Here is a 245,945-nt window from a genome sequence, read left to right on the forward strand (position 1 = left end):
CCTGCCCTAGCTAATAACCACAGGGTGACTCCAATCATCAAGCACCACTTGAATTTGGAAACACCATTAACTGTAAAACTATATGATAATCAGCCCTCACTCCATCAACATGCAACAGCTGCCTTTAAAATATTTCCAATCTTCCCTAGTACAGGGAATATCTAGGGGATACTGCGTATACTTTGGCCTGATCTACCAGAACACCATTTTGGGTTAAGGCTGTGATTTTTTTTTTTTTTAATCATATAGTTAGAATCATAGAACCATGGGGTTAGAAGGGACTGCCAGGGTCGTCTAGTCTAACCCCCTGCTAGGGTGCAGGATATGTTGTGTCTAAACCATCCAAGACAGATGGCTATCCAGCCTCTTTTTGAAAACCTCCAACGAAGGAGCTTCCATGACTTCTTTAGGCAGTCTGGTCTATTGTCCTACTATGCTTACAGTTAGGAAGCTTTTCCTGAGATTTAATCTAAATACCACTACAGCTGCTAGTGTGGACACAGTTATATAAGACACCTTTACATATAGAGCACCTTTTCAATATGGGAAGGGGATTAGGCTGTACTAATACAGGGCATTTTTATATTGATATAACTATGTCCACATTAGGGGTGTTGTACCGTTTTAATTACACCAGTTAAAGCGGTACAACTATCGTGGCCAGAAAAGACTTTAGATCATTTAGATATTTATATAGTTTCTATGGGTGATCTCTGTAACTGAATTTATTCCTCAGAATGATGCATAGTATTTTCATATATCTTTGTAAAAGACATCAGGACTATTTATTTGTCGTATAGATTATTGCTGGAAGTATTAATACATTTCTCCCATAGGTTTCCAGTTGTTTTTGATGGCAGTAGTTAATGACATGGTAACAGCATCCGTTTACATATACTTTTCCAGTTAAAAAAAAAATTCCATTATTTTTAAGGGACAGACGTAAGAGGGAACATATGACTTATGTTCTAGACACAGACTGTTTTTCTGCCATTTGTAGTTGATTCTAAACATAAATTGCTTTTAAATCCCATATTCTGATCACTTTCAGCACTGTCATTAAGACCTCCCAGCTCTACTTGTGTGTGTTTGGATATAAATTTCTTTTTTATGTACTGTAGAAGAGTTCTAAATAACTTGTTCTAAAATCTGTCAATATGAAAACCAACATAGAATCCTAGAGTATTTTTCCTTGCTCTCTTCCAATGGGAGCTCTGTGGAAATCCAGGAACTATTTTATCCTCTGCTATCCTTTAGGTAGCAGTAAGATTTCCTATCTGATTAGGACACAAAATCAACTGTTATCACATGACTGAGTGCTGTTTGGATTCGCTCACTCATCTGTTCTGTTTGCTGACAAGGCAGAAGTACTGGGATGTGAAATGAAAGATACACCAGGTAGTTTCCTTGTGCTAGACAACTGAAGAGTTCAGGTTACACAAACTGCATTTTCTGACACAATAGGTTGGAACTTGTTTCAATGATTGGCTTCTGACTACTAGTTATGAAAATGCACCCATTCTTACTGGTACCGTGACTCATCCAATCCCCATTTGTATGCATATTACCATAATCTAGTTTTTGAGTTTTAGGGGGAAAGGATTGTCTCTGGTTTACTTGTTTCTACAGTGCCTTGCACAGTGGGGCAGTGATCCCTACTTGGGGCCTCTAAGCACTACTAAAATATAAATAGTAATAAAACCATAATTTATCTAAGGTGGCCCCTGTTAGGGTAATTGAGCACCTCACAATCTTTAATGTATTAGGCTCATAACAGCCCTGTGAAATATTATTATCCTCATTTTACAGATGGGAACTGAGTCAGAGGGACTTGACAGAGGGTACCCAGGAAGCAGGGAACTGAACCCAGCTCTCCAAAATCCTAAGCCAGCACCCCAGTGACTGACCCATCCTTCCTCTCTTATAATAGAGAATGTATGTATGCTCAAATAAAGGCATACATTATGCAGGTACTCCTTTGTGACACAGTGGTTACAAACCATTCTTTTATTCCATTAATTTGCATGTGCAGTTTGTAAGTCAGACTCCATGTCCAGTTTAACAAATACACGATGCAATAACAGTTGGTGGTTGAATGATTCCTAACCTTACCATTACTTACAAAATAGCCATTTACTCTGAAATTAGCATTACAATAAAGAAGCTATTTGTTTCTCTATTTGTTTTTATGTCTGCTTCTCAGTCCTTCCATAAGGATAGAATGTGTCAGATCTGCTCTACTTTGTGTGATCATGTTGCCTTTTACAGGCAGCTCCAGCTTATACGGGATGTAGGCACAAATTCTGCTCACTTTACTGATACAAGTAGTTCTACTGACTTCAGTGGAACTATTTGGGCGGGTAAGGTAATTTGACCTATAAGCCCTAACGGAGTACAACTATACAAGCTACACGAGCAATATTGCTAATACAAGAAAGCCATTGACGGCTGCAGCCTATGTTGTATCCACTTGCTCCATGGACACACAAGAAGGCTAAGGGAAGTTGAAATCTTTGTGCTCCCCAGAGCAGAGAATTCATTTCGTCATAGCAGTCCTTGAGCACTAGACACTCAAAGGGGGCAGAAAGGTGGTACAGCCATGGCCCCATGCCATGTATGCACCAGAACTGGTCAGCAATGCTATGGCGCATAGTGCACCCCCAAACAGACCTAGCAGTGGACATGTTCATCCCATACAATGGGAGTCCCAGGAAGTACACTTGTACACTAAGACTGGGTATTATTCAAAGATGAAGGAGGAAATAACAACTAAAGAAAAAATACAGTCATCCAACCTCCATAAAATTTGTCTTTCAAACCTAATTACTGAAGTAATGAACCATCATTACTTCATAAAAGTTTCACTGATTATCTAATTATTAATAATTAGGGATGTGCCTGAGTATAACATTAATCAAAACCTAATACAAAGTATAAAGTTTAAAAAATATCAAATACTTTCACATATCTTTTTACAATTAAAGTTATATGTCCCATTCACTCTGCTTTCATTTCCATTGTTTATTTCACTAGCGCTGTACCAGTATTATTTGGCACTGAAATATCAGAGTAAGAATACATTGAAAGACAAATAGACTGTGGTCCAAATTCATCCAGTGAATTCATAGGAAGGATGAATTTGGACCATTACATTTATAGGACCACATTCATAGATTCCAGGTCAGCAGGGACCACTGTGATCTAGTCTGACTTCCAATATAGCACGGACCAAATAATTCCTAGAGCATATTTTTTAGAAAAGCATCCAATTGTCAGTTAAAAATTGTCAGTGATAAAGAATCCACCACGATCCTTGGTAAATTGTTCCAGTGATTAATTACTCTCATCATTAAAAATTTACATCCTATTTCCGGTCTGAATTTGTCTACCTTTATCTTCCAGCCATTAGACTGTGTTATACCTTCCTCTGCTAGACTGAAGAGCCCATTGTTAAATATTTATTCCCCATGTGGGGACTTACGGACTGTGATCAAGTCACCCCTTAACCTTCTTTTCGTTAAGCAAAATAGATGGAGTTTGAGTCTAATCATTGTGTATTCTTTCTGCCAGATGGAGTCAGCAACAAGGGCCAGGTTCAATATCTAGGGGTTCCTCTTAATAATACAAAACAAAACTGGCTCAAGCCCCTTCCCAGTAATTTGGGAAAACTAAACACCACCCTGAGCACCTCTAAGAGGCAATACTTCCCCACTTGCAAGTGCTGAGTCTGTGTATAGCAAAAGAAAGGTTAATAAAAAGGGAAAGAGAACTCAGCATTAATTGGGGGGAAACACCACAGCCACAATTTGAAAACATTACACTCACCCCACATTATGTCAGGCAGTGTCCTTTGCCTCAGTTTCCTGCTTTGAGGTGTGAATGTCTAATGAACCACTGTCCCTTCAACATGCCACTCCCTGTCCCCCTCTGCTGCACCCCACTCACTGTTGGTTGTCCTTGGTCAGTGAGGACTCTGAGTTCCGAGAGGTGCATTCATGGGGGTTCACCTCTCTCTCCCCGGTGCTGCTGAAACTGACTCATGGGGGTTCACCTCTCTCCCTGGTGCTGCTGAAACTGACTCATGGGGGTTCACCTCTCTCCCGGGTGCTGCTGAAACTGACTCATTGCTGCTGCTATCTCTGCCACCTCTGTCGCTGTATCATGTCTGCTGCTTGCCACTCACTGGCACTTCAGTGATGTTACATGCAGAGCATCCACCACTTTGGCCAAGCTCTAAGTGACTTCAGCTCTGAATGATTTCACTGGTTAGTAGGGACCTCTCAGCTGTTGCCTCTTTGTTGTCTTCTAATGCAACGCTATCCCCACACCTACTCTTCCGTGATGTCAGCTCTAGTAATCACTGAGCAGAAACAAGGACTCTCAGTTGAGTCCAGTCAGCTCTGTCTATAAACACTGGAGAAGGGAGGATCAAATGGTGCCGAGAACTCTTTAGACAGCATCCATCCCATCAGGTAGCAACACCTGTCCCAACCCTCTCGCCTCTCAGTTTCACTAGGAATTGGTATCCCCATGGACCCCTGCATGGCTGGTGCGATCAAGTCATGATTACTTGTGTTTAAGTTACCATTACATTTTACTTCAGCAATCAGTTGCTCTTTATCTGTCAAGACAAGATGTAATATAGAATTCCCCTGTGTTGGCTGCAACACTTTCTGAGGTAGAAAATTGTCATCTATAATATTTAGAAATTCCAGGGATCTTTTAATACTGGTAGCTTGACGCCTGCAGCGTATGCCATTCACATTGAAGTCCCCCATGATCACAAACTTATTCTTTCCCCCTACACTCTCTATATAGGTGTGTTCGGAGTCAGTCATCCTGTTCCCTAGTGCGATTTGGTGGTCTGTAGCAGACCGCAAGCAATAACCCATATTGTGTTCTGTCTGTTAGGACACTGATCCATAAGCATTGAAGATCATTTTCTTCCAAATTGTCAGTGACTCAGAAATAGGTAGTGCCATTTTTGACAGAGTGACACTTCCCCTCTGCCTACTCGATCCTTCCTAAATAAATTTAACTATTGATTTTAACATTCCAGGCCTGGGAATCATCCCACCAGGTTTCAGTAATACCAACTAGATCAAATTTATTCTCATAAATGAGCAATTCCAATTCCTCCTATTTGTTACCCTGGCTGCTAGCATTAGCCTATGAACTAAAGAATTTCTTCTGTTCATGTCCTTTGGTTCCTTGATTAATTTTATTCTCAACATCTCAGTTTTGTGCTGAGTGCTCATATCTGTCCTCTTTCCCCTCCCCCCCTTTCACTTTTAGTTTAATGCCCTCCTGATTACTCTAGCAAGCCTGGCCCCAAATCTAAGTAGATGTAATTTACATCTTCTTCCAGCCCTCTTAATATGCAAGTTACACCTAGTTAGGTTCCTTTAGACTCAGATCCACTTACAAATGTATAACTTGCATCTCTTTATGCATCACCACTGCATTTGTTCTACAGAATATCATTCAGCCCAAAGTACATTATATATGGCTATACTAGGGTCACATCAGCTGCCATTTAAATGCCACCCATTCTGCTTTACTAACAAACAACAGCACGGCCAGTTACTGTGCCATTAAGCAGCTAACCAGTCTCAGGCAGGAAATGAAGCAGAATAAAAAAGATTTAACTGCAAGGAAAATTTAGGTAGGCAGAATGTAATTACACAAACTAGGACACAGCCAGGCACTCACACTGCTTTTAAACACACCCTTTGAAAGGAAGCCATGGAATCCTTAAGAGGTTAACGTCTCTGGAACACTGGACTTTCACACAACAAAATCCCTTCTTTCACTATACTGCTCTGGCTCTGTACTGGCGTAGAGGACAGAGCACCAATTACTGAATCAGTGACACCATTTCCTGTAGCCCTGGATTTTCTTTGGAAGTTTCCCATTCAAACACTGACTGGACCCAACCTCACTTGTATGGTCTGTGATAGTTGTATGGTCTGCGATGTGTTGTTAGTAAGTATATGCAGAGTAGTTTGGATGAATAATTCTCAGAGTATGGGTTAAACAGTTTGCTTCAGCCACACTCTTTACTATTTATTAGCATTGTGACATGGTAGGCTAAATTGCATGATGCTGTTTCTAATCCCTGATTGGATGACAAACATTTTAATAGAACAACAATTCACTTTCTGATACAATTTTTTGGAAGAATAATAATTTGTGCTAAAATTAAAATGTGTGGATTGGCAAATATTTTCACAACTGCCCAACAGTCTTCCATATATTCATGAATAATAATGGAGTGGTACCCCATTATCCACTCAGAACTCTTATTTTAAGATGATAGTATCAAATAATTTAATTATTCAGTCAGATCTACTTTTGAATATGTTTCAAAAAAACAATGTAATTACTTTGGGCCAGATTCTGCTGCCTTTACTAATACCAAGTAGTCTCTCTCAGGCTGAGTAGTGCTTAGTAGTGCCAATGGGGATTAGGCACATTTGAGGATCTGGTCCTTACTTCCCAAGTAATCCCATTGATTTCAGTAAGATATTACTCAGTGCAATTAAGGGTGGCAGAGGCTGGCCCTTTATTTTTAACTAATGGCTAACAATTAAGGGCCAGACTGTGCATTGAGGCACAAACCTGAGCACAGTATAAATGGCACCACCCCCACAATAGCCCCGGGACACCCCTTTGAGGCCCACTTCCTTCCCTGTTTTTGTCTAGCTCCATGGCATATTAATTTGCTGCTGGCCTACGTCAGCCACAAATTACAATATTCCCTGCAGCAACCCAGCTGCACAGAGCAGTCTGAGGATCAGAGGCAAGATTCCACTCACTGCTAGCCCATCCCTCAACACCTGCGCCCAGGAAGGCAAGAATGAGTGGAGAGGAATCAGAGGACATACAATGCGCACTTATTTCTGTATGCCTAGACCAGCATCTGGTAGCCTGTGCAGGATTATAAAGGGAATCCTCACCTCTCCATACACATTGGCCAGGCATATAGTCCAAGTCAGGATCTATCTCTAAAAGCCAAAATCAGTCAGGCAAAAGGAATTTAGTCTCTTTCTTGAAATAAAATGATATCTATGATATTCTATACAGTTTTGCAAATTATTTCCTGTTCATTTTCAGCATGATCACTCTACAGATTTGCTTTATCACTTAAATGAGTGTAAATAGCCATCTAGCACACTAATAGTAAAAGTTAAGATACAGAAATACCATAGAACTAATGAACAGAAGCATCATGTCTCAGACACCTCTTTTCAGACTTTTTAGATAACTACAATACTGCACAATTTATGCTGAAGGGTTAGAAGAATCTATTTAAAAAATTAACCACAGTTAAAAGGTTCACCAGACGTTTATCAGAGGAACAGAATATGGCATTTTTGAAGAAATTTATTCTGGGCGACATAAGACATTTTATCAAATTAAAATTTAATGAACACAAAAGCTGTACTCATCTGTTATGTTCCCAGTGATTCCAGGCCAGGAAGAGTACGTAACCCAAGATGAAATGGGAATTACTTGGTTTCTACACTACAGCCACAACATCCTTTTATCTATGCTACATGCATCACCGGGGCATCCATAAGTTGTTTGCTTCTCTCCCCTTTTTCCTGCACACAGAAAGATGTTTTTCATCCCATAATTATTTATTTTGTTGTTGGAGAAACTGGTAAAGAGGAAGGCCTTGCTTTGACCAAAGGCAGTCTACTCGTCATAGAAGGAAGTTCCACAAACACATGCTGTCATCAAGAAGGCTCTTTCTCCCATTTCCACTAGATTCACTCGTTGGAGATAGTTTTGATTTTTCCTGAGCAGTACAAATGTCATGGTCACACCGGGCCAGCTGATTCTTGATATTGCCCAAGCTTAACCCATTAAAACCAATGGGATCAATGGGCAATGAAGATCAAGACCTTGGAACTTGATAGGGAGTCATTGAAATTATCAGAACACCTACAACATATACTTACAACAACCTGTATTGTTCCAGTGGACTGCTCTGTATTACACCATCTGGCGATATTTCTTGACTGTAGTTTCATTCTCAAGTTGGAATGCCTTATCGCCAAGTCTGTGTTAGTCAGGTTGGGACAGAGCCTTCCAGAGAGAATACATGGAAGAAGGCATTTTTTGTAGACATTGCTATTTAGTATCCAGTACCTGTGAGGAGTCTAAAAGGACAAGGCTATGTACTATTTTAGAGAGAGGGTGATTATATAGTGTTTGTTAGCTCTTCACATTTTCCTCTCTTCCCACCAGAATCACCACTATTATGGCTGGATTTAGTTTCAGACAGTTGTTCTTCTGATGTGCTGATTCCATTCAGACACTAGCACAGCTGGGAAATGGTTCTATTTGTATTGGACGTGAAGAAGATGTGAAGTGTAGTACTGTCTCTGCACTGCTGGCACCCAAGACCATGATGTCTTACAAACTGCCCCCCAGTGGATTATCCTATATATTTACAATGATGGAGAAGGAAATGGAGCCTTGTGGAATTCCACAGTTGAGAGCTCTGAAAGTGGAGCTGCAATCTGAACATAAGAATGGTCATACCAGGTCAGATCAATAGTGCATCTAGCCCAGTATCCTGTCCCCAATCAGTGATCAATGCCAGATGCTTCAGAAGGAATTAACAGAACAGGCAATCAAGTGATCCATCCCCTGCCATCCACTCCCAGCTTCTGGTAGTCAGAGGCTAGGAACACTCAGAGAATAGGGTTGCATCACTGACCATCTTGGCTCATAGCCATTGATGGACCTATCTTCCATCAATTTACCTAATTCTTTTTTGAACCCAGTTATAGTTTTGGCCTTCACAACATCCCCTGGCAACGAGTTCCACAGGTTGCCTGTGTGTTGTGTGAAAAAGTACTTCCTTTTTTTAAACCTGCTGCCTATTAATTTCATTGTGTGATCCCTGGGTCTTGTGCTACGTGAAAGAGTAAATTACACTTCCTTATTCATTTTTGTCCACACCATTCATGATTTTATAGACATCTAACATATCCCCCCTTAGCCATCTCTCTTCCAAGCTGAAAAGTCCCAGTTTTTTTAATCTCTCTTCATATGGAAGCTGTTCCATGCTCCTAATCATTTTTGTTGCCTTTCTCTGTATCTTTTCCAATTCTGATATATCTTTATTGAGATGAGGGGACTGGAACTGCATGCAATATTCAAGGTGTAGGAATACCATCAATTTATATAGTGGTATTATCATATTTTCTGTTTTATTATCCATCCCTTTCCTAACAGTTCATAACTTTGTTAGCTTTTTTGATTGCTGCTGCACACTGAGTAGATGTTTTCAGAGAACTATCCACAATGACTCCAACATCTCTTTCTTGAGTGGTAATAGATAATTTTAGACCCCCATCATTTTATATGTATAGTTGGGATTATGTTTTCCAGTGTGCATTACTTTGCATTTATCAGCACTGAATTTCATCTGCCATTTTGTTGCCCAGTCACCCAGTTTTGTGAGATCCCTTTGTAACTCTTCACAGTCTGCTTTTTACAGTAGAATCTCAGAGTTACAAACACCTCAGGAATGAAGGTTGTTCGTAACTATGAAATGTTAGTAACTCTGAACAAAAAGTTATGGATGTTCTTTCAAAGAACAAGTTTACAACTTAACATTGACTTATACAGTTTTGAAACTATACTACGCAGAAGAAAAATGCTGCTTTTAACCATCTTATTTTAATGAAACAAGCACAGAAACAGTTTCCTTACCTTGTCAAATCATTTTTATTAAACTTTCCTTTTATTTTTTAGTAGGTTATGTTTAACTGTATTTGCTTTTTGTCGTTGTCATCTCTGCGGCTGCCTGATTGCATTCTTCCAGTTGCAAATGAGGTGTATGGTTGACTGGTTAGTTTGTAACTCTGTTTTTCATAACTCTGAGGTTCTACTCTATGTTGTAACAGCATTGGTTCCACTACAGATCCCTGGGAGACCTCACTATTTACCTCTCTCCATTCTGAAAACTGACCACTTATTTCTACCCTTTGTTTCCTGTCATTTAACCAGTTACTGATCCAGGAGAGGGCCTTCCCTCTTATCTCATGACTGACATCATTACCTCTAGGTCTGCCTTGTTAGGGAAGTTTAGGCCCACCACAGCATAGTGACTTTCACCTCTACTAGATCTCTGAGACAATCCAGCTGGATTTCATGATTGTTAGTACCTTATACTGTGGAGGGGTCCAGTAACATCAAGCATAGCTGTACAAAACTTAGCCATTTCACTTCACAAGGTTTCATTTCATTCAATATTTGTACTATTGCACGTCTCAACTTTTGCTTTGAGTTCTAGGTTCAAATTAACCCCAAACTTGTTTGAAGTAGATTAATTTCTCCTGGCTTCACGCTGAAACCATAACACAATCATGGGCCCTGCTCGAGAGCCCTAAAGGTTGGAGTTTCAAGTTTGTAGCAAATAGAACTAGGTGAATTCCTAATGTTTCTGTTTACACTGTACAGATTTACATGGCTGAAGTGTGCAAAGGTTTTGTGGGGGAAAAGGCCAATCCAACATCCCTAATCAAGTTACAGGGCTGCAACACAGATCTCCTCTTGTAATTGCTATTCCAGCCAGTGTGCTCAACAGCCAAATCCCCTCTCCATGCTAGTTGCACAGGTTAATCCCAGATAGCATTGACCCCTCCTGTCCCCTGCACCAGCATTGCCCTCTATATTGGCCTATGTGGGGCTGACATGGAAAACTCCAGTGTGGCGTGCAGAAGGTGACAAAGCCATGTGGCTGCTCCATCTGCTGCCTCCCTCATAGCCCCTTTTCCTCCCCAGCATAGGTAGAGAGCTTTGCATGAGCCCTCTGTGCTTGGGTGAAATCTGTTTGTGAACATTTCACACAACCTTCCTCCATAGTCTTCCTACATAACAAACAATATTATTGATGCTAATCATTGGCGTTTATTTACATTCCTGATCATTTCTTTTACCTTTCTATACTGGGTTTCACTTCTGGAAACACCACTTTATCTGTCAGTGCTAGTTAGCTGATGGTATGTTTTGTACAGTAATACTTTTTAGGGAGCAGGCTGTTTAAGGAATTAATGTAAAATGCCAGATGTCGAAAGTTCAGAGGAAGGTCAATAGTTCAAATATCTGACCTCTAACCACCCCTGTAATACCCAAATGTTTCCAGATATTTTTAGGAAGTGTTTTACTTTTACCTTACCAGGATATATATTTATATGAGTGTTTTAACATCGTTAGGAAACATTAGGATGATTCAGTGTATGGTGCTGGTGCTAGAACTAGAGCCTGCAGTCTGGTGGCCAAATGTCTTGCCCTCCTTACACCACATATTTACCAGAATCAGGCTGTTCCTCTTGCCAGCTAGCTAGTGGCATGCTCGATGTATAGCTTCTTCATTATTCTGGCCATAGCTAACACATTGGGTTACCTGTGCTTACAGTTGAGTAGTCTGCATGGAAATTCTGAGCTGCTAAATTTGAACCAGGAGGTTGTTTCCAGTTCCTGGGCATTGGGTGGGAAGTTTGGGGATAGACGGGTCAGGAAACACAGACCTAGGGGATCGTGCGATAGTGTTGGCAGGCTCTCCACACACAAGCCTGACGATCCAGGCTTCAGCTGCGTTCATGCTGCAAAATGAATGGGATTGGACCTGCACCACACTGGGACTTGGGCTCAAATCTATATCCCTTGGCGAAGACACAGGCCCAAGTCTTGAGTTTTCTGGCATGAGTCAGACGGCTTTGTGCGTGGATGGTCAGGGGATGGGGCTTACTCTTGAGTCTGAGCCTGGGTTTGCTATGCAGTATAGACATACCCGTTGAGGCCAAGAATTTAGTAAGAAAACAAAAAGGGACTGGACATCTTTATAGATTAAAAATATCCAGAGTTATCACAATTTACTATAACATACATTTTTGAAGGGCTATTAAACCTTATGGTTCAGGACTTAAGCCAATCACTAACTATTACAGATCAGGATGAGACCTATCGATACAGAATAATGGACTAAATGGACATTAGGAGCATAGGAATTGCCATGCTGGATCAGACCTATGACAGATTTGCCGCAAGTCTAAAAGATCAACTAACAAGCAACAAAATGAAAAAATAACCAGTTTAAAGCCAATATAGCATCTTTTTCTTGAACCATATATGTAGCCCTTCTTCTGGGTGTTGTCAGCAGTAACAGGACCAGTTCAAATAAAGAACAAAGAAACCCCACTGGCTCAAACTACAACCCAGAATTTTTGGGATCACTAAATACCTTACCAAGTATACTTATAAGGCAACACTTTCCAACTCATAAGCACTGAGTCCGTGTATGAAACAAGGGGAACTAAATTAGTAGGGAAAGGAAACACAACATCAACTTGGGAAAACAGCAACAACATATTGTGACATTCCCCTCTGGTGTTATCTGGACTGGTGATCTGCTAGGTCACTCCAATCCTTGACTCTGGGAGCCAGCTTTACCCTGCTGTGCTGTGAGAACCCCCACTCCCAGGCTGTTCATGCACAGCCTCTATCATGTAAGCTGCTCCCGGCTATGTGAGTGAGCACTTTTGGCCAACTGCTGCTTGGACTGTGCAACCAAATGACACTAGCCAATATCTCCAGTCCCAGACACAACCCTAGGAACCTCTGTCTTGCAGCGTCCAGTTATGCCCGCTGGACGCTGCAAACTTATATGAGTTCGTCAATTTAACAAAGAAATTGATATGTACCAGCCTTGTTATCCCAAGGGGAGTCTCTTCAAACCAAACACTCTGCTTCAGGTAGAACAAACAAAAAGATTTATTAGCTACAAAAATAGATTTTAAGTGGTCGTAAGTCAAAGCATAACAAGTCAGATTTGGTCAAATGAAATAAAAGCAAAACGCATTCTAAGCTGATCTTAACACTTTCAGTGCCCTTACAAACTTAGATGCTTCTCATCACAGGGTGGCTGATTGTGCTTCAGCCAGGCTCTCCCCTTTGATCAGTGCTTCAGTCGCTTGGTGCTGTGTCTGTAGATGTAGGTGGAAAAGAGAGGAAGAGCATGGCAAACATCTCTCCTTTTTATCATGTCCTTTCTTCCCTCTTGGCTTTGCCTGCCCCCCCTTCAGAGTCTGGTGAGCATTACCTCATCGCAGTCCCAAACTGACCAAAGGAAGGGGGTGACTCACTCAAGAGTCCACAGATCCTTTGTTGTTGCATAGGCCAGTGTTCTTTGTTCCTGTGAGTCTGGGCTGGGTTTGTCCCATACATGTCCTGATAAGGTGTGAACTGCCCCTCTGCGTCTGGAGAGTTTTTGCCTGGGCTTGCTTTAAGCCATGAGGACACATTCTCAGCCTCATAACCATTGTTCCCTCTAAGCTGTGCGCATGTGCGTTCGCACACAGATCCTAAACCCCGTGCACATGGCGAAACACTGCATGCACAAAAATTTGTACAGAAGCACAAAAATTTGCACACACAACCTGTCAAAAATTTGCACAGAAGAAATGTTTTGCGCACATGGCCTGTCAAAAATTAGAGGGAACATTGCTCATAACTATATACATGACATTACAACCTATAACATTACTATAACAATGATTACTATAACGTTACTATAACAACAATGCTCAGTGCATCATGAGCCTTCCGAAGACACCCAACATGACAAACTTTGCATTAGATACCACACAATCATATTAAAAGGATGAACATGGGGGTGCTGGGTGTTCCCCCAAGGTACAGATCGTTACACATATTTCAATGAATGTAAGTAAATCACTCCCCCAAGGTAACTCTAGAAGGAGTCTGTTAGCTCTGTTCCCCACCCGCCAGTGCGTACATCCAATAGGCAAATGTCCCTTTATGATGTCACTTTATCCTTCCCCATCCACTAAACTCCATTCACAGTTTGGTGTCAGTGAGTAGCATAGTCAGGGTCCTGATGTGCATCCAGGAACGCCTGTCTCCAGACCTCTGGGAAGTGCTGTTTGGTCTGGTCCTGAGACTCCACCATCTAGCCCAGCTCTAGTGATTTCAGCTTTATTTAGTGGCTGCATAGGAGAGGCCTCACCAGAGTTCACTCAAAGCTCTATTACGGCCTTCTGTGGCTTCAGTGAAGAGCCCTCTCTGCATTGTACCCTATCAAGGAGCCACCCCACCACTGTATCACCAACCATCACAAAGTCCTCTCTTTGCATCGTCTCTCACTGTGAGACTCTCTCAACAGCACAGGAGCCCCAGCAAATGGGACAATAGTGTATAGGACCCTTGAACAGACTTCTTGCAACCAGGGATGCACACTTCATTTCCCCTCAGTTCAGTTCCACCATGCAACCAATTCTGAGTTTGTGTACAGTTATGGTGGCTCCCAAAGTGTCACTAGAGGAATTCAGGGTAGAAATCTTATGCAAACAAAGCCCTCTCTGTATCTGTATTTCACCTGGTTCACCAACAGGAGGGAAGAGAGTTCCTTACCCTTAGGAACTTCCGTTCATCTAGAATTCTGGGGAACTAGTTTATGCAGGTGAAGCAGCTCTGTGGCTGTTCTTCTACCTATTTACCAACAGATGGGAGCAGAGAGCTCCTTACCCTCGAGGGCATCAAGCCATTATTTCCATTTTTTTCCCTTTTTGACCCATCAAAGCTCTCTAGGTGCAGAGTAACAGCTAAAATTACATACATTTATCAATCCCCCTCCTTTTTTTTTTTAAATGGAAAGAGACAACAGACCTCCTGAAAAGAAACCTCAGCCTCAAGCAATTTCCAGAGTCCCAGACTAATCTCCACTGTTATGTTAAAATGTGTCAATATTTGTATAGGGGCAGAACTTGCTCATGTCAGCTTAAGATAGGAAATGTCTTTAATACATGAGCAGGTGAAATAAACAGCAGGACAAATCTTTCTACCTTGTATCACCATGTACTAATAGAAAGGATTTGAAGAGCTAGCCAGAAATTCATCACTGTACAGAACCGCCCCTCCTGAAAGAAGAGACAGAAGCTTGGTAAAAAGTTCCTCTTTCCTCAGCTTATTACTATTATTTCATGACACTTCCACATGATGAAATAAGACATGATAGGCACAATATAGCTCGTACATCCATTTCTAGAGGCATCACACCTCATTATTCTTACTGCAGAGATGGTTTCTGAAACAAATGATATTATGTTAAATATTATTTCCAGCCAGCCAGGCATGCACTTTGTGATCTCTAATCAATGCTGTTGAGTAAAAGCAGCTGGAAAATGCTTCCCAAAAATTGCCAGTATTTTGCAGCACAGCTCATACTGGATGATCATTTCTTAGTATTTCATTTATGTCCGCTAAGGAATATTCATGGAATGAATCAATGACTACTTTGCAGTTAAATTATTATAGAAACAAATTCCCTGATAAGGGAAGATACATTTAAGAAGTGTCCTATTTCCTGGTAAAGATAAATATCACTTTGTAATAAATGACACTTTGACACTACATAAAAATTCAGCAGCTGAAATAAATTACCATTGGAAATAACATGCTAGGTACAAAGCACTGATGTGAAGTTTGAATATCAGGACTTAGGCACTTATCCTGCAAGGAATTCTGTACAGAATCCTGTGCCTTCATGGAGCACACTGGAGGCCCAGGGATCCACCCATACTTCTTCCACGGTCATGGAGCTGAAAAATCTAACAGTAGGAAAAAATAAGCACATGTAAGTTACAGAGAGAAAGGAGAGCTATGTCACAGCAATCAAATATTTTGGAGAAACATGTCTCCGAATTTGTTCCACAAACAATTTGGTTTTGGAAGATTTTTGTGTCACCTGAAATGTAGCAATTCTGCCAAGCTTCAAGACAGGTGCACTTGTGGAAGATGTTGAAAATAAGGAAAAAAGAAGACCCTTTTGCTAGATAATTCACACTTCCAAATCTTTCCTGCTCCACATAACAAACTACTACAACTGCTAGTTACTCCATTAGCTAGTGTGGTAGAGATCTGTACTATGAATCTAAAGGTTCAAACCATGCTGATGACCCAAGTTGAGGGTCAACAATATGGTTCCACAGAACAGAATTTCTGTTTTGTTTTGTTGTCTTTATTAGGAATTACATACAAAAAACCTCCAATAACTTAACATTAAGGTTACATTGTCAAACACTCAAAAGTTAAGAAATGCCAGAATTAAATCCCTACTTTTGTCACAGAGTTCCTGTAAGAAGCTGGGCAATCCACTTAAACCAAACTATTCACAGGTGACCATTAATTACGTGTTCCTCATTTTCTGGGTGCCCAACATGAGACGTGTGGGGACAGATTTACAGAAGGGCTGAGTGCTTACAACTGCAACTGAATCAACTGGAGCTGTGTTTCAAATGTATAAAAATGCTAAGTACTCAGGAAAATCAGGTCCCCTAGGTCTCTTAAGTTAGGCATCCAAAGTTAGTGGACACTTTTGATGATTTCAGGCTTCAATTCACCAGGGTATGGTGAAGATAAATGTCTGTGAAGCAGTCAAATACTATGGAGAAACACCATAGAAATGCCCAGGAGGAAATTATTAATTTTGTGTTTGGTACAGGTTTTGAATGGTGTGCAGTATCATAGAATCATAGAATCATAGAATATCAGGGTTGGAAGGGACCTCAGGAGGTCATCTAGTCCAAGCCCCTGCTCAAAGCAGGACCAATCCCCAATCAAATCATCCCAGCCAGGGCTTTGTCAAGCCTGACCTTAAAAACTTCCAAGGAAGGAGATTCTACCACCTCCCTAGGTAACGCATTCCAGTGTTTCACCACCCTCCTAGTGAAAAAGTTTTTCCTAATATCCAACCTAAACCTCCCCCACTGCAACTTGAGACCATTACTCCTTGTCCTGTCCTCTTCTACCACTGAGAATAGTCTAGAACCATCCTTTGTAGCTGTGCATTGGGTTCTTCCGTCCTAAGTGCAGGACCCTGCACTTATCCTTATTGAACCTCATCAGGTTTCTTTTGGCCCAATCCTCCAATTTGTCTAGGTCCCTCTGTATCCTATCCCTGCCCTCCAGCGTATCTACCACTCCTCCCAGTTTAGTATCATCCGCAAATTTGCTGAGAGTGCAATCCACACCATCCTCCAGATCATTTATGAAGATATTGAACAAAACCGGCCCCAGGACCGACCCCTGGGGCACTCCACTTGACACCGGCTGCCAACTAGACATGGAGCCATTGATCACTACCCGTTGAGCCTGACAATCTAGCCAACTTTCTACCCACCTTATAGTGCATTCATCCAGCCCATACTTCTTTAACTTGCTGACAAGAATACTGTGGGAGACCGTGTCAAAAGCTTTGCTAAAGTCAAGAAACAGTACATCGACTGCTTTCCCTTCATCCACAGAACCAGTAATCTCATCATAGAAGGCGATTAGATTAGTCAGGCATGACCTACCCTTGGTGAATCCATGCTGACTGTTCCTGATCACTTTCCTCTTGTGTAAGTGCTTCAGGATTGATTCCTTGAGGACCTGCTCCATTATTTTTCTGGGGACTGAGGTGAGGCTGACTGGCCTGTAGTTCCCAGGATCCTCCTCCTTCCCTTTTTTAAAGATTGGCACTACATTAGCCTTTTTCCAGTCATCTGGGACTTCCCCCGTTCACCACGAGTTTTCAAAAATAATGACCAATGGCTCTGCAATCACATCCACCAATTCCTTTAGCACTCTCGGATGCAACTCGTCCGGCCCCATGGACTTGTGCACGTCCAGCTTTTCTAAATAGTCCCTAACCACCTCTTTCTCCACAGAGGGCTGGCCATCTACTCCCCATGTTGCGATGCCCAGCGCAGCAGTCTGGGAGCTGTCCTTGTTAGTGAAGACAGAGGCAAAAAAAAGCATTGAGCACATTAGCTTTTTCCACATCCTCTGTCACTAGGTTGCCTCCCTCATTCAGTAAGGGGCCCACACTTTCCTTGGCTTTCTTCTTGTTGCCAACATACCTGAAGAAACCCTTCTTGTTACTCTTGACATCTCTTGCTAGCTGCAGCTCCAGGTGCGATTTGGCCCTCCTGATTTCATTCCTACAGTAAATAGCACTCAAGGCCCACACCTTGGATAAAAGAGGATAAAAAGAAATATTGAGGCAGGAGTCCTAGAAAAAAATTAGTATGTGAACATGCAACTAAAGACTGTCATAATTCTGGCATTTCCTAATTTGAGTGCTTTACTTTGGGACCTAAACATTACTTTTAATGTAGTTTTTTGGATGGAGCAGATATATATTTATTGCACGTAGTGGCGTGCTCACATGCACGCACACACATCAGACTGTGATTCAACCATTCAATGAACAAGTAGGTCAGACCCCAGAAATTCTCACTGGGCGCTGAGATACACAGATACCGGGAGGTCTGCAGGATTGGGAAAGAGATTTCTAACAGCTTCTTGGTGCCTCTGCAACTTGCTAGCAACACCCTCGGGCCCATATGTAACACTGCTCATACCACCTCCATAAGGGGACATTCTGTTAGATATTACCCCAGTTATCTCACCCAGTTAGTGCTTACTGTGGTTTCTATGGTTTTCTAACATGAGAGGCGCACTTGGCCCTATATTTTCTGGTCCCACTACTGGTTCTGCAGCAGCATTTATCTGGAAATCACGATTTCAGAGCTGTGCTGACATCGCTGATGAAGCAGGTGCACTGCACAAGCAAATGTGCTTTGGCAAGATAAAGTATTATTTCAGCTGAAGTTGTGGTCCTGAAACAAAATCCATGATGTTCATTCCAATTTCACTGCAGGGAAAAAAAATCAACAAAGTTTGTCAAATGGAAAATTATTTTCAATCTCCTTGCAGAGTAGTACAGACAGGAAAAAATTACTGAGGTCTTCACTCCATTTTTGCCTGAGGAAGGAATTTAGTGAGAGACCTAAGGACTAAGTAAGGCCTCAGCTTTTCAACCCACAAACATTGCTTTATAATACTGCATAAATGACATGACAGCAACAGGTGATTAATTAAAGAGAGTGTATTGTGCATTCGAAAAAGCAATATATATTGGCCTGGATCCTCAACGTCAAAGGATTTGAACCTCAGGTTGAATTCCTAATGGCTCTGCGTCTTGTTTAATTCACAGGTGACATGGCTTCTGAACTAGCTGGTCCCTACTTCCCATCTTTTAAAGGGAGAGAAAAAATATCTACATTTGTTAACCTATTTCAGTGATGTGATTATACGACCAGAATTTCAAAAAACAGAGACCCATATGCCTACATGCATACCATTACTGAATACACCATTACTGGACTTGTTCTTACCACTGTGGTATTTGCCTTTACCAAATGGACGCACTGTGAGCATATCATTCTGTGCCTAAAATGTTTATCCAGCCAATATGCTTCAACTGCTGTTTGTCATGTTGATCATACTCATGTCATTGTTACCTCATGCTCCCAACATCAGTTTATTGAATACACATCCTGTCTCTCAACTTACTCTTAGATTGTAATCAATTTGGGGGCAGGGACCATCTTTTGTGATATATACATACAGTGCCTAACACACTATGGCTGGTGCCTTATAGCACTACTGCAGTACAAATAATAAAACATAACAATACGTTGCTTGGAAAGCCTGCCCATAATATTCTTTTCTCCAGTTGTCTTACACAGCATTTGCCAAATATTTACAGTTAGCCACATAAAAATTGGATTTATAAATTCAGAGGTGATACTTGATGGTGCCCATTGCATATCAGTACTTCAAATCAGTGTACTGTATGTTGGTGCAAATTGATGTAAGGGATTGTCTTAGGGTTGCCAATTTTGTAATATATAAAAACTGGACACTCCAGCAGGAGTGCCGGAACCTCCCCTGCCCCGCCTCTTCTCCATGAGGCCCTGCTCCACCTTGTGCCCCACAGGCCCCACCCCTGTCCCTAGGCCTCATTCCTGCCCTAACTCTTTTCCAAGGCCCCACTCCTGCCCCTTCCTCTGGAGGCCCCACCCCCCATTAGCTCCTCTTTACCCCTCCCCGCATCGCTCAATGCTCTTCCCCTGTCCTCCCCATCCCTGCATGGGTCAGGAGGGACTTGCCTGCGGAGCCGGGGCTGGAAGCTGCAGCCACCTGATGAAGGTAGAAGGCAGCCCCAGCTGAATAGGGGCTGGAGCGGGTGATGACTCGGTGCCTCCCCCACCTGCAGTAACTGGACTTTGGGTGTCCGGTTGAAAAGGGCTTTTGACTGGATTTTGTGGTCGAAAACCAGGCACCTGGCCACTCTAGAGTGTCTACACATAAAAGTTATTCTGGAACAAAGGTACGTATGAACTGAAAGTGGAATAGCTATTCCTGAATAATTCCAAGTGTGAACACCTTATTCTGAAATAAGACCGCCTTTGCTGATTTCACTTAATCCACTTCCACAAATTAAATAAATTCAGAAAGAGGCACTCCAATTCTGGAATAAGAGTGCCCACATATGGAATTTTTCTGGAACAGCTATTCCCAATTCCATGTGTTGACAAGCCCTTACTCAGAAGCTGACATTCTCTTACAAACCTGCCACAATCACATCATTCTGCCCATGTGGGGGGGTAAAACAAACAAACAATCTTATGCTCTTACCCCATCTATGTCACTACTTAATTTGGGCCAAAGAGTCGTGTGGCTCAGAAGGTAGAGCTCAACAAAATCCTAACGTGGTCAATAGTGGAGAGGCACAAAGCAGCTGGAATGTACCCCATGAATCTGTCTCTCTATACTTACAAGGTATAATACTGTGCATAAAATATCTTCAGGACAGCAGAGAAACATTATCAGTTTTGAAAAAAATCACGTGCTTAATATAAACATGTAAAAGTGCAATTCGTCCATCGAGTATCATATATGATAACGGCTGCTTTAACAATCCCTCAGTGGCAGTGTGTGGTAGGTCAATAAGTCAGTGTAAAAGAGGTCATTAACTCATTGCACTGACAAATATATTTGTAATTTCAGTATGCTTAGCAGACGTTCTGTATTGCTTTCCTGCACTGCTAGTCACATAACTTACTATGTTAATAAAATGAACATTTTTTTGAATGGTGAGACTAGTGATATAAAATCATTTTAAAGAAGAGCACATGAGTAATAGGTTTGGATCTCTGGTTGTGGCACCCACCTGCAAAATCTGCATTCTGAGCTAGAGAGAGAAAATGCAGTATTTTAGAATTTGGGTAGATCATACAAGCAACTCTGATCTTGGGTGCACATTGCATTCTTTTACTTTAGAAAGACCTGATAGAATTACAGTTTGCATGAAGCAGAAATCAAGAGGAAATCTTTGCATATGTATTGGCGCCATTTTCAGAACATCAAAACTACGTAAAGCAAGGCTACACTTTTTTTAATGATTGCTCTTCATCTGAAAATCTGTAAATTCCAATGACTAAGTACACAGTACAATACACACTACTAAAGGCCAATCCTGCACCCCTAGAAATAAACTGAACTGTGTCATTTACTTCAAAAGGAACAGCATCAAGTCCTAAATATCCAGATGGAAAGACTTTGTTGGCTTTGGATTGCTAGACTGCTGTCCAACCAAGGTAAACTGTGAAAACCAAGGAAACAAACAAATGAGTCATTCAGTACCCCATCTACACTCACCTGTACCTCTCCTCAAATCACCTCACTTCTCATGGCCCACATAATTCCACCTTTCTCTTACACAACCAAATTGCAGCCATATCTACAACAATTTTTATTAGTAATATGTTCGTGTGTTTTGCTTATTAGTACATGCTTAATTTGCGCATGTGAATATCATTCCAGATAAAAACTGCAGTAGATGAATAATGATTCCTATGAGCCATCCATCTGATGGAATGGGCTTGGGCATGGTATTTAGTGCAGAGGTAGCTACTGTCTAAATATATGGAATTATTTCTTTATCAAAAAGAATAAAAGCTCAGGAATTTGGACCCAACTGCATTGTCTCTTCTCACCTGCAAATCTCAGCATTCAGTATTGCAGGCCAATTTCTTAAAAGAAAACAGCACTGCTCACAGGCAGTGCTTTTATTTTGCTTCATATCATGTTCTCAGTATCTCCCCTAACCTGAAAGCACACTTTCAGCATACTTAGGACTACAAACAGTTATCCTCTTCATGGCTGAGGCGATATTCCTGGTAACTTGATTTTTTATGGTTGGTCACTTGCAGTCACTTGTGTTGTGCACTCCTTCGGTCTCACAAGCTGAGGTGCTGCACTTTCCTTGGGAAGGAGGCAGTCAAGGAAAACTCACGGTGCTGCATAAAATGCTCTTGTTGATTCAGTCAGACTCTTCCCTCTGCAATAGTAATAAGGCAACATGGCACTAAGGGTCACTGTACTGTTGGATGTGCTGCTGAATTTTGGAAAATACATCATCATAAGCTACTTTTGTGGTCATTAAACATCCTGTTATGTATGCATTAGGGGTGCTATAGTTTTATCTCGGGGAACATGAGCACCAGGAGTGCTATTGTTAGTACCCATGAGCTGTCGTCTACAGAGGAAGGGATTTGCTCAGGGTTCACTTCAGCTTCCTCCTTGCTAGCAGGCAGTTCATCTGTACTTTTTCTGTTTTGGACAAAACAAAATAAAAGAGTTCATTGTTGCTGCTGACTGTGGGTGATTGCGAGTACACACAAATACAACAGATCCCAAGGATTTTGTTGTTGTTGCAAAAGTAAGGATGGTGACCTGACCAAATTATGCTTATTTTACATTTCCCCGATGAACGTTTTGGATGCAGTATTCTTCGTTTCACAATTTTACAGCAGCTGAGCATCTGGCTTATTCATGTACTTCAATTTCTCAGCTGTCAAAAAAAAATCATGTATGGGGTTTGGTTTTTTTTTTTTAATATTTCTTGTATAAATAAATGTTTAAACTGAGTGTAGGGCTCAAGAAAGATGCAGCACTAGAAATCTTGAAGGCTGAAGCCTTCCATTTGTTGACATAATAGGTTTGTCATAAGCAGCAGCAATCCAAACTGTGCACTTGCTTCCTGTCAACCCTGACCATCAAATAAGAGAGTTTTAATTGTCCTTGGTATCTCCAGAAATGGCAACAATTTCAGTTAGTACCAGTTGTATTCACGACAGATTTGTGGCATACTAGGAATTTTTTTTCCCTTTTTAAATTTTGGAAAATATTGTAGCATCAGGCACACCCAAGGGAAAGACGAAAAATCACACGGTCTTAAAAATTCAGTAATCATTTAATGCACAGTCTGAAATAGCAGTTGACTCTGAGTCAGTCTTCTGAATATCATCAAATCCCCTACCAATGAAAATCAAGAATAGGAATATCCGGGTATGGATAAAAGGCAGTATTAAGTATTACAAAAATCGGGGGAATGAATGAATGAATATTCAGGTGGGAAAAAATTTAAATACCCAAATGCTCCAGATTTATATTAAAAACCTGGCTCGTCATAGTTCATTACTTCAGTGTGATACAACTAAAATGACCTATAAAAAACGCTTAAACATTTTTAATTAATTTTTAAAAGCTTTGCCAATGCTATTTCTTATTCCCTACACAAATATTAATCCACTCTGTTTGTTCTTAAATCTCTGAATAAATACAGATATCTTTAATCCTGTATATATAGCTGAAGTTCACATTTTTTGAAGAATGACTCAACACAATGAAATCCTGCTCCTAATTAAAATTAACACAATTAAAAATAGAACAAAATGAATACATGTTTTAGAAAGTGATGATATATTCTGGATAAACATACTCGTCACAAGTCTTACACAGCCAGCTGTTCCAGTAGCCTCGTGTCACACCTTCACTGGAGAGTTAACTCAAGCTCTTACTCGGGTGTTGCTCCTAATGTCCCTTCTGGTCACATACAAAAACCTCTCATCTGAGTTCAGTGGTGCTTTCAACCCAGACTAATCCAACCTGTATGGGGCTGCAGGCTAAAGCTCGGGTGCTGTTTTCACTCAGGTGGCTAATACATCCCACTTTGCAGCATGCGCACAGACTAAACCACTTTAATGCTCGGAGTCCTCCAATGCCTTCCCACAACTCCGCCTATGTGCCCAGGACAGATAAGTTCTCCCACAATTCACTGGGAAAGAATCAGAGCAGCTCAGCTTACCACAGCACAAACAATGGACTATGCCCCGAGAAGTTTTAGCATCACACATGGGTAAGAGCAGCACCAGCTGAGGACAGTAACTTGGGTATGGCTTTGCAGTGTGGCTTCTCCACCTGGGCTAGGCAAACAAAACCAGTCAGGCTGTGGTGCCAAGCACCCGAGTTAACGCAGTAGCAAAAACATCCCAGTGCCAAGAAATTCAGGATGGGTGATGACTGGAGAACTACTTTTGTAAACCATTCATGTGATGACACAATTATTACAGTGTAATGGTGAAAGGTGCCAATGGTTTGCATATGAGCAGTCACTGATGCATACGCACCACTGAAATAGCGCACAGAGGGAGTTAAAGAAGCCATGAAGTATTCACACCCAGAGAGTCATTTAGAGGTAGTGTGTGGTTTAAAGCCTCCTCATTTGTGTGGGCTAGTAAATGTTCCTTTGGCCTGACCTACAGTGAAAATATAGGTTGACACAGTGTGTGAAAAATCCTCAACCCTGAGCGCCATAGCTATGCCAACCTAAGCCCTGGCATAGATGCAGCTAAATCAATGGAAGAATGATTCAGTTGATCTAGTGCCATCGCTCGGGGAGGTGGAGTTCCTACTGTTGCGGGAGTCTGAGTCTGCATTACCAACGTGTAGTGGTATAGCTACAACGCTGAAGCTATACCACTGTAGTGCCCTAGTGTCGACATGGCCTTTGTATTGCAGAGCAGCTGCACCAAAGGAAGCTAGATGCCCTGGCTCAACTTTTCAGGCTATGCATTCTCCATAAGCAGCCTTGGATTACGGGTTTCTCAGAGGAAAAGTGCAGGGGCTGACAAAGGAAAAAGGGGTACAGAATTTGTTAAACATTGAGATTTTTGTGGGGCACTGCTGAAAAACCTGAGACACAACTGGGGAACCATTGAAAGACTTGCCAGAAACAGACAGGAGTGGAGGATCTTCATTGGTTTCCTAAACGCCAGAGGTTTAATGGGAACATGATGATGATGATGATGAGAAACAGTAGCACCCTTCTAGGCAGCAGATCCCTGCAGAGCCCCCCACCGGGCTACAGAGCCCCCAGAATTCCCACTTACACCAGTAGAACCCCCTTTTCCTGCTTCTGTTCTTCAAAGTCAAAGGATGATGTTACTAAGCCCTTCTCCTTTACTCTCTCCCATCCCAAATCTTGAGCAGCTTCAGAGGTGGACCTCTGTATTGATGCTGCTCAGATTCCTTGGGGTATCTCTTTTCAGTCAAATTGGCCCTGTAGCACTTGACTACTGCATCTAAATGTGAACCATACTCATATACAGATGCAGCATTTGAGTTAGTTCTGATAGACTCGATAGAATATCTGGTCAGCATGCGGTCAAGGATGCAAGCCCATGGCTGGATCACGCTCATGTGGAAACACCTGTCCAAGGGAGTTTTGGGGGAGGAAATCTACACAAGGATCTTCTGAAGAGTTCCTCCCTGATCCAGCCAGCCAACCGGACTGAAAGCTGTTTTCACTGCGCTGCAAGAAATAAGCAGAGCAGAAATAGAGGGTTCTAAAACAAGGCAATAAACTGATTTTTCAGTGAATTCCATCACACATTGGTGTATACAGGAGTGAGGTAGCAGATGATCTTGCCAAAACTGGAAGATCGGAAGCTCAGGTTGGAATGACAATGGTTGGGGTATTAACATCCTATCAAGGGAAATATTAGCTGAAAGAAATGGTCAAAAGATTAAAGATCTTCTTATATCAAAGCTTCTCAGAAAACAACGTCCACTATCAAAAGACCGTGGGTGGGACACATTGCAGAAATGAAAATCAATAGAGATGGACTCAGATATATCCACTGAGCAAGATGTGTCTGGAGCAGTCACCTCCCCATGCTTTTGAATGTTGCATTGTAAGGAAAGTCACATTTTTCAGATTGGACCCCTTATACCTCATCGGATGAAGTGAGCTGTAGCTCACGAAAGCTTATGCTCAAATAAATTGGTTAGTCTCTAAGGTGCCACAAGTACTCCTTTTCTTTTTGCAAATACAGACTAACACGGCTGTTACTCTGAAATCTTAAAACAAGTTATTTGTTATTGTCAGATTTCTTTAAAGATTTTGAAATTTTTAAAATCCTTTTTACCCCAATATCTTTCCTCTCTTAGTTAAACTTGCATATATCAAGATTACCCTATGTCACACCAAAACAAAAGGCAGTTGTTGAAGACGAGTTAAAGCAACGCTATAAACCTCAGAGAGAAAAAACCAGGCTAGGAGTTGCAGTCAACCATGCCTCCTAGGAAATGGTTAATACACCGGTTTCACTTTCCCACAGCTTGTCTGTGGATCATAATTTTAGGGAACAGTATAATTAAATAGAGAACAAAGGAATCTTCTGTCACCAGCTTTGGAACACTGTAGTGTATCACACCAGAAAGACAGAGGAGTAAAATCTGCACCCTGAGCTTAATATTTCAACAAAATAAAGGTAAATTGGTTCTGTTATTGCGCATTTCAGTTATCATTAGTAATTATTGTTAACATATGATATTTTCATTTATTTTAATCATTCCATAGGTCATATCCCATATCACACAGAAATATTTGGTCTATAGGCATTGGGTAAAATTTCAGAAGTATCTAAGTGACTTAGGGGTAGAGCTATGCAAATAATATATTTTTCAGTTTGCTGGCAATTCCAAAAAATCGGCGTTTAACCAACAACAAGTTTTTTAAAAATTTGGCAAATCAAAAAGTCAAAAGCAATTAGTTTGGGGTTGAATGAAACATTCTGATCAACCCAAAATAAAATGCTTCATTTAGATTTTGAGCATGTTTTAATTTTTTATTTTTAAATTAAATTAAAGGAAATTTCAAAATGAGAAGTAATTTCAAATAAAAAAATTGAAACATTTCATTCAAAAAATGTTGAAATTAAACATTTCAAATTTTTGGAATTTAAGTTTTTTTCCAACTGAAACAATTCACCAAAATCAACATATATTCATGAAATGTTTTAGTGTCACCAAATCTGCATTTTTCATCAAAAAAAGTTTGAGTCAAAAAATTTTGCCCAGCTCTACTTATGCTCCTAATGATAATTGAAAGTCAATGGAACTTAGGCTTCTGTGTGCCCAAGTTACTTTTTGAAAAATGGGAGGTAGGCCTTTTGAAAAATGTATCCATTTTCTCTAAGTACGTTCTCTTAATCATAACATTAATAAAGAGATTAATATAGAAAGAACCTTACTGACCAGGGGAGATTCTGTTCTAACTTTCAGCAGTGAGCATCCAGCGTCAGCCCTGATGTCAATGGTGTTACCCTGGATATATGCAGATTTAATTGAGATAAGATTGAGGACGCTTGTCTCTAGAACATACTTCCCTCGTCCTGCAAACTGCCTACTTTGTTACTACAGCGTAAACAAATAGAAAGAAAAAATTAAGTCATGGTAGAGGTGGTTAGCAACCAGAATTTCCATTCTGTGTGACATCAAAATCAAAACATTCTTGCAAAACTGCATATTCCGATGGAAAACTGTTCTGTCGGAAATTTTATGACTGGCTCTAAGTAACAGTGTGATTTCATTAAAAAAAAAATTTAAAAAAATGAAACCCTCTTTGCATTTCAGATCTCTCCTAAGGACCCACTACTGCTCTTCCCTGTTTTCATCTAGTTCCCCTCCTATAGTCATCCCTAGGTCCATAGAAAAGGAGCCCTGTTTCAACAGGCCTTAAGGAAGCTGTAGCGTTGGAGAGAGGCTGCAGCGGTTAGGACTGGGGAACAGGGATCAGGAAGTAACTTCCTGAGGGCCTTCTGAGAGCTGTGGGATACAAGAATGCCACAACTGACCTTAGCTGGCTCATTGGGGATCCCTCTCCCACCTATGAACTTTTAGACGGTTTGGGGTCTGAGCCACCAGAGTTTTTTTTAATTGTAAATAAAACTAATTTAGTATGTCAGGGAGAAGCCCAAAGAGTCTAGCAATGCTGTGGGTATGCTTCCAAATGAGCTTAACTGGGCTTTTGAGCCATGTGCCTCCAAGGCTCACAGAGGGGACTATGAGCTTTGCAGTGGAAGTCAACGAACCACGTTTGGTGGTGCACAGGGGCCTTAATGAGCATCCTAAGGCTTTTGGGGAAGTCCTGATAAACTGGCTAAAACTTCGAGGAGGTAAGCCTTGGTGTTCTTTTAGGTTTAACATTAATTTGGAATTTCCTGTTCTAATATTTTATTTTAACTATCCGTTTCCTAGAGATAACACTTTAGAGAGGAAGCAGCATGGTCCATGGATAGGATACTGGACTGGGAATCAGGAGACCTGTGTTCTATTTCCAGCTCAACTCCTGGGTAACTTGGGCAAGTCATTTCACCTCTGTTTCTGCTCCCACTATTTCTTTGTCTTTTCTCTTTAGATTTTAAGACCTTTGGAGCAAAAAGTGACTCCTCATATGCATTTGTACAATGGGATCCCAATCTTGCTACTGTAATAAATATAATACAAAATAATTAGTTCTTGAAATATTCAAAACATTGATATGCTACTGCAATCTTAACCTCACCTTAAAGGTTTTTCGGTTTAGTAATAGCTTAAATTATACAATGCTAAACATGCTTCAACCAGAGTTGGCAAAATATGGGACTTTAAAGAAGTTTTGGAAATTTTAGAAGCAGCAAATACTTTAGTAGCAGTTAGCTTTTCAACATCTTGGATCAGAGAATCTGGCCTTAAAGTTGGTAAAAATATTGACAGAAAGGCTGTCACTGAGTTCATCTTGTAACACTAGTTCCAAATTATCCTCGACACTAAATCTATACTGAATATGCCCTGTTGATAGTCTGAAGTCACATCCCCTTTGGTTGTGATCTTATCAGCTCTCAGAATAATAAGCAGGTGCAAACCTTGAAAGGGTTTCACTTTAAAGATCACTCCTACAGAGTTCACAGCAAGTCTATTATTACTTATTATTAATTACTATTATTATATATTTGTATTGCTGTAGCACCTAGGGGGCATAATAATAGATCAGGACCACATTGTGCTAAATGCTGTACAAACACAGAACAACCAGATGGTCCCTGCCCCAAGAGGCTTAAAGTACTGGCTTCTGATAGTGCCATGTGTGCACAAGAGGTCACACCATTGCTGCCATATGTAGAATTGCAATGGGGTTATCCATCGAGTGAAATTTGAAAGAAAATGGCTGGTGAAGAGAAAGTGCATGGGAAATTAGAATAGCCAATAAAAGTTGTCTCAATGAACAGAAGCCTTGTAGAAAGACTGGTCCTACCCCATGGTCCTCTGCTGCTGAATTTAGCATCTGCTCTGCAGGGGATAATGTAGGAAACTTGGTATTTGACAATGAATCACAAAAGAAAATTGATTTTTACCAGAAAAAAAATAGACAACACTGACAATAGAAAAATCAATGCTCAACTACTAGAAAACATTTGGAGCCCATCATGAGGTTGAAAATGGCGGGGGGGCGGGGAGGGGGCACTGAAATTTTCTGGATGTTGACAAAAATAAAAGGGAGGGGGATTTTTTTGCTAATTTATTTTCCTGTTTTTCAATAAGCCTTAAAAATAATATTTCCTCTGTTCAAAATTTGATGAGGAAAACAAGTGGCACTTGTTTCCCCAGACAACCCACAACTGTATGTGCGCACAAAAACCCTGCTGGCAAACCAAGTCATGAGGGAAATCGTTGGCTATTATTGTATAATTTTGTTTAAATTTCAGAGGAAAGGAAACAGACTTGAGGCTGCTCAAAGGCCACACAGACATCAAGCACAGTACAAACACTACTAGATTTACTTCTTCCAAGATTTTAGGAACAAACTAGCAAAGAGGAGACAGAAGTTTGGCAAAGTTAAGTCCCTGGCAAGCTGCGGCATAAAATATGCTTTATTGTATATAGCCAAACAGGACGTTTTCTGGAACAATGAAATAATTATCTCAGTTTCCCAGAAGAAAATGAAGATTTGAGTAGCTTTGCAGACCATACATTTAAAAATTGTTGTAACGGAACCTTCTAAAAATGCTTCCAAATAATTGAGGCACATGCTCATCTCTCACCAAAAGACTCTACCTTTCTAGGGCCTCGATTCAGCTCTGTGTCCCTAACCAGCAAAGCATTTCAGTACCTGCTTGACCTTAAGAACATATGTAGAGCTTATTCACTTAAGTTTATCCTTACTGCCTAGCTGAATTGGGGCCTATCGGATTAGACAATAAATTATTAACTGGCTTGTACAATGCCAATTGTTTCATTTCCCAAACAGTGGACACTTAAGCCACTGCATGGAGACCCATCGACGTCAGAAGGGTCTGCTCAAGCAGATCTGATTTCAGGATTGGGATCTTAGATCACAAACCCTTCAGGACACGGACTGTGAATGCATTTTGGGCCCTACACAAATGCAGATAAGAATGATGTGGTATAAAAGTTTAATATTTTTATTGTTTCCTGATCTCTCTCACCCCCTTAAATTTCTCTGTCTCTCATTTTTTCAGGGAACAGATAATTTCCATCACTGTTATTCACTTCATATGCACTTACATTTTAGGACCAATGAATTCTCTGTACCACAGTATTTAAAACTTCTGCTATTTCACTTTTACAATTCCATGCACTTCCTTTCTTTATTTTTCTCTTCTATTAGATATTCTCCTCAATTCAGCTTCCCACTGAGAAATGATTCCAGGCAGAATTACAAACAGAACTTTTAGCCCCAGGAACACTGAGCTCACTTCCATGGTTGGCTCAACAATGCCTCATTATTTTTCTAAAATTCTTTAGCTACGGTTGTTTAGAAAACACAGTGAAGTAGGTTGCATTTAAAAATACAGAGGCAGCTGTAAATGCAAATTATCCAATTCTCCAGCTCCTACCACCAAACTCCAAACATTCCAGGAGTAGCAGGTTTATTTATCTACATTTTGAAATCATTTTAAAAACAGGTTTGGGTTTGTTTGTTTTTTTATGACTGTGACCTGGCTGCACACACAGGTAACGGGCAAAACAAAAAACTAGGAGGAGAAAAAAAAATATATATATACTATGTCTTGCCACCTGAAGGCACATTCCTCTCTGCACAGAGTGTTTTTCCTCTCTAGCCCAGTGCACAGAGCAATTGAGACGAGCGTCTTCCTTGGCCTATTCCCAGACAGGGAACATTTTAGAAGCTGTGGGGGATTATTTTAAAAGAAAAACATTAACTTGTGAAATATTAATAAATAAAGGAATGTGGATTCAAACACACGCTTCTTGTCATATTCACAAGCTGTTACATGATCACAGTTTTAAACAATACTGTTTTATCATTTGTAATACAAGCCTAAGGAACTTCTGAGACACTGGGAGATAGATATACTCTACCTACATATAGGTCTGTCAGCTTATTACTTTATTTTAGCGCCTAACAACATGGTACCTCGATTACACAAAATTAAGAAGAATAAAATCCCATAATGCAAAGTAGTTTCTCTCCATTCTTCCAAGGAAGAGTGATGGAAAGTGTTTAACTGCAGTTATTCTGTGATATAGTATATAGCAGCCACCCATGTGGAGTCTGAGCAAAACCCATATAAGTCAATGAGTCTTTCCAGTGACTTCAATGGGCTTTGGGTCAGGTCCTAAATCAGGATTTCAGAAAAATGTCTTGTGATATTTGAAACCATTTGTGCATGTTCTTTTAGAAGTTCTAACCACCCAAGAAAGGAACAAAGTTACAATACCTAAGTGTGCCAAGAAGCTCTAATAATTGTTTGAAATATAAATTAAAGAAATGGGTATTATCCACATTAGGTCTGTGCACATATGTAACTGTGGTGAAATGAATTATTTACTTGAATTTGGGCTATGATCACCCTCTCTCCAGTAACATTGTTCATTGTATCAAATCCTGGGGCCGGTTTTGTTCAATATCTTCATAAATGATCTGGAGGATGGTGTGGATTGCACTCTCAGCAAATTTGCAGATGATACTAAACTGGGAGGAGTGGTAGATATGCTGGAGGGGAGGGATAGGATACAGAAGGACCTAGACAAATTGGAGGATTGGGCCAAAAGAAATCTGATGAGGTTCAATAAGGATAAGTGCAGGGTCCTGCATTTAGGATGGAAGAATCCAATGCACCGCTACAGACTAGGGACCGAATGGCTAGGCAGCAGTTCTGCGGAAAAGGACCTAGGGGTGACAGTGGACGAGAAGCTGGATATGAGTCAACAGTGTGCCCTTGTTGCCAAGAAGGCCAATGGCATTTTGGGATGTATAAGTAGGGGCATAGCGAGCAGATCGAGGGACGTGATCGTTCCCCTCTATTCGACACTGGTGAGGCCTCATCTGGAGTACTGTGTCCAGTTTTGGGCCCCACACTACAAGAAGGATGTGGATAAATTGGAGAGAGTCCAGCGAAGGGCAACAAAAATGATTAGGGGTCTAGAGCACATGACTTATGAGGAGAGGCTGAGGGAGCTGGGATTGTTTAGTCTGCAGAAGAGAAGAATGAGGGGGGATTTGATAGCTGCTTTCAACTACCTGAAAGGGGGTTCCAAAGAGGATGGCTCTAGACTGTTCTCAATGGTAGCAGATGACAGAACGAGGAGTAATGGTCTCAAGTTGCAATGGGGGAGGTTTAGATTGGATATTAGGAAAAACTTTTTCACTAAGAGGGTGGTGAAACACTGGAATGCGTTACCTAGGGAGGTGGTAGAATCTCCTTCCTTAGAGGTTTTTAAGGTCAGGCTTGACAAAGCCCTGGCTGGGATGATTTAACTGGGAATTGGTCCTGCTTCGAGCAGGGGGTTGGACTAGATGACCTTCTGGGGTCCCTTCCAACCCTGATATTCTATGATTCTATGATTCTATGAAATCAGAGGTTCTCCTTCAGCAGGCTACTTCTTGAAAGAGACATCCTCTCACAGAGTCATCTTCCTTTCAAACACCCCAATCCTTCCATTGTTTAGCTCTCAAACAACTTCATTCTATGGGCCACCAGGAGTGGTTCCATGGACTCTACTCTGAAAACCACTGTTTGACATAATGGGTTGCATTACATATACTTCTTATGCTGTTGCAACCCAATGGATAGTATGTGTTACAGGTCCCCCGCTTGGTGCCTGATCTACAGAGGATATTTTGCACCTGCAAGGGAGCTTTAGTTCACGCTTGAGCAGCTCGTGCTTTTAGCTGTGGAATCCCCTAGTTCAATCTCTGGTATGTCAGCCAAGGTGGCAGCCATCACACCCTAATTAGCACCATGTGTTATATCCTACTCTCCATGGTAAAACCCGTTGGAGAAAAACAAATGTTTCCATGAAAGGGGAGGTCTTTGGGGACAAAGGAGGGGTCACCAGATACAGCTTCCATGCTCTGCAGACCAATCCACGGAGGAAGAAAGTTCCCTCCTCATAGTGTGCTGCCTCTACACGGTGTTGTCTCACCTTCCTCTCTCCTCTGGCAGCATCTCTCTTAGGAAGGGGTGTTCTCACATCATTACCTCTCATGTAAATCCCCATGCAGGTTCCCCATGAGAAAGTACAGCAGAGGGAGAGTTGCAAGAATTGAAAGTGGACACAACTCCCACTTTAGAGACACCTTGTAATGGCGCTGCTGAATTCAAATGTCTCACCAGAGCTTTGTGTGCATTGAGAATCAAAGGCTATGATAATAAGACAGCAGGTGCATCAAGGTAGAATTTGGTCTAGCTAGTGAAAAGTCCCTTGATTTCATAACCTCTATGTTTGCTCACAACATTTTAAAGAGAAAAATCATCCTACCTTTAAAAAAAAAAAACACACACACACAAAAACTAAACAACCAAATATAAAGTTCAAACCACTACTGTGTCCCACACACAAGACTCTGACCTAAATTACCATGTTGGGTTTTACTGCGGAAGAGCTTGGCTTCAGCTGTTTTGTTGAGTGCTTTTGTTAAGGCAGCCATTTACAGCTCTTCATACTAGTAAATCTTCAGAAATTTGACCTCACCTTTAGCACAGCCTAGCAATGTATACTCAGACCATTATCACCCGTTAGTCTGAATTTTGATCTTGTAGTTGTCTGTGTAAAACTGAAATCACCATGTGCACAGCTAATACAGGGTTACAATATGCTGAATAAGCAGGAGGAGAAGTGACAATAACTACATTTAGAGGAGGTATTATTTAAAAATATTGCAGACTTTACTCAGGACCCAGAAAGTCTATAGGAGTTAAGGATGCTTAGCACCTCACAGGATGATGTCCATCAGGCAAAATTCCCACCTATCTCAATGGGACACTTGTCTGAGTGAAGACGGAAGGAATTTGCCCAGTGGCTAATATGATTTTTTTTAACCGAAGTAAATTAGTAAATATGCTAAGGAATCTAAATAAAATTATCTGAGCCTTTTGAAATTTTTTATTTCTAATGGTACAAAATGTAACCAGGTTTTTGCACATGCCATTGCTGGGCTTTTGTGCTTTCTTTATTATTATTTATTTCTATTGTATTCTAAAAGCTTAAAATCTAAATATAAAACAAGAAACAACCTGTGGATACAGACAGACAGATGGAGGAGCACAAGAAAATAATATTATTAGTTTCCTTTATTCCATCCTCAGCAGGGTGAAGGCTAGGGTGTCACAGTGAGCAGAAACTGGCACCATGCGATTACTCTGCAGTATGGGATTTAATTAGCTGAAAAAATAAAACTAAAGGCTAGCTGCTGAGATGTCTCCTTACGGTTTTAATGGGAGGCAATGTTAACTTTGTTCAGTTCTTTACAGGTTTCCAAAACATCTTTTATCTGAATTATTTGCTGTGGGCCAACTTCTAGGCTCACTGAAATCTATGGGAGTTTTGGATCCTGTAAGAGATGCTATTTCTGAATGCAACATTTTGATAAGCTTGTTTCCTGGCGCCTACATCAATAATTACCTGAAAATAATAAACAGCTCTGTACAAGTCAAGATTTAATGTATTTTGGATGTGACTTTGAATTAGGAGTTGAGATTTGCTTGTATCCACATACAGGCGCTTATATACTGAAATAGGGGACCTGCATCTCACAAAACAGGAGAGCTCCAGGATCCAGGCAGATATCACTGGAAGCCAGGGCCATCTTTAGCATCTCGTAATCCCACTCACCCCTCCACCAGTCACAGCATCCAGAGACCCCTTTAAGGAGATAGATTCAACAGCATGGAAGATTCAACAGCCTGGAGGAGAGAGTGAGTATGCTAATGCTGAACAAGTTAGCATTATCTTTCTCCCCTGAAGTTCCATGCAGCAAGTGGAAAGAGATGCCAACACACCCCCAGCCTGATTCCTTCTCACATATGAATCCTAAACCCCACAGAAGGGTATCAGTGAGATTGGTAGAAAAGGAGAATGATGCTATAGAAGCAGATCACCTTCTAAGATCAAGATCTGATGGATCCCTACCCCCTCTGTTTGTGGAAACCGAAGTTACAATGTGAGGCCCCATAGCATTCACCACAACCAGGTTACAGGTGGGGAAGAGAGACAGGTCAGGGACAGGACCAGGGACAGATTGGGCAAACAGGACAGAAGGGGTCAATCTGAGGGGAGGGGCATAATAAGCAGAAATGACTGTACCTATTAGAGTACACCCCACTCCAGAGTCTGGAATGGAAGCAGGAGTGCGTCTACGCTGCATGCTTCTTTCAGTGGCAAGTAGTGTATGAGCCCCCCCAGCATAGATATAAATAGCAATGGAGATAGTGAGATACTGTTTAGGCGAGTTGAGTAAAGACATGCCTGAAGGGTGTGGGTACGTACTCAAGCACATGCAGTTTGGGTGAATGGAAAGCCATGTAGGGGGTCTCCCTGACTATGCTGCTATTTTTAGCTGGAAAAGTCTCCGACATCGGGGAAAGGCTTTGTCATTTCCCTGCTTCAGCGAAAGTTCCCAGCAGCAGGGAAAGGTTGGCAGAACCGCCCCCTTGCTCATAGAGCCATTCCCCTGCTGTAGGGAGAGACTCTGGCAGCGGGAAAGGCTCAACCTTGCTACAGGGAAAGGCTCCAGCAGCTGGTAAGTTAGAGGTATCAGTATTACATCTATGGCAGCAGTTCTTAAACTGGGGGTCACGACCCCAACGTGGGTTGTGAGTTTCTTTTCATGGGGTCACCAGGGCTTTTGTTAGAATCCCTGCTGCCAGGGGCGGAAGCTGAAGCCCGCGCCCCACAGCCCGGAGCAGATGCCAACACATGAGCAACTTGGCCCCTCTGTGGAATGGGGCCAAGAGCAATTGCCTTGCTTACCACCCCCTAATGTCGGCCCTGATTCTAGACTCTAGAATTCAGAGTAATACAGGACACTGGGATCGTGCAGTAATTTTTGTTGTCAGTAGTGGGTCACAGTGCAATGAAGTTTGAGAACTCTGATCTACGGAACTAATCGAAACTCCCTTCATGTGAATGGGAGTTTCCACTGAGTTCAATGGGCTTGCCTAAGTCCGAAACTGTCAGCACACAAACACATATTCCACCTGTGGACAGTGTCTATGCCATTTAATAGCATGAATTAGGTAGGGATGATCATATAACATATAAGGGGTTAACCCATAAATGACTTGTGCTGTAGTATATCAAACCTAACAATCAGAAAGGCATGTTTCGCTCATGCAAGGTATATTCTGTTTCTATTATTCTCGGTTCACAAACATATGGGTCATATTTTCAAACATCTTCCAGACCTAGCTGAATTAAAATATCATTATTATTATTCTTGCTGTTCGCCCAGCTCTAAGGTTTCCTTTCTTAATCAGTATTAGAAACTTTCATCTGATTCAAGTCAGATTTCCTGGCAGCAAACTGTGCTGATCGCAAGTGCAGCCTCTGTGAGAATCCCATTGTTGAGTTAATTGGCTTGAAATCAGTTGTATCTTGGGAAGCTGCCAGTTAAAATTACGTCTTTTGTGTTTGAGTAGATTTTTGTATCTCACATAATTTTGAACACTTTTGAGGAGACTGCCAGCTCTAATGCCATTAGGTAATTTTAAAATATGCATGTACTATGTGTGCAATACTTTGTGTGTTCATAATAACCATGAAATACATCCCTTAATTTCTGTAATCATTAAAGATAGTGCATAGTATTCTCACATACCAGAAATACAAAATAAAGAGTCTTGGCAATGGTTACTTGTTTGGCATTCTGTGCGTATTCTCATATCAACAAAGGAAACTGTTCCTTTGAATGGAAAGTTCTCTTTGGCTTTAGACAGGAGATAAACATCCATGCTCATACTGTTAGATTTGTCAGCTGTTTCTGACACAGCTGAACATGGGGGGTTACTGATTCAGCTGAGCCCTAACAGGAATGGACAGACTGACACTTAGGTGATTCTAATACTTACATTCAGAAAGATTCACAGAGGAATGAATGCTTTTCTGCCTCATGACCACTCTTTTGTGGAGCCCTCCAAGGATTCCCCTCCTTGTCAACATTTATATGAGACTTCTGGTTCTACTAGTCTTGTATGCTATAAATACTCAAGGGATGCCCTGTGTTACATCTTCTTCACACTGAACATAGAGAGCACTATTTCACAGCTTACTCAGTGCCCCAGTGGAATCAGCAGCTGGCTGAAACTACACTGAGGCAAGTTGGAACGAATGTTGGAAAGCAGGAGATATGCTTTGAAGAACTGACCTATATCACTTTCATTCAAAGGCATCTACTCTCTGATCACAGTCTTGGGACCCCTCTGGGCTCTTCATTGCTTTTGGATAGTCAAATAGTTCTAGTAGCCAAAAATACAACCATCTTTGGTAGGGCAGGAGGCTTCACCCCTTTCACTCCAATGCAGATATGGCCATATGTGCATCACCTCAAGAATCAATGATTGGAATGCTCTATACCTGTCTGAGAATGCTATTATGGAATCCGATGGTACAAGATGCAGGACCCTGTCATTTAGCTAACACAGGGCAATGAGAAGTCATCACCCGGTGTTCCTCACTTCAGTGCCCCCCTAGTCTAATGCAAGATCCAATTTAAGGCCCTAATCTTGATCTTCAAACCATTTGGGCCTGGCTGTGCAAACTTTACACAAGCCATTGAGGAAAAGCCAAACAACATGAATAATAGTGACACAGCTCAGTTCTGAATTTACTGGGCTTGACTATCTCAGAAACCATCCCTTTATCCAGGAACTTGAGCTAGCACAACAGTTCCCTTCCACAGGAGCACCAGAGCTCATCATGCTGAGGGTGTGCCAGAAGTACAAGGGACTTCTCAGCAGCTACCTAACAGTTATGGAACCCTCTTCTGCAAAATGTTTGAACACCCTCACATCTGTCCACTTTTGAAACAAATTGTGAGACCCGTCTCTTCATGTTAACATTCCCACAACTTCCCAGGAGTGGGGTAACAAGGAGGGGCAGGAGGAGGATAGAGAAAAGGAAGAAGAAAATCAGTATCTATTTACTTGGGAAAGGAAGAAAATACAGTCTTCATACTTAGGGCCCCTAGCTAAAGCCCATTGAAGTCAATGGCAAAATTCCCACTGACTTCAATGAACTTTGGTTCGGGCCTCAATTTATTTATTTATTTATTTTGTAATTACAATTCTGTCCAGACACCACAGTGATGGGCATGATTTTCTATGTCACACACATTGCACTATGTGTAATATGACTTCCAACTAACTACAATAAAGCACCTGTTTGAGAGCCATAAATAGGGCTGGCTGACAATTATGGTTTTACTTAAATTAATTTTTTGCAAAGTATTTGCTAGCCATGGACAATATTGATTTTTCATTAAAAAAAATGAATACCCCAAAACCAAAAACTTCAGGGTTTTTTTGCCCAAAACCATTAATATTTCAATTTAGAAATGCACTCATGGTGCCATATGCCCCCACTCTCCTCCATTCTAATCTATATAGATTTTACAGCGTTCATCGGCGTAATATTTGAGTGCTTTCCCATAGTGCATTAACCAGCATGACTACACAATCTGTCACATGTGGTTTGTTCTCTCGTCCTCATCCACAAGAAGCATGTGCAGTGGAGAGTCTTGTTTTGGTAGGGTTTTGTTTGGTTTTGTTTTTTTATATCAATACCTGTTTCTGTTGTTTATATTAGAGAAGGCAATGTGGTAGTATAACCCAGCTGGACTACATATCTTCTATGACAGGGGTGGGCAAACTACGGCCCGGGGGCCACATCCGGCCCTTCAGACTTTGCTCTTCACGGCTCCTGGAAGCAGAGGCACATCCCCGTTCTGGCTCCTATGTGTAGGGGCAGCCAGGGGGCGCCACACCTTTCCCCCGCCCCAAGCGCCGCCCCCACAGCTCCCATCGGCCGGGAACCAGCGCCTGTGGACAGGGCAGCATGCAGAGCTGCCTGGCCATGCCTCTGCGTAGGAGCCAGAGGGGGGACATGCCACTGCATCTAGGAGCTGCTTGAGGTAAGTGCCGCCTGGAGCCTACACCCCGACCCCTTCCTGCATCCCAACCCCAAGCCCTGATCCCCCTCCCACCCTCTGAACCCCTCAGTCCCATTCCAGAGCACCCTCCTGCACCCCCAACCCCTCATCCCCAGCCTCACCCCAGAGCCCGCACCCCCAGGTGTAGCGCCCACCCTCCCCACAGCCCCCAACCCACTGCCCCAGCCCGGAGCCCCCTCCTGCACCCTGAACTCCTCATTTCTGGCCCCACCCCAGATCCTGCACCCCAGTTGGAGCCCTCCTGCCAAATTTTTGCCAAATTCATGAATGCCCACTATACAATTTCCATACCCACATGTGGCCTTTGGGCCAAAAAGTTTGCCCACCCCTGTTCTGTGCGGTACTGTGGCCATGGACTCTCATGATGAACTGCCTTTCCTCCCCATAGAGCCCAAATTTTCTGTGGAAATTTTTTTTTGTCCAACCTGCTCTGGATGCAAACAATATCTGTTTTTTCCCCTGTATTGGTTTTAAAACAGCTGTGACGATAAGGCAAAATATTTCCTAGTTAAGTACATGCAGCCAAATTCTCCTCTCACACATTGCTAGAGAAATCTATAGAGATCCCATGTCACTTGAGAGCAGAATTAATTTATTTTCCCTCCAGTGTATTCATTTCTTTTGAGAACAAAGTGATTAAAATATTTAGACATATCTTAAAACAATTCTATAAACCGTTTGATCAGACAGAGAAGGTAGGAGAAAGTTTAAATTCAGCGGATAACCATTTTTTTTCTTAAACTGAAAAAGATATCTGGCAAAAGAAGTTCATCTCTTTCATGCTAAGACTTGCTGCTCTTTGAAAAGCAGACATTGGGGTAGAATTGTTAAGTGCAGCACAAAGGAGGTAAGAGCTGTGTGCTTACTTTTCTCTCTGTTCAAGGAAGACTCAGAGAAGAGAAATAATAGGTATTCACCGGTCAAAGCTCATACTGCTGATTGGTGGCTGGGCCTGTGGCAGCCCTTTACAGGAAATCAGACAACATTCTCCAAAGGAGATTTCTCAGTATTGCTGATACTGAAGAAATAACACTGAAACCCATTCAGCTCTGTAAAGCATCTAGCAATGGTGCACAGAATTTGCTTCATAGGAAACAGCATCTCAGAGCTTTGCTGCCTCAGATCACACATATCTTCAGGTAAACCTACATGAATAACTCTTATTTCTGCCTAAACTCTTTTGCTTTTGAACAAGCTTCTCCTCCAAACAGGCGTTTTAAACATGGGAATGATTTATGGTACCCGGCCTGTTCCTTCCCTGACAAACTTCTCATGCTACTTGAGGCAAAAAAAGATTGTACGGTATGTAAATGCTAACTGTGCGTAGTCTGCCATATGCAAGACAGCTGCAGTGATAAACCTCCAGGCGTCAGCATTTTTAAATCATTTTCAGTCCCTTCTTCAACTGGACAATCAATGTAACCACTTCCAATCAACTGAAATATTAGACCTTTTCCGTTAAGTTCTCTGCATGTGTCGATTTCGTTGCTAATTTATATTTCTTTGCAAAGCGATGTGTTAAAAGAGGACTGTATTGTAAAGTTAAATTGAGTTACCCCACATCAGGATTTTATTAAATCAACAAACAGCTTTACTTAAAAATGTTGGTGGGAGCTCCTATCAATTATATACTAATATATTCATCTTGGTAATATGTTGCTTCTGGCTGCATTGCTAGCAAGTGGAAGAATCAAATGAACATGTTACTAAAATGAATTGAGCAGTGTGCTAATTATGCCAGAACCAAATTAGAGACAAACAGACCGGGTTCATTTCAGCCAGAGAAACAAGTTCTACAGCTTGTCTCTTCTGCATGTGACTTTTTTCCGTTGTTATGGGAAGAAATTTCTACCCCATGTGGCAATTGATAGAACATCTATGTTTTTTCCACTATCTAAAAGTGATCCTTCTCCTACTACATTCTACCATCTGTGACTTGATACGGTAGAACTTTTCTATATGAGATATGAAAGGGCGACAGTGGCAGGGTCAAATACTATGCTGACTTACATTCCATGCACCTTGATTGGAGTCAAGGCCTGTGATAGATTTTCTGTGTCAGGCATATAGTACTGCTTAATACAACTTCCAATTCTTTCCATTAAAACTCTACAATAAAAAAATATATAAGCCAGGCAATGGAGCTGAATGGGTCCATATAAAATTTTACCCACTGCCTCTACGCTGTTGTCATCTCTAATTAATAGTCAGGCTACATTTAGGCATGTTATTTTAGTTGTTACTGTGGGCTCTGATGTTAAAAACAGGGTTGAAGATAGTTATTTGAAGGCAACCGAGGGACAGATTATTTAGTCTGTCCTTGGCCAGACTTCTCATTGAGTTCACTGGGAGTGTGTCTGAATAAGGACTCCTTGAGGATTTGTGTGTGTACTGGAGTTGCAAGAGAGTGGTTTATTTGGCAAAGAGTAAGGATATTTGAGATTATCCATCCAATCAAATTTCAAGAGCATTAAAACAAAGATTAAAAACTAACATGCACATGGGCAGAAAATGTGCTCACCAAGTTGTACAATGAAACACCTGTGTCTGTGCTTTAACAGAGCGGTTCAATCCATGGAGACTGCAGGTCCAAGTGCAGTGCTCCATCTTGATCCAGGCAGCCAGACAACTGAAGGAAAATTCGAGGTGAAGCACATTATGCTTCTGGTTTGAAAATTTCTTGAGCTGCCACTCCATATTAACAAGGAAGGATAACTTGGTGGTTTGAGCATTGGCCTGCTAAACCCAGCGTTGTGAGTTCAATCCTTGAGGGGGCCATTTGGAGATTGGTCCTGCTTTGAGGAGGGGTTTGGACTAGATGACCTCCTGAGGTCCCTTCCAACCATGATAGTCTATGATACTAGCTGCTCCATTTAACGTAATTGGGTGGGCTGGTCAAAGGAAAGGGAAAATAATTGTGAACATTTTTGCAACTCCCCCCCCCCCAATTGTTTTTTAATTTGACATTTCAAAGTGTCTAGCTTTGAAAAAAAAAATTGATTAATTCTGCTTTGAGTTCCTGGAAAATTGCTAATTGCAACTTGGCTGGTATGTTTGGACAATGCTTTAGAGATTGGCTATAGGTGTTTCTCCACCAATACACAGAATCAAAGAATCGTAGAATATTACGGTTGGAAGAGACCTCAGGAGGTCATCTAGTCCAACCCCCTGCTCAAAGGAGGACCAACACCAACTAAATCATCCCAGCCAGGGCTTTGTCAAGCCGGGCCTTAAAAACCTCTAAGGATGGAGATGCCACCACATCCCGAGGTAACCCGTTTCAGGGCTTCACCACCCTCTTAGTGAAATAGTTTTTCCTAAAATCCAACCTAGACCTCCCCCACTGCAATTTGAGACCGTTGCTTCTTGTTCTGTCATCTGCCACCACTGAGAACAGCCTAGCCTCACATAAAAGTTAGCTGTGGCCCAATTCCTGACCATTCCCTAGTGACACTTCAGTACACTTTTTCAAAACTGTTTACACAGTTTAATTTAAAGAGCCATAAGTCACTCAAGGAGCAATAAGATTTTGCTGATTATTAAGACTGTGCAGGGTCTCTCTTTCTTACTATGTGTTTATACAGCACCTAGCACAATGGGACACTTCTCTTGGTTGAGGGTCCTAATGCTACTACAATAGTAATAATAAGAACAATTATTATTGCAGGGTTTTTTATTAAAGAAGGTTTTTCTCTATCTTATTGAAGACTTATCCTACTTTTCAGCTCCAGTTGAATGTGGTGCTCTAGTGATGTGACATCCATTCATTCCCATAGGATCAACATCTTAGGGAATGAAATTTCAGCTGGGTGACTCATTCCTAAAACAATAAGAGAGAAGAAACCAACTAGAAATTAGATTCCAGGCTTGAGTCACAACAGTACAATAAAACCGTCTTTGGATTTATCTAGTACTCAGAAAACAAGAAGGTGTGCAAGGACAAGGGCAAAAGTTGTAATAATTCTTTTTTCCTCTTGAAAAAGTTTTTTTTCCTGACAAAGCATTTTTCAGACTCCGGGTCTTTCCATTTTTATTAACATAAGCAAGCTAAATAGCTATCTAGAGATTTGTCTTACTTGTAACCTGTCCTCTTCCTTCTCTTTCCCTCTAGCAAGCAAAGGTGGGCAGGGCTAGTTGGTGCAGTGGTTTATTCCACTAGACTGAGAACCAAAATTGTAAATTTAGATCAAGTCACTCGTAAAAATAATCCAATGGTCTCTAATTCGTTCCTAATAGATGTGTCTCCAAATTACAAGTCAAATTATTTCTTCTATGTAGTTTCAAAAGACATCAACATAGTTTCTAAGTGCCTGATATGATGCTGCAAAAGGTAGGAGTCTGAGCTCAGTGGGCCTGGAATGCCATAAGTGTGGTTTATTAGAGTACTGGGGAAGTTTGCATCATGCCAGTTCTCCACTATAGGCCAATTCCTGCTTGGTTTATTCTCCTGACTAAATCTTTTGACTGCAGTGGCACCATTTCTACAAATAAGTTGAGTATGCAGCCAAATCCTATCTCAGCTCTCACTCTCACTGGAGTTCTACTGGTGTTTCCATATCTTTGTCCCTATCTCATCTATCATATCCCATACTGCCAAACACCAAGCATTCAAATTCAGGATGCTCCCTCCCCAAAAATCATGAGATTTGGGGGTCCTCTGATTTCTCCTCTGCCTTTTGAGCTTTTACAGTTCACATTTTCAAGTTTTCACATTTCCATGAGGTCTAGAAACAGAAAAGAAAGGAAATAGATTCTCATGTAATACATGGCTCCAGAAGCTGCAGCTTTAAGAACACCTAATACCATGAGACGTGCTAAGTCAGAGCTTGCAAAACTGCACGTCTGTATGTTGTCTATACAGTATGAGTTGCTCCATCCTTGCTGTTATCCCTTTAATAGTCTCAGCATCAGATTAACAGTGAAAACAAATCTTTCACAGAAGAACTATAGGCCTAAATTTTTATAAGTGACTAATGATTTTGGGCCCCTAGTATGTGACTTGATGGGGCCTGATTTTCAGAAAATGCTGAGTATCTGCCCTCTCAAAATCAGGCCCCTTTAAGGTGTTCAAACTGAGACACCCAAAAAACATTTTTTTATTAAATGTCGGTCTTGCTGAATTATTATTAGAGAGAAACTGACACCTCATGAGGAAATTTTGAAAAACATTTCATTCATACACAAATATGTTGGTATATTATATATTTCCTGGGTTATTTTCTTCTTCATTATAAAAGATGTATAGGAAACCATGATCTTTCGTAATTAAAGGCTCATTTGCTCCTGGTGCACCTCCAATGAATCACAAGCCACAGCCAACTAGTTGTGCTGTCACAAACAGATGACTGTGACTTCAGGTGAGGAATAATAATAATGCTTTAAATCTATCAAGAACTGTACAAACATTAACTAAATTAATCTGCACACAGCAAACAGCAGGAGTGGGTGGATTTTACAGATCAAAACTTTTGTTTCCATACAAATATCAGTGGGCTACAATTAAAATTAGGAAAAGAAAAGTATATGAACAATTTCTCTTTGAATGGAAAGCTTAGAAATTTTTTATGGGGAGGTACCAGAATGTCTTCAATGCAAATTTAAAAAGAAAAGGTCAAGAAATTGTACAATAAAGGCAGACAACTCAGAGATAGCCCATAAATATGTACATGACTGACAGATTCCTCCTCCTACTCATTCCTGACTTTGCCCATTGACCCCATAGCAAAAACAATGCAGTACCATGCATGTGCAATGGGTCTCTAACTGTATGGAAAAGTGAGGCATGTTTCTTGTAGAAACTTAAAGGGGTTATATAGACAAAGAATAGCAGTAGCCAATACCGCTATTCATTCAGGTACTTCTGTGGCCTTATCGTTGTCACAACCTGGGATGCAGGTTATCAGGCCTAGTGATTGGTGCAGGAGCCAGGAAGCCAGTAGGAAAGCAGGGCTGGAGTAGACAGGGCAGGACAGGAGCAAGGCTGAGAACAAGGCAGGCACTGGAAAAAATGCACCTGTGGGCATGTATATTGAGCAGCCAGACATCAGTTGGGTTAAGAGCAGACTTGCTAATTTCCTAGGCCAGTCACCCCTGCTACACCTCAGGTGTGCTCCTCAGCTGGCTGGAGGTTGTGCAAGCACAGCTGTAAATCCTCATTCCTGATAATCCTAATCCAAAAATTAAATTTTGGCTCATTTTATATAGTGTGTGGAAGTCCATGATTGAAAACAAGAGTGCTTTGAGGAGGGAAATGGAGGAGAATGGGGATGCTTTGTAACAGGAAGAGGAATGTCATTCCAGGCATTAGGAGAAAGTTATGTTCATAGCATAAACACAGAGAAGTAAGATAAAAACAAATACTCTTGATGGAAGGTTGCAGCATAACACTATTTCTTAGAATTCAGAAGGATAACACCCAAGAACCTCCAAAACAGAGAGACACACACAGCAGGCTGCTCCCTAACACGGAAAGGCACAACTCACCTCACCTTCCCATAGGCTGACTTTTTCCCCAGAATGACTCTGATTGTATACTTCCTTCCAAAGGCACCCAGCATGCCAGCAATATTAGGAAACCACCCACTCTTACAGTGATCGCTTGCAATTTCAACAGAGTCTTCAATACACCACAGAGAAAAGAGTGAAAAAAAACACGAAGGAGACAATGGGAGGAGGAAAGACTGAGTGCAGTGCAGACATGAAGTGATTAGAGATGAGAACTGGTGGGGGAGGACTGCTCAGAGCTTTAAAGATATTCTGTGGAAAGAGACAGTGAGCTAGAGGAGCCTGTTGACATGCTCAGAGTTCACTTGATTGAAGAGGAGCTTAATTTAATTCAGGTGTGTGAGAGATAACTGTGGTGTGACCCAGATTTTTGGCAGTGGGAACAGAGCAGTAGAATGAGTTTTAGAATGTTATGGAGGAGAAGCAACAATTTGACAAGAGCCCTGAAGAGAGAAGAAAATGGAGAGGTTGTGGATAAGGCCAGGTTGTGAAACTGAGAGAGGGTGAGATGGAAAGTTTAGAAGTTCATTGTTTGGCTGTGTTTAGATTAAGGGATGGTGAGGCATCCATGAGAAATACCAGTGAGCCAGGAAGAGATTAGTGGGATGCAAAGCTACACTGATAGTCATCAGCATAAAGGAGATTGCAATTTAATAGCTGACTGACAACTTCCAACTGGTTTTTAGCATCAGCAAGTTTAAGAGCCAAATCAGCAAGTATTTGGAGCCAAATGTAAACGAAAAAACCCAAAAAGAGCCTCTCCTGTATGAATGAGCAACTTCACAGACACATACACCTGCACATGTTGTTTGGCAGCACTTACCACTGTACAGTTTTGAAAGATACTCATGAAGTTCAAACACAGTTGATAAGATTTACACTTCTTCCCCCGCTTACCAAAAATCCACGTGGAATTGTACACATGATCCCCATCACCTGTGCACACAGATGGTAATGCTAGCACAGTATGTGCATGGGTGCTAAACTGCAAAAGCACAAATGGAGAACTTATTAAGGCCACCTTTGAAAACATGGCCCTTAATGTCCACCTGCTGCTCCCTGCAGTAATGATCAAAACATCCCAGAAACAGATGCTCCCTGAAAAACAAAACAATCCCTTCTGCTTTAAAAATAATGACATTTTGAATTAAGAACCTGTCTAGTTAAATGAAAAGCTTTATTCTAACATTATGTAGGGCCCATTGCTGCAGCCCTTGCTTACACTAAACTCCCACTGATTTCAAGGGGAGTTCTGCTTACAAGAGAGCTGTAGGATTGGTCCCTTGATCAAGTTAAAACAACATTCAATGGTAATATGTCAGCTAGCTTGTCATTTTTAAAGACCTAGATAAATAATTTCCTCATGTTCACACCGGACTTTCTCTTCACAGACTGACCAGAAGATTTTGTATTAAACGGGTGCCTAGAATCATGAATAGAGAGTAAGTACTGTAATGTGACATTTATCATCCTGTCATTGTCATTGCATTCATTCGTAATTTCATGGTACTGACTGCGTCACAGTAGAGGTAAGGAGACATGGGATCTCCCTACAAGAGCTTACAATCAAATGTCCCCTTCCTGCAAACCCTTAAGCATGCGAGTAAGGGTACGTCTACACTGGCAAGTTTCTGCGCCACAAGTTATACCACTTTTATAAAAGCACTGGAATTAAACTGCTGTTGCGTGTCCACACTGTGCTCCTTGTGACGCTGGAGCACATCTACATTAGCAGCTCTTGCAATGGCAAAGACAGCCATGCATTGTGGTAGCTATCCCACTGTACAACTGGCCGCAGGGTGCTTTGGGAAGGGTTTGCAATGCCTCATGGGGCAGGCAAAGCATCACATGATGCAGGTTTTCTAATCCCATTGTTCCATGGGCATCCTACTACATTGCCAGCTGCTTTTCAACTGAAGTGATGGGGCGGGGCAGAGTGTGTGACAGGGAGAGTGTGTGTGTATGGAAGGGGAGGAGAGAGGCAGTGTGCTTTGGGGGATGGAGAGTGTGTCAGCATGCTGTCTTGTAAGTTCAGACAGCAGCAGGAAGCAACCAGTCCTGAGGCAGGGGGAGGGGGAAACCCGGCCACCAGTCCCCGCCTCGGCTCTCTCTCTCAGATACCTCTCTCTCTCATGGACACCTGCCTCTTGTTACGAATTATACCTAATTGGTCACGCACATAAACTGCTGCAAATTATACCTGACAGGTCATGCACACAAACTGCTGCGAATTATACCCAATAGGTCACGCACAGTTCGAGTCTAGGCTGAGGCACACGAACAAAGTCCACAACTGCAGAGTTCCCAAAGATACTAAGTTTATTACGCTCGAGCGTGGTGCCCCCGGGCTAATCAGGAGGGGAACCCGAATGCAGGTTATACAGAGATTATATACCTTTTAGCAAAGCATGTTGCCCTCGTGCATCGGAAACCTTAGCCAATAGACAAACCCTTCGCTTAACCACCACCTATCCCTGCTAAGTGCATCCCCCGTGCTAAACCATTACTTCAGCTACACAACATGGTCCTAAAGCAATGCACCAGTAGCCTTTCTTATCAGGATGGGAGGCTCACATCAAGGCCAGGAGGCAGGAAGTTAGGAACAGACAAAGAACAGAAACTGGGAGTCGAGACAGGCTGGAAATAAGGTGGGGGGGGGTTTCACAGGAATGCAGTAGCTAAGGAACACTCCTCCTGGTGCATGATTGTTTGCTTTTAGACTCCAAACCAAAATGGAGTCACATATGCACATATGCTAACTTTTCCTTAACACTCTGTGTTCAACAGCACGAGCTTCCACATTAATGGTTCGCGTTGTGTCCCGGAGCAGATCAGCACAGCACACAACAGCTGTCAGAAACGGTGCTTTGAAAGGGGTGCATGTCTCCAGGGAAGTCGAGTTCAAAACAATGAGCAGAGTGGTCACCTGAGGCATTATGGCACAGCTTCAGAGGCCAATTACAGGGCGATCAAGTGTCTACACTGGCAATAGAGCACTGGAGCCTCTGTGCAAATAGCCTTACGACTCTCGTCGAGGTGGTTTTTTCTGCAGCGTTGTAAATGAAGAGTTTCTGTGCACAAAGTGGGTTGGCAGTTTGTATATGTCTGCAGTTTGAGCGCAAAAAGCTGCTTTAGTGCACAGAAACTTGCCAGTGTAGACAAGCCCTCAGTGTCCTCAGTAGAACATGGTTTATGGGCCTAGACCCTAATGACACAACAAAACAGAAGGGTACAGTTGAGGGAAGAGAGAGGCCGGGCCTACACCAGTAAGATTATATAGTTATTCAGCAAAGACACATGTGCATCGTGGTGAAGCAAGGATATTTTTTACATAAATAAATGTCTTTGACTCACTTTTTGTGGGAATCGTAATAGAAGGCAATGGCTCCGTGGACTAGCTGAGGAAGAGTGTTCCACGCATAGAGGATGAAGTGGAAAAAAGCTTAAGTATTTGCAGGACCAGCCCTTAAGAGAGGAGCTTGCTTTTCTGCCCACTGCTGTTCTCACCCTACCGCTTGGACATGTGGAGGGAGAAGCGCCACCCTCACATGATTCTGGAGATGGAGGCCACTGTGGACCTAGAGCCAGTCAAGTGGGAAATGGGTGGGGAGGACCCAGCCTGGACTGCTCTTGCAGTCACTGCTACTTTCTCTCTGCCTCCTGGGGGATCTGGAGAAAGACAGAAGTATATATTCTCCAATCCATTCTTCCTGCCCCCGCAATCTCTCATCCCAATGTTTGTGTTGTCTTTATTCCATCTGTGTAGTGATAATAAGGTGATTGTACATCAGCATCACTACCCTGTAGCCAAAGCTTGTGAGATAATTAATAGTTTTATTTTTGCTGTGAGGTTTATTCCCCCCACCAACAAAGAACTTTTTAAATAGTGAAATCGCCTGTAATTGAGTAGCATCCGGTGTAGTCCTACATTCCCAGTTTTCCCCAAACTCTCATTCACTTCAGCGGGAGGCACTTTGTAAACAAGAAATGCTGGATTTATCCCTATAGGAATACTTCTCTTTACAGTCACCCCAGCTTTTATTTATTGTGTGGGCTGCTATTGGGCTCTAAAGTCCAAAATAAATTTTGCCATTTGCTTTCTAAAACATTACACAAAATTAATGAAATGATAATTGTACTAAAGTATACAGAACACAATATTTTTCTCATTGTAAATTTATGACGTGATCTAGTTTCAATTGATACTGATGACAAAACTTCCACTGCCTCAGAAAAAGGGGTTGTTGTATAGTTCCTTCTTTTTATCCAGCAGACTTCCTGGTCTCGTTGTGCCATTCTGTGATGTTGCATTGTTGACTTTATGTAATTCTTGTCAGGCACTCAGGTACCATGGTGATGAGCATGATACAAAGAGGAAGACAGCTATAATCTGAACACTTGAAACAAATAATATGTTATATAAAAGCAATTGAAATTTGAAGTTTATAATTAGGGGATGTTTTTGTTTAGGAAAAAACAGGTTTTGGTCTGAATCTTTGTTAGTAGACGTATTTATTTGTATTATGATAGCATGTAAAGGCCCTAACCGAGGTCAGGGTGCCATTGTGCTAGGCACTGTGCACATACATAGCAGGATACAGTCTCTCCTGAAAAGCTTACAATCTAAATAGACAAGATAGACAAAGAGTAGGAGGGAAAACAGAGACATAAGTGATTTGCCCAAGGCCATAGAGCAAATCAGTGGCAGAGCCAGAAGTAGAAACCAAGTCTCCTGAGTGCTAATCCACTGATCTGCACTGCCTCTTGTGTTCATTTTTCATTTGGGAAAGGTGAAGGTTAAACATGCTTAGAGAATTGTTTTCACTCTGCATTAGGGGCATCAATAACACACACTGGTGCACAGCTCTAAAAATATAACAAACTGAAGCTAGCTGTAACCTCAATTTAGCACCAACTAACTTAAAAAAATCTTGATCACATGTCTCTCCTTCTCAGCTGAGACCCTGGGCCCTGGTTTTCAGCAGTCCTAAGTACACTTTTCTCATTAATGGAGGTGGCCCAATTAGCACACCCAAATTAGCAGAGAATCTGGAAATATAAGTTATGATGTGTGAGTACAAATAGCTTTTCATTATCAATATCTGGCGGAAGGGTATATTAGGAGCTACTCCTAATTTAACAGTGTCCCTTGAAGAGAATGTCTAAGCCTAAAAGATTCAAAGGCAAGGACTAACTTTTCGCCTTCTAAAAGGTATTTAGCTTCTTTTCTGCCATACCCAATCATGGACTGAACAGACACTGGATTTATGGCTTATTATGACAATCTGTAACCAACTAACCCCCTTTTTTTGTCTTATGTCTGCAGAGGTGTTAACTGACCACTCTACCTTGAATGATCCCTTACAATATGTGCTAACAACTTATGCTAAACAATCTGTTCCATCTTGCATTTTGCTGTGACACTTCTAGTTCCTTACCCAGATGTGAAGAAGAGCTAAGTGTGACTCAAAAGCTTGTCTCTCTGGCCAACAGAAGTTGGTCCAATAAAAGATATTACCACACCCACATTGTCTCTCTAATACCCAAGTGTAGATCTCTTCACTTGCAACCACAGACAGTAATGCAGCTGCGAGCCAACTCTCTTGCCTCTGCTATTTTTGTTTATTCATTTCATAGAATCATAGAAGATTAGGGTTGGAAGAGACCTCAGGAGGTCATCTAGTCCAACCCCCTGCTCAAAGCAGAACCAACACCAACTAAATCATCCCAGCCAAGGCTTTGTCAAGCCAGGCTTTAAAAACCTCTAAGGATGGAGATTCCACCACTTCCCTAGGTAACCCGTTCCAGTGCTTCACCACCTAATATCCAACCTAGACTCCCACGCTGCAACTTGAGACCATTGCTTCTTGTTCTGCCACCACTGAGAACAGCCTAGCTCCATCCTCTTTGGAACTCCCCTTCAGGTAGTTGAAGGCTGCTATCAAAGCCCCTCTCACTCTTCTCTTCTGTAGACTAAATAAGCCCAGTTCCCTCAGCCTCTCCTCATAAGTCATGTGTCTCAGCCCCCTAATCATTTTCATTGCCCTCCGCTGGACTCTTTCCAATTTTTCCAGATCCTTTCTGAAGTGGGGGGGCCCAAAACTGGACACAATAGTCCAGATGTGGCCTCACCAGTGTCGAATAGAGAGGAATAATCACTTCCCTTGATCTGCTGGCAATACTCCTACTAATACAGTCCAATATGCCGTTAGCCTTCTTGGCAACAAGGGCACACTGCTGACTCATATCCAGCTTCTCGACCACTGTAATCCCTGGGTCCTTTTCTGCAGAACTGCTGCTTAGCCAGTCGGTCTCCAGCCTGTAGCAGTGCATAAAAGTCTTCTGGCCTAAATGCAGAACTCTGCACTTGTCCTTGTTCTCCATTTATTCAAGTAGAGAGGACAAAGATGCAAGAAATCCATTATAGTATTCTCTAGCCCTGTCAAAAGATGTCGGGAGAAATCCTGGCCCCACTGAAATCGATGGGAGTTTTGCCAATGACTGCAATAGGGCCATGATTTCATTGCCATCCTTTTGGTTTTCATGCTACTTTTTAGAAGTTCATTATTTTCAGTGGCACAAGGGTGGTTTGTTTGGGTTTGTTCGGGTTTGTTCTTCTTGCATCTTCCCAAAGACCAGCCAGTTCCCTAACAAGCTGACCCATCATTATTTCTACTGTAGAGAGAGCCATCTATCCTCTGATTCAGTCGCAATGATTAGTGGCTATGGACTGCAGCATCCAAGCTTCCCCTCACGCTGCCTCACTCATATCGACATTGCATCTTTAAGCCTCCAGTTTATGATGGTTTCACTTGATACCAAGTGCCACGAAGTCACTGACCATTCAGTGCCCTTAATGATCCCTTGCCTGTTTTCTGTGCTCACTGTTAGCTCAATTTACTTGTATTTGCAGGTTAAAGATACCTCATGCTGCATCAGGATTCAGCAGCACGCAAGGAGAAAGTACCCAGCACTGTAGTTTTAAATATTCACTTCTCAGTTTGGTAAAATATAACAGAATGCCCCAAATGCCAAAAGGAATGCATTTGTTTTTACCTCAGTATGATGGGGGTTATGGATATACCTGCCATTAGGGAATGGGGCTCATTAATTCCTGAATACTGAACTGAAGAAGTCCCCCAAGACTGAAAATAACTGGCTTCCCACTTTTCATAAAATCAAACACTCTCCCAATGTATCTTTTCCCCTATCTTTGCTTCCTTCTCTCACTTTTCCCGTCATCCCTCTGTTCATACTGCCCCTAAGGCCAGGGACTTCCCTTCTCCCCTCATGCATGCATCCACGTGTTGGGAGCATTACAGACACCTAGACATGCCTACACACTGCTGCTGTTCTAGAAAGGAAAGTTGCTGCTACTACAAGCCCATAAATGTTATTTTAAAGCTTTTGAATGTTTTCCTGTATATTCTATGGGTATATTGTTTGTGTGTAGGGCCTAACTCTTTGACACGGAGGCTGCTTCAGACCACTCTGGCAGTGTAAAGGGGTCTTGAAGGGGTGCAAATGTAACATACATTCACTATGAGGCACTTTTACACTACCAGAGTGGGCTGTGTGGGGAGTGGGAGGAGGGAGGGGAGGTTGGACAGAGATTCACACACTGAACTTGGTTCATAGACTTTGGTAGCAGCAATCAAGCATCGGCTAGTTTGCTTGAAGATTTGAGTTAAACTTCAAGGGAAGCACCCCATAGCCAGCTCCTCCTGCCAGGAAACACCAAACTCGCACTTACTGAATTAATGGCTTCCTGGTTGTCCTGGTATTAATTGGGGACATGAAGGAAGCCAAATAATTCAGGGCTGGGTTGTCTCTGTTAATTGTTTGTGCAGCCCATTGGTGGGTGTGTTACTGTGATTCACACAGAGGCAGTGAGTCTGTTACAGCCCCAGTTAGGGAGCCCTGGTTTTAGTTCAAGCTATAGCACCTGATGCTTGTCGCTCTAGAGCAGAACTGAGAAAATAGTGGTGCTTTCTGTTCAGGGGCCACACAGAAATATAAAATTAAAAATAGTCCTGTTCGATTGGAACCGAAACACATTTATTTTTTGCATATTTTTGTCAAATTCAAAAATGGAAAAAAAATTGTTATAAATTAACCAAAATGTTTCAGGTTAGCCTGAAGTGAATTTTTTCCTCACAGGTTTTTCATTTTAATTCAGCTGTTTTGCATGGTTTTGGCCATTGTGTGTTTAAACAGAATAAAGGCCAAATTTAATATCAAAATACCATTTAGAATTGAAAAGTTGAAACAAAGTGTTTCTAAATGAAACAGTCAAAATGAAGCCTTTTGAAATTTCTTTTACCCAACTGAAACAATTTGTCAGATATGACCCGAATTTGGCAAATACGTTGGACCCTGAAAAAAAAAGCATTTTTCAGGAAAAAATTTGTAAAAATAATACAAAAGTCACCCAACTCTGCTCTGGGATTCTCTGATCCAAATCACAGTATGCCACTCATCCCATTGGTTCCTCGCACAATGGAACTGGTGCCTCTGAATGCCACCACAGTACAAATAATAACCGCCAGAAGAAAGAAGGTTTTCTGTGGAAAAGCTCAGCTTGTATTTCACCAAACTTTTGTAAGCCGGGGCTAAAGTTCACAAAATCACTGAATTTCTTGACCAAAGATTCCATGGAAATAGATTTGATGTTCAGTGCAAATATTTTGTAGATCTCTCAAGTTAGCTTCAATTTAACTTGGATGAATTACCATTGCTACAACATTTGCATTGTGTAATTTTTATTTAATAGTGTAAACTTGCAAGCTTTTATTTTATTTTTTGTTTTGGCACTTTAAAACTAAAATGCACCAAGGAGATACAGCAAAATTCACATCAGATGCCCCACATAGATTTTGTGTGTGTGTGTGTGTGTGTGCACACACACAAACACTAAGGTAATAAACTAACAGAAACATGTATGCCAGGAGGTACCTCTGAATTTTCATTGAATTCTGTAGTATATGAGAAAAAATTATTAATAACAGGCATTTACTGGTCGACTCTGTCTGAAGAGTGATCCTCTTTACTGTTGATATTTTTTGTGGGGAAAAGAGATGTTGCCAGTTCTCATGGTATAATCCTAGCTTAATCAAAAGGATACACAATATTTATTTTCTGAGCTGTCTCAAAAATAAAATACTTACTCTAGACAGTAAGATCTGCTCAGATTACTGTACCTAAGGGCACAGGGAGGGGAAAATGTGATGTCAGGAAGTTGTGAAAAGCTGTCAAGACCTGTGCTAAGGTATAGGTAGACTTGGCAGAATTCTTTTTTTCTTTCTTTAAATAGTCTCTGTGAATAATATTGAAGTTTAATTTTAAGATTTTTGTTTGTTTCTATCAATTTAAATTTTCACAGTTGTGCAAAATTGTGGGGTTTAAGCATTTTGCTACCTTTATTGATTTTAAATTTTCATAGTTGGAGGAAATTATAGGGATGTCAGACAATTATTTAGTGACAGCAGACATTGAGATTCAAAAAGTTAAAGCTTTGGAACCATTAAAGACAAACTGTCATGATCACATATCAAAATGTACAAAGTAAATATCTTTAAATCAAACTCTAATGAGTTCTCAAGAAGCATTTTTGTTACTTTGCCTATCGATTATTTCGATTATCATTGATGGAAAGATTTTTTGACTGTTTCTGCTTGTACTGTGAAATCAACATTCACCAACATTTATTGATTAAAATCCAATCCTTCCAAGACTAGTTATGGGGTGTATAAGCAGCTATTGGTCTGTGTGTATCTGATAAAATCTCAGTTCTGATTAACTAGCAATGTCTGAGGTTGACAGTTCTCTGTCTGATCCTACACTTTGTATTTTTCTAATTTTGCATTTCAGTAAAAATTCCCATTTCTGAATATTTCTGCACCTCAAATATTAATTGGGGCCATTATGCATACACATGCCAGTTTTTATAACTATAGAAATTCAGTGATTATTACATATGCTACTGTAGATTTCAGCCCTGCAAGCACTTAACTATGCATGTAACTTTACTCAACTGAGTAGTCCCTTGAAAATTGCTCATGTGAATAAAGTTATTCAGTATATGCAGGAGCAGGGCCATAGTCAGTGAAATAATGTAAAACTGATATAAGTGTCTCTCTCGTCGCCCCCATTTGCAATTAGAGTAACAAAACCCTTTGAGCTATTCTGTCTAAAGTGTATCTGATCACAATCCATTGAGAATTAGCTTGTTTGGTCTAGCAATAGTTTTCCTATTTGGTTTTGCTTACATGACAGAGTATGGAAATCAAAAATCTTCCTCTTCATTGTTGTGTTGCTATTGAAGGGAAAGATCTTGAAAAACACAAATGGGAGTTAGGCACCAAATTTAAATTGGCTTTCTATGGGTGCTGAGTGCGTGACTGACCCTTTTGCCTTTGAAAATCTTTCCGCTTCCACTTTCTGGCCTTCAAACAACCCCCACAAACTCAATCAGCAGCAAGCTCCCCACAGAGCAGGACATACCAACCCAAAATGGTACCAGACCCTTCCAGAACAACACATGCGAAACCTGCAGACATCCCCCACAACACACCTTTCAAGATCTATGGGTCTTACATATGCCTATCACAACATGTGGCATACCTCATCCAGTGCCCTAAATGCTCCAATAAAAACTATGTGGGTGAAACCAGACAACTACTATGCTCTCAAATGAATTCACACAGAAAAATGATAAATGACAAAACACAACATCACCTAGGGGTGAACACCTTTCACAAAGTGTTCACTCTATATCTGACGTATCAGTCCTCATCCTGCACAACAACCCTTTCAAAAGACAAACCTGGGACTGGGAGGTTAAATTCTTTATTTTGCTAGACACTAAAAATCATGGTCTTAATAAAGACACTAGATTTATGGCTTATTACAACAATCTATAAACCACTAACCCCCCCTTTTTGTCCTATGACTGTCGGGGTATTAACAGGGCACTTCACCTTGAATGGTCCATTAGAATATGTGCTAGCTACTTATGATAAGCTATCTGTTTGATCTTGTATTTGCCTGTGACACTTTTGAGTACCTTTCCCAGACCTTAGGAACAGCTCTGTGTAGCTCAAAAGCTTGTTGCTCGCACCAACAGAAGTTGGTCCAATAAAAGATATTACCTCACCCACCTTGTCTACCTTAAAGGGGTAAATCAATGCAAAAATAGTAATAACAAATAATAAAATCCTGATCTATTTTACTGATCTATTATTAGGTATAAATATGGACTCCACTTTTTAAAAAACAAGTGTACAGATTTTTTCTTTTCCTATTTGTGTTTGATTTTAGAACTGTCAGGTTCTGGCTGCTCTCTGTAGGTTGGAGGACTTGGCCCATTCCAGTCTTTCAGATATTGCTCATCACACAAGACTGAAACCCAAGTTGCATCTTTCCTAATTCTCATTTGTGGGGGTGGGAGTGTTGATTCTATGACTCTGATCCTGCAATTAATAGGGTGTAGGCAGAGTGGTGCAGAACTCCAGTCAAGTCAGTGGGACTCCATGCGGGCCAAGCAGTCAGTTGTAGAACTGGGAAATAAGGTATGTAGGCACCTAGTGGGATTTTCAAAAGCACCAGGTGCCTAATACTCACTGATTTTTTAAAATCCCACTAGGCACCTAAACCTTTACAAATCAGCCCCTACGTGACTCAGGAGGTCTAAGGCCATGTCTGCACTATGGTGGCTACAATGGCACAGCTGTGGCACTGCAGCTACACCACCGTAATGCAGATGCTTCCTACAGAGACAGGAGGAGATTTTTCAATCATTGTCGGTAAGCCATCTCTCTAAGCGGCAGTAGCTGGATCAATGGAAGAATTCTTCCATTGACCTAATTGTGTCTACACGGAGATTTAGATTCATAGATTCCAAAGCCAGAAGGGACTGTTGTGATAATCTAGTCTGACTTCCTCTATAATGCAGGCAATAGACCTTCCTAAACATAAATTCCTAGGGTGTATCTTTTAGAAAAACATCCAATCTTGGTATAAAAATTGTTAATGATGGAGAATTCGCCACAACCCTTGGTAAATTGTTCCAGAGGTCAATTATGTTCACCATGTTGGCATAGCTCCATTGCCCTGAGTACCATAGCTGTGTCAATCTTACTTGTAAGTTCATTCCCCCTGAAGCATCTGGCAGTGGCCACTGTCAGAGATAAGATACTGAGTGAGATGCACTATTGGTCTGACCGTTCTTAGGTTCTTAAGTGTAGACCAGGCCTAAGTCTGATTGATTTTCAATCAGACTTAAGTGCATAAGTCAGCTTTGAAAATGAGAATTAAACTCTTAAATCACTTAGGCCTTGCAATGCTGAATGGAGCCATGCCTAAATTACTTTTTAAAATTGGGGCCTAAATAGCATAAAATTCAATGTTCCCTCCCACTCTCTACCAAAAATATTGTCAGTGTCCCTGTAAACATTGCCAGAATAGTCCTCCAGCACAAAGATTGGAGGCAGAACCTGCTATTCTTGACATTTCTAACATAAAATTGAAAAACAAAACATCAAAAATATTATAGGCTTCTTTTTTACATCATGAAAGAGATCAAAGAGACCATCTAGCCTTTGCAATTTATCTTTCAGTACTATGACACTCGCTGGGTGTAGCGTAGAAATGGGGACAATACACAGTTCCCACAATAGTACATTTTGCTTTTTTTTTCTGTTCCATTTTGTAATAAAGTTCACCATGGGAAAACAGGGACATTGATCAGAACTGTAGCCAATAGCTTGCCAGTGTCCCTATAACACCCAACAAATATAATATTTCTTGTAAAAATGCATTTCAAATGAACAAAAAGCCCTTGAAATAGCAGACACCTAAAACTGCCAGTGTCAGACAAAACCAGCACTTTCCGCTTCAGCTACAACCCCAGCTGTAGCTTCTCGTTTTGAAGTACTCATAGGTGGGGCCTCGAGAGCCCTGATGTTTTAAAATGCAGGCCCTGATTCTGGAGTGCACATTTACTCCTTGCTCAGGCAAAGCTCACAATGAATGGGAGTCAGCACTTGCACACTAGGGTGATGGATAAAATACTTAAAACAGATTAGATTAAAGGTAGCTTTGATTGAGAAAGGAGCTGAGAACGAGGCCATAGTCTTCCATTCTAATTGTCACCCCGCTACAAACAGTTTTAAAACCTGCGTTTTAAAGCCCCTGGTTTCCCATTGTTGTGAGAGCTGATCCTCGGGTATGTCAAAGGCAGAAGATGCTGCAGCATTACCTGTCTTTGAAGTACATACAGGGGTAATTCTCAGGAATGAGAAAATGGGCGTTAAGTCGACTTTCAACTAAACTACCAGTAGATTTAGAGCCTGTGTTTTAAAACGGCAGGCTTCTCTGTCTGCAGAGAGGAATTTCAACCCCAGCTGTGAGTACTTCAAAGGCAGAGATGCCACCACTGGGACTAGAGATGGAATTGGAAATACAGGCTTCCATACACACTGGAGGTTTCAGGCAGAGACTTCCATTTTACCTCAGTTACAGAATTTTAACCAATTAGAAACCATTTCCAACTTTCATACGCAGTTTTACAAACAAGTTTTGGGTGGGGAATACAGCTACATTTTAATTATTTGAAAGGAATTAATCCAGTACATTTTTAAAAACATTTACATTTATACAGGTTGTCAGCAAAATGTATGTTGCTCAAATTCAAATTATGAATATTCCACCCTCCTGAGCAACATAAGTGGTAGAGTGCACAGCACTACCTTGGTGGGAAGCTTCTCCCACCAACATAGCTACTGCCCCTCATTGGGGTGGTTTAATTAAGCCAACGGGAGAGCTCTCTCGTGTCAGCATAGAGTAGCTACATGAAAGAACGTACATTGGCACAGCATAGACATAGCCTTAATGTGTGTTTGTAGACTGCCTAGCACAGTTAGAACCACTGTAATATTTAGGGATTTCATCTACCACTATGTATCCAGTACAGTGGTTACTGAAAACCTCAGCTCTTACCAACACTTAGCATACAGTGCTATCTGAGATATAGCAGTATTTCCCTAACTTTGAACAGGAAATAACCCATGATACCGCATATATTACCGTATGGTAACTGGAGGGGAATGTTGGGCCAAGATTGTGTCTTTAAGCCACTGCTTGCAACCTGGGGAAGCGTGTGAAGGAGTTCTTCACCAGCAGCTGCTCCCAGAGACACTGCACTTAAGGCAGACTCAGGATGACCTAGTGATCAGCAACGTTGTGAAAACAGAGAAGCGATGGGCAAGCATGACTTGAGAGGCCTTTGCTATAGATTTTTCCAGGATGCAGTATGCAAGGCACAAGGAGTAGGGGAAAGACTTGCTCTGGATCTGTTATTTTCAGCGGTCCCTGAGCCCACAGAGTGAGACACAAGACTTACCTTTAAAACAAAGAAGTATTTTTTTATTTTTCTTGCATCTTGGACTTTTTAGTGATGGCTTTTTCTTCTCCAATTATCTAGCACCACACTTAAGAGTCCCTTCTTATTTATGAATGTACTTGGTCAACATTTTTTTTATTTTAAAAAAGCTTGTATCAAAAGTGGCCTTAGTCTCTTACAAATGAAATTTGTGAATATTTTATAAATTCTCTTATTTTGATTAAATATTGTCAGGTTCCCCCTCCTCCCATTCTCCCCTTTCAACAGCATCTCCTCCCATCCCCCCGTTCTCTGTAAAAAATGCAGACTTTTTTATTTTATTACTCACACTGTCAAGGGAGCATTGAGGACAGTTTCAAACTCACTATGAATCTGTTCTTTCATACTTAGCCTTCACTTCCTATTTCCTCCCCTTCTCCAGTGGAGAAGCAATAGCCCTTCTTAGTAGTTGTCTGTGGTTTCCAGCATTATGTTTTGTTGCCTGGCCAGCTGGAATTGCTGTCAGTTCAGCTGCTCCATTCAACAGACATTCAAGAGTATCTCTGATTTCATGATGGAGTAAAACATTTCATCTACAGCTGTGAAGCTCTGTCAGTCCTTTTAACAAGGACAAAATAATCTCTTTGGGGGCATTATCTGCTTGCCCTCTTTCTTACTGTGTCTTATGCCATAATAGAGAACTATGGGGTAAATATACTACTGTAATTAACTTGAGTGGCTCCAATGATATTATTAACAATGCGAGGGTAGCTCAAGTGGCTTATGAACAGCAGCAGTGCCCCAAGAGTGAAATACAGCCACTCCACTGCTATCTGTTATTATTTAAAGCATGTCAAATTTCTGGTTAATTTTGAAAGTTTTAATATAAAACATCACCATGAGTCATTTGCCAGTGCACTTCTGGAAGTGGATGAATGGGAGAGTAGGGGGAAAATGATGATGTTCTGACACTAAAGTGTTAGGTTTTATTTAACTTTGACATGGCAAAGATGTGCTTACAATGCTGACTGACAGGCTGTTTTCCCCATCTGACATCCATTTTGAGCTAACTGGTGTAACTGATATACAACTAGTGTGACACTAGCAGCCACTCGGGAGGAATGGTGAAAATATAGTTCCATGATAACATTCTTCTCTACAGTCTGGGTGGCAGAACTTCTGCTGCTGTAAGCTGTCAGAGCTCCATTAAGGTCAATGGATCTACACCAATTTAGAGGGGCAGATTCTCAGCTGGTATGTCTGATATGAACGCACACACACCCACACACCTTTCATGACTGCACCCCTGGCCCCTAAACATTCTTACTAAAATTTAAAAAAAAAAAGAGTGCAAGAAGTTAGGCTCCTGAACCCAGATCCACAAAGGGACTTAGGTGCTGCAACATCTAACATGTAGGCACCCTACCATCTCATGGAATTCACAAACCCTAGTTAGGTGCCTAGGCTCCCTAAACAATGCTCGAGGAGAGATAGGTGGCTAAAAAGGGGATCCATAAAAGCCAGCCTGATCGCTTAGGAGCTGCCTAAGCTAGTAGATGCCGAGGAAGACACCTCCCTTATAACCTTTAGCCCAGTTGTTAAGGAATTCATCCAGGATGTGGGAGACCCTGGTTCAATTTGCCTGCTAAGGAGAAGGGATTTGAACTGGGGTTTCCTACCTCTTAACACCCTGATCACTAGACTATCTAGTTATTCACTCTCTTCGGTCCAATGCATATTTAAAGTATTTATACAAAATGGAATAGCTTGAACAGGAGAGATTGAGGGAAACCCACATCAGAATATTCAATCTCTCTTGTTGAAGGCATGCCATTTTTATAAATAATTAAACATGCATTGGGAAAAAGAGCTCACCAGAAAGAATCTACAGCTCAGTGGTTAGGGCACTCACTTGAGCACAGCTGTTCAGATCCCTTCTCCTCAACAGGCAGAGTTGGGCATTGAACCAGCATCTCCTACATCCTAGATGAGTGCTCTGGGCTAAAGGAGATCACCTTCTCCTGACCCACCCCCCCTCCAGTTTAGTGTGCTGTCAGATATGCTCAGAGCACAACTACTGGATCAGGACCCCTGATAGGTGAGAGAACATCTATCTCTACCTGGTTTGAGGACTGCACCCAGACACCTGCCCTGAGGCAGTAGTGCACTTGCCCAGCGGCAGAAATTTCAGCACCTAGGGGACTTTTACAGCAAAAATGTAGGCACTGAGTGAGTTGAGGCAGCTACAGGTGTAGCCAGTAGCTGAGCAAGGATTTTGTTGATCTCAGTGGCACCTGAAGCTGGGATTTTAGGCCCCTAATTCCCTTTGGACTCTGGGCCCTCCATATTTAAACACATAAATAAATGGCCTGATTTTTAAGGATGCTGAGCACTCAGCAACCACCATTGACTTCAGTGAGAGCAGGGCTGGATCTCTATTCCTGGATAAGAGAGCCACAGCAGGCATCAACTCTTGACCTTTTAATTTTAAATCTGCATTTCCTGATTTTTGTGATGCTTTATCTAACCGTCTTAGCATTACCTTATTGTCCATGCAATGAAACTAGCAATCTATAAGTGCAAAATGTGATAAAATATAAATAAGTCACACTAAGGAGTTAATAAAGGTTATAAATGAAGGCTTTGTAGACCCAAACAGGCTTTGGATCAAATCAGTAGGAGCCGTTTCATTGTCTTCAATAGGCTTTGGCTCAAGCCCCCTCAGGAGGAGAGATGTTTTGGGGAGCCAGGCTCCTGCTGAGCTTGGACAGATATGGAGAGGAGACCCACCAAGGATCACGGAGCGAGCTTCTTAGTATGAATCATGTTGTTTGTGGAACTGTTGGGTTTTCCAAGTGTTGTGTTCGATGCAGAAAAGACTAAAAGAATCTTTAAAACCCAGCCTTTGTTATGCCCAGTATTTTATGGACCTAGCTGGAGAGCTGGCCACCCTGGCTAACATGAAAAGAGATGCTGGTCTCAGATTGTGCAGAAGTTCACATACTTGGTACCACTGTTTCCAACCTCAGCAAAGAAGGTTTGGAGACAGTATTGTCCATTTCACCTGTAGAGGTAGCTCCGCTGGAATCATTTGCTGCGTATAACTAGAGACCTTCTGTATCCCATAGAGACAGTAAAGCTCCTTTTAAAGCACCCTTTTTCAACCCACAAGTAATCTTGAATTGACTGCAAAGAAGCGATCATGCAAAAACTCCTAATAAAAGCAAATGTTGCTTCTTTCACTCCCATGCATCTTTGTTCTTACTCAGATTCTCTCATTTAGGGGAAAGGTTGATCCAATGATTAGGGCACTAGCCTGGGACTCAGGAGACCCAGATTTAATTCCCTGCTCTGTGCAGATTTCCCATGTGACCTCCAGTAAGTCGTTAAGGGTACGTCTACACTGCCCTGGCTCGTGGGGTTCTGAAAACAGCTGTGTAGACATTTTGGCTTGGGCTCTCAAGCCCTCCGTTGTCCCTGGGCTTCAGAGTAGAGCTCCAGCCTGAGCCCGAATGTCTATACTGCTGTTTTTAGCACTGTAACACAGGCTGCATGAGCCAGAGTCAGTAGACCTGGACTCTGAAACTCGTTGCTTTTAAAACAAAGTGTAGACGTGCCCTGAGTCTTTGTGCCTCAGGTCCCCATTTGTAAAATGGGGATAATAGTACCTCCTAGTGGTGTTGTGAGGACAAATACATGAACAATTGTGAGGTGCTCAAATACTACAGTAAGGGGGGGGGGCATAGAAGTACCTAAGATAGCTATAGTGCATGTTTTTAAGAAAATTATTATTCTAAGTCAGTTTTTAATTCCTATTAATTAAATGCAAAAATGGGCCAGACTATCAGCTGGTGCAAATTGGTACAGCTCCATTAAAAAGTCAGTGAATCTTTTTTAGTTCACACCAGCTGAGGATCTGCCATTTTCTCTTGGTGCCTTATTTGGATTTAATTTAAATAATTTTTTTTAAAATTATACAACCTCCTCTTCTCCCCTCCCTCATCCCAGCATGTTTCAATTGCCAAACTTTGCCTTTCTCCTGTGCTGTGCTACCACACACTAGGAGCAGGATCTGCCTTCCAAAAATAATCCCGTCCTTGCACTTTATTACAAGCCAGAAATCAGCAAGGAAGTGCAGGCTCCATGCTGAAGCACTGAATCAAAAATATGACTGTCTAAATCTACATTCAGTGACATCATCATCAGAAAAATGTATGCGACTCTCTGCAGCCCTGTGCCTCTAATATGATATTTCTAGGCTTCCATCGCCGTCAGAAGGAAAAAATCTCTTGGGTTATCATTGGCATCCTGACAGCAAAAATTGTTTTACTGATGCACACGAATACAAATGTGAAGCCAGCAGCATGAGCCTGAGTGGTTTTGTTAACAGAAAACATCTCATTTGAAAAAAAGATAATGCACAAGTTGCAAGAGAAGCATAAATCAGGATGTAGAGGATACGGCGCTCATTGGATAGCTTCTCTGAATAGATAGATGATCAAGAAGGAAAAATATGTCTGCCCATTATATCCCCATTCTCTCTCTCTCTCTCTCTTCCCCTGTTCTATTGAAGAAGATAAGGAGGTCAAAAGGACTTCTTTTAGATCTCTGCACCTTATTGGGTGAGATCCTCAGCTGGTGTAAAATCAATGAAGTTCCACTTGTAAATCTGACAGAATTAAATTTATTTGCACGGGCTGAAGATCTAACCATTGTGTTTATTTTTCTGCATTTGATTCTACTTCTATTCATTGGTCTGTCTGCCCAGGTATGTGTTTCCCTTTTTGCATATTTCAAACCTACTTAGATATCGATTTTCCCCATCGCTTACTCCTGTCTGAGAGGTCGGGTTTAGTCAAGTGTATGTAGTGCTGTGCCTTCTGCTACACTTGGATAAAAAAAAATATGTTGCTATTTGGAGCGTTTTGTCTTTGTTCTTAATGCTTTGTTTTTGTCCTTACTGTGGCTTATAGTGCATAACTGCATAACTGCAGATATCATATCCTTATACAAATATACTACATTATTGTACGTATTGTACTTATACATTATTGTATAAGTAATAGTTCTTAACACCAGAACCATTATTGTAAGCGACAATGTTTGAAACCATTATTGTAGAATACTGCAGTATTACTTCACTAGGAGCCTGATCCAAAGCCCACTGAAGCCAATGGGAGTCTTTCCACGGACCTCAGTGGGCTTCAGATCATCCCCTAGATTAGGAATGACCATGGCAGAGAGATGATGCAATTATAGTATTAGAGTGACTCTGCTAAATCTTGTTAAGATTCTGAGCATATCAGATGTGAACGAGATGTTTCCAGGAGGCTGAAGGGACGCAGACTGAGCTTGTGCAGTTAAAGTACTAGGCCATCTCTCCAACCAGTCTGTCCCCTATGTGCTTACTAAACATTGCAGTATATGCTTCCTATCCCACCTAAGAATTGTTTGGCTAGCAGTCTGGATGTTGCCATATGCTAGATGTAAATGCAGAAACAAAGAAATACACAGAGATCAATGAAGCAACACAGGCCACAAGAAAGTAATTTGCTGGTGTGGAGCCAGCCAGCCTCCCTATCAGTTTTGTTTCCTAGCCCAGTGTACTAATACTAGATCACAACATTGCAGAGACAAAAGTGTGATTTGGAAAACCATCTAACACCACGAACATCCCACATACACCAATCACTGATGCACCTGAGCTAAATAAGTTGTGCTGATTCACTGTGAACGTTTGCAGAGTGTTCAATTACCCTCAGAATTGTTCATTTTTTGCCTGTGGTTCTGGGATCGAGCGGGTCATCAAGGGTAGATCTAGCCTGTGGAATTCATTCCCTCAAGAGATAGGAGCAACTTCACCACTTGCATGCCAAAATGCAAAACTCTGATTTAACTTTCCCTCAATAAGCTCTTCACATAAAGTCTAACTACATTGCAGTCATGGGGTCTGATTGCAGCTCATGTAGGCATCCCGAAGCTAGCTTTAATATACCTGGAGCAGTGAAGCCATGACAACACGGGCTTGAGGGCAGGACATACCAGCCCTCCCAGGACCCTTGGTAATTTCTCGGAGACTAGCTTGTACTGCCAAAGCTTCACTGATCTGGTACTCGAGTTAGCTAAATTTAAGTAGCCATAGACACACAACAGACATATATGAAGTCTGCTAACTTTTCAAATTTGCTTCTACAAGCAATGGAATGGAGAGTGAAAGAGCTTGGTATTGTTAGTACTATTTTAACACTTGGGGGGGGGCACTCAGCTGCTACTATGATGGCGGTCATATTCATACCTAGGCAAATGTCAGCATTTTCAAACTTGGAAGCCTCTAGGCCCCTAAAGTTGATTCAAGCACCAAACTAAAGGTACCTATGTTTCAAGATTCTAGCCTAAGTGACAAGATCTTTACACATGAATGTATGTATAAATAAAATGCATAGATATTTCAACTTATAATGAAGTCTCTCCCGCTCTCAAAAATAGGAATTTTCTTATATTCTTACATTTCAAGATGAGATTTATGGATATTATATTGCAATGCCAAAGCCACATGTGAAACTTGCAAGTCATTAGCAGGTTGTTACATTCTAGCCCTGCATCTGTAGTAACTGCTGTTTTATTACTCACCTATCTGTGTATGACATTCTCTCTGTAGGAATTTGTGCTTATGTATTCTAGTTTTACCAAAATACGTCCACCTGAATCAATAAATAGTCTTTTCATCTCAGGGTAATGGTGAGTGTTGGTTTTTGGGGAAATTTTTCAGAGACTCCAGTCATTATATAAAAATGGAAGTACTCAAAATAGAAAAGAAATTGAAATATATTTTTGAACATTGTAACACAAGGGGAAAATACATGACAGAGGCATAATTATTTTTTAGAAAGAATGTTTTTCAAGGTTTTTTTAAAAATGACTACTATTCTTATCTCCAATTCGGTGTGAAAAGACTTCTTCACAAATATTGTGATATAATGAAGTGAAGTCATCATACTTGGCTCAGGCATTTGCATCTATGAACACAGATACAGGATGAAAAAATTAAGTCACTGTATACCTTTCCCCACAGTACAGTATTATTTTTCTGAGTTGCAGATATTAAGCATAAAGGCATAAGAAGCCCTATGACACTATATATAGAGTGAATAGAAGTTGAGTGGTCTAGGGTCTGTTTTTCCCCCTCTAGATTTTCATTTGATCTGTTCTGTTTTGGGCAGAACCATTTACAGAGTGAAGCATATCACCTGCCTTGCCTCTTGCCCACCTTCATAGAATCATAGAATATTCAGGGTTGGAAGGGACCACAAGAGGTCATCTAGTCCAACCCCCTGCTCAAAGCCAAACCAATCCCCAATTTTTGCCCCAGATCCCTAAATGGCCCCCTCAAGGATTGAACTTACAACCCTGCATTTAGCAGGCCAATGCTCAAACACCTGAGCTATCCCTCCCCCCTGAACTAGTCACTAGACACTACACATGTCTGGGGGAATAGTGAAAAAGTAGCCCTTGTGCTCCTTTGAGAACAGAGACTGGAGTACTACCTAACCTTTTTGCAGGGCATAGAAATAGACAGAGGCTGAGGCTTTCCCATCCTTCCCACAAACTGAGCAACTCCATCAGGGCCTAGTAAAATCTGACTCTGGAATTCCAGGGCTAAGAAACCCACAAACTCTTCCACATGTGAGTAGCCCTCCAGCTCCTTCATATGAATAAGGACTTGGGGGGTTGGGTCCAAGATGGCAAACTAGAGTAGGCACAATGCTAAGCAAGTCAGCTTAAAATGCTAACAAAAAGTCACTAAAAGCAGCTTGTTCAGGAGCTACTCAACACAAGTCTGGAAGCCGTAACATTTGTGAGATAAAAGCAAAATAGAAAATAAATTAAAATATGATTTTGAACATTACAACACAAGGAGAAAATATATGATGAGGCAGAATTGCTTTTAGAAGGAATGTTTTTCCAAGTTTTCCCAGGGGCTAATAGTGAATGTGATATGAAAGCTGCTGCAATGTCATAAAGAACAAAATCCTATCCAGCTCCTAGTCTCACCTGAATTCTTCATTCCAGATCAAGCTCTCTACCAGTCAGTTCTGGAGGAGTCTGAGAAGCTCAACAGAGGCTAGGAAGTGGGAACAATAGCACTGACTCAAGCTCTCAATGATTCTTAGAGAAGGGCTATTAATATTTGCTATGAGCTGGCTAGCCCTTTGAGGTGACCTGGGCTCAGCCTTGCCTATGACTTAGCTGCTATCCCTCAGCCTCAGTGAGGGACTTCCGGGGGAGGGATAGCTCAGTGGTTTGAGCTTTGGCCTGCTAAACCCGGGGTTGTGAGTTCAATCCTTGAGGGGGCCATTTAGGGATATGGGGCATAAATTGGGGATTGGTCCTGCTTTGAGCAGGGGGTTGGACTAGATGACCTCCTGAGGTCCCTTCCAACCCTGAGATTCTATGACAACAGAAGAGCTAAATGGTGACCTCACTTGGCTGTAATGGGGCTTAATTAGAAACTGACCCCAGCTATGGTGGTGAAGGAGGGTGAATACTATTTAAACAGAGATGGGAACTCAGTGGAGTGGGACAGAGAGTCATAGATCATTCATGCTAACCTGCTATAAAGTATAGACCACCAACAGCACCCAACATCTGCATGCTAACTCAACAGAACTGAAATAAAATCAAAGTGTTACATCCCATAGGAAACTAGACTATCATGTGACACAGGCAGAGACTAGGAGGGACTAAGGTGCACCAGGGCCAGAGTCTCTTCCCCGTTCCCTGTGTAATTCAGGCAAATGAGCTGCGTCCACACACACTGGAGGAAGGTGGGAAAAAAAACAGGTCACTGACAATCTGATGAGGGGGGAAATCCCTTCCTGGTGCCACATATGGTGATCAGTTAGACCATGAGCACATGAGCAAGAACCAGCCAACCTGAGAGAATGTTCAGTACTACCTCAGAGCCCTGACCTACCCCACAATGTCCCATCTCCACCTGTGGCCAACCCTATGCTTCAGTGGAAGGAGATAAAAAAAAAAAACCTCCCAGAATACATGGTGAGGGAAATCCCTTCCTGACCCATGCTAGTGGCTGGCTGAAACCCTGAAGCATAAGGTTTAGGAACATATGACATAAACCAGAAGTGAGTCCCAGGGATGTTGAGCCCTGCTCTCTTCCATCACAAACAACCCTGTTATACAACTGCACTCAAAAATTTGTCCAGCTCTCTCTTTAAACTAATTAAGTTGTTTGCCCCCACAACTCCTATTGGGAGGCTGTTACAGAACCTCACTCCTTTGATGGTTAGAAACCTTCTTCCAATTTCCAGCTTGAATTTGTTCATAGCCAGTTTATACCTATTTGTTCTTGTGCCAACATTCTCCTTTAGCTTAAATAGCTCTTCACCCTCTCTGGTATTTACCCCCCTAGTGTATTTCTAGTAAGCAATCATATCCCATCTCAGTCTTCTTTTTGTTAGACTAAACAAACCAAACTCTTCCAGTCTCCTCTCATAAGTCCTCCATTCACCTGATCATCCATCTTCTCTGCACCTGTTCCAGTTTACATTCATCTCTCTTCAACTTGGGTGACCAGAATGGTACCCAGTATTCCAAGTGAGATCTTACCAGTGCCTTGTAAAATCTTATTAATATTTCTCTATCTCTGCTGGAAATACCTTGCCTGATACATCTAGGATCACATTTGCCTTTTTCACAGCCACATCACATTGATGGTTTATAGTTATCCTAGGTCTCTCTCCTGCTATGTCACTTCCAACTGTTGAGCCCCCAGGTTATAGCAGAAATTCTTAGTATTAGATCTTAAGTGTACTATGGAATTTCATCCCATTTTGTGACTCCAGTCTTCAAGGTCATCCAGATCTTCCTGTTTAATGTTCTGATTCTCCTCTGTATTGTCAATGCTTCCCAACTTTTTGTGCCCAGGTCTATTGAATAAGATTGGCCCAAGACTGATCTTTGAGGAACTCCACTAGTAAATCTCCCTCCAGTCCAATAGTTTCCCTTCAGCACAACCTGTTACCTTCTCTCCTTGACCTTACCGCCTTACAAGGCTTGTACTGATCCCCATCTTCTCTAATTTAACTAATAAATTCCCAGGTGGCATTATGTCAAATGCTTTACTAAAGTCCAACTATGTTAGATCTGTTGCATTTCCTTTATCTAAAAAATCAGGTATTTTCTCAAAGAAGGAATCAGGTTAGTCCGGCACTATGTATCTTTGATATATTCATGTTGCATTGTATCCCCTTTACCATTTACCTCTATGAATTTAGTTATTCTTTCCTTCACAATTTGTTCTAAAACCTTGCATACTACTGAGGTCAGACTAACAGGTCTGTAATTGCCTGGATCACTTTTTTTCCTTTTTTAAATATAGGTATAATATTAGCTACTCTTCTGTTATATGCTCCTACCCCTGAAGAGCTAGGGAGAGTTCTCTCTCTCTCTCTCTCTCTCTCTCTCTCTCTCTCTGGGAAGGGTCTACAGGAAGGTCCAGTAGTGAGTTACTGTGACCAGAAAGCAGAGTTACAAGATCAGGGTTAACTCCTGTGGGGGGACCCTAGAGTGGAGAGGAACCTCGAGTTAGAGTCTGTGAGGACCAGTGAATTAGAAGCCCATGAGGGGTGGAAGACTAGTTTAAGTAGCACTTAGACTCCCAGCATGGAAAAGCCTGGGGGGTCAATACCCTAACAAGGGGGAAGAATTGAAGTCAAGCTCTGGAAGGGTGAAAAAGCCTTTTGTTTAGAGTCAAGCCCAGGAGAGGTGAAGGACCTTTGGTAAAGCTAAAGCCCATAAGGGGACTGAACTGTTGTGTGACTTGGCCAGAGGACTGAGACACAGAAGATTAATGAGGGAGTTTGGGGAAGAGACCGGCTAGAAGTGGCCACTGCGGCCGAGGAAGTCCTCTGGCCAGAGGCTGAGCAAGAGGCACAGTCCCCTGCAATGCTGTGTTCAGGCAGGTGGGAGCAACCTAGTGGTGAGAACATGCGTTAACAATATTATAATCAGGCCAACAGGACAACAACAACATTGGACTAAATTCAGCATAGAAAGTGGGCAATTCCCATTGAATTCGGTGGTGCGGGGCAGGGCTGAATTTGGACAACTCTTTCTTTTAATTGCGGTTGTATCTACTATTCACATTCCCTTCCCAATCCTCCTTCTCATACTCACAAAGAAATATTTTGCTTCTAGCTAGTTGGGCAGAAAACCTACAAAGTATGTATGTGTGATAGCTGTACTTCCACTTGTACCCTGCTGATCCTTCTGCAGAATCCATGACTGAGGGTGAGTTTAGCAGAGATCCACTGCAGAGACAGTTCGTATCACAGTTAATAAGTATTTATATTTCTCCCCACTGTTCTCCTAAGCTCCTTTCTCTATGCTGTGCCTGTAACAGAACGGCTATTGTAGATAAGAAAACACTTGGCACAAACACAGTTATAGGAGTAATAACTACACATTCAACAAACCCCCTAACCTGCATTTTTTTTCAAGCATATCTAGTTACCTTTCAGGTTCCTAAGGTTCATGCTACTCCTAACAAAAAGAGTTCAGTCAGGAAGTCACTGCTTCAAACTTTGCTGGTAATAACAATGCCAAGTATTTGAGTACATCTGTGAAAGTTATTGGGTGTCACAGGATGGTTTGGATTGAGGGTGTGATAGGTTGCTAAGCATAAAGCAGTACACAGCATAAAATTAATGGAGAAATTTGGCACTGCCCTTCACTGTGTGTAATGAATCCCTGTACAAACAGTGTTGCATAAGGAGGAAGCAAACCCAACGTGGTGGTCCAGGAGAGAGCACAGACTGTATCACTGAAAGGCATGACAGAGCATGCAATGCACATTCTCCCCTCTTGAGGTACAATGCTCTCCCTGAGGAAGTTTTGCAATGCTGTGCATGCATCTAGATTATAGTACACAGTCTGACCTCACCTGTCCAGAAACACTTCCTTGCTGGCAGAACGAGTTTGGTCTGTGCGGACAGAAGAGTTCTGGGAGGGAAAATGACCCTTCTTTATACTGCCAAATTCCTTCCAAGAGTTTCAAAGTGCAGCACTCTATCGCTTTTAAAAATGAAATATAATATAATCTGTGTTTAGCAGCAGCAGGTTTTTTTAAAGGGCTAGTTTCAGTAAGTATTTGGAAATAAGAAGAAAGGCTAAGTAAAATATTTCCATCTTTTACAGGATGACAAAATACGTGCTGTTTGAAACATACCTTATCATAGTTCTGTGCTTTTCTTCAGCCACAGTGATATTTTTTTCAATCTCTTTCATCCAGTGCCAAATAGCCAGACTTGGATTCACTGCAGCAATTCCAAATCAGAAGATTAGGCTATAATATAGATATAAGTACATAGTGTGTATCTTAATTGTCAGTTTTGAATACCTGTGTTGTCAGAGGACTAGAGGAGCAGGATTCATACTACATATACTTGGGGATTTGTTTCCCTGATAGAAGCAGCTTTAATTTTTTCTAACCTTTTGTGTTCTGAGTGTAAAAATAGTGCTTGTATTTTTGCAGCTGGTTACTGCTATTCAGCACCAGGGTACTCTCTGGAAAAATGCTAAGGAAATGTCCCTAGTTGGCACTTCTGACATTTTCATTTAACCAACATGGTGGTTAAAATTTGTTATATTTATGTTACTGTGGGATTATTTCAGGGGTGGGCAAGCTGCGGCCTGGGGGCCGCATCTGGCCCTTCAGACATTTTAATCTGGCCCTCGAGCTCCCTCCAGGGAGCAGGATCCAGGGCTTGTCCCGCTCCAACACTCCAGTTGGGGAGTGGGCTCAGAGGCTTGCCCCACTCTGCATGTGCTGTGGCTCTGTGCGGCTCCTGGAAGCAGCGGCATGTCCCCACTCTGGCTCCTACATGTAGGGGCAGCGAAGGGGCTCCGCACAATGCCCCCACCCGAAGTGCCGCCCCCACAGCTCCCATTGGCCAGGAACCACAGCCAGCGGGAGCTGCAGGGGCGGCATCTATGGATGGGGCAGTGTTCAGATCTGCGTTGCTGCGCCTCTGCATAGGAGACAGAAGGGGGGCATGCCGCTGCTTCCGGGAGCTGCTTGAGGTAAGCGCTGCCCAGAGCCTGCACCCCTGACCCCCACCTATGCCCCAACCCCCTGCCCCAGCCTTGATCTTCCTCCTGCCCCCTGAACCCCTTGGTACCAGTCCACAGCACTCTCCTGCACTGCAAACCCTGATCCCCAGTCCTACCCCAGAGCCCGCACCCCCAGCCAGAGCCCTCTCCTGCCCCACATCCCAAATCCTTGCCCCAGCCCGAGGCCCCTTCCCGCACACCAAACTCATTTCTGGACCCACCACAGAGCCCACACCCCCAGCCGGAGCCCTCACCCCCTTCCGCACCCCAACCCCCAATTTTGAGAGCATTCATGGCCTGCCATACAATTTCCATAGCCAGATGTGGCCCTTGGGCCAAAAAGTTTGCTCACCCCTGGGTTATTTGATTTGATCTTGAGATAACTGGTGAGTCTGTTTATTTGTGTGTGTCCTTTTAAAATGTTATCAAGGACATCCATAGTACAGCTACACTGTAAAAAAAGATGCACAAACCTGCATCAACTGAGTCAAGTTTGTGCTATAGGGTTAAAAAGAGCAGTGTAGACATTTGGGCTTGATCTGCAGTCTGGTCTCTGAAACAACAGTGGGGGGGACAGTCTTGGAATCCAGGCTACAGCTGAAGCCCAAATGTCTACATTGCTATTTTTAGTCCTGTAGTGTGAGTCGGGGTCAGCTGAGTTGTGTGTGTGCATATATATATATATATAAAAAATTTTGCAGTGTAGACATACCCCCAACACACTTTCATTGTAGTGTCCTAACAACGTAAATAAAAACATACATATCAATCACCATTTTAAATTTTTTGCCAATGATCAGTTACATAAATCTGCTAAGTAGGTGTTAATAAGAGAAGCTGTTACAAATGTTTATTTGCGTTTTTTTAAAAAAAGACATTTTTAAAAAGGAGATAAATATTAACAAATTATCAGTCTTGATACCAACATTCACCTTAGTGAAAAACAAAACACGACTCTGTATGGATGCTGGAGTCTGTCAAGGTGGAACCATTTGCAGTTTGATGGCCTCAGTATTCTAATTGTATTTTATTTGTTTACCTGAGCATCAGTTTTATTCAATGTTATCTACTACTCACAACATTGAATAAAATGTTGTCTTCTGTATATTTTTTCCACTGAGCATCCTATTACTGATGTATTGGGGGAAAGGGGCTTTTTGGATTAAAAATAATATAGGCTCCAATTCAGCAAAACATGTAAGCACGTAGGATAAAACGTTTCAAAAGCACCTAAGTGACTTAGGAACCTAAGTCTCATTTTCAAAAAAAGTGATAGTCAGTTAGCAGTTAGGTTCTCCATGCCCACATCCTCAAAAGTATTAAGATCCTGAATTCCCATGTAAGTAGACACCTGAATACATTTGAGGATGTGGGCCTAAGGGCCTGTGTGGCCCATCAGTGAGTATGTATTAGAGAAAATATGAGTTATGAGCCCCGAGCTACAGAATCCTGGCTCTTTAGCTCAAGCTATAGCATCCAGTGCTTTTAGCTCTGAAGGTCCCTGATTCAGTCTTTAGTGGGTTAGCCAAGATGGTAGCCATCATACCTACCTCATTTTTGAAAGAGAGACTTCAGTGCATTTGAGAATTTTACCTATGATTAACTTTAAGCATGTCCCATTGACTTTAACTCCACTGATTTCAGTTTTGCTTCATCAGGGTCATAATGCCTGTGACCGATGCTTCTGCTGACCAGAACGCTTGTACTAAGCTACAGTGTTTGAAAAAAGATTTTATCAGAAAAGGAAATGAGCAACACAATGCTAGCTAAACCACAATATAACAAAATGACCTTGCGATTTCTAAGCCACTAAAGTTTTAATCACACTTCTACACGCACCATGTGTAACATTTTTAACCACAGTTCAGGACCTAAGCTAGTTATTTTACTAGTGCCTTAATAATGAAATTAGTTAACAACTGCCCTGGTAAACACTTATACTGAACATAATTTTGAGTTATGGAGTAGGATAAGCGGCACTGAGATATGAAACAGGATCCTTTGGTCACATCTTGCACTATTGTTCAGCTGTAAAGTTTAAAACAGACATTTTCCCTGCAGAAATAATGGCCTAGTGTTTCTTTTGAGACAGTGTTTCTATCAAGGAACCTGATCCTGCAGGCATTACTCACATGAGTAATTCTCATCCCATGATTAGTCTCATTGATTTTTTGGGAGTGTAACTACATAATGCACTGGTTCCACATCCTAAATGTGTTCCATGGTCCACTTCTTTCCTGCTGACCTACTTTTGTGTCATTGTTACCTTGTGCTCATGCTACCTGTTAGGTGTATCTGTCTGTTTTCTCTTGTCCTTTATTTAGATTGTAAGCTCCTTGGGACAGGAATTGCTTTTTTTATGTACTTATGCCTAGCACATTGGGGCCCTGGTCTATGAATGGGGCCCCTAGTTGCTGCTGCACTATAAATAATAAATACAATAATAATAATTAATAATGTTCAACCAACCCAAACGTGCCAGTGAACATTTTGGGCCAGACTGTGAAATGTACAATCTCTTGTGAATAAAGATTACTCACAGGAATAATTGTTGCATTATCCATGGAAATTAGCAATCTAATGAAAAAGCAAATGCCCAGTATTGGACTCATTTAAAGTGCTGAAGTTGCATGTGACAATATTGAATGGGATACTACCAGTTGTTCTGTGTGTCACTGTTCACTCGTGGGACAAATTTATGGAGAGTGAGGAGCTAGGAGAAAGGTCAAGAAATGAATATGAATCTCTTTAACTCTTTTTAGGCTGTGAATTGATCCTGTTATTGCTTAGAACCAGATTCCGATATTCTCACTCAGGGTAAATTGCACCTTACCCCTGATGTAGTGCCATTGAAGTCAATGGAACTGTGTGAAGCAAGATACCCCTGAATTTGAGTAAGTGTACCAAAATATGGCCCTTAGTATCACGATTCTTGGCAAATTTCAGATTTTGGAATAGAAACTTTTATGTATCCATTTCATCATGAATTAATCATAATCTATTATAATAGAATCCATCCTGCTGAATTCAGCTGGCATTAGTGTAAATGTCCGACGTATTTCTGTAGCTGTTTCATTGCATTTTGTCAGCAATTAAACATTAGTCAATGGACACTTAAAATTAATGCTACCCTACATTTCCTCTTCCTTAATATCTTTGAACCATAAATAATGTGACTTGAATCATGAATTGAAATGGGCATGATGGTACTTTGTGTCAATGAAGGGCACTGTCACAAATATGGAATTAAGATTTCTGAACATGCTCTAGCTAGAGAATGAGTATCATTGATGGCAAATGCTGGAAAATGCTACCATTAACTTAAAGGCCACATACTCCCTTCTGCAACAAAGGTGAATGGGTGCTAAATGCCATGGAAAACTCCCTATCATGCAGAAGGAGGGAGCAGTGCCTCTGTTGCACGACTCAGAGACCACAGCAAAACCCTACATAAGAAAGCTGCACTGTTTGGCTCTGTGGATCTGGAGTGAGCAAGCCAGAAATTGAGCTAGGGAAAACTGCTCACAGGGGAATTGTCACCCTTGAAATCTATGGAGATTATGCAGTGAGCTAGTTGTAAGACCCTCTTCCTGCAAATACGTAAGTGCATGATTAACTTTAAGCATGGGAGTAGTCTTAAGAAATTAGGCTTGCAGGAGTTTGCAGGATTGAGTCATAGATCAGTATTATTTTACCTGGGTTTCCCTGCCTTCTAGAAGAAACCCCACTCCAAAGGGTCTCAGGAGCAACTGCAAGTGGACAGGGCATAGCAGGGAAGCAGAGCTATGTTGCCATGAAGGGAGTAATCAGGACAAGGGCTTCATGTGTATGCCCTACTGTTCAGCAAGTGTCCCACTGTCCATAAGAACAGCCATACCAGGTCAAACCAATGGTCCATCTAGCCCTGTGTCCTGATAGTGGCCAGTGCCAGCTGCTTCAGAGGGAATGAACAAAACAGGTCAATTCTGAGTGATCCATCCCATTTCCCAATCACAGTTTCTGGCATGGAGTTCATGCCTGGACAGCCATAGGTTTTAGTAGCTTAATTCGCTTTCCCTTCCACAAGAAGTTAATGCATCCCCACTCTAACGGAATGTCACTGGAAGTTGGAATTCAAAGTCTCCTGTCACCAATGGGTTTTTCTCCCCCTTTCTTTTTGCATAGGGAACAATTTGGTTCTAAATTGTTAAAAACAAGAACAGGCAAAAGCCAAATCCTCCCATTAGAGGGAAGGGGGAAAAGACATGGGGGGAAGAAATGTCACTCAGCTATACTTATAGTTTTCCAGATTTGAAAAACTTCTAAGATACATGGGCCTAATTTTGCTCCCATTGAAGCTTGTTTCCAACATATTACTATTTTCTAATTAAGTTATTTTCTACTGAATCAGAGTCAACAGGAAAACTATAGTAGAACGACCAACAGATCTGAAAAACAGGAAGCTAACTTTGCCAATGAATAGGTAAGTAAATTTATTATTTTTAAAGCCCTGATAAATAATTATAAGAATTTTATTATTGATGTATAGCTGCTTCAAACATTGGCCAGCTAAAGGTCAGATGAATCCAGTGTGGTTTGAAGAGAGCTCACTAAACAGGAAACCACTCAGTTTCATTTTTTGTTCAGTAGCTGCTACAAGAGATAAGACAAAAAAGAGCAGAAGCTACAGGACAGCTCTAAGTACGGGGGGAATTTGGAGCCAAAGGTTTAGAGCTGATATTTTGCTAACCCTCCGCATTTCCTAGAGAAGCTGCTCAGATATTAGGGTGATGGGGTGTGTGTAAATTTATTCCTAATCCTGGTTACATCTAAATTCAAAAACATAGTTATTTTCCTGTTTTTTAATAGTTGGTAGGTGCTCACATACCACAATGATGGATCCATATAAGTACTGGGACAGTAAGATCTGAAGTACAAGGGGTGAGGCGGATGAGGGTGACAGACAGAGCCATCATTCCAACAGTGAAGGGAGAGATCTGTGCATATGAATCCTCTGGGCTCACATCTTGGTGGTTCATCGGGGCGCATGTTTAGACACTGGATCAGTACAGATTCAGAAGGCAGAGTGCCATCTACTGAATCACCAATACAGGAGTTATACTATTTATCTACAATGCTTAATTAATTCATATTTGTAAAATGCTTTGAGATTCTTGCATAGGAAAGATGGGTCCTATGTAACTGCAACATATTACTGGCAATACAACCAAGACAGATAAAGAGGCCCCCAAAATCATCAATTTTCCCACAGTTACCAAAAATGTTTTCTCACTTAAATGATTAGCAGTCCACTCATTCTGTTATGCTAATCCTTCAATGAGGTAGTGATAAACTTGCTAATGTTTTGGTGACTGCATTTGCTCTCTTTTACTTCTTTAGATCTTGGCCAAACATGAATGCAGCAAGTAAGCTAGAGTTAAACCACAGAGGTAAAAAACTATGTTACCATTTATAACATGTTTTCTCAATAACATTTTTCATTCTGTTTTCTTTTTACTATTCTTATTACCCTTGGTGTCAGCAATAGTTTGGGATAGTTTGGGATATGCAAAGAATATAGAATCAGAACCCAGATGTGTTGATCTATTGTAAGAAATATACACAACTCAGGTATCAATGAATGAATGAGGCCAAAAACTACCAGCACACAAGAAGAATACTGATTTTGTGGCCTCATGCATTAAAAAGTTCTACATCACATGGAATAAGTTATCCTGCTGCATATAAAATGGAGATTTAAAACAACAAACATTGAATTGTTAATGAAATGGTTCATTGCTTCTAAAAACCATGGGAGGGAAGAATGTACAAAGCTTTTTTTTTAAAGTGCCTTTTTATCTATATCTATCTTGCCCCATTTAGGCCAAGTTTCATGGGCACAGGTGTCTGTACCATCAGATCTGATTTAAATTATCAAAACAGTTGATCTCTTCTAAAACAATCGGGGGATTGACCTTTTGCAAAAAAAAATTAAATGTCTCCTATTTATAAGGCCCTGATCCTAATTATAAGGTGCTCTCTAGCCTTCATTCAGTAAAGCATTTAAGTACATGTTTAACATTAAGCATGTACTTAAGTCACATTGACTTCATGGGTAAAATTTTGGCCCCACTGTAATCAGTGGGGAAAATTCCCACCGACATCCATGGGCCCAGGATTTCACCCCAAGACTTCAATGGAACATGCTTAATGAAAAGAATGTACATAAGTGCTTTGTGAAATCAAGAGCTCTATTAACCAAACACGTGTGCTGGATGTAAAGCCGGTACCCTACATTTATTGTACAACACGTGCATCTTGCCACGTGTTACACATTCACACATAAAGGACGTTTGCTAAAATGTGTACATCCACCACCCCCTTACTTTTTACTTTAAAATAGCATCAAAGGGCTTTTTTAATAGAGGATGTTACAGGGTGTATAAACCCTGCACTAGGTCTGAAGGGGTTAAAGAGCAACTCTGGGCCCAGCTGACCATGCCCAGCCGCAGCTGCAGAGCATGCTCCAGATGGAGGTGGAGCTTAAAAGGAATCCAGACAGCTCTGAAGGGGGCTGACAAGGCAGGGAGAAGGTCTACCCTGGGAGTTCCTAGGAAGGGATGCTGTAGAAGCTCCTCTGGGAAAAGAGGAGCTTTCCTGCTGGGCTCAGACAGGCTAAAGGTGTAGGTAGTGTATTTTTTTCATTATCTTTTGCTACAGACTGCAAAGCTTGGACCATAGAGAAGAGGGTAGGAAGTGGCCCAGGGCGGGCAGCCTTAAGGTGCTTTTGGGTAGACCTTGGTAACTGTCACAGGGCCTGGGTTCCCCTATTAAGAAGGAACTAACCCCTTGGTTCCCCGTATTAAGAAGGAAGTGACCCCCTAACCACTAGGTGATGTTTCCAGCCAGCACCAATAGGAAGTAGGTTTTGTGGTGAAAAGAACCAACTCAGATAAAATAAAACCAACCTGTCTGGTGGTTTCAGTGACATGTGTTCTCTTTCGATTCACTTCTAAGTGAACAAGTGGCCACATCACAGCAAAACCTCCCTACAGCTGGCACTTACTGGCAGCTTCCCGCCTCCTCCCCCTAGTCTCGGAAGAGAGGCCAGCCTATTCTCCTGCTCATCCCTTGAATTGAACCCACATAATTTTTGAGAATCCTGCATGTCCTCACTAAGGCCTAAAACAGAGATGCCTAAATACATGAGATGGGCATTTTTCATGATATTTCCAGACAAACTAGAAACTGCCTAAGAGAATCTTACCCTTGAAAAATTTTCAACCCAATTTTGTATATCAAAGGGGTTTGGAGAGATTGGCTAAGCATCTGCAGGTTGGGCTGTTTATTAAAACACAACTTCCTGTCTGATGTCACTATTAGAAACATAATGAAATCACTGACCTTTCTAAGATCTTCTTGCATTGAAGTCCATGGGTGCAGATTCAGACCCTGTGAACTCCTATTTTAATTAGTGTGACCACAGAATCAAAGTTGTCCCTGTTGTCTCATTTAAAGTAAAAAGGCAATTTTGATACTTGGTACTAATGTGCAATATGGTAACCCGTGGCACTTTGGTAAATGTAAGGGAGCTGTGAAGATGTTTTGACTTTGAATAAGGGGTCACCAACCTGAAAATGCTGAGAAATGCCAAGTCTACACCAGGTCTTCAGTTTCCAATGAAAATAACAGTGGTAAGAAGAGGTCAATTAGATTGTAGACTCTTTGGCACAAAGACTGTCTCCTACGTGCACTTGTACAACACCAGCACAATGGGGCCCTGATCTGACTGAGACCTGAGGGTATGAGCACATTACAAATAATAAATAAATGAACACCGTCCTGAAAAGTGTTCGTGCCCTCAATTGCCATGCACCTTCCAGATGGTGCTCGGTGTTTTGGAAGATCAGGCCCCAATACACATTGTGCTGATTATGTTACATTAGTGTATATAAGATTCGTCACCACTATAGAAAAGGTATTGAATTGAAAGTCCATGATGATATAAGAGGAAGATTTTCCCCCCTGTACTGGCTGGTTTGCACTACTCAGTCAGCAGAAAGGAGCTGGACAGATAACTTAACCAGAAAACTGAGGGTTCTCCTTGCGTAAAGGGAATCCCTAGATAGAACAGCGCCAGCGCTGTGGCTCTATGTGATCATTCTCACCACCCATGGTCAGAAGAGGTGTTCCGAGAAGAAAGGAGGCATGGCTGGGATGCCTCTGAGCTCCAGTGATCCCAGGCTCATAGACTCATGGACATTAAAGGCCAGAAGGGACCATCACGATCATCTAGTTGGACCTCCTCCACATTAGAGGCCACAGAACCTCACCCACTTTACTATCAGAATGGCTTGGGGCTCTGGGCATACAGGTGTAAATTTAAGTTATTGATGTCTTTATGATGCTCTAATTTATGCTGGGAACGAGGCTACCTCTGCCTGGTCCTGTTCCAAATTCGATTTGGTTATACTAGAGAATGTGGCCAATAATATTGATCTGTGTGACTCATTTTCCTGTCATGTTGAGGGTGTTTAACTTGGAACTCAAGGAATATAGAGTCATTTTTATAACTTGAAATAAAAAACGAAAGAATGAAACTTTAAAGCACTGGTTTGTTTTCATCATTATGTTTGTAGGGCCTGATTCTCCTCTCACTTACACTGGTGTAAATCAGGAGTAACTTCAGTGAAGTCAATAGAGCTATAGTAGTAAACTGGTGTAAGTGAGTGGAGAGTAGGCCCATAGTTTGCAGGAGTCTGTTTCTCCTCCCCCACGGATGACTGTATAAACATAGATAACAGTAGTACAGGTACAGTACAAATGAACATTTAATGCCATCTGCTGGGCCATGCAACATTGTGCAATATTTTGTTGCTGGAATCATGTATTGAATCTAACTTACAGAAGAACAATGATGCATAAAAGGGTGTGTTTCTTTTGTTTTTTGGTCAGGGTCAGTTAGAATGTCCAAAGGATCTACATAACACAATACATATTGTGACAGAGCCAGACCAGTGGGGTACAGGAGTCTGGTAGAAGGCAAATATACTGGCCAATGGATGAATAGTTTTCTGTTCCCTGAGTGACCAGAACAGGGGCTGGGCTAGGGCAATCAGGAACCTGCTAGAACCAATTAAGACAGGCAAGCTAATTAAGACACCTGGAGCCAATTAAGAACATACTAGAATCAATTATGGCAGGCCGACTAATCAGGACACCTGGTTTAAAAAGGACCACCCATCAGTTAGTGGGGGGTGTGCAAGGAGTGAGAAGGTGTGCTGCTGGAGGACTGAGATGTACAAGAATAACTAGGCTTCAGGAAGAAGATCCTGCAGTGAGGATAAAGAAGGTGCTGGGGGGGAGGCCATGGGAAAGTAGCCCAGGGAGTTGTAGCTGTCATGCAGCTGATACAGGAGATATAGACAGCTGCTATCCACAGGTCCCTGGGCTGGAACCCGGTGTAGAGGGTGGGCCCAGGTTCCCCCCAGTCCCCCAACTCCTGATCGGACACAGGATGAGTTGACCTGGTCTGTGAGCAACACTAGGTGGGACAATAGAGACTGTGGAGATTGTTCTCCATTTCCCCCACGCTGGCCAGTGATGAGGTTAGCTGAGTGAATGGCAGGTTTGAGCCTCTAGCAGAAGCGGCCAAAATAAGGGCTGCTGTGAACCAAAATGATCAAAATGAAACATTTTGATTGGCCAGAACCAAACAAATTGGTTTTTTTTTCAGTTCGTGAATAGTTGAGATTTCAACTTTTTGTCCAGATTTGAGACAGGAAGAAATTGAGCTCCCAAAAATATCCATGGGACAGGAAACCATTTTCTTCTAAGCTCTAACTCTGAGGTGCTCAGATGCTGTGGTCATGGACCATAAAACTACTTACAATATTTTTATTTATTTATTATTTAGGCACCTAGCTTTAGGCACCCATTTGAGAAAAACTTGGCCTTCATAGCCTCTGTGCAGATGAAACAAGGGTGGGTCTGAGGTTCCATAAGACTCTTTCCTTACTAATGTATCTACTCAGGGGCAGCTGGCATTTTTCACTATGTGAGCTATGTGAATATTTTCAGTATATTATACAGTTAACTAAGTTCTGTTCCCTTTAATAAAATGCTAAATAATATCACTCTTCTATATAGAATATATAATATTTGCTGTAATCTTTCTGACCACTTTATTTAGAAGGCAAGAGCAGAAATATTCCTGGAAAAACATCTAATTTTGTAAGTATTTTTTCCCTTCCTTTCTAAAATTTTGCTTTACTTTCACTTAGATTTGAAATTTAAGATTGTCACCTGCTGTAATGCTGTTGTGGGAAGACCATCCTTTCTGCCTGAGCATCTGGAATGTAGAGTGGGATTTTGAGAAGTGCTTAGTTTTGGCCTAACTCTGCTCCTATTGGAATCAATGAAAGCTTTAAATTGACTTCAGTGGGAGAAGGATTAGGCCAATGTTTGTTTTTGAAAATACCAAGAATATGGTTCATTTTCTGTATATAGCTATGTTCTATTTTGAACTACAGTAACATTGTATTTAGAATAATCATTCAGTATCAAATCTACAAAAGTATAAGATGCATCTGTTCTCCAGTGTGCAATTTTGTATTCAAATAAACATGGAAAATGGTTATTTCCAGATAGGCTTGGAACTTCTGAAGCTGGGTTACAGGAGCAGACTACTCAGCCAATTATCTATGGCCTGATTCTGTTTTACCTGTGTATCTCAAAAATCACTCTGAAGTCAATAGAAGTCGGTGTAAACAAGAATGGCAAGACCATGTGCTATAAATTGGACAATTAGTATCCAAGTAGTGCCAACAGAAGAGCTGGGCAAATAAAAACATTGCAGTGAACTTTCATTCAAATTTGAAAGCTGATTGCAATTCTACCATACAGTAATATTCACCGCCCTGCCTTGTTTGCTTGGAAACAGAAGATTTGCTAGTGCAAGCACTCAGGACTCAAATATTTGAATAGTTATTAACCAAAAGTGACTTTTGAATATTAGATTTTTATTTTAAAATTTACAGTTTGTGATGACTGAGTAATTACATAAATCACTGATGTTCAGATTCACAGAGTCCAAGGACAGAAATACCCTCTGTGACAATATTAGTTCTATTCCCTAGCTGCTTGATTTATGTAACTGAACAGCATAGCACAAATGACACATTGAAAATATTACAGTGAAATGTACAATTTTTGAAATGTGCTTTGCTGGTTAAGTTACACTCCATGTAACATTTTCAAAAGTAAGTGACTTAGGAACCAGATTACTATTTCCAAAGTGACTTAGGCACTTAGGGGAGATTTTTCAAAGGCACAAATGATACTCAGCAAAAGTTGATGGAAATTAGACTCATAACTGCTATTTGAAAATCTCCCTCTTAGGAGCCTGAGTCCCACTAACTTTTAAATTAAAGTCACTTTTAAGTTTGTATGCAGCCTTAGTTAAATTCTAAACTGCAAACAGAAACTCTGCTGCACCAATGTACTCTGTGCAACCTTTCACCTTCATCCCTTCAACAGTTGAACAAAACTCCCAGTTCACAGTCTGCAGGCATGAAATGGCAGGAGTCAGCCCAACTCCATCAATGGTCGCTGAAGCCATTCAACTGAGCCATTCGAGTGAATGCAACTCCATTGACTTTGGCCAAGCCTGAAGTGAGCCCTGTGTTACCTGAATTTCTTTCTTTTGCTTAGGATAAACATTTTGCAAAAGTGGGTGAGGATGAATCAGAACATTCACGCGATGTACCTGATGAAGAACAGTATCCCTATGATACTGTAAAAACTTCCAGCTTGGAGGCAATGCATGCTTTGAAAATTTTGCCTGCCAAACCAATACAAGAATCTGAGTATGCAGGTAATTGACTTCTGTGCTAAAACAGAACGGGGTCCTTGGGTTAAATGGGGAAAGCAAGGACCAGATTGTGCTCAGTTTGGTCATTTTTAAAAATATTTAGACCAAGTGCTCCACTGGGTGAAAGATATAGAAAGAAAAATGTGATTGCCAGGATAATCAATTGCATATGAATGAATGTAACATTATTTTAAGGGTACCTACCACATCCTTCAGGAATGGGCATTTTGTTTTTAAATAAATTTTCCCAAGGATTGTCTGTAGGAAAATTCTGTATTTTAATCAAGACAGTGATTTGTTTTACAGAAGGCCCTATTCAAGTCTCATTTTATCTTAGCGCTTACCTATAATATAATGACACAAGCCGCTGTCAAATTTGGGGTAAAGAAAGGTGGCCCCTACAGGCTATGCTAGTCAGCCCTAATAACTACTTTCTAGAAATTTTAAACCCCTGCAAAAAAAAAAAAAGCCATAGGCAGAAATCTCAAATATGTACATAAAATGCACCCAACAAATAGTAAATAAATTAAATTTAAAAAAACTAAAATCAATTCTACAGCAGCAAATGGGAGAGGTTTGTATAAAGTAAGGGCCTGATTCAGTTCCCTCTGAAGCCAAAGTTTTATTCCATTGTTTTCAATGGGATTTACATTGGACCCTAATCAAATTACTGAGCTCATTTTTTCCTTAGATTCCTCAGCGTGTATGAACACAGTATGGGTTCAACTCAGGGTAGGCTATGCTGAGTTCTAAAAACTTATTTCCAGGCTTTATTTGGAAGCCTGAAGTAGCAGCACTCAAATGCTTGATTAAATCTCCCCCCCCCCCCCCCCCCCCGCTTGCCAATGGGAACATTTCTGTTAGGAACCCTCTGGAAGCATCCTCTGGTGCTTATCTAAGAGCCCCCTAGAGTACAGTTACTGCCTGGGAAAACAATGCAAATTTTGACTGTTGGATCCAAAGAAAAGCATATTAAACAAATAGACAGCCATTTTTAGTTCAGTTATGACCTGTAGCTGCCACATTCCAGAAAAGAATCTGAAAATGCATTTCAGAAAGACAGACTTTTGTGTTCATGTCCCATTCTGCAATCTTTTATAGGAAATAAAAATACACACTTGAAGTTAATGACTCAGAAAATGTACTGACTTGGAAAAACATGCTCATGTACATGGATGTGTATCAACATGTAGGCACATTTTAGACAAGCATAAATGTGTATTAGAAACAAATGTAGGTATTGGGAAGACTTCCTGTTATACCTTCTGAATAAATGATAGCGAACAAGAATATAGGGTGCAGGAGACAGTATTGGACAGCAGTTTAGGCAGGGAATTTCTAAAAAAATGACTGGTCGGGAGAAGGTTTCTAACCATCTTTTATTATTGTTGTTGCTCTATTGCAGAGGTTTTTGAGAAAATAGGCCAAGTTGCCTCCTCCTGAGGGGTAACGGAGTGGGAGTTGACAAAGACATCCTGGTAGAATTCCTCCCAAATGGCAGAAGATGGAGCTTGCCCTCTTTTCCCAAAAGAATTGGCTTATAAACTCCACAGCTCTCTCAGCCCAGGCCCCCTGCAAATCCTATCCTCGAGGCTTTTTTCAATCAATATCAGCTCTGGGCCAGAGAGGCAACACAATAACTCCATGACAGTGGAGTTGGGCTTGCAGGGACTCCTCTGGCCACTGTTATGTAGCCCAGGGAGCCCCCACTTTCAGGAGGAATTCCCCAATGTGGAATTTGCGCAATAGAAGAGATATAGTCTGGGGATTTATCACCTTTCCCAGATAATTTCTGGGGAGCCACAGGGGAATTATGTGCATCCTCCACAACCCTGATCACACCCAACTTGGATTGCCCATTCCCTGCTTAATACTGCCCCTCTCACCCTGCATATATCCCCAATAGAAATTCCTCTGTAGAGCCCTAGAAAGTGGGGTGTGTTAGAGAGCTTATTCCTTCACTCTCCCACTTCCCTGGTCCTTCTCGCATGAACAGAGAGCAACAATACCCGAAGTCCGAAGGTGCAAACAATTCGATGTTTATTGGGGTGAACTTCCAGCAAGCTTAAATACAAGTTCCTTTTTCCTTATTTTCGAATCCCAACTTACTTCCTGTTTGCCCCTAATTTATATAGTAATATTCTTAGCTATACCTTAACCAATCATTCTACTGAAATTTAACTAACCAATCCTAACATATTGTAACATGATTAGCTAACCAATTATATCCCACCACCTTAATTAGATTACACCCAGCAAAATTAATTATACAGCAGACAGAAACAATCACAGAACCAGACAGAGATTATACAGACAAACAATAGCAAAGTTGGAACTCTAATGACAAAACAATACAGAAGTGAGGATTTCACATCCCAGCTATTGATAAGTGAGTTCTTGCCAGACAGGATGCTATCAAACTAAGTTTCCTTTTACATTTTCTAGGCACTTCCCTTTCTCTGGAGGTGATAGGAATTATCAGGACAGGATTGTATTCCTAACAGCCCAATAGCACCTTCTTTCAATGTGACTAGTTTGGAATGAGAGGATGTGACTGTTCGCTTCCTGGCTTATGGCTGCCTCTGCTGCTTAGCCAAAGGCCTTAGCCCAAGAACAGGGCCTCAAACAGTCACAGTAAGAGAGGGCCCTTACACCAGCAGACAGTGATTTTGATTCTTTCTTTTATACCTCTAGAACTAGCCAAGTGATAAGAATACCCCTAAATTCTTAAAGTACAGGCTTTTGCAGACAGGCCTGAATATCTATATCCTAACAGGGTGTAGAGCCACAGAAGGTAGCTGACACCCTTCTTCAATATAAGGGGTCAGATCCATGCCTGGAGGAGCCACTTCCATGTGCCGAAATCATGTGAGTATGGCTGGGACTAATTGCATGAGTAAGATGAGCAGGGAAAGCTGAAGGGTTTGCACATCCTTTATTGTTTCTGAACCAGCCACTAATATCTACGTTGTTGGATCCTCTCATGTCCTTTGCTGATGTTTCAAATGACTGTTCCACTGAATTCAGTGAAATGCCTTAGACATAGCTTACGCATTTGGCAGCTTTAAAGGTGCTGCCAAATATATTTGGGGGCACTCAGCCACCATGAAGTGGCAAACAAACACTATTCCACAGCTGTAAGTGGTACACTACAAGTGATGTTCTGGAATGATTAGGTGGTAGTGCTTTATAAATGAATGACTTGACAAAGATTGAATTGAACTTGTCAAAGTACACTAACATTAAATTACTTATGTACTGTTCATAGAATCATAGATTAGAGTTGGACGAGACCTCAGAAGGTCATCTAGTCCAACCCCCTGCTCAAAGCAGGACCAACACCAACTAAATCATCCCAGCCAGGGCTCTGTCAAGCCAGGCCTTAAAAACCTTTAAGGATGGAGATTCCATCACCTCCCTAGATAACCCATTCCAGTGCTTCACCACCCTCCTAGTGAAATAGTTTTTCCTAATATCCAACCTAGACGTCCCCCACTGCAACTTGAGACCATTGCTTCTTGTTCTGTCATCTGCCACCACTGAGAACAACTTAACTCCATCCTCTTTGGAACCCCCCTTCAGGTAGTTGAAGGCTGCAATCAAATCCCACCTAATGCTGATTTTTAAAAAGGGCTCCAGAGGCAATCCTAGCACTTACAAGCCAGTGAACCTAACTTCAGTACCAGCAAAATTGGTAGAAACTATAATAAAGAATTGAATTCACACACCTAGATAAATGTGATTTGTTAGGTAAGAACCAACATGGCTTTTGTAAAGGGAAATCATGCTTCACCATTCTATTAACAATAACACAAAATGTGGAAATAGCAAAATGCTAATTGACTTTTTTGTTTCAATTTTCACCAAAAAGTTTAGTAGCAATTGAACATCTAACTTAATGAATGCCAATGAAAATGAGGTAGGATTAGAGGCTAAAATAGGGAAAGAACAAGTTAAAAATTACATAGACAACTTAGATGTTTGCAAGTCAGCAGTGCTTAATGAAATACATCCAAGAATACTCAAAGAGCTGACTAAGGAGATATCTGAACCAATAGCGATTATCTTATAAAAGTCATGGAAGACAGGTGAGATTCCAGAAAACTGGAAAAGAGCAAATATAGTGCCAATCTAAAAAAGGGGGAATAAGGACAACCCAGGGAATTACAGACCAGTCAGCTTAACTTCTGTACCTGGAAAGATAATGCAGCAAATAATTAAGCAATCAATTTGCAAACATCTAGAAGATAATAAGGTGATAAGTAACAGTCAGCATGTTTTTGTCAAGAACAAATTATGTTAAACTAACCTGAGAGCTTTCTTTGACAGGGTAACAAGCCTTGTGGATGGGGGAAGCGGTAGATGTGGTATATCTTGACTTTAGTAAAGCTTTTGATAGTGTCTCGCATGACCTTCTCATAAATAAACTAGGGAAATACAACCTAGATGGAGCTACTACAAGGCGGGTGCATAACTGGTTGGAAAACTGTTCCCAGAGAGTAGTTATCAGTGGTTCACAGTCATGCTGGAATGGCATAGTGAGCAGGGTCCCACAAGGATCAGTTCTGGGTCCAGTCCTATTCAATGTCTTCATCAATGCTATAAATAATGGCATAGAGAGTACACTTATAAAGTTTGCGGATGATATGAATTTGGGCGGGGCTGTAAGTGCTTTGGAGGATAGGATTAAAATTCAAAATAATCTGGACAAACTGGAGAAATGGTCTGATGTAAATGGGATGAAATTCAATAAGGACAAATGCAAAGTAGGAAGGAACAATCGGTTGCACACATAGAAAATGGGAAATGACTGCCTAGGAAGGAGTACTGTGAAAAGGGATCTGGGGGCCATAATGGATAACAAGTTAAATGAGAGTCAACAGTGTAACACTGTTACCAAAAAGGTGAACATCATTCTGGAATGTATTAGCAGGAGTGTTGTAAGCAAGACATAAGTAGTAATTCTTCCGCTCTACTCCACATTGATTAGGCCTCAATTGGAGTACTTGTGTCCAGTTCTGGGAGCCACATTTCAGGAATATGTAGACAAATTGGAGAGAGTCCAGAGAAGAGCAAAAAAAATGATTAAAGCTCTAGAAAATATGACCTATGAGGGAAGATTGAAAAAAAAATTTATTTTTTTAGTCTGAAGAAGAGAAGACCAAGAGGGGACATGATAAGAGTTTTCACATACATAAAAGGTTGTTACAAGGAGGAGGGAGAAAAATTGTTCTCCTTAACCTCGGAGGATAGGACAAGAAGCAGTGATCTTAAATTGCTGCAAGGGCAGTTTAGGTTGGACATTAGGATAAACCTGCTAACACTCAGGGTGGTTAAGCACTGGAATAAATTGCCTAGGGAGGTTGTGGAATCTCCATCACTGAAGATTTTTTAAGAGCAGGTTAGACAAACACCTTTCAGGGATGGTCTAGATCAGTGGTTCTCAAACTGTGGGTTGGGACCGCTCAGGGTGTCATGAGGTTATTACATGGCGGGGGGGGGTCGCGAGCTGTCAGGCTCCACCCCAAACCCCACTTTGCCTCCAGCATTTATAATGGTATTAAATGTATTAAGTGTTTTTAATCTGGGGGGGGGGTCACACTCAGAGGCTTACTGTGTGAAAGGGGTCACCAGTACAAAAGTTTGAGAACCACTGGTCTAGATAATGCTTAGTCCTGCCTTGAGTGCAGGGGACCTGACTAGAAGATCTCTCAAGGTCCCTTCCAGTCCTACGATTCTATAATTCCATTATTAGGATTATTTGAGGGAGTCACCTAGCGTGTGGATAAGGGTGATCCAATCAATAGCGGCCTGGTCTACACTAGAAAATTAGGTTGGCATAACTGCATCACTCAGGGTTGTGAAAAATCTATCCCCCCAACACCCAACTGGCATAGTTAAGTTGACCTAAGTCTCTGTGTAGACAGCATTAGGTCAACAGAAGAATTCTTCCGTTTACCTAACTATCATCTCTCAGGAAGGTAGATGACCTATGTCAGTGGGAGAACCCCGCCCATGGTGCAGGTAGTGACTACACTGAGCCTACAGCTGCAGTGGCACACCTGTGCCGTAGTAGTGTTTTAAGTCTAGACAAGCTCATTGTGTACGTGGATTTTCACAAAGTCCTTCATACGGTCCCCCACCAAAGGCTCTTAAGCAAATTAAGTGGTCATGGGATAAGAGGGAAGGTCCTCTCATGAATCAGTAACTAGGAAACAAAGGGTAGAAATAAATGGTCAGTTTTCACAATGGAAAAAGGGCAACAACAGGGTCCCCCAAGGATCTGTACTGGGACCGATGCTATTCTACATATTCATTAATGATCTGGAACAAAGGGGGGAAAGTGAAGTGGCAAAGTTTGCAGATGATATAAAATTTATTCAAGATAGTTAACTCCAAAGCAGATTGTGAGGAGTTACAGAGGGATCTCACAAAACTGGGTGACTAGGCAAAAAAAATATGATGGGTTTTAAACTGTTACCACCCAAGAAAGAAATTTTGGATAATCATGGTGAGTTCTATGAAAACTTCCACTTAATGTGCAGCAATGGTCCAAAAGGTTAATTAGCTTGGGAACTATTAGGAAAGGGATAGAAAATAAAACAATATCATAATGCCACACCTTGAACACTATGTCCATTTCTGGCAACCCCATCTCAAAAAGGATATAGTAGTACCGGAAAACATTCAGAGAAGGGCAACAAAGATGATCAAGGGTATGGACTGGCTTCCATGCAAGGAAAGACTAAAAAGATTACGGCTTTTCAGTTCAGAAAAGAGATGCCTCAGAGGGCATATGATAGAGGTCTGTAAAATCATGAATAATGTGGAAAAGATTAATAGAGAAATGTTATTACCCTTTCACACAATACAAAAACCAGGGGTCACCTGATGTAATTAATATGCAGTTCATTTAATACAAACAAGAAAGTACTTTTTCACACATTGCACAACTAACATATGGAACTCATTGCCATGGGATGCTGTGATGGCCAAAAGTTCAAAAAGGAACTTGATAAATTCATGGAGGATAGGACTAGTAATGGCTATTAGCCAAGATGGTCAGGGACACAACCCCCACCCTCGGGGCAACCCTAAACCTCTGACTACCAGAAGTCAGAAGTGGAAGACAGGTGGATCACTCTATAAATGTCCTGTTTTGTACACTCTACTGAAGCTCTGGTTTGGGCCGCTGTCAGACACAGGATACTGGAGAAGATGGACCATGGTTTGTTCCAGTATGGCAGCTCTTATGTACTCTATTTTTTGCCTTTGTCACAGATCAACGGTATTTAGGAAATTCAGCTACTCCTCACATTTCTAGAAACACTAAATCCTCTATCATCATCCAGCCAAAGTCCTCTGACTCCCCTCGAGACTTAGGCGTAAGTAAAGATCATGCACAAATATAATTCCTTCTTTTTCTGTATCACTTAATGCTGTGCAAAGCCATGGGAGTTGCATGGCTAAATCCTTGGACAGCTTTTTGAATCAGTACGATTCAGTGTTAAGACCCATATTTTAGCCTGGGCTTTTCACTCACTTTGCCACATGCAATATTGCTCTCCTTGTTTCTGTAACTTCTTGTGCTGAATGCAGATGTGTCAGCCATATTAATGTCATGTCAAGAGGAGATTTCTAGGAGATAACAACAATTATGGAATAGATTAAAGCCTTAATTAGTGGCTTTCAATTGTTAACTATTTTATGGTATGAAGACGCCAAGTGTGTGTAATGGTGGAGGAAATATATGTGAAGAAATCCATTAACTGGCAAGTCATCTTGCTCTGTCAGGAACAGCAGAATTTTATTAGCTATACTTCCATTACTACTGACCAATATCACAGCTAAACATTTTATATTATTTACAGCAATGCAGATATCTTTCAGAGGAGAGCAGAGTCCCAAATGTTAAAGGTACAATTAAAAAAACTTGTTTTGCAATTAAATTATGAAATGCGATTTTCTTATGCGCTGTATATAGGGGGAAGAACCATATACGTCAGGGAAGAAAGAATAAAAGGCCTATATTTTTCAAAATATCAGTCACTTTAAAAATTCATCATATTACAATTGAGAATCCAGCTTCAACTCAGTAACAACACTGAAGTAATCACTTTCAAGAGGGTACATGTTGTGCCATTTAGCTCTCCATTCCTCAGAGACAGGCCACCCCTGTGTAAAACTCAGATATAGATATAGATAGAAGAAATAGGAGAGGGGAAATATAATATATAGAGAGAAGTGGCAAGTCTGCTACATTCACCTTCTGAGCAATTAGAGAGTGCACTGGAGTCATTCCCGATTTCAGATGGAGCAAATCGAAACAGAATCTGGTTCTTTGCCTCGCCATTCCACTACATACTCTGATAATTTTCTTTTCATGGTAATGCCACCAGGAGTGGCTGTTGTTAAAAACTCAGCCTTTTTCAGTATTTACCACACACTGGTGTCTTCCGGTTTAACGCTAATTCTATCTGCATCTTATTTCAAAATCCCATAATTTAGAGATACTTGTAAATGCATCCTCCAATGATTTATTACCTATGGGGTAATTGTATATGATAATTAAGGCTACATTTTAATCACTGGTATTTTTAGTAAAAGTAATGGACAGGTCACAGACTGACATGACTATATACCACTGGCTAAAACTTGGGTAGGGGGGCTGAGGGTGCTTGGGAGGCAGTCCAGGGGTGCTGTAGGTGCTGGGAGGGCAGCCAGAGGCACGTGGCCTGGGACCCCCGCTGGTGCTGGGGGGGGAGGTGGTGGCATGCCACCTGGGTTCCCCGCTGGCACTGGTGCTGGGGAGGCGGTTCACAGCCTGGACTCTCACTGGTGCTGCAGGAGGTGGGTGGAGGGGCTTGCAGGCTCCCTACCCAGCTCTGCACAGCTCCCCAGAAGCAATCAGCATGTCCCTGCAGCTCCTAGCAGGAGGGAAGGCCAGGGCGGCTCCGCGCACTGCCCTGGCCACAAGCTGCGGGGGCGGTGCTTGCAAGCAGGGGGGCAGCATGCAGAGCTCCCTGGCCCCTCCGTCTATGAGATGCAGGGACATGCCGGCTGCTTCCAGGGAGCCCCCGCCCCAAGGTAAGCACCGCACCACAACCCCCAGCCCTGACCCCCTCCCACACCCAAACTGCTGCTGGCCCAGAGGCTGCCCAAGTGTTCGGGCAGTCCCTGAGCCAGCTGCACCGGCTGCTGCAAAAGTCACAGAGGTCACAGAAAGTCACAGAATCCCAGACTTCCGTGACAGACACGCAGCCTTAATTAGGATCAGACACGTGTGTCATTTTGCATAAATTAAAGGAAATGGCCAGCTTTTAGATCCTTTAATTTACAGTTTTACTCTGTCACTATATTAAAATTATATTTAATTTGTTTAAAATAAAAAATATTTCCAAATTTATTTTGACTTTGAGACTAAGTCAGCTCTGGAAGGATTAAATCTTTTTCAAGCTAAATCTTTTTTTATTTCTTTAAAAAGTACAAATCTATTGACAGTGTTAGTGCTGATAATTACACAAAGACTCTCTACAATTTGCCATTCCAGGAATAAAAATGAAGTCTAACTTGATCATTTTTGATATTTAGTGCAAAGGCCAAGTTTTAGACAGTAATATGTATGAGCAGCTGTGAAGACACAATGCAAAGAATTCATCAATCCTGAAACAAAATGTATTCCCCTCCCCCTTTTAGGTCCTGCTGTAAAACGAAGCATAAAGCCAAACATACTTTTTGCTGAAATCACAAGTAAGCAGCAGTATACTAAATAAAGTTTGCAAAAGAGAAAAGGAAAAAAAGGTTAACTACCCTTTAAAAGCAAACACTGATATAGCTCAAGCGAAAACCAAATGAATGGAATGACACAGAACTTGTTTATGGCCCTGATCCAAAACTAATTGAAGTTGATTGAAGTCAGTGGGAGTCCTTCTGTCAGCTTTGGAACAGCCCTCACTTCCCCGCATTGCCACAATGATTTAAGACCTAATTCTTCAAAGTACTTAAGTACATGTCTACCTTTAAGTATGTGCAGGTTTTTGTAGCTGTGTTGTTCCTAGGATATGCAAAGTAGATGAAGTAATATCTTTCATTGGACCAACTTCTGTTGGTGAAAGGTACAAATTTTAAACCATGCCATGAAGTCAAATGAGAAACATGCAATGGGACTGTCACAGACTGATTTCAATACATTAAAGAGCCCTTATCCTTCAACCCTGATTTGGGGATCAAAGGAAGATTAAAAAATTCTCTGGCTTAATTAGACATTTTTGGCCCTAGGGAGAGCATGCTTGATAGCTCTGTGGCAAGGCTTTGGTTGTACATTGGGCCGTGCAATCTAATGACAAACATGCAATAGCAATACCACAGAGTGATTTCATACAGTCAAGTGCCTTCCTCCTTCATCTCTGACTTGGGGCTCAAATCTATAAACTCTATAGGAAATGCTGAAAGCAAACAAATAGGTGAGTTTTGATTTAGTGGTTTATATATTTGCAAGTTTTGTACTGGTGTGAAACTTCCTTATTTTGTAGCCAAAAATTTCCTCCTCTTCTCATTTATTATTGCTGTGGAACTGTGGCAGCATGACCTCCACTGTACCCTCTTTTGGCCCCATGTAGCACAATGCAGCTCAGGTGCTACCTCTGATTCCCCAAATTCACATTCTTCCCTTATTTTAAGGGTCAGTCAAGATGCCTGCGTTCTCCACCAGTTTAGATAAGCTTACTGTCTTGGAGCATCCCTTATGGGGTTGCAGCCACTCTGCCTTTCTCGCACCCTTGGAGTTTCTGTGGTCTGGTGTGGTGACTTGGCCCACACACACACACACACACCTTCTGGACTATGCAGAGTCCAAACCAAATTCAAAGGAACAAACCCTTCCACGCTGCCAGGGCTCAGTCCTCAGCAGACTGCACCCCTTTCTCCAGGGGCAACAAAAGTGGGAGGTGTGGGGGGCAGACAGTGCTAGTGCCCCCACAGTGGAAATATTGTGGGGGCTCAGGTCTCATGTAAACTAATGCATGTGTGGGAGTGGCGGAAGTGTGACCACAGGGGTGCCCAGGATCAGGATGAAGAGCAGGTAGGAACTGCTGGGACCCCTCTTTCCAGCCTGAAGCCAGCTGCCCCTGCCATCAAGTCTCAATAGTTCCACTCACTCTCCCTCTGTCCCCCACATTCACAGAGAGCTTCCACTCCCAGACTCTGCAGAGCTCCATCCTGGGACTTTCTTCCTGTATCCCAGCTTCTATCAGGCTGCTGACAACTCAAGGCTTTCACTCTGGGGTCTTTTCCCTTGTCTGGTTCTCTCCAGGATAGGTTCTTTCCCTGGTCTACCCTAGGCCATTTGTCTGGAGGAGGTTGTCTTTCTCCCAGGCCTACTTCAGGAGTCTCCCTTACCTCTGCTGCCCTCTCACTTCCAGGCCAGTCCCACGTGGTAAGATACTGTCTGCATCTCCTCTGTGGTTCTTCTCCCAGCAAGACGAAACACCAAACCATTTCTCTCTGCAGCCTCCCTTCTAACTCTCCTGTCTTCTCTTTTAAGTTCTTCTCCTTCCGACCTGACTCTTTCTCCAATTGTATCAGCTGTTCATTAAAAAAACCCTTTCAGAAAAACTTCCCAGATCAGCCCCAGCCAATTGTCTGGGGTGTGGACCAGCCCCACCCCCTTAAAGGGGCCAAGTTACCCCATGACTGAAACCCAAAAGTGTACTAGAAGCTTTTAAACTACAAATAGCCCTTTCTAGCTGGGAGAGCAATACACTTGGATTGGTCTCTAAGAAGTGAAAGAAACTTTTCTCTTAGAATGGTGAGGAAAAATTCCCAACCGGAGGATGGTCCACTATTTCCTCCAGTTTCTACTGCTGTGTAGGTACTTGACCCTCTCAAAACTGTAGTCAATGGACTTTGGATCAGGTGGGCAAACATGTTATCTTGTAACTACAGACTTGATTCAGCAAAAACACTTAAGCATATGCTTAACGCTAAGCACATGTGGAAGTGCTATGCTAAACTGAGCCCTGAATGCAGAAATATTATTGAATCATAAATAACATTCAGTTGATTATACAAAGCCTACCAAAAGTCTGTTGCTACTGGACAAACTTGCACAGCACAGAAGAAAGCAGCAAGCTGAGAGCAAGAAGATATGGAGTCTGGTCAGGGAGAAGTTTGCAAAGTTGGAAATCGGAGAAAGACTTGCTGAAAATCTCTGGGTAAGGAAAAAAAAGGTAAAAAACGAGGGTGATGTCATGGTAGGCCTCTACTACAGACCACCTAACCAGGAAGAAGAGGTGGGTGAGGCTTTAATTGAAACAACAAAATAATCCAAAGCACAGGTCTTGGTGGTGATGGGGGACTTCAACTACCCAGACATCTACTGGGAAAATAACACAGCAGGGCATAAATTATCCAACAAGTTCTTGGAATGTATTGGAGACAATTTTTTATTTCAGAAGGTGGAGAAAGCTACTAGGGGAGTGCCTGTTCTAAACTTGATTTTGACAAATATCAAATAGGGAGGAACTGATTGAGAATTTGAAAGTGGAAGGCATTCGGTGAAAGTGATCATGAAATGGTAGAGTTCATGATCCTGAGGAATGGTAGGAGAGAAAACAGCATAATAAAGATCATGGATTTCAAGAAGGCAGACTTTAGCAAACCCGGAGTTGGTAGGTAAGATAGACTTGCTTCCCATGGTAAGGGGAAAAATGATTCAGTGATTTTATAAGTTGTTTGCTAAGATGCAGATCTATTTGTTCTTGCCCCCTTTCCTTACCAAAGATAGCAACTTGATGGGTGATGGCCCATAGGCTTTGACACCTCACTGGGCATCAACTTGTCCTTTGTCTTTGAGAAACAGGTTTACCTACTCCCCAGACCTGTCTGGTAAACACACTTCAGTGATGATTTCATCTTATCTTCACAACTCCACATATAATGTTACGTACATTTTACCATGATATTATTGACCAGTGAGTTATTAGTTTTCAAATGATGTCATGCAATGTATTTTGTACAAAAATTATTACAGTAGCATGTACGGTGTGAGTACAGGGGTGCATTCAGTCCCACCAGTTTCCTTAAAGAGGCCAAGTGTGGCGGGGAGTTCTCCAAAGGCTGGTGACTAAAAGGAATCCTCTCTCCAACTGACAGTAGAGGGACTGCAGAGCCACTCTGTAGCCACAGTCTGGCTGGAGGAGGAGTTGATGGTGTCCACCTTATAACTTTTCCCCGGTGGTTAGTGCACTCTCCCCTTGGATGTGGGAGAGACAGATTTCATTTCCCCCCTTTGTCTGATGAGTAGAAGGAATTTGAACGGGGCCTCCCATCTCTTAGAAGAGTGTTCTAACCACTGAGCCGTGGAACATTCTGGACAGTCTGATGTGGATCACCTGCAGACTCTCATGTTGAAGTTGGTCCACTGTGGATTGAACTATGAAAGAGTCCTGGGGGGAGAGGGCAGGTAAACAGCAAGCAAGAGAGACTGACTCTGTAGCCTGGTGGATAACGAACTCACCTGGGAGGTAGATGACCCAAGATCCAGTCTCCCTACTCAAATGACTGTAAGTATTTATCCAAAATGGAACCGCTTCACCAGGAGAGACTGAGGGTAACCCACATCAGATTATCCTATATCTCAATAGTTAGCGCACACTCCTGGGAGGTAGGACTTGGCTAAAAGCTATCCGATGGACTCCTCCTTTGGCTGTTTTATGTGAGATAAGCAGCTAACCCACCTGACTCCGGGATGGGGGTTCCCAGTTGTAGATCTGTAGCATAGATACAGGTTTCAGAGCGGTAGCTGCATTAGTCTGTATCAGCAAAAATAACAAGGAGTCCTTGTGGCACCTTAGAGACTAACAAATTTATTTGGGAACAAGCTTTCATGGGTTAGAACCCACTTCATCAGATGCATGGAGTGAAAATACAGAAGCAGGTATAAATACATGAAAGGATGAGGGTTGCTTTACCAAGTCAGTCTAATCAGAAATCAATTAAATCAATTAACAGCAGGATACCCAGGGAGGAAAAATAACTTTTGAAGTGGTAAAAGAGTGGTCCACTACAGACAGTTGACAAGAAGGTGTGAGTAACAGTAGGGAGAAATTAGTATTGTAACGACCCAACCACTCCCAGCCTCTATTCAGGCTTAATCTGATGGTATCCAGTTTGCAAATTAATTCCAGTTTTGCAGCTTCACACTGGAGTCTGTTTTTGAAGGTTTTTTGTTGAAGAATTGCCACTTCTAGGTCTGTTCGCCTACTGGTTTTTGAATGTTATGATGCTTGATGTCAGATTTGTGTCCATTTATTCTTTTGTGTAGAGACTGTCCGGTTTGGCCAATGTACTTGGCAGAGGGGCATTGCTGGCACATGATGGCATATATCCCCCAGGTTCCCATCTTTAGGAACTTACTGTTAAAAATATGTCCCTTAGCCTAAATTCCATCCTATTTAGGCTCTGAAGTCTCCTAAGCACTTTGAAAATTTTAGCCCAGATTTGCAAAAAAAAAAAAAAAAAAAAAAGTTATGTATTTAGCTGATGCTTCCATGACATATGTGATGATGACACAAAATAAGGGTAGGGTGGACTGACTGGGGTTGGAGCAGGTGTCTTAAAATATATTTGTAAAGCGCTTATGGCGCCTATATCAGACTCTTCATTATTATCTTTAATTAACAATAGTAACTGCACAGTTATAAAAACTATCTTCTCAACATTCATATTCCTGCTTGGTGCTATTAAACCAGTGGACCACAAGATGGCATAAGGGATTTATCTGCACAAACAAACTTGCAAAATTCCTTTGTCAGTTTCATTATAGAACTGTTAAATATTTAAGCTATAATTACTTCAGTTCAGAATAATTTGTTATGGTTCACTGCTTGCAGGATAAGTTAACGTCTATTATGTTTCATTTTTGTTTAGTTATGTTGTTGGTTCATGGAACTTTATGGAGACAAAGGTGGTGTTTATTTTTAAAAAGCAGATAAACTACAACAGCAAGAGTAAAATACCGTGATTTAAATGCTTGCAGAACACTTGATTAAAGAATGAAGAAAATGTAATCAGGCATATTACAGGAAACACTATAATCATGAAAACAGGATTTGACTTCATAGTCTTATTTACAGAAGTCAGCAAGTACGTTCACTAGGGTAACAGAGTCTTATGGAAAAGTCAGAATTAACATGTAAATTAACAAAACAAAATGAATGCCAGACAACTTGATAACTATAACAAAAATATAATCTATGAACTGTTTTAGAAACATTAATATCAATGCCAAATATTTTATATAACAGATGTGTAGTTAAATCAAATTTCAGTCCCAATGTCACACCAACTTTCGTAAAAAAAAAAATTAACCAATTTTATATGTGCTCTTACTTCTGCAACTGAAAATGTGAGATCACAAAAATAAAGCTTTTTCCTCTTCTTAACCATAATTGTTCTTTAGTTAGCACACATAATAAACTGCTGTTTGTGAGTGATGTTAGAGAGAACCGGTCTGGACCCAAACATAAAGAGGAATAATGTCCCAGCTTTTGTTGTTGTCATGGCAATTACCTGACTATGTTTGCTCCTGTACGGCTGGTCAGACTAATTCTCATCTTATATGGAGATAAGCATAAATGATTGAGAATGGAAGTTCAGAGTGCACCTGAAATCCATACAGAAGTGTGCACCTATGATCCTTTGCTGCCCAAAAAGTGCAATGCAAAGGAGAAAGAACGAAATCCACCCCACCCTCGGGATTTGGGGTGTGTGAATGTCAAGTGCAGAGCAGCTGGCGTGTGGAATCCATCCTCATCCCAGGGCCAGACTGCAAGACTACTGGGCAGTCCCCAGCAATTGCTGTTCCAGCCTTCTGTGTAGATTGTGAATTTGACTTTATGCCCACACAGGGAGTAAGAGACACCCCTTACGCTACCTAGAGCTTGGTCTGGGGTGCTGTGCCCCCTACTTACTCCCTCAAACTTGGAATATAGGGACAGGAGTAGGAATATTGTAGTTTGCTGCTGATGCAGGTCAGCAACAAATTATTAAGCTCTTGGAGCAAGGATGGGAACTGTACTTTAGAGGGATGGTTCTAAGTGCCTTCAAGGGCTATTCCTCTAGTAGCGCATTTTACAGCTTCAGGATTGTGTCTAAAGTCACAATCTAGCCCCTATCTCTTGCTCATAGTGTTGAACAAACGAACTACAGGCTTGTTTCTTAAATACATGGGCAGCAGTCTATTAACATTTATTTTAATCATCCCTATATTTAGGAGAAAAAGAAAAAGTAATTGGATCACAGGTAAGGATAATTTCTCTCATTAATGACAATTTCATTGGCTGTCTTTTTTTCCATTGAAAAAATATTAACAATATTAGGGGCTTGATATTGAAAAGTAGGGTCCACTTTTGCAGGCACCACTTTGTGCACCCCAAATAATGATACCCACAAATGTTGATTTTTAGATTTCTGCACCTGTAAACCATGCCCTTGTAGATCCAACTGCACCTGCAGATCCTGCCCACAGACATCTAGTCATGTGCTTGAACTATGTCTGACACCATAGCATTAGCCCTTGCAATTAACAGCAGGTTCACTTATTTGCGCTCACAAAAAATGGAAGCTGAGTTGGAAGTCTTTTTAAAAGGCAGGCCCTTTGCCACAGCTAGACATGTCTGTGTGTTATGCAGAAATAAAGGCTTAAAGAATTGAATGTGGAGTTTTGTGCTTGTGAAGCCTAAACATTCTTCAGTTTCCAACCTCCTCTTGTAAAGTAAAGAAAAGAAAAAAAAAGTTACACGTGTTTGTTTCCTCTTTCTTTCAGCACCCTTTGCCCCCTCCAAGGTAAGCGTTCTAACATAGAACACGTATGCGTTTCCTTAATAGCTTTTTGGGGGATGGTTAAGTAAAGTCAGAATAAAACTAGTACACAAGCCCACCCCAATTAGTCATATCAATAAAATGTTTAGAAGTGAATTTCCACATTATCATCTAATTAGTCTTATTGGGACATTCCTACATTCTAAAACTAAGTTGGGTGCTAGGCAGAACAAAGGATTAAGCTCAGAAGCTTTGTACCTAGGGCCCAGTCCTGCATCATTGAAGATAATGGGACATTTGCCATTGACTTGAATGAGAGAAGGATAAGGCCCCTAGTCAGGAAACCTGGAGTCTGATCCAGCTCCCACTGAAGTCAATGGAAAGATTCCTGTTGACTTCCGTGATTGCTGGATGAAGCCCCAGGGTTCTGTTCAATAGAACAATATTACATTTTAATGCCTGGTAACATTTTCCTTTTATTAATTTGCTTCATATACTCCAGACCTAAATCCTGCTCTTGTGGAACTTCGATGGGAATTTTTGTCATTTACTTTCAGGACAAATGGATTGGGCTCTACTCTGCTAATATAAAGCAATTTTTTTATCTTGTTATTCAAAATCAGTTTTCCCTTGTTGGTCCTTTTGTTTTCATCTAAGATTAACAATCATCATAAATAAAATATACTTTTGAAAGGACTGCCAAGCTGATTTTACTACACATACAGTGAATGCCATTAAAAGTGTAAATAGCTTCGCAAACCATTAGTATTGCTGCAGTATTCATAATATTCCCTAAATTAAATATAGGGAATACAACTAATACTACAGTAAATGTATATCCTAGTAAACTCAAAGTCGTACAAATGTAGTGATTTCAGTATTCCACACTGTTTAAATATTAGTATATTTGTTATTGTTTGTGCTGTGGTAGTGTTGAGGAGCCTTCATCGTGGACTGGGACCTCATTGTGGTAGGCCCGGTACTGTGTCCTGTGCATGTAATGGTAGTATTGCATCTAGAGGTCCTGACTAAGATCAGGGCCCTACTCAGCTAAGCATTGTCCAAATATATAATAAGAGATAGTCCTAATAAAATCCCAGTGCTCTACATGTGCAACCTGCAATTACTAGACTGTTTTATGTCCTCTTTACATCCTAATAGCTCTTCAAATTCAATTTTTGACTTTAGGCCTCTTAAGACACTTCCAAAGAAATATCAGCCACTTCCCCCAGAACCGGAGAGAAGCAACCAGCTGTCTCAAACAAGGAAAATATGTAGTCAGGCTCACACCTTTCCAATGTCAGCAAAGAACACCAGGTAATGGTTACTAAGCATGTTTGTTTCATTTTCTGTTCACCTTGCCAAGAACAAATTTTTGAGTCTCAGATTGTGTAAGAAAGCCCTGAAAGTTTGAAATAGACCAAAATATGAAACCTGGACCCCTGACTGTATTAAAGAAAATGGCACTTCTTTAGCAGCCATGAATTATTTTTATAAAGAGTAGCTTATGTTAGCTTAATCTGATATTAACACTAAAAGCAAAGTGGGATGGTTTAGTCTGCGGAAGAGAAGAATGAGGGGGGATTTGATAGCTGCTTTCAACTACCTGAAAGGGGGTTCCAAAGAGGATGGATCTAGACTGTTCTCAGTGGTAGCAGATGACAGAACAAGGAGGAATGGTCTCAAGTTGTAGTGGGGGAGGTTTAGGTTGGATATTAGGAAAAACTTTTTCACTAGGAGGGTGATGAAACACTGGAATGCGTTACCTAGGGAAGTGGTGGAATCTCCTTCCTTAGAAGTTTTTAAGGTCAGGCTTGACAAAGCCCTGGCTGGGATGATTTAGGTGGGGATTGGTCCTGCTTTGAGCAGGGGGTTGGACTAGATGACCTCCTGAGGTCCCTTCCAACCCTTATATTCTATGATTCTGGGAAAAACAGAGCCAATTAGAAAAATGGGTGGAATTTTCATGAAAATTCTTGTGAAAATTTTGTCCCACTTCTTTCACTGAAATTTTGAAAATGACCAGCCATCTCTAAGTATAATAATTGTTTTTGTTTAACACAGATGGTGGACACAGTGGTATGCAAGCACAGAGAACGAGAGTAAAACACAATCCCTGCCCCAAGGATCCTACTGTGTAGAGAGTAGTTCAGTCACATTTCCAGTCAGTTCTTGGCAGCCCTCCTGAATAGGGTGACCATACACCCCGTTTTGGCTGGGACAGTCCCTTGTTTAAGCCCTGTCCTGTCCATCCCGTTTTTTTTTTCAAAAGGAGGCATTTGTCCTGTTTGCTCTTGCTGACTTGATCAGCTGGCAAGAGCAAATGGGACAAATGTCCACTTTTGTCAAAAAAGTGGTGTGCAGTATGGAGGAACATGTTGCGGGAGAGGGGAAGGCAAGCGGAGATGCCACCCCCATGCAGGGAAGAGGCACAGCTCGGGGGAGGCAGCATTCCAGCATGCCCGGGGCAGCAGGGTTCCAGCCACTGGGGCAAAAGTCTCCTGAGGGGGCCCCTGCAGGGGGCAACAGCCTTGCAGTGGGGGAGGGGGGCGCACAGAGTTCCAGCGACAGGCAACAGCCTCATGGGGGTCGGGGCTTAGGCAAGCAGCTGGGGATGTCTTGGTTTCTCTGAGAAATATGGTCACCCTACTGCTGAACCTTCCAATAATAGTGCCAACTATGTTTAGTTTGAAGGGGACACAGAGTGCCAACTCATTTTACAAAGGACTACTCAGCAGTCCATCCCTATTCAACAAAGTACTTAAGCTTAAAATCAATGGAACTTAATCATATGCCTAAAGTTAAGGCCATACTTAAGTGCTTTGCTTCACAAAAATGGACTTAAGAACATGCTTATGTCTTTTTCTAAATGGTACCTAGGTGATTTTAAATAGGAGTTAGGCATCTAGATGCTCTGGAAAATTCTACAAGGCACTTATCTGCATCTTTAGGTGCATAAATACCTTAAAAACTCTGGTCATAAATCTGTTTTTAAAATGGGACTTAGGCTTTGTCCATCAAATACAATTCATATGTAATCAAAAACAGATTTAAACTCTCCAGTGACAAAAAGTAGGAAATCAATTCCGTTTTTGCACCTAGTCCAACTATTATATGAAATAAATAAAAATTAATGTAAGAAATCTTGTAGAGCCACTCCCCTCCCAACTATCCATGACAGGTCACCTCTTCAGCAGGTGCATCGTCCACTGAAATCAAAAAGAGCTATTCCAGTGTGCATCAGCTGTAGCTCTGGAACAAAGAGCCAAAAGGCTGAACTTTAAGCTCATGCATAAATCCATTTCTATTCAGCAAAGCACTTCACTAGGACATTGACTTCAATAGGAGTTAATTGTTTTGCTGAATCAGGGCCTTGATGACTGTTGTCCACTTCTCTGTACTTGTTTGTATCTTGGGTTCCCCTTCTGCAGCCTTGTCTACACTACCGCAGTAAATGGACCTAAGTTAGTCAACGTAGCTTACGTCGACTTACCATGGTTACCTAGGGAAGTGGTGGAATCTCCTTCCTTAGAAGTTTTTGGTGTCTACAGTGTGCTGCGTCAACTGGAGACGCTCTCCCATCGACTTACCTTACTCTTCTCATTCTGCTTGAGTACCGGAATCGACCAGAGAGCGCTCTGCCATTGATTTAGCGGGTCTTCATTAGACCCGCTAAATCAACACCCACTGCATCGATTGCAGCAGCTCCAGTCTACTGATAGTGTAGACATGGCCCTTCATTCTTCAGGGAACATATATTTATAGTTGAAATAAAAGTTAGTGATGTTTTTTGACAGGGTGGGAAAACTTTTTAGAAGAAATCTTGTAAGCATACAGATCTCCACCACCACACGCACATATGTACTCCCAAAATATAAACATCTCAAATGGACATGTCTCATTTAGCATAATTAATTCCATTTATGTTACAGTTTTTATGGAAAACCATAACTTTTTTCTCCAATGAATTTGTAGAAAATAAACAACTTCTGAATTTATATAGCAGTAAAACTCCTTACCATGGGCGATTAATTTTACTTTGATAATATCATCAACGTATTTAAGTACTCAGAATTTTTATTTTACAATAATGAAATGTTTTGCATCTATTTCTTTCTTTTCTAGACACCTGGAGTTAAATGAAGTAAGTAGTAATCTTTGTATACATTATCAACATAGAAAGTAAATAAAGACAAAATGTAGTAGTCTTAAAGCCACTGCTCCATCAATGACAGATCAGTGTAAAGTTACTTGCTTAAATGAGATTTGTACACATGGTTTAAAGTTATCTTCCCGAGCATTTAGATAAGAATGTGTCTCATTCACGCAAACTGCTGTAGAGGTCTATGAAGGTTCAGAGGTACATACACATAAAAATTAGTAATTTTATTGCAGAAAAATATAAATTGTGCCCTTGTTCAACACATATTCTGAAAGACAGAAAACTGAAAACACAAGGATAGAGCTTGAAATAATAGGAATTTGCATTAATAAATGTTATAAAAATCAATAATAAGTAATAACTTCTCTATGGTTTGTGGGGGGTTTTAACTATCCTATAGGATTTTAAAAGAACATAATATCTACAATTCTATGCATGGTTCAAATCCGTATAGAAAAGTTATTATTCTCTACTAAATCATATAGGTTTTACAGTAATTTTTATATTATACTACTACATTTCTATAACATTACATTTTATAGGATTTTTCTTTAATGTATTTTACAGTGTTGATTCTTCAAAATGTTCAATTTTCCTATGACTGGCAATCCTGACACCTGTCTAATAATAGTCTTTTTTTAAAAAAATGGGGAAATGAGGGACAATTGCAGACCATACTGCCATGGGAATGTTTGCAGACTTTGGACGTTTGCTGCTACTCTGATGTACTAACTGCCACAGAATCACATCTGTCTTGGATTTCCCCACTATCCCATTTGTCAAATAAACTTCCTTATTAACCTTCTCAGATAAGAATGATGTAATCTGAAGGCTTGATTGTGCAACCATAAACTTTTTATAATAATTTGAAGTAGAAATAATCAAGAATACAAATTGCGGTTTGAGAGCTGAAATTTTCTAGTTCCAACCCAGGCAAAAATACCTTGAGAATATTCTCTGTCTAGGGTTTTGCTATTTCATCCTCTATTACCTGTACACAACAGGAAGGTGAGCAGATGAAATAAATAAATAAATAATAAACTTCCAGAAAGATCAACTTGGGGGAAAAATGGTCATTTTTTATTTTATCCATATGGAGTTCACCCAACCCCAATTATCTATAGGATTAATTTTTAAAAGCAGCTAATATATTTTTATGGACTCCACGTTTATTTGCTGAATTATTACAAACCAGGTTATGATACAGTTACTTATTACAGCAGTTTACTGATATCTAACATTCAGAACTGATGTGTTGGCAAGAAAGAAAAAGATGTTAGTATTTTTTGCTCTGGCTTTTCTTTGACATTTTGACTCATTACAGAAATAAGTAATGAATATATTCTTAACAACAAATGGGAACACATTCCAGTAATTAACCTACTCTACTTGTACCCTTGACAGCCACACTAATATCGGTGCAAAAATACTCATATGTAAGTTTAAAAAACAGAGGCCAGGTCTACACTGCAGATCTGTATCAATATAACTGTCGCTCCATGGTGTGAAAAATCCATACCCCTAAGCAGCTTAGTTATACCGACCTAATTCCCAGTGTAGACAGCGCTATGTCAACAGGAGAGCTTCTCCCATCAACATAGCTACCGCATCTTGCAGGAGTGGATTAACTACACCAACGGTGAAGTAGTATCTTCACTAACCGTTACAGTGATGCATCTTCACTGGTGTACAATGTAGTGCTGTACATGAAGACAAGCCCAGATTTTCAGGACAAATAAGTGTTACACAATATGAAAAGAGATTTCAAATTAAATTACACTGTATTAATATAACTCCTATGACACAGATAGTGTGACTATAAACCCTTTTCCATTTACGAGCAATGAGAAAATGTAGTTAGGAAGTAATTTTTAATTAAGATTCAAAGTGCAAGGTGTATACTGATTGTAGAGTGTATTACCTTTTATTTACTATTAATTTATGTTACTGAAGATACTCCTGTATGTTTAGTGGAAGAAAGTAACATCAAAATCACATAAAGGTCAAATTCCAATGGATGCAATTTAACTGACTTCAATGGAATTACTCCAGGGATGAATTTGATCCATTATGTTTATTATAGTAATTGTTTCAGTTTTTGCACCATAGTATGTTCTGGTCAATACTGTTCATACAATACATTTTGAATGAAAGATAATCGTGCTATCAATGAGGTAGGCTCAAAAGAAAAATCCAGTTTTACTTAGAAGCATTCTATGTCGGTGCTTGATTTAATGGAAGATTAATTATGGAAACACTTGGCTAAATGCTAATCTCAGTTACACAGGCACAACATGGCTCACTTCATAAAGGTTGTAATGTTACTGTGAGCAGAATTTGATCCACTGTTTCAGTGAGCCCATTACCGGGACAAACTATGCTTTTAGTTACACCACTATATAAATCCAAAGTTCAGTGATGTTGGTGGAATTATGATCAGAATTTAGCTTGTGATTATATCAAAGTAAACATGTCATTTATATATATACACACTTATATCCATATATGGATACATCCATCATGCCAATTTTTAAATCAAGATTTTTCTAAGATCTGCTCTAGTTGAAACAGGAATTCAGGGAAGTTCTATGGCATTTTTTATGCAAGAGATCAGACTAGATGATCACAATTGTCCTTTATGACCTTGTAATCAATGAATCTATGAGTATGCAGTTCATCACATAAGACAAATATAGAAGGTTAATTCAAGTTGTATAGTTACTAATACTGAGGGCCTAATCCAGCTCTATTGAAGTCAATGGGAAGACTCCCAGTTATTTCAATGGGCTTTGGATCACTGCCCACTGAGGATGATTTGAAATATTGCTCCTTATCTTGCTCTCAGTCAAGAAATGGCAAAATTCCCCAACCACTTCACTGAATAAAGGAAGATTGGACAAATGACCAGGGAGGAGTATAAAAATATTGCTCAGGCATGCAGGAGTGAAATCAAGGCCAAATCACACTTGGAGTTGCAGCTAGCAAGGGATGTTAAGAGTAACAAGAAGGGTTTCTACAGGTATGTTAGCAACAAGGTTGTGGTCAAGGAAAGTATGGGCCCCTTACTTAATGGGAGAGGCAACCTAGTAACAGAGGCTGTGGAAAAAGCTAATGTACTCAATGCTTTTTTTGCCTCTGTCTTCATGAACAAGGTCAGCTCCCAGACTACTGCACTGAGCAGCACAGTATGGGGAGGAGGTGACCAGCCCTCTGTGGAGAAAAAATTGGTTCAGGACTATTTAGAAAAGCTGGACGAGCACAAGTCCATGGGGCCAGATGCGCTACATCCGAGAGTGCTAAAGGAGTTGACAGATGTGATTGCAGGGCCATTGGCCATTATCTTTGAAAACTCATGGCAATCGAGGGAGATCCGGATGACTGGAAAAAGGCTAACGTAGTGCCCATCTTTAAAAAAGGGAAGGAGGAGGATCCGGGAAACTACAGGCCAGTTACCCTTACCTTGGTCCCAGGAAAAATCATGGAGCAGGTCCTCAAGGAATCCATTCTGAAGCACTTAGAGGAGAGAAAAGTGATCAGGAACAGTCAGCATGGATTCACCAAGGGCAAGTCATGCCTGACTAATCTAATTGCCTTTATGATGAGACAACTGGCTCTGTGGATGAGGGGAAAGCAGTGGACGTGTTGTTCCTTGACTTTAGCAAAACTTTTGATACGGTCTCCCACAGTATTCTTGCCAGCAAGTTAAAGTAGTATGAGCTGGATGACTGGACTATTAGGTGGGTAGAAAGCTGGCTAGATTGTCAGGCTCAACAGGTAGTGATCAATGGCTCCATGTCTAGTTGGCAGCCAGTATCAAGGGGAGTGCCCCAAGAGTCGGTCCTGGGGCCAGTTTTGTTCAATATCTTCATTAATGATCTGGAGGATGGCGTGGACTGAGCCCTCTGCAAGTTTGCAGATGATACCAAACTGGGAGGAGTGGTAGATATGCTGGAAGGTAGGGATAGGATACAGAGGGACCTAGACCAATTAGAGGATTGGGCCAAAAGAAATCTGATGAGGTTCAACAAGGACAAGTGCAGAGTCCTGCACTTAGGACGGAAGAATCCCATGCACCGCTACAGACTAGGGACCGAATGGCTCAGGAACAGTTCTGCAGAAAAGGACCTAAGGGTTACAGTGGACAAGTAGCTGGATATGAGTCAACAGTGTGCTGTTGTTGCTAAGAAGGCCTATGGCATTTTGGGCTCTATAAGTAGGGGCATTGCCAGCAGATCGAGGGACGTGATCTTTCCCCTCTATTCGACATTGGTGAGGCCTCATCTGGAGTACCGTGTCCAGTTTTGGGCCCCACAGTACAAGAAGGATGTGGAAAAATTGGAAAGTGCCCAGTAGAGGGCAACAAAAATGATTAGGGGACTGGATGGAACACATGACTTATGAGGAGAGGCTGAGGGAACTGGGATTTTTTTAGTCCGCAGAAGAAAAGAATGAGGGGGGATTTGATAGCTGCTTTCAACTACCTGAAAGGGAGTTCCAAAGAGAATGGATCTAGACTGTTCTCGGTGGTAGCAGATGACAGAAGAAGGAGGAATGGTCTCAAGTTGCAGTAGGGAAGGTTTAGGTTGGATATTAGGAAAAATTTTCATTAGGAGGATGGTGAAGCACTGGAATGCATTACCTAGGAAGGTGGTGGAATCTCCTTCCTTTGAGATTTTTAAGGTCAGGCTTGACAAAGCCCTGGCTGGGATGATTTAGTTGGGGATTTGTGTGTCTCTAATGTAGTTGCACCAGGCATGCATCTGACTTACCAAGTAGTATATTTGGCCCAAGTGAGGTATGCTAAATCACACCTGTCCTGTGGTAACAAGCAGGTGGAGCAAACAAATATAAAAAATAGTATATTATTGTCACTGAAAGCTTCCAATATTCACTATCTATTTTATCATTCTATATAGGCACCTGGAAAAGGAAGAGGTTAGTACTTAACAGTATATTGCAGATTCCCTGTTTTTTCCTTCTTATTGTAAGAACAACATATTCTGGGCCAAATCTTCAAATAGTGTAAACTGGTGTCATCTTTTGAATTCAGTGCTGGTCTACAGCAGCCGAGGGTCTGGTCTTATATTCCGATTATTTCTTTTAGAATGAAAGTGACAGCCAAAATTTCATAGTGGATGATGGATAAAAGTAGAGTATTAAACTAAAGCCTTCATGTATACAACATGAAGAAGAGAAGAGAGAAGTTTAGAATACCTGTACAGTGATGGAAAGCTTATCTGGAGAAGGACTCTAAAATGGAACTAACAAAATCTCTGTGTAACAGCAGTATCACACTTACCTCTCATGTCAAATCTAATTTAAGGCTTGGATTTCTCAAGGAGCCACAGGCCAGATTATCGAAGACATTTAGATGCCTATAGATGTAGATGGGCACATGGTGGGATTTACAGAGCACGTAGGCAGCTAACTTCCATTGATTTCAGTGGGAGTTAGGTTTTTGATAATGCCACAAAGGGTCTATCTGTCTCTCTAGGTCCTATATACCTTTAAAAGTTTGCCCCCAGGTACCCAACTTGTATTGAATTCTAATGGATTTGGGTGCCCCTCTCATTTAGGGTGCTTTCAAATTCCTACCTGAAAAAGCATAAATACTTCAAAGTAACAAGAAGATACATTGTTCATTCCCTGACATACATACCTCCGTATGACAGAGTTCCTTACTTTTTGGGGGGCCTGATTTATTTCCCTTTGAGGTCAATGGCATAATTCTCATTGACTTACACAGAAAACAGCACTGGTCCATTAACATGAGGATTAATTCCACCCATCTGTTAAAGGGAGAGAAGGATATTTTGTATTCCTCTAGGGAGCATTCTGCATTACTTACCTTTACATTACTCCTTGTTTGGTATCAGGAAAGCTTATGATGTTACCTTGTAAACTATATGCCAGTCAGCTCTGGAATAAATTATTCCCATTTATGTCAATAGTTTAGCTCATTTACATCAGGGATGAATTTGGCCCATTAGCTTTTTTTACTGAATCACTTTGTAGTATACATGAATATAGATTAATTTCCTTCTTTCATTACTGTGATTAGGTGCATTCTTATTTGTATTTAGTGCTGTGCAATTTACATGTGTAAAGGAATAATATGTTCTTATTTATGAAATTCCAGATATCAGCAGGGAAGTTGAATTATCTTTCCAAACACGACAGCAAAAAACAAAATATCCTGCATCCAGGTAGGAATATAAGAATTGCATGAGCTTGTACTAGATGGTTCAGAAGAAATAAAAACCCCTGCACCTGGAAAACTATGCAGTACCATACCACAGAGGCATGATTACTTTCTAATACCATTATGTAATTACACCCTGAAACACGACATTTGATGGTCATTGTAATTTTAATTCAAGCTATTGTAACTACAGATGCTCTTCCTATTTATAGTCTTACTGCATTCAGTGCTTCAATAATAACTTATGACAGTGAGTTCCATATATTATGTAAAGAAGAAATTTTCTTGTATATTCTTTGTATTTTGTTCCCTGTTCCTTTCATTGGAAGGTGCCTTGTTCTTCTTAATAAGGAATATCTTTTTGGCCTTCTCTAGACAAGTCACTGTTATATAGATCTGTTATAATTTTTCTGTCTTTTCCCCATTCTAACCCCCATAAGCCTTTTCAACCTCTCTTTGAATACCACTCATACCCCCTTTCTCAATTATTTTTGACACACAAAAAGACGGGGTAGGGAAATTTGAAGTATATAATTTAACTTTTGTCCTTCAAAAGATACCATACTAGCATTTTGTACTCACCGACTGTTAATGGTTCACAAAACAGGTCCTATTTTTTTTTTCAACTACTTGAGGAGAAAGGTATTATACAGTATGAGTAAGTGTGGCAGAACCTAGCCCTTAATTGTTTGTGACTAGATTCTTGGTTTATGGAACCAGTGGTCCTGTAATTTGCAATTATTCAGTCAAGGTCCTTTCAAATTAAAGAATGTTAAAGACATACAGGTCCTGATCCAATGCCAACTGAAGTCAATAGACTCCCATTGCATTGGAACCAGCCCATAGATTTCACAGATACTAACAAAGACCAGGCTTTATTCAACTAAGGAGTCTTCCAAGCAGTGAATACACATAGGTGACTGGTAACTGCTGATAGTGTGGGGGCACGACAAGCCACCCCTCGCCACCATCAACTTCCTGGTGACTGCCAAGGCACCATCCAGCAAAACCCTCTTGACCATGTCGCCCCCCTGACCATGGTACCCTGGGCAGCTGATATGTCGCCCACCCTTAAGGCCGGCCCTGGCAGGTCCAGTCTTAGGAAAAATGGTGTCCTGGGCAAACTTGTATTTTGGTGCCCTAGCCCCTGCTGCCTCCCCTGGCCCCCCACCCATCTCTCTTGGCCCCTGCTGCCTTCCTCCGGACCTTCACCCCTCCCCATTGCCTCTGGACCATGCTGCCTCCCCCCGTCCTCCAATTTCCTCTGGCCCCCCACTGCCTCCCCAGATTCCCCACCCACGACCATCACCCTGGCTCCTGTTGCCTCCCTGGACTTCCCACCCACCCACGACCATCACCCCGCCTCCCCTGGATCCTGCTTCCTCCCTCCCCCATCCCCATTACTCCAACTGACTCCCCAAGCTCCCTTCTGCACACCCCAGGATAGTCCACATATGTACTCAAGCAGGTAAGTGTGGCTGCCAGGAGGATTGAGGGCAGGGGGACATGTGACCTCCCCTGTCCTCCGATGCCTATGCATGTGCAGCAAGCTCAATACACATTAGGATTTGATTTCAATAGCACTATTTGAGATTTGTGACTAAAATTCAGGATACAAATGAGTAAAACCAGTTCAAGCCAAAAATCCCATGGGAAACTTTGACCAATGCACAAATGTTGGTTTAAGGAAATGTTCCTGTTCAGAGACGCATGCAGGGGTTCCCTAAAATACAATCATGCAGAGGTATGAGAGTCCATAATGTTTTTCCCCTGTATTACAGAGGTAGTCATAGGTTGTTTACATTAGGATTGAATTTGGCACAGTGACTTTACTGCCAAAAATTCAAGCTTAACATGATTTCTGAAAAATCAAGCTGTGGCTTTCTTTTGCTTGATACAGAGTCACCCTTGTGACCTGTGTGAATCCAAGTGAAACTTGATTGAGTTGCACTTTGTATTTGAGATCATTCAAACCTAAAACTCAGAGCAAAAGTCAGGGGATGTGAATCCATAAGAAGCACAAACTGATGGAAAAGTTTTATGAACCCCCACAAACTGAGATAACCAACTATCACATATAGAGAGGAGAGCAACAAAAATGACTAAAAGGTCTAGAAAACATGACCTATGAGGAAAGATTGAAAATATGGGTTTCTTTAGAGAAGAGAAGACTGAAGGAGTATATGATAACAGTCTTCAAGTATGTAAAAAGTTATAAAGAGGAGGGTGATAAATTGTTCTCCTTATCTGCTGAGGACAGGACAAGTAGTAATGGACTTAAATTGCAGCAAGGAAGATTTAGGCAAGACATGGGGAAAAACTCCCTAACTGTAAGCGTAATTAAGCACCTGAACAAGTTACCTATGGTGGTTGTGGAATATCTATTACTGGAGGTTTTTAAGAACGGGTTAGATAAACACCTGTCAGGCGTGGTCTAGATCAGTGGTTCTCAATCCATAGGCCACTTGCGGCCCAATCAGAACAAAGCTGAGGCCCAAGTGACATTCTCAGGGCCATACGGGTAATATATGTACATTGTGTGGATGCAACCCACATAACACAGAGAGCTGCATATGCGGCCCACAATGGTAAATCGGTTGAGAACCACTGGTCTAGATCATTCTTAGTCCTGCCTCAGTGCAGGGGATTGGACTAGATGACCTATCAAGGTCCCTTCCAGTCCGGCATTTCTATGATTCTATATTACCACCAAATTTAGAACATGATCCAAAGCCAATGGAGAGATTACCATTAAACAGGCTTTGAATGAGGCCCTGTTATTTACCAATTACAGTGCAGAGTTGTTTCCTATAGTATAGTTTTTATTGCTTTAGCCAATCGGTTTTTTATAAAAAATTCTGAAGCGATGAGTCTTCCACTTTTCTAATCCACGGTATATATGTGTGAGCAGTCTCTGTCTTTAATATATCTATACAGCATACTGTGACCAGGGTCCCAATGGGGGCCAGCTATGATCACTCAATTAGGGTGAACTGCAAAGAATGGGGCAGACAGTCCCTAGAAGCTGGTGGATATTCCAATACTTAGATTTACCAAGCCACTATAAAACAGCTTCTTTATTACCTTACTGGTTACTCAGAAGTCCAAACAACACAGTTTCCTTAAAGTGATCCAGCCACCTAAGTCAAATATGAAGATTCCTGAAAATCTTATTTCATCATGTAAAAGAAAAGGTTCTACCAATCCCAAAGGATCAGACACATTACCTCACAGGTTAATGAATGTTTCAAATCTTACCCAAATACACACTACAACCAATTCTTATTAACTAAACTAAAATTTATTAAAAACAAGAGAGAGAGTATGGTTAAAAAAAATCAATATACATACAGACATGAGTTCAATTCTTAAGATTCAGATTCATAGCAGAGATGATGAGCTTTGTAGTTGCAAAGAGTTCTTTTAGAAATAGTTCATCAGTTACAGCCCAATGTCCAAATATGTTCAGGGCATACCAGCATAACTAGGACCTCAGTTTTGTGACTCAAACTTCCCCGATGAAGCCTAAGCAGATCTGAGATGACAGAATCAGGACCCAAGGATCTTGTATACAATTTCATGTCCTCTTTGACAAGTTGGGAGTTCCTCCAGGAACAAAAGGCAATTAGGATGACTTTGAAGGAGGTCCATTACTGGTACTTAACTATAGAATTAACATAAGGCAATTTGCTTGTTCCTCCACCATTCACAGATTATTTGCTATACATTTCAAAGAGAGATGAATACAGAGATATTCTGTGTTTACAGTTCATTTAAATGCTAGGATGTTCTTCTGATCTCTGAATTATCAGAATACAGCATAGACAGGGACCGCTGATTACATTGTCCACCCAACTCATATATATGTAAATACACAAAAACATTATCTCTCCACATGTCTTTTCAGGGTTGTTTATTTTGCAGGATGTTTAACCCTTTCTAGCCATGCATCACAATAAAAAATTCCAAAGTGATGAGTCTTCCACTTTTCTAATCCATGGTATTTATTTGTGAGCAGTCTCTGTCTCTAACATAGCTATATAACATACAATCATTGTCAAGAACAAATCAAATCAAACCAACCTAATAGCTTTCTTTGACAGGGTAACAAGACATGTGGATGGAGGGAAGCAGTAGATGTGATATATCTTGATTTTAGTAAGGCTTTTGATACTGTCTCACATGTCCTTCTCATAAACAACTTAGGGAAATATAATGTAGATGGAGCTAATATAAGGTGGGTATGTACCTGGTTGGAAAAACATTCCCAGAGAGTAATCATCAGTGATTCACAGTCAAGCAGTAAGGGCATATAGAATGGCATCTGGCAGGGATTGGTCTGGATCTGGCTCTGTTCAATATCTAGATAAAAATGATTTAGATCATGGCAGAGAAAAGTACACTTAGAAAGTCTGTGGATAATACCAATCTGGGGGGGGGGGTTGCTTTGGAGGATAGGATTAAAATTCAAAATGATCTGGACAAACTGGGGAAATGGTCTGAAGTAAATAGGATGAAATTCAATAAGTACTCCATTTAGGAAGGAACAATCAATTACACACACAAAAAATGTGAAATGACTGCATAGGAAAGAGTACTGCAGAAAGAGGCCTGAGGGTTATAGTGGATCACAAGCTAAATATGAGTCCACAGTGTAACAGTGTTATCAAAAAAGTGAACATAATGCTGGGATGTATCAGGAGTGTTGTAAGCAAGACACAAGAAGTAATTCTTCTACTCTACTCCATGCTGATAAGGCCTCAACTGAAGTATTGTAACCAGGTTTGGGTGCCACATTTCAGAAAAGATGTCGACAAATTGGAGAAAGATCAGAAGAGAGCAACAAAAATGATTAAAGTCTAGAAAACATGACCTATGAGGAAAGATTAAACAAAACCAATTTTTTCAGTCTGGAGAAGAAAAGATTGAGGGGGGACATAACAGTTTTCAAATACAAAGGTTGTTGCAAGGAGGAGGGTGAAAATTGTTCTAGTTAACCTCGGAGGATAGGACAAGATGCAATGGGCTTAAATTGCAGCAAGGGAGGTTTAGGTTGGTCATTCGAAAAAACTTCCTAACTCTCAGGGTAGATAAGCACTGGAATAAATTGCCTAGGGAGTCTCCCTCATAATAGGTTTTTATGAACAAGTTAGACAAACACCTGTCAGGAATGGTCTAGTTATTACATAGTTCTGCCTTGCATACAGGGGACTGGACTAGATGACCTACCAGTCCCTTCCAGTCCTACACTTCTAGGATTCTATGACTGTGGTTCCTATGCACCAACCTTTAACACTTTTTAATTTCCCTTTGTAGTCATTAGAGCTCAAACTTAGAAATTTTTTCATGCTACATTCATCTCACACTTTCCTTGTCTTCATTCTTAATGTTTAAACAGATTATTTTAATACAAATTCATCCCTGATGGAACTCAATGGCATTTAGACTTTCCATATTTTTCATCTTTGCATATATGCAATATCACAATCCATAACAAATTGAGCATTTGCACTTACTTAACATTATTTACTACTTTCTCCTAGCCCTCCTTGTATGCTGAGTAGTAAAAGTTTTCAAGGCTCAGGTAAGAATCCTAAGATTCCATACAAAAAACCCCTGTAAAACAGGAATGGATAAGTCCTAGTCCACACAAATATATGTACAAATACTTCTATGATGAACTAGAAAATAGTTGTATTATTTTTGATTAATACAATGAGTGCCTGTGTGTTTGTTTATGATGAGTTACTTGCTATGGAGTTAAGATCAAAAAGGGTTGTTAAAGTAAAACAGTGACAGATATGAGTCCTTGGGGAAACACTAGGGAAGCTGTTTATTTGGGGATGCCCTCTATGTGGCTCTATCCAGGTTAAAAATAGCTTACTCTTTCCTCTATCCGGGTTAAAAATAGCTCAGGACAAAGGAGATACTTAACCATTACATGGCTCTGGGCCTACAAAAAGGAGAAAGTGTGGATAAGATAACTCAGGCAACCCCAGGGAGCGTCAGTGAGAGATGACAGTCATACAAGGCGACACAGAGAGAGAGAGAGAGCATGCTGAAAGCAGTAAAGTCTGCTTCTCCCAACCACAGGTGGGGATTAGCTGAGCTGAGGGGAACTTACAGATGCTTTTAAGGAAAGATTAAGGTGTAGGCAAGGGGAAATACAGAAGAACCTCAAAGATACGAACACCAGAGTCACGGACTGACCAGTCAACCGGACACCATGTGAAACCGGAAGTAACCAATCAGGCACCAACAGAGAGTAAAAAAAATAAAAGAAAAACCAAGTACTGTACTGTGCCTGTATTGCATCTTAAAGGTAGGCACATCTGGGCTGCCTGCCCTCCACACCCCCACTCTCGCAGGGCAGCCGCTTACAGCAAGACGCTGGGAGGGGGACATGCTGTTTTTATTCCTTCTCCACTGGCCAGGAGGGAGACACACTGTTTACACCCATCCACCCACCCCTGCCTAGAGGGGGACAAGCTTGCAAACTCATGCTGGGGCTGAGTAAGTTGCTCAGCAGCTGCTGAATCCTGGCCTGGAGCGTCAGCTGCTGAAACTGGAGCCCGAACTGCTCTTTGTTCAGCAAACATGGCTGGGGAACAGGGAGGCCCAGAGATCCAGTCTAAGTGGGTGCACTGAGGGGTACACACAAGAGGGATAAAAAGAGTGGTCTATGGTGTGGCTGGCCCAGTAACTGTGACAGCTTTGTTCAGTTCTATTCATTTTCTCTGCATCTTTCTGGTTCTGATTACCAGCACTGAATGCATCATTCAAGAGCAGTCTCCTCAGAGTCACACAGAGAGAAATACTCATTTCTCCAATCAGAAAAGGAGGCTTCTTCATAAAAGCATAGGCCTTTTTATTGCCAAATCATATTGCAAACAGATCAAACCTGCTGTCCACTATCACCCCTGGATAACCTGTTTTGGTAAAATGAAGACCAATTTTTATGTGACCCCAAAATTTTATTTGGCTCATCCCTACTTATTGGTTAGTACAGATTGTTGTTTACAGTAATGTTCCCATAACAACACACACACACTAAAAAAAAAAACCAAAAACCCTCTACTAACCAAACAGGCAAGGAAGAAAGAACAAAATATCTCTCTTTCTTTCAACCTTAGAAAAGCAGTCAGCTATTATGGGGATCGGAGCCACATATTTATCTACTTAGGTAGCTAGATAGAATGTGAGCAGGGTTATTGTTATCACCTACTCTCCAGGGTTGGTTATAAAAGAATGGGACCCCTACTGTCTAAGCAGAAGACTTTACTATCAGTTTGTAATTAGTTGAATGTAGACAGGATGTTTTTCAGGCACAAACACCTGCTAAAGGGAATATCTCCTTGTATTGCCTCTACATTTACAGGCTGATGTATGAACAGTCTTTGGGTTAACGTATAAGAACCACAAGATAGATTACTTATAAATAAGAATGAAGTGGCTTTAATTTGTTTTCTTTTTATTAACAGAGTTTTTTATTGCATTAATATTGCAGCAGGCAAACAAGCCTTTGTTATCAGATTTCTCAAGTTAAGCAGGGTAGGGCTCAGTCAGTTCTTGTGTTTTGCAGGAAGTGAGCCTGGTGGTAAATGCTCCAGCTTATCTCTACCCAGCTACCAAAACCTTTATCTTCTCCCTTGACTACTTTTGCAAATGCATTGATGTCTTGCCAACACAAAAATCTGAGTCACACTGAATTTAGGGGCTGCATAAGATAAAGTTACTATAAAAATAAACACCACCAGGAAAAAATTCAATGTTTTCATGTATTTTTATTAGACCTGCGGTCAAATTTTCAGAAGTGCTTCGTGACTTAGGCTCCTAAGTCCCATTTCCAACAGACCAAAGGGCCAAGTTTTTAAAGGGTTTTACGTATCTAAAGATGCAGACAGGCACCTAGGGGGATTTTCAAAAACTTCCAAATGACTAACTCTCATTGATTTCTCTAGGTGCCTGGATACCTTTAAAAATCTGGACCTTAGTGGGATTTTCAAAAGTACCTAACTAAGTAGGTTAGGCACCAAACTCCTATGGAAAATGTCATTTTGGTTGAAATTTTCTGAGTGTTAATAAAAAAAAGTGAACTTTTTTCAAGGATTTCTGGAGGCATTTTTTGGTCAAAAATCAGTTTTTTCTTGTGGGAAATAAAAATGAAACTAAATTTTTTTTTTAAAAAATATTTTTAATAGCAGCTCTAATTATTATATTTAAATCAATCAGATCTCCATTTAAAAAAAAAATTACCCAACACTGCATCAGAATTTCCAGGCTGCTGCACCACAGTTCCATTCAAAGCAGGAGACTTTACAGCAATAAATTCAATGTAGAGCATATGAAATCTTACTTATAGGGCTGCCTTCCCCCCCAGAAAGCAGCAACTAGTTCTGTACCTACAATCAACTGTGGATGCAAATGACAGAGCTTTGGTATCTAGTGACCAGCTGCAAACTGGATACGTAGACATAGCCACAATTTGGCACACACAATTGATTGCAGGCACAAAATTATAGGCTGGTTCCAGACCTTTTAAACATTTGGCTCACAGCCTTCATTTAGGAACTGATCCAATGCCCACTGTAGACAAAAGGAGACTTCCAAGTGACTTCAATGGGCATTGTTTCATGTCTTTAAAAATAAATTTAATGCTGTTAGAAGCCAGAAAGTGGTACATACATGCACGAAAGATGCATTAATTTTAAACACATGAAAACTATTACTTTTCTGTCAAATAAATTGTTTTCAAGATTGGGTGTCTTTGTTATTCCAGCATGCAATATGGTCAGAACAGTAATAAACTGATAGTGCAAGAAAGACAGATAAAATATAATGAAATACAGATTGGGTAAACAGACAAGGCCCGTGTGATAGACCCCAGAAAGAAAAGATGGAAGATCTAGATAATCACATTTTTCTTTTCCTGTCTTGTAATCATTTATTGTACCCCTTTCCACATGGCATTTTTCAAAACAAACAAAATATTTGTTACATAAGTGACATGCTCATGATATGCTTTTAAATATTGTTACAATAACCCAGTTTTATTCCAATATTATCTGTACATTAACTGTTGTCTAATTAGTGAAAATTAGAAATGTATGACAGCTTTTCACGCCTTCCAGCTGTGCAACAGGTAGCAGATGTCACTTCTCTGAACTCAGACTACAGGGCCTGATCGAAAGCTCATAGACTTCATTGGGAAGACCCATATTAAGTAGAGCAGCAGAGATCCTGAACATTTAGAGATTCCTGTGGATGGGTGGACAGAAGTGGCATCCCCAAATGGTGGGATTGTGAATGGCTCTAATGTACCCCAAACCAAGCACTGCTAAGGCTACAAACATAGATCCATGGAAATCAAGCACTATAAAATGTGGTAAAATAAAATGTTTTTACCTTTATAGCACATAGATAGCCATAAATATTTTCTGCTAAAGCACTGTTTTGACCATGGGGCCCTTAGAAATTATGTTGTAAATAAGTAGTACACAGTTAATATTTGCAAGTGACTTTCATTGTGCATGAACCTTGAGTGAAGTAAAAAGGAATCCTTGAAAAATGTCACTGGGCCTGATTCTGAAATCAGTGGAGTTATAGCTGTATCAGCCAGATCAGAATCAGGCCCCTTTATTTTTAAATGTTATCACAAAACTGCCTTTTCAAATAATAGACACTACGCTTTAAGGTATTTTCAATAAGGCACATATGCTGGCAAAATGACGTGATGGCTGATGTACAGAACAACATGGGTTTTATCCCAATAATTTATGTTTACAGGATCCAGATTAAACATACAAAACTGTTCAATTGAGAGGTCACCATCTCCAGGAAAGCTCGAGCCTTCTGAATGTAGATCACAACATAAATATGTAAACCTGCCAACAACGCATCTTACGAAGCCTGTTGAAAAGGTAAACAGCCTTCTGCTACATTAAAGAGTCAATTTCTTATCAAAGAGATGTAGCTGCAGTAGTATATATTATTCGTATTACCATGGTGCCCCAGGTATAGACCATGGCCCTGTTGTGCTGGCTGCTGTACAAGCCGACAGCAAAAAGGTGTTATCACTGTATATTCTGTATGTGTACACACTGACAGAGCCACAATAGTTGTAGGCTAACTCCATCCAGGCACCTAAGTGGCCTGGAAACTGTGGGCGCTTAGTGTAATGCTGCTTGCCATGAGTCATGAGCATGAATACCAACCCCAGGGAAGACTGTTAAAAACCAGGGAACAAACTGCAAATTGGTTGTAAATTCTATACTTCAATTTCACCAATCAATAATCAAAGTATAAACTCCTCAGGTGATAAAATAGCCTAAATAAGGAGTCAGAGTCCCCCCTCAAGTACTCAAATCTATCTTGCCACCCAGGTGAGCATATCTTTGTAACAGATGGCTTACACCAAGAATCACAGCAATATTCAGGTTTCAGAGTAGCAGCCGTGTTAGTCTGTATTCGCAAAAAGAAAAGGAGGACTTGTGGCATCTTAGAGACTAACAAATTTATTTGAGCATGACCTTTCGTGAGCTACAGCTCACTTCATCGGAATGCATCCGATGAAGTGAGCTGTAGCTCACGAAAGCTTATGCTCAAATAAATTTGTTAGTCTCTAAGGTGCCACAAGCAATATTCCGGTTACTCCTGTTACCATCTCTCTATAGGTCACAACTGAGAATATCAAATTCAGGACAAACTGCTGAGAAATGGAGCAGATACACCTCAAAACTGGTGGTTATTCATCCATAACATATACCAGACCAGCAACAAAAGTAAACTTCTGTTTCACCACACTGGTTAACATGCCGTCAGAAAAGCAGTCTCCTTAGATATTCCAGTCCTTGTATCACCACCAAAAACAAATAGACTTAATGATGAGTGGTTATTTAAAACCAATGTCATCAACCAAAGGGTGCTTCTGATCCCAAAGTACTAACCATATACCCAGGTCAATATAGAACTTAGATCTTACCCAATAATCACGCTGTTGCCAATCCTTTAGTATCTAATATCTAAAGGTTTATTTGTAAAAAGAAAGAAAGGTGAGAGTTAAAATTGTTTTAAGGAATCAAATACATACAATAAATGCAAGGTTCTTGGATCAGGCTTGTAGCAGTGATAGAATAAACTGCTGGCTTCAGTTAAGCCTCCGGTTGCTTCCAAATCATTGGAAGGTCTTCAGCCCGTTGGTTAAAATGGTCCCATTAGTATAGTTCATAATCCAGAAATCAGAGCAGGAAAGAGGCAAAATGGAGATGTTTCAAGGGCCTTTTAAAGCTTCTGCCAAATGCAGGGAAATCCATTGCTCTAGTTTGTGGAAAATTACAGGTGACAAGATGGAATTTAGAGTCACATGTCCATGCATGCTTCGCTTAGTCATAGCAGAAGCAATTAGCCATACTCTAATTAGAACATTCTCTAGAAAAGAGACTGAAATCCAGGACCTCTAGGGTGGCATTCTCAGAAATGCTTCCAGTTCCACGTGCAGGGCCAGGTAGGCAGGCAGAGCTTCAGAGTCTCAATGCGTGGATGAGACAATGGTGTAGAGAGGAGGGGTTTAGATTTATTAGGAACTGGGGAAACTTTTGGGATGGGGGAGCCTATACAGGAAGGATGGACTCCACCTAAACCAAAGTGGATCCAGACTGCTGGCACTTAACATTAAAAACTGCTCTGCAACCTTTTTAAACTAAGAGATGGGGGAAAGCCGATTGCTGCAAAGGCTCATGTGGACTGGACAGAGACTTCTCTGACAGGAGAGTCTATTGATAGAGATTCTCTAGGTTTTAGTCAGGAGGAGAGGATGGAAGAGGATAAAGTATGGGCCATATCAGACAAGAAACATTCACATAAAGAATCTGACACATCAGAAAAGGGCAGACAAATAAACAGTGACAAGTTTTTAAAGTGCTTGTACACAAATGCTAGAAGTCTAAATAATAAGATGTGTGAACTAGAGTGCCTCATGTTAAAGGAGGATATTGATATAATAGGCATCACAGAAACCTGGTGGAGTGAGGACAATCAATGGGACACAATCATTCTGGGGTACAAAATATATCGGAAGGACAGAACGGGTCGTATGGGGTGGGGAGTGGCACTGTATGTGAAAGAAAATGTAGAATAAAAAAATGAAATAAAAATCTTAAATGAATCCACATGTTCCATAGAATCATACAATATCAGGGTGAGAAGGGACCTCAGGAGGTCATCTAGTCCAACCCCCTGCTCAAAGCAGGACCAATCCCCAACTAAATCATCCCAGCCAGGGCTCTGTCAAGCCTGACCTTAAAGACCTCTAAGGAAGGAGATTCCACCACCTCCCTAGGTAACGCATTCTAGTGTTTCACCACCCTCCTAGTGAAAAAGTTTTTCCTAATATCCAACCTAAACCTCCCCCACTGCAATTTGAGACCATTACTCCTTGTTCTGTCATCTGCTACCACCGAGAACAGTCTAGATCCATCCTCTTTGGAACCCCCTTTCAGGTAGTTGAAAGCAGCTATCAAATCCCACCTCATTCTTCTCTTCCGCAGACTAACCAATCCCAGTTCCCTCAGCCTCTCCTCATAAGTCATGTGTTCCAGTCCCCTCATCATTTTTGTTGCCCTCTTCTGGACGCTTTCCAATTTTTCCACATCCTTCTTGTAGTGTGGGGCCCAAAACTGGACACAGTACTCCAGATGAGGCCTCACCAATGTCGAACAGTGGGGAAAATCTCTATGGATAGTAATTCCATGCTCTAGTAAGAATATAACAGTAGGGATCTATTATCGACCACCTGACCAGGACAGCAATAGTGACAATGAAATGCTAAGGGAGATTAGACAGGCTATCAAAATAAAGAACTCAATAATAGTGGGGGATTTCAACTATCCCCATATTGACTGGGTACATCACCTCAGGACAAAATGCAGAGACAAAATTTCTCGATACTTCAAATGACTGCTTCTTGGAGCAGCTGGTACAAGAACCCACAAGGGGAGAGGCAACTCTTGATCTAGTCCTGAGTGGAGCGCAGGATCTGGTCCAAGAGGAAACTATAACAGGACCGCTTGGAAATAGTGACCATAATATAATAACATTTAACATTCCTGTGGTGGGAAGAACACCTCAACAGCCCAACACTGTGACATTTAATTTCAGAAAGGGGAACTATGCAAAAATGAGGAAGTTAGTTAAACAGAAATTAAAAGGTATAGTGACTAGAGTGAAATCCCTGCAAGCTGCATGGACACTTTTCAAAGACACCATAGCAGAGGCTCAATTTAAATGTGTACCCCAAATTAAAAAACACAGTAAAAGAACTAAAAAAGAGCCACCGTGGCTTAATAACCATGTAAAAGAAGCAGTGAGAGATAAAAAGGCATCTTTTAAAAAATCAAATCCTAGTGAGGTAAATAGAAAGGAGCATAAACACTGCCAAATTAAAATGTAATAAAAGCCAAAAAGGAGTTTTAAGAACAGCTAGCCAAAAATTCAAGAGGTAATAACAAAATGTTTTTAAGTATATCAAAAGCAGGAAGCTGGCTAAACAGCCAGTGGGGCCCCTGGACGATCGAGATACAAAAGGAGCACTTAAAGACGATAAAGTTATCGCAGAGAAACTAAATGAATTCTTTGCTTCAGTCTTCACGGCTGAGGATGTTAGGGAGATTCCCAAACCTGAGCCGTCTTTTGTAGGTGACAAATCTGAGGAATTGTCACAGATTGAAGTGTCACTAGAGGTGGCTTTGGAATTAATTGAGAAACTTAACTGTAACAAGTCACCGGGACCAGATGGCATTCACCCAAGAGTTCTGAAAGAACTCAAATGTGAAATTGCGGAACTATCAACTATGGTTTGTAACCTGTCCTTTAAATCAGCTACTGTACCCAATGACTGGAAGATAGCTAATGTAACACCAGTATTTAAGAAGGACTCTAGAGGTGATCCTGGCAATTACAGACTGGTAAGTCTAACGTCAGTACCGGGCAAATTAGTTGAAACAACAGTAAAGAATAAAATTGTCAGACACATAGAAGAACATAAATTGTTGCACAAAAGTCAGCATGGTTTCTGTAAAGGGAGATCATGTCTTATTAATCTATTAGAGTTCTTTGAGGGGGTCAACAAACATGTGGACAAGGGGGATCCAGTGGACATAGTGTACTTAGATTTCCAGAAAGCCTTTGACAAGGTCCCTCACCAAAGGCTCTTACGTAAATTAAGTTGTCATGTGAGAAGAGAACTGGTTAAAAGACAGGGAACAAAGGGTAGGAATAAATGGTAAATTTTCAAGCCAGTTGCAACTTAGATCTCACAAAGACAATGCTTGTAGCCAATCCTATAATAAACTGTATAAAAAATAATTAAATAGGAGAAGGAAGCAATCGTTATTTACAATGTTAAAGTAGGTAAACATAAGACTGTAACTCGTATATCTAAGTTTCCAAAGGTAATGGAAGCTTCTATAATACACAAACTCTATTTCAGGGGTTCTCAACCTTTTTCTTTCTGAGGCCCCCCCAACATGCTATAAAAACTCCACGGCCCACCTGTGCCACAACAACTGATTTTCTGCCTATCCAGTAGATTAAAAGTTGTATTAAACTGATAGTTATACAGTTAAACATACACAGAGATATAATATAAAAAACAAACACATAAGATAGGTACAAAAATAAAAAAACCCTGAATATTATTTTTGTTTTACTTACTCAGTGTAAACCTGGCAGGGTCTGGGCTTCAACTTTGGCCCTGGGCAGTGAGGCTCGGGCTTCAGTTCCAGGCAGACCCATTTGGCAGCTCCCCTGAAATCTGCTGAGGGGCCGCGGATCCCCTCTTGGGAGCCACAGCTCTATATGTCCTTTTGGGCTAACCCAGGCTAAGCAGCTGGGGAATCTCTTGCTTATGCATAGAAAACCTTGCCCCCACAGAGTCCAAGTAGCACAGAGAAACAGTTCCTTCTTCTTAGGGGTTTTTAATCCCCCTTCTCTCTCATGTTCGGAGGTGAAAAACTCAGTTGACGGGAGGAAACTATTTGCATGACTCATCTTCATTGGGGTGGGGAGGCACAGCAACAAAGTTCTTTGTCCTCTTTAACATTCCACAATAGTCCATCAAGTGTCGATGGATCTTTCCTTTTGGGCAGCATATAACACCTTTTGTTGAAGATCAGCTCTTCGCACTATGTCTCTCTCCTGCCTGGTGATTTATACAGTCACAGAGGTTCACAATACAACCACTCAAATATTCCCTTATAGTATGGGATACAGATGCTATAAGTGAGATTAATTCACACAGCAACTCACAAGAATTCAACAAGCAGTCCAAACACAGTCTTATAAATTCTTCTACTCATTTTAACAACACTAACACACAGGTGAGCCAGACTGATTCCAGCTACGTATATGTCAGTGTTTAACTGAGACAGGGGACTTTGACACATGGTCTGATAGTGTCACAATTAGTAGCTCCGAAAATCAAGCCAATTACAGATTTATTATGCCTAACTTTAAGCACAGATTTTTTAAAAAAAGGTTTTCCTTAATGTAACTATACTACTAGATAAATTATTTTGGCCACAACTTGTTCTCCTTCAAAAGCAAACTGTATCTAATCAGTATATTTTCATTGGCTTTTGCTTCTGCAAACTGTACTTCATTTCTATATACTATGCATAACATCTCACATTTCAGGATTTAAATAAATATGACTGGTATATTGGAGAATTTGATCGTCAGAAAGCAGAAGAGGCTTTGTTACAGGAGAACACCGTGAGTATCACTAATCTTTAAAGCAATGGGTTTATCTCTTGGAGAAAAACAAGATTTACTATGTAGCAGTCTAATTTGGTACAGCGTATATGAACAGAGTTGGCAACATTTTTTTAATCACTTCTGACTTTTCATTGTACAGCTGTTAATTATATTTATTTCAGAAGCTGTAATTTACATACTATCAGTCAAACAAACATATATGGCCAAATTCTTTGCTGATTTACATCGCAGACAATATTAAAGGGAGTTACACCGTTCCTCAGGGCTGCAATGGGCCTATTTTTATGGGATTTTTAATATACGGATACTCATAAAAATGCACACACATCTTACAGTTGTGTCGTACATTAATGTGCTTAAATGCTTTGCTGGATCAGGACTAAGGAAAAAATACCACACTATAGTACACTGCCATATTTTGTCCTGGATTAAATATGCTTATTTTAGCAACATTATTTATTTCTAGGCAAACCAACATTTTCCTTTAAATAGAACAGTACCAGAAGTATGCTGCTATCAGGGCAAGCTTTATGGGTAGAGCCCTGTATACATACAAAATTTGGATCCACATCCATCCGCGGTCTGCAAACACGCATCCACGGATATCCGCAGATTTGCAAGGCTCTACTCATGGGCCCTGGTCAGGAAGGGCCCGAATTTTGAGGGATAGCCCTAGTTAATTTGTATCACACATGAGGCTCCTGACTATTGCTTGCTCCTCAGAGGAGGCACTTGTGACACTTTTTGACAGACTAAGGACCAAGAATTAGAAGCGACAATGTGGAAAGGAGGGGAGAGAAGCTAAGAAAGGGGATGTAAGGTGGTGGACTCAATCACCAGCATAGGAAAGACAATCAGCAGTGCTCAGATCTGTTCACAGTCATAGTCTCAGGGCTCTGTTCATTGTTCAACAAAAGGAAACATGGAATCATAACATAAAGTAACAGCACCCAGTCTCAAACCAGCCCCAAAGCCTACTGGCCTTCAGCAACTTTTTGGTCAGAACCTCTACTCGGCCTGTCTAGGTCCACCTTGATGTCCCCAGCTGCAATTCCAGGAGTCTTCTCTCAGACCTCTTCTGGTTTCAGGCTCCCACATGGAGCTCAGGCCCTCATTTACATTCCTTAGCTGGAAGTCATCATAGAATATCAGGGTTGGAAGGGACCTCAGGAGGTCATCTAGTCCAACCCCCTGCTCAGAGCAGGACCAATCCCCAACTAAATCATCCCAGCCAGGGCTTTGTCAAGCCTGACCTTAAAAACTTCTAGGGAAGGAGATTCCACCACCTCCCCAGGTAACGCATTCCAGTGCTTCACCACCCTCCTAGTGAAAAAGTTTTTCCTAATATCCAACCTAAACCTCCCCCACTGCAACTTGAGACCATTACTCCTCGTTCTGTCATCTGCTCCCACTGAGAACAGTCTAGATCCATCCTCTTTGGAACCCCCTTTCAGGTAGTTGAAAGCAGCTATCAAATCCCCCCTCATTCTTCTCTTCCGCAGACTAAACAATCCCAGTTCCCTCAGCCTCTCCTCATAAGTCATGTGTTCCAGTCCCCTAATCATTTTGTTGCCCTCCGCTGGATGTTTTCCAATTTTTCCACATCCTTCTTGCAGTGTGGGGCCCAAAACTGGACACAGTACTCCAGATGAGGCCTCACCAATGTCGAATAGAGGGGAACGATCACGTCCCTCGATCTGCTGGCAATGCCCCTACTTATACAGCCCAAAATGCCATTGGTCTTCTTGGCAACAAGGGCACACTGTTGACTCATATCCAGCTTCTCGTCCACTGTAACCTCTAGGTCCTTTTCTGCAGAACTGCTGCCGAGCCATTCGGTCCCTAGTCTGTAACGGTGCATTGGATTCTTCTGTCCTAAGTGCAGGACTCTGCACTTGTCCTTGTTGAACCTCATCAGATTTCTTTTGGCCCAATCCTCTAATTTGTCTAGGGCCCTCTCTATCCTATCCCTACCCTCCAATGTATTTACCTCTCCTCCCAGTTTAGTGTCATCTGCAACCTTGCTGAGGGTGCAATCCACACCATCCTCCAGATCATTAATGAAGGTATTGAACGAAACCAGCCCGAGGACCAACCCTTGGGGCACTCCACTTGATACTGGCTGCCAACTAGACATGGAGCCATTGATCACCACATGTTGAGCCCGACAGTCTGGCCAGCTTTCTATCCACCTTAACGTCCATTCATCCAGCCCATACTTCTTTAACTTACTGGCAAGAATACTGTGGGAGACCATGTCAAAAGCTTGCTAAAGTCAAGAAACAACACATCCACTGCTTTCCCCTCATCCACAGAACAAGTTATCTCGTCATAGAAGGCAATTAGATTAGTGAGGCATGACTTGCCCTTGGTGAATCCATGCTGTCTGTTCCTGATCAGACCCAGTCCCTTGATGCTGCCCAGCTGGGTTGGATGATTCCCAGTACCTGCCTTCCAGGCTCCTTGCTAGAACAGGGTTGTCTGCTCCCCAGCCTCCCTGACCCATAAAAGGACAGACCATCCTGTTACACAGGACCTAATCCCAAGAGGAAACAGTAATGATTTCTTTAGTGAAATTCTTTGCTATTGGGGTTGAGTTCCCTATCGTTCACCTCCTCCAACTGCTGCATCTGCATAATCTTAAAACACGCAGGGTAAGGTCAACATTATGCAAGGTTCCTCAAATAGTAAATGTAGCTCAGTCCTCTCTTACATGATCCCTACTGCTAGAACCTCTCTTTAACCAAGCCAAAACATGACAGACTGGGAAAAAATAAACATACTAAATGAATCATAATCGGGAACCAAAAGCAGGAATTGAAATCATTGCTGTAAAACTACAAGACAAAGGCACTAATATTACATGACATACATCTCTGTACATGGATGTACTATAATTAAAACAGTCTTTCTTCAGAAAAAAAGCAGTACTCTTAAAAAATGGGTACTGTTGCCAAAAAAAAAATCTTTCATCTAGTGTCCCACAAATACACTCCTGAAAGGAATTACAGGGTTAATCTCCAGCAGCAGGAAATTTAAAGTTGCCAGGGTCTTGCAAGGAACTATGCATTGCCATATTTCCTGTTGACTGTCACAGATTCTCCAGCAGACACAGATTTGGAGACCAAAAATACAACTGTTGGCCTTGCATGAACAAGAAAGAAAACAAAAAGAAAAGGAGTACTTGTGGCACCATAGAGGCTAACAAATTTAACTGAGCATAAGGTTTCATGAGCTACAGCTCACTTCATCAGATGCATTCAGTAATTTTCCACTGAATGCATGCGATGAAGTGAGCTGTAGCTCACGAAAGCTTATGCTCAGTTAAATTTGTTAGTCTCTAAGGTGCCACAAGTACTCCTTTTCTTTTTGCGAATACAGACTAACACGGTTGCTACTCTGAAAGAAAGAAAACAGTAAGTCAAAGTAAGGAAAAAGAGGTTAACAATGGACAAAGCATGAATTCACAAGTGGTCCTGTAAACATGTAGTTAGTAAATAAAGAAATAATTTTAAAAAGGAATGTGTGATAAGTTTGCATCTGCAGCTATGTTTACTAGCATATTTTGTAGCTTGTGGACAGTTTAGAATTTATGTAATGAGGACACATTAGTCTCTATATAAAATTAATGTATTATGTGCTTTGGAGTTGTGGTAAATCTCTATACCCACGCCACTGCATTTGACCTTGATCACCTCAGGGTAATTTTGCTGAATGTCAATTTTAAAAACACATCAGTGACTAGCCCAGATTCGAGCTCATTTATTGGGAACAGAATGGAAAAGGTCTCAGAGAAAAGTCCAAACACAACCAGCACAGTCCGTTGAATTATGTCTTAACTACTTATGCTTAACAATCTGTTTCCCTTTGTATTTAGCTGTGACTGAGTTAGTTTCCCAGACCTGAAGAGCTCTGTGTAAGCTTGAAAGCTTGTCTCTCACCAACAGAAAGTTACCAATAAAAGTTACCTCACCAACCTTCTTTCTCCAACAACCTTCTTTCTCTGTCACACATCACCTTCGTATTGGTGCACATAACAAAATTCATTCTGCACTTGTGGGAAAAATTAGAGGGAACGCTCTCCTGAAACCAGCCTCATTTATCATTTAAATATTGTAGACAGGTTTCCTGTTAAATAGGTGAATGAAGGAATCTGCAATATTATTTCAGGCCATTTTATGCATAATATTTTTAAACCAAGGTAAGTGGGAGACCTTCTGTTTCTCCGAGGGCTCAACTTGTCCCCAAAGAACTCTAAATCAGCATGAAGCAGCATACAAGAGCTGAAAGCCCCTTGCATTGGCTGTATTTGACAGCACTAAACTGTACTGGCCATCCTCACAATGGTTGGTTTGGTAAGCAAAAGAGGGAGTGGTTTGTTTTTTTTTCTTACAGGTGAGTGGTATAAAGGAAAAGCAGCTAACAAAAGCATGCTATTTGTCACAACCTGACTGCGGGAGATATCTCACCAGAACATGGCTTTCCAATACTATAAATTGGATCACAGGCAAAACTTCTCTTTGTATTAGGGAGGGATAACTTCAGCAAGGAGTGGCTGCATTGGTGGTTTGTATTTATGTGGATGTGTTTCAGGCTTCAATATAAAAAGGACATCATTCAGAGCATACTTGCTCCTGCTAGTCTGAGAGGGAAAGGCACACCCTCCTTTCTGTCATTTTAAAGTCAATAGAAGTTGGGCACCTAACTCCTTTAGCCACCTGTGAAAAATCCCACCCAATATTCATCCTAAGACATTATGACTCCACCACAAAAAGAGGGTCCTATTTTGTCTTTTAATGTTGTCATGGTAAGGGCTAAGGAAAACTTCCATTAATGTAAAGATACATTGAAATGGATTTTGAAAATATTTCCCATTCAATAATAAAACAGCCCTCTGGAAAAACCCCATCACTGTGAGGTTTTTTCTTTCTCGGATTAACTGCCAGTGAAAAAATATTTGATCTTGCACCATCGAAGACCTGGAAAGTTTTGCTAACAACTTTTCTTGAACAGGAAAAATGAAGTTCAGGATACCTAGTACATCTAATTGTTATGTCATTTACCTGATACTAAACTATTCCTGAAGTATCTTATAAAAGCTATTTGCTTAATTTATCAAGCAGTGTCTCAAAACAACTTGTGATATCTACACTTATTACAGGTACCTACTTAGCAACATACATTTCTAGTCTTACTGTACTTTCAGTGTGGCCCTCACACTTTGTGAAGGTTAAAAATAAAATACACACAAGATAGGCTGCAAATAATCCACACCCAGGACTGTAATGTTCAGTACAACAAATAAAATATGTGAAACAGCAGTTGTCAAAAAGGGCACATACTTTGTTTTCCCTGCCAGACTACTTTTATTGTGAGGTTGAATAATCCCAAATTAGAGTGCCTAAAAGTAGTTACAGACATGTTCGGATCCTAATTAGACACTGGGCTAATTAAATGCAAAATTGAGTGAATATCTTAATAGCTTTACTGCTAATATTACTTATATGATGGTATCATCCAAAATGTGACAGGCACATTCCAGTCACAGAAGGAAGTGTCTGCCCTGAAGACCTGAGAATCTGAGGCCATTATTTTGCAAGCGCTTAAGCTTATGACTTACCGGTACTTTATGCATGTGAGCAACCCTATTGAATTCACTAGAATAAAGGCCCTAATCCTGCAATCATGAAGGCCTTGTCTACACTGCCACTTTACAGTGCTGAAACTCTCTCACTCAGGGGTCAGAAAAAACACCCTCCTGAGCGATGCAAGTTTCAGCGCTGTAAGTGGCAGTGCAGACAGTGCTCCCAGCACTGGCAGCCGTGCTCCCCTCGTGGTGGTGGTTTTTTTACAGCAGTGGGAGAGCTCTCTCTCAGCACCGGTGCTGCGATGACACAGCTACATTAATAGCTTTAATGTTGTTAGTGAAGACATATCCTTAAGCACTTACTTAAATTTATACACAACGTCCTTTTGACAAATGGGGCAACTCAAGAGCGCAACATTAAGTATGTGTATGTAGGATTGGGGCCTACACAATTCTCTTACTGTGTAATTCTATAATAAAATTAAGTCCGATAGACAGCACTGCATTTTTCAGGTCTTTAAAATGTGCAAATACAATACTATTTGAAAAAATCTAATTTTGAAATGTACTTCCGTCTAGATCCATAAAATTAAATCAAAATAAATTAAGAGGTTCAACGCAACGTATAGAATTTATGGTTGTGTCATAAGTTCCATTACAGATAGTCCCTGTAATTCCTTTACTTTACATCCAGGTGTAATTGAGGTGCATGAACCAAAACTTTATTTTTAGATGCAATACCCTAGGTATCACACTCCCACTACCTTACATCATCTTCTTACTCTTCTTTCTTTGCGTACATTTTCTTCTTAGCATCAGTTTTTCCAGCATTGTAATATGAAAAAGGTACTTCCACATTAAAACATTCTATAATACTGCAATATACATCACGCTATAATTCTCATTATTGTATATACAGATTAAGTATACTATGTATATGTAATTCATTACTTAAATCTAATAACTTTACTAATTAAAAATCCTCTCTATGTTATATTGTCATAAGACACCTTGTTTAAATATATAGTATGTTACAAGATCTATTCTGATTACAATATTCCATTATATAGTTCACACATTAAATAATCCTGAAGAATTTACCCCAAACTTCTGGGCTGTTTATGTAAACACATTATTGGAATTTACAAGTATAACTAATGTTATAATTTGTCATGCAGGATGAGACATTCTTGGTCAGAGATTGTTCAACTAAATCAAGTGCTGAACCATATGTTTTGGTCATATATTACGGAAACAAGGTATACAATATTAAAATACGTTTTCTGGAAGACAGCCAGCAATATGCATTGGGAACAGGGCTCAGAGGAGATTATGTGAGTGAAATACCATCTGATATTCTACTTTATTATTTACCTGTTGCACTTAACAGCTCTAAATACTATAGGGGATTAATTAGGTAATTAGTGTTGTTCCCCAGGGGTCTATACTGGGACCAGTCCTATTCAACATACTCATAAATGATCTGGAAAAAGGGATAAACAGTGAGGTGGCAAAATTTGCAGATGATACTAAACTACTCAAGATAGTTAAGACCCAGGTAGACTGTGAAGAGCTACAAAAGGAGCTCTCAAAACTGGGTGACTGGGCAACAAAATGGCAGATGAAATTCAATGTTGATAAATGCAAAGTAATACACACTGGAAAACATAATCCCAACTATACATACAAAATGATGGGGTCTAAATCAGCTGTTACCACTCAAGAAAGATCTTGGAGTCACTGTGGATAGTTTTCTGAAAACATCCACTCAATGTGCAGTGGCAGTCAAAAAAGCAAACAGAACGTTGGGAATCATTAAGAAAGGGATAGAGAATAGACAGAAAATATCTTATTGCCTCTATATAAATCTATGGTACGCCCACATCTTGAATGCTGCATGCAGATGCGGTCGCCCCATCTCAAAAAAGATATATTGGAATTGGAAAAGGTTCAGAAAAGGGCAACAAACGTGATTAGGGGTATGGAACAGCTTCCATATGAGGAGAGATTAATAAGATTGGGACTTTTCAGCTTGGAAAAGAGACGACTAAGGGGGGATATGATAGAGGTATACAAAATCATGACTGGAGAAAGTAAATAAGGGAATGTTATTTACTCCTTTTCTTAACACAAGAACTAGGGGTCACCAAATGAAATTAATAGGCAGCAGGTTTAAAACAAACAAAAGGAAGTATTTCTTCACACAACACACAATCAACCTGTGGAACTCCTTGCCAGAGGATGTTGTGAAGGCCAAGACTATAACAGGGTTCAAAGAACTAGATAAGTTCATGGAGGATAAGTCCATCAGTGGCTATTAGCCAGGATAGGCAGGGATTGTGTCCCTAGCCCCTGTTTGCCAGAAGCTGGTAATGGGTGACAGGGGATGGATCACTTGATGATTGTCTGTTCTGTTCATTCCCGCTGGGACACCTGGAGTGGCCACTGTCAGAAGACAGGATACTGGGCTAGATGGACTTTTGGTCTGACCCAGTATGGCCATTCTTATGTTCTTATACAATACCTAGCATAAAGAAGACTAACTTGTTAGGTGTTTCTTTAAAAGTTTCACTTCAGATCTTTTCATTTCAAATAGTAAATGCTTGAAATGCTGACAAATAAGTCACAGGAGTAATTTAGGGCCTAATCTTGCATGCTCAAATTCCCATTTTAAACCATCAGGAATTTTTCCAGTTCTGGCCTATATAGTTTCATCCACGTGGTTCCAAATGACATGTACAATTTTTTTTAAATAATTTTCGCTATTTTTTCAGTTTTTACTTTATGCATCGGACAGCACTTTTGAGGCCTGAGTTCCAAGGGCAGATTCCCAAAGTTTCAAACATTTTAGTACATTTTAGTACATTGGAAAAGAAAGACTTATAATATGATCTTATAAATGCAAACAACTTTGAGGAAAAGATCTTACAATGATTTGATAGAAGTGGGAAGGTAGACATATCAACCTTGTCATCTCAGCTAATGGAAAGACCCAAAAGTCAGAACTCATAAGTAGGTTCTAATCTGTGCACAGAGAGCACATGCCCACCCTAGACTGTGGATCTGCATCAAAAGTACTCAGATTACAATGCTGTTCCATTTTCAAAAATAAGCATTTGAATAGTCTCTCGGTTCTTATCACCATAGTGTATAAGACTGGTTGGTTTTAACAAAGTAAATCTATAACTTTCAGCATGGAAATCCTGCTGGATCCTGGCAAACGTCCTTTCTGTGTAAAGCCACCAATTCTCCGTCTGGCTAGTTCCCGGGGGCAGACGACCTGGGCAGGAGGCTTAAATCCTCCATTTTAATGTTGGCTATATATGTTTTGCTTTGTTTTTAAACTTAACTAAAATAACTTTCCCAGAAACCAACATGGAAATTGACTTAAGTCTCCTACTGAACAGCATTTCTCTGCAGTATTGGGAAGCCCCAGAGAAGAGAGACTCCCAAGAGAAGCATTTCTTTCTATCACACCAGCACCTGCCTTGGGAAAGGGGGGAGGGAACTGATGCACTGAACTGGGGGTAGAGGTGCAGGTACAGTGAAGGATCAGAGGCACCATGTACTGTTCATCAGAGCTGCCTCTGCATTTCAGATGGAGTAAGCAGGAGGATTCCAAAGCTGCTCTTTCTTGTTTATTCTCTTCTTAGTTTGTCTCAAAGAGGTTAAAACATTTATAAGGCTTCAACAATTAGAGTAAAATTGCAGTCTGTAATTTCCCTGTCTGCTTAAATGCTTTTCAGAGGTATTTGGTACAAATGAATATATTGTTAAGATAAGGTTAATTCCATTTTTGTATCTGGGAGACAGAAGGAAAAAAATAGATGCAGCCCTAGTATTCAAAATCTGTACTTTGCCATCCTCTGTCCAATTCCGCATCTTCACTTCTTTAAAGGATAACTCTCTTCTGATGGAATTTTTCTGCAGCATGCTTTCACTTTTGGATTAATTTATTTTACCTATTTTTTTAAACTCAATTAATTTAATCCAGCAACTCTTTTCCATCCCAAATACTGGTTTTGATCTTTCATATACAGATTGTTAGTTGTTAACTAATGTAGATTTTATCATATATGTTCTTTTTCATACTTTTCCTTGGGAAGTTTTCTGAGAAGGAATCGATTCCACTTAAGCATCTATCCAAGGATACCATTAGGCCTTACGTCTCTTTATGAAAAAGAACTGTGTTGACTAGAGTTTGGATTTATCCTAGAAAACTGTTACCTCTCTATTAGCAGCACGGTGACCAACACCGTGTGTCTAAAACCTCATGCAGTTAAATTGGTACAAAGCCATAATGCAATGAATACAAGCAAAAGAGAAAACAAACCAAATTTAAAATCATAACTTTGTTGGTGCCTTTTGCTGGCAATTAAGCCACAGCTGTACATATTTACATACATATTTTGTATATTAAATTGAGCTCACCTGAGGGCCCGATCGTACAATGAGCCAAGCATCTTCTGGGAGTTACTACTAAGCAGTCTCAAATCTCATTAAAGTTAACGAGGGTGGGAGATGCTCAGCACCTCACAAGATATTCCCAACTGGTTAGTTTAAAAAAAAAAAAAAGGAGGAGGAGGATGTTTTTATCTTACTTTCCTCATAACAGCCTAAAGTATCCTGCACTGAATGTCAATTTTAGTTTTTTAGATAGTTCAGTAAATAATAGATTAGGAACGCGTGTGTATGTGTGTGTATTTTATTTATATATATATAAATCAGTCGTTTTATCCCTTATGGACAATGCCACACTTTAAAAACACACACATGTTGCTGTTTGCTGGATTTTAGGTTTCATTCCAAGGGTCTAAAACCCTCTGCCCCTAAAAAAGAAAGCTACTGTGTCCCAGTGTAATATTAAGCAGGGAAGACTACTGGAGGTACAAAGGGGATGAAATGGGGTGGGAGAATGTGTGGGAGAGGTGGGGGGGGCGTTATTTCTTATATGTGGTCATTGCTTTGGTTCTTCTTACCTGTTTCATATCAGAAGATAAGGATTTTCACCATTTCTGTGTTCAATTGTTTAATGTTTTTCAGAAGTTTGATTCTGTGCAAGAAATCATTGACTTCTACACATGTGTTCCCATTATACTTATTGATGGAAAGGATAAGTCTGGAATCCAGAGAGAACAATGTTACCTAGCACATCCTTTTAAGTTGAACAGAAGATGCTTCTTACCCTAAGTGATTTCAATCTGTTTGTATAAATGTAAAAATAAGAACACTTTAATATTTAAAATGTGTAGAAATTAGATTAGATTTGAGTTCAACATGAATACAATGAAGAGTTCTAATTCTTGAGAAAAGTCTATGAAATGTGATTTTTCATATATGAGACTAGATCAAATTGTACTCTGCTGTGCGTGATTAAAATTAAGTAATATACAAAAGTGAAACTTCAAATAAAGGGTGTTGCAGCATGTACAAATGTCATAGTACAACTGCACAAAAAGGTATGAACAGCAGCTAACTTCTGAGCAATATTTTCCCTGTCTTGCTGATAACTGATAAATTGTTTTATTGCTTATATTAACAAAACCTCTCTGTTATTTGAAAAGTCACTAGGAATACAAAATAAATCCATGAAACAAAACAATGTAATATATTAGAATTTCATTACAAAATATTCCTGCATTTAAACTCAGAGAAGTTGCATCTAACTTGGCACTTATACGGTTTAACCTTTTCACTACTGGTGCAGACTGCAGGTGGGTTTCAAACAATGGAATCACCTGCTCAGTAGGGGACCAATCCAATATCCATGAAATCAATTACAGTCTTTCAACAGACTTCAACAACCACTGGATCAGACTTTAGGGCTGGCCTCCATGAGCTAAGTCTTACTACTAGGGATGACTAACAGTAATTATTCTTTAGCTCCAGCAACAGAGGCTTGCATTTAATTCCCAATTCTTCAAACCCTTATGGAGGTAAGATTATTCATGCAATTAGTCCCACTGAATTCATATCCTTTGCAAACTTGAGAGAAAAATCATAGTCAAGAGGCACTAGACTAGAGCATAATTCTGGCCTTTTTAAAAATACACACACTAAAGTTTGTATAAAAAGGATTTTACACACACCATTTGAGATTTATAAGGTTTCTGTAGGTTTCAGAGTAACAGCCGTGTTAGTCTGTATTCGCAAAAAGAAAAGGAGTACTTGTGGCACCTTAGAGACTAACCAATTTATCTGAGCATAAGCTTTCGTGAGCTACAGCTCACTTCATTGGATGCATACTGTAGTTTAAATTCAGCTTGAATGTATAGGGCAAACCTTGTTTCTGATGATTAAAATGTAACAGAAAACAGAATCAGTCATGGGTCCTTTAACAAATCAGGAACAAGAAACAGTATCTTGTCTGGCAGGATGCAGGAAGAAAATTGTTACAGAACCCAAATAGGGTATTCCAACCCCTGTTCTAACTTCTACTGGGCTCATCAAGGTGCAGATCTGCCCTGAGAATCTGAAAGCCATAACCAACTCCCAGACAGCCTCTCTCCTGGAACATACTCCATCAAATGAAGCTCAGGACAGAGAGAATCTGGGTCACACTCTTTATCTCAAGTCACAAAACTATTAAAATTCCAGAAGGAAAACTATCCAAATACAATACTACATCAAAAAATAAATAAATAAATAAATAATTAAAAAAAATTTAGATACACACCCATCTGGCCAGAATTTGGATGGCCTTGGCAAGAGAAAAAGGCATGAGATCTGCTGTCAAATTTTTATATCCACCATACAATTCAATTTACTAAAAATGTTCATGTTAATACAAAAACACTTATATTTTGTAAATTTAATACAGGGAGAACAGTTACATGTAGATTAACAAATGAGATACAAAGAACAGTCTTTGTTTACTAAAATAAGCAAAGAAAAACACCCTAAACCCATCTACAATCTGTTTATAATCCTGCACGCAGCACAATTTTTAAGAATACAAAATTGATTAAAGATTAAAAGATGTCAGTCATATTTTGCCAAACAAACAGAGGATTCAAAAGTATTTCCTTAACAGCTTCTACAGAAACTCAAGTAGGTTCAAACATCTGTCTGGGTGGATGAATGTAAGTGAGAACGAATTTGGCCAGAAGTGGTTTTTCGTATGTTAGCAGTTTCAATATTTATTAAAATCTGATATGACAGATTTAGAATTTGAAACTATTTTCACAATTTAAAAAATTGAAACATGATGATGTTTCGCTTCAAAGAACACAAAGTGAAAATCTCTACTGTACCAGTCTAAAAAAATATAAATTCCTGTTTCAAAATAAGAACGGTCATTTAATTACTGAAAAAAACAGAGATAATACAAACTGTATTCCATTAAACAGTTTAGCCTTTCACTATGATACAAAAAGTTGCAAAGTAATACAAGATCTCCTCTCTGAAAGCACCAAATATCTAAAGATTTTAATATTGTATTGCAAAATGGTCTGACAGAAAAGTTTCACATAACTGTTTTTGTAAATTAGACCCAAGTCTCAAGATGTGCTTTATAGTTTCAAAATATTTACATTTCAATACAGATATAGTACATACCTTATCAAAACCATGTTTAATTTTCTAGAGTATAAAAAAACCAAAAAAATATTCCCAGATTAGTAGGTTGTTGCGGGGGCTGGAGGGGTTGTGGGGTTTTTTGTTTTGTTTTTTTGTTTGTTTTTTTAACAAAATGTGTTTTTCCACTGTTAACAATTAGGAACTACAGGCATTTATACAAAATTCAAATGTATAATATATCTCCAGCATCAAATTAATTATTTTTTTACCTGTAGAAATGTGACTGCAAAATATGTGCTCAATTCATCACTTGCTGTACATGAAATTTAAAAAAATAAAATGGTTTACAATTTGTGACAAGATAACCGAGAAAATTCTATACATGTACAGTGGCCAGTTATTAAACTTCACTATCAACCATCCTCCTTCCCCACTAAAAACTCACCTTCATTCAGCAAGGCACTTAGCACATGAATCATCCTATTGACTTCACTGAGTAGTCACACAGCAATCAATGGGAGTTGATTAGGCATGTGCTTATTATTATTAGTAAGTAGCTTGCTGAATTGAGGCTTACATGTGTAGATTCTAACATGCAAAATCTTCAAATTTAGGATGTCAAAACAAAGATTCTACAGAAAATGTGGATAGGTACTGGCAATGTAGAGTTCTGCAACATAATCTCTCTTTTTCAAGGCAGCAGTTTGGTTCTCCAGCTAGTTCTTCCTATCTATGCACTAGCTGCTAGGCTGGCTGGGGTCCTGGTTAAAGGCTCTATCCTGAAAGTGTACATTTCTAATTGGATTACACATAGCACTGATCATTATGCCCTACAGCATGCACAATCCATCGGAATCACATCATGCCAGCCAGTAAAGAAGCCAGACCTCATTTCAAGCACTTTAAGTTTAGCTTCTGCTTGCTTGCACAGTAAGTAGTTACCTGTGTCCTCTTCCTGCTCTTACACTTGTGTGGCACAAGACACAACTTGGCCCCTGACTGTACAACACAGAATTAAGCTTTCCTTGCCATTTCACATTGTGGGTCTGATTCTGATCTCACCAATTGCTCACTTACAGTGGTGTAGCTCCACTGAAGTCAGTGGAGTTACTTCTGTTCCTTAAAATTGGAGTTTAAATCAGATTCAGCACCAGTTTTTTCCCCACTATGGCATTTTTTTTAAAATTTGCTACTAAATTATGATGCACACTTTTTTTTTTATTCACAGGAGTCAAAGATACTCTTCATTAGACTTATGCCTGACCTCTGAACCACTAAGCTGTAGTAGTAAAATCAGACTGAATTCAATTAATTTCACACAGGTCATATAGTTGGATATTTTAAATCCCTATTGACCTCGCAACATAACGTTACTGCATATAGTGTCCTAGTGAAGAGAATTGCACTAGAATGTTTTCAGAGCAAATCATTTCCAGGTCTCTTTCAAAAAAGCAAGGGATAGCCATAACACTTATTTCAGGCATCCAAGTGCTATGTAGTGTTTAGTGCTCAAGAGTGGCTTCTCATACAGTTTATAATTCCTATTACCACTCTCCCACCTGCCAAATATAAAAACCCTCCAGTAAAATATTTACTGTCTCCCTTTCCAAACAAATTAATGGCACTCATGTTAAAATAAGAGCAGTAAACTGACAGTTTCTCACTTGTGGCTTTCTAGAGGAAGAAAAAGAACATCCCAGCCTTTGGTTGCTTCTATCAAATGTCTCTGTCCATGACTTATCCATTCTTCCTGGTCTACATATATCCTTCCACAAAACCAACACTTAAACATACACTGCAGTGTTTTAGCTGGTGAAGTTTCCACTACCCGATAGTTGTTTTTATGGGTCTTTTTTAGCTTCATTTTTAAAAAGTTCTGCTTTTTCATTTGGCTTGTTGTTTCCAAGTTCTGAAACGTAAGCCGTTTATTATACTGTTTCACACCAAGACAACTACTCGTTCTTTCTGATAAAACAACTTTCACAATATTGCCTTTATACTTGTTGACAATTTTCATTATATTAATTACCTCTGCTGAATCAACATCAGGATGATTTAATACAACTACAGGCTGGTTACGACGAGGACATTTTATCAACTGATGTTCTCTAAGTGGTACAAGCCTAAGACGCCTTGCTGTCAAAAGAGGCATCGCCTCAGAAATGCAACTGGTTTCTGAGTAAATTCTTGTTTTCTTCTTAGACAAATAATCCCTGGACTTTGCTTGTTTTACCTTATTTTTAGGTCCAAGTTGATCCTTTGAAGTAAGTTTGCTCTGCTTACTTAGCTCATCACTTTTTTGATGCAGTAGTACAAAATTTTGTTTGCTATTACTTTTTGCATTAGCCTCTCTTTTTGGTCTGTGCCTAAGTGACATATTTTGATTTCTGGACTGCTCATTAAGTTCACTCTCATTTGGCAAAGGTAGGTTACTGCTTAGTTTCTCAGAAATGCTGAAAGGAACTGGTCGTGGTAGAAACATTTCATTACAACACATCGTAGCAGATGACATTTCGTTCTTATCTCCTGCTTCTTTTGTGTTCTCACTCCTAGTGACATTCAGGACCTTCAGCACTGTCCCTTTTGGAATGAACACTGGCGTAGCAATGTGAGTGTTTTTAGTCATTCTACTTTTAGCTTTTGTTGTAGCTGACCGTGATTGTGATGGTTGTTTATTACACAGTTCATTACCAATCCCACCATTCTGCGGTGTTTGAAGTGAAGATGCAAATTGTTCCAATTCAGTAGCAGGGACTTTTTTTTCAGAGTTTGCTAAAGTTTCCTGAGGCAACGGCATCTTCTTATTAGAAGCACAACATCTAACAGGCATAGGTGAAGCAACCAATGTAGATTTCACATTACACTCCGCAGCGGACATCAACTGAGCAATCTTTCTACACAACATTGTTGTTGACTTTTTATTGCATGCAGTATTATCCCACTTGATTCCCTCTGGGATGTTTTCAGCCCCAGAGCTAAGGGAAAATACAGATGAAATGACAGGACCCTCAGGAGGGCTGTCCTTATTTTCTACATTCTTCAATTCTAAAGCTTCTAAAGGATTATTTTGACAATCAGAGATCTCTCTGTTTAATTTACTTAAGCCAACACTGGATTCCTCTAAAGATGCACTTTTATTTAAAGAGAACTCTCCCCATCCTTGAGAAGTTTTAAAAGATTCTTTAACCAAACAGGTATCAAACAAATGTGTTTCCAGAGAGCTAATGATCTGGCTCCTGCATTCTTTGTCATCACCGTTAAAAGGCAATATGTCCTTTTCTCCAAGGGCAGGAGATGAAGAGGAACTGTTGCTCTTCTGAGCCGCCTGCAACAAAACAGTCTGGGATCTATCACTTTCAGAGGAAGCAGCATATGCACATGTGGACATGTCCAGAGTCTCTTTAGAACAGTATAAATCATTTTTTGCGTATTTTTCCTTATTTGAGGATTTAGGACAACTTATTTTTGATTTATCCTGCCTAGGTACATTTGAGTTACAGTCAGAATTGGAGGAATTAAGACATTCAGAGTTCTTTTTGTATTTATTATCCGAAGCAAGCATGTTACTAACACTAGATAAATTTACAGTTGCTTCAGTGGTTAATTCATTTTGAGCAACAGAAGTTATTCTTTTTCCTTTCTCTGTTTGTTCTGCACCTTGATTCCTGAGTTCCTCTTCTTTACAGTTTATAGGTTTATTACTTGTTTCTTTCAGAGGAATAAGTTTAAGAACCAACTGCTGTGTGCCATTCACTATTTTTATGTCTAATAACTGAGCTAAGCAGTTAGAAGGAACTACAAGTTCTGAAGGTGCAATCACTGTTAATGGCATTCCCGGCTGTACGGGCTCTTTTTTTGGAGAATAAACTTCAACTTCCACATTTTGGTTCTCATATATGTTTACTTCAGCTGGTTCCAATACAGTTTTATCTCGGACTGATGTCGTACCTAGGCTACATTCTACATCGCCAGACAAACAAACTGTTTTGTTCATTTCATCTTGCATTTTGCTGCAAGTTGTACTTGATGATAAATCTGAAGGCTCATTCCGAAGAGGAATTTTTTGATCACACTTCTGCTTTTCAGAAAACAAAGTGCTTCTCTTTGGTAAGCAAGATCTCTTTTGCTCTTGTTTTGTAACTATATTCATTGGCCCCTTCTCAGTAACTGTTTCATGTACTCTTCTGGTATGTTTTACTATATAATCATGCCTAACAGCACCATATTCACAGTATTCACATTGATATGGAAAAGTTCCAGTATGTTTCACCAAATGCCGCTGGAATTCTCCTTTGGTGTAGGATACATAGCTACAGTGGGAGCACACAAATTTAATCTCCTCATGCTGAACTACATGCTTTTTATACTGCAAAGGATCCTTTGTTGAAAATCGACATTTATCACAGTAATATTTGTCTGGTTGAAAGTTTTTTACTTTAAATGTTTTCTGAGTTTTACTTAGGGATGGTTTTTCTTGATTTTCTAAATCTATGGCAGTGGCACTGTCAGCTACACAATGGAAAGTCGGTGGCGTATTCAGACTGCAGCTGCCGCAAATGAAACTTTTGTCTTCAGTCTGCCTGGGTTTGTTATGCTTTAGGAAGTCATGTACTGGAAGTTTCTGCACACTTCTGCACTTTATACAAAGGACCAATGGCAGCTTATCCTCAGCTTCAGCCCCTTGATAGACACAATTCTGGCCTTCAGTCCCTTTTGGTTGATTTGCTTCATCCTCATTGGCTTGCTTTGGAGATGTAGTCAAAGAATTATTTATGTCATTAACTTGGCTTGTATACAGTTTTGGTAAAATTTCCCTCATTTTCTTTATCTGCATTTCAAAACAAGTGGCTCTTGCCAGTTTAGTCAAATACAATGGCAATGGACACAAACAATTTTTATAGTGACAGTCTCTCAAATGCGTTGCTTAGCTATCATTCAGGCAACTGCTCTGGAGAGTGTGTATTTTTATCTTTATGAATAAGTATTGCTTCAAGTTCTGAAACCATAAAACTCTATTTTCAGTTCTCTACTGGATTCTCTCAACTTGCAGCACTAAAAAAATAAAAGCGAAAGACTGGGTCAGTTAGTGAAAAAACACTTTGAAAAACTGTTGTTACTTGGTAAGTAAATATTTGCAGTATAATAAAAATAGCTGACTGTTGAAATACAGTTTGCAAATCTGTTTCTCTGCTTTATTAGGCATATAGTACATACAACCATTAAAGTGTACTCAATGTATTCTTTCACAGGTGCTTACATTTTGCAGCTATAATCTGTATTATATAAAATTCACACAATACAGTGTTATGTGTTTTTTTTTAATTCTTTAAAAAAAATGAAATTTGACATAAGGTTACTGAAGCAGAGAGAAACCTCTCTGTCATCTGAGAGCAAAAGCCAAATTATCAAATGGACACTAGAATACATTTCCATGTCTTGTTTATGCCGAGGACTGAGAAGAGGTAGGTCTAAAATTTTCTGCCCTTACTCATTCAAATCTACCTCAATAGTCTTTGTATTTGTTATCCATCAAGATCACATTCCTAATTACCATGAGTTTGTCTACACCAAGGGGATTTTTAAGCTATTTGGAAATGCTTCAAATATGCAACCTCACTAAAGCAAAGTTCTCTTAGTCAGTGTCAAAGTTTCTAATCAAAATAAATTTGGATTATCATAAAAAAGCATGTAGCTTACAGTTGGCCAATCCTACCACTGATAAGGAAAAACCAGTTTATTTGATGTACATTTTTTTATTATTTGTATTGCAGTGCTGCACAAAGACCCAAGTCAAAACCAAATCCCCACTGTGCTAGTTACTGCATAGGTAGAGCCCTTCATGGATACAAATGTATATCCACGGATATAAATCAGTATCCGTGAAACTGCAGAGCTCTCCCGGGAACCACAGTGGCAAAAGGAGCAGAACGTGGGGCTGTCACTCCCAGGAGCCAGTGCCCTGCTCTGGCAGCTCCTCTGGCACAGCTGTACTACCCCCAGCCTTGCTCCCATCCCTTCCAGGCAGCTGTCTGCGTCTTCTGTCTGGGGGTGTGCGTGCCACTTAAACACAAGAGCGCGACCAGGGATGGCTGCCAGTGAGCCTGGTGCCCACCTCAATGGGTGGGGCTGAGGGCTGTACAGCCACGCCGGAGGAGCTACCAGCACAGAGCACTGGCTCCTGGGAGCAGTAGCCCCACGTTCCACTCCTTTCGCCACTGCACTTCCCAGGAGAGCCCTGTGGTTCTGCAGATACCGATTTATATCCATGGCTGTCCACATCTGTGGGTATAAATTTGTATCCACGCCGGGCTCTATGCATAGGCATACGATCCCTGCCCTGAAAAGATTACAATCTAATTTGAATACACAAGATGCAACAGGTAGGAAAAGGAAAAAAAAAACACACACACACACACAGTGGGACAGAAGATGGAGGACAATGGCAAACCATGCAGCATTAGCCTACACAAAATGACAGGTTTCAGAGTAGCAGCCGTGTTAGTCTGTATTCGCAAAAAGAAAAGGAGTACTAGTGGCACCTTAGAGACTAACCAATTTATTTGAGCATAAGCTTTCGTGAGCTACAGCTCACATCCAATGAAGTGAGCTATAGGTCACGAAAGCTTATGCTCATATAAATTGGTTAGTCTCTAAGGTGCCACTAGTACTCCTACACAAAATGTATTTCACAACCTGATAGTTCCAAAATTCTTTGAACAACAACAAAGAGCAACAGAGTTTTTTCCTGTGGTTTTTAAACTTCATGTAAATAGAATCTGATCCTCATCTGTTGCCTAGATTGCGAGAAAGCTGATATGTTAAAAAATAAAAAGTTTTGTCCTCAAAGCATGCACAAAGCTCAATAAAGATTAATGACATAGACTCTCCTTCTGTGTTGCACCTACCCAAGTAGCAACATGTAAAATCCATTCACATCTTCCCTGTACAAGCATTTCTATATATGTAGATGCCATTGCATAATGCGTATCTAGGTACGGAGACATTTCTAGATGATGTTGCATAGCAACATATCCGTCAGGAGTCACCCTCTCCCCTCCCCTTGCTTACTTATAGGTAGTTAAAGTTTGGGCTATTGCCCCAAGAGCATGATGTTGGAATTACTTAGTAATATCATATGAAGGCAATGCCCATGTGAAAGAGGACACTTTTACACAATGATATAAGTCTTAGTGTCAGCCTGAACTTTGGTCGGAATGAGTTCCAGAGACCTTCCTTGTGAATGCACTGTGAGTTCATTTGATCTTGAATCTGTGTTCCATCCATTAGCGTTCTTAGGAAATACTGCCATGGAAAGGGATTGATTCTCAAAGATATCTTGGTTTTAAGTCCATCCAGGGCTTTGAGGAATTACCTCAATTTTTATGAAAATCAAATGGCAGCCAATATAATTGATAGTACTGTGTTATGTACTTTTATTGGTTCACTCCACTTAGCAGATTAGATGGTATGTGCTGAATAAAACTGTAGTTTGCTGATAGCCTTTTGGATGAAGCCAAATTGTAGTAATCCAGTCTCATGTGGTAACAACTGTAGCTAAATTCACATCTGGAAGCAATAGCAGACTCCTGCGCAGCCAAAGGTTGGCTGTTGTACAGCCATCTGGATGTCTATGAGTAGGTTTTATGACTCCAATGCTTTGACAATATTGACAATTGGAGGGTATGTGCCCTCATTAGAGAACTAGATGAAAATTCCTAGTTGTCCCACATAGGTTCGTCTCTTTTCATACTAGTATCACGTCTGTCTCATCGAGGTTGAAGATGAGCAAGCCACTTTCCATCCAAATCTTTATTTCTTTTGGACATAAATATGGCAGGCCTACTGCTGTGTTTCAGGTCAAGAAGATGATACAGCACTTTACTTGATGTTTATATTGGTGTTAAATTTAACATACATTTTCTTCAAACCTTAACTGTTGCATCCACACAATTGTTTTGATGCTGTCTGCAGCACTGAAATCTTAATGAAACTTTATCTCAATAGCAAGGATGAAATGAACATAAATGTTCTGATTGTCAATCCTAAGCGTTTTTAAAAAAAAACTATGTGTAACCATCCATAGACAATATAATTGCACTCAACCAAATAGGGAAACAAAACCTTCTGGCTTCAGCTGCCAATTACATGATCACAAAAAAGAGCATTAAAAACTCAAGTGTTTTCCTATGCTATTAAAAAAAACCTAGCAAGGCAATTTTCACAAAATATGAAAAAATGAACAAAAGTATATCAAAGAGGCAGGCCTTAGCAGAACACGAGAGATTTTGAAGTTTTTTTGCAACAAAACTATTTAAAGATAGTTTTGAGTTAATAGACATACAACTGAGCTATCAGTTGAAAAGCTGAAAGTCTGATACAGTAGAAACTGAACTGGGATATTTTCGATAGTCTATTGTCCCTATTGAGTTTTCTGAACTGAACAGACCTTATATTTAGAAGAAATCCTGTATTTAAGCATGTGGCAAACCCCATGTTCAAATTCGATTTGTATTAGAATCAAGAGAATGAAAATAAAAAGAATCATTCAAATAGTGTTCTGGGAGAAAAAAAGATTAAACAGCAATCTGCTGTCTTAATGACATGCCCTATTTTCTTTGCCAAGTCCCATCACTGGTTATTCTTGAGTGCTGAAAGTCCAATCTGGAAGGTTTTGGTGTGAAGGGTTCCGTTTTGTCATTGTGTGGGATAGAATGAATGAGAAGAAGAGAAATATAGATGTTTTACTAAGATGCGAGAATATTCCAGAACATGGTGACTATGAATTGTGCAAATCCACACAGTCTCAGGAGGCAACATACTGCCCATTTACTACATACCAGCATGACAAAGTATGTAGAAAAACTGGACACTTTGTAGCCTACCTTTATACTCTTCAAAGTATTCATAGAGATACAATGCAGAAGGTTAACTAAAGGAAACAGTTTCTTCAAAGTGCAGCATAACCCAAAAGAGCACAGAAAAGTACGGATGACTATAAAATCCAAAGGTATCATTTTGTACGTCTGGTCATGTCCAGCAGCAGCCCATATAGCAAAGAAAATATTTAAAGAATGGAAGAGAAGAGAATACTGAAAATGTTATAATGTTGTAATATAAATCTCCTGAAATACTGTTTTCAGTTCTAACTGCTATCTTCAAAAGATGTAGAAAAGTATTAATAAATTTTCAGAAACAATATTGTACTAAAAAGCAAGTGAGCCACCAAATTATACCAATGGAACTTTCTCTGGCAGAAATAATGGTGTAGAAGATATTTTGTTTCCAAATGAACTTCTAGCCATGCAGCACAATACTTAATGTACGTGGAGTTCAAAGTTCTTCTCTCTTTAAAAATAAATAGAAATATCAATACACCAGATTTTTTTAAAAGCAAAAACCATACACCAGTTTTTAAAGCTTGCCTTTATTATAACATATACAATTATTTTATATTATTTCACATCCTGCCAACATGTAAAAAAAATAATCTCCATTTGAATTATATGCAGAACAATTTATTGGGACCTCCTATAACGTGAATTATACAAAATATTAAGTTAAAAACAAACTGGACATTTTTAAAGCATAGCTTAAATGTATTTTGTCCCATGAAAACAAGAATGTATTGTAAATGCACTGCACAGTATTCTAGGGCCCCAATCCTGTACTGAGAACTACAGAGGTCTACAACATTGTTCAGTGAAGGACCAGGGCCCTCAATTTACTTATATACAAAATGCTGCTATCAACCTCAAGCAGAAAACTACAGAGTAGTCCTATTGCAGTAACCTGACACACGCACCTTGAGATGCTAAATATTTATTGCACCTATAGTTAGTTACCTTTGTAAAAGGTACTTGAGATACCTACACTTGTTTATGATTAGATGTATAATTGCCAGCCTTTAAAATTAAATATCAGTTTTCTGTTGCACACATTTATGCCCATAAAAATAATCCTTCAATAGTCTAAGCTTGTTTAACCAGGGTTTAGTATTATACTATTCTATACTTACTAATAAGTAAGGGCTAATAAGAATACAGTAAAGAAGCATGGCATTGAAGAAAACAGAGAACCAAGGGTATGGTGAAGGGTATCCAATTTTAAAAGTATGTATCTCTTAGACCCAGACACTGGAAACATTTTATTACCATGAGTAGTCCCATTCACAGTCTTCTTAGTAGCAGCTATTGGAAAATATACTGCAAGACATTTAGCCAAATCTGAGTTAATGCAGGATTATTCCCTACAGCATATTAATTATAAATCACTATTTGTGTTTAAATCCTTTGAGGAAATATATTAATTCTACTACTGTCTTAGGGGAGTTTCTTTTGAAACAAATTACAGATAGAACAGATTTCATTTAATCATCTATTCCAGCTCTTCCCCATAGTATTTTATTGTTAATTTGTATATTAATGCCATGCACTAAACCTTCCTCAGTAGCAGAACCACTAACCAAAGTTCCTATTCAGGACCAAGACAAAAGATTCAATAGTAATCTTGGGACAACAGAGTAAGTGTCGATGGAAGGGCTCAGAAAAAGCCTAACCCCATGGCCACACACAAAATTGCTGAATAGCCAGAAGTTGCACCTATGTGGGCTGTGCGCCCAAGGAAACGTTACTGGGAACCGACTGGAGCAGACAGCCTGCTCCCTCCCTGCACTTTGCAAGGCTCAAAGCAGGGTCCCTGATCCCTTCCTTGGGGAAAGGAGACATTTCTCGCCGCCTGTAACTACAAAATAAAAAGGGGGTAGGAGGGGGAAGGTTTTTCCCACTAATCCCCGCAATGCTCCGACCGGCCCAGCGAGGGCAGTACAGCCAGCACGGAGTGCGGCAGCAGCAAGTCCCACCACCCCCGCAGCGACGAGTGCAGCCCCCGCCTGGACCGCAGCTCGGGGGACCCCCATTCCGCCGCCCGTGACGAGGCGGGAGCTGGAACAGCAGGACACGGGGCTGCAGCGCCAGGTCCCGCTGCTGGGGACTCCTCCCACGACGGGAAGGGAGGACGCAGCCTCCCCCTATGGCGGGATGGGGAGGGTGTCCCCTTGGGGCCTACTCGAGGGGCTGCCTCCGCCCGGGAGGGAGAGAAGGGGGGGCTAGGACAGCCCCCACCTCGGGTCACAAAGGGGGGAGCTGAGGACCCCGAACACCCACAGCTCAGCCAGCAGCTCATGCGCCCCCCGCCTCCCTGCCGCGGAGCTGCCAGCAGCGACCCCCATCCCCCCGCCTACGCCTCCCAGGGGGGCGCGGGGCAGCAAGAGCGCCCCGTTGCCAGGTACTTACCCTCCGTGGGTGAGCCTGCGCCCCCCACGCGCGCTCAGAGCGCGCCGACGCGGCTCCACGCCCTGCGCCGAGCGCAGCAGCCAGCGAGCGTACAGCGGAACTGACCTCAGCGCCCCCCCCAGCCGCCGCGCCGCCCGATTGGCCAGCGCCGCCGCCCCACCCCGCCCGTGGGAGAGTAGAGCTCTACAGAGCCGCCGGGAGCCGGGCGGGCGGCAGCAGCGGCGGCGGTGGAGGGTTTTGTTGGAACGCGCCGAGAGGCGGGCGCGCGGGCTGCCGGTGCCACGTGGGGCTGCCGAGGGCCAGGTCTGATGGAGCTTCTGAGCCTCCTGCCCTACGGGCCCGCTGGGCATGGCAGAGCTCTGCTCGGGCGCGCGGGGCGCTCTGCGCGCCCGGCGAGGCCCAGCCCCGGCGCTGGGGCTGGGTAACAGTGTGTTCGAAAGAGTCTACAGTGTTTCCTTCGCATGGGCCTGTAACATGGTGGCTTTCGAGGTTGCGGCGCCTACTTGATACATGGAGGGGCATAATAGGGATGAAAACAATCTGTTGCAACAGGCGATTCACTGTAGCTTCCCTGGGGAGTAAAATAATTCTTTAAACAAAGGAACACTGTGGCAGAATAGTGGGTTCAAGTAAAGTCAGTCAGGGAAATAGTGTGAATTCGGAACATATAGCAACTGTAAAATCAGCGAGATGTTAAATTTCTCTCACAAACGGACGTTTAGTTTTGTATTGCCCCCGTTTTAGTCTTTCTTTTTCCTGTGATTCTTTGAGAGATGCATTTGTTTATAAATAAACATTTGCAAAGCACTGGGCACTTCACTGTCATTTTAAATAATCAGGTACATTACTGTTCTTTACGTCTAAAACAACATTTAAAAATAATTCCTCTTATGAGGGGAAGATGTAGTAAGCATGACACACTATATAGAGATGTTCTGCAGTATTAAAGCACAATGGTGTGCAACATGAATACATGCAAAAATGTATGACTGAATCAGTAGTTAAGTGAATTAAAGCGAATTTTGAAATGCATTATAGTATCTCTATAAATATCACAAAAATACTTCCAAAAGGAACAGTATACATGGAAATATGAATATGCAGGGCAAAATATCTGCATAAACTTTATTCTCATATGTTTGTATGTAGTCTTACATTTTCATTTGTTAAAATGTTAACCACAGTTTTGGCTCAGATGATGAGCATTCCCAGAAATAAGGTTTCTGCCAAAATCAAAGATGGTCACATCAGAAAAAGCTGTTAGTAATAGCATGAGGAAAGGTTATTTTATTCCAAGGTGATCGTATTACAGTAGTATGTTATTGCAATTGCTCTTTTAAATATCTCATCACTGCCATTGACTCATGCGTAACACTTATCAACGTGTATTTCAGTGGGACTACGCAGTAGGGTGATGAGCAGGATTTGCCCTTTAATTAGAGTTCAGTAACAGGATGATGTATGCTTTTACTTTTTATTTGTAGTGGAAACTGTCAAAACAGCTCTTCTTACATGTTATTCTCAGGCATTTTCCAACCAAATCTAAATTTCATTTAAAGGGACACTGAAAATTGGCACAAAAATGTGGGTTTTACAAAACTGCAAGACATTTTCTCCTGCAAAACATTACATCTCTGGTAAGGTGTGAAATTGGGTATCCCACTACTCTATTTCAAGACGAAGCCAATTTTTACTTGGGCTACATGGTCCTTTTCGAGAATTTTCACCATATAATAGAGTCTGTCACTACATAAGATCACATCAGTGGTGCAAGGGGATTTTAACTCTTACCAGTATGGTACCGACCCCGCTCTCCCTCACAAAAAATGTTCTGTGACTAGAACCCTGTGCAGATACATAAGAATGGCCAGAACAAAGGTTCATCTAACCCATTATCCTGTCTTCCAACAGTGGCCAATGAACAGGGAATCATCAAGTGATCCATCCCCTGTTGCCCATTCCCAACTTCTAGCAAACACAGACTAGGAACACCATCCTTGCCCATCCTGGCTAGTAGCCATCAATGGACCTATTCTCCATGAATTTATCTAGTTCTTTTTTGAATTTTACAAATTTATACCTGGCAGATGTGGATATTCATGGGTAGAAATGTGTATCTGCGGAGCCGCAGGGCTCTCCCAGGAACCGCAGCAGCAAAAGGAGCAGAATGCGAGGCCGCCGCTCTCAGGAGCAAGTGCCCTGCACCGGCGGCTCCATGCCCCCAGCCCTGGCCTCTGGTGGGGCTGTGCAGACCCCAGACAGGAGATGTAGCTGTGTGAAAGAGCTGGCGGCAGTACAGCCGTGCCAGAGGAGTTGCTGGCGCGGGGCACTGGCTCCGGGGAGCAGTGGCCCCATGTTCTGCTCCTGTCGCCGCTGCAGTTCCTGGGAGAGCCCTGCAGTTCCGCAGGTACCGATTTCTATCCCCAGATATCTGCATCCACTGGTATAAATTGTATCCATGCAGGGCTCTACAATTCATTCTTGAAAATGTGTCTTTCCAGTACGGCGTATTGTCTTAATGTCTTAATGGTCCAGCATACCTGGCCATACTGACTTACCTGCACCATTGGCTCACATACACCTGATCAAGGTTATATTCAATTTAGCAAATATCTATTTTGGTTGAATGGGTCCTATGACTGGGACTTATACGGAGTTGTATTTTGTGAGGCAAAGTGTCATTCAGTTCCCATTGACTTCCTTGGGAACCAAGGGCTTAGCTCACCCTCAGCAAGATCCAGATATACACATTGCCTCTGCTGGGCTCCCTTAGATTTGGCTCAGATGCTTGCTGCGCTTTTTGGCTCTTCAAGCGAGAGAGGGAGGAGAGAAGAGAATGGTGCTACCCTTGCACCTGCTACCTACTGGCAGTACTAAAATGGGGGGCTGCCCTCCCTGACCTTTCTTACATACCTTTGTTACCCCAAAAACAGAATTTAGATACCCCTTAGAATATTTTACCTATTGCCCCCTTCCAGACTTACCAAGGCTTCCCTCAAAACAGCCCACCTGTTCACCAATCTGTTCTCCTAAGGTATGGGTCTCCAGGGTGGCTAAGGAATATCTTGGGCTTGCCAGGGGTTCCCTGTTTCAGAAACTCCTCAGAACAGCTCAGACCTGTTATCCCCAGACGACACATATACAGCCCTCCTTTTATGATTGATGCAAGCAGTGTTCCAAAACAAGGCCCCCTTTAACACAAATCCTTAGCACAATAACAATCTAATACGCTAATCCCTTACAAGAGTTAAAGAGCACCCCAAACCATACTGTCTTATAATTTGAAATGATGCTAAGTGGCTGTGCCCTATTTCCAATGGCCAGTTCTTCACAGGTCGCTGACAGCTGTTCTTAAATGTTCTTTAGGTCTTACATGTATAAATTCCTTTCACAACACAACATATATCTTTATTAACACATGCACACACACATACACTAACACTATTCGGTACTGTAGCTATAACTATAACTTTGTCTGACAGACTTACTTCGTTGACTATGCTGCACTGACTGTGCACTCTCTCTCTCTCTCTCTCCTCAGCTTCTCTCTCTGGGTCTCCTCTCTCAGACGTCTCTTTCTCTCCACACCATCTCTATTGTCTGTCTCTCAACTGCCAGCTGACTTTCATACCCTTCGGTCAGAACTTTAGATGCGTGACGTCATCCTACTTGTTTACCTGCTCCTTCTAACAGTCAGTTCTATTTTTAGACTTGTGATCATTATTTCACCCGCTGACTTCTTGTTTACCACCTTTTCCCCCACCAATTTGGTTTTCCTGTCACTTCTATAGTTCCATCTAATGAATGACTCCTGCTGATTCAAAATGGAAGCCAGAGATACAAAATGGAGTCTGGGGACTTTAATATGGAGTTTCTCTGGTATCATTTTGATGTGAAAAAGTTAAAAATGTTGATAAATAATCATCACAAGAATTGCCATTGATGATGTCATAGGGTACAGATGCTGCTGTGTTTTTTGTTTGGTTTTGTTGCTTTTGTTTGTTTGTTTTCAGTGTGAGCCTCACTGACTGGCTCAGGATTGCAGGGCTTGTGCTATAGGGCTAACGGTGTAGATGCTTGGATTTGGGTTGGAGCCTGGGCTTTGAGACATGGCGGAGGGGTATCTCAGAGCCCGGGCTCCAGCTGGAGCAGGAATGTCTACACTACTATTTTTAGCTCCATAGCGTTAGCCCCCCAAGCCTGAATCAGTTAACCTGGGCTCTGGCATTTGCTGCCATGGTTTGTTTTTGTTTTTTTCAGTGTAGATGTGTCCACAGAGGCAGATCAGTGGGGGCTGGGGGCAATTCACAACTCACAGAGGTATTGTTTCAATTTCTCTGCAAATATCATTGCACTGATTACACTTGGTTGACAGTTTCAAGATTTTCTTCACAACCAGAAGGGTTAGACATGTTTTTTTAATCAAAATCTGAGAGTCTGGCACACAAGCTAGCAGTAGTTCACATAATTAAAGCCCTCTTAGTCATACGAATGATGAAAATATTAAATTAATCTAGATAAATCTGAGATGATGCAAAATGAAAAAATCATGTTTCATACAACAGAAAGGGAGTCATTTATCTGATATTAAAACAGTGATTAAATGTGTATCTTTACCCTGGGGTCTATTCTTGCCTGGATATGCATATCTAACTCACAGTGGAATTAATGAGACAACTGTCTATATCAAAGGCAGTATAGTCCACTTAGTATTTAAATAAAATCAAACTAAACTCAAGAATGTTGGAATCAAAATGGCCACTGTAATGGATAGTTTGGAGTAGAGCTGGGTGGGTTTTTCTGCAAAATTTGTTCACTGAAAAATGCAGTTTCAGTCAACCCAAAACTATTCACAAGTTCATGCTAAGTTTGCCAAATAGTTTTGATTTAACTGAAATGTTTCAGTAACGTCAAAACAAAACAGTCCATTTTGGCATTGCTGAAACATTTTGATGTTTTGGGATGGGGTCACAAAATGGCTGGAAGAGGAGCCCTTCTTATATCTTTTATTGCCCAATGGTTAGGGCACTCAGCTGTGATGTAAGAGACAGGGGTTCAGTCTCACCCTTTTATCTGCTGTGGAGAAAGGGTTTGAACTTGTTTCCCACACTACAGAAGAGTCACAGCTTTTGGACATTCTGGTGTGGGGGCTGTTTCAGTCTTTCCTGTGGAAGGTGTTCCACCACCATATATAAATAATTAAATAGTCATTGCAGCAGGGACTTGGACAGGAGGTCAAATTAGGTGACCTGATGATCCCTTCTGGTCTTAAACTCTATGACATCCTGAATGCATCCCCCGACTTCCAGGCTATAGAATCCATCTCACTTTTTTCTCTGCTCCAATGGCTATTCAGTTATTCAACCAACTCTAGTTTGGAGGTCATTTTGTGTCTTTCTTGCTACCTTCCAGCTGCATCCAATCCAGGTCTTTTCCACCTTCCTGTAAGAATGTGGTGCCTAGTTATCCCTATTTCTCTAATTCTTCTGTGTGACTTCAACCTTCAGATGAAGGAATCACACTCAGCTGCCTCCCAGTTCCTGTTTCTCATTTCCTTCTTTGATCTCCAGCTCTGGACCTCTTTGGACCATCAGAGAGAAAAATATTATTTGCAGTAATTTCCATTATATATCATTCTCTCTACCTATCTCCTTCATCATTGCCTATGCTCCTTCCATGACTTCCATCTATCAGTCTGATGCTGTCAACCTCTTTGTTCCTTCCCTGGTTCCCCTTCACTCTTTTTGATTCTACCATGAGCACTGCCCTTTCCACACTTTGCCATTTTGTTCCTTTCAAATTTTAGAGATGGCATTTTCCTCACCTTTGTTGTCTCCACTCCTGCTCTCCTCTCTCACCCTTTCCTGAGCTCCTCTGGAAGAAGTCTGATGACATTGCTACCTTCCTCCAATTTAAGTTTGTCTTCTTCCTTCAGCTGTGCTGTAGTCATGGTTGAGCAATCTTATTTCCCTTCTCTTGTGTCTCTAATCCTTGACAAGTCTTCACTACCACTGTCTCTCTGCTTAAATACTCCTCCTTTCTCTATTCAGGATCTGACCAGTTTATTTAAAAACAAAACTGATGAGATCCAGGGGAGCCTTCATTCTCTTCTGATGTTGTTTCTTTTTAACCTGGTGTCCTACTCTGAGGATACTAAATGCCTAAATTATGGGATTATAACCTGTTTTTATGAGTATTTAACTGCAAACATAATTTATCAACCATTTAATCTGCATTGTTAGAAATTTTTGTCATCCATCAGTTTATTTGATTCTATGTATATTTTACAGAAAATTAGACACCTTATATATAATATAATAATAAATTATAAGCAGTTCCATAAACATTTTGGATAAGAGTTAAACAAACAAATATACAAAAACCACATTAACATTGCTAGTAGGTCACTGAGTGACCCCTTAGTCTGATGTTTAGATAATCAATTCATTTTGATTATAAACTTTGGTCACTCCATACCATTAATGAGTTTGATTTCATTTTGTGTAATGTGTAACAAACAGGCAGTAATATGGGAGTATTCCCAATTCAGTGCAGCCTAAGCATACTGTTTTCAGAAGTAAAATCACTTTGCTTAGGCTAGTGGTCATTTGTGAGTACTTTGACCATCGAGATTACTAATTAATGCAAATATAACTTTCTTTCCTGTTACCCACTCCACTCCCATTTGCCTGTTTACAGGCCGTCTCAGAGGTCCAGAGAGTCCCGGGCCACTTCCAGTTTTTGAGGCCCCTAGCCATAATAAAAATAAAAAATGACGACACATGAAAACAAAATAACGCACCAAAAAAAGAGTGAGATATAATTTGAATACTTTTTTGTTTAACAAATGCTTGTCTAGCATTTTTCTGTGCAAATGCACTAATTATTGAGGAAAACTCTAGCTTTCGTGCCATGTCACAGTTGATATTAAGCATGGCAAGCAAAGGTTCGTTCACCTGAAGCCACTGATGCAGGCAAACTGACAAAAATACGCAATGCAATTGTGATATTAGGAAACACTCCAGAGAGTCCAAGTTTGAGTATTTCTTGAAGCAATTCCCTTGGCTTACAATCCAATTTAAAGTTTGTGGAATATATTCATTTGAGGAAGATGACCTCATCGCTGAGATCTTTTGAGGTTTGTTTGTTGTACTTTGCTGAAATTGTTCAGCTGCAGAAAGTAGATTTTCATTACTCAGTCTGTTGAACTGCCAAAGAAACCTAAAAAAGGTACAAATTAGTTGCAGTGACTCAAATCGACATGTAAGACCTGAATGAATACAGTCAGTGATGACAAGGAAGACATTGCCGCTATAATGCTGCTCGGCATTGGATTCAATAGGTAAGTTGTGATTGGTGGAGAACTCAGATTAAATTCCAATATTCTGTGCTACTAATTTGGACTCAGTCAGGATCACATCCCCTTGTTCATGAATCTGTTAAATGTCATTGATAAGACTTTCAGTGTTATCCCTCTCAACATCAAGTGTAGCATTGCATGCTTCAATTACCAGATTAATTTGGTGGATCATTGTAAGTAGCTTCATCCACAAAGATGACATCGGAATGTATTCAAATTTAGACATGTGCGCTCAAAAAGTTTTTCCAGTTATTAGTTTCTGTAGAGAGTTCAGTCAAGAGTAAATTCTCAACTGAACTTTCAGCTGATGCTGCCCTACTGGCTGATTTCCATGCAACATAGTTTTCTTTGTGTGACATTGAACTCTCATGTGATGGTATTCGGTCTTTCAACTTCCTCCAACCTCTGTTGATGCTCCATCCTGATTGATCAGAAAGAACTGATGCATTTGCAGCACTTTTGTTCAAAATGAAGCAGGGTGCACAGTACAGAGGTTGTTTTTCCATACTCCAGCATAACCAGTCTCTTGTGCAGGTCTCACCATTTGGAAGAGTTTTTGTCAGCAGATGAGTAGGGAAAGCATGATTATCAGCATCTCGTGGAATATTACTTGGAATTTCAAAACAACTAATTTGAAGAAAAGATTGCATTTGGGCAGCATTGCTCTTGTCAATAACTCCAATGTCAGTCACAGCCAAACCTGTAGTACACATGAATTGCTCTTGCTGCATAAGATCTACATCTTCCTGTTGCTGTTGAAGGAATACTAATTAAGAACACAAAATGAAACAGTCAGGTTATTATCCTTATCACTGGATCAAAACTCAAGTACACAAGATATAATATAACAGGCTGAACTGAAGACAAAGGGATGACATATATGTAACCCTTCTGCCAGGCCAAGTTGATAGCAGCAAGGGCCGGGTTCAGTACACAGGGGTTCCCTCTCATCAAAGCAAAGCAAAACTAGCTCGAGCCCCCACCCAGTGACCTGGGAAAATCTTACACACCCCCTGGGCGCCTCAAAGAGGCAATACTTCTCCTCTCGCAAGCACAGAGTCTCGGTGTAGCAGAGAATCTTTAATAACGAGGTAAACGACATCAGCATTAAATTGGGGAAACACCACAACTAGTGTTCATTAACCAAACCATGAGCAAAGACCCACCCCAGCAAATTGGGCCACATCCTTTCCCTCGGGTTCTTGAGTCCCAGAACCCAAATGTCTCTTGAGTCCAGCAATCCACAAATCACCCAAAGTCCAAAAAGTCCAGCCCCAGAGTTCAAAAGTTCATCTGCAGAGTGTCACTCCCCAGTCTGGCTAGAAATGTGCCTGTGTGTGAGGGGAAAGAGGTAAGGGGCACTTTACGTGACCTGAAGCTGACTGCCCCACAGGGCTCCACTCCGCCGTCTCATGAATGGCTCCGCTCTGCACAGCTCGCTGTCTCACGAACGCTCCGCCCCGCCGTCTCACGAACGGCTCCGCTCTGCACAGCTCAGCTCACCGTCTCATGAACGGCTCCGCTCTGCACAGCTCAGCTCGCCGTCTCACGAATGGCTCCGCTCTGCACAGCTCAGCTCGCCGTCTCACGAACGCTCCGCCCCGCCGTCTCACGAACGGCTCCACTCTGCACAGCTCAGCTCGCCGTCTCACAAACGCTCCACCGTCTCATGAACAGCTCTGCTCTGCACAGCTCGCCTCGCCGTCTCACAAACGCTCCGCCAGGCTATCCACGAACAGCGCCACTGCACTCTAGATCTTCCGGCTCCCCACTACTTGACATAGTGCTCAGTGATTTCAGCTCATAGTAGTGGGAGCCTTAGTGCTGGTGCACCATAAGGCCAAAGTGAATTCAGCACAGTACGTGTAGCAAGACTCTTAATAGACCCAAAATTAGCTCTGACATTCCACAGTGGAGAGAGACAGAGGTGCAGTTGGTGTTTCAGGCCCTCACAAAGTGGCCCACACCACCAGGTACTAATACCTGTCTCAAGCCTCTCTCAATTCACAGAGTTTTGGAAGCCATGTCCCTTGCCTAGCGAGTGCTACTTAGTTGATGGTGAGTCCCTCCATCATAACAAAAGGCCAAGTACAGTTCCAAGCACAGTTCCCATAATCAGGGTAATAACAATTTATTCTTCCTGCCCCAATAACAGAGCCACTGGGGATCCCACAACAGACAAAGTGACCATTTGGGCAGCTATGGCCTCATTCTAGGCGGGGTGGGTGTGCCTATGCAAATGAGATCGGCCCCTGAAGTTCTTTTCCACAACTTGCCACACCTCACCACCAGATGTCAGGGTGGAGCTCATCCTGACTCTGCTTACATATATATATATATATATATATATATATATATATATATATATAAAACACAGACACAGATACAGACAGAGGGATAATGTCCAAAAATTTCAAACGTGTGTCCTCATGAAACTCACTGTACAACATTGTCCTCGCAAATTTTCACCTTGAATCTGGGCCTATAGACTACAAAAGCCTATGATGATGGCGAAGCTACCAAGGTAGGACTCAACCAACCAATCAGTCACCTCTTTTAGCTACCATATGAAGATAATAATGAGGAATTCTCACACATAAATGATTCCTTAGTCAACTAGATGTAAAACTATACAGACGCTAAAATGTAACAATTCTCTACCTTTCAACACGCGCTTAATCCAGCACCAGCTACTAGTAGTGGTTTGTTTATATAATCAGCTGATCTGAGAGGACACGTTCATCATGGTCTAATCTTGTGCCATCAGAACCGATATATTTTTATTAATATTTATGAACATTTTAACTCTTTAATATGACAAATCTATATCAGTTAACAAAAAGATTATGTCTTTTAGCAAATCACATCTCTTATTTGCTTAAATTTGCAGCTCTAAGCTGAGAGAGTTTGTTACATTTTCGTCCAATAAGGATGCGCATAAAAACAAGTTGCAAAACTTATCAAATGCCAGAAAATTAACAAGTGTCTAAATTTGAGGCCCCCTTTGAGCTTGAGGCCCAGGCCAAATGCCTTCCTGGCCCCTCCTCTGATTGGCCCTGCCTGTTTATATACCTGCTTCATCTTGTCATAATCCTAGAGTAGAGGCTGTTTTTGTTCTACCTAATACAGTGGAAGCTGATTCCTGACTGGGGTGTCTATGTACTATTGTAATATGAATACTAAACAATAGGAAGGAAAAACAGAAAAAGCTCCTCAATACATAGATCTGAGATTGAGGCACTTCTATTAGAAGATAGAGAGAGAGGCTTAAATCATTCTGTGCAAATTATTTCATCTGATAGGAGTAAAAGAACAGCTTGATATGGCCCTTTTGCTATCAGTGTTGAAGACTGTTCAGTTATGACAGATATTTCCCCTTTTTTAATTTAACAAATATGTGAAACTCCTGATGATGAAACAAATAGTTTATTATTGTGTATTTTATAGAACAATTTAGCATCTATATCCCTAACATCTGTTATGGTGTTTAAAAAATGAAATTTGAGTTGATTTGTTTTGGGTTGAATGATGGCGGATTTATCTTATTTTAAGGTCAGGCTTGACAAAGCCCTGGCTGGGATGATTTGATTGGGGATTGGTCCTGCTTTGAGCAGGGGGTTGGACTAGATGACCTCCTGAGGTCCCTTCCAACCCTGATATTCTGTGATTCTATCTTCCTGTTTTTTAGACATCTTCCAGTGGCTGTCCTGTTGTTCCTAAAACTAAATATGGCAAAAACTTGACTGCTTATCTTTTCTTTTAAACCCTTCCCCTTTCCCTCTCATTATCTTATTCATTTATTTTATAGATAGCATCTTAGTTGTGCTTGGAACACTACCAAAAAAATAAGCAGTCATCCTGCCCCACCCTCACCACTGGAGGAAATGGGAGTTTTGCCATTTACTTCAGTGGAGCCAGGATTTCACCCATGGTCTCTGTCTAGAACAGCTAATATAATTCACATGCTTTATACTGCAGCATGTGATTTTTAAGTCCAAAGACAGGGAGAGTAGGAGTAGGAAAGATATATAAATTTTTATTTGATGTTTTTGTGTTTATGCACACTAGCAAAGAGTAGAAGAGTGCAACCCAGCTAGAAGGGCTCAAACAGCCAAAAGTAGGGTGTGGCACTTGTGATGGGTCCCCCGCCCTTGCTGTGCCACCTGGAACTGAGGTACCACTGAGCCTGCCTGACCCACCAGCCTGGGTTCCCTTTCACACTGTGGTGCTTTGATAAGTTGCCAATCTTGCTCTTTCACCAGCATACACACAGGGATACACCCAGCTGCAGCTTCACACATAGATGCTGAGATCAGTTCTGCATGGGAAAGCTCAGCTAAGGCACCTTCCAGTTAATAAGGCACGCACCCCACTCTGGAGCGTAAACCCAAAATTATGCCGTCCTGTGGTGTATATGGAACTGTACAGCATAAGCTCATAAAATTCGTCCCCTCCCTCAATGTGGAGAGAGCGATATACACAGCTTTCTGCCCCAAGTTAGGATTTCCACACACACTGGTTTAGACAAAACAAAACAAAAAACTACAAAAGATAGATTTTAAGGGATTATAAGTGATAGCAAACAGACCAAAGCAGATTACCTAGCAAATAAACAAAACCACAAACACACTAGATAAGTCGGATATAAATTAGGAAATTCTCACCCTGAGTGATAAACAGGCTGGGAGATTCTTAAGGCACAAGTTGCCTTGGCTTTCCCAGGTTTTTATACACAGGCTAAAAATTCCTCTAGCCTGGTACCATCACTTCCCACAGTTCATTCCTTGCCCCTCAGGTGTTTCCACGCGTGTTGTTGTAGGGAGACTGAGGTTCCATCATGATGTCATTGTCCCCTTTTAATATCTTCTTCCCACTTGCTGGGAAGCTCTTTTATTGTGACCTGGGTCAAACAGTTCCTATTGTGTAGTGCTATCTCTGAGAAATTTCTATTGTACACAGTTCCTGGGGTAATCCTTGTGCTTGTGTACATTTCCTCAATAAGCCACTAACATTGTTTGGCCTTTTTACTGTTGTACCTGAAAGACTGGTTGTGGGTGTTTTCAACCTCACAACGTGTTTCAGTAACACATACATAGCCAAATTTCATAACTTCGCATATGACGATAGCACATACTATCCAATGACATATTAATGTCTGGTAGATCAAGACTTTTAGAATGATACCTCACAAGGCATACTTTGTACAAAACATATCCTAATTATATGACAGTGAATATTGGGGTGCCAGGGTGTCATAGCACTTACTAGGCATTCTTACTAATTGTTCTATAAGCTTTTGTTAAAACAAGCAGTCTTGTATGTTCCAATCAGAGCAAGAGGGAGCTTATAAACATAAGAGTTAAATTTTTAGGCCATGTGTACACTATCACTTACGTCGCCAAAACTTATGTCACTCAGGGATGTGAAAAAATACACCCCTGAGTGACACAAGTTTTGCCAGCATAAGTGGTAGTGTGCACTGGGTTATGTCAGTGGGAGTGCTTCTCCTGCTGACAGAACTACCGCTGCTCACTGGGGCATTTAATTATGTTGATGGGAGAGCTCTCTCCTGTTGGCATAGAGTGGCTACTCAAAAAAACTTACAGTGGCGCAGCTGCACTGGTACAGCTGTGCCACCATAAGGTCTTTAGTGTAGACATAGCCCTATTGGACTCAGTGGCTGACGGATGCAGGTCGAAGAGATGTGTCTGCTGTCAAGGTTTGTCCCAATACCTGTACTATATTGGATACAGATGGGTGTTAAATCAGCCTTTACTTATTAGGGAACCCCTTAGAGTAGACTTTGGTCCATATGGTCCACTGTGGTCTATTTTATGGATCTAGAGGGGAAGCTGAGAAGAAAGTAGTTGTCACCCCTCAGGTTCAGAGTTTACAGAATTTACGTTTAGCTTTTAGCTAGATGCTTTAAATTTGAGTACAGTATAGAAGCAGAGCTCAGTGAGGTGAGAGTTTGTAGATTATTTGATTCATCTGGAATCATTGGGGAAGAATAGCGCCCCACAGAGATCTAGGGAATAGATATTTTTATATGCTGAGCTCAGTACATTTACCACTGTGGATATGGGCTACAGCTATCCTATCTCACCATAGACCACTCAGCTATTAACCCAAGAACTGGGATGCTGTGAGCTGGAAGGAAGCCTAGACATTTTTTTTTTGACAAGACTGGAAGTGGTTGGAAGAGAAAGAAGTGACGCTCCAGTTCTTCTCAAGATCTGAAGAAATGTAAGTGGCACACTCTACATTTTAAGGCCAACCTCTAGAGACTGAGAAATAATCTCTGAAAGTTAAAGGGATAGAATGTGTGTGCTAAATTACAGAAGTATAAATGTTATGTTGAAATGTTACATTGAAACGTATGTAAAAGCAGCGAAGTGGTAGAGGTCTACATAAGGAACTATTTAATAGCTTTTGTTTAAAGTTATTCAAAGGTATTTAAAGTTTAAATAAAGTTTACAATTTTTATTTTTCATATTAGATGTTTGTAAACTAAGCAGTTATGTGATGTTCTCTCTTTGAAGCCATTACTAATACCTGCATTTAGGGTTTTGAATACCATAGCCTGGGGTGGAACTCTGTGTAATGCTTTCTGAGAAAACAGAATTATTGGCCTGTGCTTCAACAAAGAGCTAAGCTGAGGTCAGGAAAGGAGAGTGTGATATTGGTTGTACATAACTTACCCCCATCACCCTGTTACTGAAAGGGCACCTAAATAAACATGAAGTGCTGCTACTATTACTACTCTACTATTAATCAAAGGGATTGATCCTGCACATGTCAGTAACTTTATTCATCTGAGGAACTCCAATAGGACCATTCATTTCAATAAATGTTGACAAGATCCAGGCCTTTATGATGGCAAGAAATGACAAAGCAATCTGCTGGATATGATTTGTGAAGGTATATATGGAATGATGCATGGCTTTGGTTCCCTTCCGCATTCCACATTGAATGTAAAGGTGTGTAAGGAATGAGGCAAAGCCTGACGGAGCTTTTGCTCATTCCATCTATCTACCGTGTGCATTCAGTGCTTTCAAGAGGCAGGGTTCCACAGCAATGGAGTATTGGTGTGGAATCTTTAACAAATGTTTTCTCCCAACTGTTTATCAAACATATTAATTAAATAACAAAAAGAATAACACTTCAGAGCTTTAACAGACTGTATAAAAATAATTTTCCCCTTGATCACTTTTATCTTCCTTGGTATTTGGGATGTCATAATACATAGATTTCCCTGATGTGAATTTCTGTTGTTTTGAGAAAATAATACAAAACCTTCCTTTCAAGCCTTCTGTATTCATATTAAAGAAAAAAGGGTCACAAATCTGATTTGTTTTCTTATATTTGCATGTTGCCTTTAACAACGTATTTAATGATCTTTATCAAAAAAGAAGACTTTGATTCAGGTTCTTATATGGAGAAGGCTCCATGATTACTTGAATTTTTTAAGGTTAAAAGAAGTCTTTCAAGAAGTCTTTCATACCTTTATTAATTATAACGATGGCAAAAAAGTGCACAAAATATTTTTTCCTACTTTGCAGGTCACCTTTAACTAAAATGAAATTTAACCCTAGCCTTCCCCCTACTTGATACTTTGCCCACTGCTATGTGGTCATTTAATAATTTCTTGTTTCCCTGACAGTGTGCTTATACAAGCCAAATGACTCAATATCACAGGGCCTAACAACATCAGCCACACTATCAGAGGCTCGTTCACCTGCACATCCACCAATGTGATATATGCCATCATGTGCCAGCAATGCCCCTCTGCCATGTACATTGGTCAAACTGGACAGTCTCTACGTAAAAGAATAAATGGACACAAATCAGATGTTAAGAATTATAACATTCATAAACCAGTCGGAGAACACTTCAATCTCTCTGGTCACGCAATCACAGACATGAGGGTCGCTATCTTACAGCAAAAAAACTTCAAATCCAGACTCCAGCGAGAAACTGCTGAATTGGAATTCATTTGCAAATTGGATACTATTAATTTGGGCTTGAATAGAGACTGGGAGTGGCTAAGTCATTATGCAAGGTAGCCTATCTCCCCTTGTTTTTTTCCTACAAACCCCCCCCCCCCCAAGACGTTCTGGTTAAACTTGGATTATTGCTGTGCACATTGTAAGATGAGCTATTGCCAGCAGGAGAGTGAGTTTGTGTGTGTGGTTTTTGGAGGGGGTGTGTGTGTGGGGGGGGGGTGAGAAAACCTGGATTAGTGCTGGAAATGACCCACCTTGATTATCATGCGCATTATAAAGAGAGGTTTCAAAGAGGGATGGGCTATTACCAGCAGGAGAGTGAGTTTGTATGTGTGTCTGTGTGGGGGGGGGGGGGAAGAGTGAGAAAACCTTGATTTGTGCTGGAAATGGCCTTCCTTGATGATCACTTGATGATCACTTTAGATAAGCTGTTAGCAGCAGGACAGTGGGGTGGGAGGAAGTTTTGTTTCATGGTCTCTGTGTGTATATAATGTCTTCTGCAGTTTCCACGATATGCTATGCATCCGATGAAGTGAGCTGTAGCTCACGAAAGCTCATGCTCAAATAAACTGGTTAGTCTCTAAGGTGCCACAAGTACTCCTTTTCTTTTTTCTTTTTACGAATACAGACTAACACGGCTGTTACTCTGAAACCTGAAATATTTCAAGTGAGTCTTTGAGACACACAGTATCCATTGCTATACTAAACTTCCAATATATTACTTCTGTAGTGCTCCCTTGGAGCCTGCAAACCATACATGGGAAAGGATGAAAATAGGGTTAAGATATATTATGAATAGTTAGTCGTCTTCTTAGTGTATGTGCAATGTGCCTCAGGTGGCATTTGACCAGGATTCATCACTGAATGTGGTCCACTGATTGGATCATTAGCTTCCCCGGTCCAGGCTGGGTACTGACGGGGGCATGACATGAACACTGATCCATGCCCCCCAATAGTCAAAGTATAAGGCATTGGTTTCTGTATAAAACTCTGTGTCATATTCCTCTCTCTTGTCATGTGAGCCTATGGGACACATCTGTACCTTGTGCATTTGTGCAAATGCAGTTCCAGCCAAGGCAGTCCCATGAAACTTATTCTAGGAGTGTTAGATATTTTCAGAAGTTATTAAGCAAAGAAACAGAAACAAGCAAAGAAAGCAAATCAGAGCTGTTCATTTGTAACTTATCTATAATTCAGCAGTAGAAGAACACTTTCTTTTCTGGCAATGTTATTTGGTACAGTGCCAGAACCCACACACAGTTATATAACTAAGTCAGTGAAAACCATGCACTTTGCAGTTGCGACTGTTACTGTACACTGCAGTTATTTTTTATTTAACTGATCAATATCATTTTTCTTTAGTCAATCTTTTCACTGCAGCCTTCTTTTAAAAATTAGCCAGGTCATGCATAAGTTTGAAACTATGTCTCTAAACAGAGCTAGCTGGGCACTGGGATAGCATGCTGTGGTTCTCTCTCAATATCTCCTGCTGAAGCAATTCCAGTGTATATACATAACTAAATAAGCATTGGACTTAAAGACATGAACTTGGAGCTCTCCCTTCCCTACTGAGTGCATTAATCACTAGGCTATTGCATCATGGTCAGGCTCACTCTCTGGCCTAATGACTATTCAAGTATTTTTGTACAAAGTGGAACAGCTTCAACAAGAGAAAGTGACAAAAACAAAAAAGGACCCAGATTAGGCTGACCTAGCCCAGGGGTTAGGGTAGTCTCTAGCAATGTACGTGATCTAAGTTCAAATCCCTGTGTCAATGACTATTTATGTATACAGGGTGAAACAGCTTCAGGCAAAAAGATTGAGATCTCTTCCTCCCTTCCCTCAACATGCACACCAGAGTATCCCATACTGTGGTGGATACAACACTCTCCTGCAATGTGTGAGACCCCCATTAAAATCCCTGCTCGACGTCAGACAGAACTGAGTCTGGGTCTCCTGCATCTCATCTGAGTTCCCTAACCAATAGGCTAAAGGTATAAGGCAGGCTCATCCTTCTCATTTTGTAAATTGTGCCTAAGTCCTGGTTGTATTTTTAATTTTATTTATTTATTTTGCCAAAACTATTTGGTAAATTTATATCAAATTCACAAATAGTTTTGGGTCAACCAAAATTGCATTTTTCAGGGAATAAACTATATGTCTGATTTATTTTTTTTTACACAGCTCTATTTTTAATTATGCAAGGAAAGTCAGTATAAGAGAGCTTTGTTAATAAAATCACCATTTTCCAGCATATGTTCTGCACAGCTCTGAAGTGATTTTTTTAAAAGTACATAAAAATTAAATGCACAACCTTAACTCAGACCTGAAGTACTCAGCTCTTGAAGCATGTAAATCTGACTTTGAGAAATGTCAGTTTAAAATAAATACAGATAATAAATAAGAGTAAATGGTGTTTTGAAGAGGCCGCAAATATGTTTGGGGTTTTTATAAGCAAAAGTAGAAGTTTGTTTCTTGAGAATGTGTGAAATGATGCAAAAAAAGTGTAGTAAACTGTATGGCTGTTTAAAGCATATGAAGATACTTCAGAAGCTGAGAAATCATACATTGTCAGAATGTATATACTTCGAAAAATTATATGGTGATAATTAGTTTATGTTGATTTTGAAAAACTGGGAGCATGGACTGAGTGACATAGGTTTGTACTGGAAGAGAAAAAGTTGTGATTGTGTGTGTGTTGTGCAATAGCAAAGTTGGCAGTATGTGGATAGGTGGGTTTCTTAACATTACCTTAAATAATGACTTCCTAGACTTTTAGGCCCCAGTCTTGCAAACACGCATTTGCTTAACTTTGTGCATATGAGTAACCCATTGACTTCAAAGTTAATGATGTGTTCAAGTGGTTGTAGAATCAGAGCCTTACACCCAGATCCACAAGGGTACTTAGGCTCCAATCTTCAGTGACTTCAATGGAAGTTTCAGAGTAGCGGCCGTGTTAGTCTGTATTCGCAAAAAGAAAAGGAGTACTTGTGGCACCTTAGAGACTAACCAATTTATTTGAGCATAAGCTTTCGTGAGCTACAGCTCACTTCATCGGATGCATTCAGTGGAAATGAGGATCCTAGGTCTTACTGATTATGTTGAATGGAAATATGCTTGAGCCACCTTAATTTTAAATTAACAGCTTCTTTTGTGGGAGCTAGATAAAAACTGCTTGCCTCTTAGAATGTCTAAAATGTATTTTAGAGTGAGTGATTTAGTTTTTCTAGGCATTATTAGTCTTATAATTATCACTGGAAAATGCATACAATTATAGAAAGGATTTTTCGTTTTAACTGAAATACCAATTAATTGGCTTCTAGCTGATAATGGATTCAGTTAATCTTTTGAATTATGCTTATTGATCTTATTTGGCTTTTTGAAGACAATCTGATGTCTCAATAGGCACATTTAGAGATATTTTTAGTTGCAGTAAATTATTTTTAAAAATAATGAGGCTAGCAACAAGGAAATCTCTAGTCAAATCATGTGATTCCAAGATGAGAACACATTTCCTGTAAGTTGCAAGTTGGTATTTCTTTCAAGGAAAAAACAGTCTTCCATCTTCAGCCTATAATTATCCATCTGATAGCATCAGTAATCAGAATTCAAGAACAATCAAAGAAATTATAGTAGAGAAAGTCCTAGACCCTGATCTTGCAAATACTTATGTATGTGCTTAACTTTATACACTGAGTACTCTCACTGAAATCAATGGGACTGCTCAGAGTGCATAAAATTAAGCATATGCATCACTTTTTGCAGGATCAGGGGCCATCTGGGTCAAATGAACAATCCTTCTACTACAAGTGCAGGATTGTTCCCTATATTTCCCATTCCCTAATGACATTAGCAATGAGGCTTCCACTCTGTCATATGAAACTATTCCACTGTTGAATAGTGTTCACCATGAGAATTCCCCTTCCCTTTCATTAGTGTTCCCAATTAGAATTGGTTCATTTCACTTTTCCTTCTACTGCTTAATTTCATGGACCAGCCTAAATAATTACTTTCCCTCCCTTCAGCTATTTGTAAACTTTATTGGCTTCTTAGTACTGTCCCCATTTTAATAAGGAAACAACCCTCCAATTCTCTCATTGTTTGATTTTTTTTCCTGTATTATCTTTTCTTGGTTATTTTCCAACTTATTAACTGTTCAATTAAACTAACAACTCAGTTCAAAAAAGAGATTAATTTTTAAAGCAAATATCTTCGAAGCAGTCTTCACTTCAATCCTACATTCTGTTCTGTCTCACTATTGCTAAAAGCTTGACCTCAGTTAAAATCACGTATTGACCAGTGATAACCACCTCTGAAAATCAGGCCATCTTCATTTAGTTCACAAATGTGGATTTAGTAGCTTAACTTTAGGCCTGCAGCTTTGCACATTTTGGTCTTCTTTAGAGACAGAGGTACAAACCTTGTCTTTATCATTTGAAATCAGTGAGAGACTTGACTGAAAAAAGAAGACTTATGTGCCAGAGCTCTGGAACAGTATCTACTCTACAATCAGGTTTGTCTAAGCTATTGCCATTTTTGTCTACTAAGCTCTCTGGACTAGATTTTTAGAGGTGTTTAAGTATTTAGAGATTCAGATAGGCACCCAGTGGGATTTTCAAAAACATCTAGGCACCTAACTCCCATCTGAAAACTGTGCTTTTGAAAATTCCACTAGGCACCTATCTGAATCTTTAGGCACCTAAATACTTTTAAAAATCTGGCCCTCAGTACATATCACTCTTATTTGTTAAAAAACACTGCCTGTTAAATTGTTTACAAGTAGTCTCCAACTAAATTTCAAAGTATTTTTTTTAAATCAGCCTTGAAGTGGTAAGCCTGATGCTCAATGGGAATTGGTGAGAATAGCTGACTTGCATGGTATACATTTCTACATTTTGTCTTACCAGGTGGATCACAGCTAACCTACCAGGTGTATTGAGCTTGTATTACAGTTTATTTGATTTATAATTGAGATACTTCCTTTTACTGAATTAGAAAAATCATAAGGACTAAATTCAGCCCAGTATCTACAAAGTCACAGAGGGTTTGAATATAATTGTCAGGTGATCAAACAAACTATTGGATTTGTGACTAAATTCTTCTTATATTTGAAAGAGGGTTCCCTCAAATGAAATCTTCATTGAGAGCTCCAAGCACTTGATTCAAAACCCACTGAAGCTCATAGTCTTTCCATTGATTCTCAATGGGTTTTGGATCATTCCCCAAATATATAACCCATATATCCATGTAATATGTTATAGACCTAGCGTGGATGAAGTGTGCTTGACATGAGTTGCGTGTTGACAACCGAAGCAAGAATTTGAGGTTTTAAGTGGTCAAGAGCTGTTTGTGAAAAATAACTTTGTTATGAGAAAGATGGAGAAATACCAGATAAGGAAATAACATTGGGGGCATTGCCATGACAATGTACCTGTTGCAATATATCTGCCGCAGTTGTAAACAAGAACTGGGGAAAGAGGAACATCTTGGGCCTGTGACTGTTTCTACACATCTTGGGATTTTGCAGTTTGCTCAGAACTGTCTCTTTGAAATTGCCCAGACAACTGATGACGTGACGGAGTGGATTATAAATGATGTTCGATACACTTGCAGTTTGGAGTCGTTTGTGGATCCAGAGCCCTGTTTGGATTAAGATGTAGTAATGCTGGCTCCCCGCATCTTCTGATCAGACTGAACGTCAACTGGCCATCAGGACATCAATTCTGATCTTCAGACTCTGGTGTAGTATGCTTGAGTTATGAATGTGGAGTGAGTGGTTTATTTTGTAAGCAATAAAGAGTATTTGTGAATTATATACCAACACTGTGTCCGGTATCTCCCTGCTCCCTTATCTCATAGGGATATCTGCTGTGGGTCTATCAACCAGGAAGCAATCATTTAAAACTGACCTAGGTAATTATCTTAATCAGTAAGCTGAGTTATTTATGGAAGCTGCTTGTGAGACAGACGCAGCTGCAGCTCAAATAACTCTCATTTAATCTCATCACTATACTGGATATATTGCTGATGCAAAGGCAAGCCAGTAAAGACAGCTTTAAGAGACAAATTTGAAACAATACCCAGCAGCACAAAGCGTGTTTAATTGTTTCATCTCTATAATCTCTGAAATGCGCAAATATCTCCTACAAACTGGAAGCATTAGATTTACTCCATTCTTTATACAGCCACAATGCTGTTTATTCACTGGCAAGTAGCTTTCAACTAGTGTAGGTTTGGGCATTTTTGATTAGAGAGGTTACTATGTCACTGCCTGGAAGTGGGTAAACTGTTAAATACTGATGTATTCACAGTGCCTTAAGCAATGTGCCTAGAAAAGAGTCACAGATTTTTATTATGCCAAGGACTATATTCATTTCAGTGAATCTGATAATTCTAGGCCTTACCAAAGGCAGGAAGACTCATCTGCATAAGGAGTGAAACAATTGCACATTACACAGTTTCCAGACCCCTGAGTTTCACTACTTTTGAACAAAAGAACTCAAAGGCTGCAAGTAAATGTAAAACTATCCAATGTATGCACAGCTGAAATCTTAATTTCCTGCCATGGAGGCAGAAGTTTCAATGAACTCAGCCCAGGTTCACAAATCTGGACAGCGTTTACACCAGCTGAGGAGCTACTCCTGAAAGTGTCAGAGGTCTCTTAAAGTCATTAGAGTTATGACAATTTATACAATTGAGAATCTGCCCCTCAGGCCTGAAATGTAACCTAAAAGTAAAGCAGGTAAATTTCACCTGCGGACAATTATCTTTTACATTAGCAAGTTGTGTGCTATATTTGGTTTTAGGTTCACTAAATGATTTTCTGTCTATGCTGTCTTTGTAGCCCCCAGCACCATAGTATCCAAATGTTTTTAACTCAGAAAATGGATTCTGCCACATCAGCTGTCACATTTGTTAACAAAAACAGGAACTGCTAACCATTCATTTGTATCATCCGTTACTACATAATTTTGCCCTTAAAATTTAGCACAAGACTTTTTAATGGAAATTTTGAAAAACCCAGAATGTCACTTGAAGTGTCATGTTTTGCTGTTGTATCTACTGTCACATGGTTTGCAGCAGTATGTTAAAGGGGATTCAACTAGATTGCTGGATTTGGCCATTATATATCTGGATGGATGCAATTTAGTTAGACTTGCTGATGCAGAACAAACCTTCTGTACAAGACACACACACATCAGAACCATTTCCTCTGAGTTGTGGCAAAAACAGGAAGAGGAAAACCTGAGTTAATAAAAAGCAAAATTAGTTCTGCTTCAGCTGTACAATAAGACTTACATTCATACTAATCTGAGATATTGATGAACTACTTAAACTGAAAAATATGCTAGATTGGTCTAACTGCTATAAATATGAACTGAGCTGTTGCTACTGGAGGTGTGTGAATGGTTCATGAAGAAACTAAAGCCAATTCAAAAGCCCAGAGTTCGGTACATTTGTTACATGAACCTTAGCCCGCATTCAGACAAACGTTCTGGAACTGGGCTGACAGTGTCTGCACTGTCCTATCCTTAATACCCTACCACCTGGAAGGGAAGTACCACTCCTACTTTTTGCTGTTCCTCCCCTCATCCCATCCCTGTCCACTAGGGCTTCAAAGGATGCTGAAAGGCTGCTTCTCTTAGCAGGGACTTCAGGTATGGATCACCACCATCCAGTTCATAATGGGTCCCCTGTGTTGGGGACAGGATTTGATAATCACTGAAGAAGGCATTAGGAACTGGGAAAATAATTCTGCTGCAGCATCTACTAAACGGATACAGATGGTACACCATTGGTGATGAGAAGGAAGAATGATTTCTTTGTATTACAGCAGAATCTATATGCCCCAAATGAGATTGTGCTACATATACACATAGTAATAGACAGCCCCTGCCCTGAAGAGTTTACAATCTAAATACACAAGACAGATAAGGGGAAGATTGGTGAGTGATACAATATAAGAACTGGGTTTTGTGCTCCGAGTTCCTCCATAGTAAGGCATCTGTGTGTTGAATTAAAACAAAACACAATATGGATGATTTGTTCCCTGTCAGGTGCCAGTACAAATTCCATAAAAATTAAAGACATCAGATACCCAAAGAACTACTGGGAATTTCTCATTTATTATATTCCAAATAGGAAACAAACACTGGTGAAGGTTAGACTTGGTATACTCATGGATCACTTCAGGGACCTGGCAGAAGTGAAATTGGCCAACATAGGTGAGCTCAGCTCTTGTCAGTACCAAGTAAAAGTGAGGAAAGCAAAACACTGATACATACTTCTTCACATATGAGGAATTGTACATGAACCTGAAGCTATTAAGCAAGTCATGCATTTTATTTAAAAAATACTGGAAACCAAGTAATGCAGGAGCAGCTGATGTACACAGAAAGGTTTTGGATTGTTTTGTGTGATGAGAACTTATTTGGATTAAATATGTCTCCGCATACACAGAAGAGATGCTAACTTCCTGTATGCAAAACAAGCAAGACTTCTGAAGCAGATTTTAAATTAAGTAGTAGGAGAGAAGAAAAGAGCTTTCATTTAATTCAAATAATCAGGTGTGTACTTCCAAGGCAGTAGATGGAGTTGATCTGAACCAAAAGATGAAAATTAAGACTATCCTTGAAATTATTTGGGTTATGGTATAACAATGAAAAATACAGGGGAAAATAACAATATGCATGGGCTACAGACCACAAGAGCTGAGAGAAGAGCAAGTGAGGAAAATTACAGAACCACCTCCCAAAGTGCCCAGACTTGTAGAATATGTTTAGCTGTATTGTCTGTCCAAAATAGATATTCACTGTAGCTACACCTAAGACAGCTTTATGATCCACAAAGTAAGAGAACTGATCCAGAGAAGCCATCTTGGATATACTTACTGACAGAGAATGTAAGAATAATATGGAAGCTTAATATTAGTGACAACATGCTACTTTAGTTCATCATAGGAAGGAACCAGATCACAGAAGGCAGAAGTTCAAGCAGATTTTAGGAAAGCAAGTTTTGGGGAATTAAGAAATCTAGCAGGTCTGGTGTAAAATCTTGCTGCAAATCTTTTTAAATGCAGCAATAGTTAATCAGAAGGTTTAAGGCAAAAACCTTATTTTTTTAGATTCTTCAATTAAAAATGTAAAACCTGTAATGATACTGTATCGCTACCAGATGAAGGAACTGGCCCTTTTGGTTTGAATTGGCTGAAACTCTACCCATCTGTTAACTAAACTAGGCTCAGGGAGCTTGTGGTTTTAAAATTTATTCTTCAAAATAGATAACGCTTCTCTTTATTTCTTCCAGTAACTGAATTAAACTCCCCTTATCCCAATCATTCATTGCGGGCTATTTTTGTAGTATTGTCTGTCCCTGCCATATCATGCTGTTTTAACAGAAAAACACTACCACTTATGTTGTGCTTCTTTAATGATGACCTGATGCCATACCACTTTGAGCCATATAAGCCAGAAAGATTTCACAAGTTAAGAAGGGATGGGTTGGGCGGGGTTAATATTTACAGGGGAGATCGCAAATGAACAACTTGTTGCTGCACAAAGTGAAGTTGGTTCTTCTGTCCTAGTCACTACTGAAACAATGCCTCAGCGTGATGAGAGAGAACACTTTGCTGATGTCTTTTAAAGACAACAAAACTGAGCTGACCACTTTTAATTGAAAATCCCATTGGGCTTTTCATAATATCTTAACAGCTGATGTTTCAGGTCAAATTCCATCATAGGCAGTTGCATTCTGCCAGCCTAAACTCTTGTGTAGTGTTGCTGTGGCCTGTCAAACAACCACTGTACTGCTTCTTAGAGGCATCTGTATTTCAGTGGTGAGTGAAGTGATCTCTCCTTCACAGATGTGCTGTGAGGCCTTCATGTCGTGTTTGGCTTGGCATAGAGTGCTCTGTTAATGGAAGATTCTATAAAAGTGCAACATACGGTTCTTCTCTGAGTATGTGTCAGTGTGGATCCCACTGTTGATGTGCAAGTCCCTCATGCTTGCAAGACTGGAATTTTTTTTATCAACAGTGTCCATCGGGGCCTCACGTGTGCCCTGTGCCTTCTCATGCTCCCATATGAGCGCATAAAGGACAGAGCAGCCACAACCCTCCCTCAGTTCACTCTTACTACCTCTGGCAGCAAGTCAGAATTTAGCTGCTGTCCAATCCACTAGATCTTAGCTCAGGTTAAACACCTTCGAAAATCATCAGAACAACCCTTATTCTTTTAATTTAGTCACCTTATTCTGTTCTAGTGCTTTTTGGATCAACTATAGCAGATCATTTCTCCCCGTAAAGACACACCTGCAGAAAGACTTAGAAATGATGGACTCTGAACCTGCAGGCTTGAAACCTTGTCCTTCCTGTGATAGACTAATTTCTTTAAAAGATGGCACAGAAGATGTGTGTTCTGCTTGGAAGAATCCCATATCTCACACAGGCTCAGTCTGCCTCTTCTTCATTGCGAGGACCCACAAGCCAAAGATAAAAGGCTGAAGCTCCACCTTCTGGAGTAATCATGAAAGTGGAACTGGATCCAGAAGAACTGAGCTCAAATATCTTTTTTATAGTGAAGCTCACATCCTCCAATGCTCCATCCAGAAGGCAGGTGACTTAAACTCTGGACAAAATGGCACTTGAAAAAAATGACTTTATGTTCCCTGGGGAGCCACACTCCTCCATCCTACTGAGAAGTGCACCACTCAAACCATCACTTCAGCAGAGGCAGCGGACACTGTCTCACCGTAGACAGACTGAATGCCAGAATAAGAAATACCCAATGTACAATAGAGGGTGGCAACCTTCCTCAGCTTTGCCCCACAACCTGTTCTATTGACACATCAGCAGATTTGACAAGATGGTCAAGAGCCTCACTCAAACCAGTCCGCAGAGCTTGATATTCAGAAGCTGCCTCACCCCATTCCTTTGGGCATGGACTCCTGTGACATCAGACATATGAGTGTTACAGATCACCACTCATGGCTATTCCATCCAATTCTGCTCTTTACTCTTTAAACACCCCCCTTCCCCATCCCTTTTCAAGGACCCTGCTCACGTGAACTTTTTGCAAACAGAAAAGGCCTCATTACTTGATCTAGGAGTGAAAGAGGAGGTTCTTTGAGAAAACAGGAAGAGGATTCTACTCCCCATAATTTCTTCTTTTGAAGGGTCTCCATCTTATTCAAGACCTGAGAAGACTCAAATTCATACACCACCTCAGGTTCAGGAAGATAACGCTTGCCTCCATCATTACAGCTCTTCAAGATCCAGACTGGTTTGCATCTCTTGACTTCCAGGATGCATACTTCCACATAGCCATCCACCAGGCTCACAGGAAGTACCTCAGGTTTATAATGGGACCTGACCATTATCAATTCAGAGTTCTGCCCATCTGACTCTCCATGGCACTAAGAGTATTCACCACATTCCTGGCTGTAGTAGTGGTACATGTGAGGAAACAAGGAATCCTCATCTTCCCATATGTAGGCAACCGGCTGACCACAGGCAGGTCTCAATGAGACCAAAACAACTTTAGATCATATCCTTTCCCTATTTTCTCACTTAGGACCCTTAGTGAACTCTACTTGACTCCAATTTGCCAAAGGCTTTTCTGCCACAGGACAGATTCTAGTCCCCTCAGTTGGTAGTACGTGACATACAGATAAGACAGGCAACAACAATCTGTATGTGTCTGGGGCTCCTAGGCTACCTGCCTGCATATACATATGCGATGCTGCTGGCCAGACTTCGCCTGTGGCCCTCTGCAATAATGGCTGAGGACCATCTACTCCCCATCCAGGCATCATATAAACAAACAAGTTGCAGTCCCGCTCCAAGTCCTGCAGGAGCTTCAGTGGTTGCTAAACCCTCTGAACAAGAGACAGTTCCCTCCCCAGTGAGGATGCTGCTCACAGATGTGTCAAGGACAGGCTAGGGCAAGCACCTGAAACATCTTATATGCAAGGCTCATGGTCTTGGGATGATCTCAAGTGTTTCACGAACATCTTGGAATTGAGAGCCATCAGGCTAGCCTGGATGGATACTTACCTTTCCTTCAGAACTCTACAATGCCGATCCTGATGGACAAAACAGCAGCAACACACTATATAAACAAACAAGGAGGTGTCCTATCATTTGTCTGGAAGCAATCAGGTTCTGGGGATGGTGCCATCAGCACAGCTTAACCCAGCTGGCTCTCCGCTTTTTTGGGAGACAGCAATGACCTAAGTGACTGAGCAGGAATGTGGTAACTAGCTACAAGTGGTCACTGTGGAAATCCATTCCAGACCCAATATTTCACCACTCAGGACACCCACCATAGATCTCTTTGCCATGGTGGACACCAACTGCCAAGGACTTCTGCTCCAAAAGAGCTGTGAGCTCTGGCTCCCTTCTAGGTTTCTGTTTTCAGTGGTATCAAGCTCCTATATGCCTTCCCACCTATTCTCCTGATCTCCAGGATAATATCCAAGATCATATCGGACAGAGCTACAGTGATCAAGATAGCCCATTATTGGCTGAGGCAGTTTTGCTTATCTGATATCCTGCAAATGTCCAGACAGCCTCCCATACACCTTTCTGACTGTCTGGAGATATCGCAGACCCAGATACTGCACCCAAACTCACAGTCATTACACCTGACAACCTAAATGTTGGCTGGATGAGCTGGATCAACTGAGACTGCTTCCTGCAGGTTCAGAAGATTATTTTCACAAAGCCAGAAACCTTCCACCAGGAAGACTTATTCCTTCAAGTGGAAAAGATTTTCCATGTGGGCTTATAACCCAATATAAAGTGAACCCAAAAGATTTCCCAATACCAAAGATTCTGGACTACATACTGCTTCTGAAGCAAGCAGGACTTTTAGTATTTAGTTCTCTTAAAGTCCACCTGGCAGCAATATCAGCATGCCATGCTCTGATACAGTCATATCCAGTCTTTTCACGTTCTATGATGTTGAAATTACTCAAGGACCTTCTTTGTACCTGCCCACCAGTAGGAGACCTGACTGCCATGTGAGATCTCAACTTTGACCTTCTACAGCTCATGAAGACACCCTTCAAACCATTATCAGAGTGCTCATTATACTACCTCACCATTAAAATAGTATTTCTCATGGAAAGTCAGTGAGTTGCTGGCCCACACATTCTTCCACGAGGTGGTGATGAAACCACACCCAAAATTTATCCCTAAAATGGTCTCAGAATTGCACCTGAACCAGTATATTACCTTACCAGTCCTCTTCCCAAAGCTGCACTCATTGGGAAAAATGAAGCTTCATACCCTGGACATTTCTAGGGCCCTGCTCTATTACTTCAACAGGACCAAGACTTTCAGACTCTTTCCCTTCCTCTTCATGGACATTTCTGGTGCATTGAAGGGCCAAGCTATCTCTTCCCAGAGAATCTCACCATGATTCCTCAGTGTATTTACACATGTTATCAGCTGGTGGCGAGCCTCTTCACCTGAGTATCAAGGCAAACTCTACCAGGGCACAGGAAAGGTCTTAAGCCTGCTTCAGAAATATGCCAATCTCTGAGATTTGTAAGGCAGTCATGGGGATCAGCCCACTGACCTTGTTAAGCATTATACGCTCGTCATAGCTGTCAGAGCAGATGCCATTTTCAGAACAGCAGTGCTTCAATCTCTGATTAACTGATGAAGCCAAGACTCCTTACTATCCCCTCCTGAGAAGGGCACTGCTTGCCAGTCACCTACAGTGGGATCCACACACTGACACATACTTCAGCAAGAAAGAATAGTTACTTACCCTACTGTTGATCTTTGAGCTGTTGTCGTCAGTGTGGATCCCACAACTCACCCTCCATTCCTGCTTTTTCAGAGTCCTCATCTACACAGGCTTTTAACTGCAAGGAACTGGGGTATGGTTGCAGCCAGTCTCGCATGCATGAGGTACATGCACGCTTTCAGAAGGATCCACAGTGACTACATCTCAAAGAACCATAGTTACTGTGGGGTAACTAACCATTCTTTGTAAAGGAACATGAATTATATAGTCAATTCTTCATATATTATAGCACAATTTAGTTGCTAAAGGGGAAAAATCACTGAGAATCAGCCCCTAATATGTATTATATGAATTAAACAATCTAATAGCAGGGCAGTGAGCAGCCATGCTTTGTATCCAAACCATCTCCTAGTCACATTTCATTCCAAATTTCTCTAAAAGCAGTGAGCACAAGCATCTGGGGCTAGCTAACCTGTTGTTTTTATTTTAAATAATAATCTGGAACCAGAGAACCATTTCAAACCCATTTTTTTTACCTGAACCATAATTTTGTGCTACCTACTGAACCTGGACTTAACCAAAAAAATTGGGATACCAGTTAAATTAAAGTTTCAGCATTTTTAAGCTCAATATTTTAAAAAATGACTCTGATTTTATTTTCATTCTAAAACAAGATAACAAAATAATAAAAGTGGCTCCTCCCTCCAACTGCCCCACTTGAAGCTCCTCCACAGTCATACACTGCTAGAGTATCAGCAAAGGAGTGGCACTGGCAAGGAATCTGAGAAGCAGCTTGCATTTTGGAAAGGCAGAGTCTAGAGTCAGAACAACCTCTGCAAAAGTTTGCAAGTTAAATTAACTCACATGGATCGGTCATGACTCAAGATCACCCCTCTCTGAACTGCTTCTCATATTTTTTGCCACTACTTTGCTAAAACACAACTATACTTAATTAGATTCTGAAAATATGCAACAGGGCTGCACTATTACCTTTGGTTTATTTATAAAAATATATATTTCTGTTGTAATTTATTACAGCGATTAAGAATTAATCCTGGGGAGAAACCAACACAATTCCATAACAAAGTTCTTCAAATATGACAGTATAAAAAGAATATCTGTCAAGTTGCAGAATTAGAATGACATTTAATCATGTCAGGAAATCACGTCACCAACTTGGAAAGGCACATTCAAATACACCACCCTGAGAAATATGCTGCACTTTCTTCAGAAAAAAAATTACAGAATAATAATAATAAACAACCATAACATGCATGCAGTCCTGATGAACCCACAAGCAAGGAGACTGTTACAACACAAGTGTAGCGAGGGGACATGGCCTCCCTCCGAGACAGATGGGCAGAGCCCAGGACACCCATGCCGACCCCACTGGAAGCAGAGGGCAGGACAGGAACCAGAAATATAAAAGGCGGGCCCTCCAGCTCAGCTGGAGAAGAGCCACTGGAGGAGAAGGACATCTCCCACCTGCTGCTGGAGCTCCTCCCTGATGACGGCTGCTACAGTGCCAGACACCCAGGAGGACTGCCAGCGCTGCCGGTCCCTGGACACACCAAAGAGCTGTTGGGGTTGCCATTAGCTGTTTACCCTGACGAGACAAAGTACAGCCCAGGATCCAGATACCCCCTGAACGAGAGTGTAGGAAGTAGCCATGGGAAGCTGAATTTAGTTTGGCTGCATTGCTGATTGACAGCCGGCCAGCATGTTGCAGACAGATTCCCTGCTGACTCAGTGGCGGACCAGTCCGCCATAGTTAGGGCCCTGGGCTGGGACCCGGTGGAGTTGGGTGGTCCTGGGTACCCCTACACCCAGTCAATTCCCGCCCCCCCAAGGGGAGCAGGCTCCCCGCCCTAGGCCAAGAAGTCTGCATTTGTCAGTGGTCTGCCACAGCCAGGACCTCCTGACTATTTACTGCCTCACCCTGCTTGAGGGCCTGGGCTTATAGAATTTGCTGCTCTGTCCTGACTACAGGCCAGAGTGCCCTAACCCTTTGGGGCCCCGCTCAGCCTGAGGGCCTGGGCTCCAAGGTTACTAACTGTGCTACCCCGCTGAGTGTCAGAGACCCTGGTGCTATTCCCCCCTGAACTGTACCCCTCTAGAGGCACAGCCTTCCTCCTAGATGGATGGGGAGGGACAGCCATGACCACCCTACAACAAGTTACTTTGGACTCCATGTTCATAACGAAGGCAATTACATTAACAATTGATGAAGCTACCTTACTGGATGCTTGCCTAGAATTAGTCACTGTAAATGGAAGGCTATTTAAACTAATGGAGGATTCAGAATTTCACAAAACTGTTGATCCCGTTCTGAAAGGCCTGGGGATGAAACTTACACTGGATGCTAAAAACATATGAGGCAAAGTTGCTGCTGTAGCAGCCACCATTCAGGAAGGGATCAAAAAAGAAACTAAGACTAATTTAATTGAAAGTGGATTGAGCCTCCCTGATTACTTTTAGGGGTTAATATTCAACCCCTGTATATTATTGCAGGACAAATTGCTCTTTGGACTCTAGCAAAGAAACACTTCTGAATATTTAAAATCAATTGCTCTTAAAGTTGTTGGTACCGACACAAGCAATCCAAGGCATATATATTGTATCACAACACGTAATGCAGCAAACAGTGAAAGGAGAGAAGTTAACAGCTGAGAACCAGAAAACTGAAGAAGCAGAACAAAAAATTCAGAATGAAGGGGAAACACAATTTACTCTCTCGGAAAGGTGATCAAGAAGACTGTGGACCAAGATCAAAATGATCTGATGCATATTGTTGAAGAAGCTGGATTTAGTATATCCGCTGGGGCCATGGGTGTAACATTAAAGGGAGTTCACTGTTGTGCCCAGGTACTGCAGCTTGCAGGTGAAGACTCTTTGAAGGAATGTACAATCTCTGACATGAAGCTGATATGTCTGTAAAAAATTGAGAAACCAAACAATATTGGTAGTGATTAGAAAATTAAAATACCCAATCTTAGATTGTCCTACCAGATGGCATTCAATTTATGACATGCTTGAGCAAAACCTAAACCTAATTTCCCCAATACTAATTTCCCCCTACTGTTACTCACACCTTCTTGTCAACTGTCTGAAATGGGCCACTCTCATTACCACTTCAAAAGTTATTTTTCCTCCCTTGGTATCCTGCTGTTAATTAAATTGTCTCATTAGACTGACCTCACACTTGGTAAGGCAATTCCCATCTTTTCATGTATTTATACCTGCTCCTGTATTTTCTACTCCAGGCATCTGATGAAGTGGGTTCAAGCCCACGAAAGCTTATGCCCAAATAAATTTGTTCGTCTCTAAGATGCCACAAGGACTCCTCGTTGTTCTTGGAGCTCAAGGATTTCTGCCAGGACATGGCCACCTCAAACCATAAGCTTCACCTAACAAAGCAGAATGGAGTGTCATAAGAAGGCATCACAATTGCACTGAAGCCTGCTAAAGTGAAACAAATATTCTGGCCACGGATGATGTTTGTGGTGCTTGGTTAAAATGCCCACTGGAAACATAAAAAATCTCTTTTTACTGAATCCTTCTGTCTTCAATGAAAAAGCAAGACAAAAAATCTGTTTGAAAATACCACCATTCTCTCCTGTATATACCTTGATCCTAAATATCAACTCCTACTGTCAGAAGCATAAAGTCAAGGCAAAATTTCATTTAACCAAAATGTGGATGAAAATGGAAATGCTTCAGTCAGAAGTCAAAAATAATGATGTGATAGAATCAATGTCAGACACATCTGAAATTGAAAGATCAGAGGATGATTTAGAACAACTTCTTAAAGCTTATGATGCTCAAAAAGAAAGAGCTATCTGGATGAAAGAAAGTCCAAAAAAGGATTGGGCCACGTCTCACTAAAAACAAAAACATATTAAACTACTGGGAACCTCATAAAAATTTCATGCCTGACCTGTTCCAACTGGCAAAAGTTGTACTGGCAGCTCCAGTAACACAAATGAGTGTTGAAAAAGCATTGTCAGGTCTCAAATTTATCCTTTCACATAGAGGTCTAAAGATTATAAGATGTTTTAATTCACGCAAGCAAATGGTTCATTAAAAAATGTGTTCATTGGCAACACTAGGAAAACTTACAAGGTTAACATTAAAAAATAAATGGTTAAAAATCAAAATAGTTTCAATGTTAATTTTCAATTATCTTTTTTGAATTTACTTCCAAGGTTGAAATTTGATTTGAATCAGTCCTAACTGGTAACTGAACTGTTTTTTGTTGGGTTTTGTGGTGGCTTGAACCAGAACTGAACCTGAACACAGTGAAAGGAACCGAACACAACCCCGTACCAAACTAATGTAAAATATTGGTTCCACTCCCTGTTCTGGTATTATGGTCTCGTAGAATTACAATATTACACTACAACGTAAAGTTGAATATGGAATTGGAATAGAGGCAGAATATTTGTTGGCCTTAATTTTCAGTGACAGTTCTTCCACAGTGAACTTAAACTGATATGATACAAGGAATATAAAAGCAAACCTAACACTTCTTGTTACACATTGTTTTAGATGGAGTTGCCATCTAAGTACAGTGTACACACTGAAGAATAGAATATATGTCTGAATCGGTGTGGTGTGGTGGGGGGGAAAAAAGACTGAGCATGTTAAATTTAATTTCAAGTGACAATTCCAAAGTGCTTACATATTTGGTATGATGAACAAACTAATACAGTACAGTAATGGAATATGAATGATAGTTACAGATCATACGCCCTCTTAAATCATTGGCAGAATTGCAGACTGGTAACTGGTTCAATATCCCTACTCCTTCATTGAGCACCACAGGTCACATATGGTACATTTAATGTATTTTTTCCCCCTTGGATGGGATTACAACTGATTACACTTTTTGGAGAGGAGATATGAGTTAAGATCCTCCTTTGTGTAGAAGAACCAAGGGACTGAAGACCCAGTCAATCTCTCAGAAAAAGTGCAGGAACCTTGTAGTCAAATCTGTCACACCTTAATACCCTCACCCAGGGTATAAACAAGTCTGAGCAGGCCTTCAGGTACTAAAGAGCACCCTCTTCAGAGGGTCTCCTTTGTTTGTTAGAAAAGGACAATACGAAACATAAGTGTACCTTCAGTAAGCTATTCCACTAGGAAAACGTCTGCCTTGGGCTTAGTCAGTCTGACATTTTGGCCCTTTAGCCACAGAGCGCACTCAGGCTGAATTCCTTGTCTGGAGCTTGAGCCTCTGTGGGGCATCCTGCTAGCTTCAATTCCTCTCCTGACAGCGCATTGCTCTTTACTGAATAAGTTTCTAGTAGCTCCCTGGGACATCACGCACCAAGTTTAGTCTCCTGGGTTGCTCCCATCCCTTCCCTGGGAGAACTTTTTCACTGGGATTGCTCCTTCATCTGTCAGCCCCTTCTACCTGAGAGTAGCTTCCTGGCAGGCTGGGCTCCCTGCCACAGTTTGGGAGATCCCTTTGTTGAAACCAACCCTTCCTGAATGCCTGCCTTCTGTAGCTATGCCTGAGGGAACCTCCTATCTCTAAGAGCACCCTGTAGGCTCCCTGCTGTGATGAGTTCCCTGTCCTCAGGAGTGCACCATCTAGGCTCCCTGCTCTAGAATTACCCCATCCAGGTTCCCTGCTCTGGTGACCATTCCTAATTAGGCCTGCTGGGAGCTCCTCTCCTCAGAAGCTTCTTGTCTCCATGGGAGTGCCTCCCTTAACTAGCCCCAGCTAACTTTTTTATTAGGGCCAGGTGCTATTTTACCAATCAACCATTAAGTGACCATCCAGGCAGTCAGTTAACCCCAGGTGGACCTTCAGAGTGCAGTCATGAGCAGACTTGGCCCTGATTCCCCTTAAAGGGCCAGTAACAGTGTGACAAACCTATTGTCATAACCATTCAGCTAAGGATAGCCTAGAATTCATCCTTACCTGTAAGGGGTTAAGAAGCTCAAATAACCTGGTTGGCACCTGACCAAAAGGACCAATGGGGAAAGAAGATACTTTCAAATCTGCCGGGGGGGGGAGGCTTGTTTGTGCATGTTCTCTTGGGAAGTAGAGAAGCACCAGGTCAGAAAACTCCTTCTTCTATAAACCATCCTAAAGTGAGTCTCAATATCGCAAAAAGAGTAAGTAAATAAGGCAGGGCATGCTAGATAAACTTTTGCTTTCAACTTGTGAATTTTCCCTGTGCTAAGAGGGAGGTTTATCCCTGTTTTTTGTAACTTTAAAGTTTTGCCTAGAGGGGAATCCTCTGGGTTTTGAATCTGATTACCCTGTAAAGTTACATTCTGTCCTGATTTTACAGAGGTGCTTCTTTTACTTTTTTTTTCTTTATAATAAAGTTCTGTTTTTTAAGAATCTGGTTTACCTATTTGGTTGGTATATTATTCTCAAGCCTTCCCAGGAAGGAGGTGTAGGGCTTGGGGGAATAGGAATTCCAAGTGGTCCTTTCCCTGATTCTTTGTCTCTATCACTTGGTGGTGGCAGCATACCGTCCAGGGACAAAGGATTTGTGCCTTGGGGAAGTTTTTAACCTAAGCTGGTAGAAACAAGCTTAGGGGGTTGCATGTGGGTCCCCACATCTGTACCCTAGAGTTCAGAGTGGGGAGGGAACTCGACACCTATTATAACAGCTAATTTGCTAATCAGGAGGAAAAATGCCTTTAAAAGCTAGAATGTCAGGTTTAGTGAACATAGACTGGTATTTACACTGAACAGTTACTTCTTCACTTTACTTTTTTTCATATCTCATGATGTAAAAGCATTTTCCTGTTAGCAATTCCTCAGGAATAAAACTTGGAGGAAGTGGACCTTGGGGGCACTTTGAATGAATGGATTCACTCTATAAATTCACAGTATAGCTATAGGAAAATTTGTCTTAACTTATGTGGAAATATCCTTTCTTCTGTGAACTTTCCCACTAGAGTTATTACAATGGCTCTTACTTCTGCTTGCAGTTCTTTGGAAACAGAATCAAACCTGTCAGTCATGGCCGGCTGGGAGTGGCCACACCCAAAGCCTCAAGCAGTTTGGGATACAGGCAAGTCTCATCTTATGCGGATTTAACATGCGTGAATTCAGCTTTGCACAGTTGGAAAAAAACAAACAGAGAAAAATAACAACTGAAATTTGTACCTGTAGTGTGGGTGATTCCTCCCACCATTACACTCAATGTAATTTTGACTATACGTGATTTTCGCTTTACGCGCTGACTGCGGAACATAACCCCAGCGTAAGATGAGACTCGCCTGTACACTATACTTAGGATACAAAGGATCCCCCTTGTCCACATGTTTGTTGACCCATCATAGAATTCTAGTAGATTGGTGAGGCATGATTTCCCTTTACAGAAACCATGTTGACTCTTCCCCAACAAATTATGTTCATTTATGTGTCTGACATTTATCAATTTGTTCCAAAACCTCCTCTAATAACACCTCAATCTGGGACAGTTCCTCAGATTTGTCACCTAAAGAGACTAGCTCAGGTTTGGGGATCTCCCTCACATCCTCAGCCATGAAGACCGATGCAAAGAATTCATTTAGTTTCTCCGCAATGGCCTTATCATCCTTGAGTGCTCCTTTATGATCTTGATCATCCAGTGGCCCCACTAGTTGTTTAGCAGGCTTCCTGCTTCTGATATACTTTTTAAAAAATTGCTATTACTTTTTGAATCTTTGGCTAGCTGTTCTTCAAATTATTTTTTTGGCCCTCCTAATTATAGTTTTACACTTCATTTGCCAGACTTTATGCTCCTTTCTATTTTCCTCACTAGGATTTAACTTCCACTTTTTAAAGGATGTCTTTTTGCCTCTCACTGCTTTTTACTTTGTTGTTTAGCCAGTGGCACTTTTTTGGTTCTATTACTATGTTTTTTAATTTGGGGTATACATTTAAGTTGAGCCTCTATTATGGTGTCTTTAAAAAGTTTCCATGCAACTTGCAGGAATTTCACTTTTTGCGCTATACTTTGATCTCTGTTTAACTAACTTCCTCATTTTTGTGTAGTCCCCCTTTCTGATATTAAATGCTACAGTGTTGGGCTGCTGTTTTGTTTTCCCAGCCACAGGGATGTTAAATTTAATTATATTATGGTCACTATTACCAAGCGCTCCAGCTATATTCACCTCTTGGACCAGATCCTGTGCTCCACTTAGGACTAAATCAAGAATTGCCTCTCCCCTTGTGGGTTCCAGGATTAACTGCTCCAAGAAGCAGTCATTTAAGGTGTCAAAAAACTGTATCTCTTCATCCCTTCCTGGGGTGACTAGTTGAAATCCCCCATTATTATTGATTTTTTAAGTTTTAATAGCCGCTCTAATCTGTGGAAGAAACGCAGCCTTCACTCTTAGGTTGATTGCAGCAAGTCAGAGACAGTCTTTATTCTCAAGCAATTGCAAGGAGGAGACAGTGCACACTGACAGGGATTCACCCTGTCTAGGCAGGTCTCTCAAAAGGTAAACAATTAGGACCAGCATTTATACCTTTTGTTACATACACTAATGATCGACAGCTGCAGTTTGTTTATACATATTCCTTCCTGATATCTTATTTTTCTCAGCAATTTCTGCTATAGTCTACATTCCATTCTTATCTTACACAAGGTCAAACAACATCTCTAACAGTTCTTTCCCACTCACTTCCCACTTGCCCAGTCTCGCGTTAGGACGGTTAGAGTTAGTTTTCTCTGAAATGAGCAGGAGTCAGGCTAAGAGGCCTGCATCCAAATTCCCTTTATCCCTTTTTCCCCACTTCCACACTGAGCATTTCACAGTCACTATAACCATTCTGGTCAGGTGGTCAGTAATACATCCCTATTGCTATATTCTTATTATTCAAGTATGGAATTACTATCCATAGAGATTCTGTGGTACAGTTTGGTTCATTTAAGATTTTTACTTCATTTGATTCTATGCTTCCTTTCACATATAGTGCCACTCCCCCACCAGCATGACCTGTTCTGTCTTGCATATATTTTGTACCGTGGTATTACTGTGTCCCATTAATTATCCTGAGTCCACCAAGTTTCTGTGATGCCTATTATATCTATATCCTCATTTAATACAAGGCACTCTAGTTCACCCATCTTATTATTTAGACTTCTAGCATTGGTATATAAGCAGTTTAAAGACTTGTCCCTTTTTAGCTTTCTGCCATTACATGATGTAATTGAATGGGACTTTTTTTTATTTGTCTGTTTCTCATCAGATCCTACCTGTATTTTATCATCTTCTATCCTCCTCCTCCTAGGACATAGAGAATCTCCATTAATAGATCCACCCCTAAGGGATATGTCTGTCCAAAACACGTGCTCCTCCGCACCTGTTGGCTTTCCCCCAGCCCTTAATTTAAAAACTGCTCTATGATCTTTTTAATGTTAAGTGCCAGCAATCTGGTTCCATTTTGGTTTAGATGGAGCCCATCCTTCCTGTATAGGCTCCCCCTTTCCCAAAAGTTTCCTCAGTTCCTAATAAATCTAAACCCCTCCTCCCTACACTATCATCTCATCCATGCCTTGAGACCCTGCAGTTCTGCCTGTCTAACTGGCCCTGTGTGTGGAACTGGGAGCATTTCAGAGAATGCTGCCATGGAGCTCCTGGACTTCAATCTCTTACCTAGCAGCCTAAATTTGGCCACCAAGACCTCTCTCCTATCCTTCCCTATGTCATTGGTACCTACATATACCACAACCATTGGCTCCTCCCCACCCTGGCTTAACCAGGAGATCTTCAATGATCTAAAAATCAAAAAGGAGTCCTACAAAAAGTGGAAACTAGGTCAAATTACAAAGGATGAATATAAACAAATAACACAAGTATGTAGGGACAAAATTAGAAAGGCCAAGGCACAAAACGAGATCAGACTAGCTAGAGACATAAAGGGTAACAAGAAAACATTCTACAGATACATTAGAAGCAAGAGGAAGACCAAGGACAGGGTAGGCCTGTTACTCAATGATGGGGGGAAAATAATAACAGAAAATGTGGAAATGGCAGAGGTGCTTAAAGACTTGCTTGTTTTGGTTTTCACCAAGAAGGTTGTTGGTGATTGGACGTCTAACATAGCATAAGTGTATTAGCAGGAATGTTGTAAGCAAGACACGAGAAGTAATTTTTCCGCTCTACTCTGTGCTGATTAGGCCTGAACTGGAGTATTTTGTCCAGTTCTGGGCACCACATTTCAGGAAAGATGTGGAGAAAGTCCTGAGAAGAGCAACAAAAATTATTAAAGGTCTAGAAAATATGACCTAAGAGGGAAGATTGATCAAACTGGGTTTTTTTAGTCTGGAGAAGAGAAGACTGAGAGGGGACATAAGTTTTCAAGTACATAAAAGTTGTTACAAGGAGGAGGGAGAAAATTGTGCTTCTTAACTGCTGAGGATAGGACAAGAAGTAATGGGCTTAAATTGCAGCAAGGGAGGTTTAGGTTGGACATTAGGAAAAACTTTTCAACTGTCACTGTAGTTAAGCACTGGAATAAATTGCTTAGGGAGGTTGTGGAATTTCCATCATTGGAGATTTTTTAAGAGCAGGTTAGACAAACTCTTGTCATGGATGGTCCAGATAATACTTAGGCCTCCCACAAGCGCAGGAGACTGGACTAGATGGCCTCTCGACGTCCCTTCCAGTCCTATGATTCTGTGATCCCCTAACCCCCTAGAGCCCAGCTGTGCCCCCACCCCGCCCCAGCCCAGACACTCATGCCCCCCCAGAGCCCAGTCATGGGGCTATCCCCAGCCCACACATTCACACCTCCTACCCTCATAGAGCTCAGGGATCCAGAGGGAGAAACAGCCTAGTGCTGGGTCCCAGGCTTGCACAGAGTTTCCTGCGCATTGCCTCCTCCTTCCTTCAGGGCATGCTGGGAACTGCAGCTGCTGGGAGCCCTCCAGTTTCTTTCCACTCCCCTCAGCCTTGTCTTCTATTTGCAAGCTGGGCTCTGTTGGGTCCAGCAGCCCCTAGTGGCAGCCACCATCTGTGCAGCCCATTTCTGTGGGGCAAAAAGGAAATTCTGCATGCCCAGCATTAATTTCTGCAAAATTCTGCATTGTGCTGTGGCACAGAATTCCCCCAGGAGTAGTTAGACAAAACAGTGGGTGGAAAGGCATAAAACACAAAAGCAGAGTGATCAATGCAGTGTCAGCAAACAGCATGTTAGTTCCATATGTTTTATTTTATTTGAGTGGGTTTAGTTAGGAGGGAATGAGTTAAAACTGAAGGAAGAGGGAACTCTAAAGATAAAGGAGCTGAGGGGGGCAGAGAAAGGGAGAAGAGGGTAAGAAAGGAAGGTATGGAGTGAAGTTGAAGCGAAGAGACCGTGAGAGCTGAAAGACTGGAGGAAACAGTGGGCAGAGAAAGTCTACTCCGAACTGCAGAAAAGTCTCTGTCCTTACTTTAGCTGTTCCTGCCAGCTGGAGTCTCTTGCTGGCTCCTTCCTGAAGTTATTCCCACACACAGACACGAGTCCTAGTGCCCCCACAGGAGTTCATCCTCTTAACATGATGGAGATTCCACAACCTCCCTAGGCAATTCATTCCAGTGCTTAACTACCGTGACAGTTGAAAAGCTTTTCCTAATGTCCAACCTAAACCTCCCTTGCTGCAATTTAAGCCCATGTTCTGGTGTTGGAGAGGGGAGGGAGCCTCAGATATATCCCATTTTACCTCCCTTGCCTCTCAAAGCAGCAGTCCCTGCTTTGGCTGTTCCTGGGGTCTCCGGCCTCTGGCTGACTTCTCCTTGGAGCTTCTGTTTGTTTATTTTACCAACCCCTCTTTCCACCCTGTTGTATGCTGCTCCTTCCCCTGGGTGAGTTACTCAGAGGTCAAGTTTTCCTCTGTATAACAGTCCTGGGGACATCCTCTTTTGCAAAGGGCTACAGGTCAGTAGTGGGGAATAGTCAACCTACAGTAAGTGGGCTCCAGTTAGCCTGGCAGGTGTGGCATTGCCAGCCCACATTGGTTAGCCCAGGCATTTTCTGCCAGCTTTTCTATTCCTCTGGATAGCAGGTGAGGTGTTCCTACCAAAGAGGCCTGCAGCCAGTTACCTCAGGATCAGAAGGGGTTTCCAGCAATCTTGCTGACCAGACACAGATGTTAAGTAACAGCCCACTGACACTTGGTATCCAATAACTGAAATATTAAGGGGAAAACAATCCCTTTCTGTTTTGTTGTTTTGCTGTTCTGAGCAGGAGGTCTAGTGAAGCCTTCCTGCAGCTGCTTGAGGCAGACTGAACTGGCAAAGGGTTCAAGGATGTGCCCATTCCCAGCCTGCTATGATTGACACATTTGGTAGCTGTCTCCAAGGAGCTGCAAGCTTGTGTAAGACGCATTGTAATGGATCTGTGGACTTCCCCTGTGAAGAAGAATTGATTTCCTTTGCGCAAAACTACTGAAGTAATATTGAGTGGTTTGAGAGACTATATGGGATCAATGTTCTGTACCATGAGTACCTTTGTTTGAGGGAAGTATGCCACTACCTAATCTTGACTGAAAAAAAAGTGTGTGTTTTTACAATAGTGGATGTTTAATGGCAAGGTACCCTTTATCTTCTAGAGGATTTAGGACAGAGACTACAAAATAAGTATAACAAAGATGGCATCTCCTGTAGAAAATTGTACCTCAGTGTTTTGGCAGGCTGTCCCCAAATGCCTTTAAATATGGCATTACACTGATAAACTGTTTCAATTATGCATAGTTAATTACTTCAGCCTTATTTAACTATACATTCTTTTATAGAAATTTAAAATGGAGATAGTTGTTCATATCCAACTATAAAACTCAGTTTGTTTTTTAAAGACAGTATGCCTAAAAGTATATCCAGAAATTGGGACATGTTTATTCTAGAGAACTCTCTTGAGGAACAGGTTATGCGTGACTAAGCTCAGGATAAATTCCAAGTTTATAATATAGTTTATATTATATTGATATGATCTACATCAAAATCTGCTTTAACATTATTTCCAGTTATCCTTACACTACATACACAGCCAATACAATGCTGAAAAACAAACTGCATGCTTGGAATATTAAGGGATTTAAGAGAAGCAGTATGGCTCAGTACTCAAGAGACCTGGGTCCTATTCCCGGCTCTGTTACTGGCCTGCTGCATGTCCTTGGCAAGGCACTTCACTTCCCTATCAAGGACACATGAAATTAAAGATTGGGTAAATCAGGTGCTGGCAGACCCACATGTAACTTGAAGGAAGGATACTTGTCATAATAAACAAGACCTTTTAATGGGGAACTGTAAATGTTTGTACAAAGGCAATGTTCATAGGTGAACTACAAGGCCAGCTAATTACTCTGTGTGACGGGGTGCGACCCACCACTGCGGCACCTCCTGCTGGCTGTCTTGGGAATTAGCTCTGCATCCTCTTCTGGTGGTGTCTCACCCGCCGTCACCTCAGCTCCTGGACTTGTGACACCCCAAGGACAGTGGCGTCCTCTTCAGGACACAGCAGTCCGGCTGTGTTACACTCAGTTCTCCCCCTTCCGGGGGAACTGCAGTCAACTGTCCAGCCGATTCCTTTAGTGGCAGCCACAGCCAATTGTCTGGCTACTTCCTCAGTGGCGAGGAAGAGGGGGGACCTGGGCCCAACCACTACTCTGGGTCCCAGCCCTGGGACCCTGTAGATGGCAAGCACGTACTGGGTCCCCTCCAACATCTCTGTACCTTTCCGTAGGCCACTTCCCCGCTGCCCCTAGCACCTTCTTTGACCTTACCTCAGGGCTTCAGCCTGCCTGTTTTAGCAGCTAGCCAGGAGCTCTCTCTAGCTTCCCTGGTCCCTGCTGGCAGCACTCCTCTGTCCAGGGTGTTGGCACTCCTTCCTCCTTCTAGGAGGCTGACCTTCCCTCCTCACACTCCAAGCAGCTACTGAACTCTGCTCTGCCCTGCAGCCCTTCTTATATGAGCCTACAGGCCATAATTGGCTACTCCTCTCAGCCCCTTTCTAATTGTCTGCTTTTAACCCCTTTTCTGCCAGTGACGGGCAGCTACCCCATCACATTCTGCATTAATACATGTCCCCAGTTCCCATGATGAAGGCTTCACAAATATAGTAAATATAAGTAGGAGCCATATTATATGTGCTGGAGATTTAGCTATCATTTAGACAATGCAATGAACAGAATCCCATTCAAATAAAGCAAAAGATTTGGAATGGAAAGATCTCTGGAAACATTTGCATCTATTATAAGAGATACACATTTCCTACCACATGTCAAATACTGATGAAAAGTATTTAATTCTCTCCACCCATCTGTGGGTGTCTTTCAAAATGTAATTCAGCTAGAGATAGGAAGTACCATGATTTCAGATCACACATCAGTACCTACAGAGGTATCGTGGTATACTTTCTGTGCATGAAAGACATGCATTGCATGCCTGAAAATTCACAAAAAATGTTTTATTCTGCAAGAATAAGAAAGTCCTGCATGTAATGAATCTGTTCACATAAGATGTCTTCTTGTTTTGCTGGCAAGGCATGCAATGCTTCAAGTTGTATCACATTGCCTAGGCAACATGACTCTGCAGGCAGCTGATTTCCTGACTGGCTGTGCATTGGAAAAAGTAGCTAAGGCATACAAATGAAGAACTGAATCATCTGTGCTAGAACAGAGCTAACGGCATGACCTCTTCATCAGGATGGAAAGTTTAGTGCAAATTTGGTCACTAAATCATTTAGTGCAAGAAATTATTCAACAACAAAAAATAAGAAATAAAAGGCCAAAACCAAAATTGGAATTAGAGAGTACCTACTGAAAAGCAGGAAAAGAATTGAAATGGTATTTCAGTGAAGCACTGTGGTGTACAAAGGTGAATGGAACTGTGGGTGTGCGGAAACAAACAAGCTATACTGTTGGCCCTGTCTACTTTTTATTCAATGAAAAGAAGATGTAGAATAAGGCAAGATACAATGACCTAAACAACCTATACAATGTCTGCAGACATCCTGAAACTAGCTGGCAAAACCTAGCAGTCTGTATACAGTTATGAACATTTGGACAAGTTCCCACTGATCTTCAGTTAGATGAGCAATGCATAATTGCTGTGAGACAACACAATGAAAAAGTTTGTCAGAATTGGGCTACTTTGCAAAGATTAATTCTTGTTGTATGTCATCTTGGAGAACAAGAGCTGGGCATAACTCCCTGAATCAGGGCAATTATGGAGAAACCTTAGAATTAGTGAGTTCAATGCTTTATTCAAGCAGCATCTGTAAATTTCTAATGCTTTTTCTGCAACATCGAACAGAATTCAGAATGACCTCGTCGAAGCAGTAAGTAATGCCCAACTTAATGCCATTGCCAAATAAATTGAGAAAGTACCATTTGTTGCTATTTTACTTGATAAAACTTCAGCTATTGCCAATAAGTCTTAGCTTTCGACTGTACTGCATTAAGTGACCAAGAATGGCGATGCTATAGAATGCTTTGTTGGTTTTACTGAAGTTAATAACAATTTAACTACCCCTGACCTTTGCCAGCATGCTGAAATGGTGTGACACAAGTTTAAATCCGGTGATAAATTAGTAGCTCAGACATATGATGGTACAGCAATAATGGCAGGTGATGTAAGTAGGCTTCAGAAATGTGTTTGTGAAAAGTTCCCTTGTGCAATTTTTATTCATTGCTGTGCTCATATTTTAAATCTTGTCCTCTGTTTTGAATTGTTAAGCAGAACAGAAAAGCTCTGATCAAACTTTTCAAAAGTGTTGCACAAAACCCAGCAGACTGGAATGCTGTCTTTTTCCTCAGCCAAGAGTTTTCTGACCATCCTTGATGTTTTTCAGTTTTTGTTTCTCCTTTGCCTCTGCAACAAAATCCTTGAAGTGACAGAAGTGGTGTTTGACATTCTTCAGAGCACGATGTATGACACTGGGTTTTGTATTCAGCAGATTTGTGAGACATTAGAGAAAATTCACCAAAAGCGACAAACTTTTGATGAGTTTTGGGAAGAGGTGTCAGAGCTAGGTACATATGAATCTTGGGAAAAAGAGCAAGGGAAGGCCAAGCAACATATATGTGTCTCTTCTTTGAGGTTATTGACAATATCAGTGAATAGCTATCAGTATGATTTGGGAGTGGAGAGAAATTTGAATTTGTCCATACGCTGAATCTAAAAAGATTCAAGGAGCTCCAGACATATTTTCGGGTTGATGTTCTTGAATCTCTGATAGGATCTTATCTGAATATTTTTTTACATTAGCTGTTTGCGTCCCAAACTGTGTGAGCTCTGTACAACTCAGAACAGCTGCAAGGGAAAGGTTCATTTGAACATAAATGAAACTATTTATATGCTGGATTTACATACTTGCTTCTCTAAGGTGAACAAGTTGGCTGTGTTAATTCTGACTATTCTGTACTCTTCAGCCACAGTGGCAAGGTCTTTATCAACTTTAATTCACATTAAGACATTCACATGAAACACCCAGGGAGGTGAACACCTGTCCAACTTGACTTTACTGAATATCAAAAAGAAACTGATTAGGTATCTGCTTAGCTTATCAGATTTTTATGACTTGGTCACCAAGGAGTTTCTCAAAAAAGATAGATGAATGGATTTTTAATTTCAGTAGAAAGATTAGGTAATCACATATTTGTATATTTTCAGCTATCACTATATTTGACTATTAGTATTTGCCAAAATGAATGCATTAAGTTTATTAACTGCTATGTGTATATTAGAAAAACATCTTTTTAATCTGTCATCTGAAAAGTTTTTGCGTGACTTACTAAAAAAAATATCATGGCACACCATTGGGAGATATAGACAGAAATTCAGATCTTCAAACTAGCCAATGGATATTTGATAATATGCTTTGCCATCATAAAAGAATGTAACTATTAAAAAGGAAACAGTAAATGTATATTTAGAAACGAAATACAGCAATTCAATCCCCCCACTCGCTGCTGTGGAAGACAATGAAACTAGTCCTTTGGGGATATGTAGTTTCCTATTCAGCTTAGCATGAGAAAAAGAAAAGATCAAAACAAACCGATTTAGATATTTTGTACACATGGAGAAACAGAAAATGTTATTTTTTTAAAAATTAAGCAAAATATTTTGAGTGGGGAAATAAACTGGGGAAAATGTTGGCTAAATTTATTTAAAGAGATCTAAATCTACAACATATATTAAAAGCTTAAAGATATCCATGACAGTCAATTAATTATGAAATATATAGGCATAGAAGAAAAATTCCAAGCATATTATGAAGAACCTTTTACTAGTGAAAATAGATTAAAGTGACCCACAAGCTGATTAGTCAATCACCCAAATTACCTAAAGTTACAAATAAATGAGGTTTTTTAAGGAAATTCTATTAGAAAGGTATAGAACATGAAATAGAAAAGTTATTAAATAATGAATGGAGGAAAGAACCCTAGATCAGATGGCCCAACCAAGAAGTTATGTAGGAGCTCCAAGAAAGGAACTCATTTATTAAATGTTATTTTTTAAAAAATTAGCTCTTTTCTTAAAATGAGTGTAAAGTGATAAGTACACCAAATCTAAAGAAATATTCACAATTATGTTCTTTATCAGTAGCAGTTGTCACGGGGAGATTAACTACGTTAAAGGAAATGAACCCCTTTGACAGAGTAGGGCCTCCCAGCTGGGCTTGATGATGGACACCTGATGCTAATGAAAGGAAAGAAAAGAAGCTACTGGGTGGGGGGGAATGGAGAAGGGAAATCTCTCTGCAGGCCCTTGCTCTGGGAGCAGAGAGGCACAAACAGGAGCACAGGATGGGCTGGAGAAGAAGACGGCAGGAAGACTGTAGACTCCTGAACGGGCCCCTGGGTCTAGGGATGAAATGTGAATGGAAGCGACTTGATATAATTGGGAGAAGGCCCAACTATAAATGAGAGAAGCAGCCTGTAGACCAAGAGAGTCTTAGCCAATTGATTATAGCTAAGGCTAAGATTTTGTCATGGTTATTTTTAGTAAATGTCACGGACAGGTCACAGGCAATAAAACAAAATTCACGGAAGCCATGATCTGTCTGTGACTTTTGCTGCTGCGGCTCCATGGTTCCTTTGCCTCCATGGTGACTGGGAGCTGTAGGGTCGTCCTCTTTCTCCCCCCTCTCCCTGCAAGGCTGTCCCCAGTCGCTGGAACCCTGAGGAGCACCCCCCTGAGGAGGCTGTTGCCTGTCGCTGGAAACCTTCAGGGGGACCCTGAGGAGGCTGTGAAGTGTTGCTGAAAACCTGCAGGGGGACCCTGAGGAAGCTGTCGCCTGTCACTGGAATACTGCTGGGGCCCCACTGGCTGCCAGCTCCAATCCCGCCGACTCAGGGGATGAAGCAGAAAATGTCATGGAGGTCTCTGGAAGTCACGGCTTCTGTGACTTCTGTGACCTCCATGACATAAATGTAGCTTTAATTATAGCACAAGCCTTGAATGAAGAAGGGAACTTTGGGGTGAAAAGCAGGTAAAGGACTAACTGATGTAGCTGAACTTGCTTTGTTTTACCATTGGACAATAAAGTGACAGCCTGAGGAAAAGTCATCCAGCAGGACATAAGCTGTGGTGTCTGTTCTACTGGGTTGGGAGGCAGGATGGACTGGTAACAACAGGGGGAACTGAGATCCAGAACATTTGCAGTGTTGTGACCGGCCAGGAGGAGACATTCTGTGATAGCAAACCTGTGACAGCAAACTTTTTAATAATGCAGAATCAAAAATACTGTGAGTTTGACCAGAGGATTAAAAAGTATATTATCTACTGTAATGAACAAAGATCAGGTTGGGAGATTTGATTCTATTAAACAATCTCTAATAAAAATAGATTTGTATTATAGTCTTGATAGCTATAGAAAAAAGCATTTGATTGTGTAGAGTGGCATATTTCATCATATGCACAGCAGTATTTTCAAGGGATTATGTGATGTCAGTAAGGAGAAGTCACTATTTCCTATACACAAATCAAACACCCCACACTAGTTTGATGTTGAAGTAGACAGACCACAGTATAGAAGTCACCATGCCTTCACAAGAGGTAATAAATTACTCATCTATGGCACCTGTAATTTTCCCAAATACAGCCAATCATTATAGTAACCTGTTGTCAATTATTACTATGAGGAACATCACAGGAATAACAATGAAAATAGAAATCCTATTCCACACAAACCTGAGTATGTCTGGCTACATAATAATCACAGTTCACTAATCTGCTCTAGTAATGGTGTCTATATAAAACTTACAGTCCTTGGTTTTGGGTCTTGCTAGATGGACTGTTCTAGCAAAAATCAGAAAAGTACTTATGCAGTGCTAGCCAAAAGCCTCTGCCATATTTTGGCTGTAGAGTCCACCAAGGAAACAACCAAAATGACAATAATGACCTACTATCTGTTACTTCAGGCATTTGTTTGGTTGTCATTTTTTTCTTTTCTCCAAACCCATCAGCCCTTGTGCAAGTCATCACTGCTAAGGAATCATATAGGTGTGCTGAGCACAAAATAATATAAATGTGGTAGCATATTTATGTGCAAATGCCCTGTGAAAAGTGCTCATTGTTTTCTTCCACAAGTCATAATTGGAAAGTGTGTAAAACAAGCTCCCTCTTAAATTTGCTCCCTGACCACAGACCACTAATGAGATGGAGTGATGCAAGATCACTCTGAAGGTCATAATGCTCTTAGTTTCTCTTGCACAATGGCCGTCTTCCTACTAATATGGAATAAAATGTGCAATGAACATGATAATATATCACTGCCTCTGAAATTATTATGATATTTATATTCTTCTTTGAGTAATTGTTCCTATAGATGTTCCAGGTGTGTGAACACCCCTTGCTCCTCTGATTGGAGATTCTTGGTAGCAGTGTGCACATGGTCTGCACCTGGGCTCTGAATACACTCATGCTCCAACTTGAGGGCAAATAATTCAGGGTGAAGCCACTGTCACTCCAATTTCTTCTCAAGCACTTGAAGCCTGAGATAGAGCCTGGGGTGTTTGCTTAGTTAGTGCTTTCCCAAGTTTTAGCTAAGCTACTTCCTTGTCCTATATCATATTTTTAATTTTAGGCTTTCTTGATTTACTCACCTTTGCACACAATTCTGTGTATTTTGGGGGCGCTCCCCACACCCTCCCATCCTTCCGCAGTCAGGGCTCACTACCACCCCCTATGGTTTTTAGTTTTTTTGTACAGTATGCCCAAACCCCCAAGTTTTAAACCCTGCCATACCTTCACAGGATCTGTTTCAGTGATGGTCATTCCAGATGTCTCCACTGTCTGGAGGGGACACATATCCTGTCAAAATACAAGATCTGCATGAGATTCAGAAGCAGAGGAAAATGAGGGAAGATAAGGGTAAGTTTCTCCTGATGGTTTGTTTGATGAGTCCTTTCTTTGACTCAGGGCTTGACTACCTGTCCTGTACAATAGGGTCAGTCAGCCAGTCATCTTCAACTTCCACTGCGGCTCTAGCTCCAACAGGTAAAAACCACAGGGCAGCTCCAGAGACTAGCTTAAGACCTCAAAAAAAAAAAACCTAGGCATCCAGATAGGGAGGTGTCACCGTGCCTCTGGGTCACAGCTGAAGATACCAGATTCAGGACAAACTCCTGCGAAATAGGGTGTCTCGCTCCAAACTGGTGGTTATTCTCTTATTAGATATACCAAGCCAGAAACAAAAGTAAACTTCTGTCTCATCACACTGGTTAACAAGAAGTCCAAACTGCAGTCTCCTTAGGCATCCCAGCCCTTGTTTCACCACCCAGACACTAGACTTTATGGTGAGTGGTTATTTAAAACCAGTTTAATCAAAGAAAATGTCCTTCTAATCCCAAGAGATCAGCCACATAGCAAGCTCAATATATTACTCAGGTATTAACCAATAATCACGCTGTTGCCAATCCTTTAGAATATAATATCTAAAGATTTATTTATAAGAGGAAAAGAGAGAGTTAAAATGGCCAAAGAAATCATATTCTGATGTGAGGTAGATACACCCCATCAAGGGGTGTCTGGTCACATACAGTCAGCAGGGAGCTTATGCCCCACCTGCTCAGGTCTGTGATGGCCTAACCCACAAATGAGAGAATGTGACCTATTGGTCAGAGTCCTTGGGCTACCCTTCTTCTCAGGGCAGAGTGACCTAGTAGTCAGGATCGATTGGACCACCACCCGGGGTCTCAGGACCTCAAACAAGGTAGAGCAACAAACAAACAGTCGGGCGGATGGTGGGAGGCTCAGGGCCTCAGGCAGGGTGGAGGAGGAAACAAACAGTCTAAGTAATCTAGCATTCTGACTCTGGTACACTGTAGACAACCACAAGCTTCTAGGCCTATGTGGGGGAGCTGCCACCCTGGTTTGGGGATTGGCAGCAGGGGATAGGGGGACCTACCCAGGGCCCTAGCAGTGGTGTCCCACCACTGGGTCAGCAGGGATCCCACCAAAACAGGCTGATGGGTCTCCCGGTCCTACAACTGGACCAGTACCTATCTCCCCTGGGCCACTTCCTACTCGGTCTCCCAGTACAGTAGTCCATGGGTCTTCTGGGTCTCTGGGTTTGTCTGCTGGTGAGATCTGCAGTGACTCAGTCCCTTCCCAGGTCTCTGCTGGCCATCTGGTGACCACCTGGGGTTTGGCATGCTTGGCCTCTGTGAACTGGGGGCTCCGCAGCTCTGTGGAGGGGGCTCGCAATACGCTTCCACCTTCTTTGGTGGTCCACCCACCTGAGCTGGTCTGCTTCCCTTTATACCCTGTCTCCAGACTGAGCATGCCCAGCAGGGATGGAGGGGCATGGCTTCCCCAGTCTGCAGTGCACACTTAACCCTTGAGGGGCCAGTGCAGTGTTGATACACCCCATCACATATACATATAATCATTTCAAAGTTCTTGGATCAGGTTTGTAGCAGTTATGGAATAAACTGCTGGCTTGTAAAGTCTCTGGTAACTTCCAAAAGATTGGAAGGTCCTCACTCCATTGGTTTGAATGCCCCCTTCAGTGTAAGTCCCTAGTCCAGAGGTCAGAGCAGGAAAGAGGCAAAATGGAGATGCTTCCAGGGTCTTTTATACCTTTTCCCGTGTGGAGGGACTACTCTCAGTCCTAGTTTGTGGAAAATTAAATGCACAAGATGGAGTCCAGGGTCACATGAGTAAGTCACATGTCCTCGCATGCTTTGATGACTCATAGGAGCAGCCATTACCCATATTTTGGCTAAATTTCTTCCATGGCCAATTGTTGCAGCTAAGTGTTCTTTGATGGGCCATCAACTTGAATGGTCCATTCACAATGTGCTGGGCAGAGTGGATGTAAATTGCCTTGTGGGTGTTACCCCAGGAGCAAACACATTTGAAATACTGGTACATAGTGAATATTCATAACTTTAGATACAAAGATGATACATGCATACAAATATGATAATCATATTCACACATCATAACGTTTCCATTCACACCTTACATTTCATACTTTGCATAAGATTTATTGCAGTTGTCTAACAGTGGCAATATTAATTATATAAATGGTCATGTTTCAACCATATAGTGTCGCAGGAGGTACTGCACGGGGAAATCACCTCAGATGTCTCCCACCAAGGAGACCTCACTTTTTGGAGTGGTACAGTCGAGACTTTTAGACCCACCAGTACTGAGTTTCCTGTGCTGACCAAGAAAACGTATTATGCTTCCTGCACTACAAAATCTCTTGACATGCATCCCCATCCAGCACCGATGGCAGCACCCCGTTTAAAACCAGCCAGTCACTGCCATCTCAAAGAGGACAGTGCCAGCATCAGATCCCCTGGTACCCACTCCACCAGCAGAACACAAGCATAGGGGACAATGTTCCCTCTAATTTTTCCCACGCATATGCAGAATGAATTTTGCTGTGTGCACCAATATTGAGGTAATGTGTGGTGGAGGTGGTGATGAGGGGTTCGGAGTATGGGGGGGGCTCAGGGCTGGGGCAGAGGGTTGGGGTGCAGGGGAGGGTCAGGGCTCCAGCTGGGGATGAGGGCTCTGGGGTGGGTCTGGGAATGAGGGGTTCAGGGTGCAAGAGGGGGCTCTGGGCTGGAGCAGAGGGTTGGGGTGCAGGGGGATGAGGGCTCCGGCTGGGGGTGTGGGCTCTGGGTGGGGCCAGGGATGAGGAGTTTGAGGTTCAGGCTGCCCCGGGTCCAAGGCAGGGAGAGCGGGTTCCCCGCAGCCCTCTCTCCTGCAGCATCACCTGGACTGGAGGGAGAGGCGCCTCTCCGCGCTGTGGCAGCTCTGGGGCTGGGGCCAGGGGAGAGGCGCCTCTCACCAGCCACAGCAGTTCCAGGGCAGGGGGAGAGCATCTCTCCCCAGCCGCAGCAGATCCAGGGCTGGGGCTGGGAAGAGGCACCTCTCCCTGCTGCAGCCCTGAGCGCTTGCACAGCCCTTGATAGGCCATGACACTGTGCAGCTTAAAGGAAACTTAGATAGGGGACATTCTGGTGAGCCTGGCTTGCTATCCTTGGCGCCACTGACTATAATATCTGAATCAGTTCTCCAGCACCCCACATCAGAACAGATGGCACCAGGTTCCTGTTATCAAGGGACCTCCAGTCTCCAAGGAGCCTGAATCTCTTCACTGGCCATTGCACTCACCAGTACTGGAAAGATCAACTCCCTCTTCAATATAGGGGTAACATCTCTTCATAGAATCATAGAATCATAGAATATCAGGGTTGGAAGGGACCCCAGAAGGTCATCTAGTCCAACCCCCTGCTCGAAGCAGGACCAATTCCCAGTTAAATCATCCCAGCCAGGGCTTTGTCAAGCCTGACCTTAAAAACCTCTAAGGAAGGAGATTCTACCACCTCCCTAGGTAACGCATTCCAGTGTTTCACCACCCTCTTAGTGAAAAAGTTTTTCCTAATATCCAATCTAAACCTCCCCCATTGCAACTTGAGACCATTACTCCTCGTTCTGTCATCTGCTACCATTGAGAACAGTCTAGAGCCATCCTCTTTGGAACCCCCTTTCAGGTAGTTGAAAGCAGCTATCAAATCCCCCCTCATTCTTCTCTTCTGCAGACTAAACAATCCCAGCTCCCTCAGCCTCTCGTCATAAGTCATGTGCTCTAGACCCCTAATCATTTTTGTTGCCCTTCGCTGGACTCTCTCCAATTTATCCACATCCTTCTTGTAGTGTGGGGCCCAAAACTGGACACAGTACTCCAGATGAGGCCTCACCAGTGTCGAATAGAGGGGAACGATCACGTCCCTCGATCTGCTCGCTATGCCCCTACTTATACATCCCAAAATGCCATTGGCCTTCTTGGCAACAAGGGCACACTGTTGACTCATATCCAGCTTCTCGTCCACTGTCACCCCTAGGTCCTTTTCTGCAGAACTGCTGCCTAGCCATTCGGTCCCTAGTCTGTAGCGGTGCATTGGATTCTTCCATCCTAAGTGCAGGACCCTGCACTTATCCTTATTGAACCTCATCAGATTTCTTTTGGCCCAATCCTCCAATTTGTCTAGGTCCTTCTGTATCCTATCCCTCCCCTCCAGCGTATCTACCACTCCTCCCAGTTTAGTATCATCCGCAAATTTGCTGAGAGTGCAATCCACACCATCCTCCAGATCATTTATGAAGATATTGAACAAAACCGGCCCCAGGACCGACCCCTGGGGCACACCACTTGACACCGCCTGCCAACTAGACATGGAGCCATTGATCACTACCCGTTGAGCCCGACAATCTAGCCAGCTTTCTACCCACCTTATAGTGCATTCATCTAGCCCATACTTCCTTAACTTGCTGACAAGAATACTGTGGGAGACCGTGTCAAAAGCTTTGCTAAAGTCAAGAAACAATACATCCACTGCTTTCCCTTCATCCACAGAACCAGTAATCTCATCATAAAAGGCGATTAGATTAGTCAGGCATGACCTTCCCTTGGTGAACCCATGCTGACTGTTCCTGATCACTTTCCTCTCATGTAAGTGCTTCAGGATTGATTCTTTGAGGACCTGCTCCATGATTTTTCCAGGGACTGAGGTGAGGCTGACTGGCCTGTAGTTCCCAGGATCCTCCTTCTTCCCTTTTTTAAAGATTGGCACTACATTAGCCTTTTTCCAGTCATCCGGGACTTCCCCCATTCGCCACGAGTTTTCAAAGATAGTGGCCAAGGGCTCTGCAATCACAGCCGCCAATTCCTTCAGCACTCTCGGATGCAACTCGTCCGGCCCCATGGACTTGTGCACGTCCAGCTTTTCTAAATAGTCCCTAACCACCTCTATCTCCACAGAGGGCTGGCCATCTCTTCCCCATTCTGTGATGCCCAGCGCAGCAGTCTGGGAGCTGACCTTGTTAGTGAAAACAGAGGCAAAAAAAGCATTGAGTACATTAGCTTTTTCCACATCCTCTGTCACTAGGTTGCCTCCCTCATTCAGTAAGGGGCCCACACTTTCCTTGGCTTTCTTCTTGTTGCCAACATACCTGAAGAAACCCTTCTTGTTACTCTTGACATCTCTTGCTAGCTGCAGCTCCAGGTGCGATTTGGCCCTCCTGATATCTTTCCTACATGCCTTTCAGACTTGAACAGCTCCATTCAGAGGTCTACTTCCTATCCCCTCATATCCTCAGCCATGAGATCTACTCAGAAAGGGGGTCTTCAGGAACCAAACACGTGACTCCTTCAGCAGATTCATATTCTATGTATCATAGAATCATAGAATATCAGGGTTGGAAGGATTGAACTTCAGGGCTTGAACTCACAACCCTGGGTTTAGCAGGCCAATGCTCAAACCACAATGCTCTTCTCCTATGCCCCACCTCAACTGCCCTTTTGGAACCCCTGGGCCACATATGGGGACCAGTGCAACAGGGCACCCTCACACAGGAGAGACTATCAGGAGAGGTAGCCATCTATTTCTCAGGACTCTCCCTCCCTCTCCACCTCATCAGGAACCTATTAAGGGGCAAGAAGTGAGGACTGACAAAGAGGCAACACCATCCACTAACAAGTCCTCTTCCTCATGGTGTAGCCATTTATTTATTTAAAGTGAATTTTATAATGTTGTATTTCATCACCGTGGGTTCAGCTCTGGTGGCTACAGTTTCAAGCTTAACAGAGTGAAAGTCACCTCTGCTACTTGCTTCAGGTTTAGAATCTTTAAGAACACATAAAGACCAAGGGTAGTGACCACACATACATTCACAAGTACAAGGTCTCATCCATTTTACAGGTTTTATTAAAGTTACAATTACCAAAGGCAGGAATAGGAAGAGAGGCACCTCCCTGCAGCCAAAAACAATGCAAATGATGATCCTCCAAAGGGAGGTGACCTGCATCTGGCTTTTGTTCCCTGCATGGCCAGCCTTGTTTTTGCTGATGATCTGGGCAAATTATTTTGGGGAGGCTTAGCCTCCCCAAGCTTCTTATACACGCTTCCCATGCTGGTGATGGACTTTCCTACTTCACCATTGGAAAAGCCTCCAATGAGGGGTGTTTGTGTTGGGTGTGCTCCTACACACTGAGATGCATTTTGAACCATATATCCACAGAGGAATTTTACAAGTGACTGTTTGTTGGATGCCATATTTAGAAACTTTTTTCATGGATGCACAGGGAAAACACCAATCAACGGGTATTTCCTGCACCCAACCTTATATCCTGTCTTTATGCAGTTTTACAGTGTTGTCATATCTGTCAAAGACATCACTTACAGAATTAGCTTGGTCAAATTCTTTGAGGACCTGCCTCAAGTACTCAGTAGTCAATTCAAAGAATGTGTGGAATTTGTCTTTAGACATCATTTCCATGACAGCCAAGGCATCTCTGATGTACACTGTGGTTTCTTTGTTGCATGCTCTTAGCTCATAGATTCTTTCAGCTTGATCTTCCATCTGATGCTCTACTTCAGTGTTGTCTATTCTTCTCATTGTTCCACCAGCACAGAAGAGGGGGGACACAGGCACAGGTCCTATTAGGTGACTAAAAACAGTTGCCATTGAAACATCATCTCTGCATCTTGCTAAGGACAGAAAAGAATTTCTGGACTAATAGCTGCTGTTATTGCCCCTTCCTTGCCAAACTTAAGTCTGGTCTCTTTGGCCATGTCAGTAAATGCTTTGGTGCCAGATTTCTTGACTGGACTAAAGAAGCGACATGTCTCATTAGAATGAAGTGCACCTCTTAAAAATCTCTCCGTTTGTTCTTCACCAACATCTGCTACCTTCAGTAGAGGCTCTTGTATGTCTGATGATGTTACATGTATTCTGGTAAATAAGATGATAAGCAGCTCTGGATATGATTCAGAGTCAAATGGGCTTGTCATATTGTTAATGCCATGGTTGGTAAGAACTGTAACATGCTCTTCATCACTTTTCAGTGAAGAAGCAAAGACTTATTTGTGGACTTTGTCTTCACTACTGAACTTGTTAGGTCACTTCTTTCTTTCATAGCTTTTGCATATTCACTCAGGACATGTCTTGTGATACTCCATCTGACAAGGGCATGCTTCTTTCTTGTCAGTCCTACAATCCCACTGCTGCCCTTTGAGTCCTTGATGACAGTTTTCTTGTTCCCATGTCACTCCAAATTTCCCTGAAAGAAGCAGGAGTCTGATGTACAACAAATTCCTCAGATTCAAAGGCACTGTGTACTTCTTCAGGGAAATTTAACATAGAATGTAGATTGATTGGCATCCACCTGGCATAACTGGGCCTGTCTGCAATAAAGAAGCATAGAACCATGGCATGCTATGAATGTAGGTGAAGTTTCCAATCACCCTCTCATTCTGCATGGACATTTAGAAGTAGTAGCTGCATAACCTGGAGCAAATGATCCCAGAACTTGAATGCAGGAGACTGAGTGACACAGTGTCTGGCATAGTTCACAACTGAAAGAGCCTATCTCAGGTCAGACTGTCAGAAAACAGGGTGGACACCCTCTTCTAGTGCTATATTCTATAACTAGACTTCAAACCAACAACAAGCATGCACTCCTGGATTACTACATTAGTCTTACCATGGAACCACAGACAGTACCCTTTTGTTTTCCAGCACATCTTGCCATCCAGAAAAGCTGGACTAAGCGATGAAAGTAAAACCAAAAATCACGATGCATTAGATCATTCCTGACCCCAAAGGGCAAGTCACTTACCCCAGATCAATGGATGCTCTTGCTCTCACACCAAAGACAACACTGAAGCCAATTTATCTAGTAAACTAGCTAAAGATTTATTAGTGAAGAAAAAGAAATGAGAGTTATTGAGAAGTTAAAGCAGGTAAAATACATTACAAGTGAATCATAATTTGTAAATCCAAATGATTAGCAGAGGTGTAGTAATCTGCAGGTTTTCTGTAAGTCTCTCAGGGTTACCGCAGATAGTTTTGGGGAATCTCTGTCTTACATCTGGAAGACCCCCTGAAGGTATCCAAACAGCCCAGAGATACAGAATCACTCCCAGAGTTAATTTTTATAGCTGGTTTCCCTGGAAAGCAATCTACCAAGTGCTCCCATCACAGCTGGAACTCTCCCTTTGTTGACTAAACACAGACAAAAAGTTTGTGGATTTTCCATTGCTGAACACAGTGATCCATGATTTGAAGTTAACATGCTTCTTCATTTATAGTTCCAAGGCTCCGATCCTGTTTGATGGGCAATTATACATAATGCCTTTAGTTACAGCCAATCTTTCATTAGTTTCATGAACAATGTGATAGCCAGAAACAATCCTTAATTAGTTTTCATGCAGTTTACACATCGAACATATCCTCATCTTAGCACTAATACATACTTCTGCTCTAAGGCTAACTAAGTACAAGGATAACAATCACAGGAAACAAATAGGCAAATCAATACCATTACATTCCTTTGAACTATTCTAACATACAAGTGAATTGGTATACTTAACACATCTTTGAGATTCACACCCAAGTGAATTGTTCTGAGACTCTGACCTGAGCTGGCCTATCAGTGTCACACTTAGGGAGTGTCTACACTTACCATTTAAAGAGCAAAAAGTCCCTTTTTTGCACTAAAACTGCAGGCACATCTACACTTGTTAATGATTTTTTTCAGTGAAACTCAGAAGTTTCACCACAAAAAGAAAACCACCTTCACGAGAGGCATATAGCTCTTATGTCTGTTCTTTTTGCGCTGTTGTGAAAGTGAAGACACGTTCTACCAGTGTAAACTCCTTTTGGCCTCTGAAGGCTATCCCACAGTTCCAAAAGTGACTACTCTGGCTAGCATCTTGGCTGCTCTGACGCGAGGTAAACGGACGTCCGCCCCTCCCACTGTAAGCCCTGGGAAGTTTGAAACTCCCTTTCCCTTTGCTTGTAGATATGGCAGGGAAAGCAGGCAGACAGCAGGGTTTTTTTTAAAAAAAATGCCACGAAAGAAACAAGGAAGTAATAGGGCTGCTGGGACATGAAGCAGGGCAGCACAGGGCACTGAGCAGGGACCCAGAATGCCCTCCGCTCACTCCCCCCTTCCCACAAGACCTATCCAGAGAGCTGCACTGTGGGATAGCTGCCCTACAGCGCTGCTCTCATCAGCGATGGAAGTGCTGGTAGTGTAAACACTCTCCGATGCCTGAGGAATTGGGTGAGTACACAAGCCAGTGCTTTACAGTCACAAGGTCCCTATCACTGATGAAACTTACAGTGCAAAAGCTCTACAAGTGTAGACATACCCTTAGTATACATTCCCCGATGTCTGAAATTTCTCCAGTAGTGGGGCATATACTGAGTTACAGCATCATCAAGCTCTTTAATGACATGTTGTAAGGACTTGATGGCTTCAGACTCAAACACTTTTTGCATGTCAGTCAACATTTTCCAGACAAATGCTGGAACTAAAAAAGCACCTCCTCCCTGCTTAGGCCATTTAACAAATAAATAACAGAGCACTCTGGACCTCAAATGAAGCCTCACAGAGCATGGGTGAATTGCTTACCAACAAGCATTTGATCTGGAGAACAAGCTGCATGACCATCAAAATCAACAAGAAGGTCTAGCAATCCTGCGTCTCCCCAAAATTTCCCAATATATGAAACAAAACAGCACAGTGTGTGGAAACCACCCCAGAGAATCACATTGCTACTAAGTTCATTTGGGAGAGTCCATTTCACTTGCTTAGAAACAGCATAGAGCTGCTGATCCATGGTCTGAACAGCATGCTTCTGCCCTAGAGTTGCTGACATTTCCTTACATTTCAACACTGTAGTATAGACCGTGGCCATTTCAGCTGGTTTGGCATTCGCAATAGGTGCATATGCAACTGCTGTGTAGGTGCTCTTCTTTGTCACAAGCTTCTGATTGAAACCAGTCCAAAATGGAGTCATCTGCATGTGAACAATACCAACATCATGTGATATTGGTAGGTAGTAGTCCCAAACAACCCCAGGAGAAATCTCAGACAATGTTCATTTGTAGGTGCCAAGTGTTTATTTTCTCAAATATGTTTTCATATTAAGTTGGTTCTGGATGTGTTTTAGGTTTTTCAAATGCTGCATGCTGCATAAGAGATGAGTAAGAGACTTTTCTCTCAGATGCTTCAGTGATATTTCCTGTGATGCTGGACTATCTGCAGACTGTTCTTGAAATACCACTCTAGCCAGGAAGGTTTTCTTTCCATCAGTTGTCTCTGTTGATGTCTACTGTGATGGGTTCAGTCACAGAGACCCCCTTGGGACTGTCACCTGACGTGCTGAAACTATCTCTGAGCCCCTTTTTTCCTGTCAGCTTGGGGCTTCCAGAACCCTGTCTTGTTGAGCCAGACACACAAGCCTGCTGCAACACAGACCCAGGGTTTGAACCATGTCCCCAAAGCTGCAGGCTTTAACTGAAAACTACTCAGCAGGTACTCCTGTCTCCAGCACCCAGACACCCAGCTCCCAATGGGATCCAAACCCCAAATAAATCCATTTTACTCTGTATAAAGCTTATACAGGGTAAACTCATAAATTGTCCACCCTCTATTACACTGATAGAGAGATATGCACAGCTGTTTGCTCCCCCAGATATTAATCACTAACTCTGGGTTCAATAATAAACAAAAGTGATTTTATTAAGAATAAAAAGTAGGATTTAAGTGGTTCCAAGTAATAGCAGACAGAACAAAGTAAGCCATCAAGTAAAATAAAGCAAAAACACGCAAGGCTAAGCCTAATACATTTAAGAAACTGAATACAGTTAAATCTCATCCTCAGAGATTTTCCAATAAGCTTCTTTTACAGACTAGATTCCTTCCTAGTCTGGGCCCAATCCTTTCCCCGGTACAGACCTTGTTAGTTCCAGAAGGCATCTTAGGTGAAAAGCAGGGGATTCCACATGACTGGGAGCCCATTTGTTCTGTTCCACCCCCTTTAATAGCTTTGGCACAAGGCGGGAATCCTTCGTCTCTCTCTGGGTTCCCACCCTTCCTTCTAAATGGAAAAGCACCAGGTTAAAGATGGATTCCAGTTCAGGTGACATGATCATATGTCCTGTGAGACTTCATTACCCACTCGCTGGTACACAGGTATACAGGAAGTCTTATGAGTAAACAGAGCCATTTACAACCATTTGTCCTGGAAAATGGGAGCCATCAAGATTTCAAATCACCGTTAATGGCCCACATTTTGCATAATTACAATAGGACTTCAGAGTTATATTTCATAGTCCTAGTTTTAGATACAGGAATGATACATTCATACAAATAGGATGACCACACTCAGTAGATTATAAATTTATAATGATACCTTACAAGAGACCTTTTGCATAAAGCATATTCCAGTTACATCATATCCATGCTTATAAACATATTTTTATAAAAATATGGAGTGCAACATCACATCTACATTATCATCTCCTTCATGGATGAGATTTCTGCCAGCACAAAGGAGCATAATTCCATTTGCAATGAACACACCTCCCTGGAGTCTTTTTTCTACTTCACTGTTTGCAGCAGTAGTGCTGAACCGCATCAGCTCATCATAATTGATGCAGAATCAGTGAAGGTCCAGTATGCCAACTAAACTGTGAGCCCCAAATCCATGGTATAGCTGTGCAGCACCGTGCCCCAGAAAAAAGATTCATGTGCACTGGTGTGAAAAATCTGGAATTTTTAAATACTATACACTCTGCAACTGAGAGGCACCTTCTGTGAATGTCTTCTGAAGGATGGTAACTCATTGCTGCTTGAATTATATGCCTCTTTCAAGCAAAGGACAAACTCCAGCACCAACTGGGGCACAAAAGTAGCTGACCTCTACGATCACCTGGCTTTGGGTCATATTCTGAGGCTTTCTTTTTTGGCTATTTCAGACTGAAGGATTGACGCGGCATTATAAAAGACCATTTGTTTATTTGAAAGCTGTTCACCACACACAGTCACCTGAAGAACATCCACAAAACACGTGGATGACTTAAAATCCTGCTTCAGATTACTAGCAGCTTGGATCACATCAGCTAATGTTGTTATGCTGCCTAGAATAATGGTAGTCTTGCCTTGTCCACGCTGTGCATGAAATGAAATTGCAGAACCATAGTGTTTTTCTAATCTTGCCTGCAATTTGCTACTGGAATAGCTTGCAGTATCTATATCTGAGGGAAGTATGGCTTTGTAGCAGCTTGGACAGGATAAAATCCTTCGTGTTGTACATAAGATCACAGTCTAACTCCTCAATCAGCTAATAAAATGCAATATCATAAGGTGTCTGTATTGTTGTAGTATAACTAGATGGCTTTGTTTTAAGATTTGTTTTATTCAAGTAGGAAAAAAGGTACTTTGAGTGACAAACTGCATTCTTAGAAATTAAGTCTTTCACAGATAATATGCACAACATGTCATCATCTCCTCTGTGAAGTGACTTCTCCCTTAGATTGGTTGCTCTCTCAAATGTTTCTAATTTATTAAGTTTCTTGCCTTTGTGTGTTTTTCTCAAGCAAACAATGCAACAGGACCAATCAGTGAAGGTGGCTATAGAAGCAGGTGAACATGATGCTCTCTGAGATTCAGCATCTGTTTTCTTTCATGAGTTCAATACAACTCTGACATGTGCCAAATTAGACTTTGTTATGTATTTCTGAAAGCAACCCCTGTGATAGCATATTGGCTGCACATCATCAAAACTAGAAAACTCATCCAGTAGCTGCCAGTACAATTCATCTCTCCTGCCTTCTGCTGCCAGCATCACCAAATTCTGGCCAGCACTGGTGGCTTTTGACAGTTTTGCGTTCTTTATATTTTCTTGACAAATAATACATTTTTCAAAGTTTATGGAGAGTCTCTTTTCTCTTTGATGTAGCTTTTGGAGGCTTGTATCCTCCATGTCTTCATGTGCTGAAACTTCCCTGTAGAGGTTGTCAGGTTCTGGGCTGCAATCCAGACCAGTGAGGAGTTGTGTCACTACATTCCCTGTAATCCTAAATGCTTCAAAAGGCTCTGCTGCAGTAGTTCTCTTGTCTGGACACTCGCTGCCAGCATACAAGCCTACATGGAGAGTCTGTGGGTTAAGCAGCTCTGATTCAGCAATTCTGATTCCAGCAGCCTCCACAAACTACAACAAGTGGACTCATTTTATTGAATATTTGCCTCCGGAACAAAGAGATCAATGCTCCAGGACAGGGGTGGCTAACCTGAGCCTGAGAAGGAGCCAGAATTTACCAATGTACATTGCCAAAGAGCCACAGTAATACATCAGCAGCCCCCCATCAGCTCCCCCTCTCCCAGCACCTCGTGGTGTGCGGGAGGCTCGGGGGGAGGGGGAGGAGCAAGGGCATGGCAGGCTCAGGGGAGGGGATGGGAAAGGGTGGAGCAGGGTCAGGGCCTGTGGCAGAGCCAGGGGTTAAGCAGTGAGCACCCCCTGGCACTTTGGAAAGTTGGCGCCTGTAGCTCCAGCCCCAGAGTCAGTGCCTATGCAAGGAGCCACATATTAACTTCTAAAGAGCCACATGTGGCTCCGGAGCCACAGGTTGGCCACCCCTGCTCCAGAAACTCATCCCTAAAGACCAACTAGTTGCCAAGGCCTCATTATAGGCATCTGGGGCACAGCAGACCTGGCCTCCTGATTTATGGCAGCAGCCATAGTGATGGACCACAAGTCCTAGTAACAGTCCTCTGGAATTCATAGATAGTCCAGAATGCAGTGGAGGATCTTCTGTTCGAGGGCCATAAGCTCTTCAACACCATAATGGATGTATCCCTCCATTCCTGAAAGGATTCCAGAGTGACTTTTCAACCTTTTGGAATCTGTACTCCTGCACCTAAAAGAAGTTACAGCAGATCATAAACAGCCCACAGGTCCCACCCAGTCCAGTTCCCAACATATCACAGGGCTGAAGAACCACATAAGAAAAGACCTAGATTCCAAAGGAATAGACAATCAGCTTCTACATCTGTGACTACCCAGCCATCAACCTCCACTAACTGGCCATTTTAATATGTCAGATGAGAGCTACAAGTCACTCTGCCACTTGAATCTTATGATGTTTCATCTTTCGACTTCCCACCACCTGGGGACTGTCTTTCCTCAAACACTCATGGGAATAATTGCTAAAGATGGATGGGTGCTAGAAGTCATCACATCAGACTATGCCATTCACTTCAGTTCCATCCCTCTCCATCACCCATCTCTTTTCAGGGACCCATTTCATGAAGATCTCTTAGGTCAAGAAGGAGAATCTCTCCTGCAACTGGGTGCTGTGGAAGCAGTTCCCTCTTACATAGGGCAAGGGCTCCACTCCAGATACTTTCTAGTATCCAAGAAGAAAAGCGGGATTGTGATGGGGTGTACCAGGCCCTTTGAGGCCCTCTGGAAGGCCCAACTGTCCTACTACACCCTGCCCCAGAAAAAAGGGAAGTAGAGCTGGGTCCTCCAAACTGCCTAGAAAGGCTGCAGGGTAGGCAGCCAATCAGAGCCTAGCAGGCTCATATAAAAGGAGTTGCAGGGCCTGAACAGCTCAGATGCTGGCTGAAGCCAAAGGAAGATATATGGTGTTCCTAGCTGGTTGAGGAAGCTTCAGCAGCTGGACAGAGCAACTGCTGGCTGGGACCAGGAAGGCTGAGAGACTCCATTGAAACAAGAAAAGGAGTACTTGTGGCACCTAAGAGACAAACAAATTTATTTGAGCATAAGCTTTCATGAGCTACAACTCACTTCATTGGATGCATATAGTGGAAAATACAGTGGGGAGATTTTATATACACAGAGAACATGAAACAAAGGGTGTTACCGTACACACTGTAACAAGAGTGATCAGGTAAGGTGAGCTATTACCAGCAGGAGATCGGGGGGGGGAATCTTTTGTAGTGATAATCAAGGTGGGCCATTTCCAGCAGTTGACAAGAATGTGTGAGGAACAGTAGGGGTGGGGGTGGGGGGGAATAAACATGGGGAAATAGTTCTACTTTGTGTAATAACACATCCACTCCCAGTCGTTATTCAAGCCTAAGTTAATGGTGTCCAGTTTTCAAATTAATTCCAATTCAGCAGTCTCTCGTTGGAGTCTGTTTTTGAAGTTTTTTGGTTGAATTGCCACTTTTAGGTCTGTAATCGAGTGACCAAAGAGATTGAAGTGTTCTCCAACTGGTTTTTGAATGTTATAATTCTTGACATCTGATTTGTGTCCATTTATTCTTTTATGTAGAGACTATCCAGTTTGGCCAATGTACATGGCAGAGGGGCATTACTGGCACATGATGGCATATATCACATTGGTAAATGTGCAGGTGAATGAGCCTCTCATAGAGTGGCTGATGTGATTAGGCCCTATGATGGTGTCCCCTGAATAGATATGTGGACACAGTTGGTAACGGCCTTTGTTGCAAGTATATTGTCAAGGTTCCTTCCCCACTCTGAACTCTAGGGTACAGATGTGGGGACCTGCATGAAAACCTCCTAAGCTTACTTTTACCAGCTTAGGTTAAAACTTCCCCAAGGTACAAACTATTTTACCTTTTGCCCTTGGACTTTCGCTGCCACCACCAAATGTCTAACCGGTTTTCTTATTAGGAAAGAGCCCATTTGGAAACGTCTTTCCCCCCAAAATCCTCACCAAAATCTTGCATCCCCTTTCCTGGGGAAGGTTTGATAAAAATCCTCACCAATTTGCATAGGTGACCACAGACCCAAACCCTTGGATCTTAAGAATAATGAAAAAGCATTCAGTTTCTTAAAAGAAGAATTTTAATAGAAGAAAAAGTAAAAAGAATCACCTCTGTAAAATCAGGATTGTAAATACCTTACAGGGTAATTAGATTCAAAACATAGAGAATCCCTCTAGCCAAAATCTTAAGTTACAAAAAGACACAAAGACAGGAATATCCATTCCATTCAGCACAGCTTATTTTCTCAGCCATTTAAAGAAATCATAATCTAACGCATATCTAGCTAGATTACTTACTAAGTTCTAAGACTCCATTCCTGTTCTGTCCCCGGCCAAAGCATCACACAGACAGACACAGACCCTTTGTTTCTCCCCCGCTCCAGCTTTGAAAGTATCTTGTCTCCTCATTGGTCATTGTGGTCAGGTGCCAGTGAGGTTATCCTAGCTTCTTAACCCTTTACAGGTGAAAGGGTTTTTCCTCTGGCCAGAAGGGATTTTAAAGCTGTTTACCCTTCCCTTTATATTTGTGACAAATAGGTTTCTGGGTTAGTGTTTTTGGTGTGTAGTTGCTGGTATTTGCTTCAGTTTGGGGGGCTGTCTGTAAGCAAGGACTGGCCTGTCTCCCAAGATCTGTGAGAGTGATGGGTCATCCTTCAGGATAGGTTGTAGATCCTTGATGATGCGTTGGAGAGGTTTTAGTTGGGGGGTGAAGGTGATGGCTAGTGGCGTTCTGTTATTTTCTTTGTTGGGCCTGTCCTGTAGTAGGTAACTTCCCCTTCTGGCTCTGTCAATCTGTTTCTTCACTTCAGCAGGTGGGTACTGAAGTTGTAAGAATGCTTGATAGAGATCTTGTAGGTGTTTGTCTCTGTCTGAGGGGTTGGAGCGAACGCGGTTGTATCGTAGAGCTTGGCTGTAGACAGTGGATCGTGTGGTGTGGTCTGGATGAAAGCTGGAGGCATGTAGGTAAGTATAGCGGTCAGTAGGTTTCCGGTATAGGGTGGTGTTTATGTGACCATCGCTTATTAGCATCGTAGTGTCCAGGAAGTGGATCTCTTGTGTGGACTGGTCCAGGCTGAGGTTGATGGTGGGATGGAAATTGTTGAAATCATGGTGGAATTCCTCAAGGGCTTCTTTTCCATGGGTCAAGATGATGAAGATGTCATCAATGTAGCGCAAGTAGAGTAGGGGCATTAGGGGACGAGAGCTGAGGAAGCGTTGTTCTAAGTCCATCATAAAAATGTTGGCATACTGTGGGGCCATGCGGGTACCCATAGCAGTGCCGCTGATTTGAAGGTATACATTGTCCCCAAATGTGAAATAGTTATGGGTGAGGACAAAGTCACAAAGTTCAGCCAACAGGTTTGCTGTGACATTATCGGGGATACTATTCCTTACGGCTTGTAGTCCATCTTTGTGTGGAATGTTGGTGTAGAGGGCTTCTACATCCATAGTGGCCAGGATGGTGTTTTCAGGAAGATCACCGATGGATTGTAGTTTCCTCAGGAAGTCAGTGGTGTCCCGAAGATAGCTGGGAGGGCTGGTAGCCTAGGGCCTGAGAAGTGAGTCTACATAGCCAGACAATCCTGCTGTCAGGGTGCCAATGCCTGAGATGATGGGGCATCCATGATTTCCAGGTTTATGGATCTTGGGTAGCAGATAGAATTCCCCTGCTCAGGGTTCTAGGGGTGTGTCTGTGCAGATTTGTTCTTGTGCTTTTTCGGGGAGTTTCTTGAGCAGATGGTGTAGTTTCTTTTCTTTTTGCAGATACAGACTAACACGGCTGCTACTCTGAAACCCGTCCATTGGCAAAAAGACTGGGAAGAAACCCTGCTCAAGCAGGGATAAGTGAAGATCTCCAGGCACAGAGGCCTGGGAGAGAGATCCATGACAAGAAGGGTCAGAGACTGTTATAACTTCTCTCTTGGTGAAGGGGTCTGAGGGAAAGAACCCCTGAGAGAACAGGACAGAGACTGTTAGACTCTCTAGACAAGGAGGCCTGGACAGACCCTGATTAAACAGGGAACAGGCCAAAGACCCAAGAAGCTGAGGGGACACAGTGGGAAGCATCCCAGGGAATGCAACAAATAGACATTAGAGAAGGAAGCAGCATGTAGCTGCTAGTTGCAGGGTTCCTAGGTTGGAACCTGGAGTAGTGGGTGGGCCTGGGTCCCCCCACCGGTCACAGGCAGAGTGGCCAAAGGCCAAGGAAGTGACAAGTTTTGTTTGGAACCCAAGAAGGGGACAAGTTTCGTTTGGAACTTGAGAAAGGAACTAGTGCTTAAACAGGCCCAGAGACGAGACTATGGACCTTGGGGAGGGCTGACTGTTTGTTGGACTGTGTTTTGTTTTTTCACATACAGACTATGAGTGACTCAGCCGTCGGGCTGAGTCACTGAAGACCTACTGCAAAGCAGAGAGTGCAGGCATGCACCCAGCCAGCAGGAGATGCTTGTGAGGGGCCAGTGGCCACACCATTACAGGGATGGAGACTAATCTTGAACCTCAAAACACTGAACACATTTATTCAGACAGAGGTTCAGAATGGTAACCTAAGCAGCAATAATACCATCTCTAGATCCAGAGGACTGGTTTGTGGCCCTCGACCTCCATAATGCATACTTTCATGTTGCAATTTATCAGCTCTCAGACGCTTTCTTTAGTTTGTGGTCAGCCACAAACATTATCAGTATTGGACACTTCAGCCCTTTGACTGCCCCAATGGTCTTCACAAAGGTTTTTGTTGGTGGTGATGTCGCAATTCCATAACGAGCAGGTCATTTTTCTACCTGTCTTCTTCCTAAAACCACACAAGACCTTCGAGGAATGTCAACTTCATATGTTAGATGGGCCCTCACCTTTTATGGTGAAAGAACTAAGCCCTTTCACAAGTCCACCCAACTCTTTGTAGCAGTAGCAGAAAGGATGAGAGGGCTCCCTGTGCCACCCCAAAGAACTTCATCCTGGATAACCACCTGTATCCAAGCTTGCTACGAGCAGGTGAATGTTCCACCTCCTGGAAATGATGACCGCTCATTCCACAGGAGCCCAGGCTTCATCAGCAGGATTCCTTGAGCAGGTACTGATTCAGAATATCTGCAGGGCTGCAACCTGGTCATTACATCCCACTACACCATCATCCAACAGGCCCAAGATGACAGCAGTTTCAGAAGAGCAGTGTTATTGTCAGCACATCCATGAACTCCAAGCCCTCCTTTGAGTACTGCTTGTGAGTCACCCAGCATGGAATGTATAGGGCAAGCACTCAAAGAAGAAAAAAGGATTACTAACTTTTCGTAACTGTTGTTGTTCGAGATGCGTTGCTCATGTCCATTCCATGACCCACCCTCCTACCCCTCTGTTGGAGTTACCAGCAAGAAGGAACTGAAAGGGTGCAAGGCTATCGGCACCCCTTATACTAGTATATATGTGTGTGACTCCATACGGCACTAGAGCCGGACCTACAGATACCACTAAGGGAAAAATCTCTGGCAACAGTGTACACAGCGTGTACACACCTAACATGGAATGGACGTGAGCAACACATCTCAAAGAACAACAGTTACAAAAGGTTAATAACCATTTTTTAAGATTGCTGTCAAAGTATCCTGATCACCATGCGCAAAACATATCACTTACGCCATTCCAACGATATGACATTACAGTATTGGGTACTTTGACTTGTATACCTGTGCTAAGGGATTTATGTTTATGTTTTTTTAGTTTAAGTTTAGATTGTGTTGGAAATGATTGGTTACACTAAATAAAGAAAACACTTTGTTTTGGAAAAGTATTGTCTGAGTGTCAATCCTTTTGAGCGGAAGGGTATATCCATGTTCTCCCAGGGATGAACAGTTCTAGTCTGTTCTGCGGCATTTCCTGAAGGGCATAGGGAGATCCTTGGTAAATGCTGGCAATTTCTCTAAGGCAGGCCCCCTTTCACCTTGCAAGAATAGATTAATAGGTAACAATTTGGGAACCAAGAAGTAAGCAACAGAAAAGCTACTCTGGGACCCCAGAGTCTGTTCCTGGGGTAACAGTACCATCTTTAGGGAGTGTGTTTATATCACAACTTGTGTTGGGATGTTCCGGTACTGCTCCTCTGGAACGTGTTTATATGAATACCTAGTGCGTAGTACTTCTTAGGAATGTCTGTGTTTTAGCAATGCCAGCTATATTCTTGACAACTTCATGTACTGGCCAGTGAACTTGTAAGCAGGCTTTTGCTTTATAGCAGGACCTGACTTTTGCTCATGGCCTGATTTTTGTTGACTTTAGTTCAGGCTTCAGGCCTTTTACCAGGCCCCATGCTTCAGGCCCTCTCTTTCTACTACATTCCCCAAAAGGCGTATTTAGAATGTAACCTGGAAAATGCTGGAATCCTACCAAGTTCAAGACATTTATGGAAACTCTATTTGCCAAGAGTATATAAAAATCAAGTAAACAAAATTTAAAGAATAGCTGAAATCTTGTGACAGGATTGGCATTGATACTGGAGAGATCTTGGAATCAGATGACAAATATGTTAACATATTGGCTATTTTAAGAAAACCAGAAGATGAATGTGAATTGAAGTTAAACATGATTCTGTTGAAGTGTGTGGTTTTGAACTTTAACACTATTAGTCAAGCAATATAGGAAACACTGGATAGATATGCGGTTTCCTTTGACCAGATTACTGCTTTTGTGTCACGCAATGTGACATACATGAAAAAGGCCAGGGAGCAGAGCATGAAGCCTTTGTTTCTAACTGCTGTGCATGTGACATGTGACTGTTAAACTGAGTTGATGACACGGCATGAAAAGCTTGAAAACATAAATTACCTGGTTGCCATAGTGAAATGGGCATTTACAACTGGCCCACCACACAAAGCTCACTTCTGTGCGCTATTCCCCCCGTTCTAGTAATAAGGCACTGACAGAGCTGGTTTAACACTCCTGGGTTGCACTTAGCCCACACAGAGTAATATCTTTCATTTTATGAAGGAGAGAGGGATCACTCAAGCCGTTTGTGGAATGTAGATGTCATTGAAGCTGGGAATGGGCAACACGGCATGGATCACTTGATGATGACCTGTTCTGTTCATTCCCTCTGGGGCACCTGGCATTGGCCACTGTCGGAAGACAGGATACTGGACTAGATGGACCTTTGGTCTGACCCAGTATGGCCGTTCTTATGATTTGTGTCAATCTCCAGAAGTCCTTGAACAGCTGAACATCTTAAGGAAATATGCACCTCCTACCAGGCATGCCTTAACAAAATATGACGAATCTGTGATACCTTCACATATTGTGACCAATGACACATATGATCTCATAATGTGGGCAAATAACAGTGTTGACAAATGTGAGTATGCAATGAGCAGAGAAGCACGCCTTAACCAAACTGAAAAAATTGAAACATACACGCACTGCAATTCTGCTTCCAGATTTGTCAACTTGCAGTAGCATTTTTCAATTTGACCCAAACCAAGTGGGTATTTAACCCAAATCCAGCAAAATATGTCATCATACCCAAGAAAGAAGTGTACTAGACTATTCCACTTTTTGAAGATAACAATGTAGCACAGTGTGAAGACCCAGTCCATTGCATCAAAACTCGTTATGCAATGCAAGAAAGTTTACCAATGTTGGAGAAACCTGAAAACAAGCTTCCCACCATTTGTTTCAGAGTGGTAGCTGTGTTAGTCTGTATCAGCAAAAAGACGAGGAATACTTGTGGCACCTTAGTGACTAACAAATTTATTTGGGCATAAGCTTGAAGTGGGTTTTAGCCCACTTCATCGGATGCATGCAGTGGAAAATACAGTAGGAAGATATATACAGAGAACATGAAAATATGGGTGTTGCCATACCAACCCTAATGAGACTGATCAATTAAGGTGGGCTATTATCAGCAAAAGAAAAAAAAACTTTTGTAGTGATAATCAGGATGGCCCATTTCAAACAGTTGACCAGAAGGTGTGAGTAACAGTAGGGGGAAAATTAGCATGGGGGAAATAGTTTTTAGTTTGTGTAATAACTCATCCACTCCCAGTCTTTATTCAAGCCTAATTTAATGGTGTCCACCTTGCAAATTAATTCCAGTTCTGCAGTTTCTCGTTGGAGTCTGTTTTTGAAGTTTTTTTTGTTGAAGAATTGCCACTTTTAGGTCTGTAATTGAGTGTCCAGGGAGGTTGAAATGTCCTCCAACTGGTTTTTGAATGTTATAATTCTTTTCATTTGATTTGTGTCCATTTTATTCTTTTGCATAGAGACTGTCCAGTTTGGCCAATGTACATGGCAGAGGGGCATTGCTATATGTAGTGCCAGGTGACCCATATCTCTTTGTGGGGTGGGGGGTGTCCAAGGAAGGATAGACCTGGGATCATAGAATCATAGAATATCAGGGCTGGAAGGGACCTCAGGAGGTCATCTAGTCCAATCCCCTGCTCAAAGCAGGACCACTCCCCAATTTTTGCTCCAGATCCCATAATGGCCCCCTCAAGGATTGAACTCACAACCCTGGGTTTAGCAGGGCAATCCTCAAACCACTGAGCTATCCCTCCTCCTGCCACACTTGCCCCTGAGCACTGAGATTTGCATCCCCCTGCTTCAGTATCTACGGCCTTCTGATGAATCCATTGCATCCTGAGGATGCCTGCTGGACCCTTAGCAGGTTATGGGAGTGAGGTGCAGCCCAGGGCCACTCACCCACTCCTCGTCATCTTCATCCACCTCTATGAAGCTTGGAACCTCACTATCCTCAAACTCAGACCCTGAATCCATCCCCTGAACCTCCTCTATGAGGCGTTTTGCATCCCAGTCAGGAAGAAGGCACTTTTCCAACTCAACAGCATCTGCAAAATGAACTGTCCACATCAAACTCCTACCCAGCTGCTCCCCTCAACTTGTTACTCTCCTCCTGCACCTGCTGCAGGCCATTTGTCCTCACCTCATCTCCATTCCTGCAGAGATTGAGCACATCCTCTCCCACAGGACTGCGCTCCCCCACAATTCCCTGGGAAAGCTGCCCAAATGAGCCCACGCCCACCTCTGAGGCCACCACTCTCAGTGCATCCATTAGGGCAGGGCTGGATCCCTCCTGTGCCTGAGGAAGGGAACCCCTACTCCTGCCGCCTTGCCCTAAGTTGGGGGAAAGGGACTGGGCATTCTGCCTGGCTCCCTCTGAGCAGCTCCTGGAGTGGGCACCTGCAGGCCATATCCTTGGCCATACCCCCACAAGCCCTTCCACCTCTCTTCCCCCCATCCCAGAAGCCAGAAGTGATGGGGGATATGGCAGGACACAAGAAGCAGGACACTCCTGCAGCCCCTCCTCCAGTGTGCAGGGTGGGGTGGGGGCCGAAGCAGCAGATCCAGTTCTATCAGGGCTGCCCAGGGACCAAGGCTCCCCCAGCCACCCTAGGGGCACCACGTGACCCCGTCACCCTCCCCAGTGAATAGTGAGAGGGGAGGGAGCCAAAGCAACAGACTCAGGGACACCCAGGGACCCAGGATCTCTCCCTACCATCAGAGATACACCACATGACCCCTGGGCTCCCCACCTGGTGGCTGTGGTAGGTAGAACCTGATCCCACAGGTCTGGCTCCAGAAGGACTGCCTGGGCAGAGAGCCAGGGCCTTTCCCAGCCACCACAGCAGTACCATGTAATATGCAGCTCCCTTTCCCTTGAGTAGGGGGAGTGGGGAGGGCTGCGGGAAGAAACCCAGTTCTGGTAGGGACACTCCCAGCTGCTGTAGCAGCATCACTGTGGCCCCTGGCCTTCCCCGCCACAAGCAGTAGGGGGGCGTTGTTTGCAGGCCCAACCTGGGCTGCACCCTTTCAGAACCCAACAGCCCCAGTGGCTTCCCCACAGCTGTAGACAGGCTTCTAAAGAACTGGCCTTCAGGGAAGTTGTACTTTATTCAACAGGGGGAAGAAGGCTGTCCAGCACTTAGCTGGGATTTTGTGAAATCTCAAGAAGATGGGTTAAATCTCAACACAAATCTCAGTGTCCATGAGTGTTACTTTGTGTGTGTGTGTGTGTGTGAGCAGAGCTAAATGAATGTATTTCAACCTGCAATCCTGAAGATGGAGAGTGACAACACACAGTCCATCGAGATCTTCAGTGTACTAAACGAAGTGCCACACAATCTAAAGTCTCACATTTCAGAAAAGTTTTTTGACTTCAAAGTTAACCAAGCACTGAAGAATCTGCCACCAAGCAATCAAAAGGCATTCAAATGAAATACTTCTACCAAAGAAGCAGAGTATTTGGAGAAGCGGTTTAATTTTGGACCAGAGTCAAATCTACAGAAAATTGCCATTCTCAGCTTGAAGGCTAAATCCACATTCATGTTTGAGAATCTATGTGAGATTCCAAGAATTTTTGATGTACACATAGGTGGTGAACAACTTTTCAGAGAATACTGCATCTTGAAAGAAGCACTTCTAAAGCTTGATCCCAGTGATGAACTCTCAGTGGACCAGAAATGGGTGAAATTTTTTGACAAATGTGATGCACCAAACCTTTTGAAAATTGTAGAATGTGCTTTTGCAATTCCAGTCAGCAGTGCATTTGTGGGGTGAGTGTTCAGTATTATGCAAAAACTTTGGAACGGTGAAAAAAATCGGATGTCTTCACACCTGGTCAAGTCTGAAATTTGCATCAAGTTCAACTTCATTGTGTCTTGTGGGGAATTTTATGACTTTGTACTGAAAAACAAAGAACTCCTGAAAGGTGCAAAATCAAACAGAAAGTACACAGGGAAGAAGTACTGGGTAAGTTAATTTTTTTATCTTGTTACTATGTTTTAAGAAACTATAGTATTTTTAATTACAAAATAGAACTATATCTGCAAAAGTAAAATATGTATAATCATATTGTAATTATATCTTATTGATTTGTACTGAGATCTGGTAGTATGGGTGTTTAACCTAGGCTAATTCAAAAATATGTCCGGTTTTGGTCTGTGGAAAAGGTGGCAACCCTACATGGCCCCCTGTGACAGGGCATCTGCCCCACACTGGCCCTGTTAGGGTTAAAACCCAGCTTGGAGGGCTGCAAGGAAATAGCCAATTAGGGCAGTGGCTGCAGCCAATTAGGGCCGCAGCTGGACCAGCCAATCAGGGCCCAGACGGCCCATATAAAAGGAAGCTGCAGGCCAGAGCAAGGGAGTCTCCTGCAAAAACCCCAGGGGAGGGGACTGGCTTCCTAAAGGGCTGCAGAACTAGCACCATGAACAGAGCTGCTAGGACTTGCTGGCCTGAGGCCTTGGGAAGAGGGTGAAGGAGCCAGGGGCAGGAGCCATAGGTGCTGGGGCTGCAGGGAAGTGGCCCAGGGGATTGAGACATACTAGTGGAGAAAGAAAGGGGCAGCGGGAAGCTGTTGTTTACATGGTCCCTAGGCTGGGACCCAGCGTAGTGGGCAGGCCTAGATTCCCCCACTCACACTCGCCACTGAAGAGGAGGCCAGGCTATGGACTGCCAAGCCACTAAGAGGAGCGGCTAGACTGTTGCAGAAGGAGTCCCCCGGAAGGGGGAAACCCAGATTGTGACATGGCCGGAGGGCTGTGCCACGAAGCCGTGGCAGTGAGACTGGAACTGCAGTGGGTAGGCAGGCACAGACAAAAGACGGGAGAGCCATCACCACCAGAGGGCACACCCACTGTCCAGAGCTAAAATTCATCTTGCCACCAGTAGAGAGAAAAGTAGTACAGGTACTAATTGACAATCCCACTGTGATATACTATATAAGCAAGCAAGGAGGGGCTCACTTCCACACCCTACACAGAGGGACAACCGCCGTGATGACTGGGTGCATAGAGCACCACATCTCTCCAGTACCTCTGCATCTCATGGAAGACAATATACAAGCAGACAGCCAACCCAGAAATGGTTCCTGAGGCAGTGTGCAGTGGATTTCACAGTCAACAAATGGGATCATCTGCCCCTTCCCCTCAATAGATCTGTTCACCATCAAAACCAACACTAAATAAATTGGCTCTAGAGCAGAGACCATCTGAATTGGAGCACAGGGCTCCTTTATACCTTTCTTCCTATCTCATTAATTCCTTTCATGCTCAGGAAGATTAGACAGGACAAAGTTTAGGTGATTCATGGTAGCTCCATGGGCCAGACAGTTCTGGTACACAGAGTTGCTGATGCAGACTAGTCAGTTTCTGTTTTGCCATCCAGCATTACAAGATGGCCTCTTGCAAAAGGAAGGGAAGATATTGCAATTTGACCCAAAATCCTTGTGTCTGCCTGTCTGGGTTTTTGGACTCTCGCCACGAATATCTTGTACTGCTCTTCTGAGATACAGAATGTCCTCATACACTCAAGAAAAGACACCACTTTTAAATATATAGCTAACAAAAGTAGTCACTAGGGTTTGCTTTAATCACATCTACATTGGATTATTTATTACACCTTAAAAACCCAGAGCACTTGTGTTTAACTTGGTTTATCACCCCCCTGCTGAAGAGGAAGTCTCCATCTTTGGTGATCTGATGTGTCCAGATTCCTGAATGGACTGACCAGTTGGTATCCACCAATCAGTGCTAACATGAAACCAACTTTGTTTTGACCAGGTTCATGGGGAAAAGCCTTTAAACCTTTGGGAGAGTGTTCACAATGTCACTTATGTATGAAAACAACCCCATGTAGTGGCTTTTTCATCAGCAGTGGCTTGGCTGCAGTTCTGGTTCAACTCTAAGCGTCCAGCCACTAGTGGGGTACAAACACAAACTTGATCAATGCATTAAACACGGACACACGAACACACACAGATATTTAATTTTTCAGATTGTTAGATCTTTCTTATTGGTCAGTACCAAGATACATTTCCCAAAGTCAAATGTTCTTTGCATTATTCTTACATGTAGAAATATGAAGTCAGGACATAGCTAAAAAAGGTTAAAAGACTGGAGAAAACTGTAAATGTGAAATATGTCAAAGTTCTCAAAAAAGTTCTGATTTAGACTGTGCACTCTTCAATGCAGGCAATCTTCATTTTGTGTGTCTTGCATGCCACTGATCTTACTGTCGGCACTTAATTAATAACTAGATATCCATCAGTGTGTATTGTCCTGAAAATGAGACAAATGAGATTCAGAAACAGTCGTGGTTTCCATGACAGTAACCAGTGAAGAAAACAGTCACAGATCTAGTCAAGGAATAAGTAATATTATACTGATATATTAGAAATCAGAGCACTACACATTGATGGATTGATATGCACTCTGATTCATAAAAATGACTAATATTTAATATACAGTGGCTTCCACTTACTGCATTTGAATTCCTCTCCATATCCACATGTGATGGCTGTATACAACCTATTACTAAAATTCATATTTGTGACAAACAAAGCATGTGGATGTAATTTTGTACAATTTGTTTAATTTTCATCAAACCAAGTGTTGATTTAGTATGTACACTGGTGAGGAACTGGTCCAATGAAAACAGTTCTTGAGATCACATGAAACTGATGTTGCGAAATCAGACTCTTTCATTTCAATTTGTGATGGTAAACTAAGAACTGCATCTCAGTCTATTGTGAGCATGATAAGAACAGGAGCAAACATTCAATGCATGCCTTGTATTAGATTGTCAGCATTTTAGTATTACGTGACTGGCAAAATGTTGCAATCAGGGTGAAAACAGATGGTGGCAATGTTAATGCTTTCCTAGATTGCAGAGTACGATTGGATAGTGTACTCCAATTGTCACCAAGATATACCATCATCATAATCAAAATCAAATCAAATCATAATCAAAAAGGCTGGCAAAGGAGTTGGTGTTGTCATTATGAATAGGTCAGAATATGAACAAGAGGCTGCTAGGCAGCTCTCCAACACCACTTTCTACAAGCCATTACCCTCTGATCCCAATGAGGGTTACCAAAAGAAACTACACCATCTGCTCAAGAAACTCCCTGAAAAAGCACAAGAACAAATCCGCACAAACACACTCCTAGAATCCCGACCAGGGGAATTCTATCTGCTACCCAAGATCCATAAACCTGGAAATCATGGATGCCCCATCATCTCAGGCATTGGCACCCTGACAGCAGGATTGTCTGGCTATGAAGACTCCCTCCTCAGGCCCTATGCTACCAACCTTTCCAGCTATCTTCGAGACACCACTGACTTCCTGAGGAAACTACAGTCCATCGGTGATCTTCCTGAAAACACCATCCTGGCCACTATGGATGTAGGAGCCCTCTACACCAACATTCCACACAAAGATGGACTACAAGCCGTCAGGAATAGTATCCCCGATAATGTCACGGCAAACCTGTTGGCTGAACTTTGTGACTTTGTCCTCACCCATAACTATTTCACATTTGGGGACAATGTATACCTTCAAATCAGCGGCACTGCTATGGGTACCCGCATGGCCCCACAGTATGCCAACATTTTTATGACTGACTTAGAACAACGCTTCCTCAGCTCTCGTCCCCTAATGCCCCTACTCTACTTGCGCTACATTGATGACATCTTCATCATCTGGACCCATGGAAAAGAAGCCCTTGAGGAATTCCACCATGATTTCAACAATTTCCATCCCACCATCAACCTCAGCCTGGACCAGTCCACACAAGAGATCCACTTCCTGGACACTACGGTGCTAATAAGCAATGGTCACATAAACACCACCCTATACCAGAAACCTACTGACCGCTATACTTACCTACATGCCTCCAGCTTTCATCCAGACCACACCACACGATCCACTGTCTACAGCCAAGCTCTACGATACAACCGCGTTCGCTCCAACCCCTCAGACAGAGACAAACACCTACAAGATCTCTATCAAGCATTCTTACAACTTCAGTACCCACCTGCTGAAGTGAAGAAACAGATTGACAGAGCCAGAAGAGTACCCAGAAGTTACCTACTACAGGACAGGCCCAACAAAGAAAATAACAGAACGCCACTAGCCATCACCTTCAGCCCCCAACTAAAACCTCTCCAACGCATCATCAAGGATCTACAACCTATCCTGAAGGATGACCCATCACTCTCACAGATCTTGGGAGACAGGCCAGTCCTTGCTTACAGACAGCCCCCCAACCTGAAGCAAATACTCACCAGCAACCGCACACCACAAAAAAAAACACTAACCCAGGAACCTATCCTTGCAACAAAGCCCGTTGCCAACTGTGTCCACATATCTATTCAGGGGACACCATCATAGGGCCTAATCACATCAGCCACACTATCAGAGGCTCATTAACCTGCACATCTACCAATGTGATATATGCCATCATGTGCCAGCAATGCCCCTCTGCCATGTACATTGGCCAAACTGGACAGTCTCTATGTAAAAGAATCAATGGACACAAATCAGACGTCAAGAACTATAACATTCAAAAACCAGTTGGAGAACACTTCAATCTCTTTGGTCACTCGATTACAGACCTAAAAGTGGCAATTCTTCAACAAAAAAACTTCAAAAACAGACTCCAACGAGAAACTGCTGAATTGGAATTAATTTGCAAACTGGACACCACTAACTTAGGCTTGAATAAAGACTGGGAGTGGATGTGTCATTACACAAAGTAAAACTATTTCCCCTTGTTTATTTCCCCTCCTACTGTTCTTGTCAACTGCTGGAAATGGCCCACTCTGATTATCACTACAAAAGGTCCCCCCCTCCCCCCAGCTCTCCTGCTGGTAATAGCTCACCTTTCCTGATCACTCTTGTTACAGTGTGTATGGTAACACCCAATGTTTCATGTTCTCTGTGTATATAAAATCTCCCCATGTATATCTTCCACTGTATGCATCCGATGAAGTGAGCTTTAGCTCACGAAAGCTTATGCTTTAATAAATTTGTTAGTCTCTAAGATGCCACAAGTACTCCTTTTCTTTTTGAAGATATGCCATGTATATATATATATACATCACACTATATTTCAATTGATTTACATTCAGTTGAAAAGAAAGATTTTACAAGTTGAGTTAAACCACTTTGTAACTTTAATTGCAGATGAGACCACTATCTCTCTTCTAAGGCCGGATAACATAAGCTTCTGGATATGAGTAGAGTGAGAACAGTAGTCAGAAAACATGGAAGGATTTCACTGAATTTAGAGGCATTTGAATAATGAGTCATTTTATGGAACATTCAGAAGAAAGCCTGAGGGAACAAGGGCATGACCAAAGCAGCATTATGAGTGCAAATTGAGTGAGGGTGAAGACACTTATTCTAAAGATTATTCCTGATGTCTGTAGTTTGCAAAGTACAGCCTCACAATTTTTCCGCTTGTACTAAGAAGGTAGTTGCTAACATGTTTGATACAACGCTGTCAAAGGGTGACTGGCCCTTTTAAATGAAGAGGGACCAGCCTCCTGATGACTAGGCAGTTGTGCCCAGTTGGGGCCTGATGACGGGTGCAACACCACCTGGCTTTGAGAATAAGCAGGGACTTGCAGAGAGGAAAGAGAAGGTTACAGCAAGACAGCTTACAGTGGGCTGGGAAGAGAACCTAAAGAAAGGCTCTGTCCTGAGAAGCTGAATGAAAAACCTTCCAGGAGAAGATAGGATGGGGAGGGCAGAAGTCTTGAATTATGTCCAGCTGTAGAAAGCTGCATGAAGACCTTACAGGAAGAAGGTAGGTCTGGGAAGGGCAATAATAAAAATAGTTCTCAGCTGTAAGAAGTAGCATAAACCTCCAAGGAGAAAGTAGGCCCAGGAACGATAGAGACTTGAACTCTAAATAGCAGTAAGCCCCAAGAGGAGGCCAGGTAAAGAACAATGGGAACTTCATAAAAACCTTTCAGGAGAAGGTGGGCCAGGAAGGGCATTTATATGAACTCTAAAAGACTATGATTATCACAGAATCATATCATTATGATTTGGAGGACATTAATTTAGGTTGTCTAGATGAGGGGAAATTGAGGACTGCACCCCAAGAAAAGACGATCAAAGGTCTACACAGCCTAGTGCAGGAGAATGGGATTGATAAAATAAATAAAAAGACCAGCAACTGAGTTGTTTAACATGCTACAAGGTGTCTGTGAGTTAATTATTAAGGAACTAGCAGAGAAGGTAATCCCAGAGTGGGCAGAGGGACCATACCAAACCTTGGCCAGCAGAGGGTGTACCAGGATGGCCACAGCCCCTTAAAAACCCTAAAGACTGTATCAACCTTAAAATCTATAGTAAAATATGACGAGGTTTTTCACTGTTAGTTGTTAAACATCAACAATGAGTTTGGCTCTATACAAAAATTTTTTAAAAAAGGATTAACCCTTTTCGAAAAGATCTTACAGTCTGAATGACAGACACAGGGAGAATCAAAGGAGCAAGTCAAGCTATATTTGTATCTTTTTATGAAATGCAGAGCTGGGAAGGTCATTCAGTGTGAATTAGTTCCCATGGGCTTCCTAGAAATACTCAGTCTTTAAAAGGGGCTTGAGTGAGCAGATGGAGAGGTTCTGGCATACTCAGATGGGAAAGCCATGCTACATATATAAGGACAACATGGAAAAAGATGGAAGAAGAAAATGAACTGGGCAGCAAGGCTGGCATCATTAGTGAAGCAAGATGGGTGTTGCCCTAACCATCAAAAATGCTTTGCAAAATTGGCAATGGAAACTATAAAAAAGTGTAAAGAGCATAGTCACATAAATAGCATGATGAGTGTAGCATGTGGGTTTATGTAAAGGAATAAAACTGAAAAATTGGTTCTAAAAAGTATCTAAAATGTTTATCACTATTGATACTAATTATTTATAAATTATTATTTATTATTAAATGCAGAGTCTGGACGGATGCCAGGTCACAGCAGGGCAGATAAGCCAGAAGTTACATTCATAGGGTTTAAAACATATCATGGACAAGGGGGCATCAGTGGACGGACTCAATAGAAGAGTGATGTGGTGAGAAATATACCCATCTCATTTCTGTCCCATTCATCCAAAATGCAACTCTTTTAGGACATCAGTTGGCTGCAGAGAAGGAAGTTTCAGCAATTGAGGAGGGAGACAAGCATGAGGGCAAGTGTTTTACCCATCGGGTCAGAGTGAAAGACTGATTTTGACCCCGGGGAGAGAAGATGCAAGAAGATTTAGTCAGCGCCTAGATGGGGTGTGAGGGCTGACTGACTGTGATCCTGAGTGACAGGATGGTAGTGCTGTGAACAGTCATGGAGAAAAGGCAGCAGTGGAGAGGATTAAGGAGGAAAAATAAAGAGTTCAGCTTGTACTGCTGGTGAGTCATCCACCAAGGCATATCAGTGAAGGTCTGAAATGCAAACTGGACAAAGACCAGCAGGTGTGGATTTGTGAGTCATCGGCATAGAGATAATACCCAAAACCATGTGAGTGGATGAGACAACCTGGAGATTAAGATGCAGAGGGAGAAAAGATCAAGCACAAATCCACAAGCAAAAATCCACATACTATCATCTCTCTCAGCTCTATTCTCCAGCACTCATTCTCAGATGCTGGGATGATTTGACAATTTTCCGCTGTGGGCTTCAAGGGTGCAGTGTTACAACAGAAATCCTACTGCACACAAACAAGTTACACTTCCCCGTGATTCACGTGAAATAGTAGCTTTCTGCAGTATGTGCCAGCCAGTACTTTTGCACATGTGGTTTGTGGTGTAGAGAACAGAGAGAGGAACAAAGCACAATAGCGACTCTTTGTGAGCAGCCAGAAAGGAACTTAAAAGATAAGGCAAAGAGGAAATGTGCACAAATACAATTTAATTACTTGCGCATTGAACAACAGAAACATGGCAGTAGAAACCCTGTTGGTTATTCTATTTGAATTATGCTTCCTGGGCAGCTGGACTCCTTTATTTCTTTCAGAGATTTCAACTATCAATCAAGCCCCTCCACCCCTTCTGTGAGAGCAAAAATTAACTTTTACTTAATGCATGTGTCACAGGCTGACTGGGCCCTTTAAGGTTCAGCTTGTGGTGGATCAGCTGGCTTCCACCTCTCCCAACAACTGATTCTGATCAGCCTGAAATCAGGTGGCTCAACTTCGCCACAGTATGCATTTATCTTTGTCTTCAGTAATAAATAGGAAAAAGTCTAATGTGGGGCATGTACCAATCTTAGATCTCAGACTTAGTTTCTTAAGTCTTTAGAGAAAATCTTGCAGCTTCTTAGAACTTCAGTATCTCTGATCAACCATGTTTCTTTTTTTCTTACATTAGCTTCCTTCCATAAAATTTTCAGAAATGAATTTTTTGTGTGTTCAGCCTTTACTTCTCTAACTTTGACTTTCATAAACATAGAATTTAAACTTTACAAAATTGTTGCCCTTAAAATCACACCTTTTCTCCTTGCTGTGTAAGGCAATGGGAGCAGAGCACCAGAGTTTAGTTTTGCACACTGAAGTACGCTGGCTTTTCCATGGAAAAGTTCTCTCATGCTTGTATGAGCTGAGAGAGGAGATCAAAATGTTCCTAACTTCAGAGAAATCAGTGTACATGGACTCGATCGCTGATGTAGCTTGGTGCACAAAGCTTGTCTATCTGGCTGATATATTCTGTCACCTCGGTGAACTGAACCAGAAAATGCAAGGTAGAAATGAGCATCTTCTCTGCAACACAGATAAACTGCACAAGTTTAGGTCTAAATTAGCCCTCAGTTGTGAAAAAGTAGCAAAAGGAACAACAGAGATGTTCGCCTTGGCAAATGCAGCAGATCCTGCTGCCAGTATTTTTGTCAACGTCATGTCTGAGTGTTTGGAAAGTCTGGAAGAAAATTTCAGTTCATATTTTTCTTCAATTAATATAGAAGATTTCGACTAGGTTCAAGATCCTTGGAGTTTCTCTGCATTGCAAAACGCTAAGAATGTTACAATAATGGCTCAAGGTCAGCTTGTTGAATTAAGGATGGACTGCATCGTTGGACTCTTTCTGGTTGAAGATGGGAGACGAATGTCCTGTAATCTCTGACCAAGCTATCTCCATTCTGTTGCCCTTTTCAACAATATAGCTGTGCAAGTTACATTTTCCAAGCCTGACTTACATCAAGAACAAACTAAGAGAGCATCTGAGTTGGAGTAAGAGCTCAGAGTGGCACTGTCAACACTTCCTCCCAGGATTAAATTACTTTGCACATCAAGAGAAGCTCAGATATCTCATTAAAAGTTTTTTTGTTATTTATTTTTCATCTTCTAATATAATTTGTGATCATTCATCACAGTCTGTGAATCACAGCATGCAGCACCACTCTGTTCAGCGAGTTAGGGCAGCATTCCAGAGTTCCATTCCGTGTCAGATAGTGCTAGGCTTGGATCTCTGACCTGAAGTTCGGTATTTGATGTTGCTCACTTCCAAAGCCATATAAAAGTGGAAGTGCCTCAAAGATGAAAAGTTAATCCCACAAGTCTTGATACATAATAATATTGTTAGTTGATGTTTTTTGATTGGTACAACTTTTGTATTATTTGCTGTTCATCATATAAAACAATTAATTTTTTTATTTGGCGTCTTGTTCTTGTGAATGTGTGAGTTGAAAATAATTGTCACAGTCTGCAAGATAAAGTTAATAATGTGACACAGAGACAGTGAATGGAAAGGGTGGAAACAGCTGAAACTGAGGCAATAAGAGGGAGAGTTCATTTGGAGAAAATATGGTGGTTTGCCCCAAAATAATTAAAGGTCTCAAGGTGTGCCGCAGCAGACAAAAGGTTGGGAATTACTGCCCTAGAGCAGTGGTTCCCAAAGTGGGGTTACAGACCCTTGGGGTCCACTGTGGGTTATGCAGGGGTCCATCCTTTGAGCCAGAGTACTGGAGTGGGGCCAGAACTTGATGGGATGGCATTCCAGCATTTTTGCTGCATGAAGGATGTCATTTTGTTCTCAAATTGCCTCCTTCACACAGCGTGACCTCACATGCACCATGCATGAGAGGTCATGCTGGTGGGGCATTCCTATGCTGGCGGGCAGGAGAACCAGTATTTGAGCATTCAGTACTACACCACAAAATAATATTAGTTAAAATAAAAATAAAGGTGATCTGACAAAAAAGGATAAGAGGTTAAAAAGTGGAAGCATTAAGAACAAGCATTTATCTACTATTGAAACAGAATGTGAAATCAATGAGGATCAAAGTGACAACAAAAGTGTAATTCGTGATAGGGAATCATCATCAATAATTGTCACTGAGGTGAAACATAAATATACAGAAGACGACAAAGCCCAAAGAACAACAGGAAGTACGATGAACTTCACATTAAATTTGGATTTCCCTGTGTCATACAGTTGCCACTGTGTGGTTTATGTTACAATGTGCTTTCTAATGTGTTCAGAAAACCAGGCAAATTTCACCACCATTTAGCTACAAAACATGCTGTGTAGAATTTTTTTAAACAAAAATTGGGTGACTTGAAGACTGGAAAACAGTTAGTTACAAAATTGCCCAGGCTGGAAAATTGCACACAATTGCTGAAAAACTGATTCTTCCAGCAACTAAGTTTATGGCAAACATAACTAGGAGAGAAGCAAGGAAAGCCATTAGAAATTATTCTGCCTGAGAACAACATGGTATCTAGCAGAATACATGACATTGAGCGATAATGTGGAAAAACACCTGGTGTCTCTCACTTGCAATTGAGTTGTATATTGCCTTGCAGCTCAATGAAGCAACAGATGTTGATGGTGTGGCTAATCTTTTTTCATGCATTTGGTATATTTTTGATGATTCGGTGGTTGAAGACTTGGTGAATTGTCATTGTTTGCCCACACACACACAGCAGCAGAAGATATTTATTGAATTTTGAATAATTCTTTTTTTTAACCGAAAACAATGTTCAGTTGGGAGCTTCGTGTTGGTCTGTTTACTGACAGAGCTTGAGCATTAGGTCGTGGTTTTCTAGCCTAATCGGGCTATTTCTAACTGACAGTTGCGGGGGGTTTTTTAGGAGTTGCGGGTTGAGGTATTTCGGGCTATTTTGCTGCCCTGCTGCCATTGGCCGCACTGCTAGGGAGTCAGGAGGGAGCCTCCTGATCCACCCCGCCCCCTGCTGAGACACCCCATCCTCTTGTCTCATGTGATGTCGTCCCTGCCCCTCCCCACCCCAAGTGACTGTGTGCAGCATGTATGGAAGATGCTGCTGCTGCACTGCCCTTTAGTCCCTCACCCCCACTGCCCTGCTCTGTTCTGCTGCCATCTGCTCTGCAGCTGTTGTGCTGCCCTTCCCCAACCCATGGAGCAGCTGTGGGAGCTTCCTAATCTGCACAGAGCCTGGCGGGGATAGAGGTCAGGGTCTCCCTCGCCCCCACCCATCATGTGCCTAGGTGGGCAGAATGCACCCCTTGCCCCAGCCCTGCTAAGAAGGTCTGGGGTGCAGGTCGGGACAATGCTTTGGGGCTGCTCAAGCTGGGGAGCATGGGTGGCACGTGCACCCCCCCCCACATTCAGGGAGGCTAGCCTCCTGTTCCACCTCTTCCACCCAGGGCCTCACCCCCCGTTCTTGCCTGAGGCCCTGCCCCCATTCCGCCCCTTCCGCGCTCCCCCCACACACACACACTCTAACCAGCCAGCCCACCGGCACAGCCCCAAACCCCAGCCAGCCCACTGGGGCCCAGAGCAGCCCTCAACCCCAGCCAGCCCACTGGGGCTGAGCCCTTAGCCAAGGCTGCCCAGAGGAGCTCTGAGCCCTGTTGCGGCCCAGCCTGGGGGCTCCGGTGGGGAGTATGAGCAGAGGTTTGGAGAGGTTTCACCTCCCCCAGCCTCCATTACCCGCTGGCCATGCTGGGGAGGGGGCTACTGCCCCCAGCATGTTCAGGGCAGGGATAATTATCCTGACAGCCAGCCCAGCTGGAAGTTGCAGGATGCAAGATTAGCGCTGCAGAATGACCACCTGTAATTTTTCCCTAATGTGAAGAAACAAGCATGTGCTGCCATACCACAAATATGGTTTAAATTACACTTAAAACTTTCCCAATTTTTTTTCCAACTCCCTAATTTTGTAGTGAATGCAGTATCCCAGTGTGCCCATTTATTCTGCCATTTTGTCCCACTTGTCTGTGAGAGTCTTTCCTTTTGCCAACAATGGGTTTTGTGTCAGGTTACCAGGTAGGTCCATATAAACTGTTACAGAGAAATAGTAATTCCTCTGTGAATGCTTTAATCTTACCAAATCTCCCAAGGGTTGCACTTTTCTAAAACCTTGTTCCCAGAACACCTTTTGAGGAGCTGCTGGTCCTTTTTATGTGCAAAAACAAGTAACTGCTGCCCTCAAGCAGCCATTTTACAGCTGTGTGTTTGCTCTACTATATGGCCTTCTCTTCCAGCTGGTAAGTAATCTTAGCTCCTGTTGTTCTTACTCTTTAATATTTCTGAGGGTGGCAGAGGACATGTCTACACTTACCTCTGGAGCGATCGATCCAGCAGGGGTCAATTTATCATGTCTAGTGAAGACGCAATAAATCGACCACTGAGTGCTCTCCTGTCAACTCCAGTACTCCACTGGAGCAAGAAGCGTAGGCGGAGTCATCGGGGGAGCATCAGCAGTCAGCCTACCGCAGTGAAGACACCGTGGTAAGTAGCTCTAAGTAGCTATTTTCGTAGCTGAAGTCGCATAACTTAGATCGACTTAGGTCGCCGCCCCCCCCAGTGTAGACAAGGCCAGAGTCTCACAAACTTGAGTACCATTTGTGAATTTCATTGAGGTGATGTTTACGCTCTCAAATCCTTACAGCAACACACTAGAAACCTTCTTCCAACTTAATCCTTTGTATTTATCATAACTATTTGTATAAACCTTCAGTACACAGAAACCCAAGCCAATCTGAACAGTTTGCAAGATTTGGCTGCCAAAATTTGTTCATTATAGGTCCATGCTGCCACATCCCCAGCACCCCTACTTCCAACATCTATGATTTATTTTTTTAAATACCAAATTATAAAACCATAGACTACTAAAAAGTTTCCAAACCCTTTTTTTTTTAAAAAAAGGCTACATATCCGACTGAAAATAGTCCTTAGAAAAAGATTCCTGTGCACCTACACCCCCTGGAGAACTAGGACACTGAACGTGAAATGAATTAAAAGTAGTAGAACTGATTTTTTTTCCATTGTCTACACTTAGAGAAATGCAGAAAGTAAAGTGCATAAGTAGTTACCAACTACATTAAAATATTAAAATTCTTTCATTTGTAGTGGCCTAAGTCAGTGTTGTCATTATTATCCACCTAGTCAGTCATGCATCGTGGCAAGTGAGCGAAGTACGGCAAGAAATACAACAAAGATTGGAAATGAGATAATCTCTTTAAAAAATGGATAAAGAATGTACCTGGGAACGAATTGAAAGCCATGTGTAAATACTGCAAATGTGAATTACAATCACATCATAAATATCTTGTTTTGCACATAAGGAATATTGCTCCATTTTTGAATTAATGAACCTATTTGACTCTGGATTCAAGTCAGTACGTGTTGATAATTCATTGAAAACTGGCAAGCTTAAACTAGCTGCTTACATTGCTTGTCACTCAAGTATTCTCACCATAGACCATCTTGAACCTACAGTAGCTGAGCTGTCTAAGAAGGACATACGTTTGCACTGAAAAAAATGCACAGAACTGGTAAAAATGTTCATGGTGCTATGATGTCACACAAACTTATGACAGACATAAAAGATGCATCATATTTGCTTTTGATTGACAAAATAACTGATACAACAACTAACAAATAGTTGTGTGTGGTTCTGAGGGACTACAGTAAGACACAGAAGCGACTTCCGTCAGCATTTGGTGGCATGATCACTTTACTGGGCAGAGATGCTGAATGCATCACACAGTGACATTTCTTAAAGAGAACAATATGCAGATTAGTAATTCTATCGGTCTAGCTATTGATGGCTGCAACACAACATGCGACAAAAAACCTCTCTGGTATCCAGGCTCTGCGATCTTCATGCAAACATTGTGTTTATCAAGTTTGTGTGTCATTCTTTGCAACTTTGTTCATCAAAAACAATTACACTGCTTCCTCAAATATTGATGATATGATTTCACAAACATACAATTGGTTTTCTCACAGCACGCTGAGCCAGAAATCATACCATGAGCTCTATGCTACTATTAATGTCAGCAAAGCACCATTGAAGATACTGCAGCTTTTCCGGCTTTCCATTAGTCTCTGTGTGAACAGAATTCTTGATCAGTTTGATGAACTGAAGCTACGCTTTCAGATAGCCAAAGACAAAGAAAGAAACTGCAATGCCAAAGTCCTTTATCATATGTACAATGATCCAGTGAACAAAATTTCCCTGATTTTTCTACCTCCAGTCCTTCAGGAAGCCTGGAGGATAAACCAAATCTTTCAGCTGGAAAGTGTTAATACAGGAAAGCTGCTGCAGGAATTGATGACATTCTACCAGAGCCTGCGAGTGAGAGTTGTGAAACCATGTGTTTTTGAGCACTGGACTGCTTGATAAACTATGACATCACCTTTGAGTCAAATTACTTACCGCTTTGCGCAGTTGATTTTGGAGTTGCTTTTCAGCTGGAACTTTCAAAATACACACTAACCGTTCCCTTTCTTGAAGGCGTCAAAAATAGGTGTCGAGATTTCAAGTTGGAGTCTGTGAAACAGATGAAACAGAGGTTGCCACCAAATGCCCAGATGATTAAATCGCTTGCAGTACTAAGTCTTTCTACTGTGCTCAGTCCTGAATGACTTAGATTGTGCTCAATCCTGAATGACCTCATTTTTAACATTGTGTTGTGTTTGTACAAACCTTGGACAGTAGGACAGCTGGAAGCAGCGGTAATAGCGACAGTGATTAAATTCTAAGAAATTGAAAATGACTGAAAAAATAAAACATTGTCAGTTTTGCGAGGAATATATTGCTTTTGGATTCACATCTTCAAATAGCGATCCACCTGAAGGCCTGTGTTTCCTTTGTGGAGAAACTCTATCAAATAACAGTATGAAGCCGACACGTTTGCAACGACATTTGAAGACGAAACATCCTGTGCATGCAGATAAGCCAGTGGAATTTTTTGAAAGAAAGTTTTCTGAGTTACAGACTTGCCAGCTTCAAATAAAAAAAGTGTCAACTATTTCTACAAAAGCACTTGGAGCTTCGTTTGCTGTCTCCCTTCTTGTAGCAAAATCAAAGACGCCATACACAATTGAAGAAGATCTGATTCTGCTTGGCGCTGTGGCACTTGCAGAGCACATGCTTGATAATAAAAGCAGCTAATACTTTCAAGAAAGTACCCTTATCAAACGACACTGTGTATCGTAGACATGGCTGAGGATATTGTCTCTCAACTTGTAGAGAAACTTAAAATGGCAAAATCATTTGCCCTTCAGCTTGATGAGTCCAAGGATATTAGTGGAGAAGCTCAGCTGATTGCTTACATTCGATACCCTGAAACCACTGATATCAATGAGCATATGCTGTTTTGTGAAAGTATAAAGGGATACTCAACCAGAGAGGACATTCTTAAACCAGTTGACTTTTTTTTTCCTGAACACTATTTGAATTGGAATTCATGCAAATTCATTTGCACTGACTGGGCTGCTGCAATGACCAGGAGAGTGAATGAACTTGTAGCTAGAATCAGGAAAGAAAATCCTTCCTTGCAGTGGGTGCACTGTATCATACTCAGAGAGGCATTTGCTTCAAAAAAGATGAGTTCTGAGCTGCATGAAATTTTAAATGAGTCTGTCAAAATTGGCAATTTTATCAAGTCCAGGCCACTCAATGCTCACCTGTTTCGCATTCTTTGCAAAGACATGGGCTCAGAACACCCACAACTGTTGCCTCACACAGAGATTTGCCGGCTTTCAAGAGGGAAAGTACTTGGTAGACTGTTTGAATTACGCACAGAAGTTCACATGTTTCTTTCTGATCATTCATCCCCTCTTGCCTCTGTGTTTGACAATATTGTGTGGTTAGCTCAATTTGCCTACCTCCCAAATATATTTAGCAAGCTTAATGATCTAAATTTCTCCATGCAAAGCTGTGACACTAACATTCTGAATCTCTATGACAAAGTGAAGGCTTTTATCAAGAAAACTGAATTCTGGAAGTCCAAATGTGGAGACAAAGACCCTACCTTTTTTCCACTGCTTCTTGTGTATGTCACTGATTTTCTGCACAGGGGAAATTGAGCAGAGCAAAATTAAAGAAATAATAGTAGATCATTTGGCCCACTTGACATCTGAGTTCAAGTTATATTTCCCCAACATTGAACACAACTCAGCTCAACACGACTGAGTAAGAAACCCATTCATTTTGTCAGTTGTTAGCCACCGCTCTGCCAGTCAGCAAGAAAATCTTCTTGAGCTGTCCTCAGACAATGGTCTGCGAATGAAAATTAAGGACTCCACACTAACTCAGTTCTGGTGCTTAGTACAGAAAGACTACACTGACCTTGGGAACTGTGCTTTGGATGTTCTGTTATTTTTTGGGTCAATGTATCTTTGTGAAGTCTCATTTTCTGCTATGACTGCCGTCAAGACAAAGAGCAGGAATAGACCCAATGTGGAGAAAAGCTTAATTGTTGCTGTCGCTTCACTGCCTCCCAGAATTACGAGGCTGACAAGCGAAAAACAGGCACAAGTATCACAGTGAAATGTAAGTACAATATTTATATTCCAGTCTATTTATTTTATAATTATATGATAAAAATAAGAAAGTAAGCAATTTTTCAGTAATAGAGTGCTGTGATACTTTTGTATATTTTATGTCTGAAAGGTTGAGAACCACTGTGTTAGGGCATACATGCAACGACACAAAATCTGTTGCCAACAGTTTGCAACAACGAAAGAAGTGATTGCACTGATCACTGCTGATATGTATGACCTGCAGCAGAAGCATTCTACTTCCAATGAAAACTGCGAGGATGAAATGTTGCCTTTTACAGATGAACAGTAACAAACTAATTCAGCAAAAAGTATGGACGCTGACTACCATCACTGAATGCAATTAGAAATAAATATATAATAATGTTTTTTTTTAATTTTTTAATTGATTTTTTTCTAAAATCAGTTCTGTATTAGGTATCTAATGAAAGCTTTCGTTTGTTATTTGATGTATAGTTCAGTGTGTTAATAAAAAAAACCTTTGTTTTAATAAATTGATGGGGCTACTTTTGAGCAAGTAGCCAATAAATAGATTTGGCTATTTTGGGGCTACTTTTTAAATGACTTGGGGGTATTAATGTAGTCGACATTTGGCAACCTGAAGTTGTGTTAGCATTGAAAAGATGTCAACAGAATTAAAGATAGTCTTTAATGATGCAGTTAAACTCGTGAATTTTATCAATTCACATCTTTGAATTTGTGCATATTTAGTACTCTTTGCAGTGACATGGGAAGTAAACATTCAACATTACTTCTACACACAGAAGTCCATTTATCCTAAGGAAAGATATTGACCCATTTCTTCAAAATTCATTCATTCATGCTTTCCATGGATTATCCTTCTGAACTTTCTAACGGTCTTAAAAAATGAAAATTGGCTATCACAAACTGACATACTTAGTGGACATATTTTCTCAGTTAAATGAACTGCTTTTAGGTCTCCAGGGAATATCAGTGACCACATTTGATGTGCAAGACAAAGGAGAAGTCACAATAAAAAAGCTTCAGTTATGGAGTCATCCTGTAACAGATGACAATTTTGGTTGTGTGCCTTTATTAGATTCATTTTTATCTGAAAATAATTTGACTCTCAATGAAAATGTAACATGTAAGATTCTTCAGCCTGTCAGTATGCTCTCCCCTGATGTCTAGTGTTTTCAGGAACAGACCGTATTTGCATAAACACACCTACTCTATCTAGGTACACAGCATGATGGAGCTGCTTTGCCAAAGTGATCAATTTTGCCTGGTGTTGGGTCACAAATCACTTTACTATTGAGTGAAGAAGTAATGAAATGTTATTATTCTTACTGCATGAGTAAAGGGCAGCAGAACTGTACTTAGCCTGCCCTGATTGAGGGGGTCACCTTAAACTGAACCTCACTCACTAAGCAGGGGTAGGGATGCTAACTCCCAGTGAAGGGAAGAGTGGGTGGAGACAGGTGTTCTTATTTGGTGATGTAGGCTCTGCTTAAGAAGTCCTAGACACCATTTGACCCTCCCCTATCCAGTGTTTAAAGACAGGGCTGATGGGACTCAATTGAGGGTCTTTGTTTTGTTTGGTATTTGTTAAAGCTGAAACTACTAATAACCAGGTGCTGAATCTTTGAGCTGGTGTGGGACCATGTTGCAGTGAAAGGGACTGGACAGCCTGCACTAGCAGGAGGCTACTCACCAAGAGCTGGGTTAAGTGGTGGAACATCAGAATGTGATGTCACAGCAGAGACAAAGCAGTAGCAGAGGACAGTGGCAACAGGATGGTGGCCAGCAGCAGCAGTGGCTGGGGGCGGCAGCAGAGCAAATGGTGGCAGCTGAGGCACTCACTGCTTGATGCTTGTGCCTCCCACCCACCCGGAGTGGGAGGTGAACTAACGTGAACGCACCTCTGAACTCTGGGTCTTTGCTGACCATGAACAGCAACTGTGAGGAGGTGCAGTGGAGGAAGAGGGGAGTGACATGTTTATCAGAAGGTGAGAAACTGAGGCAAAGGACACTGCCCAACGTACTCTGGAGTGGGTGTTTTTGTATAGTCATATGCTTTTGAATCATGGCTGTGGTGTTTTCCCAAATTAATGCTGGGTTCCATTTCACTTTTTATTGAAAGAACAACAGAAACTAACAATGATTGGATAAAGGGGCAGTTGGAGATAAACATGGAGCTTACAAAACACATACCAATCATCACTCTGAACATTCTGACTGTTGGAGCAGGCACTGTGTATTGCTGTCTGCCTAGAATATTTTGGATGCTACTGTAGTATGACTAAATCACTGGGACATGATGGAATCCATGCCATTGTGGCATGGTAACCTCCATGTGGCTATGACCATCTTTTGTTCTGTTTGATCACTGCCTAGCACAGTGGGGTCCTGGTCCATGACTTGGGCTCCTAGGCACTACAGTAACACAAATAACGAAATGATAATACTAGTAACGATTGCTACCTAAGTTCCATTATCCTGCACAGGAATATGTTTTAAGGCCGTTGATGTATTCCC

General features: G+C 41.5%; 2 protein-coding genes and 2 long non-coding RNA genes across 4 annotated transcripts; 2 read left to right on the forward strand and 2 right to left on the reverse strand.

Annotated features, from left to right (window-relative positions):
• Positions 1-17,480: 17,480 nt before the first annotated feature.
• LOC141985972 (uncharacterized) lies at positions 17,481-18,678 on the reverse strand. The gene is made up of 3 exons (XR_012639082.1): positions 18,510-18,678; positions 17,943-18,052; positions 17,481-17,636 (listed from the first exon to the last, which is right to left on the reverse strand). It is a non-coding gene; the product is annotated as an uncharacterized LOC141985972 (long non-coding RNA).
• Positions 18,679-36,049: 17,371 nt separating this feature from the next.
• CLNK (cytokine dependent hematopoietic cell linker) lies at positions 36,050-139,131 on the forward strand. The gene is made up of 20 exons (XM_074951674.1): positions 36,050-36,106; positions 47,428-47,478; positions 77,938-78,009; positions 78,927-78,976; positions 83,719-83,759; positions 85,239-85,401; positions 92,680-92,783; positions 93,270-93,315; positions 95,095-95,148; positions 101,672-101,700; positions 102,224-102,243; positions 103,408-103,536; positions 106,345-106,363; positions 111,298-111,316; positions 112,515-112,587; positions 118,127-118,167; positions 122,370-122,503; positions 128,274-128,351; positions 135,120-135,275; positions 138,985-139,131. Exons 2-20 carry the CDS (start codon positions 47,468-47,470, stop codon positions 139,129-139,131), a joined length of 1,386 nt encoding a protein of 461 aa, XP_074807775.1. The 5' UTR covers positions 36,050-36,106; positions 47,428-47,467.
• A 1,415-nt stretch (positions 139,132-140,546) lies between these two features.
• On the reverse strand, positions 140,547-152,864 carry ZNF518B (zinc finger protein 518B). The gene is made up of 2 exons (XM_074951673.1): positions 152,751-152,864; positions 140,547-146,511 (listed from the first exon to the last, which is right to left on the reverse strand). Exon 2 carries the CDS (start codon positions 146,291-146,293, stop codon positions 143,120-143,122), a length of 3,174 nt encoding a protein of 1,057 aa, XP_074807774.1. The 5' UTR covers positions 146,294-146,511; positions 152,751-152,864; the 3' UTR covers positions 140,547-143,119.
• A 44,119-nt stretch (positions 152,865-196,983) lies between these two features.
• LOC141985973 (uncharacterized) lies at positions 196,984-221,377 on the forward strand. The gene is made up of 3 exons (XR_012639083.1): positions 196,984-197,147; positions 202,069-202,186; positions 219,653-221,377. It is a non-coding gene; the product is annotated as an uncharacterized LOC141985973 (long non-coding RNA).
• Positions 221,378-245,945: the final 24,568 nt, after the last annotated feature.

Source organism: Natator depressus, chromosome 4, assembly GCF_965152275.1.
Source record: "Natator depressus isolate rNatDep1 chromosome 4, rNatDep2.hap1, whole genome shotgun sequence".
Classification (NCBI taxonomy): Eukaryota; Metazoa; Chordata; order Testudines; family Cheloniidae; genus Natator; species Natator depressus.

Coding starts and splice junctions, on each gene's coding strand:
- ZNF518B (XM_074951673.1), bottom strand. CDS start 146,293: ATGCAGATAAAGAAAATGAGGGAAATTTTACCAAAACTGTATACAAGC.
- CLNK (XM_074951674.1), top strand. Junction 78,010..78,926: donor CTAACTTTGCCAATGAATAG/GTAAGTAAATTT, acceptor TTACTTCTTTAG/ATCTTGGCCAAACATGAATG. Junction 83,760..85,238: donor CTGGAAAAACATCTAATTTT/GTAAGTATTTTT, acceptor TCTTTTGCTTAG/GATAAACATTTTGCAAAAGT.